The sequence below is a fragment of the Mobula birostris genome, chromosome 3 (genome assembly GCF_030028105.1).
Source record: "Mobula birostris isolate sMobBir1 chromosome 3, sMobBir1.hap1, whole genome shotgun sequence".
Lineage (NCBI taxonomy): Eukaryota > Metazoa > Chordata > Chondrichthyes > Myliobatiformes > Myliobatidae > Mobula > Mobula birostris.
Window position 1 is genome coordinate 15,439,065 of NC_092372.1, and position 282,404 is coordinate 15,721,468.

The window sequence follows — 282,404 nt, forward strand, 5'->3', positions numbered from 1 at the left end:
GTATGGGGAATGCTGGTGGGGGCGGGGGGGGGGGCAATTACCAGAAGTTCAAGAAATCGTTGCTCACGCCATCAGGTTGGAGGCTACCCACATAGAATACAAGGTGTTGCTCTTCCAACCTGAGTGAGGTCTCATTGTGACGGTAGAGGAGGCCATGGACTGACATGTCAGAATGAGAATGGGAAGTAGAACTGAAATGAGTGGCACATTTAACTTCTTTGCCTTGTGTTCCCATCACTCCTACTGTGGGATTGATAGAGTTAATAGAACATAGAACAGTACAGCACAGCACAGGCCCTTCAGCCCACAATGTTGTGCCAACCCTTAAATCCTGCCTCCCATATAACACCCCCACCTTAAATTCCTCCATATACCTGTCCAGTAGTCTCTTAAATGTCAGACATGCAATTTTTTAAATAAAGTTGACAAAAAGCACTGTCGCTGAAAATTATGTACTTTATTACAATAGTTAAAAGATACAAAGCTCAAAAGGAAGCAGAAATGAATGATTCCAGGTATTATAAATATTTGTGTATGCCTCTGTCTCCAGGAATGCTTTGTGCCTGAGACGTAAAGTTCCTTACTGTGTTTGTTGGGCTCAGTAGCATTTTCTTTGCTGAACCTGGGGCTGCTTTTTTCAGTGGTGTCTTCATCGGTGGATTCCTCCTGGGCTTGTGTTGAGACAAGTTCAGAGATTTCAGACCCATAATTTTACAGTATATATTACACTGATGAAGAGCTTTGAACTGGTCAATAAAGGTAACAGAACAGTTTCCCTTAAATCCTTTGTACCTGAGAAAAAATAAACGTGATATTAGATTACAATTTATGGGGCCTGTCAGTGATATCCTAACCTCCGCAGCCACACCAATCTCGATCTATTTTTTGCTTGGCTTTCATTTACCCAATTCCATACCTATACCTTCATACCAAATGTTATATAGTGGACTGTCCAATCCAGCAGGTATGGAGGGGCCACTGAACAGAATAAAAGGTTTGTAAACTCAGCCAGCTCCACCATGAGCACAAGCCTTCCCACCATTGAGGACATCTTCAAAAGACAAGGTCTCAGCAACGCAGTGTCCATCATTAAGGATCCTCACCATCCAGGACATGACTTCTTATCACTACAATCAGAGAGGAGGTACAGGAGCTTGAAGACACACACTCAATGATTTAGGAACAGCTTCTTCTCCTCAGCCATTAGATTTCTGAACAGGTAATAAACCCATCTCTATTTTTGCATTATTTATTTATTTTTTCTTTTATATATATTTTTTTATTATAAATTATACATTTTATGTATTGCGCTGTACTGCTCCTGCAAAACAACAAGTTTGCAACATGATCTAAAATATCTTTTGTTTTAAAATTACCTTTTATTATAGCAGATAAATTTGTTTGGAAAAGCAATTTGTGCACTGACCCAGCTGTTAAATCCTCGTGGTGTTGAGATGTGTAGACCTGGAAACTTTCGAATTTATCAGATTGGGTCAGAAGTGTTGTCTTACAGAAGACTTGCATCTTTAAAAATTTTAAACACAAAATAATCTGCAGATGCTGTGATCAAAGCGACACTTTCAGTACGCTGGATGAACTCAGCAGGTCGGGTAGCATCAGTTAGAAACGATGAGTCGACGTTTCGGGCCGGAACCCTTCGTCAGGACTGAAGAATGAAAGATGGGGAAGGATTTGAAGAATGCTTGTAGCTTCAGTTGAAAGACCAGTAATTTGAAAGACAAAGGGGTGGGGGAGGGGAAGCATTGACGTCATAGCCCTGAAAACAATGGGTAGTAGAAGAAGGAGGCGGAACCATGAGGTAGGTTATAGCCAGCTGGGGGAGGGTGTAGAGTGAAACAGGGATAGAGAAAGGGAGGGGGAGGGAATTACTGGAAGTTGGAGAATTCTATGTTCATACCAAGGGGTTAGAGACTACCTAGACGGTATATGAGGTGTTGCTCCTCCAACCTGAGTTTAGCCTCATCATGGCAGTAGAGGAGGCCATGTATGGATATATCTGAATGGGAATGGGAAGCAGAGTTGAAGTGGGTGGCCACCGGGAGTTCCTGTCTGTTGTGGAGGACGGAGTGGAGGTGCTCAACGAAGCGGTCCCCCAATCTGCGTCGGGTTTCACCGATGTAGAGGAGGCTGCCCCGGGAGCACCGGATGCAATAGATGACCCCAACAGACTCACAAGTGAAATGTTGTCTCACCTGGAAGGACTGTCTGCGGCCCTGAATGGTTGCAAGAGATGAGGTGTAGGGACAAGTGTAGCACTTACGCTTACAGGGATAAGTACCGGGTGGGAGATCAGTGGGGATGGACGTGCGGATAAGGGAGTCACGGAGGGACAGATCCCTGCGGAAAGCGGAGAGGGGTGGAGAGGGAAAGATGTGCTTAGTGGTGGGGTCCTGTTGAAGGTGGCGGATGTTGCGCAGGATAATGTGCTGGATCCGGAGGCCGGTGGGGTGGTAGGTGAGGGCAAGAGGAACTCTGTCCCTGTTGTGGTGGTGGGAGGATGGGGTGAGGGCCGAAGTGCGGGAAATGGAGGAGATGCGGGTGAGGGCATCATTGATGACGGTAGAAGGGAAACCATGATCCTTAAGGAAAGAGGACATTTGAGCTGTCCTGGAACGGAAGGTCTCATCCTGGGAGCAGATGCGGCGGAGATGGAGGAACTGGGAATAGGGAATGACATTTTTGCATGTGGTGGGGTGGGAAAAGGTATTGTTGAGGTAGTTATGAGAGTCAGTGGGCTTGTAGAAGATGTCAGTGGACAGTCTGTCTCCAGAGATGGAGACCGAGACATCGAGAAAGGGGAGAGAAGTGTCCGAGATAGACCAAGTGAATTTGAGGGCTGGGTGGAAGTTTGAAGTAAAGTCGATGAAATTGACGAGCTCAGCATGAGTGCAGGAAGCAGCACCAATGTAGACGTCAATGTAGCGAAGGAAAAGTTGGGGAGCAGTACCAGAATGGGTCTGGAGCACAGACTGTTCCACATAACCAACGAAGAGGTGGGCGTAGCTGGGTCCCATGTGAATTCCCATAGCTACACCCTTAGTCTGAAGAAAGTGGGAAGAGCCAAAAGAGAAGTTATTAAGTGTGAGAACCAGTTCCGCCAACCGGAGTTTCTTTAAAACATTATTGCTCTACCTGTAATAGCATATAGCTGTCACTATAAGGCGCTGTTGCACTTCTAATGGGAAGAGAACTGGCCTAAGGTATCCCTCAGAGAGTTCCACAAAAACACATTTCCCAATCTGAACTCTGGATGGCCTTTGATGGCTGTTCATCTGAGAGGATGGCATGTTCAGTTTTGCTCTTCTCCAGCAGAATTCAAAAAGTTTTAAAAACATCTACATTAATGAAGTCCTGATCTTGGATCTTAGTCTGAAAATTTGACTGTTCATTCCCCTCCGTTGATGCTGCCTGGCCTGTTGAATTCTTCCAGCATTTTTGGTGTTGCTCAAAATTTCCAGCATCTGCAGAATCTCTTGAGTCATAGTACTCCAGAGGTGGTCTCACCAATCAGCCATGCCACTCAAGCATGATTTTATTATTTTTATATTAATTTCCCACAGTATTAATTAATAACAGTCATAAAGTCATAGAGAAGTACAGTACAGCATAGAAACAGGCCCTTTGGCTCATCTAGTCTGTACTGAACTATTTAAACTGCCTACTCCTATCAACCTGCCCCGGGACGATAGCCCTCCATTCTCCTACTATCCTTGTACCAATCCAAGCTTCTCTTAAATGTCGATTGAGTTTGCATGCACCTCTTGTGCTGGCAACCCATTCCACACTCTCACCACTCTCTGAGCAAATAAGGTTCCCCTCAGTTTCCCCTTAAACTTCTCACCTTTAACCCTTAACTCATGACCCCTACTTGTAGTCCCACCCAACCTCAGCGGAAAACACCTGCTTGCATTTACTCTATCTATACCCCTCACAATTTTGTAATTCAGAATCAGGTTTAATATCACTGTTATTTATCATGAAATTTGTTACCTTTGCAGCAATGGTACAATGCAATACATGATAATAGAGAGAAAATACTGTGAATATATATATATATATAATAGTTAAATAAATAGTGCAAAAATAGGAAATAAAAATGCAGTGAGGCAATGTTCCTGAGTTCAATTTTCATTCAGTAATCAGATGGCAAAAGGGAAGAAGCCTCTATCTTTTGTTTGTATACCTCTACCTTTACCATATCTATACCTCTCATCATTTTGAATACCAATCAGTTAGCTTTCCAAATTACTTGCTACACCTGCATGGTCGACCATTGCAAGTCATGCACCAGGACCCCCAGACAAAATCTCAGAATTTTGTACCTGCTCATAATTTACATATAATGCTTTTTTTAAAAAAGAAAGTTTCTGCCAAGAAGAAAAAAAATCACATCTCCTACTTTATTTGCTAGATTTTTCCCCTTACCCAATCTCTTAGTAGCCTCTTCGTGTCCACTTCACAACTTACTTTCCCACCTACCTTTGTGTAATCAGCAAATTTAGAAACCATGCCTTTTAATGCCTTTACTCAAGTTATTTACCAGAGATTATAGATGTTAATCCCCCCAGAACTGATCCCCATGGCATACCACAGGTATCATTTTACCAAACAGAGAGAAGGGGTCAATTTAGGTCTACTTTCTGTTAGCTAGTTAATCTTTTATCATGATAATCTCTCATACACCATGGACTTTTATTTTTTTGGATTAATCTTTGATGTGACTCCTTTCAAATGCATTTTAGAAATCTATAGGGCAAACTATGTATTTTTTGTAAAGAAAGATTTTGGCACATTGGCCTTCGCAAATCAGAGTATTGAGTACAGAAACAACAGGAATTCTGCAGATGCTGGAAATTCAAGCAACACACATCAAAGTTGCTGGTGAACGCAGCAGGCCAGGCAGCATCTCTAGGAAGAGGTACAGTCGACGTTTCAGGCCGAGACCCTTCGTCAGGTCCTGACAAAGGGTCTCGGCCTGAAACGTCGACTGTACCTCTTCCTAGAGATGCTGCCTGGCCTGCTGCGTTCACCAGCAACTTTATCGAGTACAGGAGATGAGATGTTATGTTGAAATCACGTAAGACATTAGTGAGGCCTAATTTGGTCACCTACCTACAGGAAAGATGCAAGCAAGGTTGAAAAAGTACGAAGAAAGTTTACATGGATGTTGCCAGGACTGGAGGACCTGAGATATGAGGAAGGGGTGAATAGGTTAGGACTTCTCCATGATTCTGTGACCCCAGCTGCTCTTTATCCACAGGACTGTTATATCTTCAAAATATAAGGTGGCCAAGGAGTATTTCCCTTCTGAAAACTTTGCTAAACCTGAACTACACTAAGTGCAAATTATTTTAATATTAACTTGTAACTTGTGTGAGGTCAAGAGTCCAATTTTTTCCATAGTAGGGAACCATTCAATAGCAGGGCAGAAGCTGTCCTTCAGCCTGGTGGTACGTGCTTTTGTTGCTAAAATAACTGGAAAGAATCTATTCTGCGTGTCTGGAACAATCCAACTTTGTGAATTTTTCAGTTCACTTTGGCTATATCTGCTTCCATACCCCTATAATTATTTATGGTTAAGTTTAAACTACTTGTTTTGGAGTAGTCCTCCCTCCGAAAGCTGAGTGAAAAATTCTGTCGTATTTTGTTCACTGTAACCTAGGCATGTCTTCATGATGGGGTTATTTATTAATCCTATCTTGTTGCACAATACCTGGGCTCAAATAACAATCCCTTTGTTTAGCTCCATAAAGTGCCAAGTCTAAGAAATTTATCTGAAAACCTATGAACTCCTCATCTGGGCCACCCTTGCATTTGATTTTTCTGGACAATATTTAAACATCCCCCCATGATTTCTATTTTTATACTTTGTCCCTTTTCCCAGGGTGGAGATGGTTAATACAAGGGGACATAACTTCAAGGCATTAAGTAGAAAGTTTAGGGGAGAGGGGTGTATGGGGCATCCGGGGGAGTGGTAGCATCTCTGGTTCCACCGCTTCAACAGGTAGTCTAAAACAGGTGAGGGTAGCCAGCAGCCTCATACCCTGGTGAGATAGGGACATACATATCCTAGCATGCGAGGTCAGCTACAGTGGACAGAGTGAGTGAGACTTACAGTGAGAACCAACGGCCAGGAAGGTGGCATTATAACGCTCCACAGAGCATCCACTGCAACCAAGCAAGACCTTAACTTGTGACGCTAGTTTGTAGCACTGGACCTGGACTTCTGAGGACACGGGAGTGGAACTGCCTCAGTGCAATGGCTTTTCCACTTTAAAAACTCCCCTGCACAGGTTCCCTGCCAATGTCGGACATGATGGACAACTACCACAGGGTTTTTACACAGAGAGCAGTAGGTGTTTGAAACACACTGCCGGAGGTGGTGGTGAAGGCAGATACATTAGCGATATTTAAGAGATTCTTAGATAGGCACTTGGATAAAAGAAAAATGGAGGGGTATGTGGGTGGGAAGGGTTAGATTGGTCTTGGTGTAGGTTAAAGGGTCGGCACAACATTGTGGGCCGAAGGGTCTGCACTGTGATGTAATCTATGTTCTACAATGGTGTTACTGTTAGCAGATGGATTTGTATACCACACATACAAATGAGTTCTTACCTCATTATTTATGTACTGTACATCAATGTGTAAGATGCGGGATCCCTCGAGAGGAAGTACTACACTTTGCAGAATGTTCCAATCTATATTCCTAACATTTTTAATGTGTATTATATTATGTGAATACATGAACATCAGACATGTTAGAATTACTAGTTCAATTATTTACTGGTTATATCTGGGCTGAAAGGAGGTGAAATTTTAATTAGAATTATAATCCTGTCATATACAGTTCTGCACAGAAATCTTAGGCACTTGTAAAAATATTCTGTAAAGCAAAGATGCTTTCAAAAATAATGAAATGAAAAGTGTCCAAATATCAAAAAAATTACTACAAATTGCAGTTAGCAGTAAAAAACTAAATCAAGTCAATATTTGGTGTGACCATCTTTTGTCTTTAAAACTGATTCAATTCCCTCAGGTACACTGTCCTGCAGTTTTATAAGAAAATCGGCTGAACATACAGAACAACATAAGAAATAGGAGCAGGAGTCGGCCATCCGGCCCATCGAGCCTGCTCCGCCATTCAATAAGATCATGGCTGATCTGTCCGTAAACTCAGCTCCATCTATCTGCCTTTTCCCCATAAACCCTTAATTCTCTTACTATGTAAAAACCTATCTAACTGTATCTTAAATATATTTAGTGAAGAAGCCTCAACTGCTTCCCTGGGCAGAGAATTCCACAGATTCACAACTCTCTGGGAAAAACAGTTTCTCCTCATCTCCGTCCTAAATCTTCTCCCCTGAATCTTGAGGTAATGTCCCCTAGTTCTAGTCTCACTTACCAATGGAGACAACCTTCCTACTTCTATCTTATCTATCCCTTTCAAAATTTTGTATGTTTCTATAAGATCCCCCCTCATTCTTCTGAATTCCAGGGAGTATAGTCCCAGACAACTCAAGCTCTCCTCATAGGTTAACCCCTTCATCTCTGGAATGAACCCGGTGAACCTCCTCTGCATTGCCTCCAAAGCCAGTATATCCTTCCTCAAGTATGGAGACCAGAACTGCACACAGTACTCCAGGTGCGGCCTCAACAGTACCCTGTATAGTTGCAGCATGACCTCCCTGCTCTTGAATTCAATCCCTCTAGCAATGAAGGCCAACATTCCGTTTGCCTTCTTAATAACCTGCAAGCCAACATTCTGCGATTCATACACAAGCACTCCCAAGGCTGGTTAAATTGTTCCAAGCATCTTGGAGAACCTGTCACAGTTCTTCTGCAGACTTTAGCTATTTCACTTGCTTCTGTCTCTCCAGGTAAAACCAGACAGCCTCGATGATGTTGAGATCAGGGGTCTGTGGAGGCTGTACCATCTGAAACTATATAACAAATCTAGGGTCCCTAAGACTTTTGCACAGTATTGTATATGCAAAAGAACTGCAGATAAGTTGTACAAAATAGAATGAAAATATGTGGAACTGCCAACGTTTGAATCAGAATCAGGTTTATTATCACCGGCATGTGATGTGAAATTTGTTAACTTAGCAGCAGCAGTTCAATGCAATGCATAATATAGAAGAGAAAAAACACAAAATAAAATAATAATAATAAAAAATAAATAACCAAATCAATTACAGTATACGTATATTGAACAGATTAAAAATTGTGCGAAAACAGAAATACTATATATTAAAAAAGTGAGGTAGTGTCCAAGGGTTCAGTGTCCATTTAGAAATCAAATGGCAGAGGGGACGAAGCTGTTCCTGAATCGCTGAGTGTGTGCCTTCAGGCTTCTGTACCTCCTACCTGACGGCAACAGCGAGAAAAGGGCATGCCCTGGGTGCTGGAGGTCCTTTGATTAGGTGAAGTACCAAATTTTAGAATTTTCCTCCAAACATGGGCAATGCTGGTAATCAATGTTTATTGTCAATCTTTCTTTGCAATATTTAAGGGGAATATGAGGGGCAGCTTCTTCACCCAGAGGGTGGTGAGAGTGTGAAACTAACTGCCAGTGGAAGTGGTGGTTGTGGGTTCAATTTCAACGTCTGAGAGAAGTTTGGATATGTACATGAGTGAGAAGGGTATGGAAGGCTACGCTCAAGGGTGACGGTCGATGGGATTAGGCAGAATAATAGTCCAGCGTGGACTAGTAGGGTCAAAAGGCCTGTTTCTGTGCTGTGGTGTTCTCTGCCTCTATAACTCTTAAGTAATTGGCTTTGCTGGTGGAGGGTTTGTTAGGCTATTTTAAAATGTATCAAGGGTCAGACATCAAATATCAGGTATGGGATATCATGTCAATGATTGATAGCACATTAGATCAGGTGGGAAGGGAGATTCTTTATTTTCCAGTGCATCAGTTAAGTTTTTAAAACAGTCCAGTAAGATCTCATAAAAATATTTTTTCTGATTACAGAAACATATCGTTCAGTTTCACAGCTTGCTACAGTAGGCTTTGGGGAAACAGCATTTGAGTTGTGTGTTCAAGGTCAACACACTACAATATGCCTGTGTATCTGTATGGTTCATGACAACTGTGCACCCATAAAAACAACCTTTTTTATACCATGGGTCCCTACCAGATTGGGAACCACTGCATGAAAGTAGAGGATTTCTTCAATGAATCTATACAAAAGACTAAAACTTGTGAAATTATTGTTTTTATTCTAATAACTAAAGGTTATAACTTACTAACTCAGGTTGAGATCTTCATCCCAAATTATACAGAGTAAAATTACTAGTAACACACACAAAATGCCGGAGGAACTCAACATGTCAGACAGCGTCTCTGGAGAGGAATAAACAATTGACTTAACAAATTTTACGACATATGCTGGTAATATTAAACCTGATTCTGATTCTGGCTGGTCCAGGGGTTCCCAACCTTTTTAATGCGATGACCCCTTACCATTAACCAAGGGGTCTGTGGACCCCAGATTGGGAACCCCTGCTTGAGCTGAGACCACTCATCAGGAGTGCTGATGAAGTGTCTTGGCCTGAGCAACAACTCCCCTCTATAGACGCTGCCTGACCAGCTGAGTTCCTCCAGCATTTGATGTGTGTTGCTCATGTTCAAGATTCTCAGCATCTGCAGAATCTCTGATGATTACTGGCAATACTCTGTCTTTGCCTAGCAACAGAGAAAGGGTTATTGAAGCATCAGCAATCAGATACAGAGAATAAGCTGCTCTATACAACAACCCTTTCTTTTCTTCACTTACCCCTTTTGACATGTTGCTATTCCAACATCAGTTAATTTCATTCCTACACCTACAGAAAAACAATTGAAAGAGCAAAGTTCTTTTACAAATCGCATCAAGCAAAAAAAAAAACCCATTAAATAATTGGAGAAATTAACAAAATGCTGGGGGGAAAAAATTGGTGATAATGCAAGTTAGTCTGAAACACAAAGACATGCCAATGTGAAGCTCCGATCTCGCACTGGAACTCTGATCAGTGAAACTCGTGGCATTGAGGGAGCTATTTAACCAGTATATCCACTTGGAGCATTGCGAGCAGTCTTGGGCCCCCTATCTAAGAAAGATTGTGCTAACATTAGAGAGGAGGTTCACGAACATTATTCTGGGATAGGAAGGCTCGTCATATGAGGAGCGTTTGTTGGCCTGGAATTCAGAAGAATGGGGGTGGGGGGGAAGGGAATCTTATTCAAACCTATCGAATGTTGAAAGGCTTCAAAAGAGTGGATGTGGAGAGGATGTTTCCTATGGTGGAAGGGGAGCCTAAGGCCAGAGGACATAGCCTCAGAATAGAGGGACGGCCATTTAGAACGGAGATGAGGAGTAATTTCTTTGGCCAGAAAGTGGTAAATCTGTGGAATTCATTGTCAAAGGCGGCTGTGCAGCCATTGGGTATACTTAAGCTAGAGGTTGATAGTTTCTTGATTTGTCAGGGCACGAAGGAATATGGGGAGAAGGCAGGAGATTGGGGCTGAGGGGGAAATAGAACAGCCATGATGAAATGGAAGAGCAGACTCGATGGGCCAAATGGCCCAATTCTGATCCTATATCTTATGGTCTTATGGTTTAAATCACTGAAACTCATGGCATTTAAGGACAGAATATAAGAACATGGAGGCTGCGGTTCATGGGGAAGGATTGAATATGTTAAAGCTCCAGGAAAGATATCGATAAGATTGAAAGCGTGCAAAGGAATGCAAGTATGTTGCCAGGACTTGAAGACCTGAGGTACTGAGAAAGGTTGAATATGCTGGGACTTTATTCTCTAGAGTGTAGGAAAGTAAGTGTTGACTTGATAGAGGTATACAAAATTATGAGGAGTGTAGATAGGTTAAATGCAAGCAGGCTTTATCCTCTGAGGTTGGGTGGGACTACAGCCAGAGGCCATGGGTTAAAGGTGAAAGGTGAAATATTTAAAGGGACCATGAAGGGGAACTTCTTCACTCAGAGGGTGGTGAGAGGGTGGAATGAGTTGCCAGTGGAAGTGGTGGATGAAAGTTCAGTTGCAAGGTTTAAGAGCAGTTTAGGAAAGTACATGGATGGCAGGGGTTTGGAGGGCTATCATCCAGGTGCGGCCCAATTTGACTAGGCAGAATAACAGGTCAGCTCAGACTAGATGGGCCGAAAGGTCTGTTTCTGTGCTGTACTTCTTACGGTTGGAGGACTGTTTGCATTTGTGGTTGCTGCGTAACAGCATTTCAAAAGCATTTGGATCAGTATGTAGACAGGAAAGGTTCAGGTGGGTATGGGCCAAATGGATCTAACAGGTCATCATGGAAGAGTGGGGTAAAGGGCCTGTTTTATGCTGTATGGCTCTACCACTCTAGGATGGTCAGTACTGCACTGAAGAGAGTGCAGAGAAGATCTACAAGGATGTTGCCTAGAATGGAGCATTTCAGCCTTGCAGAGAGACCGGATAGGCTGAGTTTGTTTTCTATGGGTCTAAAAAGGTGGTTGGGGGGTGGGACCTGACTGAAATATTCAAAATTATGAAGGGTAAATAGTGAGAAGCTTTCTCCCTCAGCAAGTGGGTCTGTGGCCAAGGAGCATAGGTTTATAGTAAACGGAGAGATTTAAGAGGGATTTGGAGAGGCAACATGGCATAGTAAGGAAGCATGGTAGCGTACTGGTTACTTATTTATTGATTTTTATTTAGAGATACAGTAACAGCAACAGGCCCTTCTGACCCAACGAGCCTGCACCACCCAATTACACCCATGTGACCAATTAACTAACTGATCTGTATGTCTTTGGAATGCTGGAGGAAACCAGAGTATCTGGAGGAAACCCACACAGTCACTGAGAAAAAATACAAACGCTTACAGGCAGTGGTGGGAACCGAACGCAGGTAGCTGGTGCTGTAACAGCGTAAAGATCGGGATTCAATTCCTGCTGTCTGTGAAGAGTTTGTACATTCCATCCGTGACCACATTGGCTTCCTCTCGGTGTTCTGGTTTCTTCCCATATTCCAAAGACACGCCGGTTAGGGTTAGTAAGTTGTAGGCATGCTACACTGGCGCCAGAGGCGGGAGCACACTTGCCGGCTGCCTCGAGCTCATCTTCAGACTGTGTCGGTCATTGTTGATACAACTATGCTTCAATGTACACGTGACAACTAAAGCTAATCTATGAAAGGGAGCGGCTGAAACTTGGAACTCGCTGTCCAAGTTGTTGGTGAAAGTAGATACTGTCACAAGACTTAAATACTATTCGGATGAGACACTGTGGTATGGAAGGCAATGGGCTGAGTACTGTGAAATATACTTTAGTGTAGGTAGCTACTCGGAAACGTAAGAGATGATGGATCCAGCAATCTGCAGCAAAATAGAAACTACCGAAGGAACTCAGTAGATGATGGCGTATCTACGGAGGGAGATGATTCAGGTTGTGATCCTTTACCTGGGCTAGATGGATATTTGATGGCCAGAATGGTCACAGTAGGCCAGCATGGATACCGTGGAGCAAAAGGCCTGATTTTGTGTTGCGTGACTCTTCCATTTGATTCTGACCCCTCTTGCACACTGAAACTGCGTCACCCCAAAAAATATACGTATTTATAACATGCACTGGTAACATGGGGAGCAACGGTAATGTGGCGGTTAGCATGACGCTATTACAGCTCAGGGCATTCCGGAGTTCAGAGTGCAAATCCAGTGCTGTCTGTAAGGATTTCATACATTCTCCCCAAGAACTGCATGGGGTACGTCTGGATGCTCCGGCTCGTACTGTTAGTAGGGTAATAGTCATTGTAAGTTATCCTGTGATTAGGCTAGGGTTAAACAGGTGGGTTACAGCTTATTGATCCAGAAGGTCCTGTTCCTCACTGTATCTCTAAATAACTGCGAAGTCTCTGTGGGTGGAAGTTAGGAACAGGAAGGGGTCAATAACTCTACTGGGTGTTTTTTATAGACCACTCAATAGTAACAGGGACATCAGGGAGCAGGTAGGGAGACAGATTCTGGAAAGGTATAATAATAACAGGGTTGTTGTGGCGGGAGATTTTAATTTCCTAAATATCAATTGGCATGTCCATAGATTGAGGGGTTTAGATGGGGTGGAGTTTGTTAGGTGTTCAGCAAGGTCTCTTGACACAATATGTAGATAAGCCTACAAGAGGAGAGGCTGTACTTGATCTGGTATTGGGAAATTAACCTGGTCAGGTGTCAGATCTCTCAGTGGGAGAGCATTTTGGAGATAGTGATAACAATTCTATCTCCTTTACCATGGCATTGGAGGGGGACAGGAACAGACAAGTTAGGAATGCGTTTAATTAGAGTAAGGAGAACTATGAGGCTATCAGGCAGGAAGTTGGAAGCATAAATTGGGAACAGAAGTTCTTCGGGAAATGTACGGAAGAAATATGGCAAATGTTCAGGGGATATTTGTGTGGAGTTCTGCATAGGTACGTTCCAATGAGAGGGGGAAAGGATGGTAGGGAACAGGAACCGTGGTGTACAAAGGCTGTTGTAAATCTAGTCAAGAAGAAAAGAAGAGCTTATGAAAGGTTCAAAAAACTAGGTAATGATAGAGATCTAGAAAATTATAAGGCTAACAGGAAGGAGCTTAAGAATGAAATTAGGAGAGCCAGAAGAGGCCATGAGAAGGCCTTGGCGGACAGGATTAAGGAAAACCCCCAAGGCATTCTTCAAATATGTGAAGAGCATGAGGATAAGATGTGACAGGATAAGACGTGAGAGAATAGGACAAGTCAAGTGTGACAGTGGAAAAGTGTGTACGGAACCAGAGGAGATAGCAGAGGTACTTAATGACTACTTTGCTTCAGTATTCACTACAGAAAAGTATCTTGGTGACTGAAGAGATGACTTACAGCATACTGAAAAGCTTGAGTAGGTAGATATTAAGAAAGGATGTGCTGGAGCTTTTATCAAGTTGGATAAGTCACTGGGACCTGACAAGATGTATCCCAGGCTACTATGGGAGGCGAGGGAGGAGCTTGCTGAGCCTCTGGCGATAATCTTTGCATCATCAATGGGGATGGGAGAGGTTCCGGAGGATTGGAGGGTTGCGAATGTTGTTCCTTTATTCAAGAAAGGGAGTAGAGATAGCCCAGGAAATTATAGACCAGTGAGTCTTATTTCAGTGGTTGTTAAGCTGATGGCGAAGATCCTGAGAGGCAAGATAAATGAATATTTGGAGAGGCATAATATAATTAGGAACAGTCAGCATGTCTTTGTGAAAGGCAGGTCGTGCCTTTCGAGCCTGATTGAATTTTCTGAGGATGTAACTAAACATATTGATGATGGTAGAGCCATAGATGTAGAGTATATGGATTTCAGCAAGGCATTTAACAAGGTACCCCATGCAAGGCTTATTGAGAAAGTAAGGAGGCATGGGATCCAAGGGGACATTGCTTTGTGGATCCAGAACTGGCTTGTCCACCGAAGGCAAAGAGTGGTTGTAGACAGGTCATATTCTGCATGGAGGTTGGTCACCAGTGGAGTGCCTCAGGGATCTGTTCTGGGACCCTTACTCTTCGTGATTTTTATAAATGACCTGGATGAGGAAGTGGAGGAATTTGCTGATAACACAAAAGGTTCGGGGTGTTGTGGATAGTGTGGAGGGCTGTCAGAGGTTACAGTGGGACATTGATAGGATGCAAAACTGGGATGAGAAGTGGCAGATGGAGTTCAACTCAGATAATTGTGAGGTGGTTCATTTTAGTAGGTCAAATATGGTGGCAGAATATATTGGTAAAAATATGGCAGAATTAATGGTAAGAATATGGCAGACTCTTGGCAGTGTGGAGGATCAGAGGGATCTTGGGATCAAAAAAGCATACGGTGCATTGGCCTTCATCAATCGTGGGACTGAGTTTAGGAACCGAGAGGTAATGTTGCAGCTGGATAGGACCCTGGTTAGACCACACTTGGAGTACTGTGCTCAGTTCTGGTCGCCTCATTACAGGAAGGCTGTGGAAACCATAGAAAGTGTGCAGAGGAAATTTACAAGGATGCTGCCTGGATTGGGGAGCATGCCTTATGAAAATAGGTTGAGCGAACTCGGCCTTTTTTCCTCTGAGCAACAGAGGATGAGAGATGACCTGATAGAGGTGTGTAAGATGATGCGACGCATTGATCATGTGGATAGTCAGAGGCTCTTTCCCAGGGGTGAAATCACTAGCACAAGAGGGCACAGTTTTAAGGTGCTTGGAAGTAGGTACAGAGGAGATGTCAGGGGTAAGTTTTTTTCTGCAGAGAGTGGTGAGTGCATGGAATGGGCTGCCAACAACGGTGGTGGAGGTGGATACAATAGGATCTTTTAAGAGACTCCCGAATAGGTACATGGAGCTCAGAAAAATAGAGGACTATGGGTAACCCTAGGTATTTTCTAAGGTAAGGACATGTTCGGTACAGCTTTGTGGGCCGAAGGGCCTGTATTGTGTTGTAGGTTTTCTGTTTTTCTATAAAATAAATAGTATTATTCAGAGCATCATCTTTTAATAGAAAGCTACTGTGTTTACCTTGCAAGTCTGTCACAAGGAGGTTTCCTTCTGTCCATTCATATACCCAGTGCTGGAATGTACAGCATTTCTGACCCACTTCAGATTCCTGCCTACCAACGTTCAGCTCTCTGCCATCCTTTACTGAATACTTCACAAAGTCTCCGATTAGCTCCTCTTCTACCGTGGCATAAGGGATGTTGTTTGCTGGCCGATGTATGAGGTATATGGGAATGATCCTGGGAAAGAAAAAGAATCGTGTTATAATTGAAGGGCCTAGATGCACAGAAAATGTTTCCTATAGTGGGAGAGTCTAGGACCACAGGGCACAGTCTCAGAATACAATACCCTTTTGAACAGAGATAAGGAGGAATTTCTTTAGCCAGAGGATGGTGAATCGGTGGAATTGATATATTTAATTACTTAGTTACTTACTAAGGTACAGTGTGGAATAGGCCCCTTCAGTCCTTCGAGCTGCACTGCCCAGCAACCCTCAATTTAATACTAGCCTAATCAGTTTACAAGACCAATTAATACTAATAGTAATACTAATTAATACCAATTAATACTCATTAATACTAATGACCAATTTAATACTAGCCTGATCAATTTACAATGACCATTTAACCTACTGATTGGTAGGTCTTTGGACTGTGGAAGGAAACTAGATCTCATGGAGGAAACCCATGTGGTCATGGGGACACTTTTCAAACCCTTTACAGACAGAGGTGGGAATTCAACCCAGATCGCTGGGACTGTAAAGTGTTACACTACCATGCCACCGCAGACGGCTGTGGAGGTCAAGTCACTGGGTGTATATAAAACAGAATTTGATAGGTAAGGGCATCAAATGCTATGGGGAGAGATCAGGAGAATAAGTTTGAGAGGGAAAATAAATCAGCCATGATGGACTGGCAGAGCAGAATCAATGGGCTGTACGGTCTCATTCTTCTCCTATATCTTATGGTCTTATGAATTGATTTTTACCTCTGCTGCTCAGTAATAAATTATTTAGTTAGAAGTTGGCTATAAAATCATGATTACTGACAAAATGTGTAACTGAGCCACAGAACCACAAAGAAAGGAGGAAGGCTGCAGAAAGGAAATTATAGACCAGTTAGCCTGACCTCAGTGGTTGGGAAGATATTGGAGTCAATTGTTAAGGATGAGGTTATGGAGTACTTGGTGACATGGGACAAGATTGGACAAAGTCAGCGTGATTTCCTTAAAGAAAAATCTTGCCTGACAACCCTACTGGAATTCTTTGAGGAGATTACATTTAGGATAGATAAAGGGGATGCAGTGGATGTTGTATATTTGGACTTTCAGAAGGCCCTTGACAAGGTGCCGCACATGAGGCTGCTTACCAAGTTGAGAGTCCATGGTAAGACAGGAAAGTTACTGGCATGGTTAGAGCATTGGCTGATTGGTAGGAGGCAGCGAGTGGGAATAAGAGGATCCTTTTCTAGTTGGCTGCCAGTGACTTGTGGTGTTTGCAGGGTTCGATGTTGGGACTGCATCTTTTTATGCTGATATCAATGATTTAGATGATGGAATAGATGGCTTTGTTGCCAAGTTTGCAGATGACACGAAGATTGGTGGAAGGGTAGGTATTATTGAGGAAACAGGTAGGCTGCAGAAGGACTTAGATAGATTAAGAGAATGGGCAAGAAAGTAGCAGATGAAATAGAATATTGGAAAATGCATGGATATGCACTTTGGTAGTAGAAATAAATGTGCAGACTATTTTCTAAACAGGGAGAAAATCCAAAAACCTGAGATGCAAGGAGACTCGGGAGTCCTTGTGCAGAACACCCTAAAGGTTAACTTACAGGTAGAGTCAGTGGTGAGGAAGACAATGCATTTCAAGAAGTCTAGAATACAAGAGCAGGGATATGATACCGAGGCTTTACAAGGCACTAGTGAGGCCTCACCTTGAGTATTGTGGTCCTTGTCTAAGAAAAGATGTGCTGATATTGGAGAGGGGTCAGAGGAGGTTCACAAGGATGATTCCAGGAATGAAAGGGTTATCATACAAGGAACATTTGATGGTTCTGGGTCTGTACTCGCTGGAATTTAGAAGAATGAGAGGGATCTCATTGAAACCATTCAAATGTTGAAAAATCCGGACAGAGTAGATGTGGGAAGGATGTTTCCCATAGTGGGTGAGTCTAGGGCAAGAGGGCACAGCCTCAGGATAGAGGGGCATCCATTTAAAACAGAGATGCAGAGAAATTTCTTTAGACAGAGGGTGGTGAATTTGTAGAATTTATTAACACAAGCATCCGTGGAGGCCAGGTTGTTGGGTTTATTTAAGGCAGAGCTTATTAGTTTCTTAATTGGACACAGCATCAAACGTTATGGGGAAAATGCTGGGGAGTGGGATGAGGAGGGGAAAAATGGATCAGCCATGAATGAATGGCAGAGCAGACTCGATGGACCAAATGGCCTAATTCTGCTCTTATGTCTTGTCCTACACCATGTTCAATTCCAACCCTGTTCACTTGGTAAGTCACAAGTTTGGCAGAGCATTCTGTATAATCTGCCTTAGAAACTCTGAAATTGAAATCTGTTCCATTCCCTGGAACTAACCCTCTTCATTTTGATGATCACAGAAGTAACAATATAAACCTTCAAAAATTTCAAGAAGTAGCCAAATATTTAAAAACGATCTTGTTAGCTACAAATCATGGCAAAGTACCTCCTGTATGAGTAAAAATGGTACTGAGTCACTTTCTCAGCAATTAGTGACTTGAGCACAGGTTACTTACATTAGAACAGTCACTTCAGTTTCATTAATTTACAGATACACTCAGTGGCCACTTTATTAGGTATCCCCTAATTAGGTCTTCTGCTGCTGTAGCCCATCCACTTCACGGTTCAACGTTTTGTGCGTTCGGAGATGCTCCTCTGCACACTACTGTTGTAACACATGGTTAATTGAGTTACTGTCACCTTCCTGTCAGCTTGAACTAGTCTAGTTATTCTCCTCTGACCCATCCCATTAACAGAACTGCCACTCACTGATTTTTTTTTGTGTCTTGCACCATCCTCTGTAAACTCCAGAGACTGTTGTGCATGAAAATCCCAAGAGATCAGCAGTTTCTGAGATACTCAAACCAACCCATCTGGCACCAACGAACATTCCATGGTCAAAGTCACTTAGATCACATTTCTCCCCCATTCTGATGTTTGGTTTGAACAACAACTGAACCTCTTGACCATGTCTGCATGCTTCTATGCATTGAGTTGCTGCCATCTGATTGGCTGATTAGATATTTGCATTAATGAGCAGGTGTAGCTAATAAACTGGCCACTGCGTGTATAATCTTTTTTTTGGGACCTGGACATAGCTGGTAAGGTCATCCTTAATCACCTTTGAGAAAGTGTCAGGGAGGGTCCTCCATGATATATTACAGTCCGGTAAAGGTATTCACAGAGTGCCGTTAAGTGGGGACTTTCTGGATTTAAATACCTTTAAATCCAGAAACTCACTACCTAACCTCATGCTTAATTGCCTTTGAAAAGCTAGTGGGGAGTGTCCTCCACGAACCATTACAGTTAAGGCTGATTTATACTTCTGCGTCAACGCATTGCTGTAATGTCTGCGTCGCCGCAAACCCTACGCAGAGCCGACGCGGAACCCTATGCGAGAGCTTGCGTTGCCGCGACGCGCACATCTCCCAAAATGTAACCGCACGTCGCGGCAACGCAGACCGTAAAAACTGTGATTGGTCCGCTTGGTAGCATCGCATGTCATCCTACGCTGCAATAGCCTCCCACTGGGCGACTGAAGGGCAGGGAAGGAACTCTGGCTGCAATGCTTTCCATAAAGCTTTACAGACCTCCGAAATTATGGAGGACACATTTCGCACGAAAAAAGACACTTGCGTCTTGTTTACCCCGAGACTACCATGACCATGAAGCCTTGCGCGGGCAGGTGAGTGCACATGTGTGACGTGTGCGAATTGCCGAGCGACGCAGACACACCACCGCACAGGTATAAATGCTCCCAACGCGCGTAGGCTACTTGTGTAGGTTACGGCGTCCAGTTAACGCAGAAGTATAAACCAGGCTTAAGGGTACTCCCAGAGTCCTGATAGGTAGGAAATTCCTTGATTTAGATAGATCCCCATTGCTAATGAAGAAACTTGGACCATGTGTTACTCCCATCCATTTAAACCCTGGTCTTTGGTGATAGAGGTTACAGATCTGGGATAGGATGTCAGCGGAGCCGACGTGAGAGACTGTGGTGCAGTTTGTAGAGAGTGTCCACGTGAGGCCACAACAAGCAAAGTACACAGTTACTTACTCAGGAGCTTCCCCGAATCCTTCTACCAAAGTGCCCGCTGCGGAAAACATGTTGCTATACTGCCGAGCAGCATTCTGTACGTGGCATTCCTAAAAAATGAACAGTGCCATCTTTTACTTCACTGGACTGAAAACAGACACTTGTAATACTTGTGCAACACTTATGACAGTTATGTCACCCAGTATATGCCCTCTTCTCACTGCTACCATCAGGGAGGAAGTACAGGAGCCTGAAGGCAGACACTCCATGATTCAGGAATGGTTTCTTCCCCTCTGCCATCTAATTTCTGAACAAACATTGAACCCATAAATGGGTTCCTTCCTCACCACTTTATTTATTTCTACTTTTTGTACTTATTCATCATATATATATGTCTTACTGTAATTTACAGTTTTTATTATTGTGTATTACAATGTACTACTGCTGCATAACAACAAATTTCACGACACATGCCGGTGGTATTAAACCTGATTCTGATAATCGTCACAATTAAAGGCATTTTCCCATTTGACAGTGAACCAACATGCCGCACCAAAATATACATATAGAACATAGAACTGTACAGCACAGTACCCGCACTTTGGTCCACAATGTTTTGCGGACCTTTTAACCAATTCCAATCTAAATAACCAATTACTTCAATCTAATTAGGTATTATTAATCTAATACCCTCCTCCCACATAGCCCTCCATTTTTCATTTCATCCACATGCCTATCTGAGAGTCTTTTAAATATCTCTATCTTATCTTTGTCCCACTCCCATCAGTATCCACGCCAGGATCACTAGACTCAAAAAGAGTTATTTTCACCAAACAATAAGACTGACAAACACCTCCACCCACTAACTCTACCACTGCGTTACTATTTTCAGTCAGTCACCTTACATATCCTGGGATAAAGCTGCTGGCTTTCCACTCTGTAAATGCCTTGTCATCACCTTGTACATCTCTATCATCGACTCTTAACCTCATCATCTCCGTAGAGTGAAATTCCATCACAAAAGGAAGCCATTGAGTAAACCTATCCAAATCTACGTTTATCCTTGATGCGAGATATAATTCTAATTACATTTACCAATCTTGTTATCGAATCCTTTCATTTCTGCTTCCAACCTAAACCTGAATGCTTACATTGTTTCTGCCACTGAATCACTTGAACTGGATATAATTTCTTCAGCCTCATAGTTCTTCCATCATTGGCTCTCATTTTTATTTTACAGCTGCACGGACTAGCCATTGCTCTGAGCAGGAAGTGTTTATAAAACATTTAATTCATTTTAATAAACTCACTTCAATAAAACATTTCATTCCAGCTGCGTAGCAACAAAGGCTATGTGCGCGGGAGCTTTTCAGTCATGCTCCTGCACAGCTTAGTGGGAACAGTGGTTCCGTCCAAGAAAGTTCCACCTGTAATTGTTTTTATAGTTAAGGTGTGTTAAACTCTCTCTCTTACTGGCTATCTTTTCTATACAGTATTATGAAAACTATTCTGCACCACTGATTGAGGTTCAATGTCTGTGTTATACAGATTTTTAATCATTTATACCTTCTTAGTTCAAAGGAGCATAATTTCAATGGGACATAAAAATAGACCTGATCCAATTCCAACTGGTTATTGGTGTTAGGATATATTCAGGAGTTATGGTATATAACCATATAGCAATTACAGCACCGAAACAGGCCATCTCGGCCCTTCCAGTCCGTGCCAAAAGTTTACTCTCACCTAGTCCCACTGACCTGCACTCAGCCCTAACCCTCCATTCCTTTCCTGTCCATATAGCTATCCAATTTAACTTTAAATGACAACATCGAACCGGCCTTAACCACTTCTGCTGGAAGCTCGTTCCACACAGCTACCACTCTCTGAATAAAGAAGTTCCCCCTCATGTTACCCCTAAACTTTTGCCCTTTAACTCTCAACTCATGTCCTCTTGTTTGAATCTCCCCTACTCTCAATGGAAAAATCCTATCCACGTCAACTCTATCTATCCCCCTCATAATTTTAAACACCTCTATTAAGTCCCCCCTCAGCCTTTTATTCAAAAAATAAAGACCTAACCTGTTCAACCTTTCTCTGTAACTTAGGTGATGAAACCTAGGTAACCTTCTAGTAAATCTTCTCTGTACTCTCTCTATTTTGTTGACATTTTCCCTATAATTTGGTGACCAGAACTGTACACAATACTCCAAATTTGGCCTCACCAATGCCTTGTACAGTTTCAACATTACATCCCAACTCCTATACTCAATGCTCTGATTTATAAAAGCCAGCATACCAAAAACTTTCTTCACCACCCTATCCACATGAGATTCCACCTTCAGGGAACTATGCACCATTATTCCTAGATCACTCTGTTCTACTGCATTCTTCAATGCCCTACCATTTACCATGTATGTCTTATTTTGATTAGTCCTACCAAAATGTAGCACCTCACATTTATCAGCATTAAACTCCATCTGCCAACTTTCAGCCCACTCTTCTAACTGGCCTAGATCTCTCTGCAAGCTTTGAAAACCTACTTCATTATCCACAACTCCACGTATCTTAGTACCTTCTGCATACTTACTAATCCAATTTACCACCCCATCATCCAGATCATTAATGTATATGACAAACAACATTGGACCCAGTACAGATCCCTGAGGCACACCACTAGTCACTAGCCTCCAATCTGACAAACAGTTATCCACCACTACTCTCTGGCGTCTCCCATCCAGCCACTGCTGAATCCATTTTACTACTTCAATATTAATACCTAATGATTGAACCTTCCTAACTAACCTTCCATGTGGAGCCTTGTCAAAGGCCTTATAGACAATATCCACCGCTTTACCCTCGTCAACTTTCCTAGTGTCCTCTTCAAAAAATTCAATAAGATTTGTCAAACGTGACCTTCCACGCACAAATCCATGTTGACTGTTCCTAATCAGACCCTGTCTATCCAGATAATTATATATACCATCTCTAAGAATACTTTCCATCAACTTACCCACCACTGACATCAAACTCACAGGCTGATAATTGCCAGGTTTACTCTTAGAACCCTTTTTAAACAATGGAACAACATGAGCAATACACCAATCCTCCGGCGCCATCCCCGTTTCTAATGACATCTGAAATATTTCTGTCAGAGCCCCTGCTATTTCCACACTGACTTGCTTCAAGGTCCTAAAGAATATCCTGTCAGGACCCGGAGACTTATCCACTTTTATATTCCTTAAAAACGCCAGTACTTCCTCTTCTTTAATCATCATAGTTTCCATAACTTCCCTACCTGTTTCCCTTACCTTACACAATTCAATATCCTTCTCCTTAGTGATTTCCGAAGAAAAGAAATTGTTCAGAATCTCCCCCCCCCATCTCTTTTGGCTCCACATATAGCAGTCCACTCTGATTCTCTAAGGGACCAATTTTATCCCTCACTATCCTTTTGCTATTAATATAACTGTAGAAACCCTTGGGACTTATTTTCTCCTTATTTGCCAAAGCAACCTCATATCTTCTTTTAGCTTTTCTAATTTCTTTCTTAACATTCTTTTTACATTCTTTATATTCCTCGAGCACCTCATTTACTCCATGCTGCCTATATTTATTGTAGATATCTCTCTTTTTCCGAACGAAGTTTCCAATATCCCTTGAAAACCATAGCTCTCTCAAACTTTTAACCTTTCCTTTCAACCTAACAGGAACATAAAGATTCTGTACCCTCAAAACTTCACCTTTAAATGATCTCTATTTCTCTACTACATCCTTCCCATAAAACAAATTGTCCCAATCCACTCCTTCTAAATCCTTTCGCATCTCCTTAAAGTTAGCCTTTCTCCAATCAAAAATCTCAACCCTGGGTCCAGACCTATCCTTCTCCATAATTATATTGAAACTAATGGTATTGCGATCACTGGACCCAAAGTGCTCCCCAACACAAACCTCCGTCACCTGACCTACCTCATTCTCTAACAGCAGATCCAACACTGCTCCTTCTCTAGTTGGTACCTCTATGTATTGCTGCAAAAAACTACCCTGCACACATTTTACAAAGAGGTTGCTGTTGAAATTAGTATAACAAATACTAATTTCGACAGCAACCTCTTCAGACCTGAATGTGGATTGTAGATTGAGCTTGAAGTGTACCCAGAAGAATGCTGTTCTTGGAGCTGCAGACTGAGATCGATTGCAAATAAAGAAACACTCCACTTGACCTCAGATGTCAGCATATGCATTGAATGTGGCCCAGAATCAGTGGAGAGTAACATTCACTTTGGGTGTCTGGAGTGTGGGTACGAAGACGGAGGTGTTTGAAAGCTATGTGTAATTCAAAGGAAGCATTGTAGATACATTGTAAATATATAATTGTTCTGCCGTTGTCTTTGATCTTTAGCATATAAAAATGCCATGTAATATTGGACTGAGCAGGCCTCTTCTTCCAAGAGTATGATGCCTGTTGCTTGTTTTGTTGCATGAAATCTTCTATATCCACCAGCTTCTGAAGATTTTGTTCACAGTCACAACAATTGGGATTACAGTATAGATTGAACCTCAATGTTAGCACTGTTTTTTGCCATAACAACTCGGTTACGTAACTCTTCACTCACACATAGATTTAATTATCTAGATACGCTGTACAGTTGTTCCAAATTCAAAATCAGTTAGGCTGCAATGTTGGTTCCCCAAGGTATCAGATTCCTTCTTCCATGGACCACTTTCCTCTCTTATCAGATTCTTTCTTCTTCAGCTCTTTAACCTTTCTATCACCTCCCAGGTTTTCACTTCATTCCCCATTCCCTCACCCACTCAGCTTCCCCCTCACCTGGTTTCACCTATGACCTGCCAGCTTACACTCCTTCCTCTCCATCCACCTTATTATTCTGGCTTCTTTTCCTCCTTCCTTTCCAGTCCTGTTGAAGGGTCTCGGCCCGAAATATCAACTGTCTATCCCCCTCCTTAGATGCTGCCTGACCTGTTGAATTCCTCCAAAATTTTGTGAATGTGTGTTCCCTGAGATAAGGTCCAGTAATGCTTTTTCTGACATCTTTCTGAGCCACATCTTGAGTGCATTAAGTAGCTGGAAACATCTGATCATTGACAAGCTTGAATAAAGTCGAGAAAACACCCATGAACTGAACCCATTGTAGAAAATGAAAAAATTAAGTCTTAATGTTAGAATGCATAATCAGTCATTTTTATTTGCAGGCTGAAGACTATTGAAGCATAATTCATATACAAGGAGGTCTGTATATTTTACCTGTACAGCCAGTATGTAGTTCCGTTGTAAGAGCTCATTCTTTGTTTTTATCCCATATGAAATGGCGTTGTGAATTTTTAACACACAGCTGTGTCCAGGATCAAACAAAGGCACAAGGCCATAAATGACTTTAGTCCGAAATGCCTTTCTGTGCAACCCTTCGCCAAAATGTGTTTCTTCTGTGGTAATGCTGCCGTATATCTTGGGCTGAAAGGCGCACTCACTTGCCAGCTCCTTTTCAATGATGGGCTGTAGTAACTCAATTTTCTCTCCTTAAGCAGGTAAACAAAATAATATGGACACAAGGGAGGAAGAGAAAATGCTATTGACTATGAGATTTTTTTTTGCTTTCAACAAAATATACTAGGCTGCTGTAAGTTTGGGGTTCGATTCCGGCTGCTGCCTGTAAGGAATTTAAATTTTCTTCTGCACAGCTGGAATGGTCTTTTCCAGCAACTCACTCTGAAACATCACATCCAACTGCCTCAAGATGTATAAAAGGCCACAAACAATGAACATATAAGCACTTGCCCAAACCTGACTTGCTGCAGCTGATTCTTGGGGAGTCGAGCAGCAGAGGACACAGCCTCGATGACCCTTCAGAACAGAGATTAGGAGGAATGTCTTTAGACAGAGGGTGGAGAATCTATGGAATTCATTGCCAAAGATGGCTATGGAGGCCAAGTGATTGGGTATCTTTGAAGCAAAGGTTGATAGGTTTTGGATTAGTAAGGGCATCAATGTTACAGGGAGAAGGCAGGAGAATGGGGTTGAGAGGGATAACTAATCAGCTGTGATTGAATAGCAGAACGGATTCAATGGGCCAAGTGGCTTAATCCTGCTCCTATGTTTTACGGTCCTCCAAGCGGATCACGTACTTGCCGTAGGCATTCGAGGCTTGTGTGCCTCCATCAAAGGGTGAATGCCAGTATGAGTTGCCATGTAACTGTGTCATTCAATGACAGAGTGTCCATCATGTCCAGCACAAAATAATTTTGGGAATGCACTTGAGTACACCTAGTGCCCACCTTATTAGGGACAACTGTACACCCGCTTCTTAATGCAACTATCTAATCAGCAAACTCAGCAACTCTGTGTATAAAAGCATCCAGAGGTTTAGCTGTCATTCAGACAAAATATCAGAATGAGGAAAGAGGTGTGATCTAAGTGACTTTGACTGTGGAATGATTGTTGGTGTTAGACAGGGCAGTTTGAGTTATCTCAGAAACTGCTGAACTCCTGGGATTTTCATGCATAACAGTCTCTAGATTATACAGAGAATGGTGCAAAGAACAAAAAGAAAGCATTCGGTGAGAAGCAGTCTTGTGGGTGAAAATGCCCTGTTAACGATAAAGGTCAGAATGGCTAGACTGGTTCAAGCTGACAGGAAGGCGACAGCAGCTCAAATAACTACATGTTACAACAGTCGAGCGTCCAGAAGAGCATCTCTGACTGCACTACATGTTGAACCTTGAAGTGGATGGGCCACAGCAGGAGACGACCACAAATGTACACTCAGTGACCACTTTATTAGGTAATTAGGTAACTCATAGTGGCCAATGATGTATGTAATGGTGATTTATGTTGTTTAGCATGTATTCCAGGAGCTAGTCCTGATAATAGCAGAATAATTGTCGAGGATTTAAGCCCTTGCTTGCAGTTTCCCATCGACCCAGTAAGTCAGAAGGAGCTGATATCCCTTATTACCATCTTTAAGTCTCTGCAGCAGTGCAGTTCTTAAGTTCTTGCCAGTATCACCATGGCGATGCTTCCTTGAGGAATCATGTTTGGCAACAAGAACACAGAATATCTATATAGGATTTGGAGGCTGGTATTAATTCTACATACAGTTACAGATAATACTGTAAACTTGTTGGGATTAATGATTCTGACAGGAGAGTTAATGGAAAGCTTACCTTGTATTCCCATTGAGAAATCACATGATTTTAATTGATTAAACTCTGGTGGTTCTGCTACAGTGTCCTGAGGAGTTCCTAGACTTGAATCTTCCCATCTGCCCAAATTTTCTGGATTGAGAAGAAACAGAAATATACTTACTGAGATAGCTTAGCAACACAATAACTCTGAAGCAAAGCTAAAGATCTAACACCTGAGGTGAAAATGAGTTAGTGTATCTTTATATCAGTTCTATTTTTGACCCCAGCTCCCTTGAAGTATACGATAGATAGATCAAACAAAATTTAGACTTCCTTCTGAGAAGATTATAATGTACTGTAGCTAATTTGAAAATGTTTCTTTGAACCATGGGTAATCACAGAAAAGGAAATAATTTCCCATAAAAGGCACGATAGAATAGTGGTTAGCACAATGTTTTGTGGCACAAGGCATCACCAATCAAGATTCAATACCCACCACTGTCTGTAAGAAGTTTGTACATTCTACTTGTGACTATGTAGGTTGCCTCCAGAGAATTCTGTTTCCTCCCACATTCCAAAATAAAACATAGGGTTAGGATTATGGTTAGTAAGCTGCAGGCATGCTATATTGGTGCCAAAGGCATGGTAGCGCTAGTGGGCTGTCCCCAGCATATCCACAGACTGCGTTGGTCGAAATGATGCATTTCACTATATGTTTCAATGATCTGATATTCATATACATGACAAATATAATTAAATCTTTTAATCTTTTGTGCCATTATGCTCATCAGAGAGATTGGCATGTTTTACCTAATTGAGACTCCCAATTGGCAGTGTTCATTAATTAAAAACATTATTGTGGATATTCTAATCAAGACTAATGTGTAATCTTCAGGAACATAAAATCTAGAGTGAGGATTTGGTTAATCATAGATTTATATAAGGCTATTCCTTCTCATAACATTTGTTAATCTTAGACCATAAGACCATAAGATATAGGAGCAGAATTAGGCCATTTGGTCCATCAAGGTTAGAGGTGTTGTGGATAGTGTGGAGGGCTGTCAGAGGTTACAGTGGGACATTGATAGGATACAAAACTGGGCTGAGAAGTGGCAGATGGAGTTCAACCCAGATAAGTGTGAGGTGATTCATTTTGGAAGGTCAAATATGATGACAGAATATAGTATTAATGTTAAGACTCTTGGCAATGTGGAGGATCAGAGGGATCTTGGGGTCCGAGTCCATAGGACACTCAAAGCTGCTGCACAGGTTGACTCTGTGGTTAAGAAAGCATACGGTGCATTGGCCTTCATCAACTGTGGGATTGAGTTTAGGAGCAGAGAGGTAACACTGCAGCTATATAGGACCATGGTCAGACCCCACTTGGAGTACTGTGCTCAGTCTACTCCCACTTGGAGTACTGTGCTCAAGGCTGAAATGGCTAACACGAGAGGGCACAGTTTTAAGCTGTTTGGAAGTGGGTACAAAGGAGATATCGGGGTAAGTTTTTTTACACAGAGAGTGGTGAGTGCGTGGAATGGGCTGCTGGCGACAGTGGTGGGGACGGATATGATAGGGTCTTTTAGGAGACTCCTTAGGTATATGGAGCTCAGAAAAATAGAGGCTTATGGGTAACCCTAGGTAATTTTTCAGGGAAGGATATGTTCGGCATAGCTTTGTGGGCCGAAGGGCCTGTATTGTGCTGTAGGTTTTCTATGTTTCTATGAGTCAGCTTTGCCATTTTATCATGACTGATCCATTTTCCCTTTCAGCCCCAATTTTCTTCCTTCTCCCCATATCCCTTCATGCCATGACTAATCAAGACTGTATCAACATCTATCTTAAATATACTCAATGACTTGGCCTCCACGTTGGCCTGTAGCAATGAATTCCACAGATTCACCATTCTCTGGCTAAAGAAATTCCTTCTCATCTCCATTCCAAAAGGATACCCCTCTGTCAAGGCCTTTCAACATTCAATAGGTTTCAATGATGTCACCCCTCATCTTCCACATCAGAGAACAATGAATTCAACAGGATGAACTTAAGAGACAGAGGACAAGTTTCTGAAGCTACTTCATGGCACCTTAAGTGCTGCTGATCAAGGCAAAATTTCGAGGACATCATCTCTATTCTTTAATTTCTCTGGGAGAACCAGAGATGTTCTCTGGCGTGGCACAGTAAATTAGTTGATAGCGTAATGCCTTACAGTGCAGCAACCCGGGTTCGATCCCCACCGCTCCCTGTAAGGGATTTCTAAGTTCTCCCCATGACTGTGTAGGTTTCCGCTGGGTGCTCAGGTTTCCTCATCTCCACATTTCAAAAGACATATGGGTTAGTAGGTTAATTTGTCACGGGTGTATTTGGGCCGGAAGGGCCTGTTACCATGCTGTATCTCTAAATAAAAGGTGCAGACAGCCCAGCGCATCTGTGGATGTGAACTTCCCACTATTCCGGACTTTTACAAAGACAGGTGTGTAAAAAGGGCCTGAAGGATTATTGGGGACCTGAGTCACCCCAACCACAAACTGATCCAGCTGCTACCATCGGGAAATGGTACCGCAGCATAAAAGCGAGGACCAACAGGCTCCCGGACAGCTTCTTCCAGTAGGCCATCAATCTGCTTAATTCATGCTGACACAACTGTATTTCTATGTTATACTGCCTATCCTGTTGTACATACTATTTATTATAAATTACTATAAGTTGCACATTGCACATTTAGACAGAGACGTAACGTAACGAACTTTACTCCTCATGTATTTGAAGGATGTAAATGTCAATTCAATTCAATTGTTGTCTCTAAGGCTTTGATTACACCAGTTTAACAAATACAAATTCATTCTAAATTGAAAATTAGCTTGTAGAATATCTTGATTTGTCGCATGTTCATCAAAGCATACAGCGAAATGCGTCGTTTGCGTCAAATCAAATCAACGTGGATTGTGCTGGGCAACCCGCACAGTTTCCAATAGCATGCCCACAACTCATTATTCCTAACCACACATCTTTTTTTTGGAATATGGGAGGAAACCGGAACATCCGAAGGAAATCTGCACATTCACGGCGGAATGTACAAACTCCTTACATACCACAACAGGGATTGAACTCAGATCATTGAACACTGGTGCCGTAAAACCCTGTGCTAAATGCTTCATTACCATGACACTCTTTAATTTCAGAGAAAGTAGCTTCTCTGCATTTGGCTGTTGGCAGAAGGAGCTTTCAGTCTGTACCTAAACTGTTGCACGAGTGAAGGAATATTATGCAAAGCCAGTCTTATATTAGATCTTACAATGGGCTCACTTTGTTGTAGGTTTCCCCAGTTTACACATAGTTCCACTTCATCTTCAAATTTGAGTAATGCGACAAGAATGCAAAGAATTGTTAATGTGATATTGGTCTCAGAGACTATCACAACTTACATTTGCAATTACAAAATAAATAGCTATGTGAACAGTGTAACTCAGCAATAATGAAAAATCATGTTGCAATATATTTTTCTTGGTACATTAAAAGCTGAACAATCAAGTACAAAAGATTCTGCTGGTAATCTAGAGTAACACACACAAAATGCTAGAGGAAATCAGCAGGCCAGGTAGCATCTATAGAGAGGAATAAACAGTTGACGTTTCTGGCAGAGACCCTTCATCAGGACTGGGAAAGGTGGGGGGGGGGGGGAAGAAGTCTGAATAAGAAGGTGGGTGGAGGGAAAGCCAGATGAGGGGAGAAGGTGGGTGGGTAGGGAGGGGGAAATGAAGTAAGAAGCTGGGAGGTGATAGGTGGAAAAGATAAAGATGGAATCTGATAGTGTTGGGTCAGAGGAACACAGGAGAAAAGGGAGGAGGAGGGGCACCTGAAGGATGTAAACACAAAATACTCTGCAGATAGGCAGGTGTGGAGAAGGGATAAGAGGGAAACCAGAATGGGAGATGGGAAAAGGGAGAAGGGGGAGGGGGGAGAAATTACCAGAAGTCAGAGAAATCGATGTCAATGCCATCAGGTTGGAAGCTACCCAGGCAGATTATGAGGTGTTGCTTCTCCAACCTGAGAGGGGCCGGAAATCAAATAACAGTTGAATTGCAGTGACAGATTCAGGTCTTCCATGGAGTACTTTATGAAGAAACTTTCCCAGTCAACGGTTGAGGAATACAGATTGCCCACTTTCTTTCAGACTACGTAAACAATTAGTTGTACAATTTTTTTGCATACTGTTATCAGAAAACCACCACAGCATTCTTTAGTGCACCACCAAAATTAATTTGCATTGACATTCCATGCTTAGCAATAAAACAAACATTGCATTGTGCTCCACGGGAGAGTTATCATACGTAGATATTCTGTCACTAAATTACATATTGCAACCGATGTGTTTGATTATAAGAGGAGAAGGAGACAGAGAGGTAAGGAGGCTTAGGAAAGCACCCACCATCCAGGCCATGCTTTGTCCTCACTGTTCCCATCCAGGAGGAGGTACAGGAGCCTTAGATCCCACATACATTGTTCAGGAACAGTTATTTCCCTTCAACCATCAGGCTTCTGAACCAAAGTGTATAACTTCATTCACCTCAACTCTGAACTGATTTCACAACCTATGGTCTCACTTTCAATGACTTTACAACTCATACTCTCAGTATTATTTACTACTTATTTATTATTATTATTATTTGTATTTACAGTTTGTCTTTTGTTTGCATATTGTTGTTTGTCAGTCTTTGTGTGTAGTTTTTCATTGATTCTGTTGTATTTTTTGTTCTACTCTGAATGCCTGCAAGAAAATGTATCTCAGGGTTGTATATGGTAACACATATGTTCTTTGATAATAAATTTACTTTGAACTTTGAATTCCAAAGTTTGGGACTAATCCCCAATGGTTTCCTTATCAATGAATTATAGGGCTAGATTTGATGAAAGGGATGAAAGATTCTTTGGGTCATGATATTTCTTAGAATTGAGACTTTTCCATGCCAGTGTATCCCTGTAGGTACAGAGCATGTCATTTCACTACTAACTGTTTAATCTAGATCATCATTATCATCATCATCGAAACGCAGGAGACCAAAGACAACTTGGCACCATACCGTAGAGGCAGAAATGAGGCCTGAACAACATCTGGGGAACAGTAGAGAAGATGGCCAAGGACAGACAGAGACATCAGCCTTCTTTGTGGCTCTAAATGCCAGCAGTGTAACAGGCATTTGATGATGATCATCATCATTATCATTATGTGCCACGTCAGATAACGTGGGTGATTGTGGTCTTTGACCACGATTGTTCTTGGCAAATATTCTCTTCTGGGCAGTGTCTTTACAAGAAGGGGCTGAGGAGAGCAAGAAGGCAGCATGAGAAGGCCTTGGTGAGTAGGATAAAGGAAAACCCCAAGGCATTCTTCAATTATGTGAAGAAAAAAAGGATAACAGGAGTGAAGGTAGGATCGATTAGAGATAAAGGTGGGAAGATGTGCCTGGAGGCTGTGGAAGTGAGCGAGGTCCTCAATGAATACTTCTCTTCGGTATTCACCAATGAGAGGGAACTTGATGATGGTGAGGACAATATGAGTGAGGTTGATGTTCTGGAGCATGCTGATATTAAGGGAGAGGAGGTGTTGGAGTTGTTAAAATACATTAGGACAGATAAGTCCCCAGGGCCTGACGGAATATTCCCCAGGCTGCTCCACGAGGCAAGGGAAGAGATTGCTGAGCCTCTGGCTAGGATCTTTATGTCCTCGTTGTCTACGGGAATGGTACCGAAGGATTGGAGGGAGACAAATGTTGTCCCCTTGTTCAAAAAAAGGTAGTAGGGATAGTCCAGATAATTATAGACCGGTGAGCCTTACATCTGTGGTGGGAAAGCTGTTGGAAAAGATTCTTAGAGATAGGATCGATAAGCATTTAGAGGATCATGGTCTGATCAGGGACAGTCAGCATGGCTCTGTGAAGGGCAGATTGTGTCTAACAAGCCTGATAGAGTTCTTTGAGGAGATGACCAGGCATGTAGATGAGGGTAGTGCAGTGGATGTGATCTATATGGATTTTAGTAAGGCATTTGACAAGGTTCCACACGGTAGGCTTATTCAGAAAGTCAGAAGGCATAGGATCCAGGGAAGCTTAGCCTGGTGGATTCAGAATTGGCTTGCCTGCAGAAGGCAGAGGGTCATGGTGGAGGCAGTACATTCAGATTGGAGGGTTATGACTAGTGGTGTCCCACAAGGGTCTGCTCTGGGACCTCTACTTTTCATGATTTTTATTAACAACCTGGATGTGGGGGTAGAAGGGTGGGTTGGCAAGTTTGCAGATGACACAAAAGTTGGTGGTGTTGTGGATAGTGTAGAGGATTGTCGAAGATTGCAGAGAGACATTGATAAGATGCAGAAGTGGGCTGAGAGGTGGCAGATGGAGTTCAACTCGGAGAAGTGTGAGGTGGTACACTTTGAAAGGACAAACTCCAAGGCAAAGTACAAAGTAAATGGCAGGATACTTGGTAGTGTGGAGGAGCAGAGGGATCTCGAAGTACATGTCCACAGATCCCTGAAAGTTGTCTCACAGGTAGATAGGGTAGTTAAGAAAGCTTATGGAGTGTTAGCTTTCATAAGTTGAGGAATAGAGTTTAAGAATTGCGGGGTACTGATGCAGCTCTATAAAACTCTGGTTCGGCCACACTTGGAGTACTGTGTCCAGTTCTGATCGCTTCACTATAGGAAGGATGTGGAAGCATTAGAAAGGGTACAGAGGAAATTTACCAGGATGCTGCCTGGTTTAGAGAGGATGCATTATGATCAGAGATTAAGGGAGCTAGAGCTTTACGCTCTGGAGAGAAGGAGGATGAGAGGAGACATGATAGAGGTATACAAGATATTAAGAGGAATAGATAGAGTGGATAGCCAGCGCCTCTTCCCCAGGGCACCACTGCTCAATACAAGAGGACACGGCTTTAAGGTAAGGGGTGGGAAGTTCAAGGGGGATATTAGAGGAAGGTTTTTTCTCAGAAAGTGGTTGGTGTGTGGAATGCACTGCCTGAGTCAGTGGTGGAGGCAGAAACACTAGTGAAATTTAAGAGACTACTGGACAGGTATATGGAGAAATTTAAGGTGGGGGTGTTATATGGGAGGCAAAGTCACTATATGCCTGGTCACCTCCTCAAAGAACTCTATCAGGCTTGTTAGACCCTTCACAAAGCCATGCTGACTGTCCCTAACTTCAATCTACTATGGTCAACGTCTTCCTGGTACCCATCCTGTAAAGTATTTTGAGAGGTCTGAGGCACTCTGAAGTGAGCTGTTGTGTATTAATGAACACTGCAATGAAAATACTCAGTCATGGATACCTTATCATTGTGCAACAAAACACTCTGTTTACGGTGTAGGATGTTAGAGCTTAAAGTCATAGAGAAGTACAGCACAGAAAGAGGACTTTTAGCCCATCTAGTCCATACCGAAACCATTTAAGCTGTCTACTCCCATCATCCTGCCCGGAACCATAGCCCTCCATATCCCTACTGTCCATGTACCTATCCAAACTTTCCTTAAACGTTGAAATCGAGCTTGCATGCACCACTTGCTTTGGCACAAGTTCCTTGGTTCCGCTCCTCACAAGGTGGAAAGGGAGGTAACACCAGACTTTCCCCGACTCAGAAACTAGGAGGTGGGGGGGGGGGAAGAGGAACAAGTACAAGCCGGCAGGTGATAGGCTAACCCAGGTGAGGGGGATGATGGGCGGCTGACGGAGGGGGGATAAAGTGAGAGGCATCAGACCATAAGATTCAGGAACAGACTGAGAGCATTTGGCCCATCAAGTCTTCTCCACCGTTTCATCATGGCAGATCCATTTGACCTCTCAGCCCCAAACTGCTGCCTCCTGCCCGTGTCCCTTCATGGCTTGACTAATCAAGAATCTGTCAATGTCTGCATTAACTATGCCCAATGACTCACCCTGTACAGCCGTCCGTCACAATGAATTCACCACCCTCTGGCTAAAGAAATTCCTTCTCATCTCCATTCTAAATGGATACCCCTCAATTCTGAGGCTGTGTCCTCTAGTCTTAGATTCCCCCACCATAAGAAACTAATCCCAGTCTCTGTTCAGATGTTAGTCTGTGTACTCCATCAGTTTAAAACTTTGCTTCTCTCAATCCAGTAGCTGTTTCCTTGACTTTAAATTCCAGCCCATACTAATCAGATGTAAACACAAGGAAATCTGCAGATGCTGGAAATTCAAGCAACACACACAAAATGCTGGTGAATGCAGCAGGCCAGGCAGCATCTATAGGAAGAGGTACGGTCAACGTTTCGGGCCGAGACCCTTCGTCAGGACTAACTGAAGGAAGAGATAGTAAGAGATTTGAAAGTGGGAGGGGGAGGGGGAGATCCGAAGTGATAGGAGAAGACAGGAGGGGGAGGGATGGAGCCAAGAGCTGGACAGGTGATTGGCAAAAGGGATATGAGAGGATCATGGGACAGGAGACCTAGGGAGAAAGAAGGCGGGGGGGAGCACCAGAGGAAGATGGAGAAAGGCAAGGAGTTATTGTGAGAGGGACAGAGAGAGAGAAAAAAAAGAAGAGAGAAAATAAATAAATAAATAACGGACCGGGTACGAGGGGGAGGTGGAGCATTAACGGAAGTTAGAGAAATCAATGCTCATGCCATCAGGTTGGAGGCTACCCAAATGGAATATAAGGTGTTGTTCCTCCAACCTGAGTGTGGCTTCATCTTGACAGCAGAGGAGGCCATGGATTGACATATCAGAATGGGAATGGGATGTGGAATTAAAATGAGTGGCCACTGGGAGGTCCTGCTTTCTCTGGTGGACAGAGCGTAGGTGTTCAGCGAAACAGTCTCCCAGTCTGCGTCGGGTCTCACCAATATATTGAAGGCCACACCGGGAGCACCGGACACAGTATATCACCCCAGCAGACTCACAGGTGTAACCCATCTCCCCACCCCACTCTCTGTCAGCAGTATGGCAAGTGTGAGCAGACTATCACAATGAGTATGTGGGTCAACAAGCATTAAACTGTACACTATTTATCAGTAACACACAGAATTACGGATTTAAAATATGAAGGTCAAGTTCAATATATACACTGCATCTTGAGAAATATGGTTACTTTAATTTCTGTTTATGCTAACATTTCATTCATGAATTTTTCTTATAATGCCACTGACATTTTTTGGGGTATTGTTCTTTGATTTATGAAGCTGTTTTAGACTTTAATGAATAATATTGCAACTCCGTTTTTAAATAATGTTATTTCAAACTTCCCATCATATCCAGAAATTTCACTGAACAAACTGTTTTCCAGAAACACATACGTTTGTAATTGAGAATGGTTTTAAGCACTTCAATATTAATGGTAATACACACGAAGAACTCACCAGGTCATGCAGCATCTATAGAAAGAAATAAACAGTTGACGTTCCTGATGAAGAGTCTCGACCCGAAATGTTGACAGCTTTTTCCTCTCCATGATCCTGGCTGAGTTCCTTCAGCATTTTGCGTGTGTTACTCTGGATTTCCAGATCAGCATTAATGGTTGCTCTTTGGTGGGAATTGGATAGCGAATGGGACAATTCACAATAGAACACTGACTTAAACTACCTGTAATTCCTTTGCCCTCCGTTTCTGCAACAATGCCTTTTCTTTGAAATAGGTGAGCCAAAGACAAGTAGACCTATTTAACTTTGCAGATGGATCACATCATTGGGATTATTTGTTCATCTTACTTTGCGGGAACAGACTAGAGCAGTGATTAACTTCACAAAAAGTTCAATCCAGTTTGGAGCTGGACATAGTCTATAAGGAGTCCAGGATTTTATGAATAGTGCTTGACTTTTTAGTTTTAGTTCAATTTGTAGATGTTTTCTTTGCTTTTTCTTAATTTCTGGCAAAATTATATATTATCAGTTATTTGCAAAACTTCACTCAAGAGAACTATTAACTTTTAAGCCCTGTAAGGTACAACTAAACCTAAATTTAGTCGTAAAATAACAATGTGTGCAAATTCGTAGTTATATTATTTTATTTGTTTATTTTTATTTAGAGATAAAGCACGGTACAGGCCCACGGAGCCAGTGCTGGCTGATTAAATCCAGGATTAAACCTGGGTCACTAACACTGTAAAAGTATTACACTAACCATGCTACCCCCAAAATACCCGACCAAAATTTTCCACGGTCTGTCAGATCACCTTCGTACTGTCACCAAACAGCCCATCCAACAAATCAGCCATGAATGGACATTTTCAAAATTCAAAGTAAATTAATTGTCAAGGCAAATACTGTATATGTCACCATATACTACCCTGAGATTCATTGTCTTGTAGGCAATCACAGTCGAATAAAGAAATACAATAGAATCGATGAAAAATTACACACAAAGACTGACAAACAACTAATGTGCAAAAGAAGACAAACTGCAAATCCATAATAATAATAATAATAATAATAATTTTAAAATAAATAAATAATACTAAGAACATGAGTTGTAGAGTCCATAGGTTGTGGAACCAGTTCTCAGTCTTAGAATCCATACTTCATATTCTTAAAACAAAATGAATAACAGAAAGACATTCTTTTTATGTCCTGGATGATATTATATTTTTAATCAATTAAAATTGGAAAATTCAAACTTATTTTTGTTGTTTCCCACAGCCTTGCTCCAATCTGATGCACAGCCTCTTTACAGGTGATGCAACTGTTGCCTCCTGCTTCTAAATTAGCCCACAAGACTATAAGACATAGGAGCAGAATTAGGCCATTCAGCTCACTGAGTCTACCTGTTTTCTCTCCACCTCCAAATGTATTGGTTGAACAGTAAGCATCATGCACTGTTTTAATTGTAGGAATAAAAAGCAAAGTACCTTCAACAGCTTGACATCTAAGAAGCTCATTCAAAACTGGAGAAATAAAAACAAATTGATTACCATTCCACATGTACTCTTCTATAATTTCACTTTAAAACTGTAAGTTCGGCTTTGCCATGTTTTCTGATACCTTCAGTGGTGAAGTCAAACTCACAGGACACACTTCCATACACATTCTTCAAGGAGCACTGATACAACCCTCGATTTTTCTTAGTAGTCTGAACTATTGCCAAAGAGACTGGTGTTTCATCTCCTGCGCTATAATTTGAAAAAAGTTGCGACGGTAAACTTTGATAACTCTAATTGTGACGGAAGGAATAGTTGACAACAGCATGGGATGGAACAGAATTCCTTTTATATGTTCAAAAACATCTGATTATAATCAGAGTTTCTTTTCTTCCTCGTTTTCCCAAATTTCTACGTTTTAGAATGTAATTATAAAGGATATAAAATATCTTGGAAACTGACAACTAATTCTGAATCTTCATTACAATGTGACATACTAGAGGATATACTGTGGCTATACAGTACAATAAATTAATTACAGCCCCTATAAAAAGTATTCAACCCCCTTGGAAGGTTTCATGTTTTATTGTTTTACAACATTGAATCACAGTGGATTTAATATGGCATTTTTTGACACTGATCAACAGTAAAAGACTCTTTTGTGCCAAAGTGAAAACATCTCTACAAAGTGATCTAAATTAATTACAAATATAAAACCCAAAATAATTGATTGCAGAAGTATTCACCCCTTCAAGTCAGTATTTAGTAGATACACCTTTGACAGTAATTATAGCCTTGAGTCTGTGTGGATAGGTCTCTATCAGCTTTGCCCATTTGGACACTGCAATTTTTCCCCATTCTTCTTTACAAAACTGCTCAAGCTCTGTTAGATTGCAGGGGATTGTGAGTGAACAGCCCTTTTCAAGTCCAGCCACAAATTATCAATTGGATTGAGGTCTGGATTCTGATTTCACCACTCCAGGACATTAACTTTGTTGTTTTTAAGCCATTCCTGTATAGCTTTGGCTTTATGTTTGGGGTCACTGTCTCGCTGGAAAACAAATATTCTCCCAAGCCCAAGTTCTCTTGCAGACTGTATCAGGTTTGTCTCCAGGATTTCCTTGTATTTTGCTGCATTCATTTTACCCTCTACCTTCATAAAACTTCCAGGGCCTGCTGCAGTGAAACATCCCCACAGCATGATGTAGCCACCACCACGATTCATGGTAAGGATGGTGTGTTTTTGATGATGTGTGGTGTTTAGTGTGCCGGTCAAAAAGCTCAGTTTTGGTTTCATCAGACCATAGACCCTTCTTCCAGTTGACTTCAGAGTCTCCCAAACTCTAGCCAAGATTTCACATGAGTTTTTTTCAACAGTGGCTTTCTCTTTGCCACTCTCCCACACAGCTGCGACTAGTGAAGCACCTGGGCAACAGTTGAATGTGCACCCTCTGCCATCTCAGCCACTGAAGCTTGTAACTCCTCCAGGGTTGTCATAGGTCTCTTGGTGGCCTCCTTCACTAATCCCCTTCTTACATGGTCACTCAGTTTCTGAGGCCAGCCTGCTCTAGGCAGATTTACAGCTGTGCCATATTCTTTCCATTTTTTGATGATTGACTAAACTGTACTCAAAGGGATATTCAGTGACTGGGAAATGTTCTTGTATCTATCTCCTGACTTGTGCTTTTCAATAACCTTTTCACAGAGTTGCTTGGAGTGTTCCTTTGACTTTATGGTGTAGACAATAAGTGCAGGAGTAGGCCATTTGGCCCTTCAAGCCAGCACCGCCATTCACAGTGATCATGGCTGATCATCCACAATCAGTACCCCATTCCTGCCTTCTCCCCATATCCCTTGACTCCAGTGCAGTTTTTGCCAGGATACTGACTCACCAGCAGTTGGACTTTCCAGATACAGGTGTATTTTTACTACAAACTCCCTCCCCCTCCCTCCCTTTACTACAAACAATTTGAAACACCTTGACTGCACACGGTGATTTCCATTTAACTAATTATGTGACTTCTAAAACCAGTTGGCTACACCAGTGATGATTTGGTCTGTCATATTAAAGGGGGCGAATACTTATGCAATCAATTATTTGTGTTTTGATATCCCGATCTTCAAAAACTCTCTTTCTTAGCCTCACAAAAGCTTCACTCACACAGCATATTCTGCAATTTATTTCAAGGTCAATGTTGGCTCTTGAAGAAAGAAAGCTGCCAAGATATGGGAAATGATCAGTGCTCTCCAGAGGGATGTTGCAAACCTGGATGGTTGGAGGTTTAGGAGCTTAATCTGGGGCAGGATTTTACTTTTTGTGATGTTTAGATCAAGTCCCAGGAGCTTGCATGCTCTGGCAAAAGCATCTATTGTGCTCTGCAGATCCTCCTCAGAATGTGCTATGATGGCATTGTCGTCTGCATATTAGTGCTCCATGGTGGAAGTAGTTGATGCTTTGCTCTTTGTCTTGAACCTGTTAAGAGCCCCCCTATCTGTCCTCTAAAGAATCTGGAAGCCTTGTGGGAGGTCTTGACCAATAAGGTGAAGAATGGTTGCAATGAAAATGGCAAACAGAGTTGGAACAATGATGCACCCTTGTTTGGCCCCGGTCTCAACCTTAAAAGGTGCTGTTTCAGAGCCGCTGCTGCTGATGACCGTTGCACTCATTTCATTGTTCAAGAGCTGCAGGATATTGAGGCATTTCTCCAGGCACTCAATTTTGAACAGTACCTGCCAAAGGGCAGGACGATTTACAGAGCCAAATGCTTTTGTAAGGTCTATGAAGGCCATATAAAGTGGGAGGTTTTGTTCCCGGGCTTTCTCCTGAAATTGACATGCTGTAAAACTCATGTCAGATGTTCAACTGGCTGGACGGAAGCCACACAAAGACTCAGGCAGGAGATCTGCCAGAGATGAAAGCCGGTCACATAAGATTCGGGTGAGCACCTTTCCTGTTGTAGAGAGGAGGGAGGTGCCCCTATAGTTTCCTCAGCTAGCTTTGCCACCCTTTTTGCAGAGTGTGGCAGTCAGGGTGTCCTTCACTTCAGCTGGAATCTTCTCCTGGTTCCAGATCTTGACAAGCAGATCATGAATATGATTTAAAAGTCCTGTGCCACCTTCCTTGAGGATTTCTGCTGGAGTTCCATCAAGCCCAATGGTCTCAACTTCTTGTAAACCACCTGCATCTCTTTGATACTAGAAGGCTTACTCATGTCCTGCTTCATGGGTGGTTGTGGGAGCTGGTTGACGACTTCAATGTCAACTGTGGTGTTATGATTTAAGTAGCTCCTGGAAGTGTTCCTTCCATTGAGAATTGATGGCACCATTGTCCTTTAGCATCCTTTTTCCATCTTTGGAGCGAAGGCGGTTCAGGCCACGATGGTTTGAGCCATACACTACCTTGGTGGCAATAAAGAAACCCCTGATATCACCAGAGTCAGCAAGCTGCTGTATTTCTAGAGCCCTCTCAGTCCACCACTGATTCTTTATGTCCCTTACTCTATGCTGGATATCAAAACCAACACTAAGCTTCTGGTCTATAAAGCTATAGTCCTCCCCTCCTTGCTATATGGAGCAGAGTCATGGACAACACACAGCAGGTACATAAAATCCCTAGAAACTTACCATCAAAGATGCCTCCAAAAGATTCTGAGAGTTAGCTGGAAGAACAGGCGTACTAACTCCAGCATCCTGGAGGAAGCTAACATTAACTCCCAAAGCTGCAATCATGACTCAGCACCAATTGTAATGGGTCGGCCACACCATCCGTATGCCTGACTCCCATCTCCCTAAACAACTCCTGTTCGGCCAACTCAAGGATGCAAAGCGCACACCTGGAGGGCAGAAAAAGTGGTTCAGGACAATATGAGGCCCCACATGAGGAAGTGCCACATCAGCCTGAATGGATGGGAGAAATTAGCACAGGGCAGGAAAAGCTGGAGAAGGACTGTCGAAGAATGCCTCCACTGTACCGCTGAGTCTAAGTGACTTTAACACAAGGAGAGAAAGGGAAAGGCCTAACAGCTACATCCACTACCACTTCAATGACCTACACCTGCCAACACTGCAATAGGACTTGTGGGTCATGGAACGGCCTCTTCAGTCATCTCAAGACCCAAAAGTGACCAGATCACCACCAGAAGAATCATACCCGACTACGAGTGATCGCTGATGATAATTTTGTGTTTGCGATCTGTAATTAATTTAGTTTTTAAGACCATAAGACTTAGGAGCAGAATTAGGCCATTTGGCCCATCAAGCCTGCTCCAAAATTCAATCATGGCTGATTCTTTTTCTCCCCCTCCTCAGCCCCATCCCACGGCCTTCTCCCCATAACCTTTGATGCCATAGCTAATCAAGAACCTATCAATCTCTGCCTTAAATACACCCGATGACCTGGCATCCATGGCTACCTGTAGTAATAAGTTCCACAAATTCACTACCCTCTGTCCGAAGAAATTTCTCTACATCTCTATATTAAGTGGATGCCTCTCTATCCTGAGGCTGTGCCCTCTTGTTCTAGACTCCCTCACCATGGAAAACATCCTTTCCTCATCTACTGTGTCCAGGCTTTTCAACATTTGAAAGGTTCTAATGAGATTCTTCTAAATTCCAGCGAGTACAGGCCCAGACCTTTCAAACGTTCCTTGTATGATTACTCTTTCATTCCCAGTATGAGCCTTGTGAACCTCCTCTGAACCTTTCCAATGCCAGCACATCTTTTCTTAGATGAGGAGCCCAAAACTGTTCACAATACCCAAGGTGAGGCCTCACTAGTTCCTTATAAAGCCTCAGCATCACATCCCTGCTCTTGTATTCTAGACCTCCTGAAAGGAATGCTAACATTGCATTTGTTTCCTCACCACTGACTCAACCTTTAGGGTGTTCTAAACAAGGACTCCCTAGCCCCTCTGCATCTCAGATTTTTGGATTTTCTCCCCATTTAGAAAATAGTCTGCACATTTATTTCTTCTACCAAAGTACATAGCCATGCATTTTCCAACATTGTACATTATTTGTCTCTTTCTTGCCCATTCTCCTAATCTGTCTGTCCTTCTGTATCCTACCTGTTTCCTCAACACTACCCGCCCCTCCACCAATCTTCGTACATCTGCAAACTTAGCAACAAAGCCATCTATTCCATCATCTAAATCACTGATATACAGCACAAAAAGAAGTGGTTCCTACACCACTACTCACTGGCAGCCAACCAGAAAAGGATCCTTTTATTCCCACTCGTTACCTCCTACCAATCAGCCAATGCTCTAACCATGCCAGTAACCTTCCTGTAATACCATGGGCTCTTAACTTGGTAAGCAGCCTCGTGTGTGGCACCTTGTCAAAGGCCTTCTGAAAATCCAAATATATAACATCCACTGCATCCCCTTTATCTATCCTACTTGTAGTCTCCTCAAAGATTTCCAACAGTTTCATCAGACAAGATTTTCCCTTAAGGAACCCATACTAACTTATTCCTATCTTGTCCTCTGTCACCAAGTACTCCATAACCTCATCCTTAAGAACTGACTCCAATATCTTCCCAACCACCGAATTCAGGCTAACTGGTCTATAATTTATTTTCTGCTGCCTCCCTTCTTTCTTAAAGAGTGAAGTGGTATTTGCAATTTTCCAGTCTTCAGGAACCATGCCAGAATCCAATGATTCTTGAAAGATCATTACTAATGCCCCCCCAGAATATCTACCTCTACCTCTTTCAGAACCCTCAGGTGCAGCTCATCTGGTCTGAGTGACTTATGCACCTTTAGGTCTTTCAGCTTTTTGAGCACCTTCTCTCTTGCAATATTAACTGCACTCACTTCTTTTTCCTCGCACCCTTCAACACCTGGCACACTGCCAGTGTCTTCCACAGTGAACACTGATGCAAAATATTCATTTAGTTCATGTTGACATGAAAGAGTTCTTTTCTTTGATCAGTGTATAAAAAAAAGCCAAATTAAATCCACTTTGATTCAATGTTGTAAAACAATAAAACAAGATAACTTCCAAGGTGGTGTGAATACTTTTCATAGGCACTGGTATTTTCACTCTTAAAGAGTGGTATCTTATACTTTCAATATCACTAGAATTATAGCTATTAGTAGATTTTAATGTTTTTAAATGCAAAGGGATTATTTTAAGTATTTTGCACAGCATAGTACATTTGGTCATAATATATCTCAATATAAAGCCCTTGACATTAGTTAATTGCATCTGATTTAATTATGAGATTTAGTTTTGACTAAAATATGAAGTGTCCTCCTCAAATGACTCAATAATCGAACATAGATGAGAAAAAGGGCATTAAAATATAAAGTGTGATACCTTGATAGCCAATGCCTATGTTACTCGACCAACTTTGCAAAGGCTAACAAGCCAGAGAGCGCATGATCAATTTCTACTGATGGTAATTGAGAGAATTCGACATTTAAACATAAAATTGGAAATTTAACAGCCGTTATCAATAAAAGTGATGTTGAAATTAATTGAATCCTGTAGAAGCTTAGAGTACCACATACAAGTTGCTGGAGGAACTCAGCAGTTCATGTAGCATCTACGGAAATGACTAAGCGGTTGACGTTTCTGGCCGAAATCCTTCATCAGGACTGGAAGGGAAGGGAGAAGAAGCCAGATAGGAAGGTGAGGGGAGGGGAAAGAGTAGAAGCTGGCAGGTGATAAATGAAACCAGGTGAGGAAAAGGTGGGTGAGTGGGAGATGGCGGAGAAGCTGGGAGGTGATAGGTGGAAGAGGTAAAGGTGTGAAAAGCAGGAATCTGATCGGACAGGACAGTGAACCATAGAAGAAATGGAAGGGGAAGGGGCACCAGAGACAGATGATAGGCAGATGAGGAGAAAAGAAGGGATAAGGGGGGATCCTGAATGGAAAAGGGACAGACAGAAGGGGGAGGGGGGAGAAATTACCATAAATTATAGAGATCAACGTTGATGTTGTCAGGCTGGAGGGGAGCTATACAGGATCTGAGGTGTTGCTCCTCTAACCTGAGAATAGCCTCATTGTGACGGAGAGGTAGTCGGAATTAGAATGGGAAGTCCAATTATAAGACCTCCACAAGTTTGTTAATGGTGTTTGTGAATGAAACACTCCATCCTTACCCGGTCCAGTTTATATGATTCCACAATTACAGTAACTGAAGTGACCTGGTGGCATACAAATAACTGTAACGTTCAGTATATATGGAAAAGATGGGGAGTAGATGTTTTCTTTGTCAGTGGAATCCGCAATTCCAGAGATCATAGTTTGGTAGATAGTTTGGCCTCAAATTTGTATTAAGTCAGCTTTTAGTTTGGTACTGGACACTTGGAAATCCGATACCAATGCAGGGACAAAACGCTTCTACTGTGTCTTTATAGTTTACAACAGAAAACACTATTATTACACTCAGAATTGCCAGACCAAAACAGATATTTTCAAAACCCAGGATTATTACATAAATCAACACCTCCATCCACTAACTACACTCCTCACCACCACTACTTTATCATTTCCCGTCAGTCATCACAAGTACAGACACGCCTTGCCCAGCGTCACATATAATCACTCTATGCATATCAGCAATCTTATATATTTATAGTGTTTTTTTTATTATCGTGTTCTAAGTGTGTTTTCTTTATATGCTGCATCAGATCCAGGGTAATAATTACTTTGTTCTCCTTTATGCTTATACTTGGGTTGTTATCTCTGGAGCATCTGAGGCTGAGTGGAGATCTGAAAAAGGTTTACAAGATTGTGAGTGGCATAGATAGTGGACAGAGAGTACCTGTTTCGCAGGGTTGAAATGTCTCGTGCTCAAGGGGGATGTGAGGGGTAAGTTTTTCTACTCAGAAAGCCATGGATGCTTGGAATGCACTGCCTGGCTTGATGGTAGAGGCAAATACATTAGAGGCTCTTAAGAGGCATTTGGATAAGCGCATGGATGTAAAGAAGATGGCGTGATATGGACATTGTGTAGGTAGGAGGGATTAATGTTTGGGTATTTTTGATTTGCATTTTACCTGTTTGGAACAACGTTGTGGGCTGAATGGCCTGTTCCTGTGCTGTACTCCTGTATTTTCTATGTTCTACTTGTGTACTGCAAATGACTTTAGCAATCTTGAATATGATGATTGATAATACTTCATAATTTAGATTTAACTATTTCTTTGCAATAAAAGGTTTATCAGAAATCCTGAATGTGTTAGTCTCTATAACTGAAAAAAATTGAACGACTTAATTTCATCATCTAATGTTATTTTATAGTCCCTTCTGAGATACTCCTGCTCTGTTGCCCGTGAGACGGGAATTCCAGTCAAATTAATTAAGTGGCTTCATTTGCACTTACGGCTCACCTGAGCACTCAGTAAAGTCCTAATTGTAGAGTTAGATTGAACGCATTAACATAATGGTTTTCGAAGGCGAACTCAGCCATTGACGGTCCCAAGCCCAGCTGTGAAAGCAGGAGGGTAGGCCAAGGGGCTGTCAACCCCATCCCATAAGAACGCAGTGTTACAGAAACGCTAACAGAAGCACCAAAGACCTTATCCCTGGGAGAGGAGGTTACACCAAGAAGATGGGCTACACCCAGAGACAACGCGAAGACTGACCCAGGGCAGTGGACTCCGGTGAGCTACTGTAGGCACTCTATGCCCCAGTAGGGGTGATGGGTTTAAGTAACTATTCCAGGGGGAAATACCAGATGGATAATGGGCAGTAACCATTCAACAACTTACCTCCTTTCGCTCTTAGTTAATATCTCACCATCTTTTGTCCATATTATGGCGGAATCTGCGTGAATATCACCAAACAGGCACCACAGTTTAACCTTTCCTGGAACATCTGGAAGCATTTCCGCATGGATCTTTTGAATCAGTTTTGGAGCTGGAATGGTGTCCAGTTCTTCAATTGGCATATTGCAAAATATCAAAATATTTATTGATTAAATTATTTTCCATGCAGTTTTGTAAATGCATCATAAGATGCAAATATTAAAATCTTTAGATTTAAAACTAAGATTGTTAATCGAACAAACTCAAACAATCAATTCCTTCATAGCAGTTTCCAAAATATGGTTTGATTTCCAAAAGGCATGAAAACTTTTTATCTAGGTTTATATACACTCTTGTTGGTGCGTCTCTACCAAAGGAGGTGTAAGGTGCTCCTTCCCTCCATTAGGCTGCAGGCCACTCCTGGGCAAGGTGTAGCATCTGCTTAGCCCCCTGATCAGGGTCATGTGAAGCCATGTGTGCAGGTGGTGGATGGTCATGAGAGCAGTTGGTGTATACCATGCCCTGGTTATGTGACCACTGACGCCAGGCATGATAGTGGCTGGGTTCACCCAACTTGTAAAGTCACTACCCAGAAAAAGGCAATGGCAAACCACTTCTGTACAATCTTTTGCCAATAACAATCATTGTCATGAGATCGTGATCACCAACGTCATACGACACAGTACATAATGATGATGACTGGTATACATTAAGTGGCCACTTTATTAGTATACCTGCAAATATCTAATCAGCCAATCATGGGGCATAACAGTCTCTAGAGTTCACAGAGAATGGTGCGAGGAACAAAAAACATCCATTGGGCAGCAGTTCTTTGGCAAAAATGCCTTCTTAATGAGAGAGTTCCAATGAGAATGGCCAGACTGGTTTAACCTGACAGGAAGGCGACAGTAACTCAAATAACCACGTGTTACAACAGTGGTGTGCAGAAGGGCATCGCTGATGGCATAACATGTTGAAACTTGAACTGGATGGGCTACAGCAACAGAAGGCCACACTAAGTTCTACCCTTGTCCCTAATAAAGAGGCCACTGAGTGTACAGCCTTGATTTAGCTATGTAGCCCCTCATTTCTATTGAGCTTTTGGAATCAAAGGCTATATTTCCTTTATAATAATTGTACATTTGAATTGAGATCTTGGTTTATTCAAATAGGAGGGTGAGGAAGATATATTGTGTCTGTCTATTTGTTAGTAAAAGCAGGTAAGAATATAAAATAAGATTAAATTGTACCTTTACATTCCTCCTTTTGAAGGTCCTTCACTTTTTCCACCTCCTGCTCCTTCTTGATGACTGCTTTTTCCACTGCCCTGTGAAATATTCCTTTAATTACAGTCTTGGTTTTATTAAGATTCTCTTTTCCTGCTGAAGATGGTTGCATTTGCCGTTTTTTATCTAATGTGAACTTCATTTTCTCAGCTGACAGCAGGTGTGTAACTTCTTCATTCTTCTGCCGCTCGCTCTGAGAAGAAAGCAAATTCCCACACTCTAAGGCAACATCACTTGATGAATTTGATCTTTTCCATGCACCAGAGTTCGTCAGCTCCTTTACTGGTTTTACCAGTGTAAGCTGTTTAGCCCTCATAGCTGCACTGTGTGATTCTACAGGTAGAAACCTCTTCCACCTGTAGGAGATGGGGAGTTTTTGTCCTGTAGAACCATAGAACCATAGAAACTACAGCACAGAAACAGGCCCTTTGGCCTTTCTTGGCTGTGCCGAACCATTTTCTGCCTAGTCCCACTGACCTGCACATGGACCATATCCCTCCATATACCTCCCATCCATGTATCTGTCCAATTTATTCTTAAATGTTAAAAAAGAACCCGCATTTACCACCTCGTCTGGCAGCTCATTCCATACTCCCACCACTCTCTGTGTGAAGAAGCCCCCCCCTAATGTTCCCTTTAAACTTTTCCCCCCTCACCCTTAACCCATGTCCTCTGGTTTTTTTCTCCCCTTGCCTCAGTGGAAAAAGCCTGCTTGCATTCACTATATCTATACCCATCATCATAATTTTATATACCTCTATCAAATCTCCCCTCATTCTTCTACGCTCCTGGGAATAAAGTCCTAACCTATTCAACCTTTCTCTGTAACTGAGTTTCTCAAGTCCCGGCAACATCCTTGTAAACCTTCTCTGCACTCTTTCAACCTTATTTATATCCTTCCTGTAATTTGGTGACCAAAACTGAACACAATACTCCAGATTCGGCCTCACCAATGCCTTATACAACCTCATCATAACATTCCAGCTCTTATACTCAGTACTTCGATTAATAAAGGCCAATGTACCAAAAGCTCTCTTTACGACCCTATCTACCTGTGATGACACTTTTAGGGAATTTTGTATCTGTATTCCCAGATCCCTCTGTTCCACTGCACTCCTCAGTGCCTTACCATTAACCCTGTATGTTCTACGTTGGTTTGTCCTTCCAACGTGCAATACCTCACACTTGTCAGTATTAAACTCCATCTGCCATTTTTCAGCCCATTTTTCCAGATGGTCCAAGTCCCTCTGCAGGCTCTGAAAACCTTCCTCACTGTCTACTACACCTCCAATATTTGTATCATCAGCAAACTTGCTGATCCAATTTACCACATTATCATCCAGATCATTGATATAGATGACAAATAACAATGGACCCAGCACTGATCCCTGTGGCACACCACCAGTCACAGGCCTCCACTCAGAGAAGCAATTCTCTACCACCACTCTCTGGCTTCTTCCATCGAGCTAATGTCTGATCCAAATTACCACCTCTCCATGTATACCTAGCGATTGAATTTTCCTAACTAACCTCCCATGCGGGACCTTGTCAAAGGCATTACCGAAGTCCATGTAGACAATATCCACTACCTTCCCTTCATCCACTTTCCTGGTAACCTCCTCGAAAAACTCCAATAGATTGGTCAAACATGACCTACCACGCACAAAGCCATGTTGACTCTCTCTAATAAGCCCCTATCTATCCAAATGCTTGTAGATTCTGTCTCTTAGTACTCCCTCCAATAACTTACCTACTACTGACGTTAAACTCACCGGTCTATAATTTCCCGGATTACTTTTTGATCCTTTTTTAAACAACGGAACAACATGAGCCACTCTCCAATCCTCCAGCACTTCACCCGTAGACAGCAACATTTTAAATATTTCTGCCAGGGCCCCCGCAATTTCAACACTAGTCTCCTTCAAGGTCCGAGGGAACACTCTGTCAGGTCCCGGGGATTTATCCACTTGAATTTTCCTCAAGATAGCAAGCACTTCCTCCTTTTCAATCTGTACAGTTTCCATGGTCTCACTACTTGATTCCCTCAATTCCATGGATTTCATGCCAGCTTCCTTAGTAAATACAGACGCAAAAAACCTATTTAAGGTCTCCCCCATTTCCTTTGGTTCCGCACAAAGCCGACCACTCTGATCTTCAAGAGGACCAATTTTATCCCTCACAATCATTTTGCTCTTAATATACTTGTAAAAGCTCTTTGGATTATCCTTCACTTTGACTGCCAAGGCAACCTCATGTCTTCTTTTAGCCCTCCTGATTTCTTTCTTAAGTATTTTCTTGCACTTCTTACACTCCTCAAGCACCTGATTTACCACCTGTTTCCTATACATTTCATACAACTCCATCTTCTTCTTTATCAGAGTTGCAATATCCCTTGAGAACCAAGGTTGCTTATTCCTATTCAATTTGCCTTTAATCCTGACAGGAACATGCAAACTCTGCACTCTCAAAATTTCCCCTTTGAAGGCTTCCCACCTACCAATCACATCTTTGCCAGAGAGCAACCTGTCCCAATCCACACTTTTTAGATCCTTTCTCATTTCTTCAAGTTTGGCCTTCTTCCAGTTCAGAACCTCAACCCCAGGACCAGATCTATCCTTGTCCATGATCAAATTGAAACTAATGGTGTTATGATCACTGGAACCAAAGTGCTCCCCTACACAGACTTCTGTCACTTGCCCTAATTCGTTTCCTAACAGGAGATCCAATATTGCATCCCCTCTAGTTGGTCCCTCTATATATTGATTTAGAAAACTTTCCTGAACACATTTTACAAACTCTAAACCATCTAGACCCCTAACAGTATGGGAGTCCCAATCAATGTATGGAAAATTAAAATCCCCTACCACCACAACTTTATGTTTCCTGCAGTTGCCTGCTATCTCTCTGCAGATTTGCTCTTCCAAGTCTCGTTGACTATTGGGTGGTCTGTAATACAATCCCACTAATGTGGCCATACCTTTCCTGTTTCTCAGCTCCACCCATAAGGACTCAGTAGACAAGCCCTCTAATCTGTCCTGCCTGAGCACTGCTGTAATATTTTCCCTAACAAGCAATGCTACCCACCCCCCCCCACCTTTCATTCCTCTGCCTCGATCACATCTGAAACATCGGAACCCTGGAATATTAAGCTGCCAGTCCTGCCCCTCCTGTAGCCAAGTTTCACTAATTGCTACAACATCATAATTCCACGTGTCAATTCACGCCCTCAACTCATCCGCCTTCCCCGCAATACTCCTAGCATTGAAATATATACACCTCAGAAGATTTTTACCACCACTCACAACCTTTCTATCAGCGGATTTGCTTAAACTTTCAACATCATTTATGTAGTTCTCTGCTGACCCTGATCCAAAGATGTAGTTATTGTTTGAGTGACTGTGATCTTTGCCTGATTATCATTTTTATTTGGCTTGACCATTTCAATTTTGGACACGTTAGAAGTCTTCTGATTAGTTTTGCTGGGCGGTAGAGACAATTTGGCAAATGTCTGATTTTTGGGCTGAGTTGTGATGAAGGGTTTCAGCCCGAAATGTCGGCTCTTTGTCCCTTTCCATAGATGCAGCCTGACCTGTAGAGTTCCTCCAGCATTTTGTGTGTGTTACTCTTGACACTTGGCAAACCTTTCCTTTACTTTCATCATCTGTGTTCACTTTGATACACTCTAGTGGATGATCTGGGGCATTGGACTTCTTTATACTATTTTCGTGACAATCCATGCAATTTTCAGGAGCAATAGAGTCAACATTCATTAGCTGACCTGTCACTTGCTGAGTAATTATACTTGATCCTTCAATGCTAGTAGATGGTAAGTGAAAGGAATCATTTTGTTGAATAATTTGATTATTATCTTCTTTGTCCCTACTCTTGTCAAGTTGTCCTTCTGCTTGTGATTCCAGCATTTTATCATTATTATTAGCAACAAATTTCAATTTTTCATTTAGATTTGTCACATGTACAGGTTTAGCATTTTGAACATCTTCATTCAAATCTGTTGCTGTTGATTCAATATTTAGACCCCAAATCTGTTCAGTTTTTGATGGAACATTCATTATTGGACTGACTGAAAATTCAGCAGGCGGCATATTCTCTGTTGAAATTGTTTTCTCGTTGACAAAATCATGACCTAATTCATTGTGACGCTCTATAAAGGGTATGTTGTGATTCATTGTTCTCTTTTCAGCTTGGTTATCTGTGCTCTGTGAAAGACTTATATCAAAATGTGATGAAGGCTTCACTACAGACTTAAAGCTTCCAGATGGATTAATAATGGTTTCATTCTCTGGAGCTTTAATTTTGTCTGGTGCTTGTATTGACAAACATTGAACATGGCTCTCATCATTAAATACAGCTGGATTTATTTCTGTTAGACTATTCACTGGGTCATTTATTAATGAACGTCCTAAACGGTCTGTTGGAGCTGTCTGGACATTCTTCCTACCTTGCATTTCTCCATGATGATCATCATCTATCTCAACCTCAACTACATGTTCCAATGAGTTTTGAACTGGTCCTGGTATTTGCTGATAACTAATAGATTGTTCTACTACAACTGGTTCGACAACAGTTGGTTTTTGTTCTTTTTGAGTTGCATATTCATAATACTTGGTTCCATTTATACCATTTTCCCCTTCGGTATTGATCATTCTTTGTTGAGTTGGTTCTAAGGAGGGAGAAATACTTTGGTCTATATCTACTAGCTCGGGCACAGATAATTTCAGGTTATCTAATGCAACAACTTCAAATTCATTGCTTTTCTCGTGTCCAATATAATGTTTTGAAGGAAGCACAGTTTCAGGACCTTGGCCAGTTCTCAACTGAAGACTGAAGTATTCATCTTCACTTGTAGGGACAATAACAGGACATTTAGAAACATGTTTGCATACAAGTTCATAATCATTTCCTTGTTGACTCTTACTCATGTCAGTTCCTGTTTTATAAACATCGTCCCTTTCAAAAGATCTAGCGCTTGAAATTCCCTCATTAATAGTACTCTTAGTTTTGTCCCAACAAGGACTTTCTAAAAGGGATGGCTCATTATATCGCATTTTCTCACAATCTGTAAGCATTGATGAACTAGCCACTTTAAGATAAGCTATTAAAGGTTTAGCAAGAGCTCTGTCATCTGAAGGATAATCTGATCCATTAGTTTCACTATCAAAGGCTACATGTTTAGATACTAGTTGATTTGATAAGAGAGCTAAATTGCATTCCAGTAATGGCTCAACTGGTAGTTCATCATCACATTGAAAAGCTGCTGATTTTTTAGCCCCTGGAACACCTTCATTACTATGATGAGAACATGAACAATTTCTCGTAACTTCATTTTCTGTGGTCTGCCCATACTGGATCGACCAACATGTTGGTAGATTGTCTTTGTGCACTTCACTTTCTGAAGCATTTAAAGGGCAAGGAATCTTTGCTTTGCTGGAAGGTGGGCAATGGCTTTTAGGACCACCTTTTTGATTCTCCAGAACTGATTCTTCAAAGCGACCAGTTAGATCTTTGTCAGTGACTTGAAGAATGATTTCATCATGTCTGGCTCCATTATTGCTGTTAGTGTATGAAGAGAAATTTGGTTCCTCATCCAACTCTTCAATATCCTGGAACATATCAGAGCTATTATTTCCTAACTCTGAAATATCTGTAATTTGGGTAGGTTTGGTTGAACATGGTGAAGTATTCAGAGATGGATCTATGCTTCCATATTTGCCTACTTTCTTCAACACCTCTTTGCTTGAATCTTTAGATTCACAAACTTCAGAAGACTGATGATCTGTATGCTCATTATAAATATATAATCCAGGTGATATTTTTGAAGGCTCTAGTTCATTGTTACAAATGAAAGTGTTCTCATTGAAATCTGACTTCATACTTTCTATGTAACTATCTCTTTTTAAATAATCAGTAAAGTGCTTTGTGTGTTCAATTGTTGCTTCAAAAGTAGTACCTTGATTTTCTTTACATGTGCAGATTAATTCAGTGTCTCTTGAAATAAGATTTGATATATCTTCCTGTAAAAACTGAACTTGGTGTTTATCTTTAAACTTGCTGTGTTGTGAAATAGTACTGTCTAGAATAGGAGGAACACTCGAAATTTGGAAGTCTCCTTTGCGTCTCTTCTTGGCCTTGAGTGTACTTTATTGATGGAAGTGCTGTATGTCTATCCAGAGGCAAGAGATTTGTCCTTTTCTCATGACGAACAATGTGATCATCGTCAGAGTTGAAACTGTGATGATTTCAGTAAAGCTTGTTCCTTCATCTTTTAAAAGTAAAGGTTGTGTTTTAGCCTGACAAACATAAAAATGACCAACAATAAATTTATTGAGAATGGTTATAACATGATGGAGCTAACTCTGTTTGTTTCTATTTTGCATTTATCTTGTTAGTCTGTGCTGATTTTTTAAAATTCCCATTCCCCATCAACCTATCACTTGCCAGCTTGTGGTCCTTCCTCTCCACCACCTTATCCAGGCTTCTGTCCCCTTCCTTTCCAGCCCAAAAATATGGGCTCTTTATTCCTCTCCACAGATCCTGCCTGACATGCTGAGTTCATCCAGCATTTTGAGTGTGTTCCTCTGGATTTCCAGCATCTGCAGTATCTCTTGTGTTATGTACTTACTTATTACTTGTAAGAAACAATATTTGTTGTTTTACATTCTTATATTGGTCAGATCCTTCTACTTGTTTAAGATGTTATGTTATAGAATAAATTCTGCAATTAGAACTTACAGAGGACCAATTTTTACCCCTTTCAATCCTTTTGCTCTGAACATATCTGTAACATCTCTTAGGATCCTCCCTCACTTTGTCTGCTAGGGCAACCTCGTGCCTTCTTTTAGCCTTCCAGACTTCTTTCTTAAGTGTTCTTTTGCATTTCTTTTACTCTGTAAGCACCTCATTTATGCATACCCGCCTATACCTGCTATGTACCTCTTTTTAACTAGGGCCTCAATATCCCTTAAAAACCAAGGTTCCCTAAAACTGTTATCTTTACCATTTATTCTGACAGGTGTATACAAACTTTATACTCTCAAAATTTCACTCTTGAAGACCTTCCAGTTACCAAGTACATCTTTGCCAGAAAACAGTCATTCTGATACCATCAGAATTGGCCTTTCTCCAATTTAGAAGATCAACCTCTTGTCCAGACCTACCTTTTTGCATATTTACATTGAAACTAATGGTATTGTGATCACTAAATGCAAAGTGTTCCCCTACACAAACTTCAGTCATCTGCCCTGTTTCATTCCCTAATAGCAGATCAAGTATTGCACATTCTCTCGTTGGGACTTCTATGTACTGATTAAGGAAACTTTCCTGAATACATTTGCCAAACTCTATCCCATCTAGTCCTTTTACAGAATGGCAGTCCTAGTCAATATGTGGAAAGTTAAAATCACCTACTATAACAACATTATGTTTCTTGCAACAGTTGGTGACCTCCCTATAAATTTGTTCCTCTAAGTCCCATGGACTGATGGGTGTTCTATAACACAGCCCTATTAATGTGCTGGTGTAACTGAAACACAAGAAAGTCTGCAGATGCTGGAAATTCAAGCAACACACACAAAATGCTGGTGGAACGCAGCAGGCCAGGCAGCATCTATAGGAAGAATTACTGTCAACATTTGGGGCCGATACCCTTCATCAGGACTAACTAAAGAAGAGGTAGTAAGAGATTTGAAAGTGGGAGGGGGAGGGAGAGATCTGAAATGATAGGAAAAGACAGGAGGGGGAGTGATGAAGCTAAGAGCTGGGAAGTTGATTGGCAAAAGGAATACAGAGCTGGAGAAGGGGGAGGATCATGGGACAGGAGGCCTAGGGAGAAAGAAAGGGGGAGGGGAGCCCATAGGAAGATGGAAAGCTGGCAAGGAGTGATTGTGAGAGGGACAGAGAGGGAAAAAGGAGAGAGGGAAAAAAGGGTGGGGGGGGGATAATAAATAAATAAATAAGAGATAGGGTAAGAAGGGGAGGAGAGCCATTAACGGAAGTTAGAGAAACCAATGTTCATGCCATCAGGTTGGAGGCTAGACAGGTTTGTAGGTCTCCTTGCTCACACATGCCTTTTTTAGTTCTGCCCACAAATTTTCTATCCGATTGAGGTCAGGGCTATGTGATGGCTACTCCAATACCTTGACTTTGTTGTCCTTAAGCAATTTTGCCACAACTTTGGAGGTATGCCTGGGGTCAATGTCCATTTGGAAGACCCATTTGCGACCGAGCTTTAACTTCCTGGCTGATGTCTTGAGATGTTGCTTCAATATATTCACATAATTTTCCTTTCTCATGCTGCCATCTATTTTGTGAAGTGCACCAGTCCCTCCTGCAGCAAAGCACCCCCACAACATGATGCTGCCACCCCCATGCTTCACGGTTGGGATGGTGTTCTTCGGCTTGCAAGCCTTACCCTTTTTCCTCCAAACATAACGATAGTCATTATGGCCAAACAGTTCAATATTCCTCAGTTCCACCCACAAAATTCTCAGTAGGCGAGTTCTCTAGTCTATCCTGATGGAGCACTGCCATGGTATTTTCCCTGACTAGCAACGCCACCCCTCCCCCTTTAATCCCTCCCACTCGGCCACGTTTAAAACAATGGAACACTGGAATATTGAGCTGCAGTTCTGCCCCTCTTGCAACCAAGTCTTATTAATGGTTACAATATCATAATTCCCTTGTTGATCCATCCACTAAGCTCATCGGCCTTTCCTACAATACTTCTTGAATTGAAATATTCACAGCTAGAATGTGAGTCACTCCATGTTCAACCTCTTGACTCCTAACTTTGTCTAAGGTCTGAACAACATCTATCTCCACAACCTCACCACTATCTGTTCTGGCACTATAGTTCCCATCCTCCTGCAAGTCTAGTTTAAATCCCACCGTGCACCACCAGCAAACCTTCACGCTAGGATACATTCCCTTCTAGTTCAGGTGCAAACCATCTCTTCTTTATAGGTCCTACCTTCCCTGGAGGAGAGCCCAATGATCCAAAAATCCTTCCTCCTACACCAGCTTCTTAGCCACATGTTAAACTGTATGATCTTCCTACTTCTGGCCTCACTTGCATGTGGCACAGATAGCAATCCTGAGATCACAAACATGGACCTCCTGTCCTTCAACTTAGCAGCTAATTTCCTGAACTCACTTTGCAGAACCTTATCACTCTTCCTACCCAAGTCACTGGTACCTACGTGGGCCATGAACTCTGGCTGCTCATCCTCCCAGTTAAGAACGCTGAAGATTTCTTCTAAGAAATCCCAGACTCTGGCACCTGGGAGGCTTCATCTCATCCAGGAATCCTGTTCTCATCTATAGAACCTCCTTTCTGTTCCCCTAACTAATGAATCCCCTATCACTACAGCTCATGTATTCTCCCCCATCCCTTCTGAGTCACACAGGCAGGCTCAGTGCTGGAGATCTGACCTCTGTGGCTCTAGGTCATTTCCCCTGCACCCCCACACACAAAAGTATCCAAATTAGTATACCTATTGTTGAGGGGGATGGTCACAGGGGTTCTCTGTACTCACTGTTAAACCCTGTTCCCCTTCCTGACTGTCACCCTGTTTCCTGTGTCCTGTACCTTGGGTGTAACTACTTGTCTATGTCCTAGCTATCACTCCCTCTCAAATGATATCTCGTGGGCTAAAAGTGGAAAAGAGACAGGGAGAGGGGAATCATGGTTGGGAAAAGGGGAAGGGAAAGTGGAGGGAGTGCAAAGCACCAGAGAGAAACTCTGTAATGATCAATAAATCAATTGTCTGGAATCAAATGACCTTGCCTGGTGTCTCAGGGCTGGTGTGTTCGCACCTGCACCACCACATGCCCCTTGCATTTCCTCCCTGCCACCTGTCCCACACCGCTCCCGCGGCACTCCATCCTCACCATTCCCAACATCCTTTGCTCCCGCCAGATTTACAAACGTGCTCTCCACTCCACATTGACAAATACAGTACCGTGCAAAAGACTTGGGCATCCTAGGGATATTAATGTGGCTGAGACACACATACAGTGAGTGTGAGTAAGTATACGCACTAGATAGAAAATTAAATAAGTAGTGAAAAACGAGAGTAAAAAAGTGTGGTGACGTTCATAGGTTCATGTGTTCACCTATGTATACGTGTTCTTGGGCAGGTGACAATACACTCAACTTTAACTTCACAATTCAATGAACTATTTGTTTGGAATCAGAAGTTCCACCTGCCTGCAACAAAATGGTGACTTAGTGTAGTCGTATATAGTTACTTGTTTAGATGGATTGAAAAGTCTGATTACATAGGAGGAATGGAGAGTCAAGGAAACTCTCACCTACCTATGCTGTACATTGTTATCCTCTGACATAAACATCAATAGTTTGAAAGTCTCAACCATTTCACCACCAAATATAAAGGATGTTAATATTTAGCCTACTTGTATATAATTGTTCTGAGGTCCAACAACCACATTGAGGTGTGGTGCCAATTAGAGAGCTCATGTACAACTCCTGGTAAAACAGTACTTTGATCAGAATAGTAAAGTGAGCCTGATTCAGATATAGAAGCATCCATAGTAATTGTAAGCAATTGTATCAATGTTTCATTAAGAATATAAGAACATAAGGAATAAGAGCAGGCGAAAGCCACCTGTCCATCGAGCCTGCTCCATTCAATAAGATTTGCAAGAAACATGAAGTTGTGATACTAGGTAATTTTACCGTCCCACATATTATGGGGCAGCATGGTAGCATAGTGGTTAGCACAAACTTTACAGTTCAGGCGAATGGGCTCAATTCCCACTGCCGCCTGTAAGAAGTTTGTATGTTTTCTCCGTGACCACGTGGGTTTCCTCCAGGTGATCTGGTTTCCTCTCATAGTCCAAAGACATACTGGTTGGAAGGTTAATTGGTCATTGCGGAATTGTCCCGTGATTAGGCTAGCAATAAAATTGGGGGATTGCAGAGTGGTGTGACTTGAAGGGCTGGAAGGTTCTACTCCATGATGTATATCAACAAATAAATAAATAAATTGACTGGGACTCCCATACTGTCAAAGCACTAGATGGGATAGAGTTTGTCAAAAGTGTTCAGTGAAGTTTCCCTAATCAGTACATAGAAGTCCCAGCAAGAGAGTATGCAACACCTAATCTCCTAAAGGGAATGAGACAGGGCGAGTGACAGAAGTTTGCAACTAGTGATCATAATGTTATTCGTTTCCAAGTTATTATGGAAAAGGATGGGTCTGGTCCTTGGGTTGGGATTCTAAATTCGAGAAAGGCCAGTAAGCATGGTACCGGTAAGCATCTGGCAAGTGTAGATTGGAACAAGCTGTTTTCTGGCCAAGGTGTACTTGATAAATAGGAGGCCTTCAAAAGAAAATTTTGAGAGTACAAAGCCTGTCAGAATAAAAGGCAAGGATAACTGTTTTAGGGAACCTTGGTTTTTGAGAGATATTGAGGGCCTGGTTAAGAAAATAAAGGAAGAGCATTGCAGGTAAATGCAGGTAGGGACAAATGAGGAGTATAAGAAATGTAAGAGAACACCTCAGAAAGAAATCAGGAGGGCTAAAAGAAGGCACAAGGCTTTTCTATCAGACAAGAAGAAAGAGAATCCTAATGTCTCCTATAGATGTGTTAAGAGCAAAAGGATAGCAAGGGAGAAAATTGGTCGCTGGAAGATCAGAGTAGTAATCCATGCTGGAGCCAGAAGCGATTGGGGAGATCTTAAATGGAATTTTTGCAGTTGTATTTATTTGGGAGATGGACACAGAGTCTATAGAATTGAAACAAAGCAACAGTGATGTCAAGAACCCTATACAGATTATAGATTACAGAGGAGGAAATGTTTGCTGTCTTGAGGCAAATTTGGGTGAAAAAAATCCCCAGGGCCTGACAAGGTATTCCTTAGAGCCTGTAGGAAGCAAGCTGAGAAAATGCAGAGGCCCTAGCAGACATATTTAATTCATCTTTAGCAACAGGTGAGGCACTGGAGGATGGGAAGATAACTAATGTTGTTCTGCTGTTTAAAAAAGGGTCTATGAATAGGTCAGGAAATTATAGGTGGGTGAACCTGACATCAGTAGAGGGAAAGTTATTGGACCGTATTCTAAGTGACCAGATATACGACTATTTGGATAGAAAGGAGCTGATTGGGGATTGTCAGCATGGCTTTGTGCATGGTAGGTTATGTCTAACCAATTTTAAGAGTTTTTCAAGGTTACCAGGAATGACCATACGACATAGGAGCAGAATTAGGCCATTTAGCCCATCAAATCTGCTCTGCCATACAATCATGGCTGATCCCAGATCCCACTCAACCCCATACACCTACTTTCTCACCACATCCCAGAATTATGGGTCAATTACTTATAATCCCAGAATCTTGAGGTAATGTCTCCACCTTGGAGTCGCATTCACTAGCGGAAAAAACCTTCCTCTTTTTCATAACTTTGTACGTTTCTGTAAGACCCCCTCTTTCTCCCCTCGTGTGAAATATATTGGTTTATGAGAAAGGACAACTCACGGCAAGGAGAACCTATATTTTTATGATTGTCTTGAACGTGTTTTGATAGATTTATTTGGGAGTGTGCGCGCAACGTAGCTTTCAATACCTATTCTCTTTCAATTTGTTAATTTCTGCGAATTTATATGGAAAACAAAGTCGGATGTGCAAGCACATACCCCCTCTGACGAACTGCTCCTTTTCTCCAAGGCGCTCGTCTCCTCATTTCTTCTGTAGATAGACTCTCCTTCCATCACAGGTAAGGGGTTTACCAAAGCCGGCGGGATATTGGCAGGAGAGTCGTTTGCACGGGGGAGTCTGCTGTCTGCCGCGGATGGGCTGAGTACATTTACCGCAAACAACTCGGTAGTGTTCGTCCTCTGCGGCGATTTATACATCTCGCCTGTGTCCAACAATCCACCGGTTGAATGGCTCTCTTCACTTCGCCTGCTCCTCTTGTTCTCTGGATTGTCTTCCTTTAGGGAAGTACTCTGCCAACATTCCTCCTTCAAAACTTGCCTCTTTCCAGCTTCAGTTGTTTTGCCTCCCTCCAAACTGACAAAATCGGCTCGACCGGCTGAGATCAATTCCACTCCCTTTCCGCCGGCCGTCATCTCTTGAAGCCCATCCCCTGAGGCCGGCGACCTCATCCCTTCCCGCGATGCAATCCCGATCTCGGTGGGTAACTCGGATGAGATCATCGAGCAGGTTTGATCTGCTGCATTTGCGGGGGCACGGCTGCCTGCTGACGCGGGAGTTCTTCCCATCAGAGTCCTTCCCACCCAATCTTTGGGTTGACAGCGAGGAGCGCTGTTTGACCCCGTGGGGTGGCCCGCGGGCGAAAGATGGCGTGTCAATATGACCCTGTCAATTTCGAGGTCTTCGCTCTCAGCTGACAATAACAGGTGAGTGCTGGAGTCCAACTTCCGCCGCCAGGCCGCGTCGTCCTCGTCGTTCAGAACATCCGAACAGACTAAGTCGTCCAAATAATACCCCTCGTCTGCGCTTAAGGGTGGTGTTTCTCCCCAGAGAGGAACTGTGCTGCACGACTGGAGGGCACTTTTTGGAAGACCCTCCCTAATAAAATCGCCTTTGGACATAGGAGAAATTTTCTTCGTCCCCCTCGGAATATCAGCTGCGGATAAATCGTCCATCCGTGGATTGTAGCTCTGGTCTCGCACTGAGAGTTTCATCTGGGATCCAGCGCCGGTTACTGGGACCTCGTTCAGCTGGTGCCTCGTGTCCATATTTGGGTGGAGGGAAACAGCTGACGACCCTACCTCACCTGGACTGATTATCTGTCCTGAGGCAGCCGGGGCCCCCTCAAACCGTCGAGCTGCTTCTCCGTCAGCCGGCGGCCGTGCTCCGTTTTCAGCGTGCTCTGAGCGGATTGCAGTCGGACCGTCGTCCTTGTGGGTTTCGCTGTGACCTCGCGGGCTGTTCGCTTCGGGAGAGTTGTGCGCCTTCCCGGCGCGATGTCTGTCTTCCAGCTTCTGCATCATTTGCCGCTTCACCTGAGCTTCCGTGATGAACCCAACTTGCAAAACGGTGGAGCAGATAGCGAAGCCCTTGGAGTTTCTAGCAGATACCTGGTAGACCGAGGCATTGCTTTCCATACATCTGAAACAGGCAACGGATCACTCAGTGAGTATTACCAGAGCTTGAGATGGCCGTTGGCTGGGCCTGGGACCGGCCAGTTAACCGTGCCTGGGCAGCGCACGTCACCGCCGGACGCAAGGTAAGCATTTTTGTCCTACTGGTCTGCTTAAGATTACTTTCCAGTCGTATATGTGTGATTGCCTTATGGCCCAATTAAATCAATAGATTACACACCAATAAGAAATGCGTTAAAAGGCAGTCAAAATTAAATCCCAAAACTTGTGCTTCTTGAAATATATTTATGCAATAATACGCCTTATTATTTATTTTCTTAGCGGTACCACAAGGAACAGGCAATCTTCCTAGCCGCGCCGCCCAGCAACCCATCTATTTAAACCTTGCCTAATTTACCATGACAAATTAACCTACTATACGGTAAGGCTTTGGACTGTGGGAGGACGGAGGAAACTGCGGTTCATGGGGTGAACGTACAAACTTCTTACAGAGCGACGCTGGAGTTGAACTCTGAACTCCACAACGCCCCGAACTGTAATGGCGTCGAGCTAACCGCTACCTCTCCTTAGTACTGTTAAGCCTTTAATAAGTGATTTTGTTTTTTGCTCTGGTGATAGTTCATTAAAAACATTGTGGCCGGGAACTAGTGACAAACAATTCTGTTTAAGCATGCCCCTAAGTGAGTAAAGAAATGGATGTTAAGGTATCGAATGATTTGTGGTAAGGAGAGACTAGCAGACACCAATACTTAAAGAAAGGACACAAGGGAACGTGGAGAGGACTCCGTCGACACAAGGATACATATAATCTAGGACCAGAGGACGCAATCTCAGAATAAAGGGGTGCCCTTTGAAAATGTAGATGAGGAGTAATCTCTTTAGCCAGAGAGTGGTAAATCTGTGGAATTCTTTGCCACAGGCAGCTGTGATGACCAGGTCTTTACATAAGACAGAGGTTGATAGATTCCTGGTCAGGACGTGAAGGGATACAGAGTGAAAACAGGATATTGGGGCTGAGAGGAAAATGGATCAGCCATGGTGAAATGGCAGAGCAGATTCGCTGGGCCAAATGGCCTAATTCTGCCCCTATATTCATATTCTTATATTTAAAACTGGGAAGACTGATATTTTGGCAAGAGAGAAATGGAAAGGATTAATTTTGGATTATCTCCAGCAAAGAGCCAACATGATAATGGAGACTAGAATCTGGTTTACTGAACCTACATGAAATTTGTTGTTTTGCGACTTTTGTTTTTTTACGTGCACAGGTGAGCAGTTTTGGACCCATATCTAAGGTAGGATGTACTGGCATTAGAGAGGGTCCAGAAGAGGTTTACAAGAATGATCTCAGGAATGAAAAAGTTAACGTATGAGGAGCATTTAATGGCTCTAGGCCTGTACTCACTACAGTTAAGAAGAATGAGAGGGGATTCTCATTGAACCCTCACAAACATTGAATGGTCCAGATAGAGTGGATGTAGAGAGGATGTTTCCTATAGAGGGGGAGTCTAGGACCAGAGGGCACAGCCTCAGAATACAAGAACATCCATTTAGAACAGAGATAAGGAGACATTTCTGTAGCCTTTTCCAATTATTGTGCAACTTTAAATAAGTTATACAATCATATTTACACCCTCTGCCATATCTGGGTGCAGACTTATCTTTTTGAATCACTATTCACAGCCCTGGTTTTGGATGTATGAATTCTAGTTTCTGGAATTCATATCTAATTGTTTGTATATTCTTCTCCATCCCCCACTTCCTCCCCTCTCCACACTTTAAAGGCTCTGTCAAAACTAACAAGTAGTCCCCTCCACCATTTCCATTCTTTCAAACTGTCACTATGTCTCAAATCTGGTTGTAATTCATATTCTGAATGAGGAATGAGGAAAAAAAGAAATGGAGGATTTCAATCATTGACTCCATAACTACATAGTAAATTAAAACTACTGATTGTCTTAAATTAAACTGGATTGCAGACCAGTGTTCATTTGACCACTTTCTCCCCATACACTACTCTTCCCTCAGAAAGCCAAATTGAAAACTGCCATTGTGAACAGTTTTGTGCTTCATTTCTAGTAGAGGATGTGCTGGCATTGGAGAGGGTCCAGAGGAAATTTATGAGCATGATCCCAGGAATGAAAGGGTTAACGAATAAGGAGCATTTGATGGCTCTGGGCCTGTCCTTGCTAGAGTTGAGAAGAATGGGATGACAACTATACAGTAGATCATGTGTTCAGGGTGAAAGCTGAAAATTTAAATGGAACATGAGGGGAAACTTCTTCACTTAGAGGGTCAGGAGGGTCGAATGAGCTGCCAGTGCAAGAGGTGAATGCAAGCTCGATTTCAAAGATTAAGAGAAGCTTGGATAGGTGCATGGATGATAGTGGTATGGAGGGCTATGGTCCCAATGCAGGTCAATGGGAGTAGGCAGTCTAAATGGTTCGGCACCTACCGATAGGCTGCAGGGCCGCTTTCTGTGCTGTAGTTTTCTATGACTCTAATGAGGAGGAATCTCATTGAAACCTATGAAACATTGAAAGGCCTAGACAGAGTGGATGTGGAGAGCATGAAATAAGTCCTGAAGAAGGATCTTGGCCCAAAACCTTAACTGTTTACTCTTTTCCATAGATGCTGCCTGGCCTGCTGATAGCTCCAGCATTTTTTGTGTGCAGCTTCTGGATGTTTCCTATAGTGGGAGCGTCTAGGACCAGAAGGCACAGCCTCAGAATATAGGGATATCCCTTTAGAACAGAAATGAGGAGGAATTTCTTTAGCCAGAAGGTTGTGAATCTGTGGAATTCATTGCTATGAACTGCTGTGGAGGCCAAGTCATTGTGTAAATTTAAAGTGGAGGTTTGCAGGTTCTTGATTAGTGTGGGTGTGAAAGGTCATGGGGAGAAGGCAGGATAATTGGGGTTGAGAGGGAAAATAAATCTGCCATGATGGAATGGCAGAGCAGACTCAATGGGCTGAATGGCCCAATTCTGGTGCTATGTCTTATGGTCTTATATGTTGTAAATGGCTAGAATATTGTGGTCACAAGGAAATTGTTCTCTTGACTAGTTCTTGCAAAGTATTTTAAATCATGAGAGGGGAGGATATTGGGCTGGGGACACTGATGTTGCACCAGATTTATGAAGCAGCGTGGATGTAGAAGCATCCAACATACAAAACAGTTTGTGTTTGCATATCGATGCGTGCTGCTTACCATATCCGTTGTGACTCAAGTGAAGCTGTTCGGGCCACAAGCCAGAAGGGAATGTTGGTGAGCCCTCTTGTTTGTGTAAGACGGGAGCAACTGATTGAGCTCCCTTCCCGCAAAGGGACTTCTCTGCTGCTGGTGTCAGCCAGTACTTGAAGGTATGGCCAGAAACTATCGGCAAAGACAACATGACAGAAAGCCTTAACTTGGAGGCAGGGCATCAGTAGTGCCTTTTATGATTCAGGTTTATTTATCACAACATACTCGTTTTTTCCACGGCTGCTATCAGGAAGGAGGTAAAGGAGCCTCAGGGCCCACACCAACAATTTCAGAAACAGTTATTATGCCTCAACCATCAGGCTCTTGAAACAGAATGGATAACTTCACTCACCCCAACGATGAACTGACTCCATATGCTATGGACTCACTTTCAAAGACTTGACAACTCATTCTCAATATTATTTATTTGTTTGTTTATTTATTTATTTTCTTTTTTCCTGTTAAGTTGGTGGTGCGCTCGGATGCAACAGCTTCTACAGGGCCAACCAAAGCTGTTATCTTTGTTAAATGTATTTTTAATAAGCACAAGACCTTGCTGGATATTAAGAACTTAAAGTACTGCAGGTTTACCCTATTAGCTAGTTCCTCATTGGTGGGGAAACTGAAGGAGCTGGACTTGGTGTGGACCATGCTACTGCTTGCTACAGAGAGGAGTTGGTGTGCAGTCTTAGTTACTTTTCTTGTGATTGCAAGACCCTGTTGGACATTGATAGTGTGGAATGCTGCAAGTCTGATTCACTGGTTTATTGGTGAACAGCAGAGGGGATCGGCAAAGGAGCTGCATGGCCTTGGTTGTGGCAAGGACTGGGCCTCAAGCAGTGGAGTCACCTGTTTGCAGCCTTCCAGAGGAGAGGCGTACTCCACGGGAATAGTGAAGGTGGCCGGAGGGCACTGGTGTTGTCCTCCAGTGTTCCCTTGGTGGAAGTCAAGCTGTATTGTATTCAAATGCCAACTGCTGCAACATTTACAGACTCAGGGACTTGGACTATAGTCATAGTCATACTCATACTTTATTGATCTCGGGGGAAATTGGTTTTCGTTACAGTTGCACCATAAATAATTAAATAGTAGTAAAACCATAAATAGTTAAATAGTAGTATGTAAATTAAGCCAGGAAATAAATCCAGGACCAGCCTATTGGCTCAGAGTGTCTGATGCTCCAAGGGAAGAGTTTTAAAGTTTGATGGCCACAGGCAGGAATGACTTCCTATGACACGCTGTGTTGCATCTCGGTGGAATGAGTCTCTGGCTGAATGTACTCCTGTGCCCACCCAGTACATTATGTAGTGGATGGGAGACATTGTCCAAGATGGCATGCAACTTGGACAGCATCCTCTGTCCAATATATAGATATATCCTCATACATATTTTTGTGTGACTGTATTTTATTGCTATCTTATATGTGCTGTGTGTGCCCTGTGCTGCGTATGATTGTTGGTGTTTTGTACCTAGGCCCCAGAGTAACATTGTTTCATTTGTCTGTATTCATGAGTATTCATGTGTGGTCAAATGACAATTAAACTTGAACATTTTTGAATTTGCACTATTTGTTGTCTTTTACACATTGTTTGTTGTGTGCGGTTTTTTATTGATTATATTGCATTTTTTTTGTTTTGACTATGAATGCCCACAAGAAAATAAATCTGAGTGGTATATGGTGATATATATGTATTTTGATAACAAATTTACTTTGAACTTTGATTGACAGCTGCAACTCATTGGACCAGGCAAGTAAAACCTAAAACTCAAATTTGTGTGACTTCACTTAATCCTAACATGTACTCTCAGATTGACCTTCTTCTGCTGAAAACAAGCTGATACAAATATCTAGGGTATTACAGCTTTTTTTGTGATTTGTACCACCTTCAACTGAAAAGTGTGCAAGTCCAAAGCCAACAGCTGGCTTATCCAACGAGTGTGTTGAAGGAGCTCCATTTATAGCACTTGCCGTGACTGGAAATAAGACACCATTGCTGGTTGATGTATTTAAAAGGGAAGCCAATCCTGTCTTAGGAATTTTTCACATGCAAAGATGCTTGGATACATTCTGAGAATTACACTGGGTGAAAAAATTGCAAGAGCTTCTTGTGTAATAGTCGACCTTTACTCGAACACCTGTTTGTCGATGAAATTGAAGAGCAAACAGAATTTGAGAGCCAACTTTTTATCATCAGGTTAGAGAGAGAAAGGTGGCTCAACCCAAAGTTATCGAATGGGGAGGCCATTCAGCCTATCTTTGCGGTGACAGTCTTGGTAAAGGGCTAATCACTAATTCAGTCCCTCATGCAATTTGCCAAGGCCTTGTAATTTTTCAGAGCTTCAGGTATGTGTGCAGTTTCCCTTTGAATGTTACAAATGAATCTGCTTCTACAATTTACTTATTGATATACTTATCCATGTATTTATTCAGTTATATATCCATTAACTTATGCATTTACTTATTCATTTATCTATCTGTTTATCAAACAATTTACTTATTTGTAGATATAGAGTGGTAACAGGTCCTTCTGGCCACTGTGGTTCAATTACAGCCATGTGAGCAAAAAACCTACTAGCCCTTATGTCTTTGGAATGTGAGAGGAAACTGGAGCATTTGGAGCAAAACCATGTGGTGACGGGGAAGACATACAAACTCCTTACAGACAGTGGTCGAACTGAACTTGCATTGCTGGCGCTGTAATAGGTTTACGCTGCTGTGCGGCCTGACGTGAATGTGAATTTGGCCTCATGGCAATTCTCAATATTAAAAAATAAGGCTTTCTGTCTGTTTTTTTTCTGTACTGCCAGTAAATCTGTGATTAATATTCATTGTGTCAGTTGAAATGCTTCTCCATGTTTACCTACAAAAAGTTAAAAGTTTCTGACTATACCTCCTCTCCCCTATCTCGAGGTACATTTGGTTGCCATGGGCTAGATGGGCCAAAGGGTCTGTACTTGTGCTGTATTGTTCTATGAATCTAAGTGATAGGTTAAAGATAAAGGAACCTGTGGGGCAACTTCTTCCCTCAGAGGGAGGTGAGGGTGTGGAAAGAGCTGCCAGCGTAAGTGGTGGAAGCAGGTTTGATGAGAATGTTTTATTTAATTTATTTAGAGATACAGCACAGTGATAGTCTCTTCTGGCCTAACAGCTCGCACTGCCCAATTACACCTGTGACCAATTGACCTACTAGCCCATAGACCTCGAATATGGGAGGAAACTGGAGTACTAGGAGGAGATCCATGTGGTCAAGGGAAAAATGTACAAACTTTACAGACAGCAGCAGGAACACTGAACCTGGGCTACTGGCACTGTAAAAGATTATGCTAACCACTATGCTACTATGCCACCCCAAGAGAAATTTGAATAAGTAAATGGATGGGAGGGCTATGCTAGGGGTTGATGGGACTAGGCAAAATAATCGACAGGAATGGACTAGATGGGCCAAAGGCCCTGTTTCTGTTCCGTAGTGGTCTATGAATCTATGACTATTTCAAAGAGAATGCCTCCAGCTTCTCAGAGGAATTTATGCAGCCCCAAACCATTCTAATAAATTGTTTCTACTCTGCTTAAGATAGTCATAAAATCATACATAGAAACAGCCCAAAGACATGAGACAGATGCTGAATTTTGAAAATTCCCTAAAATGAAAATGAATTAAAAGTTTAAAATATTGGTAACACTCAGTAGGTTTAGCAGCTGATGTGGAATAAAAGACATTTCAGCATTTCAAGTCAATGTCCCTTTCTCTGAACTCAGAATTACTATGAACAATGTTCCTTCTAACGTGTGCACACACACATCTTTTGCTAATAGCGCACAAAGGAACTTAAACCGCACAAAAAATTGTCACCCTCTACCTTGTTGGCATGTTAAGTATATCTTACAATCATGCACAGTCACATTTCCTTTTCTGATTTCTGATGCGGATGGTGTTGACAAAGTGGAGTTTGCGATGATTTGTCTGCAGATGTTAGAACTGGCTTATTTATACTGTTTTTATTGAAGAAATTATTGATTCACTATCAAATTCCAAAGAAACAAAGGGTGTGACATGCAAAAGGATTGCTGGTTCATTTAGATTAGAATGGCTTAATGAAACAGTAGAAACTGCTACACTGAAAGCTCATGAGGTCAGGAAAGTGCAGGTATGAGAAATGTACAATGCAGAAGTTGGTGTTAACTGTATGTATTGTCACGATACAAAAGTTGCTGGAGAATTTGCAAGTGAGACGAAGTGGAGTGATATTTGGAAACTGGACTTCTTAAAGTGTCATTTAGCAGGTAAATCACAAATGGATGGTGTGCAAAAGCTCTGGTGAGAAAATCCTTCATTATCCGTTACAGGCCTGCTAGTATATTTTGTGATAGTGCAGATAAATGAGAGCAAAAATGATCAAACCCAGAGGAGATCAACGTTCTTGTTGACAGTGTTTTGCTAGCTGTTAAAATGAAAACCTCTGTATATAAAATTCAGTGGGCACATGTTGTTGTCACTCTGCAAAAAATTGCACAGCACAAGATTTCTGCGCACACTAGTCATTACAAATCAGAGGGAACATTGGCCATGAAGCATTGCAATTTCTCCATTTTACACTGGAGAATTCTTCAACTATCGCCATTTCTCTTAAATCTTGCGATAGATTCCATTCTCATCAATGACCTGTCAGCACAAGTTATCTGCAATGTTGGTGTAACACTGAAATATATAATCTAATCTATTCTTCAAATGCCACATCATTTCACTTCTAACAGAAATAGGTTTAATATCTCTGGCATATGCCGTGAAATTTGTTTGCAAACCTTCAAAGTTCAAATTAAATTAAGTACGTATATAGTATGTCACCATATGCAACCCTGAGATTCATTTTCTTGTGGGAATTCACAGCAGAACAAAGAAATACAATAGAATCAATTGAAAACTGCACATTCTGTAAGCAAATACAGACAAAGAATCAATGCGTAAAAGAATACAACTGCAAATGCAACAAAACCAACAAATAAAATAATAAATAAATACATAAATAGATTGATAAATTAAATAAATTGATAATACTGGAAGTGTAAGTTGTAGAGTCCTCAAAAGAGAGTCCATAGGTTGTGGAGTCAGTTCAGTGATGAGCGGAGTGAATTTATCCACGCTGGTTCAGGAGCCTGATGGTTGAAGGGTAATAACTGTTTCTGAACCTGGTGGTATGGGTCCTGAGGCTCCTGTACCTCCTGCCCGATGGCGGTAGTGAGAAGAGAGCATGGCCAAGATGGTGGGGGCTCTTGATATTGGATGCTACTTTCTTGTGCTCAGTAGTGGGGAGGGATTTTTCTTTGATGAAATGGGCTGTATTTATGTATTTACATTATTTAGAGAAACATTGCAGAACAGGTCCTTCTGGCCCAACAACCCAGCTGGTCTAATGAGTCTGCTTTTCTGTTCATGGACATTGGTGTTTCCATACCAGGTCTCAATTACAGACTGTCTGGTAGTTCAATTATTATAATACGTTAATATGACCTTGTAATATTCTCTTCAGTTCAATGAAATTACTGTTTTTAATCATACTCTTAGTCCAGCTCACCAATTACCGATTGCCATTTCAGATCAGTGTCCTTCAAAGCCTATTCAAAATTGTTATTCTTTTAAATCCTTCATAACTTTGATACTTCATGGAATCAGGCTCTTAGGCCCAGATCGTCCATGCTGACCAGAATATCTATCTGAGCTCATCGTCGTGGCTATCCCTCAAGGTCGAGGATGATGGTCTTGGTTCTGTTGATCTACTTATGGGCTCTCAAGTGGCTTATGAGCCCTAGCTGAGCTAGTCCCATTTTCAACTGGCCTCCTCAATTCCCCATACACCGACATCATGGGCGATTCAGTCACCAATCAGCATAATATGAGGAATGGGAACCGAAGAGATTCTGTGGGTGCTGGAATTCCAGAGCAATATGCTGGAGGAGCACAGCTGTTCAGGCAGCATGTGTGGAGGGGAACAAACGGTCAGTATTTCTGGCTGAGACCCTGCATCAGTACTGGAAAGGGAGAAATAGGAGCAGGAGGTGGCCAGTCGGCCATCAAGCCTGCTTGCTCCACCATTCAATAAGATTATGGCTGATCTGTCTGTTGACTCAAGTCCATCGATCTGCCTTTCCCTGTGACCAGTATTTCCCCAGACCAGAATTGCACGTAGTGCTCCAGGTTCAATCTCACGAGCGCCCTACAGTTGTAGCACAATCTCCCTGTCTTAAATTCAGTCCCTTGAGAAATGAAGGCCAAAATTCCTTTTGCCTTCTTGATAACCTGTTGTACCTGCAAACCAGCCTTTTTGCGATTTATGCACAAGCACTCCCAAGTCCCTCTGCTCAACAGCATGCTGCAATCTTCCACCATTTAAATGATCATCTGATCTTCTGTTTTCCCTTCCAAAGTGGATGACCTTATATGTAGCAATATTAACCTATCAACAAGGACTTATTTGGGATCTGGAAGGAAACCAGAGCACCCAAGGGAAATCTATGCAGTCGCAGGCAGAGCATACAAACTCAGCACACATAACCCTTAGGGTCAACCCTGGGTCACTGGAGCAGTGAATGAGCAGCACCACCCATTGCATTTCAGCACCCTCCTTGATAAACCACCTGAATTTAGCCCTGCCTATTGGTCAACAATGAATTTCGGAAAGCTGTTGTATTGTGGAGCAGAGCAAGATCAACTGTTCACTTGACATCCGCAAGTAGCCACTTAAGAGCAGAGATTCACTGGCTGCAAACAGGAGTGAGGAAGGAATATATTTTTATCCAACCAGTAAGTTGATATCTGACTTCATTCAACATCCATGCAATTTGGTGGTCATTGATATGTGATGTATAGCAAGGTGAAATTCTCTATTGCTCTCTAGAAACTACTCCCCGGGGCTATAAGACCAAAAGACATAGGGGCAGAATTCATCTCAATACGTCTGCTCCGCCATTCCATTAAGGCTGATTTATTTTCACCCTCAACCCTATTCTCCTGCCTTCTCCCTGTAATCATTGATGTCCTTACTTTATTTTATTCATTGAGACATAGAGTGGAATAAACCCTTCCGGCCCTTTGAGCCACGCCACCCTGAAGTCCCCTGATTCAATCCAAGCCTAATCACAGGACAAATTACATTGACCAATTAACCTACTAACTGCTCCGTCCTTGGACTGTGGGAGTAAACAGGAACACCCAGAGGAAAGTCATACTACTGATCAAGAACCTGTCAACCTCCATTGTAAATAATACCCAACAATTTGGCCTCCACAGCTGTCTGTAGCAATGAATTCCACAGATTGATCACCCTCTCATCACTGTTCTAAAGGGATGTCCTTGCATTCTGAGGCTGTGCTGCCTGGTCCTAGATACCCCAACTCTAGGAAACATACTCTCCACATCCACTCTTTCTAGACTTTTCAATATTTGTTAGGTTCCCTCCCTTCACCCTTGTAAACTACAGACCAAGAGCCATCAAACGCTCCTCGAACATTTACCCTTTCATTCACTGGACCATTCTTATGAACCTCCTTTGGGCTTTCTCCAAGGACAGCACATCCTTCCTCAGACAAGGGGCCCAAAACTGCTCAGAATGCTCCAAGTGCTGTCTGGCCAATGCCTTATCTTGTCTGTGCAATTTATTTCTTGCTTTGGTCTTGCTTGTACAGCAATCACCATTTTCAACAAATGCAGAATGCACCAAGCTTGGAAATCAGTAAACAGTGTGAAGAATAGTTTGCAAAAATAGATGACAAAAAGATTGCTAAAACTTGCAGATAAAGCGAAGGGGCGGCACGGTAGCATGGTGGTTAGCGTAATGTTATTACATCACCAGTGATTGGGTTCAATTCCCACTGCTGTTAGTAAGGAGTTTGTATATTCTCCCTGTGACTGCAAGGGTTCCTCCAGGTCCTCTGGCTACCGCCCCCCCCCACCAACATTCCAAAGAAGTGTGTTAATAGATTATTTGATTACATAGGTGTAATTGGGTGGCATGGGCTCGTTGGGTCAGAAAAACCTGTTACCGTGCTCTAACTCTTAAAAAAAAATGCAAAGTTAGCACAGAAAACTCCTAATTGCAGTAAAATTGTGATAACGTAATATTGAATTGTTTGAAAATCTTTATGGATCCGCATCTGGCTTAATCATTAGACCACTAACACATCAATCACATATTTAAACATATGGACGAGGTCAGGTGTCCATTAATGGGAGTACGGGCTTGGCATGTAACTGGAACCTGGGTCAAAAGTTACAAAAAGCGGGCAGGAGAATAATGCGAGGAGTAATAATTCAGCCATGATGGTGGAGCAGACACAATATGCTAAATGGCCAATTCTGCTCCTGTGTCTTATGGTCTTATAATCTTATGGTCTGAAGGTGACATTGACCTGGATGAGTTTGCTGCCAGAGAAGAAGCTTAGAATGGGCCAGCATCCAGAGTTGGAATTGGAATTGGTTGGTTATTGTCACATGTCCCTAGAAATTTTTCCTAGGTTAAAGTAGCTGATACAAGGGGGAATAAGTTTAAAGTAACTGGAAAAAAGTATGGGGGGGTGTTGTCAGAGGCAAGTTCTTTACACAGATTGATGGGTGCATGGAATGCACTGCCAGTGGTGGTGGTAGAGTCAGACACATTAGGGGTATTTAAGAAACTCTTAGACAGGCACTTGGATAATAAGAAAATGGAGGCTATGTAGGAGGGAAGGTTTAGATTGATCTTAAAGTAGGTTAAAATTTTGGCACAACATTGTGGGCTGAGGAGCCTGAACTGTGCTGTACTGTTCGATGTTAAAACAATAACAGAGTGCAGAATAAAGTGTAACAGCTACAGAGAAAGTGCAGTGCAGGTAGACAATAAGGTGCATGAGGTAGATTGTGAGATCAAGATTCCATCTTATCATACCAGGGAAACTGTTCAATAATCTTATAACGTTGAGCAGAGCTGTCTTGAGTGTGGTGGTACGTTCTTTCAGGCTTTTGTATCTTCTGCCTGACGGGGTGGGGGGGGGGAATGAAGAGAGAATGTCTCTGGCTTACTGACAATTCAGCTTCTGTTTCCTAGCTCTCTATAAAGTCACAGTGGTTGTGGCAAAACAGTTCAATTTCCCTTGTCCACTGAGGCTGGGCAAGATTTAAACTAGGAGTCATTGGTTAAGGGTAAAAGGTAAAATGTTTAAAAGGAACACAAGGGAATTTCTTCACTCAGAAGGTGGCGAGAGTGTGGAATGAGCTGCCAGGGGAAATGATGGATGCAGGTTCAATTTCAACACAAGAGAAATTTGGATAAGTACGTGGATGGGAGGGCTATGGTCCTGGTGCAAGTCAATGGAATTAGGCAGAACGACACCAACTACATTGGCTGACAAGCCTGTTTCTGCACTATAGTGCTCAATGATTCCACGAGGAAAGATGTTGGAGGCAGAAATCCTCATTTGTTTAAAAATACCCTGACAAGCCCTTGGAGAATGGAAACCAATAGAACCAAAAGCTGGGAAGAAAATTAACCTTAAACCCATTTTTAGCAGGAATGAGCATGTTGGGCTGAGTAATGTGCTCTATACATTTTATTCAGCTTAGCCACTCACCTCTGGAGTTTGAGGGTGTGAACTTTGCCGTCTTTTAACATTTCATATTTAGTCGGTTCAAGGACGTTGGGAAGTTGCTTGTCTCCTTTGTACCAGGTGACTTCTGTTTCTGGGTTACCTGTGTAGTAAATAAGCAATTACATATTTGACAATGAACTTAGATGCACATATACCAATTTAGAAAACATGAAAAATTCATCCTGTAAAAATGAGCTTAAAATGATAAACCATCCAGTGACTGAATATATTAAATATAGTATTTATTACCTTGAATAGAAAATATTTGTATTTCAGTAAACTGTGTTTTAGTTCCTTCCCTTTTTGTATGCTGCAGAATTACTTTAAAGGTAAGGCAGATGAAAACATAAAGTCTAATTAAAGGTTTTCGCATACTGAGGGCAAATAAATTATGGGAGGCAATTAAGCAAGCATCTGGAGATGGTATTTTTGTGAAGAGGATGAATGGATAGCTTGGCAGATTTCAGATTGACTCCTTCGTATTAATATTTGTTTATTGTTTTGTTTTAAGAATCTATTTCATTACATAAAGTAATTTCATAATAGTCTCCAAGAGTTGAACATTTATTCTGTTGAATTTCTTTGTTCTGGTGCGAATGTCAGCAAGAAAACAAATCTCAGAGTAGTATATGGTGACATATAAGTACTTTGATAATAAATTTACATTGAACTATAAGCTGATATTGTTAACTATATGAAGATTTTTCTGTTGATTTTACCTCCTCCCAGCATGAGACAGTGTAGTCTGTCATGATGTGCTCTGGCAATCTCAGAACCCAAATGTGCAGGAAAGACTGTCTCTTATGTAGAGATGGCGATGAGAGCTTATTGATAATTATTCAAAAAGAACATCGGTGGCTTGGCAGAGCGACTCCATGAGGAGTAACATTCTCAAAACTAGGACCCTGCAATTAGCTCTAATGGGGTATCTGCTTAACTAATACGAGTAATGTAATTTGTGAGCCTATCAAAATAAACTTAACAAGTTTAAACAGGAGGCACTACAAAGAGCATTACAAAGAGCAAATCGCTCAAGAAAATCCCTTGGAAGGTTAAACAATTAATGACTATTAAACAACAATTAACCTATTCAGGTGCTCTAAAAACCTCTGAGCCCAACACTCTCCAGTGCCCTGCACAGGCCAGAAGAGCTCATTACAGTATTCATGACAAGGAAACAGAAATGTGGTCTGTGATAACCATTCTGTCAGATGGTTAACTCTTATTGTGAAATTCAGTTTATTTTGGACATGTAATAATGTCATATGTAATATGGAGGATTTTGCTATTGATTTCAACATGTATCCTGTTACTAGAATTCTACTCTATTACAATATTTATATATGGTAGTATATATTTATTTTTATATATAATTATATATTATATTTTGCATTTTTAGAAATTTTCAGATTGCAATAACATTCTGCATATTGCTTTTGAAATATCCATGCAAATCTGTCAGACACTGCAGAAAATGCCATACAGGTATACGGGAAGGAACATGAGATGGGATTGCGCTATTTGAAGTTGCCTTCGACTTCATCTACTGAATAGCCTTCATCTGTGATGAAGGGTCTTGGCTCGAAACATACATCTACTGTTTATTCCCCTCCATAGATGCTGTCTGATTGCTGAGTTGCTCCAACATTTTGTGTGTTAATCTGGATTTCCAGCACCTGCAGAATCTCTTGTGTTTAATTCTATGACCATAAGATTTTTAAAACAGCTACTATTAACTTTCTGAATTACAGAAAGCATTCTCTGTTAGAGCTGTTAAAGTTACTGAAACAATTTCAAAGGATAACCCATAATCCAGTGGGTAACATATAGTACAGGCATTCTTTACTAACAGCATACAATTTGATATTTAGCAGACACTGAGCAGGAAAGGTGGACGTCAGCATTCTTGGCTACTCTCTGTGGCTTCGAGGTAGAGGGAAAGTGAGAAGATGATTTGTGAACAGCCTGTGCAGACATTGCATGAAACATGCCTAGAAAATGAATTAAAAAGAAATAAGTCAGTTCCTGTTGGCATGAGATGCTAAAATTCAAAATAATATCAGCCCAACACTTAGTTTTTTTTATATACCCCACCTTTTGCTGTTTAATGCATCAAAATTATGGATCAATGACAATAATGTTTCTTTATATTGCAAGAAAGCAATTTAAAGTTCAAAGTAAAATGTATTATCAGAGTACATACATGTCACCACAAAAACACTGAGATTCTTTTTCCGCAAGCATACTTTGCAAATCTACAGAACAGTAACTGTAAGCAGGATCTGTAAACTAAACATCAGGAACTGTAAACAATCCGTGCAAATGCAGATAATAAATAGCAATAAATAACAAGCATGAAATATCAAGATTAAAGAGTCCTTAAATGGGTGTAGTAATCCCCCTTTTCTTCCAGAGCCTAATGGTTGAGCGGAAGTAATTGTTTTTGAACCTGGCAGTGCGTATTCACAGGCGGTCTCCCATCCAAGTACTAACCAGGCCTGAGCCTGCTTAGCTTCCGAGATCAGACAAGATCGGCGTTTTCAGGCTAGTATGGCCGTAGGCACCAGGGCACCGCTCCCCTCAACACTTCAGCGGCATGCAGCCACTCTCAGCTCTCTCCCACGCTGCTCGTCTTTTACCTTCTACCTGATGGCAGCAGAGAGAAAAGAGCAGGGTGTGAAGGATCTTTGATGAAAGATGCCGCTTTTCTAAGGTAACGTTTTATCTAGGCATGCTCAATAGCTGGGAGAGTTTTATCCGTGATCTACAGGGCTGGATCCACTACCTTTTGTAGGATTTCCTGCTCAAAGGCATTGGTGTTCCCATACCAGGCCATAGAGCAGCCAGTAGGCACACTTAAAATTCTACTACTTAATATTTATGGAAAAAGGCCAAGAAATAATAAGGCTCACTTAAACCTAAATTACCTTCACGGCCAACAATTCTGATATTCACCTGACCAGCCATGTATCCTCCAGTGGAAAGTATTATTGTTCAACGCCCACTATTACAGCTTGGGGACATTCCAGAGTTTGGAGTTCAATTGCAGTGCAGTCTTTAAGGAGTTTGTGCCTTCTCCCCTGAAGTGCATGCATTTCCACCAGGTGCTCTGGTTTCCACCCACAGTCCAAACAAGTACCAGTTAGTAGGTTGATTGGTCATTGTAAATTGTCCTGTGATCAGGCTAGGGTTAAATAACTCAGTTGATAGGTGGAGCAGCTTGTTGAGCCAGAAGGGCCAGTTCTGCACAGTATCTCCAAACTCACTCCTATAATAATAATATAGAATAATATTTAAAATCACTATTTATATTAAATATTATTCAACATAACTCATACAATTAGTCATCTGCTTTGACTCCTAGTCCAGCATCAGGCCAAATCTTAAATTCCCTTTCATTGTGTTCAAATGTATCCAAAGCCTATCCTTTCCTTTCTCTGTAATCTAGTCCAGGTCTACAGCCAAGCACAATGAGCTTCCTTCAATTCCCTTTTGGCATCTCCTTCTCCACTGATGGCCCTGCCTTCTTCAGCTCTTGAGTTCCAGAGTCTTCTCCCCACCTCTCCTACTCTTCACTTGCTTTCTCCTTTAACAGAGGCTTTAACCAAACTCTATTTAATTATTTAGAGAAACAGGCCCCTTCCAGCCTAACGAGCCACACTGCCGAGAAACCCACCTATTAAACACCAGCCTAATCACAGGACAATTTACAATGATCAGTCAACATACTCACCAGTATGGTTAATGAAGTTGATTATCACTGACATATATTCGGAGGCCACTTTATTAGGTATTCCAAAACACCTGCTTGTTAATGCAAATATCCAATTAGCCAGCCATGTAGCACCCATCTCAATGCATGAAACATGCAGACATGGTCAGGAGGTTCAGTTGTTCAGAACAAACATCTGAATGGGAAGAAATATGATCTCAGTGACTTTGACTGTGCAATGATGGTCTGAGACAGGTTGACTTGAGTATCTCAGAAACTGCTGATCTCCTGGGATTTTCACACACAGTTTCCAGAACTTGCAGAGAATGGTGCAAAAAAACAAAAAAAAAACATCAGTTCTGTGGGCAAAAATGCCATGTTAGTGAGAGAGGTCAGAGGAAAGTGGCCAGACTGGTTCAAGCTTATAGGAAGGTGACAGTAACTCAAGTGAACACACGTTACAATAGTAGAACGTGGAAGAGCATCTCTGAATGTACAACGTGTCAAACCTTGAAGTGGATGAGCTACAGCAACAGAAGACCATGACTGTGAATCTGTGGCCACTTTACTAGGTACAGGAGGTACTGAATAAAGTGGCCACTCAGTGTAGGGTGTGAAATGTATTGTTATTGTCGTCTTAATTATTTCCAAAATAAGCAATACAGCATCCAAAAAAATTTCTTCATGAATTCGAAATCTCTAAATGTGTAGGGCATTAGATGTAAAATTTGAAACATCATGATATTAACAACAAAGTGTCAGTGAAAGACTTGAATGCAGAGTTTGACAGATCTGAACTCACAACAGACTGTTGTATCTGTAATATTACCTAGTTACTCTGAAAAGAAACTATTTCAACACAAAACATATGACAGAAATTACAGAAAATGTCCCTATGAAAGCTAAAAGATTCTCCAAGGGGACCACAACCTTGTCGTTGGGCTTGGAGGCTTGTGTGCCTCAATGACCCAGAGAGCTATGTTGGCTGGAGTCAGGCCTAAGGGTAGGGTCACTCATGTTAAATAGGTCAAAGGGGAGAGGACAGGCTAAAAGTCGTCCATCAGTCCTCCAGGTTCAGGGGTTCAGCTCAAGGCTAACAACCCTGACTGGCAAAACAAAATTATTATGGAAACAGCAATGAAGAATCCTACATCTGAGTGCAATCATATTCCTGGATCTCCAACTAGAACTTGTATGACTGACAGTAATGAAAACCGAGAGGACGCTACTGACACGATGAAGGAAGCTGTGAACACCACCAGAGATGGAGGACCTTCATTGCTGCCCTAAACTCCAGCAGTGTAACGGGCAGTAAGTAAAATCAAAACATGGGAGAATGAATGATGGAAAGTTACAAACACAAACAAATTTGAAAGAACAATGTAACCTCAATTCCAGGAATATTTTCCTTAAGGTAGGGAAATCAGACCAGTACACAGTATTCCAGATGTATTCTCTCATCAGAATCAGGCTTATTATCATTGACTTATGTCCAGGACATCAGAGATATCCTCTTTCTTCAAAGAACGGGGTTTCCCCTTCCTCCACCATTGATGCTGCCTTCAGTCACATCTCCTCTATTTTCCAGACATCCATGCGCACTCCATCTTCCCACAGTGATAGAGTTCCTCTTGTCCTTATCTACTACCCCTCAAGACTTCATATCCAACATATCATTCTCCACAACTTCCACCACCTCCAAAGGGATCCTACCACTCACTAAGCATGTCTTTACCTTCCTTCCCATTTTCCACGTTCCGCAGAGATCACTCACTCTGTGATTTGTCTGTCTGTTCTTCCTTCCCCACTAATCTTCCTCTCGGCACTTATCCTTGCAAGTGACCAAAGTGCTACACCTGTCCAGTCACTCCTCTGTCACTCCCATTCAGGCCCCAAACAGTCCTTCTAGATGAGGCAAGACTTTGCCTGTGAATCTGCTGGAGTCATCTATTGTATCCGGTGCTTGTGATGAGGCCTCCTCTACATTGCTGAGACCCAACATAAATGCTTTGTCGTGAACCTCTGCTCCACCTGCCTGAAGCAGACCATCCTGGTGGCCCAACATTTTAATTCTCATTTTCATTCCTGTTCAACATTCAGTCCATGGCCTTCTCTTGTCCCATGATGAGGCCACCCTCAGGGTGGAGGAGCAACATCTTATATTCCATCTGAGTAGCTTCCAACATGTCGGCACGAATATCTATTTCTCCTTACGGTAAAAGAATTTTTTCCTCCTCCCTCTTTCTATTCCCCACTCTGGCCTCTTACATCTTCTCACCTGCCTATCACCTCCCCCTCGTGCCTCCTTCTCCCCTTTCTCCTATGGTCCACTCTCCTCTCCTATCAGATTCCTTCCTCTCCAGCCCTTTACCTTTCCCACATCACTGGCTGCACCTATCACTTTCTAGCCATCCTTCTTCCCCTCCCCCCACCTTTTTATTCTGTCATCTTCCTCCTTCCTTTCCAGTCCTGAAATGTGCCCCAGCCTGAAACATGGACTGTTTGTTCATTTCCATGGATGCTGCCAGACCCGCTGAGTTTCTCCAGCATTTTGTGTTACGTTGCTTTGAATTTCCAGCATCTGCAGAATTTATTGTGTCATGAAATTTGTTGTTTTGAGGGAACAGTACATTGCAATACAAGAAATACATTATAAATTATCATAAGGCATAACTGTTAGAAAATTAAATAAAATAGAGTGAAAAGAGAGCAAAGACAGTGAAATAGTGTCCATGGGTTCATTTTCCATTCAGAAATCTCATGGCAGAGGGGAAGAACCTGTTCCTAAAGTATTGAGTGTGTGTCTTCAGACTCCTGTACCTCTACCCTGATGGTAGTAACAAGAAGAGGGCATGTTCTAGGTGGTGGGATTCCTTAATGATGGATGCTGCCTTTTTGAGCCATCGCCTTTTGAAGATGTCCTCAATGGTGGGTATTTGAGGATTTCAACAAAATGAATTTTTTGAAATTTCAACACTGCAATAAAGATACTAACTGTCTACCCTATCTGTGCCTCTCATAATCTTATAAACCTCTATCAGATCTTCCTTCAACCTCTGCTGCTTCAAAGAAAACAACCCAAGTTTGTCCAACCTCTCCTTATAGCATATACCCTCTAATCCAGGAAGCGTCCTGGTAAACCTCTTCTGCACCCTTTCTAAAGCCTTCCTGTAATGGGGTGGCAAGAAATAAATGCAAAATCTTTTCAATCACTTTTAGGCTTCTGATTGCCTCCTGCCTATGCCCATCCCAATAACTTCCCTTGCTTTTTTGATCATATTGTTCTGCCATCCTCATTATCACTCTGTTTCCACACAGCCCCTGATGACTGGCTCTTCCATTCTGATCAGTAACCCTCTCCCCCAAGCTCCAAATCCCTTCTCCCAACCTCTCACTATCTCCAAGACCTGTCAAAGTAAACTTATTATCAAAGTGTAATATATACAGTGGCATGCAAAAGTTTGGGCACCCCTGGTTAAAATTTCTGTTACTGTGAATAGCTAAGCAAGTAAAAAATGACCTGATTTCCTAAAGGCACAAAGTTAAAGATGACACATTTCTTTAATATTTTAAGATTACTTTTTTTTTCTTTTCATCTTTCACAATTTCAAAATAACAAAAAAGGAAAAGGGCCAGAAGCAAAAGTTTAGACACCCTGCATGGCAGTACTTAGTAACACCCCCTTTAGCAAGCATCACAGCTTGTAAATGCTTTCTGTGGCCAGCTAAGAGTCTTTCGATTCTTGTTTGGGGGATTTTCGCCCATTCTTCCTTGCAAAAGGCTTCTAGTTCTGTGAGATTCTTGGGCTGTCTTGCATGCACTGCTCTTTTGAGGTCTATCCACAGATTTTCAGTGATGTTTAGATCAGCGGCTGTGAGGACCATGGCAAAACCTTCAGCTTGCACCTCCTGAGGTCGTCCATTGTGGATTTTGAGCTGTGTTTAGGATCATTATCCTGTTGTAGAAGCCATCCTCTTTTCACCTTCAGCTTTTTTTTTTACAGATGGTGTGATGTTTGCTTCCAGAATTTGCTGGTACTTAATTGAATTCGTTCTTGCCTCTATCAGTGAAATGTTCCCCATGCCACTGGCTGCAACACAAGTCCAAAGCATGATTGATCCATCCCCGTGCTTAATAGTTGGAGAGGTGTTTTTTTCATGAAGTTCTGCACCCTTTTTTCTCCAAACATACCTTTGCTCATTGCGGACAAAAAGTTCTATTTTAACTTCATCAGTCCCCAGGACTTGTTTCCAAAATGCATCAGGCTTGTTTAGATGTTCCTTTGCAAAGTTCTGACACTGAATTTTGTGGTGAGAACACAGAAAAGGTTTTCTTCTGATGGCTCTTCCATGAAGGTTGTATTTGTGCAGGTGTTGCTGCACAGTAGAACTGTGTACCACCACTCCAGAGTCTGCTAAATCTTCCTGAAGGTCTTTTGCAGTCAAACGGGGGTTTTGATTTGCCTTTCTAGCAATCCTACGAGCAGTTCTCTCGGAAAGTTTTCTTGGTCTTCCAGACCTCAACTTGACCTCCACCGTTCCTGTTAACTGCCATTTCTTAATTACATTACGAACTGAGGAAACGGCTACCTGAAAATGCTTTGCTATCTTCTTATAGCCTTTTCCTGCTTTGTGGGCATCATTTATTTTAATTTTCAGAGTGCTAGGCAGCTGTTTAGAGGAGCCCATGGCTACTGATTGTTGGAACAAGGTTTGAGGAGTCAGGGTATTTATAAAGCTCTGAAATTTTTTATCACATGGCCTTTCCTAACGATGATTGTGAACAAGTCATAACCCAAACAAGCTAATTAAGGTCTGAGACCTTAGTAAAGGTTATCTTGAGAGCTCAAATCTCTTGGGGTGCCCAAGCATTTGCATGGTGCTCCTTTCCTTTTTTTTCACTCTAAAATTGTACAAAACAAAAATAATACACCAATCTTGCTTAAAATGTTGAAAAGAATGTTTCATCTTTAACTTTATGACTTTTGGAGATCAGTTCATCTTCTACTCACTTAACTATTCACAGTAACAGAAATTTTGACCAGGGTGCCCAAACTTTTGCTTGCCACTGTATGTTACCATATACTACCAAGATTAATTTTCATACAGGCATTTACAGGAAAATAAAGAAATATGATGGAATTTATTTTAAAAAATCTATACAAAAATAAAAACTGACAGATAACTGATGTGCAAAAGTTCAAAGTTCAAGTTATCAAAGAACATATGTCACCATATACAATCCTCAGATTCATTTTCTTGCGGGCATTCTCAATAAACCCATAATGGAATAATAACCATCACCGAATGAATGAAAGACCACACCAACTTGGGTATTCAACCACTGTACAAAAGACAAAAAACTATGCAAATACAAAAAGAAAATAATAATAATAATAAATAAATAAGCAATAAATATCAGCAATAAAGTCCCCGACTATAACTTGAAATGTGTCAGGATGGACTGTTCCTTGTTGGAGATGGCATTATGCCATATCTCAAGCACATATAGTCAGCCACTGGTGGTATGGAAACTGTAGTCAGGATTATGGAGGAGAACTCCCTAGGTAAATAGGACAGCAATTGATCATTACATGTTCAAGGTCAGGGGAACACGAGTTTGACAAAACCGCCACATCGGAGCACCACCAAGAGTCCATCATGAAGCACATGCTTCCACCTTTTGCATTTTCCAAATCAGCAGTTTGGTCCATTTGGTATATTGAGAAGCCTTCTTGTTTGATTGCTGTATCTGCCGTGCTAGAAGAAAGCCACGGTTCACTCAGACATAGAACACAGTAATCTCTCATTTCCCTTTGATATTCAATTTTGCCCTCATGTCCTCAGTTTTATCCTCCAGTGACTAAATATTTCCAATGCCATATTCAAGTTTGCAGACCCACACCATTGTCCAAAGCAGAGTCAGAGGTGGTGATGGATCAGCATATAGGAGGAAGATTGAAAATTTGGCTGCATGGTGCCATAATCACAATCTCTTACTCAATGTCAGCAGGAATAAGGAGCTGATTATTGATTCAGGAGAAGGAAACCAGAGCTCCATGATCAGAGATGGAGAGAGCTGTCAACGTTTCAGGTAAAGTTCTTGAGGAGAACAGCCTGAACCTTTTCTCGTTCCACAGATACTGATGGACCTGCTGATTTGTTTCGACAATATATCTAAACGGTCATGTCGCTATAATATTCTAGTAACCTTGCTTCTAACGGAGAGCGCAGTTAGCAGTGTTGCAATCCAAACATTAGAACGCCCGGCGCGCAAAGGTCCTGAGGTAAGACTGTGAACGAAATAAATTAACAACGATAAAAATCTGTTTGCTAGATGGCGCGCAAAGTTCCTGAGGTAAAACTGTGAACGAAATAAATTTAAAACGATAAAAATCTGTTTGCTAGATAACGTTTCAGTTTGCAAAGTTGAGGAAAGAAGCAGACTGATCAACGGGCTGTTGCATCAGAGGTTTCACTCGTGTTCGGAGGCTAATTTGCCAGGGTGGTCGATATTTTCAAAACCACTCTAATTATCAAAGCACAAACAAAAGAAAATCCGCAGGCGCTGGAAATCCAAGCAACACACACTGAATGCTGGAGGGTCTCGGCCCGAAACCTCGACTGCACTCCTTTCCATAGTTGCTGCCTGGCCTGCTAAGTTCCGCCAGCATTTTTTAATTGCTAATTATCAAAGCAGTTCGATTCCTGCGTGCATTGACTCAAGTACTGTATGACCTGGTCTTGTTTGCTTACATTGTCACCTATTCGCCGTAAAATGTCACAAAGGTAGTTCTGCTTATCCTCGTTTGCATCATATTCCAAACTTTGCTACCTTAATATACGATGTTTTATTTTATGCACGCGCTATTTAAACTAATGGGAATACACGCATAGTTCGCAATAGACTATCTTAAAGCAAAGCCTCTGAAAATTTAAGCGCAGTTTTGCACGATTTTGCAATTAAAGTATTATTTTATAATAACAGGTTAAAGCAAAGAATTGGATAGTTTATATCTTTACATCTATGACAAAGCGGTGGCTAAACTCCCGGACATCTCTACGTACCGTTTTGTACTCTCCAAGCGATGAAAAATAAGATTACTGATCAAACTTAATCATATACGATGTTCTGAAGGGCATTGCTCTATTTTTATGTCCTCCTCTTAGGAACTTGTAATTGACACTCCGCACACGAGCTCTGCGAGGTCTCACACGGATCTCAAGTGATACACAAATATTGGGTGAGAAGAGGTGAGCGGGAGTAAGGACACTCGTCAGTATAATTTCAGGAGCCGCTGCTTATTCCGAAGAAATCAGCTCCTACCGTGTGATTTTGAACGTCGGCTCTTTTTCGTCTCCGTCTACACTCAGTGACTACTTTATTATGTACACCTGTATATCTGCAAATATCTAATCAGCCAGTCAGGTGGCAGCAACTCAATGCATTAAAGCATGCAGGCATGGTCAAGAGGTTCAGTTGTTGTTCAGATTAAACATCAGAATGGGGAAGAAATGTGATCCAAGTGACTGACTGTGGAATGATTGTTGGTGCCAGACGGGGTGGTTTGAGTATCTCAGAAACTGCGGATCTCCTGGGATTTTCATGCACAACTGTCTCTAGAGTTTACAGAAAATGGTGCGAAAGAAATCCAGTGACCTGCTGTTCAGTGGGCAAAAATGCCTTGTTAATGAGAGAAGTCAGAGGAGAATGGCCAGACTGGTTCAAGCTGACAGAAAGGCGACAGTAACTCAGATAACCATGTGTTACAATAGTGGTATGCAGAAGAGCATCTCTGAATGTACAACACGTCAAACCTTAAAATGGATGGAGTTCAGCAGCAGAAGACCATGAACATACACTCAGTGGCCACTTTATCCTGTATAGGAGGCTGTTGCAAGGTGGACGTGAATGGCGGACCCAAATGCACGACACAGACACTGAAGTACTAGGAACAGGACTAGGTTTATCAAGATAGCAAGGTGAGTCAGGAAGAAATGATGCTGGACATTGACACAGGCCCTGGACGAGACTAGGATTCAGGGCCTGGGCTAGGACTTGGACTAGAAACACAGGACTAGGAACAAGGAGCCTGGTCTAGGAACACGGAACTCCGGAACCAGAGCCTGGACAAGGACCCAGAACCCGGGTCTTGGTTGGGACTCTGAACCGGAACCCGGGTCTAGGCTAAGACTCGGGACTAGGATCTTGGCAAGGACAGGACATGGCTACAGGACAGGACGAGGTACCCCTGGGCTGGGCGAGGCACCAGAACTGAATGAGGACACGAAGCTCAGACTTGGACAGGGCTGGAACACGGCGCCTGGACTTCGTCTTGGAGCACAGGAACACAGAACACAGAGCCCGAGACCCCTCCTTGGGAACAGGACTTAGGGCCGGGGCTCCACACAGAGTCAGGACCCCTCCTTGGGAACAGGACGTAAAGCCGGGACTCATAAACAGAACACAGAGCCAGGACCCCTCCTTGGGAACAGGACTTAGGGCCGGGGCTTTACACAGAGTCAGGACCCCTCCTTGGGAACAGGACCTAGGGCCGGGACTCTTCTTTGACACAGACACTAAACACGAGGACATAAAGAGATAATTCCAAACTCAATGATAGATAGCTCCTTATCTTGGCGTGGCAAGGCTCAGATCTCACTCTGGCGGTTGAACTTGACAGGGATACTGATGAAGTTGCAGACGGAGGTCTCAGGTGAGGATTCAGATGAGAGGGGAGAGAGAAAACAGTCCAGTGACCAATCCCTGGTTTGCAGAGGTATTATGTGCTAGCCGGAAATGAGAAACAGGTGCCTCAACGGAACTGGGGAAAGCCAGAAACCTGGAAAAGGATTGATGGACCAGACTGTGAACCGGAATGCGGATCTCACGGACCAGACCACGACAGGGGCACCTAATAAAGTGGCATCCGAGTGTAAATGACAGGTGACTTCATATGTTTGTTTTGTTGTTTATATCTTTGTTTAGCTGTGGTTGCCTTGTTCAAAAGTTCAAGGGAATCCTGGGAGACCTCCAGCCTCCCTGATGGCCACATCTGCACCAGGTGCACCGAGATGCAACACCTCAGAGACCGTGTTAGGGATCTGGAGCTGCAGCTTGATGACCTACTGCTTATTAGGGAAAGTGAAGAGGTGATAGACAGGAGCTACAGGGAGGTAGTCATCCCTAGGCTACAGGAATCAGAAAACTGGGTCACTGTCAAGAGAGGAAAGGAAAATGCCCGGACAGTGGAGAGCACCCCTGTGGCTGTCCCCCTCAGCAACAAATATCTTGTTCTGGATGCTGTTGAGGGGCATGACCTGACAGGGGACGCCCACGGCGACTGGGACTCTGGCACTGAGCCTGGCACTGTTGTGCAGGAGAGAAGGAGGGAGAAGAGAAATGTGGTAGTCGTAGGGGATTCCATAGTCAGGGGAACGGACAGGAGATTCTGTGAGCCTGATAGAGATACCTGCATTGTGTGTTGCCTCGCAGGTGCCAGGGTACGGGATGTCTCGGATCGGGTCCTGAATATCCTGAAGGAGGACGGTGAGCAGCCAGTTGTCTTGGTACATGTTGGTACAAATGACATAGATAGGACAAAGGAGGAGGTCCTGAAGAGAGATTTCCAGGAGTTAGGAAGGAAGCTGAGAAGCAGGACCTCCAGGATAGTAACCTCGGGATTGCTACCTGTGCCACGTGCTAGTGAGGGCAAGAATAGTAGGATCAGGCAGATGAATGCGTGGCTGAGAGACTGGTGTAGGGGGCAGGGCTTCAGATTCTTGGATAATTGGGATCTCTTCTGGGGGAAGTATGACCTGTTCAGAAAGGACAGGTTATACCTGAACCCAAAGTGGACCAATATCCTGGCGGGAAAGTTTAATAGAGCTGTTAGGGAGGGTTGAAACTAATTTGGCAGGGGGATGGGAACCGGAATGACAGAGTGGAGGAAGGGAAAAACAGAAATAAATCTAAGATAGCGAGCAGTAAAGATGTCAGGAAAGACAGGCAGGTGATGGGGCAAATTTGTAGCCATTGGAATGAGTTGCAGTGCAATAAAGTTGCAGTGAAATCAAAGCAAAAAGTATCAAATACTGGTCTTAAGGTGTTATACTTAAATGCCCGCAGCATAAGGAATAAGGTGGATGATCTTGTTGTACAGCTACAGATTGGCAGGTATGATATTGTGGCCATCACTGAGACCTGGCTAAAGGATGCATGTCTCTGGGAGCTGAACCTCCAAGGATACACGGTGTATCGGAAGGATAGGAAGGTAGGCAGAGGGGGAGGCGTGGCTTTATTGGTAAGAAATGATATTAAATCATTAGAAAGAGGTGATATAGGATCGGAAGGTGCAGAATCTTTATGGGTTGAGCTAAGAAATAGCAGGGGTAAAAGGACTCTGATGGCAGTTATTTATGGGCCTCCAAACAGCTGCAGGGATGTGGTCTACAAATTACAACTGGAAATAGAAAAGGCTTGTCAGAAGGGCAGTGTTATGATAATTGTGGGGAATTTTAACATGCAAGTGGATTGGGAAAATCAGGTCGGCACTGGATCTCAAGAGAGAGAATTTGTAGAATGTCTGCGAGATGGCTTTTTAGAACAGCTTATTGTTGAGCCCACTAGGGGATCGGCTGTACTGGATTGGGTATTGTGTAATGAACCAGAGATGATTAGAGAGATTGAGGTGAAGGAACCCTCAGGAGGCAGTGATCATAACATGATTGAGTTCACTGTGAAATTAGAAAAAGAGAAGCTGAAATCTGATGTGTCGGTATTTCAGTGGAGTAAAGGAAATTACAGTGTCATGAGAGAGGAACTGGCCAAAGTTGACTGGAAAGGGACACTGGCAGGAAAGACAGCAGAGCAGCAGTGGCTGGAGTTTATGCGAGAAGTGAGTAAGGTGCAAGACAGGTATATTCCAAAAAGGAAGAAATTTTCGAGTGGAAAAAGGATACAACTGTGGTTGACGAGAGAAGTCAAAGCCAAAGTTAAAGCAAAGGAGAGGGCATACAAGGAAGCAAAAATTAGTGGGAAGACAGAGGATTGGGAGGTTTTTAAAACCTTACAAAAAGAAACCAGTAAGGTCATTAAGAGGGAAAAGATTAACTATGAAAGGAAGCTAGCAAATAATATCAAAGAGGATACTAAAAGCTTTTGCAAGTATATAAAGAGTAAAAGACAGGTGAGAGTAGATATAGGACCAATAGAAAATGATGCTGGAGAAATTGTAATGGGAGATAGGGAGATGAGATGGCAGAGGAACTGAACGAGTATTTTGCATCAGTCTTCACTGAGGACGACATCAGCAGTATACCGGACACTCAAGGGTGGCAGGGAAGAGAAGTGTGCACAGTCACAATTACGACAGAGAAAGTACTCAGGAAGCTAAATAGTCTAAAGGTAGATAAATCTCCCGGACTAGATGAAATGCACCCGCGTGTTCTGAAGAAAGTAGCTGTGGAGATTGCGGAGGCATTAGCGATGATCTTTCAAAAGTCGATAGATTCTGGCATGGTTCCGGAGGACTGGAAGATTGCAAATGTCACTCGGCTATTTAAGAAGGGGGCAAGGAAGCAAAAAGGAAATTATAGATCTGTTAGCTTCACATCGGTGGTTGGGAAGTTGTTGGAGCCGATTGTCAAGGATGAGGTTACAGAGTACCTGGAGGCATATGACAAGATAGGCAGAACTCAGCATGGATTCCTTAAAGGAAAATCCTGCCTGAAAAAACCTATTACAATTTTTTGAGGAAATTACCAGTAGGCTAGACAAGGGAGATGCAGTGGATGTTGTATATTTGGATTTTCAGAAGGCCTTTGACAAGGTGCCACACATGAGGCCACTTAACAAGATAAGAGCCCATGGAATTACGGGAAAGTTACATATGTGGATAGAGCGTTGGGTGATTGGCAGGAAACAGAGAGTGGGAATGAGAGGGTTAACATATGAGGAACGTTTGTCAGCTCTTGGACTGTATTCCTTGGAGTTTAGAAGAATGAGGGGAAACCTCATAGAAACATTTCGAATGTTAAAAGGCATGGACAGAGTGGATGTGGCAAAGTTGTTTCCCATGATGGGGGAGTCTAGTACGAGAGGGCATGACTTAAGGATTGAAGGGCGCCCTTTCAGAACAGAAATGCGAAGAAATTTTTTTAGTCAGAGGGTGGTGAATCTATGGAATTTGTTGCCACGGGCAGCAGTGGAGGCCAAGTCATTGGGTGTATTTAAGGCAGAGATTGATAGGTTTCTGAGTAGCCAGGGCATCAAAGGTTATGGTGAGAAGGCAGGGGAGTGGGATTAAATAGGAGAAAATGGATCAGCTTGTGATAAAAATGGCGGAGCAGACTCGATGGGCCGAATGGCCTACTTCTGCTCCTTTGTCTTATGGTCTTATGGTCTTATGGAATGAAGGGATCCTGTTCTGGTTGGCTGCTGGTTACCAGTGGTGTTCCACAGGGGTCCGTTTTGGGGCCGCTTCTTTTTACATTGTACATCAATGATTTGGATTATGGAATAGATGGCTTTGTGGCTAAGTTTGCTGACGATACGAAGATAGGTGGAGGGACCGGTAGTGCTGAGGAAACGGAGAGTCTGCAGAGAGACTTGGATAGATTGGAAGAATGGGCAGAGAAGTGGCAAATGAAGTATAATGTTGGAAAGTGTATGGTTATACGCTTTGGCAGAAAAAATAAACGGGCAGACTATTATTTAAATGGAGAAAGAATTCAAAGTTCGGAGATGCAATGGGACTTGGGAGTCCTCGTACAGGATACCCTTAAAGTTAACCTCCAGGTTGAGTCAGTAGTGAAGAAGGCGAATGCATTGTTGGCATTCATTTCTAGAGGAATAGAGTATAGGAGCAGGGATGTGATGTTGAGGCTCTATAAGGCGCTGGTGAGACCTCACTTGGAGTACTGTGGGCAGTTTTGATCTCCTTATTTAAGAAAGGATGTGCTGATGTTGGAGAGAGTACAGAGAAGATTCACTAGAATGATTCCAGGAATGAGAGGGTTAACATATGAGGAACGTTTGTCCGCTCTTGGACTGTATTCCTTGGAGTTTAGAAGAATGAGGGGAGACCTCACAGAAACATTTCGAATGTTGAAAGGCATGGACAGAGTGGATGTGGCAAAGTTGTTTCCCATGATGGGGGAGTCTAGTTCGAGAGGGTATGACTTAAGGATTGAAGGGCCCCCATTCAGAACAGAAATATGAAGACATTTTTTTAGTCAGACGGTAGTGAATCTATGGAATTTGTTGCCACGGGCAGCAGTGGAGGCCAAGTCATTGGGTGTATTTAAGGCAGAGATTGGTAGGTATCTGAGTAGCCAGGGCATCAAAGGTTATGGCGAGAAGGCGGGGGAGTGGGACTAAATGGGAGAACGGATCAGCTCATGATAAAATGGTGGAGCAGACTCGATGGGCCAAATGGCCAACTTCTGCTCCTTTGTCTTATGGTCTTATGGTCAAGTTTAATGTCAGAGAAATGAATACAATGTACATCCTGAAATGCTGTTCCTTAGCAAAACAACCACGAACACAGAGAAGTGCCCCAAAGAATGAACGGCAATTAAATGTGAGAACCCCAAAGTTCCCCCCAGCTCCCCTCTCCTGCGTGTAAGTGGCAGCAAGGCAATGATACCTTCCCCCCCCCCCCCCACCCCCATCGCTCTATTGCAGTTGCTGCTGTTTGTATTGTTCTCTGTTTCGTGGCGTGTTCAACATTGTGAACATACTATTTTGGAGCTGGAATGTGTAGCTGCCCGCACCTCAGCACATCCTTGTTTGTGCTGGTTATTAATGCAAATGACACATTTCACTGTGCATTTTGGTAAATAAATCTGACTCTGAAACTGAACATTTTGTATTCTGGTCCGCCATCACAGACATTTACACCACACGCTGCATCCGCAAAGCAAGCAGCTTTATGAAGGACCCCACGCACCCCTCATACAAACTCTTCTCCCTCCTCCCATCTGGCAAAAGGCACTGAAGCATTCAGGCTCTCACGACCAGACTGTGTAACAGTTTCTTACCCCAAGCCATCAGACTCCTCAATACCCAGAGCCTGGACTGACAACAACCTACTATAGCCTCTACTGTGCCTACTGTCTTGTTTATTATTTATTATTAATTATTGTAGTGCCTGCACTGTTTTGTGCACTTTATGCAGTCCTGGATAGGTCTGTAGTCTAGTGTAGTTATTGTGTTTTTTCTTATGTAGTTCAGAGTAGTTTTTGTATTGTTTCATGTAGCACCATGGTCCTGGAAAACGTTGTTTCATTTTTACTATGTTCTGTACCAGCAGTTATGGTTGAAATGACAATAAAAAGTGACTTCACTTGACACACACTCACACTCATGTACACACATACAGATGGGTTACCCATGTGCCAGTTCTGGTTGTGTTGTGGGATTACCTTTCCTTCCATTCTTATCAACCTGCTACCAATTAACCTCACTTTCTGAAGGGCAAAAGATTATCCTAAAACAAAACAGCGAACAGTTCTGATCTGTGTAATGAAAAACAGAAAGAGCTTCATTTTTAATTTGTCATTTGAGCAATTTCAAGTTCCTGGGTGTCAACATCTCCGAGGATCTAACCTGGGCCCAACATATCAATACAGGTACAAAGAAGGCATGACAGTGGCTATAACTCATTATGAGTTTGGGGAGATTTGGTATGTCACCAAAGATGCTTGTAAATTTCTACAGGTGTACCATGGAGAGCATTCTAACTGGCTGCATCACTGTCTGGAATGGGGGCTACTGCACAGGATTGAAAGAAGTTGCAGAAAGCTGCGAACTCAGTCAGCTCCATCATGGGCATTAGCCTCTGTAAAATCTAGGACATCTTCAAGGAACGATGCCTCGAAAAGGTGTCGTCCATCATTAAGGACCACTATCACTCAGGACATGACTTTTTCTCATTACTACCATTAGGGAGGAGGTACAGAAGCCTGAAGACACACACTCAATGATTCCGTAACAGCTTCTTTCCCTCTGCCATCTGATTCCTGAATGGACATTGAACCCCTGAACACTAATTCACCAACAAGAGAAAATCTGCAGAGGCCAGAAATCTAAGCAACGCATACAAAATGCTGAAGGAACTCAGTAGGCCAGGCAGCATCTATGGAAAAGAGTACAGTTGACGTTTCAGGCCGAGACCCTTCAGCAGGAGTGGAGAATAAAAGATAAAGAGTCAGAGTTAGAAGGTAGGGGGAGGGGAGAGAGAAACACAAGGTGATAGGTGAAACTGGAGGGGGAAGGGGTGAAGTAGGAAAGATTAGATATGGCAGAGTTATTTCCCATGTTAGGGGAATCTAGGACAAGAGGACACGACTTCAGGATTGAAGGATGTCCACTTAGAACAGAGATGCAGAGAAATTACTTTAGTCAGTGGGTGGTAGGTCTGTGGAATTTGTTGCCATGGGCAGCTGTGGAGACCAAGTCATTGGGTGTATTTAAGGCAGAGATAAATAGGTTCTTGATTAGCCAGGGCATCAAAGGGTATGGGGAGAAGGCAGGGGAGTGGGGATGACTGGAAGAATTGGATCAGTCACCATATACAACCCTAAGATTCATTTTCTTGTGGACATACTTAATAAATCCATTAATCATAATAAAATCAATGAAAGACCGCACTAACAGGGCAAGCCACCATTGGAGATCTTTGTCTTAATGCAGTCCCAAAGACAACAGATTTTGCAGATGTTGGAAATCCAGAGCAACACACACAAAATGCTGGAGGAACTCAGCAGGTCAGGCAGCCTCTGTGGAGGGGAACAGACAGTTGATATTTTTGGTCAACCCCCATTCAACAGAACTGGAAAGAAGAAGAGAAGAAGTCAGAATTAGAAGGAGGGGAAAGGGCGGGGGTACAAATTGGTAGATGATAAGTGAAGCCAGGTGAGGGGAAGGTGGGTGGGTTGTGGAGGGTTGATGATGTAAGAAGCTGGGAGGTGACAGGTGGAAGAGGGAAAGGGCTGAAGAAGCAATCTGACAGAAGACAATAGACTATGGGAGAAAGGGAGGGGGGCAGAGCAGCAGAGGGAGATAACGGGCAGATGAGGAGAAGAGAATGGGTTAGAGGGGAGCCAGAATGGGAAATGGAAAGAGAGAGAAGGGGGACGGGGAAGAAATTACCATAAGTTAGAGAAATTAATGCTTATGCCATCAGTTTGGAGGGTAGCCAGATAAAATATGAGGCATTGCCCATCCAGTCTGAGGTTGGTCTCATTGTGGTAATGGAGGATGACAGAGACCGACATGTCAGAATAGGAATGGGAAGTAGAGGTAAAATGAGTGGTCACCTTTTGCTATGTCTCTAGGCAATGAATTAAGCCTGGTTTTGGCAATAAACATCAACAATTCCTTGCCATCCGTGGATACTGCTGGACAAACTGAGATCCTCCAGTATTTGGAAGCAACGTTTTGATAAGTTCAGAACAATTTGGACAGCAATAGTGGAATTAACTGTTATTATATTAACTGGGACATGGCCCACGTATATGGTTGTGGGAAACAGAAGTTGCTAATTTCATGTAGGAGAAAGTTGTTCACCAGCATGTAACAAGACCAATGAAAACATGTTAGGAAACAATAAACACAAGAGATTCTGCAGATGCTGGAAATCCGGAGCAACACACACAAAATGCTGGAGAAACTCAGCAGGTCAGGCAGCATCCACAGAAATGAATAAACAGATAACTTTTCAGGCTGAGAACCTTCACCTGGACTGGAAAGGAAAGGAGAAGAAGGTGGCAGGAGGGGAATGAGTAAGGCTAGAAGGTGGGTGGGGTAGGAAATAAGAAGCAGGGATAGGTAGAAAAGGTAAATCACCTCACCTGGTGCCCATCCTCCTTCCCTTTCTTCCATGGTCCACTCTCCACTCCTATCAGATTGCTTCTTCCCCAACTCTTTACCCTTTCTACCTTTCTGAAGAGGCCACTGAATGTATTTCATAGTTCTGTCACCATTGCTGGTTTTTCACACTCCTGAGAGATTCACATCACCACACCTGCACCACATAAGAGTCTGTGGTCCCACACTGAGCTCATCAACCACCTCAAGACCACAACACTGCAGTCACCCTCAGGCCTGAGGGACTGCCCAAGAGAGAGAAGTGGGAAAGGGAAGCAGAGTCTTACCAGGGGGCAAAGGGATCTGCACTGACTTCATGGTGGCAGAGTAGCATAGTAGTTGGCACAACGCTTTACAGTACCAGTGACCTGAGTTCATTTAGCGCCACTGCCTGTAAGGAGCTTGTACATTTTCCCGTGACTACATGGGTTTCCTCCGAGTGCACTGGTTTCTTCCCACCATCCAAAGACGTACCATTGGTAGTTAATTGGTCATTGTAAATTATCCCGTTATTAGGGAAGGATTAAGTCAAGGGATTGCTGTGTGGTGTGGCCTGAATGGCCAGGAGGGCCTAATCTGTGCTGTACCCTATAAACAATAAGAAATTTAAAAACTGAATGCAAGAAAGAGCATGTGACCTCTATGAGTGCTTGCTATTTTGAACAATGCAGTTAAATTTGCTGGTAAAAGTCTGCAGTTATTTAACATCAATGTTTTACTAATTAATAGCTTTGACCTAACAACATAAAAATCAGTCATAATACATGATTGTTCTTCGTCCATTACTTGCACTCTACTATTGTTCTGTTCTTAAAAGTCTATCAATATTCTCCCCACATTTACAAATTCTATGTCAACTATAAATTTTTAAATTATTTTCTATACCCACAAGCACAATATCTTACAAAGATCAAAGTAGGATGTTTGCTTTTAATTTTTCTTTTTCCAAATATGGTTTATTTTGTGATTACAGTACCACAAAATACAATATTATGGTACTAAGCTTCAGGATACACACAACTTACAGTTTCAATGTACCCATGGATACTGAGGGCTCCTTCTCTAGCAACACACAGGCATGCATGTAATCCCGGAAGTACAGGCAACCACCCCAAGCAGTACCAATAGATCAGGGGTTCCCAACCTACCACTCAGTTAATGGTAGGGGTCTATGGCATAAAAAAGGTTGGGTGTCTATTGTGGAGTCTAGCGTTGGCTATGTAGCCTACCTAGTCTACCCTACTGCTGGATATGCAGACAGCGTAGCCTGCCCAGACAATACTATTTCACTCAGTCTTACATTGAATTTGGAGTATTTTGTGGCACAACATTGGTGGATCTTTCCAATGGGTTAAGGAGCCAACTAAATGTAGCACGGAATGCAAAAGCATATCGGAAGGCAGGAGCCATTCCTGCCCAGGTGGAGAATACGTTTTACACCACATTTGAGGTCTTGATGTTTAAATAGTTCTTTTTGTTAGTTGGCCAAAAGTCTGTTACTGAACTGAAGGTGTTTGTGAATTTCATCCTTAATATCTGCCTTCACTGATCACTTAGTATCTGTCTTTCCTGAGATATGAGAGATGGTTCACATTTTCCATGATCTTGTCATGAACCTTAATTACCAGCAGGTAGTGATATAACCTGAAGGTTTACTAGTGGGGGACTTTTGCAGTGTGGAAGTTAAGTACGAGTGGAATTTTTTTTGAGGAAATAACAGGCAAGGATAGACAAAGGAGAGTGAGTGGATGTTGTTTACTTCAATTTTCAGAAGGCCTACGCACAAGTCAACAGTAAGGAAAGCAAATTTTGAGAGGTTAAAAGCAAGGATATAATGCTGAGGCTATATAAGGCATTGGTCAGACCACACTTGGAGTACTGTGAGCAGTTTTGGGCCCCTTATCTAAGAAAGAATGTGCTGGCATTGGAGGGGGGACTAGAGGAGGCTCAGGAGAAAAATACCAGGAATGGAAGGTTCACAAATGGCATACATTAGATAGTGCTGGGCCTGTACTCACTGGAATTTAGAAGAATGATGGGAAATCTCATTGCAACCTTCGAATATTGAAAGGCCAAGAGACAGTAGATGTGGAAAGCATTGGAGAGTCCTGGACCAGAGAGCACAGCCTCAGAATAAGATATCCCTATAGAACGGAGATGAGGAGGAATTCCTTTACGTAGAGGATGGTGTCTGTGGGTATTCATTGCTACAGACAGCTGTGAAAGCAGGGTCATTGGGTATACTTAAAGCTGAGGTTGATGGGTTTGTAGTTAGTAAGGATGTCGAAGTTTATGGGAGAAGGCAGAGAATGGGGTTGAGAGTGATAATAAATCAGTGATGATGGAACAGCAGAGCAGAATGGCTTGATGCTGCTCTTATGTCTTATGGTGGAGGGCACAATCTCTTATCTGCTTCACTTAACAAGAACGTTAATTAAGAAAAGGTGGTAGACATTATCTGCATGACCTTGATAAATCAGTTGGCACATTACTGTATGGGAGGCTGGCCCAGCTCACCTGGCATTCAGGGTGAAGTCAATTGGATTCGACATTGGTTTTGTGGGAGAAGCCAGAGAGTGGTTGTTACAATGGGGCATAGGGAGCAGACCCAAGAGCAGGACACAGGCATGGAGAGCGGGTTAGGATTTTTACACGGACTTGAACCTTGACTAGGACTCGGAGCCTGGACTTGGAACACAGAGCCGGGGTTTGGAACTTGGACACGGACACGGAACCTGGACTTGGACTTGGGCACAGAGACAGACAATTTGTATCGCGGCTCGGAGCAGCGGCAAACGGCCTGCAATACTCAGCCAGACACGGGACAACAAAAACAAACAATGACAGACAATTCGTATCTCGTCTTCGGGTAGCACATGAAGCAGCAAACGGCCGGCAAAACTCAGCTGGACGGCAGGCTCCTGACTCGACCCAGGAACTGCGGATGACAGGCTCTCGACTCGACTCATTCTTGGCGGCCCGAAACGAGCATAGCCGCACTGCTGAGGTGACGAACCAGCAGCGAGAAGATGAAAGCCGGAGTCTTTATGCTGCCACTTTGAATGAGGATCAGGTGCCTTAATCAAGGAGCCCAGTGGAACACAGGGAAAAAGAAATTAACTGAAATGAGGAGTCAACGGACTGGACCATGACAGTGGTAGTAGATGGTTGTCTCTTTGAATGGAAGACGCTGATTACTGGTGTGCCACAGGGATTGGTGCTGGGAAATCTGAGGGGGATCTTCTGCACTTCAAGGGCGGTGCAAGTTTGGAACAAGCTGGCTATGGAAGTGATAGATGAGGGTTCAAATCTAAAACCAAAGGGAACTTTGGATAGGTACATTGGTGGGAGGGTCATGGATGTCACAATGGGGCGTTGGGAATGGACCCAAATGCAAGACACAGATACTGAAGTACAAGGAACAGGACTTGATTAGAGTAGGGATGTGACAGGATACAGACAAGGAGCAGAGACAAGAATGCATACTTGAGCTTGGACCCCGAGCTAGAGACTGGACAAGGACCCAGAACCTGGGTCTTGCCTTGGGCTCGGGCCCCAGAACCAGGCAAGGACATGGACTACAGGACTGGAGGCTGGGGACGAGAGGCTTGAGCTTGGAGACAAGCTGGGATTTTGGGTCTTGAGCTTGGAGACAGGCTGGGGTCTTGGGTCTTGAGCTTGGAGACAGGCTGTGATTTTGGGTCTTGAGCTTGGAGACAGGCTGGGGCCTTGGGTCTTGAGCTTGGAGACAGGCTGGGGCCTTGGGTCTTGAGCTTGGAGACAGGCTGGGGTCTTGGGTCTTGAGCTTGGAGACAGGCTGGGGTCTTGGGTCTTGAGCTTGGAGACAGGCTGGGGTCTTGGGTCTTGAGGCTGCAGGCTGGGGTTTTGGGTCTTGAGGCTGCTAACTCAGAGGCTGGAGCTCAGAGACAGACTGGGAACTGTACATCAACATAGAGCCAGAACTCATCCTTCAAAAAGCTGGGACTCATCTTTAACACAACACCAACATGAGACAGGACAGTACATAGACATAGAGCCGGGACTTATACTTAGACAAGCCAGGACTCAACTTCTTCTCCACACCAAGGTGGGACAGGACCATCCATCGGGTAACGGCAGAACAGCCGGACTTACCCAACGGAGGCAAAGACAAGACAAGACAGGTCCTCCCACAGGGCAACGGCAGAATGGCCTGACTTACCCCACAGAGGTGAGGACAAGACAAGACAGATCCCCCGCAGGACAATGGCAGAACAGCCTGACTTACCCCATGGAGGCGTGGACAAGAAGAGACAAACACTGAAGAACGACAGACAGTCCACTCTCTGCATTGGGGTTGCTCCGAGTCGCAGTTACGGCCAGCGACCTAGGCTGGTTATGGAAACAGCTGGATCCCTACCTAGCTCAGAGTGGCTGACGGCCACTCAGCTGGCCCAGGAAACGGCCGAATCCATACTGCAAAGACAGCTCCGACTACCGACAGCAAGGCTCCATGAAGTGATGGTTCTCCAACGTGGCCTAAAGATGGCAAGTGGCGGCTCTATCCTTCCACTGGCAGGTTGCTCCCAGGGAATCTTGACAGGACAAACCAGCAGCCCACAGTCGACCCCAAAGCCACTTATATACCAAGCCCCAAGATGGGAATCAGGTGCTTATGATTAACCAAACCAAAACAAAGGACAGCTGGACGACCCAGAGTCCTGAGTCCATGGACCGGACCGTGAACCAGAATGCGGACTTCACGGACCGGACCATGACAATGGAAGGATATGGTCTGAGTGCAGGAAGATAGAACGAGGCAGAAGATCAAGTTGGCATGGACTAGATGGATCGAAAGGCCTGTAGTACTCTGTGACTTCCTAGCAGCTGAAAGAGAACAGGATGTCTTTGTGGTATGACCCTTCAATGATAATTTCCTGAGATCATAGCTGTGAAGAATGGGTGACTAGGTCACTAAAGTGGAGAATGCACTAATGCCTATAGTTCCTGAAAAACAGAGCAGTGTTAAGTGCCACATACTTATTGCTGGAGGAACTCAGCAGTTCTATGGAAATGAATAAACAGTTTCTGGCCTAGACTCTTCATGAGGAAATCTGCTATTGAGTGCTTTGGAGAGCGTTGTGAAACGATTAGGAAGATTGCCGAAGCTGTTTTGATGCCTGAAGAACGGAAAAGAAGAATTTCCAGACCAGATTACATTTAATGAAATGAGAACTACAATTCCCAGCTGCCTTTGTTTGTGGGTCTCTGCTAATAGTAAGTGAATCAGCTCAGGACCAGGAAGTGTGGTCCACCGGTAGTAGGTGCTTTCGCGGAGAGTTTCGCTTCTTGTGCTATGTTCTGCAGGGTGAGTGCGATGGCAGCCAGAGATGAATGGGCTGGGGCTTTAATACTGTTAAGCACAGCAGCCAGACCAGAGTGGGATAGGGGATACAGTGCTTGATTTAGAATAACTTGTTGAGTTTGTTTTTGATTTCGGCAGTTTTAAGTTACCAAGTTTCCAGTAAGTGTTACACATTGCTTTGTTTTTGCTTTGAAAGGTGTCCGATCGCGGCCAGCCTTTGAAGGGTGACTTGGGGTGTTGTGTTCATCAGGTGCCGTCTCCCTCCTGAGCGGGCGAGAAGCAGCCCGCGGGTAGAGGCGGGCTCCTTTGCGCTGACTCGCCGCGATGGCAGAGTCGGTACCGCTGACGGCGTCAAACCTCAACAGCGTTAGGGAGAACACGCTGAGGAAGATCAGCGACCTGCTGGACAAGACCGACAGTCGCGGCTGGAGGAAGCTGGCGGAAATCGTGGGAGCTGACAAGCGTTTCAGGCTCAGGTATAACAGTGACCTTTGTTCTACCTTTCACAAAGAAACTTCAAAACGAAACCGCACATGTTGGAAATTTGAAGCGTTAGCACTCTACTTCCGCAGATGCAACCTGTCCTAAACACAAGGGATTTTGCAGATGCTGGATCTCTTGGACAACACGCACAAAAACTCAGCAGGTCAGGCGGCGGGGAATAAACAGTCGATCTTTCGAGACCCTTCATCACCCTCACCCTCTCCCTTCCCTTCTCCTTTCCTTGCCAATCACTTCTCTCTCTCCTGCCCCTCCTTCTTCCCTTTCTCCCACTGTCCACTCTCCCCTCCTATCGAATTCCCTCTTCTTCAGCCATTTATCTCTCCCACCTGTCACCTCCCAGCTTCTTATTTCAGCACCCCCACCCCCACCTACCGATCATACCCTCACCTACTTTCATTTATCATCTGCTGGCTTGTACTCCTTACTCAACTGACACCTTCTCCTTCTGGCTTCTTCCCTCATCCACTCTAAGGTCTTGGCCTAAAATGTGGACTGTTTATTCCCCTCCGTAGATGCTGCCTGACGTGTAGAATATCTCCAGCATTTTGTGTGTGATACTACTTGTCCTCTTGAGTTCTTTCAACATTTTCTGTTTTTTTAACAAGAACTGAGGGTGACTCAGAAATATAAGAAGGAAATGTCATAGAGTCACAGAGAACCTCTGCACAGAAACAGCCTAACTAGTTCATGCTGAACTATTAATCAGCCTGTTCCCATTGACACGTACCAGGACCATAACTCTCCAAACCATCCCATCCATGTACTTATCCAAACTTATCTTAAATGTTAAAATCAAAACTGTATCCAACACTTCATCCGCAGCTTCTTCCACATTCTCGCAATCCTCTGAGTGAAGGTTACATAGAACATAGAAATCTACAGCACATTACAGGCCCTTCGGCCCACAATGTTGTGCTAACCATGTAACCTACTCTAGATAAAAGTTGCTGGTGAACGCAGCAGGCCAGGCAGCATCTCTAGGAAGAGGTACAGTCGACGTTTCGGGCCAAGACCCTTCGTCAGGACTAATTGAAAGAAGAGCTAGTAAGAGATTTGAAAGTGGGAGGGGGAGGGGGAGATCCAAAATGATAGGAGAAGACGGGGGGGCGGGGTTGGAGCCAAGAGCTGGACAGTTGATTGGCAAAGGGGATATGAGAGGATCATGGGACAGGAGGCCTAGGGAGAAAGAAACGGGGAGGGGGGGAAGCCCAGAGGATGGGCAAGGGGTATAGTGAGAAGGACAGAGGGAGAAAAAGGAGGGAGAGTAAAAGAATGTGTGTATAAAAATAAATAAATAAATAACGGGTGGGGTATGAGGGGGTGGTGGGGCATTAGCGGAAGTTTGAGGAGTCAGTGTTCATGCCATCAGGTTGGAGGCTACCCAGACGGAATATAAGGTGTTGTTCCTCCAGCCTGAGTGTGGCTTCATCTTGACAGTAGAGGAGGCCGTGGATAGACATATCAGAATGGGTGGAATCCATAAAAGCAACTTTTATGTGTGTTGCTTGAAATTCCAGCATCTACAGATTTCCTCGTGTTTGCGTTTTTAAACCTACTCTAGAAACTGCTTAGAATTTCCCTCCCGCATAGCCCTCTTTTTCGAAGCTCCATGTACCTATCTAAGAGACTCTTAAGATCCTATTGTATCCGCCTCTACCACTGTCGCCAGCATTGCATCCACACGCCCATCATTCTCTGTGTGGAAAACTTACCCTTGACATCCCCCTTGTACCTACTTCCAAGCACCTTAAAACTATGCCCCCTCATGTTAGCCATTTCAGCCCTGGGAAAAAGCCTCTGGTTATCCACATGATTAATGCCTCTCATCATCTTATACACCTCTATCAGGTCACCTCTCATCCTCCATTGCTCCAAAGAGAAAAGGCCAAGGTAACTCAACCTATAACCATAACTTAACCATATGGCATGCTCTCCAATCCAGGCAACATTCTTGTAAATCTCCCCTGCACATCCTTCCTTAGTAAGATGACCAGAACTGAGCTTCCCACTCATGTTCCCAATACACATTTCACCTTTCACCTTTAACCTATGACCTCCAGTTCCAGTCTTGCTCAACCTCAGTGGAAAAAACCTGCTTGCATTTACCCTATCTATACCCCTCATAATTTTGAATACCTCTATCAAATCTCCCCTCTATCTTCTATATTCTAGGGAAAAGAGTACTAACCTATTCAATCTTTCCTTATAACTCAGGTCCTCCAGTCCTGGCAACATTCTTGTAAGTTTTCTCTGCACTCTTTCAATCTTATTGATATCTTCTTCATCATCTCAACACAGACGACCCCCACCACCTGCCCCCCCAGGGCTGTGTACATTGTCATTTACACTTGTGTACTGGAAATGACATTAAACATCTTGAATCTTTCTTCGAGGTAGAACATATGAAAGCTGGAAAGCACGTAAACATGTATCACTGGCTCAAGGACAGTTTCTATTTCACTGTTATCAGACTCTTGAACAGATCTCTTGTACAATAAAATGAACTCTTGATCTCACAATCTTCCACATTATGATCTTGCACCTTATTGAATTGAATTGACTTTATTCCTTACATCCTTCATATACATGAGGAGTAAAAATCTTTACGTAACGTCTCCGTCTAAATGTGCAATGTGCCATTTATAACAAATAGTATGTACAACAGAATAGTCAATATGACATCGAAGTATGTCCACCTGGACTGCACCTTATCTGTAGCTGTTACGCATTATTCTTCTTTGCTATTGTTTTGCCTTCTACGCCTCAACGCACTGTGATCTGTATGAACCGTATGCAAGACAAGCTTGTTTTGCCAAGTACATGGATGGGAGGGATATGGAGGGCTATGGTCCAGGTGCAGGTCAACAATGAACCGGAGGGCATAGGTTTAAGGTGAGATGGGAAAAGTTAATAGGAAATTGAGTGGCTAGTAATTTACACAAGTTTAAGCTCAAGCTTAATTATCATTCAACCATACATGAGAAATACTTCGCAAATTTTTCTATAGAAGTGCTTTGCCATTGCCGCCTTCTGTGCAGTGTCTTTACAAGACTGGTGATCGCAGCTATTATCAATACTCTTCAGAGATTGTCTAGCCTGGCATCAGTGGTCACATAACCAGGACTTGTGATATGCACCAGCTGCTCATATGACCATTGACCGGCTGCCCTTCTCCCATTGGCTTCACGTGATCTGATTGGGGCGGCTAAGTAGATGATACACCTTGCCCAAGGGTGACCTGCAGTCTAGCGGAGGGAAGGAGCGCCTTACACCTCCTTTGGTAGAGACATATGTATCTCCACCCCACAATAACAGCTTTAAAGGAGAGTTGAACAGATTCATGGATAGGAAAAGTTTAGAGGTTTTGTGCCAAATGGGACTGGTTTAGATGTGCCATCTTTGTTGGCACAGCCCAGTTTGGACAAAGGGCATGTTTTCATGCTTTATAACTCTTGGATTGGAATAAAGGATGTATGTGTAATTTCATAGCTATGCAAAGATATGGCTAGAGTGTACTTGTCACATCATCTGTACTTCTGGGCGTAGGATATATTGACCTGGACAGAGTATAACAAACGTTTACCAGAATGATATCTGGATGCCAAAGCTTAAAAGATATTAAGAAGAGATAATGTAAGTTGCTGCTTTATTTGCTTTTGTTCTTTTTATGAAATGTGGGTGTTGCTGATTATTGTCCATCCCTAATTGTCCTGTGACTTGCTTACCATTTTGGGTCTCAGGAACAGTGAAGGGGATCTGTGCTATTTTAGCTCATTGTAGAAATGTTGAGAGATTGCAGAGTTCTGAGATGCAGAAGGAACTGGGTGACCCAGTGTATTATTCTCAAAAACTTGGTATGCAAGTATAGCAAATAGTTGAGAAAATAATAGCATTATTTATTGCGAGGGAAATTTCATATAAAATTAGGCATGATCGAATGGTGGAGCAGATTCAATGGGCCGAATGGCCTAATTCTGCTGCTATCCCTTATGGTCTGATGGTCTTCTTTAAAAGTAGGCAGGTTAGGTTTAAGACATACTGGACAAAGGTGAGACCATACGGTAATGCCGCAGTTAGTGTAATGCTAATAGAGCGTCGGCAACCAAGGTTCAATACCGTCACTGTCTGTAAGGAATTTGTATGTTCTTCCCATGACTTCATGGGATTCCTCCAGGTGCTCTGGTTTCCTCCCACAGTCCGAAGATGTATGGGTTGGAAGGTTGATTGTTCACATGGGTGTAATTGGGCTGCCCAGGCTCAGTGGACCAGAAATAAATAAATAAGCTTCTGGAAATCCATGTGCATTATTTGTTTCCGTACTTCAGGATGCCAAGATGTTGGAAGCAATTTTGAGAATGCTTACTAAACTGACCATTGGAATGTACGGTTTGTTTCATGCAGAAAGGTTTGGTGTAGTCCAGTGGGAAGGGACTTGTTTGAAATACATTACCTTCCATAGAAGATCATGAGAGTTCCTGACAGTTTGGAAATAAAGAGGATCTAGAATTAAGGGATAGTGTTTAAAGTAAGATGATGCCCATTTCAGCCAAAGATGAGACAAAGCATTTTGTTTCAGTCTTTGGAACTCACTATTCCATTTTTTTGCACTAGTTATTTATTTTTATAATTTACAGTAATTTTATACCTTTGCACTATGCTGCAAATTTTACATCATGTTGCTTACTTACTGCCTGTTACACACTAGCATTTAGGGCAGCAATGAAGGTCCGCCATTTCTGTCTGTCCTTGGCCATTTTCTCTGTTGTGCCCCAGCTGTGGTTCAGGGTCCTCCAACGTGCCAGTAGCTTCCTCTCGGTTTTCACTACTGTCAGCCATGCAAGTCCTGGGTGGGAACTCGGGAATGTCGTCCCACACAGATATGGAAGGATTCTTCATTGCTGTTTCCAAAACAAATTTTTTGTCCAATCAGGACTGATAGCCCTGGTTGGCCAGTGGACCACTCTTAGTCTGTCCTCAACCCTTTGACCTGTGTGGCACGGGTGACTTTACCAAGAGACAAAGTATAAAGCCCTGACTCCAGCCGACATAGCTCTCTGGGTCATTGAGGCACGCAGGACTCCAAACCCTACATCAAGGTTGTGATCCACTTGGAGGTTTACATCATGTAAGTTAGTGATAATAAGTCTGATTTTGCGTCTCTTTTCCTCACAGGACACAGGGCCCTGTTTGAATATTTTTGAGGCAAAGGTAGATAGATAAGTGATAAAGAAGGAATTGAAAGGTTACCATGGGTGGAGAGCAGTGCAGAGTTGAGGTTACAGTCTGATTGACCATGGTCTGTTTAAATGCTGGAGCACATCTTAGAAAATGAGTCGGTCAGCTCTTGTTCTTGATGTCTGTACTGTGCAGCATTGAGGTGTGAACCTGTAGGAGGTTCTGTATGTAGAGCACAGTATCTATGTGAGATTCAGGAAAGAGGAGGCGGAAGGTAATGTGGGCAATCCTTTGTTTTGTATAAGCACTTCAGTTATCTCAAACGCTTTGTACTAATTAAAATCTTGACCTGCTTCAGTTTATTGCAGTACAACATAAAAACATTTTCAAAGTTCAAAGTAAATTTATTTCAAAGTATATATACACTCAGTGGCCACTTTATTAGTTACACCTGTTCACCAGCTCGGTAATGCAAATATCTAATCAGCCGAGCATGTGGCAGCAACTCAATGCATAAAAAGTTTGCAGACCTGGTCAAGAGGTTCATTTATTGTGCAGACCAAACATCGGCGAGGGGAAGAAAGGGGATCTTAGGGACTTTGACCATGGAATATTTGTTGGTGCCAGATGGGATGGTTTAAGTATCTCAGGAACTCCAGCTTCAACTCCAGCAACTCCAACACAACAGCTTTCAGAGTTTACAGAGAATGGTGCGAGAAAGAAAAAGCATCTACTTAACGCAGCCCTGTGGGTGAAAACACCTCGTTAGTGAGAGAGGTCAGAGAAGAATGGCCAGATTGGTTCAAGCTGACAGGAAGGTGACAGAAACTCAAATAACGACATGATACAGCAGTGATGTGTAGAAGAACATCTCCGAATGCATAACATGTCAAACCTTGAGGTGGATGGGCTACATCGGCAGAGGACCACGGACATACCTCATAGAGAGACCACTGTGTGTGTGTCACCATGTACTACTTTGAGATCCATTTTCTTGCAGGCATTTATAGGAAAATAAAGAAATACAATAGAATTTATGAAAAACTATGCATAAGCAAATACTAACAAAAACAAATATGCAAAAGAAGGCTAATTGTGCAAATAAAAACATCAGTAAATTAATAACTCTTGAGAATATGAGCTGTAGAGCCCTACTTTTCCATCTTGGTTTCATCAGTATATCTAAGTAGTTAACATTTTAAACATTAAAATAAATCTTTTGCAAACATTAAAAATAATTTCTCCACTTTGTTGATTTCTTTCACCTACTCATAGATGTCACAAAGATGTTAATATTTTCTTTCCAGTTCTGATGACCTAGACAAATGTTCACTGAAAACGCTGGAAGCAGATGGAAGCCCCAGCCGAAGTTTACTGCACCTGATGGGCAGCAGGGGTGTGACCGTGAGAGACCTCTTGGATTTCCTTCAAGCTATGGGACACACTGAGGCTTTCCAGCTTCTGAGAGCTTCAGGTTGGTTTCAGTTGTGTGTTCACAGTGACTGGAGGAATATTTGCTGAATTATGCTGATATTTAGAGCCTTCCAGCTGAACAAAACATTTGTGGAGAGAGAATGTCAGTACTCATACTGTCTGCAGTTGCTTATTCTGAACCATTGTAAAAATGGGTAGTTAGAATATACACATACTTAAGGCGAGAAGTTGCCTTTAATGTGGCAATTGATGCCCTACTTAGGGTGCTGGAGTTGGTTCTATTTTGAGGATTGTGGATAGCATTGGCTCTGTGTGAGCCGTTAAATATTAATTAGTTTAACCCTGAGATCTTTAAAGCCTGACAAAAGAGTGAGAGTTTTGTGTGGGTTCAGATATACACTCAGTGGTCACTTTATTAGGTATCTCCTATACCTAATAAAATAGCCACCGAGGGTATGTCCATGGTCTTTTGCTGCTGTAGCCCATCCACTTCAAGGTTTGGTATGTTGTGCATTCAGAGATGTTCTTCTGCACAGCACTGTTGTTATGTGTGGTTATTTGAGTTACTGTTGTCTTCCTGTCAGCTTGAACCAGTCTGGCTATCCTCCTCTGACCTTTCTCTTCAACAAGGCGCTCGCTAGATGATTTTTGTTTTATGCACCATTCTCTGTAAACTCAAGAGACTGAAAATACGTGAAAATCTCAGTAGTTTCTAAGACACTCAAACCACCCTGCCAGGCACCAACAATCATTCTGTGATCAAAGTCTTTTCATCCTCCTTCATTCCAAAGAAAAAATACCTAACTTGCTCAACCTATCCTCGTAAGACATGCTTTCTAATCCAGGCAGCACTCTGGTAAATCTTCTCTGTACCGTCTCTAAAGCTTCCATATATTTCCTATAATGAGGCAACTAGAACTGAATACAATACTCCATGTAAAATATTGAATTAGGCTCTCTATTAATCAGGGTTGACCATGGATGTTGTGTCCTAGCTGTTTAGTTCTGCAAGCCGGGGCAGTACAATATGGAGGGCAAGCTGTTGCCCATGTAGCAAGCTCCCCCCCCCCTCCCTGCAGCTGATGAATCCAAAGAAATGGCAAAGACTGATACAGTTTGGCACCAGCAGCATTGCAGGAATTACCATTCAGCATTTAACTCAACATAGGGCGGCCTTAGAGATTTCAGCTCTGGATTTTTTCTCGGATTTACTCCCAAAGCCTTCCCCACGAGTGAGTATAGTGCAAGGCAGTGGAGGTTTCAGATTGGAGTTTTTCTTCTCCTAGATGAGCTTCCACCCATGGCTAATGAATCCTGTCTGCCAAAAGTGACTGGTTTTAAGGCACCAGTAACCTGCCTTTGATCCTTCTCCCGTGAATAGAAACAGTTCTGGCAGGCTTAGTAGCTAAGCCACATGTGAAGACCAGGAGCTGGACTTGGTTGTCAAAGGCTATTGAGGCACACATCATTGGGAGCATCTAATAAGTCATGGAAGCTTGTTCCCATTACTCCCCCAGACTACAACAACCTTAAGGAACCAAAACATTGAATACAAATGAATTACATCAGAAGTGCAAGTGAATTTATGCTTCACTTTTAATACTTTTTCAGCATTCTGAATGCACTATTCCCTCTGTGTCTGCCTGCTGTACTCTTCCATCTTTACCATTTTACTTCTCACAGCTTCAATCCCATCTTCACCAACCACTCCATTTCTCACAGCAACTTTTCCATCTCCCATCTTTCATCTTCACCAACCACTCCACTTCTCACAGCATCCTTTCCATTTTCACCAACCATTCCACTTCTCACAGCATCCTTTCCATCTTCACCAACCACTCCACTTCTCACAGCAATTCTTCCATCTCCAATCTTTCATCTTCACCAACCACTGAACTCCTCACAGCAACTCTTCCATCTCCCACCTTCCACCTTCACCAACCACTGAACTTCTCAAGGCAACTCTACAATCTTCCATCTTCACTAACCACTCCACTTCTCACAGCATCTCTTCCATCTCCCTCCTTCCACCTTCAACAACCACTCCATTTCTCACAACAACCATCGGAAATACAACAATGTCATACGAGGAGCGTTTGTTGGCTCTGAGCCTGTATTCACTGGAATTTAGAAGAATGGGGGGTGACCCCTTTGAAATCTATCGAATGGTGAAAGTCCTTGATAGAGTGGATGTGGAGAAGAGGTTTCCTATGGTGGGAGAGTCTAAGAGCAGAGGACACAGCCTCAAAATAGAGGAATGTCCCTTTAGCATGGAGATGAGGAGGAATTTCTTTAGCTAGAGAGTGGTGATTCTGTGGAAGCCACGTCTTTATATATATTTAAGACAGAGATTGATAGATCCTTGATTTGTCAGGGCACGATGGGATATGGGGTGGGGGGGAAGGCGGGACATTGGAGCTGAGATGAAAAATGGATCAGCCATGATGAACTGGCAGAGCAGACTCGATGGGCCAAATAGCCTAATTCTGCTCCGATATCTTATGGTCTAACACCTGCCTTTTTCATCTCTTTCCTTCCCACTCTTCAGGGACTCAAAGAGTCCTTGCAGGTGAAGCAACAATTCTCTTTACCATTTCTTTCAATTTAGTGCATTGCATTCAGTGCTGGTGATGTTGTATCTTCCACAAGGAGATTCATTTTCTTGCAGGTATTCGCTGTAGAACAAAGAAGTCCAACAGAATTAGTGAAAAATTACACACAAGCAAGCTTTTGTTCATTCTCTCTCTCTCTTGCAGCCTGTCACAGATGTTCCCTCTGTTCTCTCCAACTTAAAATTAAAGATCAAAGTAGATTTATTATCAAAGTACATACTGCATATATCACCATATACTGCCTGAGCAACACACACAAAATGTTGGAGGAACTCAGCAGGCCAAGCAGCATCAATGGAAAAGAGTAAAGTCAGCATTTCGGGCCAAGATCCTTCATCGGCCCGAAACGTTGACTGATTATTTTTTTCCATAGATGCTGTCTGGCCTGCTGAGTTCCTCCAGCATTTTTTTAATTAATTTTTTTAATGAGTTTCTACAATGCAACAACAACAAAAATAGTTTTAAAAAAAGAGGTTTATACAGTGCAAAACAAACATATCAAATGTACAGTTCGTAACAGTTAAGGAAAAGCACCCATAGTAAAATCGTATAAAGTTAGTTATCACCCCACCCTCCCACTACCCAACTCCAAGCCAACCTTACGATATATAGAAAAGTTGATCAGAACTTTTATCACCACAGAGCTGTATCTATAAAAAGAAGGAATATTGCCTACTACCTGAGCTATAATATGTTTACACATAAAAAAAACCGTTAAGTCTTAAACGAAAGAAGCTGGAAGTAAGGAATTTAAGTGCGAAAGAAAAAAATGGAGGGATAAACCCTTAATCTAAATGGGAATTATGAATATATTCAAGAAAAGGTCCCCACACCTTTTGGAACTTTATGTCCGAATTAAGAAGTGAATAATGAATCTTTTCAAGGTCTAAGCAGCACATACTGTCTCTGAGCCATTGAGCATGAGTGGGTGAGGCAACATCTCTCCACTTAAGAAGGTCTGCACGCCATTTTGTGTGTGTTGCTTGGATTTCCAGCGTCTGCAGATTTTCTTGTGTTTGTGGTACTATCCTGAGATTAATTTTCTTGCAGGCATTCACAGTAGAACAAGGAAATACATAGAATCAGTGAAAAACTACACACAAACAAACCTGTTCATTCTCTCTCTCTCCCCTCACTGTCTCTTTCTCTCTCCCCTCACTCACTCTTTCTCTTACTTTCTCCCTCTCTCTCTCTCTGTAACACAAAGTTCAGAGTTCAAAGCAAATTTATTATCAAATAACGTACATGTCACCATGTACTACCTTGCAGGCACTCACAAAATGCTTGTCTTCATATTTTACCAATTCTGATGCGTGGTGATGACTTGTCCCACCAACGAAGGGTTATTGGCCTGAAATATTGACCCTTTTTTTCTCCCACTAATGCTGCCTATCTTTTAAATGCTTCTGACTCTCTTTTAGTCACACACACACACACACACACACACACACACACACACACACACACACAAAATGCTGGAGGAACTCAGCAGATCAGGCAGCATCTATGGAGAAGAATAAGCAGTCCAGAACCTTCATCAGGTCTGGAATGGAAGGGGCAATAAGCCAGAGTAAACAGGAGGGGAAAGGGGAAGGGGGGGGTGAAATGATGTAAGAACTGGGAGGTGATAAGTGGAGTGGGAAAAGGGCTGAAGATGAAGGAATCTGATAGGAGGGGCCAATGGATCATGTGAGGAAGGGAAGGGGGGGCACCAGTGGGAAATGATGGGATGGTGAGCAGAAGAGAAGAGGTAAGAGGGGAGCCAAAATGGAGGATACTCTGGATTTCCAGCATCTGCTGAATCTCTTGCATTTATTTTCTGATTTAGTTATGTTAGTTTGGGATGCAGCTTACTATTTGGGATAACGATTGTGAATCTTCATTTTTTTCAGCTTCATTGAAGATTGTCGTGCAGCCAGTTTCTCAGGCAGTTCTGGCTGGCCAGGCTGTGAGATTGTATTGTGAAGCAACAGGACATCCTAATGTTGAATACCAGTGGTTCAGAAAGAGTGCAGAGGTGATGCATACAAACTACCTTCACATAAACATAGGCGTTGTTAAATTTAACCATAGATTTGTGATTTACTTCCCTGTTCTGTAAGGAGCCTGTACATTTTCCCCATGACCGCATGTGTCTCCTTCGGGTGCTCCAGCTTTCTCCCAGATGCCAACGACATACAGCTAGAGTTAGGGTTAGTGTTAGTGAATTGTTGACATGCTATGTTGGCAATGGGAGTGCAGCGACTCTTGCAGATTGCCCCCAGCTGATTTAATTTGACGCAAATGACACATTTCTCTGTATGTTGTATGTTTCGGTGCACATGTGACAACTAAAGCTAATCTTTATATTTTTTTGATCAGGATCGCAATCAAGTTCATTATCACCATCTTATATGACATCAAGTTTGTTGTTTTATGGCAACAGCAAAGACAAAATAAGTAAATAGTACAAAAATGTTTATATAGTTAGTGTTCAATGTCCATTGAGAAATTTGATGGTGGAGAGGAAGAAGCTGTTCCTAAAATGTTGAGTGTGGGTGTTCAGGCCCCTGTACCTGATGGTAGTAACGAGAAGAGAGCATGTCCCTGGAGTGATCAGAGGCCTAGATGAGGGTGGTAAGGAGCCAAGTGCTGGAGTATCTGAGACTAGAATCGAGACATGATTTCGAGGCTGAGCTGCGAGAAGGATTATAAGATTAGATTAGATTATGAAGACACGCAGTCCTTTTTTATTGTCATTTAGTAATGCATGCATTAAGAAGTAATACAATATTCCTCCAGTGTGATATTACAGAAACACAGGACACAGGACAGACCAAGACTGAAAAACTGACAAAAACCACATAATTATAATATATAGTTTATAACATTTTAGGAACAACTAGATTAGGTGCTAGACAAGAATCCAAAGGAAACAGAAATCCTAAATGCAATCGTAGACTGAACCAAGGTTGAGGTGACAATTGAACACCAAACCTGAGTTCAGGTGCTCGTTAAAAATCCAAATCTTGACACCAAAACATGGCTATGAATTAGCAGGGTGGGCCTGAATTTTTAAAGGGACCACACCAGTTCACTGGGCAATTGGAGCATCTAAACCCCGGAGGTTTGTGTAACGTACCGTACTACCTGGATCATGGATGTTGTCTCCTTCAGGTACTGCCTGGTGAAGTTGTCCTTCATGGTGGAGATGGATTGTGCTGGCTGAGGCTACACCTTCTGCAGCCTCTTGTGATCTGTGTACGGGAGCCTCCATGCCAAGCTCTGATGCAACCAGTCAGAATACTCTCCCCCCTTTATCTATAGGAGTTCAGCAACATACCAAATCTCATCAAAGTGCTAACAGAGTAGAGCTGCTGACATGTCTTCTTCGTGATTGCATCAATATGTTGGGCCCAGGGCAGATACTCTGAGATGCTGAAACCCAAGAGTCTGAAGCTGCTCACCCTTTCTACCGCTGGCCCTTCAATGAATACTGGTGCATGTTTCTCAAGTTCCCCTTGCTGAAGTCCACAATCATTTCTTTGGTTTTGCTGACATTGAGTGCAAGGATGTTGTGGCAAGACTACTCAACCAGCCTTGGACCAAATAGTCTATGACCAATTAATCTTCACCAACGGGTAACCACATTTTGTCTCTGCACACTATCTGCTCTTTTTCATATCACATATCAGTGCCAGGAAGTGCATATTGCCGAAGTACATTCACAGGATGAAACATGATTTTTTATTGAACTGTCACTTCCATCGTTATGAATGAGACATGTAATATCTCCATAAACCATTCTGCAGTGGCATCATCATCATCATCATCATCATCATCAGGTGCCATGCCCAGTTTGAGCTTTGACTGCCATGGCCCACACATTCCTGTTTCGGGTCAAGTGGATCAACTCATTGGTATTCATTTCCAGTTCTCTGGCTGCTGTCTCCATCATCATTTGTCTTTGCCTTCCTTTTGCTTTCTTCCCTTCAACCGTTCCCATAATTACTATGCATTCTAACTCCTCTTTCCTAATCACATGTACAATGAAGTTACATTGCCTTTTCATAGAAACCATAGAAACCATAGAAACTACAGCACAGAAACGGGCCTTTTGGCCCTTCTTGGCTGTGCCGAACCATTTTCTGCCTAGTCCCACTGACCTGCACACGGACCATATCCCTCCATACACCTCCCATCCATGTATCTGTCCAATTTATTCTTAAATGTTAAAAAAGAACCCGCATTTACCACCTCATCTGGCAGCTCATTCCATACTCCCACCACTCTCTGTGTGAAGAAGCCCCCCTTAATGTTCCCTTTAAACTTTTCCCCCCTCACCCTTAACCCATGTCCTCTGGTTTTTTTCTCCCCCTGCCTCAGTTGAAAAAGCCTGCTTGCATTCACTCTATCTATACCCATCATAATTTTATATACCTCTATCAAATCTCCCCTCATTCTTCTAAGCTCCAGGGAATAAAGTCCCAACCTATTCAACCTTTCTCTGTAACTGAGTTTCTCAAGTCCCGGCAACATCCTTGTAAACCTTCTCTGCACTCTTTCAACCTTATTTATATCCTTCCTGTAATTTGGTGACCAAAACTGAACACGATACTCCAGATTCGGCCTCACCAATGCCTTATACAACCTCATCATAACATTCCAGCTCTTATACTCAATACTTTGGTTAATAAAGGCCAATGTACCAAAAGCTCTCTTTACGACCCTATCTACCTGTGACGCCACTTTTAGGGAATTTTGTATCTGTATTCCCAGATCCCTCTGTTCCACTACACTCCTCAGTGCCTTACCATTAACCCTGTATGTTCTACGTTGGTTTGTCCTTCCAACGTGCAATACCTCACACTTGTCAGTATTAAACTCCATCTGCCATTTTTTAGCCCATTTTTCCAGCTGGTCCAAGTCCCTCTGCAGGCTCCGAAAACCTTCCTCACTGTCTACTACATCTCCAATCTTTGTATCATCGGCAAACTTGCTGATCCAATTTACCACATTATCATCCAGATCATTGATATAGATGACAAATAACAATGGACCCAGCACTGATCCCTGTGGCACACCACTAGTCACAGGCCTCCACTCAGAGAAGCAATTCTCTACCACCATTCTCTGGCTTCTTCCATCGAGCCAATGTCTAATCCAATTTACCACCTCTCCATGTATACCTAGCAACTGAATTTTCCTAACTAACCTCCCATGCGGGACCTTGTCAAAGGCCTTACTGAAGTCCATGTAGACAATATCCACTGCCTTCCCTTCATCCACTTTCCTGGTAACCTCCTCGAAAAACTCCAACAGATTGGTCAAACATGACCTACCACGCACAAAGCCATGTTGACTCTCCCTAATAAGCCCCTGTCTATCCAAATGCTTGTAGATTCTGTCTCTTAGTACTCCCTCCAATAACTTACCTACTACCGACTTTAAACTTACTGGCCTATAATTTCCCAGATTACTTTTCGATCCTTTTTTAAACAACGGAACAACATGAGCCACTCTCCAATCCTCCGGCACCCCACCTGTAGACAGCGACATTTTAAATATTTCAGCCAGGGCCCCCGCAATTTCAACACTAGTCTCCTTCAAGGTCCGAGGGAACACCCTGTCAGATCCCAGGGATTTATCCACTTTAATTTTCCTCGAGACAGCAAGGACCTCCTCCTTTTTGATCTGTACAGTTTCCATGATCTCACTACTTGTTTCCCTTAATTCCATAGACTTCCTGCCAGTTTCCTTAGTAAACACAGATGCAAAAAACTTATTTAAGATCTCCCCCATTTCCTTTGGTTCTGCACATAGCTGAACACTTCAAGAGGACCAATTTTATCCCTTACAATCCTTTTGCTCTTAATATACCTGTAAAACCTCTTTGGATTATCCTTCACTTTGACTGCCAAGGCAACCTCATGTCTTCTTTTAGCCCTCCTGATTTCTTTCTTAAGTATTTTCTTGCACTTCTTATACTCCTCAAGCACCTGATTTACCACCTGTTTCCTATACATTTCATACAACTCCCTCTTCTTCTTTATCAGAGTTGCAATATCCCTCGAGAACCAAGGTTCCTTATTCCTATTCAATTTGCCTTTAATCCTGACAGGAACATGCAAACTCTGCACTCTCAAAATTTCCCCTTTGAAGGCTTCCCACCTACCAATCACATCTTTGCCAGAGAACAACCTGTCCCAATCCACGCTTTTTAGATCCTTTCTCATTTCTTAAAATTTGGCCTTCTTCCAGTTCAGAACCTCAACCCTAGGACCAGATCTATCCTTGTCCATGATCAAGTTGACACTAATGGTGTTATGATCACTGGAGCCAAAGTGCTCCCCTACACAGACTTCTGTCACTTGTCCTAACTCGTTTCATCACTTGTCCTAACTCGTTTCATGATCTCATACATTATTTCTCTTTTTGTGCTTGCTTTGTTCATTGACATCCTCATTAGATATTCGTTTCGTCCATGATATTCTTTGCATCCTCCTCAAAATCCACATCTCTGCTGCTTCAATTCGTTTCCTCATGTTACTAGATATTGTCCAACATTCTGATCCATATAACATAATTGGATAAATGTAACATTTCAGTACTCTGAGGCAGGTTGTCATGCCTAGTTTAGTGTTGGTCAGTATACTCTTCATTCTCGAAAAGGTGTCTTTTGCCATCCCTGTTCTTCCTTTGATGTCCATGTCACACCTACCATCTGATGTCACCCAGCTTCCTAAGTAGCAAACTTGTTTTATGTCTTCCCCGTTTATTTTCAGCCTGCAAATAGGATTCTCCTTCATTTTGGTTATCACCATACATTCTTTTTTTTTTGCAATTGATAGATAGACCCATTTTTGCACTTTCTTCAACAACTATATCAATTAAGTCTTGAAGTTCTTCCTCCGTACTTGCAATTAACAGTGTCATTCACATATCTGAAATTATTGATATTTTCACCGCCAACTTTGATTCCCAAGATGTTTCTTATTTTTTGTAATATTGTTTTACTGTATACATTAAACAAATCAGGGGAGAAAACACACCCTTGTCTAACACCTCTTTTGATTTTCGTAAACTGACTCACTTCTCCATCTATTCTTACAGTGGCAGTTTGTTCCCAGTACTGATTTCTGATTAGGTGGAGGTCTTTCGAATCTCGATCTGGAGTTTCCTGTAATATTTCAAATAACTTATTGTACCTCACTTTATCAAATGCTTTTGTGTAGTCGATAAAACAAACAAACAAATCTTTTTGCACTTGAATAGCTTGTTCTGATGGTATCCTTAACATCAATATTGCGTTTCTTGTACCTTTATCTTTCACAAAACCACATTGTTCTTTACCTATTTCAGCTTGTATCTTACTTTTAGCTCTTGTCATCAAAATTCTTAGTGATATGACTCATTAAACTTATGGTCCTATGTAATTCGCATTCTATTGCTCCAGGTTTCTTAGGAAGAGTGATAAATACTGATTTTTTTCATCTCTTCTGATATTATTCCAGTCTCATAAATGTCATTGATTAAATCAGTAAGTTTTTCAATTCCATAATCTTCAAGGGCGATAATTTGTTCTCTTACTAATTCATCAGGACCTGCTGCCTTTCCTATCTTCATCTTATTTATTGCATTATGAACTTCAGATTTTAAAATACTTGGACCTTCAATGTTCTTCTTAATTTCTGGTTTTTCGCCTTGATCATCTTCAAACAATTCCTGAATATACTCAGTCCATCTGTTCATAATCTCATCTTTTTCCATGATAATGGTACCATCCTTTGCTTTCAAACATCCACCTGAAGAACAGAGGAGCTTTTTACCAGTGATAATCTTATAGAACATAGATCATAGAATAGTACAGCACAGTACATAATCTTGATTTGTTGATATACCCTTTTTAGATCAATAATAGGGATTCTTCCTAGTTGCTCACATTCCTGGTTTAACCATTCTTCTTTGGCTTTTTGACATAAGCTTTTAACTTTTTAATCTAAGCACTTATATTCCATAGGATTTGCTTTCTTCAGTCTCCTTTCTTCCATTATATTTTTGATTTCATCTGTCATCCATTTATTCTTTGTGCTTTTTTTCTTTTTTAGGAATCACTGACTTCGCTGATTATACCAAGGCATCATTCAGATAGTTAAACTTCATTTCTACATGATTGCTACCATCTTCAACAGATTCTATTTCTAGACTTTGAAATCTATTCCTTACTTCAATTGTAAATTTTTGTCTTATGTTTTCTTTAATTAATTGTCAGTAGTCAAGGGATTGTTCAAGTTTTTGCTTCTTTAGTTTTTTCAGTTTTACTTTTGCGTGACATATTACTGGGTTATGGTCACTGTTACAGTCTGCACCTGGATATGTTTTGCATTGAGTCACTGAGTTTCTAAATCTTTGGTTTATAGTAATGAAGTCAATTTGATTTCTGGTGCTATCACCTGGACTTTTACAGGTCCACATGTGTCTTGGATAGTTTTTAAAGTAGGTATTCATAATGACCTGATTATTCATCTTGCACCATTCTACCCATTTCCCGCCTCTTTCATTTCTTTCCCCAGTCCAAATTTTCCTATGGTATTTCCATCAGCACTTTGTCCTACTTCAGCATTTAGATCTCCCATGACAATAACAATATCTTGAGATTTGCATCCATTCTTTGCTTGTTCAAGCTCTTCATAGAATTTATCTATATCCTCATTTGTTCCATCTGTTGTTGGCGCATATACCTGTATAATTGCTAAATCAAATGATTGTCCTCTGAATCTAACAAGGAGCACTCTTTCTGATATTGCCCAATGCCCTAAAACACTTTTTGCCATGTTTTCATCCATAAGAATTCCTACTCCATTAGTATGGGATGTTCCACAAGAATAAATTAGTGTTTTATTTCTATTCTGGCATGTTCCAGCACCTGTCCAACGAATTTTGCTAATTCCCATGATGTTAATTTTTAGTCTTTCCATTTCATTTATCATATTGTCCAATCTTCCTGCTTGATATAGGGTTCTTACATTCCAAGTGGCAATAATTTACTTTTGTGTTAATTGAATTTTATGAGCAGTAGCTTGATGACAGTCGGGGATCCCCTGCTGACCAGAATCAACCCAACCGAGCGAAGCATCTTCAGAATTGTCTTGAAGATCCTCTTGACGCTGTTGTTGTGCGATACATTTTATGAGTTTGACCATGGTTTTCTTAGCAAATAGATTCTAGGAAACCTAGTATCTAGCAACGGTAGTTTGCTATTGCCTTCCGTTGGGCGAAGTGAAGAAATCGCCATTTCTCTTCCCAAATGTTCATCCGCCTGTACTATAGCCGTCGTCATTTGAGTTTGTAGCTCATCCGCCTTTTCCGTCGTAAGTTCAGTTACTGAACCTGCTGGATCTGCTGTTGGCCTTCGCTCGTATCCTGAGCAGGAACCCTAGCAAGTCCTACCGTTCCGGGTCAGAGCGGCCCTGGGAGCAATGAATGACTAAGGGGTAACTCCACTTTCCCCAAAGCTCTGAAAGTCCCCAATCAGAGCCTCATCACTGGTTGCAGTTTAGAGTCAAACCCAGGACACACCCATGAAAAAGAAAGCAGTACAGTGAAGGACAGAAAGTATTTGTGGGAGGTTTCTGAATTTTAAAAACCGCTCACTAATTCCATAAACACAAGAGATTCTTGTGTGCACTGCTCTGGAAATCCAGAGGAACATGCACAAAATGCTAGAGGAACCCAGCAGGTCAGGCAGCATCTTTGGAGGGGAAGAAATGGTCGGCGTTTTGAGCTGAGACAGGGTCTGCCGTGTTCCTCCAGTATTTTGTGTGTTCAGGTCTGGAAGGGAAATTCAAAATGCATTTCAAAGTACATTTATTACCGAACTGTGCATGCAGTATACAACCCTGAGATTTGTCTTACCACAGACATGTAGAAGCCAGAATAAGAAGGTGGGGAGACTCCAGTACACGAAGGTGGCTTGTACTTCTTATCTTCTATTCTGGCTTCTGCCCCCTTTCTTTCCAGTTCTGGTGAAGGGTTATGGCCGGAAACGTTCGACTGTTCATTCCCCTCCGTAGGTGCTGCCCGACCTCCTGAGTTCCTACAGCATTTTGTATTTCAAGTTTTTCCAGGTGTGCTCTGACTTCACATATTCTGATTTTGCTTTCTTTTTCTGTTCCTGACCATTCCAGATTGCTTCAACTAATTTTAGAACATTCCAATTGTATAAACCTGGATCTATTTAGATTCTGTTTCGATGAAAAAGTACGAGCTTTAGCCCTATCCATGTGCTCGGGGTGATTGTTCCTATTCCTGACTCTGATTTTATTTTCAAGAAATCTTTGTTTAACATTAAGGGTTACAATTAATAGTTTCAGATCCCCCGCCTTCTCCAGCCCCTTATCTCTTTCACTAATTAATCTCCAGCTCTTTACACCCTCGCCTTCTCCCAGTTTCACCTATCATCTGCCACCCTGCACTTCTTCCTTCCCTCCCCCCCACCTTCTTAGTCTAACTCCTTCCCCCTTCCTTTCCAGTCCTGAAGAAGGATCTCAGTCCGAAACATCAACTGTGTACTCTTTTCCATGGACGCTGCCTGGTTTGCGGAGTTCCTCCAGTATTTTGCGTGTGTTGCTTTGGATTTCCAGCATCTGCAGATTTTTTTCATGTTAATAGACAATAGGTGCAGGGGTAGGCCACTCGGCCCTTCGAGCCAGCACCGCCATTCACTGTGATCATGGCTGATCATCCACAATCAGTATCCAGTTCCTGGCTTATCCCCATAACCTTTGATTCCGCTATCTTTAAGAGCTCTATCCGTCTCTTTCTTGAAAGCATCCAGAGACTTGGCCTCCACTGCCTTCTAGGGCAGAGCATTCCACATATCCACCACTCTCTGGGTGAAAAAGTTTTTCCTCAACTCCGTTCTAAATGGCCTACTCCTTATTCTTAAACTGTGGCCTCTGGTTCTGGACTCACCCATCAGTGGGAACATGCTTCCTGCCTCCAGTGTGTCCAATCCCTCATTAATAATTTATTTCCTCAATTGTTTGATGATTGAATGTGTAGAGATTGTAGTAGCTATTGATTAAGAGAAGTAATTAGCCCCTGAGGCTAATTTTGCACTGCAGCAGCTTAATCTCATTAACAATGTAACATCACCTGAGTGAGGCCATTCTACTCAATTTCACTTGACATGTGTATTTTATTGACATTTGGTACTGTCCTAAACTAGACTACTTACATCATCAACATCGTTATATGCCGTACTGTATGTCGTGGACGATCATTGTCTTTTGATAGTGATTGTTCTTGGCAAATTTTTCGACAGAAGAGGTTTACCATTGCCTTCTGGGCAGTGCCTTTACAAGCTGAGTGACCCCAGCCATTATCAATACTCTTCAGAGATTGTCTGCCCGGTGTCGGTGGTCGCATAACCAGGACTTGTGATATACACCAGCTGTTCGTACAACCATGCTCCCATCGCTTCACGTGGCCCTGACTGGGGGGATAATTGGTGCTACACCTTGCCCAAGGGTGACCTGCAGACTAACGGAGGGAAGGAGCACCTTTCAACTCCTTTGGTAGAGACTGACAACGCCATGTTCTTTTACCATTCTTATTGCCCTTGGGAAGGTGGTAATGAGGTACTGCCTCGAAGCACTTGAGTCTTTCCAGAGGAATTATTTAATATTTTATTTGGAGATACAGCACAGTAAAAAGCCCTTTAGGCCCATTGAGTTTTGCGACCCAATTACACTCATGTGAGCTCTTAACTAATAACCCGCACGTCTATAGGATGTGGGAGAAAACAGGAGCACTCGGAAGAAACCCACAAGGTCACAGAGAGAACGCAGAAACTCCTTGCAGACAGCAGCAGGAGTTGAACCCTGGCCGCTAATGCTGTAATAGAGTAATGCTATCTGATTTGCTACTGTGCCGCACCATCAGAGATCTTGGACGGGGAGTTCCAGTGTTTAGACCGTAAGACATAGGAGCAGAATTGGCCTGAAGAATCTGCTCCACCATTCCATCATAACTGATTCATTATCACTCTCAACCCCATTCTCCTGCCTTCTTTCCATAACCTTTGATAGGTTCTTGACTGATCAAGAACCTATCAACCTCCACTTTGAATATACCCGGTGACTTGACTACCACAGGCCTCTGGTTCAGGAGTCTGACGACTGAGGTGGTGTGAGTACTGAGGCTCCCAATGGCAGTAGCAAGCAAAAACCTATGGTTACTGTTCTATAGATTTTCTAAGTAAACTCACAGGGAAAAGTACCCCAGGGTTGTATTTGGTGATATGTATGTACTCTGATAATAAATTTTACTTTGAACTTTGAAAGCATGACCTGGGTGGTGGAGGTCCCTGATGATTGACACTGCTTTCCTGCAGCAGTGGTGGGGAGGACTTTACCCTTGGTGGGCTGAGCTATAATTGCAGGTCTTTATGTCCAGGGGCATTGGTGTTTCCATACCAAGCTTTGATGCAGCCAGTCAATATACTCTCCAACACATATCTCCAGTATAAAAGTTAGTCAAAGTTATAGATCTCATGCTGAATCTTTGCAGAGTCCTAACAAAGTAGAGGCACTGCTGTGCTTTCTTTGTAATTGCACTTATGTGCCAGGCCCATGGCAGGTCCTCTGAAATGATAACACTGAGGAATTTTAAGTTACTGATCCTATCCACCTCCAGTTTCCTCCTCCTGAAGTCAATAATCATCTCCTTCGTCTTGCTGACTGAGGGAATGGTTGTTGGTGTGGCAGCACTCAGCCTGATATTCAGTCTCCTTCCTATATTGGACTGTATTCCTTGGAGTTTAGAAGAATGAGGGGAGACCATTTTGAAACATTTCGAATGTTAAAAGGCATGAACAGAGTGGATGTGGCAAAGTTGTTTCCCATGATGGGGGAGTCTAGTACGAGAGGGCATAACTTAAGGATTGAAGGGCGCCCATTCAGGACAGAGATGCAAAGAAATTTTTTTAGCCAGAGGGTGGTGAATCTATGGAATTTGTTGCCACGGGCGGCAGTGGAGGCCAAGTCATTGGGTGTATTTAAGGCAGAGACTGATAGGTTTCTGAGCAGCCAGGGCATCAAAGGTTATGGTGAGAAGGTGGGGGAGTGGGACTAAATGGGAGAATGGATCAGCTCGTGATAAATTGGCGGAGCAGACTCGATGGGCCGAATGGCCGACTTCTGCTCCTTTGTCTTATGGTCTTATATGCTGATTTGTCACCTTGGATTTGGCCTACAACAGCAAACTTGAATATGGCATTGGAGCTGTGCTTAGCCACACAGTGACAAGGATAAAGCGAGTAGAGCAGGGGGCTAAGCACACAGGCCTGCGGTGCACCTGTGCTGATTGAGATTGTGGAGAGAATGTTGTTGCCAATCCGAACTAACTAACTGCAAGTGAGGAAATTGAGGATCAAGTTGCCCAAAGAGGCTTTGAGGCCAAGGTCTTGAAGCGTATTGGTGAGTTTTGAGGTGATGATAGTATTGAGCTGTATTCAAAAAAGAGCATCCTGATGTATGCATCTTCATTGTCCAAATGTTGTGGCATTGAGTGAAAGGTCAATGAAACGACATTCGCTGAGGACTGTTGTGCTTGTCGGCAAATTGGAGAAGATCCAACTTGCTTCTCAGACAGGAGTTGATTTGTTTCATCACTAGCCTCTCAAAACACCTTCATCACTGCATATAAGTGCCAGTGGTTGATAGTCATTGAGATTGACTGGCTTATAGTTTCCTTTCATCTGCCTCCCTCCATTCTTAAGGAGTGGAGTGTCATTTGCAATTTTCCAGGATTTCTGGAACTATTCCAGAATCTAATGATTTTTGAAAGATCTGTATTGATGCCTCCATAATCTTTTCAGCTACCACTTTCAGAACCCTAGGTTGAGGTCCATCTGGGAAATTTTCAGCTTTCCAAGCACTTTCTCTTTAGTAATAGCAATGACACTCACTCTGCCCCATGACACTCTCGAATTTCTGGTGTACTTAGAGTGTATTCTACCTTGAAGCCTGATGTAACATACTTATTAAGTTCATCCGCCATTTCTTTGGCTCCCATTACTACCTCTCCAGTGCCATTTTCCAGCGGTCCAATATCTACTCTTGCCTCTCTTTTACTATTGATATATCTTTATATATGCTTAAGCTCCCTAATCAAATCTGGTTCATTACACAACACCGAATCCAGAATTGTTTTTTTCTTAGTGGCTAATACACTCAATCTCGTTTCTAAATTCTAACGAATTTAATATTAAACACACAGCGCATATTTTCCTCGCATGAATATAGTGATAAGTCAATTATCAGGGGAGGACAGGGGAGCTTGAAGTGTTGAACGAACTTCCAGTAGAGGTGGCAGAAGCAGGTTCGATATTATCATTCAAAGAAAAATTGGATAGGTATATGGACAGGAAAGGAAGGGAGGGTTATGGGCTGAGTGCAGGTCGGTGGGACTAGGTGAGAGTAGCGTTCGGCACGGACTAGAAGGGCAGAGATGGCCGGTTTCCGTGCTGTAATTGTTATATGGTTATATAAATAAGGCAATAGCATCATAATGTTTTAAGTAATGTTTGGATATTAAACACACAGCACGTATTTTCCCCATATGAACATATAAAATCATTGCAACGCACCAATATCGCTGAATCAGTGGGAGCCCTGGGCTTGTTTCCCTGCAATAAGACGGTCTGATCGAGGGGTGATGGGAGACAACGATACTCAAAGGGGGTTCCTTATGTCCAGTCTATTCCGCAATTTAGTTTTTGTTGCATTCATTGCAGAGATATGTTGGAAATGGAAGCAACATTTTCAGTGCTTTCGTGGCTATCTCAGGATATTCACCCTTGACTTTGATCCAGAATGCCGGCAGAGATGTTATGTCAAATATACTTTTCAGCCCGTCATCATTTGCAAGCTCAAGGAGTTGATCTCCTTCCCGCGCTGACATGGATGACGCGCTGGTAATGACCTCATGTGCGTTCAAGCTCAACAGTGGGCGTGACAGGGAATGAGGAAAGGTGCAGCTGATTCGTATTGCCAAATCATATCGTTTCCTCACAGCCCGGTAGCACATGCTTTGTGGCCCAGTACCGGTCTGCGGCCTGGTGGTTGGGGACCACTGGTCTAAGTGTACTCTGTTGCCCTTGAATAGGTCATAATTCCTGTTATGCTAGAATATTATTTTTATGAGAGTCTAAATTGCTTTTGTTTGAACGTGTTGGAACCCAAAATTAAAATGCAACTTTTATTCTGTGACAATTTGCCTTCTGCCCAAAGCTTAATTTTAGTAGTTCCATTTTCTCACTTTGTTTAAAGTCATACACCAACCCCTCCCCTTCCTCCTCCCTACCAGGCATTCCATTCCAGGAAGCAAATATCTTTCGATTCTCTCCTTATAACGCAGGTTGTTAATATGAATGTTCAGTACAGTGAAAAACTTCTTAAAATAAATGTGTAATGGTATTTCTGGTCATCCCAGAATCTACCAGCATATCTTGTGTAATATTAAATAAAGGAACTCATGTTGGAACTTGGTAAGACAGTATGTTGGTATTGGCAATTTTTAATTGGGAATATTGTGAAATAGAGATTAATAAAAAAAAGTGGGTGGCGACCAGAGGTAGGGACATAACCACAAGTGTTTCACAGCAACACACACACACACGCACACATACACATACACACACTCTCACACACACAGACACAGACTCACACACACACACACACACTCTCACACACACACACACACACTCACTCACTCTCACTCACACACACACACTCACTCACACACACACACACGCTCACACACACACACACTCACACACACACGCTCACACACACACTCGTGCGCGCACACACACACTCTCTCACTCACACACACACACACACACACTCTCACACACACACACACACACACACACACTCTCACACACACTCTCACTCACACACACTCTCTCTCACACACACACACTCACTCACACACACACACACGCTCACACACACACTCGCGCGCGCGCACACACTCTCTCTCTCACACACACACACACACACACACACACACACACACACACACACACACACACGTTTCGGGCTGAGGCCCTTCACGAGGGAAGGAAGGGGGAAGATGGCAGAGTAAAAAGGTACAGGGAGGGGAAGGACAATAGCTAGAAGGTGATAGGTGAAGCCAGGTGGTTGGGAAAGGTATAGAGGAAGGAATCTAATCGGAGAAGAGAGTGGAGCACAGGAGAATGGGAAGGAGGAGGGGACCCGGGGGAGGTGATAGGCAGGTGAATAAAAGAAAGAGGCCTGAGAGGAGAATGGAAGAAGAGGGGAGGAGGAGGGAACTTTTTTTACTGGAAGGAGAAATTGATATACATGCCACCAAGATGGAGGCCACCCGGGTGGAATATAAGGTGTTGCTCATCCACCCTGAGGATATTTCACTTCCTGTTGCTCCAAGCTGTTGTACCAGCTACAAGACCAAGTTGAGAAGTTAATAGAGGACTCTCCACCTGCCTGGCTGAGTGTAGCTCCACCAACACTTGAGAAGCTCCATACCATCGGTGGTGCAACAGCCCACTAAATTGTCACCAGCCCTTCCACCATGAACATCACCAGGACGTGCGGAGTACAATTTATAAAATGCACAGCCACTACTTGTTTGGGCTTCACTCATGATGGTTCTCAAATCTGTGGCTTCTACTACCAAGAGGAACAAAGGTAGGAGGAGGCTGGGAACACCTCCTCTTGCAGGTTTTCCTCCAACAAACGTGTCATTGAGACGTGAATATTTTACCATGGCTTCTGTCATCACTAAGTCCAAAACCCAGATCCCACCTTCAGAGATAGACCTACAGCAATTCGAGGAGGCTGTTGATTGACTCCTTAACATGGGCAATTAATGCTGGCCTTGCTTGTAACATCCTCATTCTGTAAATCAGCACAGTATCAGGGCAGCACAGCAGCGTGGTGGTTAGCACAGCCATTTACAGAGCCAGGGGCCACCGACTGGAGAGTGATTCTCGCCGCAGTCTGTCAGGAGTTTGTACATTCTCCCCATGTCTGCATATGTTCCCTCCGGGTGCCCTGGTTTCTTCCCACAGTCCAAAGGTGTATAGGTTAGTAAGTTGTGGGTACGCTACATTGGCCCCCAAATCATGGCCACACTCTCAGACTTCATCCACTACAATCCTCACTGATTTGATTTGACTTGACAGAAATGTTTCTTTAATTGATATTTTTGGAAATACTTTATTATCTAATAATATATGTTTTTGTTAACAAACAGGTTCCAAATGGTAACTCTCCAGAGCTTGTGATCAATCCAGTCAGTATAACTGATACAGGATGGTACATCTGCAGAGTGAACAGTGGCTGCTTCTTCGAATTCAGCCTCTGGGCCCAGCTGGAGGTTTATAACTTCAGTGCTGCTTGCGGTGAGTTACGTCTGCTGTAAACTTTCATTTGCTGTAGAACGTACAATGTAAAATATTCCATACTCTGTTGTTGAAAGAGGAATGGTTTAAGAACACAAAGACCATAATACATAAGAGCAGATTTAAGCCATTTGGCTCATCAAGTCTTCTCCTACATTCCATCATGGCTGAGTCATTATCCCTCTCAACCCCCTGTAACCTTTGACACCCTGACTAATCCAGAACTCACCAACCTCCACCAGTGAAAAACCATAAAATATAGAAGCAGAATTAGGCTATTCAGCCCATTGGGACTGGGCAGCAGTGAATCATTAGTGATTTATTTTTAAGCCTTCTCCCCATAACCTTTGACGCCTTTACTCATGAAGAATCTTTCAATCTCCGCTTTAAATATACTTGGCCTCCACAGCCATCTGTGGCAATGAATTCCAGATTCACCACCTTCTGGCTAAAGAAATCCCTCCTCACCTCTGTTCTAAAGGAACATCGTTATATTCTGAGGCTGTGCACTCTGGTCCTAGACTCCCCAGTATAGGAAGCATCCTCTCCACATCCACTTATCCGAGATATGATTCATTGTAAGTATTAAGTGTCATGTGTCAGTTCTGAGAATTGCACAGCGCTTCATTGGGGGTTCAGCTTGTAAGTGCAGAGCACAGTGTATAGGAAATGATTACTGACTGAGGAGGTCTCGGCCTGCAAAGAGTTACAGCAGTGGAAGAGAGCTGCGTGGATCAGATGAGAGTAAGTAGTGAATGGTGGAGAACAGTTAAAGAGTCACACAAATCTACAGATCCTTTGACGAATCTAGTCCATACAAACCATTATTCTGCCTAGTCCCATTGACCTGTACACAGACCATAGCCCTTCATTCCCTTTCCGTCTATGTATGGTGCCTTTAAAAAGTATTCATCCCTCTTGGAAGTTTACAACATTAAATCACAGTGGATTTAATTTGGCTTTTTTGACTCTGATCAACAGAAAAGACTCTTTTGTATCAAAGTGAAAACAAATTTCTCCAAATTGGTCTAAATTTATTACAATTATTAAACACAAAATAATTGATTGCATAATCACTCACCCTCTTCATGTCGGTATTTAGTAGATGCACATTTGGCAGCAAGTACAGCCTTGAGTCTGTGTGGATAGGTCTCTATATCAGCTTTGCACATCTGGGTACTGCAATTGTTCCTTATTCTTTACAAAACTGCTCAGGCTCTGTCAGATTGCATGGGGGTGAGTGATCACCCCTGTTCAAGTTCAGCTACAAATTCTCAGTTGGATTGAGGTCTGGACTCTGACTGAGCCACTCCAGGACATTAACTTTGCTGTTTTTAAGCCATTCCTGTGTAGCTTTGACATTATGCTTGGGGTCATTGTCTTGCAGGAAAACAAATCTCCTAAGTCACAGTTCTCTTGCAGTCTGCATCAGGTTTTCCTGCAGGATTTCCCTATATTTTGCTGCATTCATTTTACCTTCTACCTTCACAAGCCTTCCAGAGCCTGCTGCAGTGAAGCATCCCCACAGCCTGATGCAGCCACCACTATGCGTCACAGTAGGGATGGTGTGTTCTTGATGATGTGCGGTGTTTGGCTTATGCCAAACATAGCATTTAGTCTTTGGCCTAAAAGCTCAATTTTGGTTTCATCGGAGCAAAGAACCTTCTTCTGCTGATTTCAGAGTCTCCTACAGTCTTCTGACAAACTCTAGTTGAGATTTCATGTGAGTTTTTTCAACAGTGGCTTTCTCTTTGCCACTCTCCCATAAAGCTGTGACTGGTGAAGGACCAAGGCAATAGATGGCAGCCTCTGCCATCTCAGCCACTGAAGTTTCTAAGTCCTCCAGAGTTGTCATAGGTCTCCTGGTGACCTCCCTCACTAGCCCCCTTCTTTCACGGTCACTCAGTTTTTGAGGACAGCCTGCTCTAGACAGATTTACAGCTGTGCCATATTCTTTACATTTCTTGATGATTGACTTAACTGTACTCCAAGGAATATTCAGTGACTTGGAAATTTTCTTGTATCCATCTCCTGATTTGTGCTTCTCAATAACCTTTTCGTGGAGTTGCTTGGAGTATTCTTTTGTCTTCATGGTGTAGCTTTGTCAGCAGACTGACTCACCAGCAGTTGGACCTTCCAAGTACAGGTGTATTTTTACCAAATCATTTGAAACACCTTGACTGAACACAGGTTTATATATATAGCTAGGACACCTTAGCTAATTATGTGACTTCTAAAACTAATTGGCTGCATCAGTGATGATTTGGAGTGTCTTATAAAAGGAGGTAAATATTTATGCAATCAATTATTTTGTGTTTTATATTTGTAATTAATTTGATCACTTTGTAGCATTTTCACTTTGACACCAAAGAGTCTTTTCCTGTTAATCAGTGTCAAAAAAGGCAAATTAAATTAATTGCGATTCAATGTTGTAAAACAATAAAACATGAACATTTCCAAGGGGGGGGGGGGTCGTGAATACTTCTTATAAGCACTGTACCTATCCAATCTTCCTTTAAATTTTCAAATCGTGTTTGCATCTTCAAGTTCCACTGTCATCTCATTCCACACTCTCACTCTTGAGTGAAAATGCTCCCCCTCAGGATCCCCTTAAATATTTCACTTTTCAATCTTTACCCATGACCCATAGCGTAACTAACAGAAGATGATCCAAGAACATCTTCAACAATGGTAGCATCAACCGACTCTTCTGGCAATATGTTTCACTCTGAGTGGAGAAAAATTCCCTTTCAGATCCTCTCTATTGGTCTATTTCCCTTTATTATACCTATGTTCTCTTAAACACCTCACCAAGGAAAAAAAATTCTGCTGTCTTCACTATAATTGTGTATTTCTTCATCAAGGCACTCTTCAGAATGCCCTGCTCCAGTGAGATCAATCCCAACTTCACCAGAGCAACACACTCAAAATGCACACTCAACACTTACTAGTCCACACTGAACAGTACTGTATTTTGGTTAAAATAGGAAGGTGGTTGGGAACAAAAATGAGAGTACTCAACTTTGTATTAGCTCAGTAGTATTAAGTGTTATTTTTGTTAACTGGAAAGATATAATATACAGTACTGTGCAAAAGACTTGGGCACATATATATTGCTAGGGTACCTGAGACTTTCGCACAATGTACATTGTGTTTTATACGTTTGCTTTTATATTTATTGTGTTTATTTATGCGGCATTGGTTTCCAGAGCAACAATTATTTCATTCTCTTTATACTTGTGTACTGGAAATAACATTAAACTATTCTGAATCTTGAATGCTGGAAGAACTCAGCAGGTAAGGCAGTACCAATAGAGAGGAATAAACAGCCAATGGTTCAGGACAAAACTTTTCATCAGGGCTGAAATATTTATTTCTCTCCATAGATGCTGCCCGACCCACTGAGTCCTTCCAGCATTTTGTGTGTGTTGCTCTGGATTTCCAGCAGCTGCAAAATCTCTTATATTTATGATTAGTAACTTCTCTAGACTTGCCTTATAACTGAAACACTCAAAATCAGGCAACAAACTTGCATAGCTACAGTACTTAGGACAGGGCTGTCAAACTCATTTTAGGTCATGGGCCAGACTGGGCAAAAAGCGACTTCATGTGGGCCGGATCAGTTGTGCACACGTGCGTGCTCCCACGGCTTTCGTTGCCTTCGTTTATTCAACCTGCTCTCATGTGTCTCAGTCTCTGCTATAACTACAAAGTGTTTCACTTTACGAATTTCGTTTCTTATGAAGAAGATTGTCTAGCAAGCATTATTTTTATGATTGGTATTAACTTACAGTCGTAGGCTACAAGAAAGTTGTGATGAGAGAGAAAAAAAATGATGCTATTTTGGCTAAGATTGTTTTAGGAGCCACACCCTTTCCATTAATAAACCATTTGAAATCGAACATTAGCAAACACAAATGTAGATCTAACGAAACAAATTGTAAATGTAGGCTACACAATTGCACCTATGTTTTATTAGCCTGCTTCCAGCAATCAAATTCAGACAATGAACACAGTTAGCCTCTAATTTTTATTGAAGTGATCACATTTACAATAATAGAATAGTCAGAAAATGAATGAATCACAATATTATGACACTTAATATTTCATAATGCATTTTGCTTACATGTTGCAGTGCATCGAACAGTGTCACTCATTTTTCACTTGCTGCTTCCAGACACCTGACATCTCTTGGCTTTAACCAGCCTGTCAACATCAGGGACCAGCTTCTGGGCAGTTGTGATTTTCATAATGCACTTAGATGTCTGTGTGTCAGCTGCGAGTGCAGTTTGGATTTGTTAATGTTCATTATGGAGAATGCCTGCTCATAGAGATATGTTGTCCCGAACATGCAAAGGATCTTTGAGGCAAAGTCTGTCATCTTGGGGTACTTTGGTCCCAGGTACTGATAGAATGAGTCCAGACCCACAGTCTCAAATTTATATTTCAAAGCCGAGTTACACTGAATTTCAATTAGTTCCATTTGGAGCTCCTCCAGCACATCTGATGCTGCGTTGACAGCAAACGGCGAGCAAAATAGTGAGAATTCCTTCTCGAGCTGAGTGAAGACTTGGAAACAATTCTGAAACTCTCTTTTCAGCCGTGATATTTTCTCCTTGTTCCTGCCCATCTTGTCATTATTCCCATGAGCCACACGCACAGACTGCAAAGAGGGGAAATGAGCTGGGTTGCTCTGGGATAGTTGCATCTCCCACAGACCCAATTTAATTTGAAAGGCACGAATGCTGTCATAGTGTTCCGTAACAAGTTTGTTGTGGCCTTGCATGTTAACATTAAGCACATTTAAGTGCTCTTTTATATCCACCAAAAATGCAAGATCATGAAGCCAGTCTGGCTCTGGCTCCCCTTTCTCATTCATGAATAGTCCAATTTCCACACATAATTGAAAAAAACGTTTGAGCACAACCCCTCTGCTCAACTAGCGGACTTCAGTGTGGTAGGGTAGGCTGTGTCCAATATTACTTTCAGACAAAAGAGTGTCAAATTGCCGATGTTTGAGTCCCTTGGCTCTAATAAAATTAACCGTTTTGATTACTACATGCATGACATTGTCCATTTTCAGGCTCCTGCTACATAACGCCTCTTGGTGTGTAATACAATGAAAATTCCAGAATTCCTGCTCTGGATTCTCTGTCTGAACTTCCTCTCTGAGTTTCACAACAACGCCTGCCTTTTTCCCAACCATGGACGGTGTGCCATCTGTTGCCACACTGACAGCGTGACTCCAGTCAACTCCCAGTCTGTCCAAGGCCTCGACGAGGCTGGAGAAAACGTCGTTCGCCATTGTGGTGTTTGTCATGGGCGCCATCTCCACAAACTCCTCAATGACGGTCAAAGATGCATCAACATCACGAATAAATATTCCCATTTGAGCTACATCAGGTCATCATCGGTGCTCTCCTCAATTGCAATAGAGAAGGCAATAAATGACTTCACTTTGTCTTTTAGTTGACTGTTCAAATCTCCTGCAAGGTCCCCGATTCTCTCTGCCACAGTATTTCTTGACGAGCTGATATTACCAAAAGCCTGTCTCTTCTCAGGGCACATCAGATCAGCTGCCATCAGCATGCATGCTTTGATGAATTCCCCCTCTGAGTATGGCTTCGACGCAGCAGCTATTTTGCTGGCAATAATATAGCTGGCCTTGACAGCTCCATCATGAGTCTCTCGACTTTTGGTGAACACTGATTGCTGTTTTTTCAGAGCTGCTTCCAGCTCGTTTACCTTTTGCGTTCTGAGTCATCCTGCGTACTTGTCATATTTTTCTCCGTGTGACATCTCATAGTGTCATTTGATATTGTACTCTTTTGCCACAGCCACTTGTTGTGAGCGTATCAGACACACAGGTTTGCTGTTGACCTCACAAAAGTAAAAAATGATCTTTCCAATTATCGTTGAATATCCAACCTTCGATGTCAACTTTTCTTGGAAAGCATTTTGAACCACAGCAGCAAACAGTCTCAGCCTTGCTACAGGTGTTACTTATCTGAGTACTCTGTGTGTTTATACTGTGTCTGACTACGTAAGTGGGGCCCTAGTGGTCTTCAGTGCAGGGTGGTAGGTGCTTGAGCACAGCGGGTGGTTAACTGCCGCTCATTGTTTTCTAAGTACACACAACAAGCACAGCAGGCAACACAGACAGCGGTGGGAGAGAGAGCGGCTGCTGTACAGATACATAATAAATGGTTGTGAATATACTTTTTTTTCTCCAAATCATCCCACGGGCTGGATTGGACTCCTTCGTCGGCGGGATGCGGACCGCGGGCCGGTAGTTTGACACCCCTGACTTAGAACAAACTTGTACTATACAAGCCTTTATTATGAAATTATGCAAGTACTTTTTTGAACAACTATTCAAATAATGCATCAATTTATAAATCACTTCTAAATTATTTCACTTAACTCTCCTGTATCAGTTGTAATAATAAATGGCTTAGAAAGAAATGTAATTGAGCTGTATTTCAGGAATTGGGGCAGCCTGCAGATAACAAATAATGAGCTTAACTCAATATGCCTGGACTCATTCAATTTTGTGTTTTATATTCTGCTTTTCTCACTCTTTTTTGTGTAGCCATTTGTGTGATTTTTTGTGCATGGGAGGGGCTTGATGTTTTTCTTTGAACGGGTTCCATGTTTTCTTTGTTTCTTGGCTGTTTGTGGGGAAAATAAATCTCAGGGTTGTATACTGCATACATACTTTGATAATAAATTAATTTTGAATCTTTGAATGCTAATGGCGTATCCATGTGCTCACAAATACAGTATACGAAACAGTATAAAAGTTTCAATCATGAGAGGTTCTGCCAATGCTGGAAATCCAAAGCAACACACACAAAATGCTGGAGGGACTCAGCAGGTCAGGCAGCATCTGCATGGAAAAGAGTAAACAGTTGATATTTCGGACCCTTCTTTAGGATTGGTATAAAAGTTTTCTTTCACTTGAGTTCCCCCAGCATCTTGTGTGTATGTTTTGCTCAAGATTTCCAACATCTTCAGAACTCCGCGTATTTATGTTTGTCTTCAAAATGTGGACTGGATCTAGGGAGAATTTGAGCACCATTTGCCTTGGGTGTCAGGAAGTTGATTGAAAGTCTTTTAACTTGTCCTCCAGTCACAAGGGAAATCTGAAATAAGCTAAAAGAATTGCACAAGAACTTTTTTTTACAGTTGCCTTCAGAGAGTGTCGGTTTACACTCCACAACAATACCAATAAATTAACCTGCTGCTACCGTAGCCAAGAGCTGCTTCTGTATGGATACATAGTAGATAACACTGGATTTTGTTCATGGAAGATAAAATACCTTGAAGGCAGTAGAGTTTGATTAAAGCACTTTTACTCCTTTCAATCGTTTGTGAAGTTTATCATGGCATCAGATACAATAAATGTGTAGCACCATCAATCCAGAGCGTTATTTTGGAGTCACAAGCAAACACCCTTCCCACTGTGTCTGAACCAGTGCAATAGTGGTCCATGATCTTGAGTATCCAGATCAAACTGTCAGCAGTATGATACATGGCACGGTAGCATACTTATTTACTTACTACCCGTTTCACCGCTGTTGTGTAGGGCAGCATTGAAGCTCCTTCTTTTTTGCCAATGTTCAGGGCTTCCTTCCCTGTCTCAATAGCTTCTTCTCGGTTTTCACTACTGGCAGTCATGCAAGTCTCGGAGGAGACTCAGGAATACCGTCACACTCAGATGTAGAAGGATTCTTCATTGCTGCTTCCGTAACAGTTTTGTTTGACCAGTCAGGGTTGTTATCCCTGAGCTGAAACCCCAAACCCGGAGGACCGATGGACCACTCTAGTCTAGCCTCTACCCTTTGACCTGTTTGGTATGGATAACCCTTCCAAGAGCCAAAGCATAAAGCCCTGACTCCAGCCAACAAAGCTCTCCGGGTCATTGAGGCATGCAAGCCTCCTACGACAAGGTTGTGCTCGTTTTGGAGGAGAATAGCACAGTGGATAGCATAATTGCTTTACATCGCCAGCAGGGTGTTCAATTCCTGCCACTGTCTGTATGGAGTTTGTACATTCTTCCTGTGACCATGTGGGATTCTTCCAGGCGCTTTGGTTTTCTTCCACAGTCCAGAGATTAATGGTTAGGGTTAGAGAGTTATGGCCATGCTAAGCTGGCACTGGAAACATGGCCAGCACACTCTCAGAATCTATTAGTTGTTAACACAAACTGATATATTTCACTCTATGTTTTTATGTACACGTGACAAATCAAGCTAATCTTTATCTTTAAGGAGACATCCAGCTAGTCAGTCCTGGCTGAGGGACCACGGAAGTGGGTGTGGTCTGTTCACAGGATGTCTAGACAATTGTAAAGTAATATGCAACTGTCCTTCGTTTGGTAACATATCTACTTTAAGTTCAAAGTTCAAATTAAATCTATTATGCAAATATGTATATGTCACCATATACTACCCTCTACTGAGATTCATTTTCTTGTGGGCATTCACAGTAGAACAAAAAAATAACAGAATCAATAAAAAAAACTACAGACAAATGAAGACTCATAACCAATGTGCAAAGAATACAAATTGCAAATACGACAAAAATTTAAAAAAATAAATAATAAATAATAGACAAATAATACTGAGAACTTGAGTTGCAAAGACCTTAAATGTGAGTCCATTGGTTGTGGAATCAGTTCACTGTTGAGGTGAGTTAAGTTATCCACGCTGGTTCAGGAGCCTGATGGTTGAGGGGTAATAACTGCTCCTGAACCTGGTGGTATGGGACCTAAGGCAACTGTATCTCCTTCCCAGTGGTAGTAGTGGAAAGAGGGTGTGGCCTAGAAAGGATCCTTGATGATGGATGCTGCTTTCTTGTGGCAGCACACCTTGTAGATGTGCTCAGTAGTGGAGAGGGTTTTTCCTGTGAGGATTGGGCTATATCCACTACATTGTGCAGACTTTTCTATTCTTGTGCATTGGTGTTTTCAAGGTACTCTCCACTCTGCATACTGTTTCTAAAAGTTTGTCAAAGTTTTAGATGACATGCTGAATCTGTGCAAAGTTGAGGTTCTACAGTGCTTTGAGGATTACAGTTTGCCTCTCTGTTGCCATGGGTAGCACAACTATAATGTGCATTCCTCTACAAAAATGCATGTGAAGTTTTCATTTTGACCTCCACCCTGGGAAAAAGATTTTTGTTGTCCACTCGATCTTATCATCTTGTACGCCTCTATCAACTCACATCTCAACCTCCTTCATTACATCATAAGACATAAATCTCCAGCAGCTCATATTTTGCTCTTGATTCCAGCATTTGCAGTGTCTTGTTTCTCCAATCTTTTTGCTCCTTTGTAATGGTTAATGTAACTTTAGTCATATTTCAAAGCAGCATCCGTTACCCTAAGGATTAGCATAGTTTCAAGAGGACTAGATATCAAAGCAAGGATGTATTGCTGAGGCTTCATAAAGCGTTTGTCAGACTACAGTTGTAGTTGTGAGCACATGTGAGCAATTCTGGGTGCCAAGAAAGGATGTGCTGGCTTTGGAGAGGGTCCACACAAGGTTCATGAGAATGATCCTGGGAATGAAAGGTTGAATCTATGAAGAGAGTTTGATGGCTCTGGGCCTGTACTCACTGGAGTTTAGAAGAATGAGGGGGGATCTCATTGAAATCTATCAAATAATGAAAGGCCTAGTAGAGTGGGTGTGGAGACGATGATTCCTGTAGAGGGGGAGTGTAGGACCAGAGGGCACAGCGTCAGAAAACATGGATGGAATAGAGATGTGGGGCGGGGTGTGGAATTTCATCAGCTGAGGGGCGGTAAATCTGTGGAATACATTGCCACAGATAGCTGTGGAGGCCAAGTCACTGAAGGGTAATTAAAGCGGAGGGTAATAGCTTCTTGATTAGTGAGGGCATCGAAGGTGTCAGGGCAAGGCAGGACAAAAGGGCTGAGAGGGAAAATAAGTTGACCATGGAATTGTGGAGCAATATCAGGAGGCCAAATGGCCTAATTCTGCGCCAGTGTGCGATAATCTTATGGATTATGCAAGAGGAAGGGGAATCTGTTTTTCATATGAAGTCCATCAGAGCATGGTTACTCTTCATCCATTATGTCTCAGAGCTCATTAATAGTGGTCTTCTCTGAGTTATATTTTTTAGCACACATTCACTGCCACCCAACCTATTGCTCTGGTTTGCTCATAAGGTTTTTATTCTATATCTACCAAATAGACAAAGTTTATTATCAAAGTCAAAGTAAGTTTATTATCGAAGTACATATATCTTAACATACACTACCTTGAGATTCATTTTCTTGTAGGCATTGTACAGGAAAATAAAGAAATACAATAAAGTTTATGAAATATTATACATAAGCAAGGATGTTAAGAGGTACAGATAGAAAAGGCAGAAAAAGACTTCTTCCCCGGACAGAAATGACTAATTATGAGGGGACATAATTAGGTGGTGGTGTGGAGATATGTCTCTACTCAAGGAAGTGTAAAGTGCTCCTTCTCTCTGCTAGACTGTAGGTCAACCCTTGGGGAAGGTGTAGCACCTGTTTAGCCCCCACCCCACCCTCCCGATCAGGGTCACATGAAGCCTTGAGAGTAAATGGTGGATGATCATATGAGCAGCTGGTGCATATCACAAGTCCTGGTTCTGCGACCGCTGATGCCAGACAAACAATCTCTGAAGAGTATTGATAATGGTTGGGGTCACCCATCTTGTGAAGACACTGCCCAGAAGAAGCCAATGACAAACCACTTCTTTAGAAAAAATTGCCAAGAACAATCACGGTCATAAGACTCTGATAGCCCACGTCGTACAACAAGGCACGTAATGATGATGATGCTGCATAAACATTGACTGACAAACAGTCAATCTGCAAAAAAGACAAATTATGCAGCAGTAAATCAATAATACTGAGAACATGAGTCGTAAATTTCTTGAAAGTGAGTTTGTGGGTTATGAAATCAGTTCAGAATTGAGGTGAGTGAAGTTATCCATGCTGGGTCAGGAGCCTGATAGTTGCAGGGTAATAACTGTTCCTGAACCTGGTGTTGTGAGACTTGAGGCCCCTGTACCTTCCTGATGGCAGCAATGAGACGAGAACATGGTAGGGACCCTGATGATGGATGCTGCTTTCCTGCAACAATGCTTCTTACAGAAGTTGTTAGTGGTGGTCATCTCGAAGGCTTATATTTAGCAGACCTTCACTGCCATCCAACACGTCACTCTGACTTGCTCTAAACGTTTTTACTCTATGTCTGTAACATAAGGCAAATTTATTTTTTTTATCAGATGGATTTATAGTTGAAAGTCATGATTGGTGAACAGCCAATAATGATAAAATTGCTTTCTTTTCAGGAAGAAGATTTTTTTCCAATGAGGCCAGGCTCCAGATAATAAATCAGCCGCAAGCCCAGAGACTGATGGTCGGGGATACACTGATATTGGAATGTACTGCAATTGGCATCCCAATGCCACGTTATCAGTGGCTGAGAAATGGCATACCAGTCACCAATGGCTCTGAAAGGCATTACAAGGTAGACATTACAATCCAATGCCTTTATTCTCCATTTAAATTTGTGAAGAATCTGCTCAAGTAGAAAGCACAGAAACAGGCCCTACCAGTCCATCCTGACTTGGTCTCATCTACCTGCACTTGGATCAGTGGGGATTCCATTGGAGCCTATAGAATATTGAAAAGCCTGGATAGAGGGGACGTGGAGAGAATGTTTCTGATAGTGGGAGAGTCTAGGACCAGGAGTCACAGCCTCAGAGCAGAAGGACATCCCTTTAGAACAGAGCTGAGGAGGAATTTTTTAAGCCAGAGGCTGATGAATCTGTTGAATTGTTGCCACAGACAGCTGTGAAGACCAAGTCATTGGGTATATTTAAAGTGGAAGTTGATGGATTTTTGATTAGTAAGGATGTCAGAAGTTGTGGGAAGAAGGCAGGAGAATGGGGTTGAGGGGGATAACAAATCAGCCGTAATGGAATGGTGGAGTAGACACAATGGGCTGAATGGCCTAATTCTGTTCTTGTCTTATAGTCGTACAGCATGCATAGTGGTCTTTCGACACAATGAATCCTTGCCAACCACGATGCCTTAATCCTCTAATCCCAATTTCCTGTGTTTGGTCCACATTCCCCCAAAGCTCCACTCCTCCATATACCCATCTAAGCGCTTCTTAAATGAAAATACTGTGTCATCCTCAGCCAATTCATCGGGCAGCTCATTCTGTATACTGTGTTATAAAAACGTTGCCTCTCAGGTCTTTTTTGAAACTTTCCCCTCTCACCCTTGATCAATGACTCTAGTTTTGATCAGCTTATCCTAGAGAAAAGACCTGTCCACCTTATCTCTGCCTCTCATAATCTTAAACACTTCAATAACATCACTCCTCCTTTTCCTCTCCAAGGATTAAAGGCCTAGCCTGTCTAACCTCTCGCTATTACTTAAACCCTCGTGTCCTGGTAACCTCCTCGTAGAGAATTTAAAGTAGATTTTCCTATGTGTAGGTGAGGCCGTATCTACGGAAATGAATAAACAGTCGATGGTTCAGTCCTGATGAAGGGTCTCGGCCCAAAATGTCGACTGTTCATTCCTCTCCATAGATGCAGACTGACTTGCTGAGTTCCGCCAGTATTTTGTGTGGGGCTATTCTGAAATTCCAGCATTTGTGTTTCATGTTTGCATGGCTTTTGGGAGTATCACTTGCCAAAAATGTGTCCCTAAAAATTCTGAGTAGTAATCCCACAATTTCCTTTCTGCATCTAATGAGTGTGAGTGCTTTTTTACAAGTGAGAATGGAAAAAGCTGTTTTTGATATAGGTGTGGAGCTTTACATTTTGTTCACTTAAGAAACTTATGCAAGCACTCCTTTATTTGTTAACAGATAAATAGAATAAATATGGACAACCAGGGACAGTACCGTTGTCGTGTGTTCAACGACAGGGCAGAACTCTGGAGTTTGGAAGCAGAAATTATTATAGGTAAGGAGTTGTAATTTAATAAATTAGTTAAATTTTGTTACATTTTGGGTGGCGGGGTGGAGATACGTCTCTACCAAAGGAGGTTTAAGGCACTCCTTCCCTTCCCTTCCCTAGCCTGCAGGTCCCCCTTGGGCAAGGTGTAGCACCTGCTTAGCCCCCCGCCCCCCCAATCAGGGTCACATGAAGCCATGGGAGCAGCTGGTGAATGGTCGTATAAGCTGCCAGTGAATATCAGAAGTCCTGGTTATGCGACCACTGACGCCTGGCAGACAATCTGATAATGGCTGGAATTGTCTCTTTTGTAAAGACACTGCCTAGAAGAAGGCAATGTCAAACAATCCCATCTTTTTTTCCCTGTAATATCAGAGCAGCTTCCGTACCATGGGCAGCATGGAGTGTTGTGGTTAGCACAATGCTTTACAGTACCAGCGACCCGGGTTCAATTCCCTTCTGTAAGGAGTTTGTACGTTCTCCCTGTGACTGCTTGTTTCCTCCAGAGACATTGGGGTTGCTGGGCTGTGTGGCTGGTTGGGCCAGAAAGCCCTGCTCCATGCTGTATCTCAATAAACAAATAAAGAAATAAATACGTTAAACTTCTAGAGACTATAGAGAGTTTATAAGACATAGGAGCAGAATTAGGCCATTCGGTCCATTGAGTCTGTTGTAGGTTGGGGAAGCTCATCAGATGTCAGGTCAGTATTGTGTTTCTCAGGGGTTCAGTAACCCAAGCACTGCATCTGCCCTGATTCACACTCCACCAAGGAGACTCCCAGATGTGTGTTGATGTGGCAGAGATCTCTTTTTCAGTACTGTGCATTGTCTCTGCAAACTGTAATGAGGTCGGTACCAATTCTTCTACCCCAATACCTTAAATTGGTTTTGATAGTTCTCAACATGGTAACTAGATCACACAAGGTACTGGAGTTTAAAGCATTTTGATCACTGGGGGAAAAAAAACAATTTTTAAAGCAAAATAAAAGATTTGCTTGACTTTAAGATGATTGGCATTTCATTAGTTCTCTCTTTTCAGAAATGGACATGGCTATATGTTGCAAAAATACTAAATTTGTGTTTTATTACTCTAATTGTCAGTGCCCAGACACAGTGCGGCGATTGCAGTGGAATGTGATGAAGGTAAGATATGCTGTTTACTCTGTGGCTTGTTCACTTTCAACTGACTTCTCTCGTGGGAAACAGGGATAGCCTGTTCTTTCCAAAAAGGAAAGGAGGTTCAGCAGAATCAGATTAGAGTACGGTAGTGCAGAGGTTAGCGTGATGCTATTCAACGTTTAGCAAACTGGCTTCAATTTTTCCGTTGTCTGTCAGGCGTTTGTGCATTCTCGCATGACCACGTGTATTTCCTCTGGGTGCTCCGGTTTCCTCTGTTACGTACCCCGTAACTGGCTTGCCAAACCAGCAGAAATGGACCACTTAGTTGGAGTCTGGTTTAACAGAAACTAATCAAGTTTTATTAAAGAAATAAGTAACACAGTACTCTAATCGTAAGGATATAAATGCAACAGGTTAGCAATGATAAAACAGATGTACACAGAACTGGGGTAATAGGAATCAACCAAGCTCTATCGCAGTCTAGGGGTAATATGATCAGTCTCAAGTGACGCAGAGTTCAGTTCAGCTTAGTACAGTTCGCAGTAATCGCTGTTGTGCCGTTGGAGAGAGAGAGAGAGAGAATATGTAAATCTGATTCAGACAGACCTTTGATGTTCTTCACAGTTAGCTTTCAGGCGAACCCTTTTAATGTCTTCTGTGGTCACCGACTGTGACCCCTCCGTTCCGGATACGATCGTTCTTCCGCGGTGAACCCGGCACCCAGGCAAGGGCGGACACACACACCAGGTTCCCACCGATCGTACCCTTTTCACCCTGTCAGTCTATGGTCGGTTCCTGCGACCAGACCTCCAAACTCCTACCAACTTGTGGGGGCACACCGCTCTTCCAGGGTCTCGTTATCTCGTGATCTCGTGGTGTATGTCGTGCCTTAGCGAACCTGTTCTTTTTATCCCCCTGCTGGGGTATTGCCTGTCCATCAAACTTCAAACAGTTCAGGTTCAAAGCAACCGGTCTGTCAATATTCTGAAATGTGTTTCTTTCTCGTTAATCTCTCTCTTCTCTCTTATTAGCATTTTGAATATTTCTCCATTGTCTCCCTTATCTCTCTCATCAGCATCAATCTTCTGATAACTTGGTTTGTCGTCACACCTCCCATATTCCAAATACAGACGGGTTCAGAGGTTAATTGGTCACATGGGTGAAATTGTGCAGATTGATGGGCCGGAACGGCATGTTACTTTGCTGTGTCGCTAAATAAATAAATCTAAATAAATAGTAATTCATCATAGTATAGAGGAGGAAGTAAAGAAGCTTCATGGAGATATGGGCAAACTGAGTGAGTGGGTAAGGGTGTTATTTTATCTTTATTTATTTTATTTAGAGACACAGCACAGTAACAGGTCCTTCTGTTCCAACAAGCCCAAGCTGCCCAATTACACAGACTTCTTTAGAATGTGGGAGGAATCCCACATAGTCACAGGGAGAAAATGCGAACTCCTTACTGACAGCAGTGGGAATCGAGCCTATGTTGCTGACACTGTAATAGTGTTCTGTTAACACACTATGCTACTATGCCATCCACAACAAGGCAGGTGGAATATAATGTAGAAAAATGTGTTTTGCTAAATGTGGGAAGTGGGGTTTGTTGATGCTCAAAGTCACTGAAAGTCAACATGCAGGGCCAGCAAGTCATTAAAAAGGACTATAATATGTGAGCCTTTATTATAAGTGGACTGAACACTGGAGTAGGGAAATTGTATTGTAATTACATAGAGCTTTTGTCAGACCACTCCTGCAGTATCGTACGTAGTTTTGTTAACTTGCTAAGCTTAACTTGGTGCCAGAATGTGTGGTGACCTTCTAAAGATCCAAAGTTCAAAGTGCATCTATTATCGAAGTATGTATGCGGTATACAACCCTGAGATTTGTCTTCTCACAGACAGCCAGAAAACAAAGAAAACTATAGAACCTGTTCAAAGAAAAATATCAACCCCCCACTCCCCCACCAATGCACAAGAAAAACAAATAGCGCAAATGGCAAAAAATAGCAAAAAACACAATATAAAACACAAAATCGAAAGAATCGAAATATTCGGTTCAGTTCGGTTCAGCTCTATCTAGCACTTTCTGTGTTATGTGAAGGCTGTCCAGATCAAAATTGTCGAAAATAGCAACGATAAAAGGAGCACCAGAAAACAGAAACACATCATGACATGAACTAGAGCCCAATCCACAAACCACATTGATTAAATCTCGCCCAAGACCGCCTTGCGGCTGCTCCCAGCACGTCTTTGAGTTTGTTGGTGGTTAACACAAACGATATGTTTCATTGTATATATCAATGTAGTGTATATTTGATAAATAAATCTGTATTCTGACAAGAATTTATATACTTGCCATAGTGGGTATTGTCCCCAATAGTTCAGAGATGGTAGGTTTGCCATATAAGGAGAGATTGGGTAGAAGGGGATTTTATTGATAGAGTGGATGTGGAGAGGATATTTCCTATGGTGGGAGAGTCTCTGACCAGAGGACACAGCCCCAGAATAGAGGGGCATCCTTTTAGAACGGGGATGAGGAGGAATTTCTTCAGCCAGAGAGTGGTGAATCTGTTGAATTTGCTGCCACAGGCAGCTGTGGAGGCCAAGTCTTAATGTATATTTAAGGCAGAGGTTGATGGATTCTTGATTGGGCAGGGCATGAAGGGATGTGAGGAGAAAGCAGGAAATTGGGGCTGAGAGGAAAACTGGATCAGCCATGATGAAATGGCGGGGAAGACACAATGGGCCAAATGGCCTAATTCTGTTCTTATATCTTATGGCCTTATGGTCTTATATGTATGTCCACCTTGCTTCATTACGTGCTGTTCTATTTCCCCTTTCTAGATGTTATTTTAATCTGTAGTTCAAATGAGATCTCCGTTAGTTTTCTAAACAAAAGAAAATAAGGGTTCTTTTTTTTTAACAACAACCAATATTTTGGTTTGGTGACTCTTTCAGATGAATTGAAGTTTTCTGAAGAAAGAAGTAAGTGATTTTTGTCACTGTACGTTCTAGTCTCTATAAAAATAAGGTTTGAGTTCCTATAATGTAAATGTAATGTGCCTGGATATGTGTTGCCCCTTTAGTTTTGTTGTTGTTCTCACTGAAAACAATGCATGTATTACTAAATGACAATAAAAGAGCGCTACGTGTCTTCATAATCTAAAAACTATCACAGCACTTTATGTGTTATGAGGATAGGTTAGGCAAGCTGGGGCTTTTCTCTTTGGAATGAAGGAGGATGAGACGAGACGATGGAGGGATACAAGATGATAAAAGACATAAATTGAGTTGACACCCAGAGACTTTTTCCCAGGGTAGGAAAGTTCAAAGTTCAGAAGTTCGAAGTTAATTTGTTTACTGAAGTACATATATGTCACCTTATACACCTGTAAGATTCATTTTCTTGTGGGCATACTCAATAAATCCATAGAATAATAACCATAACAAAATCAATGAAAGACCGTTCCAACTGGAGTGCTCAACTGCATGCAAAAGACAACAAACTGTGCCAATACAAAAAGAATGAAATAATAAGAATAATAAATAAAAATCAAAAATTATCGAGAACATGAGATGAAGAGTTCTTGAAAATGAGTCAGTAGGTTTTGGAAATATTTCAATGATGGAGCAAGTGAAGTTGAGTGAAGTTATTCCCTCTGGTTCAGGAGCCTGATGGTTGAGGGGTAATAACTGTTCCTGAACCTGGTGGTGTGAGTTCAAGTTTATTAACATTCAACCATATACATGTATACCCCCAAATGAAACAGTGTTTTTTCCAGATGAGGGTGGTGGGTGGAGTTAATTACTCAGTTGTTATAACTAAAGAAGGAAGTAAGACTGTGATTAGATTTGCAGTAATACTAATATTTTTCACGGCTGTTAGTTAACCCTGGTGAGGCTGGGCAGCTGGACTTAGAAACTAACCGAAGACATTATGGTAAGTTTTGTCCTTTATCGTGCTTTGTTGTGTTACATGTAGATATGATGCAATTGCAATAAGCCAAACTAGTGGAGCGCCATGGTTGTGTAGCGGTTAGCATGAAGCTGTTATAGCTCAGGGCGTTCCAGAGTTTGGAGTTCAATTCCAGCATCCTTGCAAAAAGTTTGCACGTTCTTCCCACGAGTGCATGGGTTTCTACCGGGTGCTCCAGTTTCCTCCCACAGTCCAAAGTCGTGATGGTTCAAAGTTCATTTAATATCAGAATAAGTATACAGTATATAACCTAAAGTTCATCCTCTTCACAGATATTCACAAAACAAAGAAACCCCGTAGAATGTGTGATAGCAACATTGAAGCCCTGAAGGCCCCCCTCCTTTTGTAGAAGCAGCAGCAGCAAAAACATCACCCCCCCTCCAATCACGCTAGCAGAAGCATTGACGCACCCCACTGCCCCACTATTCAAATACCAGTTAGTAGGTTAGTTGGTCATTGTAAGTTGTCCCGTGATTAGGCTCGGGTTAAACAAGTGGGTTGCTGGGCAATGGGGCGTTGGGTGGTAGGGCCTGTTCTGCACCGTGTCTCCAAATTAAAAATTAATGGAAGGTTTAACTTTTGTCCCCTTTGGTTGTTTCATGAAATGAAGTTTAGCAAAATCTGACTGAAATACACGCAAAGTGAACTACATTGTGAGGAGTGAAAGAGGCTCAGAGTGGTTCGAGAAGGGTGAAAGGCGACTTGTTAGAGATACATAAGATGATAAGAGGACATTTATCCCAAGGAATTGAGGAAAGTATAAGGGAGATGTCTATCTTTTGTCCATTACATTGCAGGCATTTAGGGCAACAATGGAGATCCTCCATCTCTGGTGATGTTCATGACTTCCTTCATCATGTCAGTAGCTTCCTGAGCTGAACCCCTGAACCTGGAAGACAGGTGGACTTTTCTTAGTCTGACTTCTACCCCTTGACCTGTTTGGCATGGGTGAATGTACCAAAAGCCAAAGCATAAAGCCCTGACTCTAGCCAGCATAGCTCTGTGGGTCATTGAGGTACGCAAGCCACCAAACCACAACAAGGTGGATGCATGGAATGCAGAGCCAGGGATGATGGTAGAGTCAGATACATTATGGATATTTAGGAGATTCCTAGATAGGCACATGGATGAAAGAAAAATGGAGAAGTATGTGGGAAAGAAGGGTTTGACTGATCTTGGAGTAGGTTAAAAGTTCGGCACAACATCAAGGGCCAAATGGTCTATAATGTACTGTAATGTTCTATGTTCTATAAAGCAGAGCTAGGAGTGATCTATAAAATACCATATAGGTAGGATGGTAATTTGTAGAGATGTGCAAAAACCATGGAACAGTGACAATCAGATTTTAATGAAAAATGTTTATGTAATGGAAGACAAATTTTAACCTAGGGTAGTTTTCCATCTCTTAAACCTCTGTTGGTCAAGGTTGACCGTGGATGCTGCGTCCTAGCTGTCTAGATATGCAAGACACAGCAGTATGGTATGGAGGGCAAGCTGTTGCCCATATAGCAAGCTCCCACTCTCCACTCAGCTGATGAACTCAAACGAATGGCAAAGACTGAAACAGTTTGGTACTAGCAGTCTCATAGGAGTTGCAACTCAGCATTGTACTCAACGCAGGGACTCCAGCTTCAGATTTTTCCTCAAAGCTTACTCTCAAAGCTTTTCCCATGAGTGGGTATAGCCACAAGGGAGCAGAGGTTTGAGATCTGAGTTTTCCTTCCCCTAGATGCAACCATAGCTGACGATTCCCCTCTGCCTGAAGTGTCTATTTTTAAGGCTGCAGTAACCTGAAATTTCTCCTTCTCCTGTCAGTAGTAAGAACTCCACCAGGCTTAGTAGCTAAGCCACACGTGAAGACCGGGAGCTGGACTTGGATGACAGAGGCTATTTCAGACACACACACACCACTGGAAGCATTTAATAGGTAGTTCAATAGGTATATTTAATGTCAGAGAAATGTATACAATATACATCCTGAAATTCTTTTTCTTTGCAAACAGGTAGTGGGAGCTTGTCCCCATTACCACCCCCAGCTATAACAAACTTAGGGAACCCTGTGTAATATTTACTAAGATAATTACAAGAGGGTACCTTTATGTGCTTTTAAAGTGACATTATTTTAAACCATTATGTTTGTAGCTACAGACAAGGTGGCTCTTCTGATTGGCAATATGTCCTATCACAACCATCCTAAGCTGAAGGCGCCAATGGTGGATGTATATGAACTGACCAATTTGCTACGACAGCTCGATTTTAAAGTTGTATCTCTGCTGGACCTCACTGAATCAGAAATGCGCAATGCCGTGTATGAATTCCTGCTCTTGCTGGACAAGGGAGTGTATGGTATGCACATTTTTGATTTATTTTGGATATTTGGCATTGTGGAATGAAATGAATCTGATGATTCTGGTCTTTATATCTGACTTTATCAAATTTATTGTATTTAAAAATGTATTTGGTCATAGTGTGATTAAAGAAAAGAAGGATTGGATTGAATTAACATCTCTGGGTATGTTGTTACTAAGTTTTAAATGCAATGAATCATAAACAGGAGATTCTGCAGATGCTGGAAATTCAGAGTAACACACACAAAATGCTGGAGAAACTCAACAGGTCAGGCAGCATTTATGCCGAGGAATAAACTTTTCAGACCGAGACCCTACTTGAGGACCTGATGAAGTGTGAATTTGCATTATAGAAGGTAAAAATGCTGACACTTGCAGACTCCCGAGGACAATTCTTGTTGATTTGATTCACGTTTTTACTAAATGACAGGACTCACTGTATGCTTTGATGTACATGTGACATAAAGTGAAGCTAATCTTTAAAAATATTCCATAATTGCACTCTTTGGCTGCATAAACTAAGCTGAACTCAGTTTTCTTCATTGTTAGTGTGGACAGCAATAATAGATTAGTTGCCTGTTACATTTGAGAGGGACTTGATAGATATGTATATTATAATAAGAGGCACAGATAGAATAGAGAGTTAACAACTTCTTCCTAGGATAGAAATTGCCAATTATGAGGGTGCCAGACAGGAAATCTCTGAAGAGTATTGACAATGGTTGGGGTCACCTGTCTTGTAAAGACACTGCCCAGAAGAAAGCAAAGGCAAGCCAGTTCTGTGGAAAAATTTGCCGAGTACAATCATGGCCATGAGACCATGACTGCCCACGTCATATGACATGGCACGTAATAATGATGATGATGATGATATTTTTAAGGTGACTGGAGGAATGTCAGAGGTAGGTTTTTTTACACGGAGAGTGAGGGTACATGGAACGTGCTGCTGGGGATAGTGGTAGAGTCAGATACACCAGGGACATGGAAGAGACTCTGAGGCACCTGGATGAAAGAAAAATGGAGGGTCACACCCTTCAATCTGTTCACAAAACTACTTCTTTTTTACTTCTACCTTCAACTGCTAATCTGCCTGTGATTGGAACCTGTAATTTACACTTTGATCACGTATTTTCAGGGAATTGAGCGATCGGGTGCTTTGCTGTCTCTGAGGAAGTTCAGTGAGGTTTGGAGTGGAGTATGTGGCCTGGAGGGCAGGAATCCTGGAGACATGGCATGAGCCCATGAGCAACTTGATTTCTCGCCAATCTCGCTGATTAATGCGCAGGCAACATTGAAATCAATGAGGATTAGAGCAGAAGGCGGGGGGGGTGTTGGTGTTCAGCGCTGTCTGCCTGTGATTGATGGGTTCCCCCCTATCTTTCTCTCTCTCTCTCTCTCTCTCCCTCTCTCAGTCATCACTGCCAGAGGAAGGTGCTGGGTTCTTGGGTCTTGGGCAAGGTTTAATTGACACAGTTTGTGGATTGACTCTGTAGTTCATGTTATATGTGTCTCTGGTTTCTGGTTACTCCTTTTTTTATTGCTATTTTGTGTGATTTTGATTGGGGCAGACCGGCTGTGCGGCCTGCAGTCAGTGAACGACACAGTGCTAGACTGAACTGAACTAGACTTTTTCAAAGTCTCTGTGGTTTGTTGTTTTGTTTTCTGTGTGGTTTTTTTTGCTCATTGTTCGCCATTTGCATGACTTGTCCTTTTTTGTGGTGTGGAGTGTTTGATGTTTTCTTTGATGTTTCTTTGGTTTTGGCTGTCTGTGAGAAGAAGAATCTCAGGGTTGTATGCTGCATACGTACTTTTATAATAAATATACTTTGAACTTTGAAGTTTGAGGGAAGGGTTACATTGATCTTAAGGTAGGTTAAAGGTTTGGCACAACAGTGTGGGAAAAAGGGCCTGTACTGTGCCATTCTATGTTCTGTGATCAATGTTTTCCACCATGACTTGAAGTCAGAGCTGCCATGACGTTGTTGGGTGCCAATATATCAATAAATCTCTAATTTTGCAGAGAACTGTTTGGTGGCATTCGAGGTAAAGATGTTGGATGTTATATGTGTTTAATGAAATGGGTGAAATTAATTGACCACAGAGAGTTGGGGAAAGGTTCTTTGCAAGAGATTCATATCTGGTGTCCCCTCAAGGATTGTACATGTGCAACAGCATTAGAACTGTCTGTATGTTTTGCTTTCCATGGTGTCCCTGTTGACTCCTTGGCAGTGATATTGAAACTTGTCAAACTAGAAGGAAGAGATCTGGTGGTTAACATGTAAAAAGCATTCAGTGGCCACTTTATTAGGTACACATAAAAGCATGCAGACATGGTCAAGAGATTCAATTGTTGTTCAGACCAAACATCGGAATGGGGAAGAAATGTAATCTAAGTGATATTTACTGTGGAATGATTGTGTTAGTGCCAGATGGGGTGGTTTGAGTATCTCAGAAGCTGTTGATCTCCTGGGATTTTCATGAACAACAGTCTCTAGAGTTTACAGAGAATGGTAAGAAAAAGTTTTAAAAAATTATCCAGGGAGCGGTTGTCTTATAGCAAAACCACCTGGACGCTAGGACCAGAGGGCACAACCTCAGAATAGAGGGACGTCTATTAGACCAGAGTTGAGACAGAGGGTCGTGAATCTGTGGAATTCATTGCTACAGATGTCTATGGAGGCCAAGTCATTGGGTATATTTAAAACGGAGGTTGATAGGTTCTTGAATAGTCAGGGTGTTAAAGGTTACGGGGAGAAGGCAGGAGATTGGGTTTGAGGGGGATAGTAAATCAGCCATGATGGAATGCCAGAGAAGACTCGATGGACTGAATAGTCTAGATCTGCTCCTATGTCATATGGTCTTACCAGTGATTCCTGCTTCAAGCATCTGTTAAACAACCTGTCACATTAAGGAATTCTCACAGATAGAAAAACAGCAAGGAATAAGAAACAATATTTTTAGGTTGTATTTTAGAGTGTGAAATAGAAGTTTGAAACAATTTTTGGCCACTTTATTAGGACACCTGTACACCTTGTCAATGCAAATATCTAATCAGCCAATCATGTGGCAGTAACTCAATGTATAAAAGCATGCAGCCATGGTTAAGACAATCAGTTGTTATTCAGACCAAACATCAGAATGGGGACGAAATGTGATCAAAGTGACCTTGACCTTGGACAGTATGTTGGTGCCAGATGGGGTTGCTTGAGTACGTCAGAAACTTCTCATCTCTGGGGATTTCCATGCCTAACAGTCTCTAGAGTTTACCGAGATTGGTGAGAAAAGTAAATTAAAAATCCAGTGAATGTCATTTCTTTTGCAAATACACCTTGTTAGTGGTCAGAGGAGAACGGCCAGACTGGTTCAAGCTGATAGGAAGACAACAGTAACTCAAGTAACCACACGTTACAACGGTGTACAGAAGAGCATCTCTGAATGCACAATACATCAAACTTTGTAGTGGATGAGCTACAGCAGCAGAAATCCATGAACATACACTCAGTGGCCATTGTATTAGGAAAAGGAGACACCTAAAAAAGTGGGCACTGAGCCTGATTTGAAATTAATAGGTGTTGAAGGTAAACTGGAGGTGGAAGCTATCACTTTCCATAGCAGTGGCTTTTAATAGTCCTAGTATTGGTTAGGAAAGTGTATGTTCATGTACTTTGGTAGAAGGAATAAAGGGGTAGGCTATTTTCTAAGTGGGAATCAAATTCAGAAATTGGAGCTGCAGGGGGACTTAGGAGTCCTCGTGCAGGATTCGCTGAAGGTTAGCTTGCAGATTGAGCTGGTGGTGAGGAAGGCACATGCAATGTTAACATTTATTTCAAAAGGACTAGAATATAAAAGTAAGGATGTGGTATTGAGGCTGTATAAGGCATTGGTCAGACCACACGGGGTATTGTCAGCAGCTTTGGGCCATAGCTAAGAAAAGATGTGCTGGCATTGGAGAGGGTCCAGAGGAGGGTTAAAGAATGATCCCAGGAGTGAAATTGTGAACATATGAGGAGCATTTGATGGCTTTCGGCCTGTACTTGTTGGAGTTTAGAAGAATGAAGAGGTAACTCATTGAAAGCTGTCGAATATTGATAAGTCTAGGTAGGGTGGACATGGAAAGGATGTTTCCTGTAGTGGGGGAGTCTAGGACCAGAGGGCACCACCTCAGCATAGAAGGACATCCCTTTAAAACAGAGACGATGAAGAACTACTTGAGCCACAGGGTGGAGAATTTGTGGAATCCATTGCCACAAGTGGTTGTGGAGGTCAAGTCGTTGGGTATTTAAAGCAGAGGTTGATATGTTCTTGATTAGCCAGGGCATCAAAGGTTACAGGGACAAGGCAGGAGACTGGTGTTGAGAGGGAAAATAAATGGGCCATAATAGAATGGTGGAACAGACTTGATGGGTCAAGTGGCCTAATTTGCTCCTGCGTCTTATGGTCTTACAAATTGCACATTTTTTACAAGAAAGGGCCCATTTTTATACAAAGACCCCTATCTTAATGCTCATCCCTCCATTTCTGGATCACTCAGGCCAACAGTCCAGCCTTCTTGGATGGATCACCCCTCCCTCTGTGGTTCTTCTCATTCAAGGTTCAAAAGTTCAAAGTAATTTTTTTAAGGTACGTATATGTTACCATATATTATCTTGAGAATCATTTTCTTGAGGCATTTATAGAAAAAATAAAGAAATACAATAGAGTTTGTGAAAATCTACACAGAAACAGAGACTGAAAAACAACCTATGTGCAAAAGAAGACAAACCAGTGCAAATAAAAAATTAGGCAGGTTGTATAATTTGTCAAACTTATTAACAATGGCTAATAAGTTTCAAAGGGTCTACAAGGCAACAACTTATTGGTAGTTTTTGTTAAAAAAAAAGACTTTTGAAGAAATGGAAAGTATTCTGAAATGCAAAGCTTTAAATTATTTGATTTACTTTTATTGTTTGCTTTTGGACTGAGGGCATTTTCCTCTTAACAGACATCCCACCTCTCCCGGAAGTTCCAGGAGTCTCCTGCATATTAATAGTGGCTCCCTGATGCCCGCAAATTATATACAATATCCCGGAAATCAATTTTTTTGAGAGCGAGCAAGCGAGAGAGCGTGCGCGAGAGTGACCACAAGCGAGAGAGAGAGAGAGAGCGAGAGCGCGCCATGGCAGAGTGTTCCAAAAAAAGAAAATATAAAATGTACGTCATCCCAGACTACCCTAAAGTGTACCCCTGCCTAATAGGGGTCAAAAATAATGACAGTGTTGCTCGCTGCACTGTTTGCAACAGTGACTGTTCTATTGCCCATGGTGGGTTAAAATGTAAAAGGCATGTTGAGGTGAGTTTAACAGGTGTCATTCGTTCATTAACATAGCTAACATTATTTAAGCTAGCTGGCAGCTGCTCAGGAGCTACTCTATTGCAGACATCCCACCTCTCCCGGAAGTCTCCCGCAAACTGATGGTGCTACCTCCCTGAAATGAGTTTTTGCAGGGTGGGATGTCTGTCTTAAAAACAACAGAAGGTAAGCTGAGTCAGCATTGGTTGGGGTATATGTGAGAAAGTGTCAATCCAAACAGGGCAGTTCAAGGGTCGTGATGCATGTTGCAGCAAAAGTTCCTTCTGTGTCAACAAGATCTTTTCTAAGCAGAGCCAGATGTGAAGGCCCTGCGATGAGTGTTTGCAGACAAGATAGCTGAGCAACTGAAACTGAACTTGAGATGGCAAGTGCCCACCCACACATCCTGTGGCTGTTGCCGAAAAGGCTTTTCCTGCTACTGATAACAGTTTGATAAAAATCTGTTCACTTTTGACATCAGAAATGAAAACTAGCTCTTTACAGCATAGACTGAGCAACAATAATCCTTTCTTTGCAGTCCAAATAAATGGTCTCAACCCGAAACGCTGACTGTTTATCCTCTTCCATTGATACTGCCTGACCGACTGAGTTTCTCCAGCATTTTGTGTGTGTTTGAAGCATCTGCACTATCTCTTGTGTTTATGTAAAAACACACCCCTTTCTACTGAGAATATGGGGGAAGAAACAAAGAGAGAACAAAGGGAGAATTGGCGAGAAGGGGAGGCCGAGGGTGCTGTAAGGGATGAAGTGTTAAAGTTTTCTGTTTGGTAGGTAAATGAGACCTGTGAGAAAAAGGAAGAAAACAAACAAGGCAGAACACACAAAATGGTGGAAGAACTCAGCCGCTCAGGCAGCATCTATGGAGAGGAGTAGAGAGCTGACGTTTCAGTTTACAAAATGCTGGAGGAACTCGGCAAGACAGGAACTGTCTGTGGGGAGGAATAAAGAGCTGGCATTTTGGGCTGAAACCCATCATCTGGAAGGGTTCCGATGAAGGATCTCAGCCTGAAATATTTACTGTTTTTTCCCCTCCATAGGTGCTGCCTGACCTGTTGAGTTCCTCCACTATTTTGCGTATGTTGCTCTGGATTTCCAGTATCTGCAAAATCTTTTGTATTGACAATGAGTGTATTGTTTACTCGACTCAAAGGTGCAAAGTTAATTCCAGTTTATCTTTTCAGTGAAGTTAATATATTCTGTAGTATTCTCAAAATGATCCAGCACTGACTTGGTTTAGATGCCACAGCCCAAGCAGCAATCAGAACATATCTCCCTTTATGCTCTTCACAGCAAGAACCACATTCTCTCCACACCACATTACAATAGGCAGCTGCTGCAGTTTACATATGTTGGAGATAAAGAGATTCACTTTAAAAATGCATGCCTTATCTCCAAGTTGCCTTTGTCTTTATTATAGACAAGATGGCTAAAAACCTATTGCACAAGCTTAAGATGTAAAATTATTCTTGTTGACCTCAGTAAAAAAAAGCGTGGCTGGGAACCACCTAATGATCTCCCATTTAGCACAGCGGTTAACGTAACACTTCATAGCACCAGTTGTAAGATGGGGGGTTCAATTCCTGCTGCTGTGTGTAAGGAGTTTGTATGCTCTCTCCGTGACCGCATCGGTTTCCTCCCACACTCCAAAGATGTAGAGGTTAGGGTTATTAAGTGGTGGGCATGGTGTGTTGGTGTCAGAAGCATGGCAGCACTCGCAGGCAGACCCCAGCATTCCCTAGGCACAAAAGGCACTCTTCAGATGCCAGAATAAGGCGGGGGGAAGGGAAGGAGTACTAGCCAGCTTCTAACATAGGGGTCCCTCCTCTTGCTTATTCAGATTTTTGCTCCCTTTCTTTCTAGTCCTGAAGGGTCTTGGTCTTTAACGTCAGCTGTTTACTTGGCTCCACAGATGCTGCCTGACCCGCTGAGTTCACCCAACATTTTGTGTGTGTTGCTCAAATGTTAAAATGCTGTTTGTCAGAGAGCAGATCAAGCTCTGGTTTCACACATCATCTGAAAGATTTCTGATATCAGTTTATATTCTGAGATACTGGATCTCAATGTAGCTCACTGCAGTTCATTAGTCCCTGGGAGGTGCTGATTTCACAATCACAGTAGAGAGGAGAATCCACATCATTCTAGTGTCTTTGAGACTCGGACTATCTCTCATGGTACTGTTACAATAGCATTTTGGGGTAGGGTTGTAATTTTTTATTCCAAATCTACAGACAAGTTCTATTCTAAAGACACATTTAACAATTTTATTTGAGTCTAGAGCGGGGGTTCGCAACTTTTTTCATGCTATGGACCCCTACCATTAACCAAGAGGTCCATGGACCCTGTAATGTATGGATCTATTTCTTTTAGAGTAATGACCCCTTAGCACTATGTATGGACAGTTGTCAACGCATACGTATTGATGTGTTGTCCACACATGTGCATTGCTTTTTCTTAATCTCTCTCCCCCTCTCTCTCCCCCTCTCTCTCCCCCCTCTCTCTCCCCCCTCTCTCTCCCCCTCTCTCTCCCCCTCTCTCTCCCCCCTCTCTCTCCCCCCTCTCTCTCCCCCCTCTCTCTCCCCCCTCTCTCTCCCCCCTCTCTCTCCTCCCCTCTCTCTCCTCCCCTCTCTCACCCTCCCTCTCACCCCTCTCTCCCCCCCTCCCCCCTCTCTCCCCCCTCTCTCCCCTCTCTCTCCCCCCTCTCTCTCCCCCCTCTCTCTCCCCCCTCTCTCTCCCCCCTCTCTCTCCCCCCTCTCTCTCCCCCCTCTCTCTCCCCCCTCTCTCTCCCCCTCTCTCCCCCCTCTCTCTCCCTCTCTCCCCCTCTCTCCCCCCCTCTCCCCTCCCCCTCTCTCCCCCTCTCTCCCCCTCTCTCCCCCCCCTCCCCCTCTCCCCCTCTCTCCCCCCTCCCCCTCATGTGAATACACCAGTTAAAGCCATCTCCCGTGTGCGTGCTTTTACTTAATTGATATGTAGTTGCACAGACACAACAAAATTGCTGACAAGTACGAACCTGAATGTCAGAGAAGATCACCAACTGCACTAACAGTTACGAGTGGAAACAGCGAGGATGAAACAGTACAAAGGCTGTCACAGGCACTAACAAAGGATGAGTGAGTAACTGCCTGCATCATATGCAGTGAAAAATGAGCAACTAGCAAAGTTAAAGTGAAAATAAAGTGGCAATGGCTTCAGTCAGGAAAGTTGATGAACTTGATAGCACTATTGAAGGCTGGGAGTTGTGTTGTAGCTGAGCAAAAGAAAGTCCACACGCTTCTTAGCTTAGTGGGTGCAAGAACACACAGTCCCTTAAGCAACCTAGAAACTCCTGAAAAGCCAACCGGCCAAAAGCTGGTCAGGATGCCAAAAAGTTCAAAATGAACCCCCACAGGCACCGTTACACCTGCGGGAGTGGCTGTTTTTGCCATGGCAAAGAGTACATATTGACTCTGCTGGGCCATTCATGGACTCCATGTTCCTGATTGCTGTGTATGCTCATTCAAAGTGGCCGGAGGTTATGCCAATGAAGTCAACCTTCTCAGCAAAGGCTATCTCTGCCCTGAGGACTATCTTCACCAGAAACAGCTTACTAGAACAAATTGTGAGTGATAACGGACCACAATACACGTCAGAAGAATTCAGACTATTCACAAACATTGGCATCAAATTTTGCAAGTCAGCTCCAAACCACCCATCAGTGGATGGATTGGCTGAAAAGTATACTCAAACCCTCAGCAAGTCCATTAAAGCTATGGACAAGGAGGACAGTTCCTTTTTGTATAACGGAACTCTGTTCATGCGATGACAAATCAAACACCTGCAGTGCTGTTCATGAGCAGAAATCTGAGATCTCGCATAGACCTCCTGAAACAGATCTACGGAGGGAAGTGCAGAATAGACAGTTCAGCCATTTGCCAAGTGAATCAGCAAGGAGCTTTGAGATTGGACAGGAAGCCCTAGCATGCAATTACCAAGAGGACAAGTGGATTGCCGGTAGGATAGCTACAAGAACTGGACCACTGATGTACACAGTGGATGTTGGAAATCATACATGGAGACATCATGTGGATATTCAACTGAAGAACACACCTGAGTCAATTGCATCCAATGAGAAGGACACATTACAGTCACCGGACTTTCCTCTCAGTGATGATGATGTCACTGACAGCAACATGACGCTGGAAACTGAGAACATTGTCTTAGTCAAGACACCCACCAAACCTGATGCTACTCCACAGGTCCGGAGGCACTATCCTGAAAGAGGTGGAGCGCCACCCAAAAGACTGAATCTTTAGCATAGTGAAGTTAGTTATGTACCATTATTGTGAAAGCATGTTTATTTGGAATATGGGTTATGAAAACCACATAATTATAACATATAGTTACAACAGTGCAAAGCAATACCGTAATTTGATAAGAACAGACCATGGGCACGGTACAGTCTCAAAGTCTCTCGAAAGTCCCATCATCTCACACTGACGGTAAACCTCCAGCGCCGCAAACTTGCCGATGCAGCATCCCAGAAGCATCCAACTCCGAGTCTGTCCGAAAACTCCGAGCCTCGGACCAGCTCCCCGACACCGATGCTCCAAGTACCATCTCCGCCGAGCGCTTCGACTCCAGACCCGGCAACAGGCAACAGGCAAGGCCGAGGATTTGGGGCCTTCCCTCTGGAGATTCTCGATCGCACAGTAGCAGCGGCAGCGAAGCAGGCATTTCAGAAGTTTCTCCAGGTGTTCCTCCGTGCTTCTTCACGTCTGTCTCTATCAAATCAGGATTGTGCATGGCATCCTACTTCACAAATACGATATCAATTCGGAACCGCCGCGCGCGCTGCATCGCGCAGCCATCTTCTCCTCCCTGTTTTGTATCTATACAGTTTTTTGCTGCATTAATCTAAAGGGGGAGGAAGTGTAATGTGTGGATCTATTTCTTTTAGAGCAATGATTCCCCTTAGCACTATGTATGGACTGTTGTCTACGTGTGCGTATTTTTCTGTTGTCTACGCATCCACATTGTTCTCTCTATCTCTCTCCCTCTCTATCTCTCCCTCTCTATCTCTCCCTCTCTATCTCTCCATCTCTCTCTCTCCCTCTCTATCTCTCCCTCTCTATCTATCTCTCTATCTCTCTCTCTATCTATATATATAGAATCTATAGCCGGATAACGCATTCTGAGTTACATTCACTAGCTGCCTTCAGTATGTTTCCCCCATGCATGAGAGAGAATACGATATTGGGAGTAAGTGCAGGAAAGGGATTGCACTGAGAACTGGCATAGAATCAGTAGCCTTTTATATTGTGAGGAATAGATGGGGAATGTAAGACTTTTGGCTTTAAAAATCTAGAAATTTTTTTTCTCAGAGTGTTATTTTCAGCTGTCACTTATTGAAAATGATAATAATATAGCAGAAGATAAAGATGATCAAACAGGAAATGTTGGAAATACCTAGAAGGTGGGACAGGTTCTGTGGAGAAATTAACCTTTCAGGTCTGTGGCCTTTAAAGGTTCATCAAACTATCTGTTCTAAACTCATGTGCATTTCTATTTGTTTTTCCTCTGATTTCATGTCTACAGTACTGTGCAAAAGTCCTTGGCACATATATATATATATATATATATATACCTAGCGTGCCTAAGACTTCTGCACAGTACTGTATGTGTCAATGTGGACTGCAGAGCGAGTTTGTAAGTCTGGAAGGAGCAAAGGATGTTAGGAATGGCGTGGTGGAGCACAGCGGTAAGGGTGTGGGACGGGTGGCAGAGAAGGTGTGCTAGTGCTGGGGGGGTGGGGGGTCGGTGAGGATGCAGACACACCCTGCCCTGAGACAACAAGCAAGGTTATTTGATTCCATACAATTGGTTTATTGACTCTCTAAGGCTTCCCACTCCCTTCCCTCTCTCTGCCCCCTCCCACTATAGCGACCCACATCAGAATCAGGTTTATCATCATTCAGATATGTCATGAAATCTGTTTTTTTTGTGGCAGCAGTGCAGTGCAATATATAAAATTACTACAGTACTGTGCAAAAATCTTGGCCTCCCTAACTCTTTGTATGTGCTTAAGACTTGCACAGTTCTGCATGTTGCCAATATAAAAGATATACATGTAGAGACACATTTTCTGGGTAGGCATGTGCTCTTAACAATCTCAGCCAACAGCTGGGTGTGCCAGCATTTCTGTTAAGAATTTTAGATGCTAAACTTAACTTTAAGAGTGGTAAATACACCTTTAATGTCAGATTTACAGTCACATTCACAGTCATAAACTAGTCATAAATCTCAGTCTTAAACTAGAAGTTCATATGATTTGGAATTATTAATTACAAATATAAGATATTGTGCATTTCTTTCCATTATTGAAGAAGGATCCTGTGACATGTAGGGTTTGGAAGCTTGTGTGCTTCAATGACCCGGAGAGCTATGTTGGCGAGGCCTTGTGCTTTTGACTCCTGGTAGGGTCACCCATGCCAAACAGGTCAAAGGGTAGAGGTCAGACTAAGAGTGGTCCACTGGTCCTCCAGGTTCGGGAGTTCAGCTCAGGGATAACAACCCTGACTGGTCAAACAAAACTGCAATGGAAACAGCAATGAAGAATCCTTCTACATCTGAGTGCGACGGTATTCCTGAATGTCCTCAGGGACTTACTTGCATGGCTGACAGTAGTGAAAACTGAGATGTGAAAACATCTGTGCTTGACAGTATGGTCAGACAGAGGTGGAGGGTCTTCATTGCTGCCTGAATGCCAGCAGTGTAACGGCAATAGGTAAGTACTACTTCAAATAGTGAACAAGTGACAACATCATCATTATTTCCATTTTGAATGTTTCCAATTTCCAAAAAACTGCTAGATTCAATTTTCTGAAACATCCTGCTGAAGTTATTTGATTTAAATTATTTACAACCAATATACAATTACTGGCTGCTCTATTAGGTACAGGAGTGTACCTAGTAAAGTGACTACTGAGTACATATTCACTGCCCATCCACTTCAAGGTTCAACATGTTGTGGATTCAGAGATATATTTCCGTACACCATTGCTACAATGCGTGGTTATTTGAGTTACTATTGCATTCCTGTCAGCTAAACTAGCCTGGCCTTTCTCATCTGACTCCTCTCAATAACAAAGCATTTTTGCCCACAATAGGTGAAAACACATGATTTCTTTTTTTTTTGCATCCTTTTCTGTAAACTCTAGAGACTGTTGTGCATTAAAATCCCAGGATATCAGGCAGCTTCTGAGATACTTAAACTACCCTGTCTGGCACCAACAATCATTCCACGACGAAAGTCACTTAGATCACACTTCTTCCCCGTTCTGAGGTTTGGTCTGAACAACAACTGAACCTCTTGACCATGTCTGCATGCTTTTATGCATTGGGTTGCTGCCACATGATTGGCTGGTAAATATTTGCATTAACGAGCAGGTGTGCAGGTGTACCTATTAAAGTGGCCACTGAGCGCAGTTTTACTGGTCTGAAATGTTGGCTTTTTATTCCCTTTGAATAAATACTGCCTGACTTGCTGAGTTCCTCTGGCATTTTCTGTGTGTAAATGGTGAAGCAGCAATTTGGGTGACATCTCAATAATCAAGAAAGCCAGACAGGCAATTTCCTTTAACATTGACATTTCTACGTCAACTCTTGAATTGCTTGCTGCAGGCCTTTAGTTTAAAGATGTGTGAAAACACTTCATATCCTAATGTGTATGTATGAAAGGGCAACATGTAAAGAATATTGATGGCCTCCGTTGGTTGGGAACAGCCATGGATTTTGCATCCTAGCTGTTGAAGTCGATATTGTAATATTGATGTGACTCAGACATCGGTGTAGATTGAACAACCAATGTTTATTCACCAGACTTCCATTTTTTATAAACCCTTTTTCCACGTCCTGACATCATACGCACTCTGATGCTACAAATACTCACACAATACATTACATCCCCCTTCTCAAGACTTTTTTTACAACACTGTGAATTACCAAAACAATGCCTCTAAGTATGCCCATCTTACAGTGCAACAACTATGACATAAACTAAAAAAAATCTTACCTTCTTGTACTGTATTCTGCATTGTATTTTACAATACTAACAGCAGTGTATTTTCTTTTACTAACATAGACTAATAAACCTATTATTTCACACCTTGGGACTTATGACACGTGTGACTTTGCCTCAAACTCTATGTCTAGTCTCTGTATCTAGCTGGAAGTTTGACTTGTCTCCCAGACCGTATGTGATACAGCTGTGACTATGCTTGACCTTCATCCGTGTCAGTCTCTCGAATGACCTCTGTGTCTTTGGGGTCTGCATCACTCTTGGTGTCGTTTGTTTCCATGTCTGTATATGTGGAAATGTCCTGTGTATCTGTACGTGGAAACTCTCTCTCGCCTACCTTCAGCAGATGCTTCCTGTTCCTCCTGTGGACTTGTCCATCCAGCGTGCGAACTATGAAGGGTCTTGGTTGCTGATGTCTGTTCACAACCACAGCTGGTTGCTAAGTGTCCCCTCTCTGTATTCTGACATTTTCACCTGTATGCGGATCTGGCAACTGTATTGTATGTCTGTCATAGTAGCTCTTTTGCTTTATTTGCTTGTACTTTTGCTTGTCATGTACTTGAGCATTACCTTCAGGAGTCAGTAGAGTTGTGGATGTTGGCAGCTTGGACTTCAGACGACATCCCATCAACAGCTGCGCAGGAGAGAACTCCACACCCACAATCGGTGTGTTGCAGTGTTCAAGCAGAGCAATGTAAGGGTCACCGTTGCTGCTATGTGCCTTCTTGAGCATATTCTTGACAGTTTGTACAGTTCTCTCTGCTTGTCCATTAGACTGAGCGTGCCCTGGACTGGAAGTAACATGTTGAAATTCCCAGTTTTCTGAGAACCCTCTGAACTCACCACTGGCATATTGTGGACCATTGTCACTAACGACAATATCTGGAATACCATGTCTTGCGAATGTCGACTTCATTGCGGTAATGACACCTCAACTGGACATGTCACTTAACTTGGTGATCTCTGGATATTTTGAATAGTAGTCCACACAAGCAGATATTCTGTACCATTGTAGTGAAAGAGATCTGTGCCAATCTTCTCCCATGGTCTTCCTGGTAGTGGGTGGGGAAGCAGAGGCTCTCTTGGTTTGCTGTTTTTGTTTTCATTACAGACAGCACACTGAGACACAATGTCCTCTATCTGAGTTGACATGCCTGGCCAATAGAGAGTGTCTCTTGCTCTTTCTTTACATTTCACTATCCCCAGGTGTGACTCATGAATTCTGTTGAGCATTTCCTGTCTCATTTGGTTTGGTACGATGAGTTTTGCCGTTTTGAACATTGTTCCTGATGCATAGCTGATTTCCTCTTTAAATGTCCAGTATTTCTGCATTTCCTTTGGAACATCTTTTCTTTCTGTTGGCCATCCATTCATTGTAAGGTCTCTTAGCATTTGCATTTCAGGATCTTCTGCAGTCGCTTTTCTGAACATGTTCAACTTCTCCTCAGAGATGGGTAGCTGAGGTGTAACCCAGTTGACCTCCAGCTCTCTTCCTAGCAACTCTTCCTTTTGCTCTTTGAGGTAAGCACGGCTCAAAGCGTCAGCGATGTACAGTTCTTTTCCTGGCTTATAGGTGAGAGCGTACCTCTGTAGCCTGAGAAGCATCCTTTGCAGTCTGATAGAGGCTTGGTGGAGTGGCTTTTTGAAGATGCTCTCAAGTGGTTTGTGATCACTCTCAACCTGGATTTCTTTGCCATATACATACTGGTGGAACTTCTCACACCCATAAACTATGGCGAGTAACTCCTTCTCGATTTGAGTATATCGGCGTTGGCAGTCCGTAAGTGCTCATGATCCATACGCCACAGGCCTCCCATCCTGCTGTATAACAGCTCCTATTCTCTCCGAACTGGCATCCACAGACATCGTCACCGGTTTATTGACATCATAGAACTTGAGTGCTGGTGCATTGGTAACCAACCGCTTCAATGTGTCAAAACTTTTCTTTTGTTCGACTTCCCAATGCCATTCAGTGTTGCTCTCTAGTAGCTTTCAGAGTGGAGCGCTGACCTCTGATAAGTTGGGAATGAATTTGGCAAGATACTGTATCATGCCCATGAACCTCAATAGTTCTTGCTTGTCTTTGGGTGGTGGTAGCTGTACCACAGCTCTGACCTTTTCATCATCTGGTTTTAGCCCATCAGCACTGAGCACATGACCTATGTATTTGATCTCTGTAGTTCTGATCTTACATTTACTTTTGTTCAGTTTTAGGCTGTACTCACGTGCTCTCTCCAGGAGCTTCCTCAGTCTCTGATCATGTTCTTCAATTGTGTTACCCCATATCAGCAAATCATCAATGATGTTGACCACCCCGTCCAGGTCTTCAATCATTTGTGCCACGGATCTCTGGAATACCTCTGATGCAGAAGAAATCCCAAAGGGTAGACGCAGGAAACGATATCTCCCTATGGGCGTGTTAAAAGTGCATAATTTGTAACTTTCTTCATCTAGCTTAATCTGCCAGAAACCTTGATTTGCGTCTAATACTGAAAAGTATTTTGCATTAGGCATGCGGGAGACAACCTCTTCAACCATGAGCAGCAGACAGTGCTCTCTTTTGATGGCTTGGTTGAGATCTTGGGGATCCATGCAAATCCTCGTCTTTTTTTCTGTGACCACTGTCACCATACTATTCACCCAGTCGGTCGGTTCTAATTGTCTTGTTATGACTCCCATCTGTTCCATTCTGTGTAGCTGCTCCACTACTTTATCCCTGAGAGTGACTGGAATCTTTCTTGGGGCATGCAGGACTGGTGCAATAGTTGGATCAATCTGGATATGGTGTTTCCCTGGTAAACATCCTAATCCAGAAAACAAGTCATCAAAGTCTTTGAGAATGTCATTTTCTTTTTCAACACCATAGATTCGCTTCCCCAGGCCTAGCTTTGTGCATGTTGCTTTGCCCAGTATTGCTGGAACATGTTGCTGTACTATTTCAAACTCAATCTTGTATTGTTGACCTTTGTACACACAGGTGAGTACTTTTTTGCCCAGTGGCGCCGTCTTGTGGCCGAAATATGCAACAAGCTTGCAAGTGGATTTTTCCAGTCTTCCTCTGATGCCCAGTGAGTTGAATGTTTCTGCCGACATTATATTGCACTTTGCCCCAGTGTCAAGCTTAAATGTCGCGTTCCTCCTGTTTATTATCAGATCTTGAGTCCAATCATCTTCATTCTCCATCTCTGCATTGTCAATATTCTTGATGCATACCTCCTGTTCCACTTCAACTGTGCCAATGAACATGTCACTGTTGCCCTCACTCTGTTCCACAGCATGCATTTTCCTTGTGTGCTCCTTCGATTTGCACACCTTTGCAAAGTGATTTCTTTTCTGGCATAACTTGCATGTCTGACCAAAGGCTGGACATTTTCTGTATCCATGTTTATAACCACACCTGTTGCAATTAACTTCCTTTTGATCATCCCGTGGAGCTGGCTTTGTCCTACTCTTGTCAGTTTTCACAGTTTTTACTTTGTGCACTTCAATCTCTTCATTGAGCACTTTAACCTGACTTGACGTGATCTCACTGGCACGGCAAACATCAATCGCCTTTTCTGATGTAAGATCTGCCTCTCTCAATAGCCTGCCTCTCACTTGATCATCTCGTACGCCGCATACAATCCTGTCACGTATTAAAGAATCATGCAGTTGTCCGAACTTACAGTCTTTTGCCTTGCTCTTCAAATCTGTTACATAGGCGTCTATGGTCTCCGTTGGTCCTTGAGCCCTCGTAAAAAACCTGTGTCGGATGTACGGTAAGTTTTTTCTCGGTTCGCAGTAATCTTGAAACTTTTTTTTCAACACTTCAATTTTATCTTGCTCATCATCTTAGAAGACAAACGTGTTGCAAACCTTTATTGCCTCTTCTCCCGCTACGTGCAGAAATGTAGCACATTGCACTTTCTCCATCTTTTCAGCTAGGCCGTTAGCGGTGCAGAACAGCTCAAACTTCTGGATCCATATTTTCCAGTTTCAGCAAGATTACCTTGTAGGCTTAAACTTGACGGTGGCTGTAACTGCGACATCTTTCATGTGTCTTCTCTTCCTTTTTATTTTTCACGTTTTCTTCTGACACCATGTAATATTGATGTGACTCGGACACCGGTGTAGATTGAACAACCACGTTTATTCACCAGACTTCCATTTTTTATTAACCCTTTTTCCACGTCCTGACGTCATACACACTCTGATGCTACGAATACTCACACAATACATTTCTGATATGGAGAGCAAGCTGTTGCCCAAGCAGCTCCCTCTCTCCACGCAGCTGATAGCTGATGATTTCAAAGGAATGGCAAAGACCGATACAGTTTGGCACCATTGGCATCGCAGGAGTTGCCAGTCAGCGTTGAACTCAGTACAGGACTGCCTGAGGGACTCCAGCTGCGGATTTTTCCTCAGAGTTTTCTCTTGAAGCCTTCCCTATGAGTGGATGTAGCTACAAGGCAATGGAGGTTTGAGATCAGAGTTTTCCTTCTCCTAAGTGAGCTGCCAACTACAGCTGATGAGCCCAGCTTCCCAAAGCAACTGGTTTTAAGGTGCCAGTAACCCACCTTTGCTCCTTCTCCTGTCAGTAGAAAACAGTTCTGCCGAGCTTAGTAGCTAAGTTACACGTGAAGACCAGGAGCTGAATTTGGTTGTTAGAGGCTATTTGAGACAAACACGACTGGAAGCATTTAAATAGGTAGTGGGAGCTCTACCCCCCACAGGCTATGACAACCTTAAGGTAAGATTTCCAGTAAGATGGCAGTGTACTCAGTCACACTACTGCGTCAACCAAAGGTGGTAATGTCTTTTTTCAAAACATATTTTTTTGCGATTGCAAGACTGTGCTGGCCATTACAAACTTATTTTCCTGCTGGTCTACCCTATCAGTGAATTGCTCATTGACACAGAAATTTGAAGCAGCTGGCCTTGGTGCGGACCGTGCTGCTGCCTGTGCTGTCAGGGGAGTTAGTGCTCGAAGGTGGTGTGCAGTCTACAGCGAGTGATTGTGTTAGTCACTTCTCTTATGACCCTGTTGGACATTGTTAATGTGGGATGCTGCAGGTCTGACTCGCTGGTTTATTGGTGGATGGCAGGGCCAGGCGGTGGAGGAGCTGTGTGGTCTTGGTCATAGGGAGGACTCGTCCTCAACCCGCAGTGTCACCTGTGACCAGCTGCCCAGGAGAGAGGCGTCAGAGTCGCTGTGCTCCACCAGAAGCAGTGTGGCGCAGCATCCAAGCTGGAATGGTGCCGCACCCAAGTGTTTGCTTGGTAGAAGACAAGCCATATTGTGTTCGACTGCAGATTGTTGCAACATTCATATACTTGGGTCTTGGAAGATATGTATTTTTTGTGTGACTGTATTTTACTCGTATCTTATACATGCTATGTGTATCTGGTGCTGGGTACGACTGTTGGTTCTGTATCTTGGACCTTGGCCCTGGAGTAACACTGGTTTGGCTGTATTCATGTATGGCTGAATGACAATTGAACTTAACTTGAACCCTAAAGAATACTACAGTGAACAAAATAATCACAAAGTAGACGAGGACAAGATTTTGCCTTTTAAGTCTTGGTAACTGTGGGCAGAGCTCTAAGACTGTGGCGTCTCTGGTCTTGATCTTGATATTTATATTGAAGAAGTCACAAATTCTTTAAGTTGTTACATTCCAATTTGAACAGGTGCAAAGATGAAGCAAGAGGTATAAATAGCGATGAATGACCTTGTGGAATCTATAAAGGCATTTTGTTCCCACATATCAATAGTTTGTCAAGAAGGTGAACTCTATAGTTGTTTACAGATCTCACTGATATCTACATCAGTAAAGTGTCACTTGTCAACAACAGCGTGATTCATGTGCCTATCAAGTAACAGATTTGTATGTACGTATTCGGAAATTCCAATTGACGTATGAAGATATTGCAGCTTTGAATTTAGTTCTTTGTCATCGGATTTTTAATATGTTAACTATATTACTAAATGCAAAGTTTAATTTATGATGATTTACATCTTCACACTTTACTCTGTAGCTTATTTAGTCAGTGCTACCTATGTGCAAGCTTTTTCCGCTGAGGTTGGGTGAGAGTAGAACAAGAGGTCATGTACTAAGGGTGAAAGGTGAAATGTTTAAGGGGAACATGAGGATGAACGTCTTCACTCAGAGGGTGGTGAGAGTGTGGAGTGAGCTGCTAGTGGAAGTGGTGGATGCGGGGTCGCTTTCAACATTTAAGAGAATTTTGGATAAGGTCATACATGGGAGGAGTATGGAGGGCTTTGGTGTGGGTACAGGCCAGTGGGACCAGACAGATAAATAGTTCAACATGGACTAGATGAGCTGAAGTGTTGTAGTGTTCTATGACTCTCTGCTCTAATGTCTTTTTAAATGGAGTTTTTTTTGGCACTTATGGAGCTAAAATGATTTTTAATGCCCACCAGCACAAATCAGTGGGACCTTAATGTTTAAAAACCCGAATCACTTCCTCAGTCACCACCATAACCTCTCTGATCACTTTGCATTAAAAGGGACTTTGTTTTTATTCATTCTAGTTGAGTTTTGATAAAGGGTATCAGCCTGAAACATCAACATTTCATTCCTCTTGGTAGATACTGCCTGACCCGCTGAGGACCCCCAGCATTTTGTGTGTGCTGCTCTGGATTTCCAACATCTGCAGAATCTCTTGTGTTTGTTACTTTAGTTGTGTTTACCTCTTTTATAAATTGTGCATAATTTATATTGATGTTTTTCTTGTAAATGCTGCCTGTATGATGTTATGTGCCTCTGATACTGCTACAAGTTAGTATCTTTTATCGCATTTGTGCATACATATACTTGTGCAAATGATAGTACACACGACTTTGATCTAAAAGGGAAGAAACAATTTTAAAACTGGATTGCGAGCTGGGATGGGACTTAGTTTAAATATTCTTAACGTGTTTTCCACCGCTTTCTTTTGTAGAAATATGTGAGGAGTTTGCCAGCAATGTGAATGACTGATGTTGTCTTGAATCAGAGGAAAACAAACAGTATAGATAGAAAGTCCTTAAAAAAACAGCTGGGATTTTCTTCCTTCCTGGCGTTCAATGAAAGTATCTGCACATAGTGAATGGAGCATTTGACAACGTATGTCTGGCTTGATTATTACAGGGCTATTGTACTATGCTGGACATGGATACGAAAACTATGGAAACAGTTTTATGGTGCCAATTAATGCACCAAATCCCTACAGGTCAGCAAACTGCTTGTGTGTGCAGAGTATCTTAAAGCTAATGCAAGAGAAAGAGACGGGATTGAATGTATTTCTACTGGACATGTGCAGGAAAAGGTAAATCTCAGAGAAAATTTCAAGTTTTCAATTGATGCCAAGAATGATATTGGGTTCATTGTTATCATCCACCCATCGATCTCCAAATTTGGTGACATTCAAAGATCTGGAAAATGATGACAACCAAAGAATTCTAATACTGTTAGTGTATGATGATCGTTTAAAGGCTCAAGGCCTGTACTCACTGGAGTTTAGAAGAATGAAGGAGATCTCGTTGAAATCTACCAAATACAGAAAGGCCTAGACAAAAAGGCCATGCAGAGAATGTTTCCTATAGTAGGGGAGTCCAGATATCTGCTCCGCCATTCAATCATGACTAACATATTTTCCCACTCAACCCCATTCTCCTGCCTTCTCCCCATAACCTTTAACCCTCTTTCTAATCAAGAGCCTATCAACCCCCATGGCCACAGCCATCTGTAGCAATGAATGCCATAGATTCAACACACTCTGGCTAAAGAAATTCCTCCTCATCTCTGTTTAAGGGAATGTCCTTCTATATTGAGGCTGTGCTCCCTGGTGCTAGACTCTCCTACTACTGGAAACTTCCACTCCATGTCAACCCTATCTAGGCCTTTTGATATTCAGTAAGTTATGAGTACAGGCCCAGAACCATCAAACACTCCTCACACATTATCCCTATCAATAGACAATAGACAATAGGTGCAGAAGTAGACCATTCGGCCCTTCGAGCCTGCACCGCCATTCTGAGATCATGGCTGATCATCTACTATCAATACCTAGTTCCTGCCTTGTCCCCATAACCCTTGATTCCCCTATCCATAAGATACCTATCTAGCTCCTTCTTGAAAGCATCCAGAGAATTGGCCTTCACTGCCTTCTGAGGCAGCGCGGTCCATATCTCCACAACTCTCTGGGAGAAGAAGTTCCTCCTCAACTCTGTCCTAAATGACCTACCTCTTATTCTTAAACCATGCCCTCTGGTACTGGACTCTCCCAACATCTGGAACATATTTCCTGCCTCTATCTTGTCCATTCCCTTAATAATCTTATATGTCTCAATCAAATCCCCCCTCAATCTCCTTAATTCCAGCGTGTACAAGCCCAGTCTCTCTTAACCTCTCTGCATAAGACAGTCTGGACATCCCAGGAATTAACCTAGTGAACCTACGCTGCGCCTCCTCCACAGCCAGGATGTCCTTCCTTAACCCTGGAGACCAAAACTGCACACAATACTCCACATGTGGTCTCACCAGGGCCCTGTACAAATGCAAAAGTATTTCCTTGCTTTTGTACTCAATTCCCTTTGTAATAAAGGCCAACGTTCCATTAGCCTTCTTCACTGCCTGCTGCACTTGCTCATTCACCTTCAGAGACTGATGAACAAGTACTCCTAGATCTCTTTGTATTTCTCCCTTACCTAACTCCACACCGTTCAGATAATAATCTGCCTTCCTGTTCTTGCTCCCAAAGTGAATAACCTCACACTTATTCACATTAAACGCCATCTGCCAAGTTTCTGCCCACTCACCCAGCCTATCCAAGTCATCTTGAATTCTCCTAACATCCTCATCACATGTCACACTGCCACCCAGCTTAGTATCATCAGCAAACTTGCTGATGTTATTCACAATGCCTTCCTCTAAATCATTCACGTAAATTGTAAACAGCTGTGGTCCCAATACCGAGCCCTGTGGCACTCCACTAGTCACCACCTGCCATCCCGAGAAACACCCATTCACTGCTACCCTTTGCTTTCTATCTGCCAACCAGTTTTCAATCCATGTCAATATCGTCCCCCCAATGCCATGAGCTCTGATTTTACCCACCAATCTCCTATGTGGTACCTTATCAAATGCCTTCTGAAAGTCAAGGGACACCACATCCACTGGATCTCCCACGTCTATCTTCCTGGTTACATCCTCGAAAAACTCCAATAGATTAGTCAAGCATGATTTGCCCTTGGTAAATCCATGCTGGCTCGGCCCAATCCTATCACTGCTATCAAGATATGCCGCTATTTCATCTTTAATAATGGACTCTAGCATCTTCCCCACTACTGATGTTAGGCTAACAGGGCGATAGTTCTCTGTTTTCTCCCTCCCTCCTTTCTTAAAAAGTGGGATAACATTAGCCATTCGCCAATCCTCAGGAACTGATCCTGAATCTAAGGAACATTGGAAAATGATCACCAATGCATCTGCAATTTCCAGAGCCACCTCCTTTAGTAACCTAGGATGCAGACCATCTGGACCTGGGGATTTGTTAGCCTTCAGTCCCATCAGTCTACTCATCACCGTTTCCTTCCTAATTTAAATCTGTTTCAGTTCCTCTGTTACCCTATGTCCTTGGCCCATCCATACATCTGGGAGATTGCTTGTGTCTTCCCTAGTGAAGACAGATCCAAAGTACTTATTAAATTTGTCTGCCATTTCTCTGTTTCCCATAACAATTTCTTCCAATTCATTCTTCAAGGGCCCAACATTGTTCTTAACTATCTTCCTTCTCTTCACATACCTAAAAAAACTTTTGCTATCCTCCCTTATATTCCTAGCTAGCTTGCGTTCATACCTCATTTTTTTCTCCCCATATAGCTTTTTTAGTTAAGTTCTGTTGCTCCTTAAAAATTTCCCAATCATCCGTCTTCCCACTCACCTTATCTCTGTTATACTTCTTTTTTAATGCTATGCTATCTCTGACTTCCTTTGTCAACCACTGTGGCCACTTTCCCCCCTTTGAATCTTTCCTTCTCCGGGGGATGAACTGATTTTGCACCTTGTGCATTATTCCCAAGAATACCTGCCATTGCTGTTCCACTGTCTTTTCTGCTAGGATATCCGATCAGTCAACTTTGACCAGCTCCTCCCTCATGGCTCCATAGTCTCCTTTGTTCAACAGCAATACTGACACTTCTGATCTGCCCTTATCCCTCTCAACTTGCAGATAAAAACTTATCATATTATGGTCACTACCTCCTAATGGCTCCATTACTTCAAGATCACTTACCAAATCCTTTTCATTGCGTAACACTAAATCCAGAATAGCCTTATCCCTGGTCGGCTCTCGTACAAGCTGCTCCAAAAATGCATCCCGTAGGCACTCTACAAATTCCCTATCCTGGGGTCCAGTACCAACCTGATTTTCCCAGTTCACTTGCATGTTGAAATCCCCCATAACTACTGTGACATTTCCTTTGCCACATGCCATTGTTAACTCCCTATTCAACTTGCACCCAATATCCATGCTACTGTTTGGGGGCCTGTAGATAACACCTATTAGGGTCTTTTTGCCCTTACTGTTCCTCAGTTCTATCTACACTGACTCTACTTCTCCTGACTCTATGTCCCCCCTTGCAAGGGACTGAATCTCATTCCTCACCAACAGGGCCGCCCCACCCCCTCTTCCCACCTTTCTGTCCCTTCGATAGCACGTATACCCCTGTACATTCAATTCCCAGGTCTGATCCCCCTGCAGCCATGTCTCCGTTATCCCAACAACATCATAGTTACCCATTCGCACCTGAGCTTCAAGCTCATCCGCCTTATTTCTGATACTTCACGCATTCAGATATAGAATTTTTAATCCATTTCTCCTCTCTCTGTTTAAATCGCTGCCTATTGTGCATAACCCAGCTCCCCGAAATCTCACTGGGCTATACCCCCCTTGAATTTTGTTGTCCTTCTTAAATTTACTTACTCTTCCCGAAATGATTTTGTGAACCTCATCTGGACCCTCTCCAATGCCAGCATTTCACTCCTTTGATAAGGGTCCCTAAATTGCTCACAGTACTCAAAGTGCAGTCTGACCAATGCCTTATAAAGCCTCAGCATTACGTCCTTGCTTTTATATTCTGGTCCTTTTGAAATGAATGCTAACATTGCATTTACCGCCTTTACCAGTGAATCAACCTACAAATTTGCCTTTAGGGACTCCTGCATGAGAACTCCCAAGACCCTTTGTACCTCCATTTTCTTAACTCGCTGTCTGTTTAGAAAGGATTCTGTGCCTTGATTCCTTCTAGCAAAGTGTTTGACCATACACTTGCCTACACTGTATTCCATCTGCTACTGTACTGTTGAGAGGAATTGTTTCTCACTATCTGCATAGAGTCCTAAAGAAGTACAACATAGAAACAGGTCCTTCAGCCCATCTATTCCATGCTGAAAGCCATTTAAACTGACTACACTCAATGAGCTGCCGTGGGACCATGGCCCTCCATATCCCAACCATCCATGTACCTATCCAAACTTCTCTTAAATGTTGGAATCGAGCTTGCATGAACCACTTGTGCTGGCAGCTCATTCCACACTCTCACAACCCTGTGAAGGAAAACGCTTCCCCTCATGTTCACCTTAAACTTCTCACCTTTCACCCTTAACTCATGACCTCTGGGTGTAGTACCACCAAACCTCAGTGGAAAAAGCCTGCTTACATTTACCCTATCTATACCCCTCATAATTTTGTATACCTCTATCAAATCTCCTCAGTCTTCCACGTTCTAAAGAATACAGTCCTAACCTATTCAATCTTTCCTTATAACTCAGGTCCTCCAGACGCAGCAACATCCTGTTAAATTTTCTCTGCACTCTTTCAACCTTGTTTAGATCATTCTGTAGGTAGATGACCAAAGCTACACACAATACTCCAAGTTAGGTCTCACCAATGCAGCTTCAACATAACATCCCATTTCCTGTACTCAATACATTGATTTATGAAGGCTTTCTTTACGATCCTATCTAACTGTGACATCACTTTCAACAAATTATGTGCCTGTATTCTCAGATCCCTTTGTTCTACCATAGTCCTCAGTGCCCTACCGTCCATTGTGTAAGACCTACCTTGGTTGGTCCTACCAAAGTGCAAAACCTCACACTTGTCTGCATGAAGTTCCATCTTCCATTTTTTTATCTAATTTTTCCAGCTGATGCCGATTCCTCTGCAAGCTATGGTAGCCTTCCTCACTGTCCACTACATCCCCAATCTTTGTGTCATCCATAAATATGCTGGTCCAGTTAACCAGATTACCATCCAGATCAATGACCTAGTTATAGCAGCCCCTATAGTAAGTATCAGCACTGACTCGAGAGGGAATCTGGGTTAATGTAATGTGAGTGGGAAATGTGGCTGTTCAAACTGTGGGAGTGGTTGACATGGATATCACCTACTGTGTGCAATAAACACCTTGTTTCTTTGTTTGCAGGAACGTCCATGATGATACGATCCCAAATATGGAAGCCTTGCGAGTGACAGCCAACATTGTGTTTGGTTATGCAACGTAAGTCTATTCTGATGAAAGGCTTCTATACTTAACACCTCAAGACTTGTGCTAAATTTGAGCAAATCAAAGTGAAATTAATCCAAGTGCCCGATAAGTCTCAATATTTAGTCTTAGATTACTTCAGTTCAATAACTTTATTGAATTGAATTGACTTTATTTCTTACATCCTTCACATACATGAGGAGTAAAAATCTTTACGTTACGTCTCCGTCTAAATGTGCAATGTGCAATCATAGTAATTTATAATAAATAAAACAGTCAATGTAACATAGAAAAACACTTAAGTCAGCGTGAGTTAATCAGTCTGATGGCCTGGTGGAAGAAACTGTCCCGGAGTTTGTTGGTCCTAGCTTTTATGCTGCAGTACTGTTTACCGAATGGTAGCAAATTGTGGTTGGGGTGACTCGGGTCCCCAATGATCCTTCGGGCCCTTTTTTCACACCGGTCTTTGTAAATGTCCTGAATCATGGGAAGTTCACAACTACAGATGGGCTGGGCTGTCTGCACCACTCTCTGCAGAGTCCTGCAATTAAGGGAGGTACAGTTCCCATACCAGGCAGTGATGCAGCCAGTCAGGATGTTCTCAATTGTACCCCTGTAGAAAGTTCTTAGGATTTGAGGGCCCATACCAAACTTCCTCAACTGTCTGAGGTGAAAGAGGTGCTGTTGTCTCATTCCACCGAGATGCAACACAGAGAGTCATAGGAAGTCATTCCTGCCTGTGGCCATCAAACTTTACAACTTCTCCCTTGGAGGGTCAGACACCCTGAGCCAATAGGCTGGTCCTGGACTTATTTCCTGGCATAATTTATATATTACTATTTAACTATTTATGGTTTTATTAATATTTATTATCTATGGTGCAACTGTAACAAAAACCAATTTCCCCCGGGATCAATAAAGTATGACTATGACTATGACTATTGTGCAGTGATCTGGAAATGGAGATGTAAGTCTTGTGATTAATAAATCTACGTATAAAGTCATGATGATAGAAATGCAGATGATTCAGAAAGAAGGAATTAGCCATTCAGACAAAGGTGGAAAAACAGGGCGGGCAGTCTTTGGAACTTGACAAGCTCGAGCCCTTGTCACTGACTACATTCACAACTGACCATGAGACGATAAGACATACTGTAGGAGCTGTATTAGGCCATTTGGCCCATCAAGTCTGCTCTGCCATTCCATCATGGCGGGTTTATTATCCTTCCTAACCCCATTCTCCTGTTTTCTCCCTGTAACCTTTGACGCCCTTACTAATCAAGAACGTATCAACCTCCATTTTAAATATACCCAATGACTTGGCCTCCATAGCCACCTGTGGCTAAACAAATTCCTCCTCTCAGTTCTAAAGGGTCATCCTTGTACTCTGAGGCTGTGTCCTCTGCTGCTCGACTCCCCACTATCAGTTAAAGAAATTCCTCTTCATCTCTGTTCTAAAGAGATGTCCCTCTAATCTGAGGCTGGGTCCTTCAGTCCTAGACTCCCCCACTCTGGGAAATAAACAGAGTTTTTGGTTCTTGGGATATCAGCAGAAACTCCGTACTGCAGTGCATTCATACACGTAATTCGGAAATCTTTTCTAAGCATCTCACTTACTACTTGATACACCGCTGGCATTTAGGGCAATAAATGAAGATCCTCCATCTCTGCCTGTATAGGATTCTTTATTGCTGTTTCTGCAACATTTGTTCATTAACCAGGGTTGTTAGCCCTGAGCTAAACTGCCCCCCACCCCCCGGTATGTGGAGGAAAGGTGGAACACCACTCTTTGAGTTCTTTGGCATGGGTGTCCCTACCAAGAGCCAAAGCACAAGGTCCTGACTCCAGCCAGCATAGCTCTCCAGGTCATTGAGGCACGCAAGCCTCCAAATCCGACAACTAGGCTGTGGTCCTTTTTGAGGTTTCTAAGCATGAGTAGTATTAAAGCCTGAAATTCCAAAGTCTAATCTATGGCTTATTTCTGCCTTTTGCATCTTGTGATGACCAAATCTATTTGTAATGTTGTGATGATAGAAAGGCAGAGGGTTCAGAATTAAACGATAGATTAGACTCTCTCTCCTCTCCCTTTGGACAGGAGATACAAAAGTGTGAAGGCACATAGCACCAGGCTGAAGGACAGCTTGTACTCTGCTGTTGGACTAGTGAATGACTCCCTAGTACAATGAATTGGACTCTTGACATCACAATCTACTTCATTCTCATCTTGTACCTTATTGTTTAGCTGTACTGCACTTTCTCTGTAGCTGTTACACTTTATTCTACATTCTGTTGTTTGTTTACTTTGTTCTACCTCAATTCACTGTGTAATGATTTAATCTTGTGTGACAGTGTGCAAGAGAATCTTTTCACTGTACCTCACTCATCATCATTGCGTGCCATGTCATATGACGTGGGTGATTGTGGTCTCATGACCGTAATTGTTCCCGGCAAATTTTTTCTACAGAAGTGCTTTGCCATTGCCTTTTTGTGGCCAGTGTCTTTACAAGACGGGTGACCCCAGCCATTATCCACACTCTTCATAAATTGTCTGCCTGGTGTCAGTGGTCATCCAGGACTTGTGAAATGCACCAGCTGCTCGTACGACCATCCACCACCAGCTCCCATGGCTTCACCTGACCTTGATCGGGGAGGTGGGGGGTGGGGGTGCAGGAGCTAAGGAGGTGCTACTCCTTGCCTATGGGTGACCTGCAGGCTAGTGGAGAAAAGGAGTGTCTTACACCTTTGGTAGAGACTCGTCTTGGGGTAGAGCCACTCCACCATAGTACATGTGACAATAATAAACCAATTCCAATTCCTTTTAAGACAATAAAACACACCAAGACTTTTCACTCAGAGCATTCAATAGTAAATTTTTATTGTGAGTCATCGGAGGTGATATCAGGATAACTAATCAATCATTTTGTCATAGGTTTGTAGTTTCTGGGGGCTCTTAAAAACAGAGTGTATAGAGGGCAGAAAGATTACGGTGAGAATCTGGAACATGGAACCTAAAGAGCTGAAGGGAAAGTTGTCAGTGGGCACATAAGAGAAATCGATGAAACCACAGTGTGAGAGAGAAAAGTGAAGGAAGGTGGCAATGCCTATGTCGTTGGTAATTGGTGTATTGATCAGAATTAGATTCAGCTTTATGATCACCAATACAGTACGTGTGCAACTTCTTGTTTTGTGGCAGCAGTATAGTGTGTCATACATGAATTATAAGAAGAAATACAGTGCTATGCAAAAGTCTTAGGCACTCATAGAAAATATATATATACACGTACATACATACATACATACATATATATATATATATGCCTAAGAGCTGCCGCAAAAAAAAATCACAGTAGTGTGGTGGTTAGCACAACGCTTTACAGTGCAGGCGACTCAGGTTCAATTCCCATTGCTGCCTGTAGGGAGTTTGTACGTTCTATCCATGACCATGTGGGTTTCCTCCGGGTGCTCCGGTTTCCTCCCTCAGTTAGTAGGTTAACTGGTCATTGTAAATTATCCCCTGATTAGGCTCGGATTAAATCAGGGAATTGCTGGGTGGCATTGCTTGAAGGGCCGATTCCACGTATCTTAATAAATAAAAAAACAGATAGTTTGCTAGATAAAATATTTATTTATTTAATGGCATATATGAGTGATGATAAACCTGATTCTGATATGGGTCTCTATTGTGGACTGAGAGTGGGAAGGGAACAGGGAGAGGGGAAGGAGCAGGAAGCACCACAGAAACATTCTGTAATCATCAATAAACCAATCATTTGGAATCAAATAACTTGACTGGTGACTCAGGGCTGGGTGTGTCTGCACCCATAACACCCCCCTATCTCTGGCACTCCTTCTCTGCTACCTGTCTCACGTCCCTCCTACAGCGCTCCACACTTGCCATTTCCATCATCCTTTGACCCCATCAGATTTGCAGACTTACACTCCACTCCACATTGACAAATAGAGTGCTGTGTAAAAGTCTGAGACATCTTAACTACCGAAAATATGAGCAAAATGGCCTAATTCTGCTCCTAAAACTTTTGCACAGTACTGTATATTTTAAAAATTCAATAAGTCATGGAAAAAGAGAGCAAAAATAATGAGATAGTGTATATGGGTTCATTATCCATTCAGAAATCTGATATCAGAGGGGAAGAAGCTGTTCCTGAAACATATTATTGACAGTGAAAGGCATTAGTTTGCATTCCATTTAGACAGAGCATTTCATTCATAAGTACATCGAGGTAGTACAAAAGGGACAAGAGTATAGAATACAGAATATAAAGTTGCAGTTTCAGTGCAGGTCAAAATATAGTGCAAAGACTATGATGAGGTACGTAGATTGAGAGATCAAGGGTCCATCTTTAGCATACATGCAAGATCCATTCAAGAAATTTACATCAGCAGGGCAGAAGTTGTTCTCGAGCAACTTGGTGTTCTCAAGCTTTCTTCTGCTCAATGGGAAATGTTGAGTAGAAAGAAAAACGTCTGCTTCTAATAAACATGAGAAATTCTGCAGATGCTGGAAATCCAAAGCAACACACACAAAATGCTGGAGGAACTCATCAGGCCAAGCAACGTCTAGCAGTCAATGTTACGGGCCAAGACTCTTCTTCAGGACTGAGAAGGAAGGGGGAAGATGCCAGAATAAAAAGGTGGGGAGAGGGGCTAGCTGGAAGGTGATAGGTGAAGCCAGATGGGTGGGAAAGGTCAAGGGCTGGAGAAGAAAGAATCTAATTGGAGAGGAGTGTGGACCATATGAGAAGGAGGGAGACCAGAGGGAAGTAATAGGCAGATGAGAAGAGGTAAGAGATCAGAGTGGGAAATGGGGGGGGGGGGGTTATTTGTTTATTGAAAGAAGAAATTGATATTCATGCCATCAGGTTGGAGAGTAGCCAGACAAAATATAATGTGTTGCTCCTCTACCTTGAGGGTGGTCTCATCTTAGTACAAGAGGAGGCCATGGACTGGCATGTCGGAACAGGAATGGGATTGGTAATTAAAATGTTTGGCCACTTGGAAGTCCTGCTTGTGGCACATAGCTTAGAGGTGCTCGACAAAGTGGTCTCCCAATTTATGATTGGTCTCATTGCATTGGGAGCACTGGACACAATAGATGATTCACAAGTGAAGAGGTTAGAGAAATCGATGTTCTTTCCATCAGGTTGGAGGTTACCCAGATGGGACATGAATTATTACACCTCCAACCTGAGTTTGGCATCATCGTGACAATAGATGAGGCCGTAGACAGATGTGTTAGCATGCGACTGAGAAGTTAAATTGAAGTCATTAGCAACAGGGAGATCCAGTCTCTTGTGGGTGATGGAGCGAAGGTGCGCAATGAAGCAGTTCCCCAATCATTGTCGGGTCTCCATGATGTAGAGGAGGCCACACCAGAAGCACCAAGTACAATAAATGACCCTGAAAGACTCGCAGGTGAAGTGTTGCCTCACCTGGAAGAACTGTTTGGGGCCCTGGATGTTGGTGAGGGAGGAGGTGTAGAATTTGTCTTGCTTGCAGGGATAAGTTTTAGGAGGGAGATCAGTGAGGAGGGACAAGTGTACCAGAGTGTCACATAAAGAGTGATTCCTACGGAAAACGGGGAGGGGTGGGGAAGGGAAATATATGCTTATTGGTAGAATCCCATTTGAGTTGGTGGAAGTTATGGAAAATGATGCGCTGGATATGCACAAGGGCACCACGGTAGGGTAGTGGTTAGTGCTACACTATTACAGCTTGGGAAGTTGGAGTTCAATTCCGACGTCGTTTGTCAAGAGTCTGCATGCATGGGTTTTCTCCAGCTGCTCCGGTTTCCTCCCACAGTCCAAAGACATACCGGTCGTTGTAAATTGTCCTGTAATTAGGCGGGGGTTAGATCGACGGTTGCTGGGCAGCGCGGCTCAAAGGGCCGGGAGGGCCTGCCCTACGCAGTGTCTCAATATATATGGATGCTCCTGGCATAGTAGGTAAGGACAAGGAGATGTAACGGCTGCAGGGTGGGGTGAGGGTGGATGTGCAGGAAATGGTGGCGGTGCGAGTGAGGGCTGCAATGGTGGTGGAGGAAGGGAATTTTTTTTTTATTAAATGCAATTGTGAACAATAGCCAGGTCAGAAATGCTGATCAAGTCAACTAGTTCTCAAAGAGAGCTCCGATAGGCCAATCAGATGGTTCACTGCTGCTCAGCGATAGAACACAAAAAAATCATGTGTACAATTAAGAAACATTAAAAAATAGTAGAAATACTGGAGTCATGATGAAGTCTGCTGGAGAGAGACATTTATACACATGCTGTCCTCCATAATTCAAAGAGATTGAAGGATAGGGTTGCAGGGTGACGAAATGTGGCAGGAGCATTTGGAACTAAAAACTAATCCCTACCGGGAGAAAACAGCACCTGTTCTTTCCGCGCTGTTCTCCAGCAGCTTAAGGACTAAGTCCAGCGGGAACATAACTCACAAGTGCTCTTGAAAGTCAGGTATTAACCCTACCTACCAACAACCAAGCATTGCCATCCTGGTCGCCTTCATGATAGCTTATGAAGAAGCACGTGACTTCCCTCCCAGAGATGATAGGTGTTTGTGCACTCGACTCTTGAAGGCTTAGACCCCATCATCGCAGATGTTTCCAACCACAACATCTGGAAGGCTGTTCCAAATTCTGATAGCACAGTGAAGGAAGCTTCTATCCAGTGAGTAGGTTCTTGCATCGGGCATAGAAACAGCATGAGCAGGCATAGATAAACTTGATTGTGTGGTGCGCCGTCTCTCGTAAGATGAAGGCAGCATGGTGCGAAGGTCTGCAGGGCTGTGGCTGGTGTGCATTTTGTATAGCACAGTAGCTGCAGCAACCTGTCGTCTGTGGTGTGAGCTACTGATGGCTAGCTTCTTATGAGCTGAGGCTTCATCTACACCTATAATCCTGAGAGCCTTTCTTTGAATGGAATCAAGCTGGCTGAGGACACTCTGTGAGGCATTCATCCATGATAAGCAGGCATACTCCACGATACTTAGTACCTGGGCTTTGTAAACTGTGGCTCTGCCCTCTTTGTCTAGTTTGGATGCTACTTACCGCAGAGCTCCAAGCCTTGGTCCAGCCTTGTTTGAAACAGTGGAAAGGTGTTTATCCCACACCAACTTGCTGTCAATATTAACACCAAGGATTACTAGCTCCTTCTTTAAATCCAGTTTGCAGTTCCCAAAATACAGATTGGGGTTAGATGGATTCCTCTTCCTAGACATCACCATCGCCTTGCATGTGTGAATCCTGATGTTTACCATACTCTTCTTGTCAGAGCACAGGTCAAAGTGGCGGAAGACAGCAAGCTCTGAAATAACATGTCTCTACACTGTCCCACCTTCATATTTGCAATTTCAGCATAATTATTTATTGGTACAGCACAGAACAGACCTTCCGTCCCAACAAGCCACACTGCTCAGTAACCACCTAACCCATAGCCTAATCACTGGACAATTTTACAATGAAACTACTAACCGGTACGACTTTGGACTATGGGAGGAAATCGGAGCACCAGGAGGAAACCTGCACCTCATGGGAAGGACGTACGGACAGCGTTGGGATTGAACTCTGAACTCCAATGCCCTGAGTTACAATAGCATCACGTCTACCGCGATGCTACTACGATGCCCTAGCACGGTCATTTTAAGCAAAGTAAAATCGGTAAAGCAACGTAAATAATTGATCCTATTTTTCCTGTTATGTATTTCTATCCCCCTCCCTCAGAGTGGGGAGCTACACAATGAAATTTATAGCTCAGCATTCTACCCAGTCTTTAGATCGGGGTTCCCAACCTTTGTTATGCCATGCACCCCTACCAAGGGGTCCATGGATCCCAGATTGGGACTTCCCGCTTTAGATAGAGTAATGTCTCTGATGTAAGCAGGCCAAACGTGATAAAAGGAAAAGGAGAACTTTAAGGTGACTTGATGATTAAAATGCTTCTTTTGTATATCTCAAGGTGCCAGGGAGCAGAAGCCTTTGAAATTCAACATTTTGGATTAGCAAATGGTATTTTTATGAAATTTCTGAAGGAACGTTTGTTGGAGGATGAAAAGATCACGGTGATGCTTGACAGAGTTGCAGAAGGTAATTACTTTATTTTGATAGCGAAGGTTTTTTTGTCAACATATGACGTTGTCTTTACCGTGATTTTGAGTCTTCACACGAAGCGAATGATAAAAGTGTACCTTGCCACCCTAATGTAAGCAAAGAACAACAAAAGAACCAAAGAAAAAAAAACAAATCTTGCCTCATGGTAGACTTTACTCTGAAAATTAGCTCAAACCAGACAGATAAGAAAATTCATTTTCTTATGAGACAGTTTAATTCATGATGTCATGACACAGACTTGCAGACAAATAAACTACAAAAATTCAGTACCAGTTATATTTCAAATTTCTGAAATAAACAGGTGATTATATACTGTAAATGTATATGCAAGCATAAAAAATAATTCCCTATCATTGAATTGTTGCCACAACCTAGGGCTCATTTTCATGGGCTCTTCATCTCATGTTCTCGATAGTTATTGCTTATTTATTTATCATTATTATTTCTTTCCTTTTGTATTTGCACAGTTTGGTGTATTTTGCCCAAGTTGGTGCAGTCTTTCATTGATTCTACTACAGCTATTCTATTATGGATTTATAGAAAGAAAAATGAATCTCAGGGTGGTATATAGTGAAATATATGTACAGTACTTTGATAATAAATTTACTTACTTTGAACTTTGAACATTAAACTACAAGAAAAAAGTGACAGTTTTTCTGTCCGTCAGGGGTTTGTACATTCTCTCCTGACTCTGTGGGTTTCCTCTGGGTACTCTGGTTTCCTCCCACATTGAAAACAAAAGATGTATGGGTTAGGGTGAGTAAGTTGTGGGCATGGTATGTTGGCACTGGAAGCACGGCGACATCTGCAGACTGCCCCAGCACATCTCCGGGCTGCGTTGGTCACTTAGCCCTGTATCTTATGATGTACGTGTGACAAATAAAGCTAATCTTTAACTTATGCCCTAATCTGACACTACCTAACTTGTGACGGTCATTGACTTGAGAACATTATCTGCGCAGGAATCACATGTAATTTAAGGCCAATTTTTACTTATCTCCTAAGCAAAGAGCCAGTTTCCCCCTTGGATGCAGGTATTACATGAATTAAAGATGTCCAGAAAGTTTTCTGGCCAAAGTTCCTTTCGTAATCAATAGGTAAAATAACAGATTGTCCAGTCAGCCAACAGGTTCTTGACTGTGTTTGTCCATGTTGTGTTTGGATAACAACCTTCCATCTGCATCAGTGCAAGTATTTCCCTTCACTAGTCAAACATGTACCCTAATGCTGTCTTGCTGAGTAGTCCCCACTTTCCTGAATTAACTGAGAATAGCTTGTAGAGGTGGTACCATAGCACAATGGTTAGCACAACACTATACTGCACTAACTGTAAGAGGGGGCTCAATTTCTGTCTCACTGTCAGTAAGGAGCTTGTACGTTCTCCCCATAACCACTTACAGTAGGTTTCCTCGAGGTGCTCTGATTCCAGAGCACCCACATTCCAGAGACATACAGGTTAGGGTTAGTGAGTTGTGGGTGTGCTATGTTGGCACTGGACATGTGGCGACCCTTGCAGGCTGCCTGGTACAATCCTCACTGATTCTGCTGTTCTGCATTATTCTCTAGAGACAGTTGTGCATGAAAATCCCAGGAGATCAGCAGTTTCTGAGATACTCTAACTTCCCCGTCTGATATCATCAGCCATTCCACAGTCAGAGTCACTTTGGATCACATTTCTTCCCCATTCTGATAATTGGCCTGAACAGCAACTAAATCTCTCAACCATGTCTGCGGGGTTTTATGCATTAAGTCGCTGCCACATGATTGGCCGATTAGATATTTGCATCAATGAGCAGGCCCACCTAATAAAGTGGTCACTGAGTGTCGAGTTGGAGTTAAAAGAAGATTAGCCATGATGATATTGAATAGTGAAGCAGAGTCGACGGTTCAAGTAACCCCTGCCAACCCTGCACCTAAATCACTTGTAACTGACAGCTGGAAATGACTTTGAGATATTGTAACAGATGCTTACGGACTCTGTGTATCCGATTTTCTCAGGGTCTACTCTGACTCAGAAGTTTACTCGTATGACCTGTATGTACCTGACCCATAGCTAGGATAGGGTTGTTAAAAATGTAGGGCCTTCCCATATGTAGGTGTGACAATCCCATCCTCATCTCCTCCTTTGGAATGCTGGGTTTCCGATGTCCAGGTTTTTCAAATGGGGAGCGAATCCAAGGTGCAGAGAGACTTAGGGGTCCTCGTGCGAGATTCCCGAAAGGTTAACTTGGAGTTTGAGTCAGTAGTAAAGAAAGCAAAAGAAATGTGAGCATTCATTTTGAGAAGAATAGAAAATTAAAGGCAAGGACGTTATGCTGGGGCTTTATTGGGCAATGGTTTGATTGCACTTATGGGCATTTTTGGACTTCCTGTCTAAGAAAGGATGTGCTGGTTTTAGAAAGGGTCCAGGGGAGGTTTACGAAAATGAGCCTGGGAATGAAAGGGTAAATGTATGGGGAGCGCTTGATGATTCTGGGTCTGTACACTCTGATGTTTAAAAGTATAAAGGGGAGAACTCATTGAAAATTAGAAAGCCTGGATAGAGTGGACACGGAGAGGATGTTTCAAATAGGGGGAGTGTCTAGGACTAGGGGACACAACCTCAGAATAGAAGGATGTCCCTTCAGAACAGAGAAGGATGAGGAATTTCTTTTAGCCAGTGGGTGGTGAATCTGTGGAATTCATTGCTACAGATGGCTTTGGTGGCCAAGTCATTGGGAACAAGGAAATACAATAGAATCAATGAAAAACTGCAAAGACTGACAAACAACCAATGTGCAAAAGAAGACGGACTGCAAATACAAAAGAACAAATAATAATCAACACAGAAGTAAGTAAGTAATGCTGAGAACATGAGTTGTAGAGTCCTTGAAAGTGCATCCAGAGCTTGTGTTCAGTGATCAGATATTGTTTTTGCTTTACTGAAGTATTGGTGCTTTAATGGCAGATATGGGAAAATGCGATCTCACTAAAGGAAAGCAAGCTCTGGAAATCCGCAGCAGCCTGTGTGAGAAGCGAGCCTTGACGGACCCCATCCAGTCTTCAGGCTGCTCTGCAGAATCACTGGCTCGGAACCTACAGTGGGCCAAGGCTCATGGTAAAGTACTGTCATGATCTGGCACTGGCCGGGTGTGGGGGGTGGGGTAAAGAATGTGGACTCAGACTTGGCCACTGACTGCGCTAGTTCTTGTAGAGTTATTTCAATCATGCAGTGAAAGGGAAACCAGATACGGGGCAGGAATTCTGGCAGCACAAGTCAAAGACAGGGGAGGGAGTGGGCGCTGACATCACTGATCAATGTGTATGTGATAGGACTGAAACCGAAAGGTGACAATTAGGGACGTTCTTCATTAATTTTAATGCATGGGAAAATGCTCGACTGAAACTTGAAGAATGAAATTGAAAGTTGATTTAATTCAAGGAAAATTGTGGTCGTGATTATTCCTGGTTCAAATCGCCCCAATTGTGAAATTTGACCATACATTTCCTGTCAAGAAAAGGGTTTTTTTTTATTTTTATTTATTTTATTAAGATACAGTGTGCAAAAGGCCCTTCCAGCCCTTCAAGCCACACCATGCAGCAGCCCCCAATTTAACCCTAGCCAATTTACAATGACCAATTAACCTACCGACCAGTGCAGCTTTGGACTTTGGGAGGAGACCAGAGCACCCGGAGGAAACCCACGCGGTCACGGGGAGAACGAACAAGTCCTTAACGAATAGCAGCGTGAATTGAACCCGTTTTGCTGGTACTGTAAAGCGTTGTGCTAACCACTACGCTGCCGTGCCGCAACAAATTCAATTTGTTGTACTGTCAATGAAAATCTGCATACGAGCAGTTTTTTTCCCAGTCATTAAAATTATCAAAGTGTGTATGCATGTCACCATCTGCTACCCTGAGATTCATTTTCTTGCAGGCATTCACAGTATATCAATGGAAAAAAAACTGCAAAGGCTGACAAACAACCAATGTGCACAAGAAGACAAACAGTGCAGATGAAAAAAAAACAAATAATAAATCAATCTATCTATTTATCTGAAGACACAAGTTTTAGAACCTTAGAAAGTGAGTCAGTAGTTTGAGGAATCTGTTCAGAGTGGTGGTGAGTGAAGTTATCCACACTGGTTTAGGTGCCTGATGGTTGTAGGGCAATAACTGTTCCTGAATTTGGAGGTGTAGGACTTTTGGTTCCTGTACCTCCTTCCTGACACAGTATCTGTGTCAGTGATGTACGAAGTGACTTCAGCCTAATGCACCACTCCATCTGGAGCCTTCCAAAGGCACAGGGATTGGATTGTCAGGATGTGCCTGCCATCAGTCACTCCTAAAAATCCAGCACTGAATTAGAAAGGATCTTATCTTGATCCTTAAACAACCTTGTAATATCCCACTTTACCAGTCTCCCCTTTGCCTCTAGACCCTGATCTGTGCTCCCCTACCTTGTGATTTTTACCCAACACCCGAGCTGCTGATCTCTCACCCACATCTGTGCCATGTCTCTGTTCTCAGACCCACTGCCAACTTCCTCACCCAGATGCCAGGCTTATTTCTCCCACTCTCCCACCCTGTAAGTGCCCATTGACCAGCAGAAGAAGGTGGTCTAACCCCACCAAAGAGACCAAGAGAAATAAACCAAAATGGCACCAGAATCGGGATCAGAAGCAGGTTTAATATCACTCCCATGTGTTGTGAAATTTGTTGTTTTACGGCAGCAGTACAGTGCAATACATAAAAAACTACAATAAATTACAACAAGAAATATATATTAAGACATTAAATTAAATGTGGTGCAAAAAGAGAGCAAAATTGATGCAGTGCTCATGGATTCATTTTCCATTCAGAAGTTCGATGGTGGAGGAGAAGATGTTCCTAAAGCCTTGAGTGTGTACCTCCTCTCTGATGGTAGCAATGAGAAGAAGGCATGTCCTGGGTGATGAGGAGTCCTTAATGACGGATGCCACCTTTTTGAGGCATCACAATGTCCTGAATGCTGGGGAGGCTAGTGCCCGTGATGGAGCTGGCTGAGTTTACAAACCTTCTGCAGCTATTTCCGATTCTGTGTACCAATGCTAATAGGTATTGATATTAGTATTGGTTTATTATTGTTGCATGTACTGAGATACAGTGAAAATCTTGTCTTGTTCATATAGATCAAAACATTTCGCAGTGCATTGAGTAGTACAGGATAAACAATAACAATGCTAAATAAAATGCAACAGCACAGAGAAAGTGGGGAGCAGGTAGACAATAAGCTGCAAGATCATAACAAGATGGATTGTGAGGTTAGCAGTCCATCTTATCATACTCGGGAACCATTTAATAGTATTTTAACGGCAGGGTAGGAGTGACCAGGTTTCAATCCCAAATTCTGGTGATGTCTCTGTGGAGCCTACACATTCTCCAGGTGTCAGTTTTCCTCTGACATCTGCAGATTGGTAGAATAATTGGCTACGGCATATTGCTCTTAGTGTGTACGAGTGGTAGAACCTGGAGAGAGTTCGCAGGAATGAGTGGAGAATAAATTGGGTTATTGCGGGGTTGGTGTACAAGCGTATTTAACGGCCAGCGTGGGTTCATTGGGCTGAAGGAACTGTGTCAAGCCATATTAGAATCAGAATGAGGTTTATGACCACAACCCACCACTGAATGTAAGAAGTTTGCATGTGCTTCCTGTAACGGTGTGTGTTTTCTCCATGTGCTCTGGTTTCCACCGACGTCCACAAACATATCGGTTGGTAGGTTAACTGGTCATTGTAAGTTGTCCCGTGATTAGGCAGGGGTTAAATCGGGGGTTGCTGGGCAGCGCAGCTCGAAGGGCTAGAAGTGTCTATTCCCCACCTTATCTCAATAAACATACAGTATATTGTGAGATGTGGGAGCAGCACAGCGCAAAACATAAAAATTATCAATTATACAGAATAAATAAATGAGACCACAGGCCATAAAACCATAAGATATAGGAGCAGAATTAGGCTATTTGACCCATTGAGTCTGCTCCACCATTTTCTTTCTCAGCCCCAATCTCCTGCCTTCATGCCCTGACTAATTCAGAACCTATTAGCCTCTGCCTTAAATATACATAAAGACTCGGCCTCCACAGCTGCCTGTGGCAAAGATTCACCACTCTCTGACTAAGGAAATGCCTCCTTTTCTCTGTTCTAAACGGACATCTCTCTATTTATTAAAAAATTAACAGTGTTGAAGAGAAAAGCAAGGTTGATTGACCATTGGGAAATCTGCTGGTGGAGGGAAAGAAGCTGTTCCTATGAATCTGATTTTAGCATTGCTAGTCCAGTTCAATTTTCACAGGGTATTAAATGAAATATGTGTGAGCTACTGTCTCAAGTATTTAATGGCTAATAAAGTTCTGGATTGAACTTGGTCGGCTAGTTTATGTTGTCACAATAATTAAGAAGGGTCAGAAATCAGATCCTGGTATTTATAGCCTTGTGCATTTGATGCTGGATAAAGGGAAGTGGTTCTTATGTGACATCTTATTTAAACTCCATTTCTGTCTTATTAATCAGGTCAAATTTATGTGAGGCAGTTACGCTAATGACTGGTAAAGATAATTCTGCTGGGATAATCATGGGATTGCAAATTGATTCAGACAAGTAAATGGAGCGATGTGTGAGTAATCAAATGTAAAGTGGACAAGCATAGCATGGTGCATTTGAGCCAAATGCTTGATATGCAAGTGTATCTGTTAATGCAAAGAGAATTATTTAAGGTGATTATTGTTAGTGTTTGAAGACACATAAGCAAAGAAACCAATTTGCATTAAGTGCAAAGCAATGAATATGAACAATATCGACTGTTTATTTCTCTCCATAGAGGCTGCTTGACCTGCTGAGTTCCTCCAGCATTTTGTGTGTGTTGCTCTGCACTGTGTTAATGAAGAATGTGCTTGGGCTTTTTATGGTTCTTGTCTTTGTGAAAGAAGGGTTTTGAACTTCATTCTACACATGAAGTGTAGAAGTAGGAATTTAATGCAGACAAGTGCTAGGACTTGCACTTCAGTAGGACCAACACAGTGAACAGTAGGGCACTGAGGAGTGTGGTAGAACAAGGGAATCTGGGAATACAGGGCCATATTTCATTGAAAGTGGTGTCACAAGTTGATTAGGTTGTAAGGAAAGCTTTCGGCACATTGACCTTCATAAATCAAAGTATTGGGTACAGGAGATGGGATGTTATGATGAAGTTGTTTACTATGTTGGTGTGGCCTAATATGGAGTATTGGGTGTAGTTTTGGTCACCTACCTACAGAAAAGGTGTAAGTAAGGTTGAAAGTGTACAGAGAAAATTTACAAGTAAGTGTTTGGGTTATAAGGAAAGATTGAATAGGTTGGGACGTTAATCCTTGGAAGGTAGAAGATTGAGAGATTTACTGGAGGTATACAAAATTATGAGGTATAACTAGGGTAAATGCAACCAGGCTTTTTCCACTGACGTTGGGTGGGACTACAACTAGATGTATGGGTTAAGGGTGAAAGGTGAAAAGTTTAAGGGGAACACCTTCTTCACTCAGAGGGTCTTGAGAGTGTGGAATGAGCTGCCAGCACAAGTGGTGCAAGCGGGCTTGATTTCAATGTTTAAGAGAAGTTCAGATAGATACATGGATGGTAGGGGTATGGAGGGTTGTGGCCCTGGTGGAGGTCAATAGGAGTAGGCAGTTTAAATAGTTCAGCAGGAACTAGATGGGCTGAGGGGCTTATTTCTGTGCTGTATGTCTCTATGACTCTAAGTGTAGAGTCATGTAACATGAAAATAGTCCTTCAGCTCACCATATTCATGCTAGCTAGCAAACACCCATCTGTACCAAATTTATTTTCCAGCACTTGCTCTATAGGCTTCTATGCTTTAGGGATTCAAGCGTTCCTCACAATACTTATAAAATGTTGTAAAAGTCTCCATCTCCACCATCGCCTCAGGCCATGTGTTCTACATTCCAACCACCCCGGGAAAGATATCTTTCTTGGACTCTCTCTTAACCTTTTATGCTTTGTCTTAAACCTATGTTAACACATGCAAAATGCTGGAGGAACTCAGCAGGTCAGGCAGTATCTACAGAAAGGATTAAACAGTCAACGTTTCAGGCCAAGATGAAGGGTCTCAGCCCAAAAATGTTGCCTGTTTATTCCTTTCCACAGATACTTCCTGACATGCTGAGCTCCTCCAGCATTTTGTATATGTTACTCTGGAGTTCCAGCACCTGCGGAATCTCTTGTGTTAAGCCCATGCTATTTAATTTTATACACCTGTGCGCCAAATAAAAATTTCTGTCTTCTTTAATTTCAAAATACTTCAGACGTAACCCCACTCCCTGGTCCTCTTCCCTCCAAGAAAAACAAATCTAATCTATCCAGAGCCTCCTCATAAGCGAAAAAGTTCCAGCCCAGGCAATATCCTGGTGAATCACATTCCTCCAACAGCAATCAGCAATTAGCAGGATGGTCACATGTACAAACGTCTATAACCAAGCTTAAATAAATGTGAACATAATTATCAACAGAACAAGGAGAGCAGGAAAGACCATCTACAGGATGTTGTTCAGGGACAGTTAGGGTATTACACCTGAGTGAATTTTGTTGAGAAGCTGGATAGCTACAGGAAAGAAGCTTCGGAATGACATGTAGTCCTGGTGGTGATGGACTTGAGTCATATTAAACTTGCATAAGATACAAGGACTACTTAAAATACAAGCAGATAATTAATTACTAAACTACTGTGAAAATCAAAAAACAGTTCAAAAGTAAATTTATTATCAAAGTACATATATGTCACCATCTACAACACTGAGATTAATTTCCTTGTGGGCATACACGATAAATACAATAACCATAATAGAATCAATGAAAGACCTCACCAACTGAGCGGACAACCAGTGTGCAAGGACAACAAACTCTGCAAATACAAAAAAAAATAATAGTACTAAATAAAAAGCAATAAATATCGAGAACATGAGATGAAGGGTTCTTGAAAGTGAGTCCATGGGTTATGCGAACATTTCAATGATGAGGCGAGTGAAGTTATCCACTTTGCTGATGACTGAGGGGTAATAACTGTTCCTGAACCTGGTGGTGTGAATACTGAGGCCTTTGTACCTTCTTCCTGATGGCAGCGATGAGAAGAGAGCATAACCTGGTTGTTGGGGGTCCCTGATGATGAATACCGCTTTCCTGTAAGAGCATCTCAAGTCGACATGTTCAGTGGTGGGGAGAGCTTTACCCGTGATGGACTGGACCTTATCCACTACTTTTTGTAGGATTTTCCGTTCTAAGGCATTGGTGTTTCCATAGAAGGCTGTGCTGCAACCAGTCAATATACTCTCTACTACACATCTTTAGAAGTTTGTCAAAGTTTTAGATGTCATGCTTAATTTTTGCAAACTCCCAAGGAAGTAGAAATGTTATCGTGCTTTCTTCATAATTGCACTTACTTGCTGGGCCTAGGACAGCTCCTCCGAAATGATAGTAGAAAGATAGTTAAAATGAAGTTTGGTTTTTTTGGCCTTTTTAACAAGTTCCAAGCAAATATGGCTAACTGGGGCATCTGCTTAATTGGGCCAAAGTGTCCTGGTCCCAATACGTTCCAATGAACCAGAACAAAAAGAGCAAAACAAGAAAAAACCAGTGTGGGGGTGTACATGGGTTTATCATCATTCAGGAATCTGATGATGGAGGGGAAGAAGCTGTTCCTGAAATGTTGAGTGTGGTTAGGGTGGTTTACATGCAAGGCAAATGATACATTGGGTTTTATTGCAAGGGGCTTAAGTTAGAGAGCAAAAATAACGAACTGCTGTAGTAAATTATAAACGTGAGTTATCGATAAAGGGTCTTGGCCGGAAACATTGTCTGCTTATTTCTCTCCATAGATGCTGCCAGACTAGCTGAGTTCCTCCAGAATTTTGAGTGTGAAAATGCTGGAGTAACTCAGTGAGTCAGGCAACATCCGTGGAGGTCGAAAGATCCTTGGTGTTTTAGGCTCAAGGCTCTGCATCAGGACAGATATCTGGCTGCATCCCATCTTAGTATAGTCATAGTCATAGTCATACTTTATTGATCCCGGGGGAAATTGGTTTTCATTACAATTGCACCATAAATAATAAATAGTAATAAAACTGTAAATAGTTAAATAGTAATATGTAAATTATGCCAGTAAATTATGAAATAAGTCCAGGACCAGCCTATTGGCTCAGGGTGTCTGACCCTCCAAGGGAGGAGTTGTAAAGTTTGATGGCCACAGGCAGGAATGACTTCCTATGACACTCTGTTTTGCATCTCGGTGGAATGAGTCTCTGGCTGAATGTACTCCTGTGCCCACCCAGTACATTATAGAAACATAGAAACATAGAAAATAGGTGCAGGAGTAGGCCATTCGGCCCTTCGAGCCTGCACCACCATTTATTATGATCATGGCTGATCATCCAACTCAGAACCCTGCACCAGCCTTCTCTCCATACCCTCTGATCCTCCTAGCCACAAGGGCCATATCTAACTCCCTCTTAAATATAGCCAATGAACTGGCCTCAACTGTTTCCTGTGGCAGAGAATTCCACAGATTCACCACTCTCTGTGTGAAGAAGTTTTTCCTAATCTCAGTCCTAAAAGGCTTCGCCTTTATCCTCAAACCGTGACCCCTCGTTTTGGACTTCCCCAACATCGGGAACAATCTTCCTGCATTTAGCCTGTCTAATCCCTTTAGGATTTTATACGTTTCAATCAGATTCCCCCTCAGTCTTCTAAATTCCAATGAGAACAAGCCTAGTTCATCCAGTCTTCCTTCATATGAAAGTGCTGCCATCCCAGGAATCAATCTGGTGAACTTTCTTTGTACTCCCTCTATGGCAAGGATGTCTTTCCTCAGATTAGGGGACCAAAACTGCACACAATACTCCAGGTGTGGTCTCACCAAGGCCTTGTACAACTGCAGTAGTACCTCCCTGCTCCTGTACTCGAATCCTCTTGCTATAAATGCCAGCATACCATTCGTCTTTTTCACCGCCTGCTGTACCTGCATGCCCACTTTCAATGACTGGTGTATAATGACACCCAGGTCTTGTTGCACCTCCCCTTTTCCTAATCGGCCACCATTCAGATAATAATCTGTTTTCCTATTTTTGCCACCAAAGTGGATAACTTCACATTTAACCACATTAAATTGCATCTGTCATGAATTTGCCCACTCACCCAACCTATCCAAGTCACCCTGCATCCTTTTAGCATCCTCCTTACAGCTAACACTGCCACTCAGCTTTGTGTCATCTGCAAACTTGGAGATGCTGCATTTAATTCCCTCATCCAAGTCATTAATATATATTGTAAACAACTGGGGTCCCAGCACTGAGCCTTACGGTACCCCACTAGTCACTGCCTGCCATTCTGAAAAGGTCCCGTTTATTCCCACTCTTTGCTTCCTGTCTGCTAACCAATTCTCTATCCACATCAATACCTTACCCCCAATACCGTGTGCTTTAAGTTTGCACACTAATCTCCTGTGTGGGACCTTGTCAAAAGCCTTTTGAAAATCCAAATATACCACATCCACTGGTTCTCCCCTATCCACTCTACTAGTTACATCCTCAAAAAAATCTATGAGATTCGTCAGACATGATTTTCCTTTCACAAATCCATGCTGACTTTGTCCGATGATTTCACCGCTTTCCAAATGTGCTGTTATCACATCTTTGATAACTGACTCCAGCAGTTTCCCCACCACTGACGTCAGGCTAACCGGTCTATAATTCCCCGGTTTCTCTCTCCATAGAACCATAGAAACTACAGCACAGAAACAGGCTCTTTGGCCCTTCTTGGCTGTGCCGAACCATTTTCTGCCTAGTCCCACTGACCTGCACACGGACCATATCCCTCCATACACCTCCCATCCATGTATCTGTCCAATTTATTCTTAAATGTTAAAAAAGAACCCGCATTTACCACCTCGTCTGGCAGCTCATTCCATACTCCCACCACTCTCTGTGTGAAGATGCCCCCCCCCCAATGTTCCCTTTAAACTTTTCCCCCCTCACCCTTAACCCATGTCCTCTGGTTTTTTTCTCCCCTTGCCTCAGTGGAAAAAGCCTGCTTGCATTCACTATATCTATACCCATCATCATAATTTTATATACCTCTATCAAATCTCCCCTCATTCTTCTACGCTCCAGGGAATAAAGTCCTAACCTATTCAACCTTTCTCTGTAACTGAGTTTCTCAAGTCCCAGCAACATCCTTGTAAATCTTCTCTGCACTCTTTCAACCTTATTTATATCCTTCCTGTAATTTGGTGACCAAAACTGAACACAATACTCCAGATTCGGCATCACCAATGCCTTATACAACCTCATCATAACATTCCAGCTCTTATACTCAATACTTAGATTAATAAAGGCCAATGTACCAAAAGCTCTCTTTACGACCCTATCTACCTGTGATGACACTTTTAGGGAATTTTGTATCTGTATTCCCAGATCCCTCTGTTCCACTGCACTCCTCAGTGCCTTACCATTAACCCTGTATGTTCTACGTTGGTTTGTCCTTCCAACGTGCAATACCTCACACTTGTCAGTATTAAACTCCATCTGCCATTTTTCAGTCCATTTTTCCAGCTGGTCCAAGTCCCTCTGCAGGCTCTGAAGACCTTCCTCACTGTCTACTACACCTGCAATCTTTGTATCATCAGCATACTTGCTGATCCAATTTACCACATTATCATCCAGATCATTGATACAGATGACAAATAACAATGGACCCAGCACTGATCCCTGTGGCACACCACTAGTCACAGGCCTCCACTCAGAGAAGCAATTCTCTACCACCACTCTCTGGCTTCTTCCATCGAGCCAATGTCTAATCCAATTTACCACCTCTCCATGTATACCTAGCGACTGAATTTTCCTAACTAACCTCCCATGCGGGACCTTGTCAAAGGCCTTACTGAAGTCCATGTAGACAATATCCACTGCCTTCCCTTCATCCACTTTCCTGGTAACCTCCTCGAAAAACTCCAACAGATTGGTCAAACATGACCTACCACACACAATGCCATGTTGACTCTCCCTAATAAGCCCCTTTCTATCCAAATGCTTGTAGGTTCTGTCTCTTAGTACTCCCTCCAATAATTTACCTACTACTGACATTAAACTCACCGGCCTATAATTTCCCGGATTACTTTTCGATCCTTTTTTAAACAACAGAACAACATGAGCCACTCTCCAATCCTCCGGCACTTCACCCGTAGACAGCAACATTTTAAATATTTCTGCCAGGGCCCCCGCAATTTCAACATTAGTCTCCTTCAAGGTCCAAGGGAACACTCTGTCAGGTCCCAGGGATTTATCCACTTTAATTTTCCTCAAGACAGCAAGCACCTCCTCCTTTTCAATCTGTACAGTTTCCATAATCTCACTACTTGATTCCCTCAATTCCATAGATTTCATGCCAGCTTCCTTAGTAAATACAGATGCAAAAAACCTATTTAAGATCTCCCCCATTTCCTTTGGTTCCGCACAAAGCCAATCACTCTGATCTTCAAGAGGACCAATTTTATCCCTTACAATCCTTTTGCTCTTAATATACTTGTAAAAGCTCTTTGGATTATCCTTCACTTTGACTGCCAAGGCAACCTCATGTCTCCTTTTAGCCCTCCTGATTTCTTTCATAAGTATTTTCTTGTACTTCTTATACTCCTCAAGCACCTGATTTACCCCCTGTTTCCTATACATTTCATACAACTCCTTCTTCTTTATCAGAGTTGCAATATCCCTTGAGAACCAAGGTTCCTTATTCCTATTCAATTTGCCTTCAATCCTGACAGGAACATACAAACTCTGCACTCTCAAAATTTCCCCTTTGAAGGCTTCCCACCTACCAATCACATCTTTGCCAGAGAACAACCTGTCCCACTCAACCCTAGGACCAGATCTATCCTTGTCCATGATCAAATTGAAACTAATGGCGTTATGATCACTGGAACCAAAGTGCTCCCCTACACAGACTTCTGTCACTTGCCCTAATTTGTTTCCTAACAGGAGATCCAATATTGCATCCCCTCTAGTTGGTCCCTCTATATATTGATTTAGAAAACTTTCCTGAACACATTTTACAAACTCTAAACCATCTAGACCCCTAACAGTATGGGAGTCCCAATCAATGTATGGAAAATTAAAATCCCCTACCACCACAACTTTATGTTTCCTGTAGTTGCCTGCTATCTCTCTCCCTCCTTTTTTAAAAAGTGGGGTTACATTAGCCACCCTCCAATCCTCAGGAACTAGTCCAGAATCTAACGAGTTTTGAAAAATTATCACTAATGCATCCACTATTTCTTGGGCTACTTCCTTAAGCACTCTGGGATGCAGACCATCTGGCCCTGGGGATTTATCTGCCTTCAATCCCTTCAATTTACCTAACACCACTTCCCTACTAACATGTATTTCGCTCAGTTCCTCCATCTCACTGGACCCTCTGTCCCCTACTATTTCTGTAAGATTATTTATGTCCTCCTTAGTGAAGACAGAACCAAAGTAATTATTGAATTGGTCTGCCATGTCCTTGCTCCCCATAATCAATTATGTAGTGGATGGGAGACATTGTCCAAGATGGCATGCAACTTAGACAGCATCCTCTGTTCAGACACCACCGTGAGAGAGTCCAGTTCCATCCCCGCAACACCATTGGCCTTACGAATGAGTTTGTTGATTCTGTTGGTGTCTGCCACCCTCAGCCTGCTGCCCCAGCACACAACAGCAAACATGATAGCACTGGCCACCACAGACTTGTAGAACATCCTCAGCATCATCCGGCAGATGTTAAAGGACCTCAGTCTCCTCAGGAAATAGAGACGGCTCTGACCCTTCTTGTAGACAGCCTCAGTGTTCTTAGACCAGTCCAATTTATTGTCAATTCGTATCCCCAGGTACTTGTAATCCTCCACCATGTCCACACTGACCCCCTGGATGGAAACAGGGGTCACCGGTACCTTAGCTCTCCTCAGGTCTACCACCAGTTCCTTAGTCTTTTGCAGATGATCTGCATATAACCGCAAGAAACTGCAGGAAGCTGTGGACACACTTTAGCGTTTCACAGTAGCCAGACTTCTCTATGGACTCTGGGTATACTTCAGTAATGCAGCCAGCATCATCAAAGACCCACCCACAAACTGAAAGCACATACCATTAGGCTCGAGTGCAGCTTCTAACCCACTCTCTAGTACCATAACATGGTCTCTCCGATCTCTCAATTGACCTCATTGTAATCTTGCGCCTTATTGTTTACACTTTTTCTGTAGTTGTTACACTTTATTCTACATTACTATTGTTTTTATCTTGTTCTACCTCAAGACACTATGTAATGATCTGATTTATATGAACAGAATCAGATGCAGAATTAGAGTCAGGTTTAATATCACTAGCATAAAAAAAACGTTGCTTTTGTTCTTAAGTGGAAGCAGTACAATGCAGTAATAAAAACTGTAATTTACAGTAAGAAGTATATGTATTTAAAAAGTTAAATGAATTAAGAAATGCAAAAAAGCTGTGTGGTAGTGTTCATGAGTTCAATGTCCATTCAGAAATTGGATGGCAGAGGGGAAGAAGCTGTTCCTGAATCATTGAGTGTGTGCCTTCAGGCTTCTGTACCTCCTCCCTGATGATAGCAATGAGAGGAGGGCATGACCTAAGTGATGGGGTCCTTAAAGATTGGTGCCACTTGTTTGAGGCATCACTCCTTGAAGATGTCCTGGATGCTGGGGAGGCTAGAGGCCACGATGGAGCTGAGTGAGTTCACAACTTGCCGCAGCTTATTTTGATCCTGTGCAGTACACCCTCCTCCCCCCACCCCGCCCAATATCGGATGGTGATCCAGCCAGTTAGTTAGCTCTGCATGATACATATGTAGAAATTCGTGAGGTTTTTTGGTGACATACCAAATCTCCTCAAACTCCTAATGAAGTATAGCCGCTGTCATGTCTTCTTTGTAACTGCTTTGACAGAAAGGGCCCAGGGTAGATCCTCATGGAAGTTGACACCTAGGAACTTGAAACTGCTCACACTTTCCACTTCTTATCTCTCAATGAGGACTGTAGTGTGTTCCCTTGTCTTACCCTTTCTGAAGTCCACAATCAATTCTTTGGTCTTACTGACATTGACTACAAGGTTGTTGCTCTGAAACCACTCAACAATATGCAAGACAAGCTTTTACTGTGTCTCGGTACATGTGACAATAATACACCAATTCCAATTCCAAAATAACGTGGGTACAGGGCTGGCAAATTTCGTTCAACTGCAGTTGGAATACAACAGACTTCTGGAGCCGGTTCATCTTCTTAACCTGTTTTATTTTCACACGTTTGCATAGTTACATAGCTACAGTAAATGTAGTATAATCATGCAGGTGCACTGTCTCAGAACCATCTGTTATTTATGTCTTCTCAGAATTGCCTGAAAGTATGTGGCTTGAGTTTGAATGTGGTGTCCAAATTCAGCTTGGATTTGCTGCTGAGTTCTCCAACGTGATGATAATTTACACGCGGATTGTGAAGAAGCCGAAGGAAATTATGAAGTGTGAAGCTTACGCAACGGACTTCCCGCCGGTAAGACTTTCCTCCTTTTTTTAAAGCAATTGCTGAATTTCACCAACATTGTTTTATTTACAAATGCCAAGAAATTCAATGATCCATTTCAATTCCACTTCCCATTCCCATTTGAACATGTCAGTCCATGGCCTCCTCTACTGCCACGATGAGGCCACACCTAGGTTGGAGGAGCAACACCTTATATTCCGTCTGGGTAGCCTCCAACCGGATGGCATGGACTTCCGGTCATTGACCCCCTCCCCCACTCCACTATTCCCCATTCCAGTTTCCCTCTCATACCTTCTCTTCTCATCTGCCCATCACCTCCCTCTGGTGCTTCTCCCCTTCCCTTATTTCCATGGTCTTCTGTCCTCTCCTGTCAAATTCTCCCTTCTCCAGCCCGTTATCTCTTCCACCAATTAACTTCCCAGCTCTTTACTTCACCCCTCCCCCTCTCCCGGTTTCACCTATCACCAGCCACCTTGTACTTCTCCCTCCCCTCCCCCCACCTTCTTATTATTTCTTCCCTCTTCCCTTCTAGTCCTGAGGAAAGATCTCGAAACGTCGACTGTTTACTCTTTTCCATAGATGCTGCCTGGCCTGCTGAGTACCTCCAGCACACTGTGTGTGTTGCCTTCAACAGCACAATGCTGCTTAATTTTAGATGGAGCCATAGAGCAGTAGAGCACAGTAAAAGCCCTTTAACCCACAGTACCACAGGACAGTAACGCAGCACTATTACAACACGGCCTTCCAGAGTCTGGAGTTCAAATCTGATGCTGTACTGTACATCCTCCCTGTGGAATATGCGGATTTTCCCCAGGTGCTCTGATTTCCTCCCACAGTCCAAAGACATACTGGGTAGGTTAACTGGTCATTGTAAATTGTCCCATAATAAGGTTAGGGTTAATCAAGGTCCTCAGAGGTTGCTGGGGCGGTGTGGCATGAAGAGCCTACTCTGTGGTGTATCGTTAAATAAATAACCCATCTAGTCGATGCCAACCTGATCTTCTGCCATCTATCTACAACCATACTTATCCTTAATTTTACATTTGAACCCATGTCCGCCACATCTGCTGGCAGCTTGTTCCACATTCACACCATCCTCTGAGTGAAGAAGTTTCCCCACAGACGTTTGCTTGATTATTTCATCTCTCACCTTAACCTGCAATCGCTCATTCTAGTCTCACCCAACCTGAACAGAAAAGGCCTGAATTATGCAAAGTACGCGAGAGGGCACGGTTTTAACGTGCTTGGAAGTAGGTACAGAGGAGATGTCAGGGGTAAGTTTTTTACGCAGAGTGTGGTGAGTGCGTGGAATGCGCTGCCGGCAATGGTGGTGGAGGCAGATACGATAGGATCTTTTAAGAGACTCCTGGATAGGTACATGGAGCTCAGAAAAACAGAGGGCTATGGGTAACCTTAGGTAATTTCTAAAGTAAGTACATGTTTGGCACAGCTTTGTGGGCCAAAGGACCTGTATTGTGCTGTAGGTTTTCTATGTTTCTATGTTCTAACAAACAATTTACTCCTGAGTCAAGTATGATAGTAACATGATTGTGAGTTTTGGGCCTCTTATCTAAGAAAGGATATGCTGGCATTGGAGAAGGTCCAGAAGAGGTTCACATGTATTATCCCAGCAATGAAAGAGTTAACATATGAGCAGTGTTTAATAGCTCTGGATTTATATTCGCTGTAGTTTACAAGAGTGAGGGGTGAACTCATTGAGACTTACCAGATACTGAAAGGCCTTGATAGAGTGGATGTGGAGAGGATGATGGGGGAGTCCTGTAGTGGATGAGTCTAGGACCATAGGGCACATCCTCAGAAAACAAGGACTTCCCTTTAGAACAAAGATAAGGAGGAATTTCTTTAGCCAAACAGTGCTGAATCCGTGAAATTGCCTGTGGAAGCCAAATCACTGGCTATATTTAAAGCAGAGGTTAATTGGTTCTTGATTAGGTAGGGTGTCAACGTTAAGACAAAAGAATAGGATTGAGAGTGATAATGAATTAGCCATGATAGAATAACAGAGTACAGTAGATGGGCTGAATCGCCTAATTCTGCTCCTACATCTTATGGTGTTATGATTAAAACTGGTGAAATGAGGAAAGAGTCTTCACCTACTTTGGATCGAAGAAAGGTACAGTAACTCGGACTATTTTCACAATGGCAAGAAACCATTCGTTGCATAATAGCAAAAGCTTCGGATGACCACGTGTATACATCATTAAAAGCCATTGGACAGATAGAACAATTAATCAGGAGAGCAAATAACTCTTAATGCTAGCTAGAGCCTTGAAATTCAAAAGTTAGAGAAGCCTTGCTGAGTCACCTTTTGTGTGAAACCCCTTGCATCTCTAGAAACACAGCTGGTTAGCCCCTCGTTAACAAGTCAGTAGACTCAACTTCGTACGTCTCGGATCGACGTGACTTGGGTCCCACCAGACCGGGAGAGCTGGAATGTTTTGATAACCCACACCCCAATCTGAGCGAGTACTGTGTAAATGCCACCCTTGTGCAATTACCCATCGGCAAACAGATCGTACATGGCATACAATTATAAGAAAGGTATATTTATAAATGTCACTTAATCAAACAGTAAAGAATGAAGAAAAAAGAAAAGGGCCCATTATAATTAATACAGTCAAATGTGCACGAAGTTGGAGCTCAGATCTTCCACAAAAACTGGAGGTGTCCAGGTACTCAAGGCACCAACTTCTCTTCACTGACCACCAATAGAAATTTCCATCTTAGGTTCCAATGAATCACACATTCTGGTTGGATCAAATTCTACCACCGGTTCTCTCGATCTTCTCTCTCCATCTCCTGTCTCTTTAGCGTCCATCACGAAACCTCTCCACCCAGCTTTCTCTAGGACCTTCTCCCAATTGCACCATCCTGACTGGCTAACTTGCATTCAAAGCTGAACATCACAACCCCTTATCGTTAGTGGTAACCCAAACACTACCAGCAGAACACACTGCTTCTATGGGAAACTATTAAGTGAAATATCCTGCAGCATTAGCACTAAGTGCTTAGCAGTAAAATCGTAGTCAGGGCATTAGATTAGATTATGAGGACACACAGTCCTCTTTTATTGTCATTTAGTAATGCACGCATTAAGAAATGATACAATATTCCTCTGGCGTAATATCACAGAAACACAGGACAGACCAAGACTGAAAAGCTAACAAAAGCCACATAATTATAACATACAGTTACAACAGTGCAACAATACCATAACTTGATGAAGAACAGGCCATGGCACAGTAGAAAAGTTCAAAGTCTCTCGAAAGTCCCACATCTCACGCAGACGGGAGAAGGAAGAAAACTCTCCCTGTCATGCCCGACCACAGTTCGACTCTGAGTCGTCCGAAAACTTCGAGCTCTGATCAGCCCTCCGACACTGAGTACCGAGCACCATTTCTGCTGAACGCTTCGACCTCAGCCTCAGTCGCCAGCAGCAGGCAAAGCCGGGGTTTTTTGGGCCTTCCCTCCAGAGATTCTCGATCGCACAGTAGCAGCGGCAGTGAACCGGGCATTTCAGAAATTTCTCCAGATGTTCCTCTGCTTCTCATGTCTGTCTCCATCAAATCAGAATCGTGTACGGTGTCCTACTTACAAATACAATATCATTTCACCGGAGAGCTGCGCGCGCTGCGTCGCGCTGGCATCTTCTCCTCCTGCCTCAACATGTGCATTTGAGAAAATCAAGTGGAGGTTGGCAAGAGTTTATGTTTGATAAGTCAGTTGTGGGCTCTTCTGTGTTTTCTATTATACAGGACTAGGCTTCAAACACTCCTGCTGATAGCCTGGATTGAGAAATTTGCTTATTTTTTAATGTATTTTTTAATGTATTTTTGTTTTCGTTGCATCTGTCAGATTATTCATTAACACACCAAGGTACATGGCATCTTAGTGTGTTAATGAATAATCTGCCATTCCTTTGGGTTCATCAGATGCATGGAGAGGGGGAGCTGGCTACTTGGGCAACAGCTTGCTCTCCATATCATACTACCCTGGCTTGCCTTTCTAGACAGCTGGGGTGCAACCTCCGTGGTCGACCCTGACTGATAAGGCCTCACTCACAGTGAATGATTTCATTCATGAGGTGTAGTCGTGTTAAATTCTCTGCTATCATACTGCAATGTTGTCCTTGAAAAATCACTTAGACTTGGACTTTCTAATGAGGACCATTTTTCCTACATTGTCCCTCTCTCTACGCATTTGATGAACCCAAAGGAACGGCAGAGACCGATACAGTTTGGCACCAGCAGTGTTGCAGAAGTTGTCAGTCAATGTTAAGCTCAACATAGAACTGTCTTAGGGATTTCAGCTCTGGAATTTTCCCTCAGGGTTTACTCCCGAAGCCTTCCCCATGAGTGGGTACAGCTGCAAGACAGCGGAGGCTTGAGATCAGAGTTTTCCATCTCCTAGAATAGCTGCTAACCCTGACTGACAAGTCCAGCTCCTGAAACGAGCTTTAAGGCACAAGTAAACACCTTTGCCCCTTCTCCTGTCAGTAAAACCAGTTGCCATGGGCTTAGTAGCTGAGCCACATGTGAAGGGCTGGAGATGGACTTCATCGTCAGAGGCTTTTTAAGACACATGCCACTGGGAGTTTTTAATAGGTAGTGGGAGCTGATCCCCATTACCATCCCTTATATAACAACCTTAAGGAACCAAATCACTCACAGTTGTTTTTGTACCTTATGTATCTTAAAATAGAAAAAGTGGTTTTTAAAACTACTTAAAACAGGACATTGATGGGATGCAGACCTGGTCTGATAACTGGCAGATGGAGTTCAATTCAGAAAAGTGTGAAGTGATTCACTTTGGAAGGTTGAACTTGAAGGCAGAGTACAGTGTTAGTGGCAGGATACTTAGCAGTGTGGAGGAAGAGAGGTTCATGTCATAGGTCTTTTAAAGTTGCCGCACAGGTTAATAGGGTGCTGAAGATGGCATAGGGTGAGTTGGCCTTCATCAGTTGGGGGATTCAGTCCAGGAGCCGCAAAGTAATATCGTAACTCTATATTCTGGGCGCCATGGTAACATAGCAGTTAGCGTGATGCTAGTGTGGCTCGGGGTATTCTGAAGTTCCCAGTTCAATCCTGGCACGGTTCTGTAAGGAGTCTCTGTACGTCCTCCCCGTGACTGCATAGGTTTTCTCCGGGTTCTCCGGTTTCCTCACATGATCAAAAGATGTACTGGGTAGATTAATTGGTCATGTTAATTGTCCCGTGATTTAGTTGGGGTTAACTGGGTTTGTCGGGTGTTGCTGGGCAGCACGGCTCAAAGGGCCAGAAGGGCCTACTCCGCACTGTATCGCTAAAATAAATAAATAAAACTCTGGTTAGGCCACACTTGAAGTACTGTGTTGGGTTTTGGTCAGCCCGTGATAGGAAGGATGATTTAGCAGAATGCTGTCTGGATTAGAGCGTGTGCCTTATGAGAATAGGTTAAGTGAGCTGGGCCTTTTCTCTTTGGAAGGAAGGAGAGGGAGAGAGGTGACTTGATTGATGTGTGCAGGATGATAAGAGGCACAGATCAGGTGGATAACCAGAGACGTTTTCCCAGGGCGGAAATTGCTGATATGAAGGGTGATTGGAGGAAAGTGTAGGGCAGCAGTCCCCAACCACCAGGCCGCAGACTGGTACCGGACCGTGAGGAAACGATATGAGTCAGCTGCACCTTTCCTCATTCTCTGTCACGCACTGTTGAACTTGAACATAGGGCTGCCAACTGTCCCGTATTTGCTGGGACATCCCGTATACTGGGCTAAATTGGTTTGTCCCATACGGGACCGCCCTTGTCCCGTATTTCCCCCGCTAAGGTAGAGCGTTCCTATGAAACTTTTTGTGCCAAAGTGGTGTGAAGCAAAGAAGCAACTGCCATTAATTTATATGGGAAAAATTTTTGAGCGTTCCCAGACCCAAAAAATAACCTAACAAATCATACCAAATAACACATAAAACTGAAAATAAATAACATGAACGTATAGTAAAAGCAGGAATGATATGATAAGTACACAGCCTACATAAAATAGAAATAATGTATGTACAGTATAGTTGGGAAAATGAAGATAAAACCGATTTGTGGGGAAAAAAATCGGTACGTACACGCATGCGCACACAGGTGCCCGCGCAAGGCTTCATGGTCATGGTAGTCTTTCCTGGGGTAAAGTGTCCCATACTTGACTGCTACTTTTGTCCCTTATTTGGGAGTGAGAAAGTTGGCAACCCTAACTGTAAAAGACATGTTGAGGTGAGTTTAACCCTACTTGAACATCCCCCGCCCCGGTCGGCCAGTCCGCAAGAATATTGTCAATATTAAACTGGTCCGCAGTGCAAAAAAGGTTGGGGACCCCTGGTGTAGGGGAAATGTCAGAGGTATGTATGTTATTTGCACAGAGAATGGTGGGTGCATAAAACACCCTACCAGGGTGGAGGTACAAGGCAGATATATTAACAACTTTTCAGAGACGCCTAGATGGGCACATGGGTGAAAGGAAAATGGAGGGTTTTGTGTGAAGGAATGGTTAGATTGATCTTGAGTAGATTGAAAGGTTGGCACAACATTGTGGACCAAAGGGTATGTATTGTGCTGTGCTGTTCTATGTTCTGAATCTGTATTGTCAAAATTTTGGGTCTTGTCTACCTTTTGAGTCCCCCAAGATGTAGAGTTAAGAATATCAGCTGGGTCCCTGAGCTAAATGTCCTGTTGTAGAGGGGTTTGGCAGTAAGCCGCTGGAACTCAGATCTTCCACTCTATCTCGATGTATTCGATGATTGTACGTTCTAGTATCAATTGTTTGGCGACCATAAAGTATAAAGCATAAAGTACTCAGCAGCTCCCTCACCCCACCCACCTACTGAGCCAATATAGAGTGCAGAAGAAATATATATAAAATATACCAGAGCAGCCCAGTTAGCTTAATAATATTACAGTGCCAGCAACCAGGGTTCAATTTCCCCCCACCCTGCCAATGAGGAGTTTGTACGTTCTCCTCCTGACTGCATGGGTTTCCTCTGAGTGCTCCTGTTTTTTCCCACGGTCCAAAGGTACACTGGTTAGTAGGTTAATTGGTCATCTGGATGCAGGCTGAAAGGACCAGTTACCATGCTGTGTCACGAAAGAAAGAAATAAAATTGAAATAAAAATTCTATTCAAGAGATGCACTGCCTACTCTTTTGTCTTGCTTTTTCCCACTGCCAAAATCCACAGCTATTGTCTCCATTTGAAACTGTGATTTACTTGTACCTCCTCTAACTTAGACTATGGTTTTGTTTGCTAAGGATGTAGTTTGCTGTACACTGGGAAGACAAAATGCAGATTGGGCTGTTAACTTGGAGAACAAACTGAAAACAGAATACAGGGAGCTAGGAAGGAAGTTGAGCAGCACGACCTCAAGGGTAGTAATCTCAGGATTGCTGGCTGTGCCACGCGATAGTGAGGATAGGAATAGAATGAGGTGGCAGATAAACTCATGGCTGAAGAACTGGAGCCGAGGCCAGGGATTCATATTTCTGGATAATTGGGATCTCTTCTGGTGGCTGGTGTGACCTGTACGAAAGGGATATGCTGCACTTGAATCCGAGGGGGACCAATATCCTTGCCAGCAGGTTTGCTAGATCTGTTGGGAGTTGCTTAAAATAATATGGAAGGGGGTGGGTACCAGTATGATAGAACTGAGGATAAGCCAGCAGGTTTACGAGTAGATTATGGGTGTTACATGAATGTAAAGAAGGACAAGGCAATGTTTGGGTAAAAATGCAGAAAGAGCAAAGAGTTAATTTGTACCACAGAGGCAAAATTCAAAAGGGCGAAGTATGCAGGACTGAAGGTGCTGCATTTAAACGTGCATAGCATTCGGAATAAGGTGGATGAACTCATGGCGCAATTAGAGATTGGTCAGTATGACGTTGTGGGCATCACAGAGTCGTGGCTGAAAGAAACTCATAGTTGAGAGCTTAACACCAAAGGACATACTTTGTATTGGAAGGACAGGCAGGAAGACATAGGCGGTGGCGTGGCTCTATTGGGAAGAGGTGGAATTACTCTTTAGAAAGAGGTGACATAGGGTCTGAAAATGTCAAATCCTTGTGGGTGGAGTTAAGAAACTGCAAGGGTCAAAAAACCATTATGGAAATCATATATAGGCCTCTAAACAGTAGCCAAGATGTGGCGTTGAGATCACAAAGGGAGCTAGAAAAGGCATGTAATAAGGGTAATGTCACAATTGTAATGGGGCACTTCAATATGCAAGGGTATTGGGAAAATCAGGTTGGTGTTGGAGCGCAAGAGAGGGAATTTATGAATGCCTATGAGATGGCTTTTTAAAGCAGCTTGTGATTGAGCCCACTCAGCGCAAGGCTATCTTAGATTGGGTGTTGTGCGATAATCCAGATTTTATTAGGGAGCTTCAGGTAAAGGAATCTATAATATGATGGAATTCATACTGCAGTTTGAGAGGGAGAAGCAGAAGTCAAATGTACAGTATCACAATGGAATAAAGGGAGTTATAGAGGTGTGAGAGAGGAGCTTGCCCAGGTGGAATGGAGGGGATACTGGTGGGGATGACGGCAGAGGGAAATCTTGCCTGACAAATCTGTTAGACTTCTTTGAGGAAGTAACAAACAGGGAGGACAAAGGAGAGGTAGTGGATGTCATTTACTTGGATTTTCAGAAGTTGTTTGATAAGGTGCCTCACTTGAGGCTGCTTAACAAGATAAAATCCCATGGCATTAAAGGAAAGGTAACGACATGGATGGAGGAATGGCTGACAGGCAGGAGGCAGCGAGTGGGAATAAAAGGGGCCTTTTCTGATTGGCTCCCAGTGACTAGTCGTGTTCCTCAGTGGTCAGTATTGGGACCACTACTTTTCAGATTGTTTGTCAATGATTTAGATAATGGAATTGATGGCTTTGTGGCAAAGTTTGCAGATGATATGAAGATAGGTAGAGGGGTAGGTAGTGCTGAGGAAGCAATGTGATTGCAGACAAATTGGAAGAATAGGCAAAAAAGTGGCAGATAGAATACAATGTGGGGAGATGTACGATAATGCATTTTGGTAAAAGGAATAAAAGTACAGACTGGTATCTAAATGGGGAGAAAATTCAAACTTCAGAGGCGCAAAGGGACTTTGGGGTCCTTGTGCAAGACTCCCAGAAGGTTATTTTACAGGCTGAGACTGTGGTAAGGAAGGCAAATGCAATGTTGGTATTCATTTCAAGGGGAATAGAATATAAAAACAAGGAGATAATACTGAGGCTTTATAAGACACCAGTCAGGAGTGTTATTAACAGTTTTGGGACCAATAGCTGAGAAAGGATGTGTTGTCATTGGAGAGAGTCCAGAGGAGGTTCACAAGTATGATTCTGGGAATGGAGGGGTTAATCTTTGAGGAGTGTTTGGCAGCTTTGGGCCTGTACTCACTGGAATTTAGAAGAATGCGGGGGGGGGGGGGTATTTCATTGAAACCTACCAAATGTTGAAAGGACTAGATAAGGTGGATATGGAGAGGATGTTTCCTATGGTGAGGGTGTCCTGAATTGAATTGAATTTGAATTGACTTTATTAGTTACATCCTTCATATATATGAGTAGTAAAAATCTTTACATTATATCTCTGTCTAAATGTGCAAAGTGTATTATCGTAATTTATAATAAATATTACATACAACAGGATAGTCAATACAACAAAGAAATACAGTTGTGTCAGCATGAATTAATCAGTCTGATGGCTTGGTGGAAGAAGTTGTCCCGGAGCCTGTTGCTCCTGACTTTTATGCTGCGGTACTGTTTCCCAGATGGTAGCAGCTGGAACAGTTTGTGGTTGGGTGACTCGGGTCTCCAATGATCCTTTGGGCCCTTTTTACACACTTGTCTTTGTAAATGGCCTGAATAGTGGGAAGTTCGCTGGGCTGTCCGCACCACTCTCTGCAGAGACCTGCAATTGAGGGAAGTACTGTTCCTATTCCAGGCAGTGATGCAGCCAGTCAAGATGCTCTCAAATGTGTCCCTGTAGAAAGTTCTTAGAATTTGGGGGGCCATACCAAACTTGTTCAACCGTCTGACGTGAAAGAGACACTGTTGTGTCTTTTTCACCACACAGCCAGTATGTACAGACCACGTGAGATCCTCGGTGATGTTTATGCTGAGGAACTTAAACCTGTTCACCCTCTCAACCCCAGATCCATTGATGTCAATAGGGGTGAGCCTGTCTCCATTCCTCCTGTCGTCCACAACCAGCTCCTTTGTTTTTGCAACATTGAGGGAGAGGTTGTTTTCTTGACACCACTGTGTCACGGTGATGACTTCTTCTCTGTAGGCTGCCTCATTATTATTTGAGATTAGGCCAATCAGTGTAGTGTCGTCAGCAAATTTAATTAGCAGATTGGAGCTGTGGGTGGTGACATAGTCATGGCTTTTCAGAGAGTAAAGGAGGGGGCTTAGTACACAGCCCTGAGGGGCACCTATGTTGAGGGTCAGAGGGGCAGAGTTGAGGGGGCCCACCCTTACCACCTGCCGGCAATCTGACAGGAAATCCAGGATCCAGCTACGCAAGGCAGGATGAAGGCCGAGTTCTCTGAGATTCTTGGTGTTGAATTATGGTGTTGAATGCTGAATTGTCGTCCAAGAACAGCATTCTCACATAAACATCCCTCTTCTCCAGATGTGTAAGGATGGTGTGTAGAGCTGTGGCTATTGTGTCATTGTTGACTGACCCTGAACTAGAGGGCACTACCTCAAAATAGGGGGAGGGGGGGTGACCCTTTAGAACAGAGGAAAGCAGGAATTTTTTTACCCAGAGATTAGTGAATCTGTGGAATGCTCTGCCAAAGGCAGCTGTGAAGGTCAAGACCGTGGGTATATTTAAAGTGAAAATTGATAGCTTCCTGTTTGGTCAGGGCATCAAAGGTTATGGCGAGAAGGCAGGTGTGTGGGGTTGAGTGGGATCTGGGATCAGCCATGACAGGAATGGCAGAGCGGACTTGATGGTCTGAATGCCTAATTCTGCTCCACTCCTGTGTCTTATGGTTTAATAGCTCCATTCGAAAATTAAGATTGTGTTATGTACTTCCCTTCACAAGTGTAAAGGGGAATGAAATAATTGTTACTTTGGATCTGATGCAGCACAAAAAAAACACAATAAGTTAAAGAACATAAAAATAAAAAAATATAGAATGCATAACCTAATGCAGCAGTACCTGTATTATCTTCTCCTCTCGACTCTGTTACCTCACAGTATTTGGCCTCTTGTTATTTGATCTTCCCTTTCTTCAACCCCATCACACATCTTAACTTACATTCCAGCTCCCCTAGATCTCGTTCTCTGAATCTTAATGCCTGTATCTGACTATCCCAGTTCTGATGTAAGATGGTGATGAAAGGGCGTGCAGGAGTGAGATATACCAGCTGTTTGGGTGGTGTTGCAACAACAACCTGGCACTCACCATCAGGAAAACCAAAGAGCTGATTACGGACTTCAGAAAGAGTAAGACGAGGGAACACAAACCAATCCTCATAGAGGGATTAGAAGTGGAGAGAGTGAGCAGTTTCAAGTTCCTGGGTGTCAACCTCTCTGAGGATTGGACGTGACATATTGTTGCAACTATAAATAAGGCAAGACAGCAGCTATATTTCATTAGGAGTTTCTGGTTTGTCAACTAAAACACTCGAAAACTTCTACAAATGTACCATGGAGGGTATTCTGACTGGCTGCATCACCATTTGGTATGGGGGGGGGGCTTCTGCACAAGAGCAAAGTAAATTGCAGAAATTTGTAAAGTTAGTCAGCTCCATCATGAGTACTGGCCTCCGTAGTATCCAAGACATCTTCAAGGAGTAATGCCTTCATCATTAAGGACCCCACCACCCAGGACATGCTCTCTTCTCATTGTTACCATTGGGAAGGAGATACAGAAGCCTGATATACACACTCAGCAATTGAGGAACAGCTTCTTCCCCTCTGACATCCAATTTCTGAATGGACATTGAACCCATGAACACTACCTCATTACTTTTTAATTTTTGTTGTTTTTACACTACTTAACTTAACTATTTAATAGACATGTAAATACTTACTGTAATTCCATTTTTTCTCCGTATTTATTTATCATGTATTGCATTGTACTGCTGCTATAAAGTTAACAAATTTCACGACATACAGTATACCAGTGATATTAAACCTGATTCTGATTCTGAGGTATAAGGATATAAACCTTAAGTGCTGACTGTTTATTCTGGATCATAATTATAGTACTGTGCAAAAGTCTGAGGCATATATATACATAGGTAGGATGCCTAAGACGTTTACAGAGGACTGTGGTAATTTTATGATTATGAAGACACGTAGTCCTCTTTTATTGTCATTTAGTAATGTAGACATCCCACCTCTCCCGGAACTTCCGGGAGTCTCCCGCATATTAATTGTGGCTCCCTGATGCCCGCAAATTATATACAATATCACGGAAATCCATTTTTTTGAGAGCGAGCGAGAGAAAAGCAAGAGAGAGCACGAGAGAGAGAGCGAAGGCAAGCGAGCATGCGAGCGAGAAAGCAAGCTAGACAGGGAGAGAGAGGGAGAGAGAGAGAAAGCAAGTGAGAGCGTGCGAGCGACCATGAGAGAGAGAGAGAGAGCGAGCGAGACCGGGCCATTGCAGAGTGTTCCAAAAAAATATATAAAATGTACGTCACCCCAGACTACACTAAAGTGTACCCCTGCCTAATAGGGGTCAAAATAATGACAGTGTTGCTCGCTGCACTGTTTGCAACAGTGACTTTTCTATTGCCCATGGTGGGTTAAGACTGAAAAAAACATGTTGAGGTGAGTTTAACAGGTGTCATTTATTCATTAGCATAGCTAACGTTATTTGAACTAGCTGGCCAGCTGCTAAGGAGCTACTCTATTGCAGACATCCCACCTCTCCCAGAAGTCTCCCACAAATTGATGGTGCTACCTCCCTGAAATGAGTTTTTGCAGGGTGGGATGTCTGGTAATGCATGCATTAAGAAATGATACATTATTTCCTCCGGTGTGATATCACAAAACATAGGACAAACCAAGACAGAAAAAACTGACAAAACCACATAATTATAACATATAGTTACAACAGTGCAACAATACCATAACTTGATGAAGAAGTCTATGAGCACAGTAAAGTTCAAAGTTTCTCAAATGTCCCACATCTCACGCAGACAGGAGAAGGAAGAAAAACTCTCCCTGCCATGCCGACCACAATCTGACTCTGAGTCATCCGAAAACTTCGAGCTCTGATCAGCTCTCCGACACTGAGTACTGAGCGCCATCTCTGTTCGAACGATTCGACCTCCTTCTCAGTCGCCAAAAGCAGGCAAGGCCGGGGATTTTGAGGCCTACCCTCCGAAAGATTCACGACCACACAGTAAAGACAGCAGCAAACGGGCGTTTCAGAAATTTCTCCAGATGTTCCTCTGTGCTTTCACGTCCATTCTCCATCAAATCAGAATTGTCCACGGCCCCTATTTAACGCATACAATATCATTTTCACCGGAGAGCTGCGCACGCGCAGCGCGCTGCCATCTTCTCCCCCCGCCTACTATACTGTATTGTATTATACTATACTATTATACAATTGTACTATATTATGTATTGTGCTATACTGCTGCAAAAAAAAACTTCATTACATATATCAGTGATGATGGGTCTATATTGAGGACTAAGGGTGGGAAGGGGGCAGGGAGAGGGGAATTATAGTTGGGAAAAGGGGAAAGGAGAGGGGAGGGAGTGGAAAGCACAGTTAGACATTCTGTAATGATCAATAAACCAATTGTTTGGAATCAAACAACCTTGCCTGGTGTCTCAGGGCTGGGTGTGTCTACAGCCGCACCAGCCCCCATCCCTGGCACTTATTCTCTGCCACCTGTTCCACATTCCCCCTGCAGCGCTCCACCCTTGCCATTCCTAACATTATTTCCTCGCACCAGATTTGCAACTCGCTCTCTGCTCCACATTGACAACTGCAGTACTATGCAAAAATTATAGGCCCCCTAGCTATATGTATGTGCCTACAACTTTTGCACAGTATATGAGCTGTCTGTGACTAAATGTACTGTGTTTGGCACCTTGGCCCCAGGGGAATGATGTTTCATTTCGCTGTATACATGTATGCAGTTGACAATAAGCTTGATTTTGAATTACAACTTTTGTTTTACTCTGCATATAGATAGATAGATACTTTATTGACCCCAAAGTAAAGTACAGTGTCACAGTAGCATTACAAGTGTACAGATGACCTCATATAGCACTCTTTGGAGCAGCGATGTGTCTTAGTCTATTACTAAAAGTGCTCCTCTGTTCACCCAGGGTGACAGGCAGAAGTTGAGAAACAATGTCCAGAATTGCTATGATTTTCCAGAGCATACTTTGTTCTACCACAGCCTCCAGTGTGTCCAATTTGACTCCTATAATCAGTTTATTGAGCCTGTTGGCATCATCTGTGTCAGTGCCATTGCCCCAGCACACCACCGTGTAGAAGATTGTACTGGTGACAACAGACTGGTAGAATCTGTGAAGGAGAGGCCTGCATACTCCAAAGCCCCTCAGTCTCCTCAGGAAGTAGAGGTGCCTCTGGCCCTTCTTGCACACAGTTTCCACTTGCTGCTTCTAGCGTTTCTGTTTATATCTCAGATATCCAACAACCATAGAATTTTGTTTTTTTAGGTAAAGTGCAATTTAGTTCACCGTTCTCACGTTTTACTTCTAAGAAAAAGACCTTAACTCATTTTCCTCTTTCTATATGTGTTTGTAAACCCACAAAGCTCGAGGGAATATAATCTTACTCTTTATATCTAATCGCAGAATGGCCACAATTAGACCAGGCAGATAGAGTACTAGCAAGTATTAACTGTTTTATAAATGTCCCCAATCATCTTTGTAATTAAAAGCGGACATGAAACTATTTGAGGTTATATAGATGATAATTAACATTAAACTTCTGTGGGTTGAGCCAAGAAACCTTCACTTTTACAATATGCTATTTTTGTTGTGTGAATAGGACCTGGACATAGATCCCAAGAAGACAAACAAAGGAACACCAGAAGAAACGGGCAGCTACCTACTCTCTAAGGATTTACCAGAGCAGTGTCTATACACTAGACTGAGTGCCCTGCAGAAGCTAAAGGTAAACATTCAAAGTTCAAAGTAAATTTGGGCATCGTGGTTCTCACAACACTTTACAGTACCAGCGACCTGGGCACAATCCCTGCTGCTGTCCTTTAAGGAGTTTGTACGTTCTCCCCGTGGCGGCATGGGTTTCCTCCGGGTGCTCCGGTTTCCTCCCACAGTCTAAAGATGTACCAGTTGGTAGATTAATTGGTCATTGTAAATTGTCCCGTGATTAGGCTAGCGTTATGTGAAGGTTTGCAGGGTGGCGTGGCCTATTCTGTGCTGTGGCTCAATAAATAAATAAATAAAATTATCAATGTATGTAAACTCGGAGGCTGCTTTATTAGGTTCATGGTCTTCTGCTGCTGTAGCCCACCACTTCAAGGCTCGGCATGTTGTGCATTCAGAGATGCTGTTCTGCACACCACGATTGTAACGTGTGGTTATTTGAGTTACTGTCACCTTCCTGTCAGCTTAAACTGGTCTGGCTGTTCTCCTCTGATCTCTCAGTAGATATTGTTTTGTTTCTCGCACCATTCTCTGTCAACTCTAGAGCGGGTGTTCCCAGCCTGGGGTCCACAGACTTCTTGCTTAATGGTAAGGGTCTGTGGCATAAAAAAGACCGGGAGCTCCTGCTCTGGAGACTGTTGTGCATGAAAATCCCAGGAAATTGGACAATTCACACCAGGGCTGCGTAAAAAGAGCTACCTTTCATCAGGATGGTGATGGAGATTTTGAAGGCAGAGTTTCACGACAGTTTCTCAGAGTTGAGGAGTGACCAAATCAGCAAGAGGGAATCATTAGAAAGGGCCGATGAGAATAATTCAAGTGCAAGTGGAGCAACCATTCTTGTGGGTGTGCCAGGTTTTGGCTCATGGGGCTTGGGTGAGGTAAATTGTCTGGTAAGTTACTCTCTCTGTTCTTATTTGTTCACTCCTCACTTATTAGTACATAGTGCAGTGAGAATGGCTCCAGTGGCAGTGTTTTGCACCGTGTGTGGGATGTGGGAAGTCTGGGAGACCTCCAGTCTCCCAGATAAACAAATCTGCCCCAGGGGCCCTGAGCTGCAGCTCCTGAGAGAGCATATTAAAGAACTGGAGCTGCAGCTCGATGACCTTCGACTCGTTCGGGAGAATGAGGAGGTAATAGATAGGAGCTACAGGGAGATAGTCGCCCCTAGGTTGCAGGAGATATGTAACTGGGTGACTGTCAGGAAGGAGGGGAAATGCACAGCCAGTGCAGAGTCCGTTGTGGCCGTTCCCCTCAATAATAAGTATACAGCTTTAGATACTATTGAGGGGGACGACTTACCGGGGGGAGCCACAGTGACAAGGTTGCTAGTACTGAGTCTGGTGCTGTAGCTTAGGAGAGCAGAGGGGTGAAGAGGATTGCAGTGACTTAGTCAGAGGAGCAGAGACGAGGTTCTGTGGGCGCGATAGAGACACCTGGATGGTATGTTGCCTCCCTGGTGAAAGGATCAAGGATGTCTCGGATCATCTCCATGGGATTTTCAAAGGGGAAGGTGAGCAGCCAGAAGTCTAGGTACATGTTGGCACCAATGACATAGGTAGACAAGGTGAGGAGGTCCCGAAGAAAGATTTTAGGGAACTGAAAAACAGGACCTCCAGGGCAGTAATCTCTGGATTGCTGCCTGTGCCAAGTGCCAGTGAGGGTAAGAATAAGATAATGTGGCAGGTGAATGCATGGCTAAGGGACTGGTGCAGGAGGCAGGGTTTCAGATTGATGGATCATTGCGATCTCTTCTGGGGAAGGTATGACCTGTACAAGAGGGATGGGTTACACCTGAATCCAAGGGGGTTCCAATATCCTTGCGGGCAGGTTGGCTAGAGTTATTCAGGTGGGTTTAAACTAATTTGGCAGTGGGATGGGAACTGGAAAGATAGTGTTGAAGATAAGATGGTTGGTTTACTAACAGTGGCAATGTGTAGTAAGACTCTGAGCAAGGAGAGGCTGGTGATAGGGCAAAATTGCAGTCAAAAGGATGAGTTGCAATATAAAAGGAGAATAAAATGAAACAAAAGTGAATACAGGACTAAAGGTGTTCTATTTGGATGCGTGCAGTATACGGAATAAGGTTGATGAACTTGTAGCTCAGTTACAGATTGGCAAGTATGGTGCTGTAGGCATCTCTGAATCATGGCTGAAAGAAGATTATAGCTGGGAGCGTAATGTCCAAGGATACACATTGTATCAAAAGGACAGGCAGGAAGGCAGATGGGGTGGCACGGCACTGTCAGTAAAAAATGAAATTAAATCATTAGAAAGAGATGTCATAGAGTCGGAAGACTTTGAATCATTGTGGATGTTATACTGTATACAGAACCCCAAACAGTAGTAAGGATATGGTCTACAAGTTACAATAGGAGACAGAAAATGAAGACCAAAAGTGCAATGTTACAATAGTCATGGGGGATTTCAATATGCAGGTAGACTGGGAAAAGTAGGTTGGTGCAGGATTCCAAGAGGGAGAATTTCTAGTACGCCTACAAGATGATATTTTAGAGCAGCTCGTGGTTGAGCCCACTTGGGGATCAGCTATTCTGGATTGGGTGTTGTGCAATGAACCAGAATTGATTAGCGAGTTTAAAGTAAAATAACCCTTAGGGTCAAGTGCTCGTGTTATGTTCGAATACACCCTGAAATTTGAGAAGGGAGGCAAAGTCAGATGTATCAGTATTACAGTGGAGTAGAGGAAATTACAGAGGCATGAGAGAGGAGTTGGCCAGAATTGATTGGAAAATAACACTGGCAGGGATGATGGCAGAGCAGCAATGGGTGGAATTCGGAAATATACATCCCAAAGAGGAAAAAATATTCTAAAAGAAAGATGACACAACCGTGGCTAACAGGAGAAGTCAAAGCCAACATAAAAGCCAAAGAGAGGGCTTATAATAGAGCAAAAACTAATGGGAAGTTAAAGGATTGGGAATCTTTAAAAACCAACAGAAGGCAACTGAAAAAGTTAATAAGAAGGTGAAGATGGAATACAAAAGTAAACTGGCCAATAGTATGAAAGAGGATATCAAGAGTTTCTTCAGCTACATAAAGTGTAAAAGAGAAGCAAGTGTGGATATCGGACCACTGAAAAATGAGCTGAAGAAGTAGTAACGGGGGACAAGGAAATGGTAGATGAACTGAATAAGTATTTTGCATCAGTCTTCACTGTGGAAGACACTAGTGGTACGGTGGAAGTTCCAGGTGTCAGGGATCATGAAGTGTGTGGAGTTACCATTACTAAAGAGAAGGTCCTTGGGAAACTGAAAGGGCCGAAGTTGGATAAGTCACCTGGACTAGATGGTATACACCCCAGAGTTCTGAAAGAGGTGGCAGAAGAGAATGTGGAGACATTAGTTATGATCTTTCAAGAATCACTAGATTCTGGAATGGTTCTGGAAGACTGGAAAATTGCAAATATCGCTCCACTCTTCAAGAAGGAAGAGATACGGAAGAAATGAAATTATAGCCCAGTTAGTCAGCTGTTGGAGTTGATTGTTGAGGAAGTGGTTTCAGGGTACTTATAGGCACATGATACAACAGGCCGTAGTCAACATAGTTTCCTCGAGGGAGATCTTGCCTTGTTGTAATTCTTTGAAGAAATAACAAGCAGGATAGACAAAGGAGAATCAGTTGATGTTGTGTACTTGGATTTTCAGAAGGCCTTTGACAAGGTGTCACACATGAGGCTGCTTAACAAGCTACAAGACCATGGTATCACAGGAAAGATTCTAACATGGATAAAGCAGTGGCTGGTTGGCAGGAAGCAAAGTGTGGGAATAAAGGGAACTTTTTCTGGTTGGCTGCCAGTGACTAGTAGTGTTCCATAGATGTCTGTGTTGGGACTGATTCTTTTTACATTATATGTCAATGATTTGGATGACAGAATTGATAGCTTTATTGCAAAGTTTGCAGATGTTATGAAGATAGGTGGAGGGGCTGGTAGTTTTGAGGAAGTAGAGAGGCTATAGATGAATTTAGATTAGGAGAATGGGCAAAGAAATGGCAGGTGGAATACAGTGTCCCGGAAGTCTATGGTCATGCCATCTAGTAGAAGAAATGAAAGGATTGATTATTTTCTAAATGAAGACAAAAGATAAAAAAACTGAGGCACAAAGGGATTAGGGAGTTCTTGTGCAGGATTCCTTAAAGGTTCATTTGCAGGTTGACTCAGTGGTTTGGAAGGCAAATGCGATGTTAGCATTCATTTCAAGAGGACAAGAATATAAAAACAAGGATGTAATAAGTAGACTTTTTAAAGCACAGCTGAGGCCACACTTGGAGTATTGTGAGCAGTTTTGGGCCCCTTATCTTAGAAAGGATGTGCTGAAACTGGAGGGGGTTCACCGAAATTTATAAGAACGAGGGGTGACCTAATTGAAACCTATCGAATAGTGAAAGGCCTTGATAAAGTGGATGAGGAAAGGATGTTTTCTATGGTAGAAGTGTTTAAGACCAGAGGACACAGCCTCAGAATAGAGGATATCCTTTTAGAACAGAGATGAGGAGGAATTTCTTTAGCCAGAGAGTGGTGAATCAGTGGAATTCGTTGCCACAGGCAGCTGGGGACACAAAGTCTTTATGTATATTTAGGGCGGAGGTTGATAGATTCTTGATTGGTTAGGGCGTGAAAGGATACGGGGGGAAGTTTGGTTTGAGAGGAAAAATGGATCAGCCATGATGAAATTGCAGAGCAGATTCGATGGGCCAAATGGCCTAATTCTTGTCCTATGTCTTATGGTCAGCAGTTTCTGAGATACTCAAACTACCCCACCTATCACCAACAATCATTCCATGGTCAAAGTCACTGAATCGCATTTCTTCCCCATTCTGATGTTTGGTCTGAACAACAACTGAACCTCTTGACCTTGTCTGCATGCTTTTATGCATTGAGTTGCTATCATACATTTGGCTGATTAGATATTTGCACCAACGCGCAAATGCATAGGTGTACCTTATAAAGTGGCTACTGGGTGTATCTGTTCACCATATACTACCTTGAGATTTTCTTGCAGGCATTTACAGGAAAATAAGGAATTTATAAAAAGCTATAAATGATAAACACTGACAAACAACCAATGTGCAAAAGAAGACAAATCATGCAAATAATAAAAAAATTAATGTTACTGAGTACTAGAATCTTTGAAACTGTGTCTATAGGTGGTGGAGTCAGTTCAGTGTTGAGGTGGGTGAAGTTACCCATGCTGGTTCAGGAGTCTGATAGTTCTAGGGTAAATAACTGGTGCTGAACCATAAATAACTAGTGCTGAACCTGGTGATATGGGACCTAAGGCTCCTGTAACCCCTATCCGCTGGTAGTAATGAAAAGAGAGCATGTCTTGGATGATGGGGTCCTTGATGAAGATGCTGCTCTCTTGTGGCAGTGCTCCTTGAAACTGTGTTCAGAGACTCCAAATGCTGATTCAATTCAGAAGAATACTCACAACTCAGATCAAGTCAGTAGATCATGGTATTAGGAATGAACCATTGAAATAGGAAGCACTACCTCGTATCTTCATTCCTCTGTCCTGCAGTTAATGATTTCCACGTATTACTTGTAGGCGATCAGTGTTGGTCAGAGTGCATTGTCAAGCAATAGTTTAGGTGGGGGGGGAGGAGTGTTGTTTATAGAGTTGCAAGGAGATGCAGCATTGATTGAAACTGACCAGTTGGGTCACCAAGACCCTGCTGAACACCAAGTATCTGATCTTAGACTGATCACTTGCCAGCCTATGCTCCTCACTCTTCCCCGATCTTCTTATTCTGGCTTCTACCCACTTTCTTTCCAGTCCTGATGAAGGGTCTGAGCACAAAGCATCGACTGTTCATGCCCTTCCTTCGATGCTGCCTGACCTGCTGAGTTCCTCCATCATTTTGTGTGTGTGCGTATTGCTCTGGATTTCCAGCATCTGCCGAATCTCTTGTGTTTACAATAATCGCATTCATTAATCCTACTCTATGTTATTAGACCATAAGACCATAAGACAAAGGAGCAAAAGTAGGCCATTTGGCCCATCGAGTCTGCTCCGCCATTTTATCATGAGCTGATCCATTCTGCTATTTAGTCCCATTCCGCCGCCTTCTCACCATAACCTTTGATGCCCTGGCTACTCAGATACCTATCAATCTCTGCCTTAAATACACCCAATGATTTGGCCTCCACTGCTGCCTGTGGCAACAAATTCCATAGATTCACCACCCTCTGACGAAAAAAATTTCTTCGCATTTCTGTTCTGAGTGGGCGCCCTTCAATCCTTAAGTCATGCCCTCTCGTACTAGACTCCCCCATCCTGGGAAACAACTTTGCCACATCCACTCTGTCCATGCCTTTTAACATTCGAAATGTTTCTATGAGGTCTCCCCTCATTCTTCTAAACTCCAAGGAATACAGTCCAAGAGCGGACAAACGTTCCTCATATGTTAACCCTCTCATTCCCGGAATCATTCTAATGAATCTTCTCTGTACCTTCTCCAACGTCAGCACATCCTTTCTTAAATAAGGAGACCAAAACTGCCCACAGTACTCCAAGTGAGGTCTCACCAGCGCCTTATAGAGCCTCAACATCACATCCCTGCTCCTATACTCTATTCCCCTAGAAATGAATGCCAACATCACTACTGACTCAACCTGGAGGTTAACTTTAAGGGTATCCTGTACGAGAACTCCCAAGTCCCGTTGCATCTCTGAACTTTGAATTCTTTCCCCATTTAAATAATAGTCTGCCCGTTTATTTTTTCTGCCAAAGTGCATAGCCATACACTTTCCAACATTGTACTTCATTTGCCACTTCTCTGCCCATTCTTCCAATCTATCCAAGTCTCTCTGCAGACTCTCCATTTCCTCAGCACTACCGGCCCCTCCACCTATCTTCGTATCGTCAGCAAATTTAGCCACAAAGCCATCTATTCCATAATCCAAATCGTTGATGTACAATGTAAAAAGAAGCAGCCCCAACACTGATCCCTGTGGAACACCACTGGTAACCGGCAGCCAACCAGAATTATTCTCCCCATTATTCCCATCAAATACCCGCTCTCAACCCCAGATTCTTAGATTCATTTTATTTTATTTATTTAGAAATACAGCTCGGTAACAGGCCCTTCCGGCCTAGTGAGCCCACACCACCCAGTTACACCCGTGTGACCGATTAACCTGCTAACCTGTACATGTGACCAATCTATATACTACTAAAACTCTCATGCTCTGTCTGTCTGTTTGTTTGTGACCTCCAATTAGCGCAAACGGTGCATTACGGCGGCACTTTTTTTTGGCTAAATCGAATTAAAATGAGCTAACTTACAGAATGCAGGCAAAGTTCAGGGTTATATATTCGTATGAAATTGCTCATTCGCCAAAAATCAACAGGCTGGCTTTCACCCGAGACCCGATCGGCCATCATGGAAATCGGGACGAGACAGCCCGACGCATATGCACAGCCAGCCTCAGCAGCGACACCTACTGGAACAAAAGGGCAGGGCAGCTTTATTTCGAGGGTTCACATTCTGCTAATCACCATCAGCATGTGCAGGATTGGGACAGATCTAACTGCTACCCATCAATAAGAGATAATTAAATCTTATTGTAATGACGTACTCCGAGACACCCATAAAACCCTTTGCTGCAGTCAAAAGACAGCGGTGACTATATTACATCCATTTAGGAGAGCGCCAGCCACATCATCAAGAATAATCAGCATCCTTTGGTGTTAGTGCTTCGTATCTTCTATTCAGCATTGGGGTAAAAAAAAAATGGTCAGCCTAATTATGCTGCGTGGAAAGGGAAGGGAGACATTATGGTCAAGAGATGATGCCAAACGTCATTGGAAAGCGGCAAGGAGAGGGAGAGAACAAGAATCGGATGAGGCCAGGGCCGCATGACTCCAGGATCAAAGAGTCATGACAAAAAAAGATGAGAGAAGAAGAGACAGAGGAGGAGAGGCATGCATGTCTCCAGGATCAGAGACAAACAACAAACAGCAGAAAAGATGAAGTGATGGGGGATGAAAGGGCTACCCGTCTCCTGAATGACAACAAGAGGCACAAGGGTGGCAGAGCAACACTCACAACACGCTGGAGGATCTCAGCAGGTTGGGCAGCATCAGTGGAAATTATCAGTCAACGTTTCGGGCCGGAACCCTTCGTCAGGACTGTAGAGGGGGGAGGGTGGGAAGGAGAAGGCTGGTAGGTGCCAGGTGAAAAACCAGTAAGGGGAAAGATAAAGGGGTGGGGGAAGGGAAGCAGGGAAGTGATAGGCAGGAAAGGTGAAGAAGGGATACGGGAAAGCACAATGGATAGTAGAAGGAGGCGGAACCATGAGGGAGGTGATAGGCAGTTGGGGGAGGGGGCAGAGTGAAATAGGGATAGGGAAAGGGAGGGGGAGGGAATTACTGGAAGTTGGAGAATTCAATGTTCATACCAAGGGGCTGGAGACTACCCAGACGGTATATTAGGTGTTGCTCCTCCAACCTGAGTTTGGCCTCATCATGGCAGTAGAGGAGGCCATATATGGACATATCTGAATGGGAGTGGGAAGCAGAGTTGAAGTGGGTGGCTACCGGGAGATCCTGTCTGTTTTGGTGGACGAAGCGGTCCCCCAGTCTGCGTTAGGTTTCACCGATGTAGAGGAGGCCACACTGGGAGCACCGGATGCAATAGATGATCCCAACAGACTCAAAAATGAAGTGCTGCCTCACCTGGAAAGACTGTTTGGGGCCCTGAATGGTGGCAAGAGAGGAGGTGTAGGGACAGGTGTAGCACTTACGCTTACAGGGATAAGTGCTGGGTGGGAGATCCGTGGGGACGGACGTGTGGACCAGGGAGTCGTGGAGGGAACAATCCCTGTGCAAAGCAGAGGGGGGTGGAGAGGGAAAGATGTGCTTAGTGGTGGGGTCCTGTTGAAGGTGGCAGAAGTTGCGGAGGATAATGTGCTGGATCCGGAAGCTGGTGGGGAGTCATAGGTGAGGACAAGGGGAACTCTGTTCCTGTTGTGGTGGCGGGAGGATGGGGTGAGGGCCGAAGTGCGGGAAATGGAGGAGATGCGGGTGAGGGCATCATTGATGACAGTAGAAGGGAAACCATGATCCTTAAAGAAAGAGGACATTTGAGATGTCCTGGATGGCGGATAAGCCAGAAATGATGCCATCAAAAGTGTCCTTCGTTAAATGAGGAGGAGCTGTATTTGCTTTGCTACGTGTCGTTCTTCTTTAATAAGCTGAGGTTTACTACTTCAGTTTCCAAAGCAAAGCGATACCAATAGCATTCAAGAAAATTTAATGTTCATTCTGATCACATCAGATTGCACTACCCTTCTCTCAAAGGGTGCTCCAATGGGTCAGCCCGTTGTCCAGTTAACCTGCTAACCTGTACATGTTTGGAATGTAGGAGGAAGCTGGAGCAGCCAGTCGAGAACGTACAGACTCCGTACAGGCTCTAGCGAGGATTGAACTGAGGTTGCTGGTGCTGTAATAGCATTATGCCAACTGCTACACTATAATGCCACTCCAAATACCACACCAAGAGCAATTGACAGTAACACACACAAAATTCCAGAGGAACTCAGCAAGTCAGGCAGCATCCATGGAGGGAAATAATCAGCCAATGTTTTGGGCCGAGACACCTGGAAATGTTGACTGTTTATTTTCCTCCATAGATGCTGCCTGAGCTCCTGAGCTCCCGAGCTCCCGAGCTCCCCAGCATTCTGCAAGTGTTGCCCACGATTGCCAGCATCTACAGAGTCTGTGTCTCTGAAGAGCGATTTAGTGTGGTCCGCAGCCTGTAAGCCTATGCGTGGGGTCACAGGGAGAATGTGCAAACTACAGTGAGTCAGAGCTAGAGGTCAGCACTGAACCTGTGTCACTGGAGCTTAATGACAGTCATTTCACTTGCTCCGCTGCAGTGCCACCCCCCAATGTATCTTTGCCTTGTTTTCCTGTCCCACAGCCATCTATTGTAATTCTTTTCTCCTCAACGCCATTCTCTTCAATCTGACTTCCCAATGGAATTCCCCTCACAGGAAAATTTAAAAATAGCAGAAACTTAACAACTTCTCACATTCGGTAAAGTATTAAAACATCCAGTGTTGATTTCCCTCTGTGCCTTTATTCTCAGGGTGATTTCCCAGTGGAACTTCCCTCACAGGAGAGTTTAAAAATAGCAGAAACTTAACCTGAACTCACATTCAAAGAGCATCAGTGAAGTTGTAATAAAGTAGATATAGCTGACCTTTTTCTGACGCCTTTCTGTATATGGCGGGTAGTGTGATGCTTTGGGCAGCTTTAACTACTCGTTGTCCACTGGAGTGCTGTTTCCATAGCACACAGACATCTATTACAAACAAAACACACAAAATGCTGAAGGAACTCAGCAGGCCACGCCAGGAAGTCCTAATGAACGGTCTCGGCCCAAAACGTTTACTGTACTTTTTGTCCATAGATTCAATAGGTTCAATAGGTACATTTAGTGTCAGAGAAATGTATACAATATACATCCTGAAATTCTTTTTCTTTGCAAACATCCATGAAAACAGACGAGTGCCCCAAAGCATGAATGACAATTAAACGTTAGAACCCCAAAGTCCCCCCCCAGCTCCCCCCTCCCACACATAAACAGCAGCAAGGCAAAGACTCCCTCTCCCCCACCAGCAAAAAAGCATCAGTGCTCTCCGCCGACCACCAAAGCATGCAGCAAAGCATCAATAAAGACACAGACTTCATCTGGTGACAGACCACAGGCTCTCTCTCTCTCACTAATAAGGGAAACAGAAGTGTTTCACAGTGAGAAAGGAGACATAACAAACAACTCGCTGATTTATGATGTTAAAAGTCTGTTGCATTGCTTTTTCCAAGCTCTGGCCCAGAGAATCAGCCCTGGGAAGGCTCAGGTCTCTGGACACACATAGATGCTGCCTGGCCTGCTGAGTTCCTCCAGCATATTGTGTGTGTTGCTTGGATTTCCAGCATCTGCAGATTTTCTCTTGTTTGTGATCTATTACAAACATCTGTTCTCCTGTCAGCAAAGTCAGCAACTGGGCAGTTACAAATCGAGTCCAGTGTCACCCTTACCAGGCTGAAAAAGGTGGCACATCACCAACAATTGATCAATCTTCTATTTTGCAATATGGTTTAACCTCCTTTGGGAACAGAGAGAAGGAGTTTGAGAGGTGATTTGATAGAGGTGTTCAAGATGGCAGAAGGCATAGATCAAGTGGATAGCCAGAGACTGTTCCCAAGGCGTAAATGGCTAATGCAAGGGAGCATAACTTTAAGGTACTTGGAGGTAAGTATTTTTATTAAAGAACGTTAAATGTGTGGAACACACTGCCAAGAGTGGTGGTAGAAGCAGATACGTTAGGGACATTTAAGAAACAGAGAAACATTTAAGAATGAGAGAAAAATGGAGGGCAACGTGCAAGGGAGTGTTACATTGAACTCTGTGTAGGTTAAAAGGTCAGTACAATATCATTGGCTGAATGGCCTGTACCATGCTGAATAGTTCTATGTTCTGTATACCTATTCACACTGTGGTGTTATTAGAGAGCTTGTATTATTACACTAGCAGGTTACAAAACCAAGGTATATGATATTTCAGTCAGTATTTTTAAAAGTTAGAGACTTTTATAAAAGATACTCTGATGAAGGATCTCGGTCTGAAATGTTGACTGCTCATTCCTTTCCAGAGATACTGTCAGACCCGCTGAGTTCTTCTAGCAATTTGTACGTGTCACCATCTTATCAATACTGTGCTCAGAATGAACACCCATCTGAAAACCAGTGTACAGATTTTTTATTTTATATTTCCTTTTTTTTCTTGGGCTATCAACTTTTGAATGCTGCCCAATTGTAAGATGTTTTTAGGTACAGTACTCTGAAGTGAAATGGGATAGGAAGTGAAAATTTCATTCCATTTTCTTCTGCTGCAGGAGCGGCTGGTGTTCACGGTGTGCCTTCGCTACCAGTACCAGGGACTTGATGAGCCTGTGGAAGAAGCCAAGGAGGTGGACGTGGGGAAACCCCTCATTGCAAAGCTGGACATCCACCGCGTTGTCAGGAGGAATAGCTGCCTCGTGACCTGTCCCATGCCTCACAGCCCATCGCACAGCCCGGCGCACAGCCCCTCGCACAGTCCGGTCCGAAGCCCGGCTTGTTCGGAATTCGATCATTACCACCACCACAGCCAGCGTTTCCAAAATAACTCACACCTCGGGGTTTACAACCCAAATCCAGCCATGATGGGTGCCATGGGATGCACTGCCCTTCCCAGTGGCTCTACACATGCCTCCTATGCATACATGACAGGAGGGGGTCAGTGTTGCGGTAGCCACGTAAGAAAAATCAACGTCCCTGTCGAGAATGATATCAGTGATTTGCCTTCTGAATTCTCCAACTATCTTCAGTTCACTGATTTGAAATGCACAAATTCCTCTGAATTCCCTGTAGAGGATTTAACAAGTGTCCAAGGTTGGAACCCTTCTAGGAAAAAGAAGATGTAGAATACATACACCAAAGTTCATAGTAAATTTATTATAGATTTCCAAGTAAATACGTTATCAAAGTCACCCTGACTACCCTGAGATTCATTTTCTTGCAGGCCTTTACGAGAAAATAAAGAAATACAGTAGAATTTATCAAGTTCACATTCTAGTTCAAATTTATATTGCCAAGCAGAACAACATTCCTCCAGAGCAGGCTGCACAACGCAGTACATATAACTCACACACAACATAGAAAGTAACATTACCAAATAATAAAATATATTCCATAAGACTGATATTCAGCATAATGTTCATTTATAGCACAAGTTAAAAGGTAAGCAGTATAACGCTACTGGCACTTCATATGTGATGAGAACTGGGTGGTGGCAGGGAGTTCAGAAGTCTCACAGCCTGGGGGAGAAAGATGTCTCCCAACCTAACAGTCCTTGTCTGATCCCGCCTGATGGTAGGGGGTCAAAAAGATTAAGGGCTGAATGGGTGGGATCCTTGGCAATGCTAATGGCTCTGTGTATGCAGCGCTCCTGATAAATATCTCAGAAAGGTGGGAGAGAGACCCCAGCGATCCTGTCAACAGTCATATAACCATATAACAATTACAGCATGGAAACAGGCCATCTCGGCCCTTCTAGTCCATGCCGAACTTCTAGTCCTCGCAATCCTTTGTAGGGTTTTGCTTTTGGATGACTTGCAAATCCCACACCAGACAATGCTGCAGCTGGTCAGGGCACTCTCTATGACGCTCCTGTAAAAATTGGTTAGAATGGGCAGTGTGGGTGATGGTGGAGCCTTGCTCGCCTAGACATACAACCAATATGCAAAAATTGACCAATTATGCAAATGACTTCAAAGGTCTGAGAATATGTGCTGCAGAGTTCCTGAACGGTTGTGGAATCAGTTCAGAGTCGAGATGAGTGAAGTTATTCACGTCAGTTCAGGATCCTGATGCTGAAGACAATAGAGAATTCCCAACAGATCCATTCCACTAGCGTTGGCTACAAAGAAGGGCAAGCACCTGAAGTTGCCTGAATCACAAAGCAGAGCTTTTAAAAGACAAAGGGTTGACTTAAAATAATGCAACAGGCTTGTACTGATCGAAACAGACTGGAGCACTGAATCACACAACGGCATCAAAATTTAAGTTTCGTACGTTTAGCAAACAGCATTAAATTGTTTCCTTTATTTTAATTCAGCAATATTCCTTAACATTTTCACAGAATATTTTGCAATTTTTCATTCTTATGCTTTTCCATTTCCAACATCACTTATTCGTGTGACCAATTAAAGCGAAGTAACATGGTAGCAAAACGGTTAGCACAACGCTACTACAGCTCGGCGCGTTCTGGAGTTTAGAGTTCAATTCTGGCACCGCCTGTAAGGAGTTTGTACATCCCCTGTGTGACTGTGTGTGTTTCCTCCGGGTGCTCTGGTTTCCTCCCACTGTCCAAAGGCGTACTGGTTAGTAGATTAACCGGTCATTGTAAATACAAAATACTCTTCAGATGCTGGAGTCAAAGCAACACTCACAACACGCTGGAGGAACTCAGCAGGTCCGGCAGCATCCGTGGAAACGATCAGTCAACGTTTCAGGTCAGAACCCGAAACGGTGACTGATCGTTTCCACGGATGCTGCCGGACCTGCAGAGTTCCTCCAGCGTGTTGTGAGTGTTGAACCGGTTATTATAAATTTATTCGTCTGTTATGTGCTGCAATGTATAACATAGGCAATTATGGACTTTCCACGATCATGATTATTCTTGGCAAATTTTTCTGCAGAAGAATCCTGCCATTGCCTTCTTCTGGGCAGTGTCTTTATAATAGTGACCCTGGCTATTATCAATACTCTTCAGGGATTGTCTGCCTGGCGTCAGTGGTCACATAACCAGAACTTGTGATATGCACCAGCGGCTCCCATGAGTTTACGTGACCGTGATCGGGGTGGGGGGGTGCTAAGCAGGTGCTACACCTTGCCCAAGGGTGACCTGCAGGCTAGCAGAGGGAAGGAGCGGCTTACACCTCCTTTGGTAGAGATGTATCTCCAATCCTGTGATTAGGCTAGTATTAAATGAGCAAGTTGTTGGTCAGTATGGCTCATTGGGCCGGAAGGGCCTGTTAAACACTGTATCTCCAAATATAAATAAATAAATAACATCAAAGAACTGGCTCAAAGTTGTGTATCTATGTTTCACGTAACTACCCCTGTGTCAGCAGAGGGTGTCTATCCTGGGCTATTTTTGAAATCAACACTGAAGTAAATAGACAATATGGTGGAACACCACACTCCCAAACCCTTAACCCACACTTCGTTATATTGTCTCCATTTCTCAGTTTTACAAATAAACTTAAATCCACAACTGTCAAAACATTGCACTGATCTTTGAATGGAAAAATGTTCAGGATAAATAGATGCTCTTAGCTAATACGATTACTGTAGCAGTTCTATCTTTAGTATTGACTCCTGGGAACAAAAGGGGGTAACGTGAGCAGCGTTTGATGACTCTGTGCCTGTATTTGCTGGAGTTTAGAAGAATTGGGGGATCTCATTGTAACCTATTGAATATTGAAAGGTCTAGATAGAGTGGACACGGAAAGGGTGTTTCCTACAGTGGGGGACTCGAGGATCACAACCTCAGAATAGAAGGGTGTCCCTTTAGAACAGAGATGAGGAGGAATTTCTTTAGCCAGAGGGTGATGAATCTGTGGAATTCATTGCCAAAGTAGCTGTGGAGGCCAAGTCATTTGTTATATTTAAAGTAGAGGCTGATAAATTCTTGATCAGTAGGGGTGTCAAAGCTTATGGGGAGAAGGCAAAAGATTGGGGTTGAGAGGGATAATATATCGGCCATGATGAAATGGCTGAGCAGAGTCAATGGGCCAAAAGGCCTTATTCCGCTCCTAGGTCCTGTGGTCTCATGGACAAAGGAAATCCAATGAATATGACTGTATATTCCAATGGCTTCTCCTGGCTCTACAAACAGTCACAAGTTAGACAAAAGCAAGTTCAAAGTAGATTTATTATCAAAGTATGAGTACTTTGATCATATTTATTATTAAGGTATGATTATGCTAAGGGTTTTAAGTTCAAAGTTTGAAGGATGTTTATTATCAAAGTATATATTCTACAGACAACCTTGAGATTTGTTTTCTTACAGGCAGTTACAAAACAAAGAAATCCATTAAGAAGACCGTCATACACCCAATGTGCAAAAATAAAGAACAAATCTTGCAAGCAAATAACATTCATCACTATAGTTCACGAAAGTGAGATCACAGCCACGAAGCCAGTCATGGCTGCAACTGGATGAGGAGCCCATCAGTTGCAGGCCACAGCTTCAGCTCAACACAGAGAACCTCATGGAGCAGTGAGCTGGGCACTGGCCCAGTCCCAACACCATGACCTTTTCAATCTGGCCCGGCGCTTATTTCAGCCAAACATCGGCTCATTCCCCACAGTCAGATATGGGTCCCGCTGCTTAGAGAAACTCTCAGACCCAGACCCTGGCACGTCGATTGTGCCCATATCTGGCCTGGTGCTTAAATAGGTCAAACATCAGCTTGTTCCTCGATCTCAAGCCCGGGCTCCACTGCCTCGACTCTGCCTCGCCTCAGACCTGCTGCTTTGAATTGTCTCCAAATCTGCTCCAGCGCTGGCCAAACATTGGCTCATTCCTCACTCTTGGGCCCTGGCCTCAGGCCTCGATGTGGCCCACCCATGCCGTGCTGCAACAGTTCTGCACCTCAAGACCTCAGTTCACACCGCAAAAATGCCAGGTAGTACAGTTGGTTCAAAAGCTGAGTTCTGGAAAACAAGTTACGAGCTATTGATTGCAGTGATCATTGCCCAGAAAAATTGTGATTAACAGAGTAGTTAGTAGTTTTGTTTCCTGTCAGTAAGGCGTTGCCATGTTTCAGCAACATCATCTTAAACCAGAATCAACTTACCTGCAGTTAACTAATTGATAATTTTCTTAAAGAAGGGGCAATCCTCAGGTAATCAGATGCCATTTTTAATTGATGTGCTAAACAGGTTCTGCCCAGGTTACAAGCATCTGATTTATGTCTAAACACTCAATGAGCCTGCACATATGGAGGAGCATTTGGGAGACCAGCGGCTGGTTTTAGAAGATAAAAGTTCAAGGATTGGAAATCTATCAATAAAACAGTCCTGAAAACATATATCATGTTCAAGTTTAATTGTCATTCAACCAGACATGAATGTCCATGAATACAGCCAAACAAAACAGTGTTACTCCTGGGCCAAGGTACAAAACACTGTACCAACAGTCACACACAGTACAAGGCACATATAGCATATATAAGATAGCAGTAACACACAGTCACACAAAAATATATAATATAGCCCAAATCCCTGAGTGTCATGGCCCGTAAATTGATAGTGCATGATGCTATCAGCAAGAGCAAGCACTTCCCAGCATGCATGAACGCACACAATCCAGCTTGTCATTGCACCGATTAAACACAGGAGGGCAGCACTGACACAAGTGACCAGCCCCAACCCCTGCATAAATAAATTGAATTGAAACTTGTGATTTGGTACTTCAGGTATTGTGAAAAATGGTGACCCCTGATGAGGATTGTGGTGACAATTTATTGCACATACTTTGGTTTTGAGAGAAACAAGCTATTTGGAAAGTGGAGAACTTCATGAAGATGCATCCTCAAGCTGAAAAGTGTAGTGGAGAAAACATTTTTCATATTACAGTGCTTTATTAACAGTGGAATGAATATGGAACTCCTATGATCAGACATTGGCTGAGAAGTACTTTAAGTGAGTAAAATTTTTTTAGAAATCTATTTCATATAGTATGATGAAATATAATCATGGTGAGAATTAAATTAGTTAGACATCAACAATTGACTACTTACATGTGCTCTTATAAAATTATACATTAAACTTGCTGCATTACTTTGTAGAAGTTATACTGCTTTCCATGCATTTGAGCTCGATGTATACTACTGTGCAAAAGTCTCAGCCACAGATATATGTAGTTAGGGTGCCTAAGACTTTTGCACAGTACTGTATTTGTCAAAGTGGAGTAGAGAGAGTTTGTATATTCGGCAGGAGCAAAGCATGTTGGGAATGGCAGGAGCTTGATTCTGTTGAGGCAGATACATTAGGGACATTTAAGAGACAGATAGGCACATGGACGATGAAAGAAAAATGGAAGGCTATGTGGGCAGGTAACGCTAGATTGATCTTGGTGTAGTTTATCAGGTCGGCAAAATCATAGACTGAAGACTGAAGTCGTAGTTTCGAGTTTTTGGGGATGAACATCACCAAGGAGTTCTCTTGGTCCATCAATACAACTTCAATAGCAGGGAAGGCGTAACAGTGACTATACTACCTGAGGTGCTTAAGGAGAGCTAATCTGTCCCAAAAAATGCTGGCCGACTTTTATTGGTGTGTGATAGAGAGCATACTGACATACGGATGGACAGTGTGGTACTCTGGCTGCAGCAAAACAGATCACAAAGCACTCCAGTGGGTGATTAGCATGGCTCAGCAGATCATTGGGACTTGACTACCAGACCTGGAGACAATCTACAACTCTCGATGTCTATAGCATGCTCGTAACATCATTGAAGACCCATCCCATCCCGGACACTGTCTGTTCAACCTCATTCCATCTGATAGGAGATTCAGAAACATCTTAGCCAACACATCATCATCCTTACATGCTGTGGCACATGACATGGGTGATTATGGTCTCCGTGACCAAGATTGATCTTGGCAAATTTTTCTGCAGAAGTGGTTTGCCATTGCCTTCTTCTGGGCAGTGTCTTTACAAGATGGGTGACCTCAGCCATTATCAATACTCTTCAGAGATTGTCTGCCTGGTGTCAGTGGTTGCATAACCAGGACTTGTGATATGCACCAGCTGCTCATAGGATGATACACTACTTGCTGCTGTGGCTTCATGTGACCTTGATCGGGGGGGTCTAAACAGGTGCCATACCTTGTCCCAGAGTGGCCTGCAGGCTAGCAGAGCGAAGGAGTGTCTCACACTTCCTTTGGTAGAGATGGATCTACACCCCACCACACATAGCCAAGACAGTAAGACTAAAAAACAGCTTCTTCCTGAGGGCTGTTGTGCAGCTCGATAGTGCTGGACCACAGCTTGCCAATGGCCTTTGAGTGACTTGTCTATCAAAGTCACTTGTTACAGGTATATATGGGAATTTTTTTGATTAAGCCGTACCACATGCATTGTAAATATCTGTTTTGCACAGACTGGAGTAGCACCACCATCTCTCTTAAGCAATGACAATAAAGGGACTTGGAAGTCCTTGTGCAGGATTCCCTAAAGGTTAATTTTCAGGTTGAGTCTGTGGCAAGGAAGGCAAATGCATTCATTTCAAGAGAACTGGAATATAAAAACAAGGATGTAATGTGGAGACTTCATAAGCACTGGTGAGGCCTCACTCGGAGTATTGTGAGCAGTTTTGGGCCCCTTATCTTAGAAAGGATGTGCTGAAACTGGAGAGGGTTCAAAGGAAGTTCATTAAAATGATTCCAGGATTGAATGGCTTGTCATATGAAGAGTATTTGATGGCTCTGGCATGTATTCATTAGAATTCAGAAGAATGAGAGGTGACCTCATTACAACCTATCAAATGGTGAAAAGCCTTGATAGAGAGGATGTGGAGAGGATGTTTCCTATGGTGGGAGAGTCTAAGACAAGAGGACGCAGCCTCAGAATAGAGGTGCATCCTTTTTGGAGGAACTTCTTTAGCCAGAGAGTGGCAAATGTGTGGAATTCTTTGCCACAGGCAGCTGTGTAGGCCAAGTTTTTATGTATAATTAAGGCAGAAGTTGATAGATTCTTGATTAGTCGGAGCATGAAGGGATATGGAGAGAAGGCAGGATACTGGGGCTGAGAGGAAATTGGATCAGCCATGATGTAATGGCAGAGCAGACTCGATGGGCCAAATGGCCCAATTCTGCTCCTAGATCTTATGGTCTTATTCTATTCTACTCTATTCTGAAAGGCCTGTACTGCTCAATGTTTTCTGTTCCATGTTCCTTTCTCCTCAAAGTAAGCTATTCCTTTTTTGCCGGTTATCTCACTAAAGTTTAGCTTTATTTGTCACATGTACATCGAAACTTCAAATCATGCAGTGAAGTGTGCCGTTTGTATCAATGACCAACACAGTCTGAAGATGTGCTGGGGCAGCCTGCAAGTATTGCCAAGGTTTGGGCGCTGACATAGCCTAACCACAACTTACTAACCCGAACACGTATAGCTATGGAACGTGGGAAAAGAACGATGTGCCCAGAGGAAATCTATGCAGTCACGGGAGGAAGAACAAACACCTTGCAGACAAAGGCAGGAATTCAACATGGGTCACACTAAGTGCCACACTACTGTACCGCCTTGATTCAAGTCCTGATATCGCCATCAGAAATCAATACAGCACAGAAAATTGTGTGTCTACAGATTCTACTTTGCATAACAAGTAATATTTATAAGACCATAAGACAGAATTAGGCTGCTGAGCCCATTGAGTCTGCTCCGCCATTCCATCATGGCTGATTTATTATTCGTCTCAAACTCATTCTCCTATCTTCCCCCCTTAACCTTTGGTGCCCTTACTAATCAAGAACCTATCAACCTCCACTTTTATAAACCCAATGACTTGGCCCCCAAAGCTATCTGCAGCAATGTGTTCCACAGATTCACCACCCACTGGCTCAAGAAATTCCTCCACATCTCTGCTCTAAAGAAACGTCCCTCTAGTCTGAGGCTGTGCTGTCTGGTCCTAGACTCCCCAGCTATAGGAAACATCCTCTCCACGTCCACTCTTTCAATATTCGGCAGGTTTCAATGAAAACCCCCCTCATTCCTCTAAACTCCAGTTGGAGGTGCAGAGCCATCAAACACTCCTCATATGTTAACCCTTTCATTTAGTTGACGTAAGTTGTACTGACAGCCTATTGTATTAATAATATACCACAAGTGCCAGGAGCAGAAACATCCAACAGCTCAGCACTGACATCAGGGAGAATTTAGTAGCATTGCTGCTGGTTGTCATTTCCATAAAAATATTGTTACCGGATTTAATATTAAAGATACAAAATGTAACAGCGTCAAAAATGAGAAGTTTATTTTATCGGTGGTTGGGATGCCCCCGAGCTCTTAATTCTGTTCCTTTTTAAAATGACGTTCAGACACAGAATCAGAACCAGCTTTATTATCACTGACGTGGGCTGTAAAATGTGTTGTTTTGTGGGCAGCAGTGCACTGCAAGGCATAAGCATCACTATACTTACAAAATTGGAATAGCAAAGAAGTGTTCATGAGTTCAAGGACTTTGCCTGGTCCCATCGAGCTGCACCTGGACCATCGCCCTCCGTACCCCTCCCGTCCATTGGCCTAACCAAATTTCTCTTAAATGTCAATACCTGCACCCACCACCTCATCTGGCAGCCTGTTTCACACTCACAGCACCCTCTGAGTGAGGTTCCCCTTAAACATTTTGCCTTTCGCCCTTAACCGATGACCATTAGTTCTAGTTTCCACCAACCCCAGTGGAAAAAGCCTGCTTGCATTTGCCCTATCTATATCCCTCATAATTTTATACACCTCTATCAAATCTCCCCTCAGTCGTCTACATTTCAGGGAATAAAACTCTAACCTGTTCAGCCTTTCCATATAATTCAGGTTCTTAAGTTTCAGCTACAATCTTGTAAATTTTCTCTGCACTCCTTCAATCTATTGATATCTTTTCTATAGTTGGTAATCGGAACTACGTAAAATACTCCAAGTTTGTCCTCACCAGCACCTTATACAATTTCAACATACCATCATAACTCCTGTACTCAATGCATTGATTTGTGAAGGCCAACATGCCAAAAGCTTCCTTTACGACCCTATCCAACTATGACAGCACTTTCAAGGAAGTATGGGTTTGTATCCCAGATCCCTCTGTCCTACCACACTCCTCAGTGTCCTACTGCTCACCATGTAAGTCCTAGCCTGGTTAGTCCTCCCAAGTGCAACACCTCACATTTGTCTGTATGAAATTCTATTTACCATGCTTCAACCCATTTTCTCCAGCTGGTCCAGATCCCACTGCAACCGTTGATTGTCTTCCTCACTGTCCACTACACCACTAATTAGATTAGATTAGATTATGAGGACACTCAGTGCTCGTTTATTGTCATTTAGAAATGCATGCATTAAAAACTGATACACTGTTCCTCCAGAGAGATATCACAGAAACACAGGACAAACCAAGACTAAAACTGACAAAATCACATAATTATAACATATAGTTACAACAGTGCAAAGCAATACCATAATTTGATAAAGAGCAGACCATGGGCACAGTCAAAAAAGGTCTCAAGTCCCGATAGGCCCATCATCTCACGCAGGTGGCAGAAGGCAGAAACTCTCTCTGCCATGAACCTCCAAGCGCCGCAAACTTGCCGATGCAGCACCACTGGAAGCACCCGACTGCAGCGGACTCTGAGTCCATCCAAAAACTTTGAGCCTCTGACTAGCCCTCCAACACCGAGCATTGAGCGCCATCCTCGGCTGAGCACTTTGACCCCGCCCCGGCCGCCAAGCAACAAGCAAAGCCGAGGACCTGGGGCCTTCCCCTCCGGAGATTCTGGACCACACAGTAGCAGCAGCAGCGAAGCAGGCATTTCAGATGTTTCACCAGATGTTCCTCCGTGCTCTCACGTCTGTCTCCATCAAATCAGGATTGTGCACAGCACCCCACTTGACAAATAACAGATATCATCACCGGAGTGGCCGCTGTGAGCTGCATCGTGCTGCCATCTTCTCCTCCCTCTTGGTGTCATTGGAAATTTGCTAACTCAGCTTAGCACATCAGCATCCAGGTCGTTGATATAAGACCATAAAGCTGTAAGACAAAGGAGCAGAATTCAGCCATTTGGCCCATCTGCTCCACCATTCAATCATGGCTGATTCTTTTCCCCCCTCCTCAACCCCATTACCCAGCCTTCGCCCCATAACCTTTGATGCCGTATCCAATCAAAAACCTATCAATCTCTGCCTTAAATACACCCAACGATACGGCCTCCACAACTGTCTGTGGTAACAAATTCCGCAAATTCACAACACTCTGGCTAATGAAATTACTCTGTATCTCTGTTTTAAATGGACACCTCTCTAACCTGAGGTTCTTGTCCTAGATTCCCCTACCATGGGAAACATCCTTTGCACATCTATTCTGTTAAGGCCTATCAACGTTCGAAAGATTTCAATGATATTCCCCCTCATCCTTCTAAATTCCAGCGAGTACAGACCCAGAGCCATCAAATGTTCCTCATATGATAACCCTTTCATTCCTGGAATCACCCTTGTGAACCTCCTCTGGACCGTCTCCAATGTCAGCACATCTTTTTTTAGATGAGGAGCCCAAAACTGTTCACAATACTCAAGGTGAGGCCTCACCAGTGCCTTATAAAGCCTCAGCGTCACATCTTTGCTTTTGTATTCTAGGCCTCTTGAAATGAATGCTAACATGGCATTTGCCTTCCTCGCCACCATCTCTACCTGCAAGTTAACATTCAGCATGTTCTGTACAAGGACTCCCAAGTCTCTTTGCATCTCAGAGTTTTGGATGTTCTCCTCATTTAGAAAGTAGTGTACTCATTTATTTCTACTACCAAAGTGCATGATCATATATTTTCCAACATTGTATTTCACTTGCCACTTTCTTGCCCGTTCTGCTAACTTGTCTAAGTCCTCTGCAGCCTACGTGTTTGCCCGCCCTCCAATCTTCATATCATCTGCAAACTTGGCAACAAAGTCAACTATTCCATCATCTATATCGTTGATTAAATTTTTCTATCTAAGGACTTACATTGCATAGGATTTGCTTTCTTCAGTCTCCTTTCTTCCATTAGATTTTTGATTTCATCTGTCATCCATTTATTCTTTGTGCTTTTTTCTTTTTTAGGAATCACTGACTTTGCTGATTCTACCAAGGCATGACAACCCACCTCAGAGTACTGAAATGTTATGTTTATCCAGTTATATTATATGGATCAGAATATTGGACAATATCTAGTAACATGAGGAAACGAATTGAAGCAGCAGAGATGTGGTTTTTGAGAAGGATGCAAAGAATATCATGAATGAAATAAATATCTATTGATGATGTCATGAACAGAGCAAGCACAAAAAGAGAAATAATGTATGAGATCATGAAAATGCAACGTGACTTCATTGGACATGTGATTAGGAAAGAGGAGTTAGAATGCACGGTAATTATGGGAAAGATTGAAGGGAAGAAAGCAAAAGGAAGGCAAAGACAAGCAATGATGGAGACAGCAGCCAGAGAACTGGAAATGAATACCAATGAGTTGATCCATTTGACCCAAAACAGGAGTGTGTGGGCCACGGCAGTCAAAGCTCAAACTGGGCACGGCACCTGATGACGATGAAGATGGTATCATTGATATACATCATAAAAAAAAATGGTCCCAATACCGACCCCTGCGGAACACCACTAGTCACTGGCAGCCAACCAGACAAGGATCATCTTATTCCCACTCACTGCCTCCTACCAATCAGCCAATGCTCTAACCATATTAATAACTTTCCTGTAATACCATTGGCATTTAACTTGGTAAGCAGCCTCATGTGTGGCACCTTGTCAAAGGCCTTCTGAAAGTCCAAATATACAACATCCACTACATCCCTTTATCTATCCTATATGTAATTTCCTTAAAGAATTCCAACAGGTTTGTCAGGCAAGATTTTCCCTGAAGAAAACCATACTGACTTTGTCCTTTATTTTTTGTGTCTCCATAATCTCAATCCTTAACAATTGACTCCAACATCTTCCCAACCACTGAAGTCAGGCTAACTGGTCTATAGTTTGCTTTTTGCTGCCTTCCTTCTTTCTTAAAGAGTGGAGTGAGATTTGCAATTTTCCAGTCCTCTGGAACCATGCCAGAGTCCAACAAATTTTGAAAGATCATTCCAAGTGCCACCACAATCTCTTACACTACCTTTTTCAGCACTCTGGGGTGCAGTTCATCTGATCCAGGTGACTTGTGTACCTTTAGGTCTTTCAGCTTTTTGAACACCTTCTCTCTTGTAATAGTAACTGCACCCACTTCCCTTCCTTCACACATTATGTCTGGCATACTGCTGGTCTCTTCCACAGTGAAGACTGATGCAAAATATTCATTTAGTACATCTGCCATCTCCTTGTCCCCTGTTATTATTTCTCCAGCCTCATTTTCTAGCGGTCCTATAACCACTCTCATCTCTCTTATTTTTTACATACTTGAAACAGCTTTCATTATCCATTTTGATATTGTTTGCTAGCTTGCTTTCATAGTTCATCTTTTTCCTTCTAATGATTCTTCTAGTTGCTATCTGTATATTTTTAAAAGCTTCCCAACCCTCTATCTTCCTGTTACTTTTTGCTTTATTGTATGCCCTCTCTTTTGTTTTTACATTAGCTTTGACTTCTCTTGTCAGCTACGGTTGTACTATTTTGCCACTTGAGTATTTCTTCATTTTTGGAATATATCTATCCTGCGCCTTCCTCATTTTTCCTAGAAACTCTCACCATTGCTGCTCTGCTGACATCCCTGCCAGCAGATCCTTCCAATTTACTTTGGTCAACTCCTCTCTCATACCACTGTAATTTCCATGACCCCAGTGAAATACTGCTATGTCAGACTTTATTTTCTACCTATCAAATTTCAAAATGAATAATATTGTGCTCACAGGCTCCGAAGGGCACTTTTACTTTAAGCTTCCTAATTGCGTCCGGTTCATTACATAACAACCAATCCAGTATAGTTGATCCGCTAGTAGGCTCAATGACAAACTGCTCTAAAAAGCCATCTTGTAGGCATTCAGCAAACTCACTCCCTTGAGATCCATTACCAACCTGAGTTTCCCAATGGTCCTGCATGTTAAAATCTCCCATGACTATCATAACATTGCCCTTTTGACTCGCCTTTTCTATTTCCTGTTGTAATCTGTGGTCCACATCCCAGCTACCGTTGGGAGGCCTGTATATAATTGCCACCAGGGTCCTTTTACCCTTGTAGTTTCTTAACTCAACCCACAAGGATTCAGCATCTTCTGATCCTATGTCACATCTTTCCCCTGGTTTGATGTCATTCTTTACCAGCAAATCAATGGCAACCCCTCTGCCTACTTTCCTATCCTTCAGATACAACGTGTAACCTTGGACATTCAGCTCCCAACTACAACCATCCTTCATTCAACCATGATTCAGTGATGGCCACGACATCGTACCTGACTATCTGTAATTGTGCAACAAGATCATCGATCTTATTTCTTATACTCCGTGCACTAGCATATAACACTTTGAGTACTGTATTTGCTACCCTTTTTGATTTTGCGTCCCTAACACACTGATAACTCACCCTGCTGGCTGCAATTTTGTCCTATTATCCGACTGCTCTTTGTGACCGTCTGACTGCACGCTGTCTTTGCTTTTTTACCATTCATCCTATCGTCCAATCCTGAGTCCCTTCACACCAGTTCCCAATCGTTACCAGTTCCCTCTTTATCTTCTATATCATGGACCCATGCTCAATGCCAGTAACTTTGTCCCTGTAGCATTCCCCTGGGAGGTCGTCCCCCACAACAGTATCCAAAACGGTATAATTATTATTGAGGGGTGCTCTGCGCTAACTGCCTATTCACATTTTCACTTCTCCTGACAGTCACCCAGTTACTCACTTCCTGCAACTTCGGGGTGACCACTTCCCTGTAACTCTGACCGATTATCTCCTCACTCCCCCGTACAAGCCGAAGGTCATCCAGCTGCTGCTCCAGATCCCTAACACGGTCTCCAAGAAGCTGCAGCCGGATGCACTTCATGCAGATGTAGTTCCCTTGGAGACTCCGGGTTTCTCAGGACTCCAACATCCAGCAGGAAGAACACGCAATGGCAATTTTCTACACCAAGTACAGCAAGAGAGGGAGAGAAGGGAACACCTCTTCCGAGCCGAAGCCTCCTTTGAGCCAAAGCCTGACACTCCTAATCTCACCACTAGCCTGCTCCCAACATTGACCACCCTGCTTGTCCCTCTTGTACTTTTATTTAATTCACTGTGCTTTGCTCCAGCTGCTGATTGGGCCTCCAGAATGTTCAAATGCTTACTAAGCTCTCCTTTAGAACAAATGTCCCCAACCGGCGAGAAACCTCGGTGCTGTGCTCCGCTCCTGCCTCCGGAATATAGATCACAAACAGCAACAGACCCAGCACTAATCCTCGTGGCACACCACTAGTCACAGGCCTCTAATCAGAGAGGCAACCCTCTACTACCACTCTCTGGCTTCTCCCACAGAGCCAATGTCTAATCCAATTTACTACCTCATCTTGAATGGCAAGCAACTGAATCTTCTTAACCAACCTCCCAGGTAAGACCTTGTCAAAGGCCTTGCTAAAGTCCTTATAGACAACATCCACTGCTCTCCCTTCCTTAATTTTTCTGGTAACCTTGTCGAAAAATTCCGTAAGATTTGTTAGACAAGACCCCCCTGTGCACAAAGCCATGTTGACTAACCCTAATCAAACGCTGTTCATCCAAATGCCCTCTTAGACCAAATCCAAATATGTGGTCCCTTAGAAGACCTTCCAATAACTTACCAACTACAATATCAGGCTCACTAGCTGAGTATTTCCCAGTTTATTCTTACAGCCTTTCTTAAACAATGGAGCAACTTTAGCTATCCTCCAATCCTCCAGCACCTCACTTGTAGCTAAGGACATTTTGCATACTTTTGCTAGGGCCCTGAAGTTTCTGCACTGGCCTCCCACAAGGTCCGAGGGGACACCTTGTCAAGCGCTGGGGATTTATCCACTTTAATTTGCCTCAAAATAGCAGGCACCTCCTCTTCTGTAAACCATGCCCTCAGTACCATTTTGCCTCACTCCTATAGACTCGGTGTCTGTCTCTGAGTAAATACAGATGGAAACGATCTATTTAAGATCACCCCCACCTCTTTCAGCTGCATGCATAGATAACCACACTGATCTTCAAGAGGATGAATTTTGTCCCCTGCTATCTTTTTCCTCTTAATATATCTGTAGAAGCCCTTAGCGTTCTCCTTCATGTAACTTCATTCCTATTTTAGCCCTCTCGATTTCCTTCTTACACTCCTTGTGCACTTAATTTGTTCCTTCCTGCCTATACCTGCTATGCACTTCCTTCTTCTTCTTAACCAGGGTCCCTAAACCTGTTGTCCTTGCCTTTTTCTTTCTGACAGGAATGTATACCCTCAAAATTTCACTTTTGAAGGCCTCCCACTTACCCTGCATCCCTTTGCTGGGAAACAACCTGTCCCATCCACATTTTCTAACTGTGATTAACGTTTTCTCTATGATCCTTTTAGGGAGTGAGTTCCGGGCATCTGGCACCTCCAGTGTAAGATTGTTTATTTCATTTGTACCTCTTTGGCCAATTGCTTTAAATCAATGACCCCTGTTCTTTCACCTCTTGGATAAGAGAAATAGATCTTCAGTCTTCATTCTTTAATTTATCCAGATAATCTTCAATATGCCACAGTACAGATGTACTGTGGGGAGCATCCTAGCTGGTTGTACTGTCACCTGGTCTGGAGGTGCACCACCACTGCACGAGATCGGAAAAAGCTGCAGACGTTTGTAAACTCAGCCAGCTCCATGGGCACTTGCCTCCCAAGCATCCAGGACACCTTCAAAAGACAATGTCTCAAAAAGGTGGCATCCATCATTAAGGGCCACATCACCCAGGACGTGCCCTCTTCTCATTGCTACCATCAGGGAGGAGGTACAGGAGCCTGAAGGCACACATTCAATGATTCAGGAACAGTTTCTTCCCCTTTGCCATCAGATTTCTAAATGAACAATGAGCCCGTGAACACTTCCTCCAACTGTCCCTCTTTTGTTGCACTACTTGTTTATTTTTCATACATTCTGATTGTAATTTATAGTTTCAATGATCACGTATTGCATTTCACTGCTAGCACAACCTAACACATTTCACAACACATGCCAGTGATATTAAACCTGATTCTGATCCTGCCCACGCTATATGGCATTAGATTAGATTAGATCATGAGGACACACAGTCCTCTTTTATTGTCATTTAGTAATGCATGCATTAAGAAATGATACAATTTGTTCCTCCAGAATGATATCACAGAAACACAAGACAGACCAAGACTGGTAAACTGACAAACATCACATAATTATAACATATAGTTACAACAGTACAAAGCAATACCATAATTTGATAGAAGAACAGACCATGGGTACGGTAAAAAAAAATCTCAAAGTCTCTCGGAAGTCCCATCATCTCATGCAAACTCTTCCTGCCATGAGCTTCCAGCGCTGCAAACTTGCCGATGCAGCATCCTGGAAGCACCCGACCACAGTCCGACTCTGAGTCTGTCCGAAAACTTCGAGCCTTCGATCAGCTGTCCGACACCGAGCATCGAGCACCACCTCTGCCGAGCGCTTCGACCCCGACTCCGGCAACAGGCAATAGGCAAAGCCGAGGATTTGGGGCCTTCCCCTCCAGAGATTCTCTATCGCACAGTAGCAGCAGCAGCGAAGCGGGCATTTCAGGAGTTTCTCCAGATGCTCCCTCCGTGCTTCTCACATCTGTCTCCATCAAATCAGGATTGTGCACGGTACCCTACTTAACAAATACAATATCAATTCGGAGTGGCCACGCGTGCTGCGTCACGCTGCCAACTTCTCCTCCCTCCCCCTGGAATATCAAATTCACCCACAGAAAGAGAGCTTTTTTGAAGGACTGAGCTTGTGAATGGTGTACAGAATGCTGAATAAGGAGGATGGGAGGTCGTTTGCTCCCAGTGAGGAAAGTGACTGAGTGCCATTTACAACACACACACAGAATGCTGCAGGAACTCAACAAGTCAGACAGCATGTACAGGGGGGAATAGATGTGTTTATGAATACAACTTGCATTGATATTTCAGCTTGTAAAGAGGCTTACAGCTTCTTGTGTTTGCTAATCATAGCATGCACAATAGTGAAGTTTATACTTCACCTTTTGCATCATATTTATTTACTAACATTAGTGAATGGAGAATGAAACCACAACCTTGCAAATGCAGAGATGGAATTTCAATCTAATTGTTTTTGCCTGACACTAGTCTCAAATATAAGTTATGGATAACAAGGAAAACGAAGTTGGACAACTGCCTATTCAATAATTTAAAAGCATTTTTTGTTTCATACCTGATTGCTCTAGAACTGACAGTAAATGTAATTCTTTTTCTTTTTCAATCTTTTTATTAATATCAAAATGTTAAATATAACATAGTACTAATATAAAGCTATTGGGATTACATTGTTAATAATTAACATATATAAATATAAAGTGAGTTGACACACAGGTATTAAACCTCCCAAAATCGTACAAAATATAAATATAATATACAAAAAAAAACAGAAATAGCATGAAAAAGGGGGAAAAAACCCAAAAAAAGCTAATCTAAACAATGCTAACCAACTAAACTAAGGAAAAGAAAAAGACATGGGCTGTTGTGTAACGTCAAAAAGAACCATTAGTGTCATTGACTCTGCTCCTCTCTGCATATATTTAAGAGAAATAGAAAAGATTTGGAAAAGGTCAAATTACATCATATGGAAGTGTTGAATAAATGGCCTCCAAGTCTTTTCAAATTTAATAGAAGGATCATAAATGTCACTTCTAATTTTTTCTAAATTTAAACACAACATAGTTTGAGAGAACCAATGAAATGTGGTGGGAGGATTGATCTCTTTCCAATTCAGCAAAATGGATCTTCTAGCCATTAATGTAAGAAACTCAATCATCCGACGAGCTGAAGAGGTTAAATGAGTTGGTTCTATCATTGGTAACCCAAAAATTGCAGTAATAGGGCGAGGTTGTAAATCAATACTCAGAACAGTTGAAATAATATCAAAAATATCTTTCCAGTATTTTTTCAGAAAAGGGCTTGACCAAAATATTTGAGTTAAAGAAGCTATCTCAGAGTGACATCTATCACATACAAGATTTATATGAGAGTAATAACAAGCTAACTTATCCTTAGACATATGGGCCCTATGTACTATAAACTGTATCAATGCATGTTTAGCACATATAGAGGATGAGTTAACTAAATGAAGAATTTTTTCCCATTTTTCAATAGGTAAGGTAAGCTTAAGTTCCCTTTCCCAATCATTCTTAATTTTATTAGATACGTCTGGATGTATTTTCATAATTATATTATAAATAGTTGCTATTATACCTTTCTGTAAAGGATTTAAATCTAATTTTTTTTCCAAAATACCCGTTGGATATAGAATCGGGAGGATAGGAAGAACAGTATGTGAAAAGTTTCTAATTTGTAAATATCTAAAGAAATGGGATCTAGGCAAATTATATTTATTAGATAATTGTTCAAAGAACATGAAACAATTATCCAAAAATAGATCACAAAGTCATAATATACCTTTGGTTTTCCAAGCCAAATAGGCTTGATCCATAATAGAGGGTTGAAAAAAAAATTAGATATAATTAGATAGAATATAATTACAAATATGGGTTCAATTTCAAAAATGTTTTGGGTTGAATCAATTTATTCTAGCAAGTCAGTAAATGTAATTCATTATTCAGAGTTGTAAAAGTTTTGCAGGATACCAACACGTGGTATCTCCGTGGTAGTGATGATACTCACTAGGTGGCAGCAACGATCCAATATTTTAAAAAACTCAGTTATTCCTGCTCAAGTTTTTCATGACTTTTGAAAAACAATAATTTGGCTTAGCGTCTTAATGAAAAAAAAGCAGATTTTTGGGTAGTATATTTTATCTAATTTATCCATCCACTGTCTATTAATAACCACGGGGTTATTTTTCATAAGTTTTTTTTAATTAAGTTCAATAAATTTAAAAATTTATGGCAAAGAGCTGACTTATAATATTAGTGACCAACTCAATGCAAGACACGCTCAGGAAAAGAGCTTTGCCACTTGGATTGTGTTGCGTATTTAATATATCAGCAATATTTATTTGCTTATTTTTATTTAGTGAGATACATTACAGAACAGGTTTTTCCAGCCCTTCAAGCCACAACCTAATCACTGGACAATTTACAATGACTGATTAACCATCCAACTGGTATATCTTTGGACTGTGGGAGGAAACCAGAGCACTTGGAGAAGACCCACTCAGCGGCGTGGAGGATGGACAGAGGATGTCAGAACTGAACTCCAACGCTCCAAGGTACAATAGTGTGGCACTAACTACTATTCTTCTGTGGCACCCATCAATCTGAGTAATATTGTAAGCATATTGTTTAATTAAGCATTCTTTGTTGTTAAAATCATTCATTACGGTTATATATACCAAGGATGTGTATGGCATATGTCACCACACCACCATGTGATACATATGCTCCCAAGTAAAATAAACTACGAAAGTACACAAGGTATCTCCTGGCTCACTTATAACCATATAACAATTACAGCACGGAAACAGGCCATCTCGGCCCTTCTAGTCCGTGCAGAACGCTTACTCTCACCTAGTCCCACAAACCTGCACTCAGCCCATAACCCTCCATTCCTTTCCTGTCCATATACCTATCCAATTTTTTTTAAATGACAACATCGAACCTGCCTCAACCACTTCTGCTGGAAGCTCGTTCCACACAGCCACCACTCTCTGAGTAAAGAAGTTCCCCCTCCTGTTACCCCTAAACTTTTGCCCTTTAACTCTCAACTCATGTCCTCTTGTTTGAATCTCCCCTACTCTCAATGGAAAAAGCCTATCCCCATCAACTCTATCTATCCCCCTCATAATTTTAAATACCTCTATCAAGTCCCCCCTCAACCTTCTACGCTCCAAAGAATAAAGACTTAACTTGTTCAACCTTTCTCTGTAACTCAGGTGCTGAAACCCAGGTAACATTCTAGTAAATCTTCTCTGTACTCTCTCTATTTTGTTGGCATCTTTCCTATAATTCGGTGACCAGAGCTGTACACAATACTCCATATTTGGCCTTACCAATGCCTTGTACAATTTTAACATTACATCCCAACTCCTTTACTCAATGCTCTGATTTATAAAGGTCAGCATACCAAAAGCTTTCTTCACCACCCTATCCACATGAGATTCCACCTTCAGGGAACAATGCACCATTATTCCTAGATCACTCTGTTCTACTGCATTCTTCAATGCCCTATCATTTACCATGTATGTCCTATTTTGATTAGTCCTACCAAAATGTAGCACCTCACGCTTATCAGCATTAAACTCCATCTGCCATCTTTCAGCCCACTCTTCTAACTGGCCTAAATCTCTCTGCAAGCTTTGAAAACCTGCTTCATTATCCACAATGCCACCTATCTTAGTATCATCTGCATACTTACGAATCCAATTTACCACCCCATTATCCAGATCATTAATGTATATGACAAACAACATTGGACCCATTACAGATCCCTGAGGCACACCACTAGTCACCGGCCTCCAACCTGACAAACAGTTATCCACCACTACTCTCTGGCGTCTCCCATCCAGCCACTGTTGAATTCATTTTACTACTTCAATATTAATACCCAACGATTGAACCTTCCTAACTAACCTTCCGTGTGGAACCTTGTCAAAGGCCTTACTGAAGTCCATATAGACAACATCCACTGCTTTACCCTCATCAACTTTCCTAGTAACCTCTTCAAAAAATTCAATAAGATTTGTCAAACATGACCTTCCACGCAAAAATCCATGTTGACTGTTCCTAATCAGACTCTGTCTATCCAGATAATTATATATATCACCTCTAAGAATACTTTCAATTTATTTACACACCACTGACATCAAACTCACAGGCCGATGATTGCTAGGTTTACTCTTAGAACCCTTTTTAAACAATAGAACAACATGAGCAATACACCAATCCTCTGGCGCTATCCCCATTTCAAATGACATTTGAAATATTTCTGTCAGAGCCCCTGCTATTTCTACACTAGCTTCCCTCAAGGTCCTAGGGAATATCCTGTCCAGACCCGGAGACTTATCCACTTTTATATTCCTTAAAAGCGCAGTACTTCCTCTTCTTTAATCATCATAGTTTCCATAACTACCCTACTTGTTTCTCTTACCTTACACAATTCAATATTCTTCTCCTCAGTGAATACCAAAGAAAAGAAATTGTTCAAAATCTCCCCCATCTCTTTTGGCTCCACACATAGCAGTCCACTCTGATTCTCTAAGGGACCAATTTTATCCCTCACTATCCTTTTGCTATTAATATAACTGTAGAAACGCTTTGGATTTATTTTCACCTTACTTGCCAAAGCAACCTCGTATTTTCTTTTAGCGTTTCTAATTTCTTCCTTAAGATTCTTTTTACATTTGCTTTCCTTTCAATTAGTTTTTATGTTTTGGAGTTACTAAACATAACAGATTGTTCTTTTAGTAAACTTTTTGTCAAAGAACATCGAAACAATGAGAGAGCATTAAGCCCCAGGAATCTGTTATAGTAGATAGTCCCTTCATGGAAGTTGAAAGGGCATATTACACTTGCTCCCTGTGGCCACATGGGTTTCCTCCATTTCCTCCCACTTTCCAAAGGCATAGGGTTAGGGATAGTGAGTTTGGGTACGTTATGTTGGCACTGGAGGTGTGGTACACTTGCAGGCTGTCCAGCACAATCCTCAATGATGTGATTTGATGAAAATGAGGCATTTCACTGTATGTTTCAATGTACGTGTGACAAATAAAGCCTAGCTTCCTTTATTTTTGGAAACTACCCAAGCTGGCTATCAATACACAGATATTTATTAAATTTTGTATGGTCCTACTGAAAAATACTTTCTAACATCCACTGATAACCGAAAATGTCTCTGGCTGTCCACTTTGTCTCTGCCTCTTATCATACTGTATAACCATAACCATATAAACCATATAACAATTACAGCACGGAAACAGGCCATCTCGGCCCTTCCAGTCCATGCTGAACTCTTACTCTCACCTAGTCCCACCGACCTGCCCTCAGCCCATAACCCTCCATTCCTTTCCTGTCCATATAGCTGTCCAATTTAACTTTAAACGACAACATCGAACCTGCCTCAACCACTTCTGCTGGAAGCTCGTTCCACACAGCCACCACTCTCTGAGTAAAGAAGTTCTCCCTCAAGTTACCCCTAAACTTTTGCCCCTTAACTCTCAACTCATGTCCTCTAGTTTGAATCTCCCCCACTCTCAATGGAAAAAGCCTATCCATGTCAACCTCTATCAAGTCTCTTCTCATCCTCCTTCACTTCAGAGAAAACTCCTGGCTTGCTCTACCAGTCCTCATAAAACATGCTCTCTAATCCAGGCAACATCCTCTGAAACCTTCTGCAAGATCAGTTTAACCGTTCCCTCCAATTTTCTTTCATCCATATGCCCATATAAGAGTCTCTTAAATGTCCCTTATGTATCTGCCTTTACCACCACACCTGCCAGTGCTTTCCACACCCCAGCACTGTGTAAAACACCTACCTCTAACATTCCCCTTATATCTTCCTCCAATCTCCTCAAAATCATGCCCTAGGAAAAAGTGTCTGGCTGTCCATTCTATCTATGCCTCTTCTCATCATACACCTCTATCAAGTCACCTCTCACCTTCCTTTGCTCCATGGAGAAAAGCCAGATGCTCAACATACCCTCAAAAGACATGGTCTCTAATCCAGGCAGCATCCTGGTAAACCTCTCTTCATATTGTGGGTATGGTTGTTTGCGGATCATCCTCGTCGCATTAGCTGTCCACCATCAATTATTCAATTGTTCTACCGTGAAGGTGAGAGGCGAGTTTTTTCACTCGGAAAGTCGCGGATGCCCAGAAAGCGCTCCCTGGTATGGTGGCAGAGGCAAATACATTGGAGGTTCTTAAGAGACATTCGGATAGACACATGGGAGAAGATGGAGGGATATTGACATGGTGTAGGTTGGAGGGCTTAATGTTTTGGTGCTTTTGATTTGCTTTTTAGCTGGTTTGGCACAACATTGTGGGCGGAATGGCCTGTTCGTGTGCTGTACTGTTCCATGAATGCCTGCAAGGAAATTAATCCCATGGCAGTCTTTGATGATATAGATATGGTTTGATAATAAATTTACTTTGAACTTTGAACTCTTCCCATCATTCCTGTCATCCCTGATCTGATATAGCAGGACTACGGTGAGTTGATCCCCTTGCTGGTTATCACCCAGCAATGACGTCCTGCTTCTGCTGTTTACAATGAGTGTAGAACAGCGACATGTGCCCAAGCCAGGATGACGTATGACTTATCAAGGTATCGGAGTGATTTTTTTCTTCTTTCATTACAGTGTTGTTGTTGTTCTATTTCCCTGTGCTAGGAATAAAAATAGACTGTCATCGTGTGGCACGAAATCACCCACCATCAACTAATTTCTGCGTCACATAATCACTCACTAAAGTAAGAGTTCTCCATGGAGCTCTGAAGCTGACTTGAATCTCGACTCTCTCATTGTCGGGTAGAATATTATCCTGTAAACCGCTGAAGTGTATATAGCTCTCGTTAGGCAATGTAGACTCCTGAACAAACTGCAAACCACAATCACTTATCTTGTCCAGACATTATTACGCCACCGGTAATGAAAAGGTTAAGTTAACCATAAAAGGCACAGCTTTACAGATAAGGACACATTTCTTCAGTGATTAACTTGTTGACATCTTTTAATGGAAAATTTGAAAATTTGTTCCTTGTTTCACTTCAGATTCAGCAGCAAAGTATAATCCACAGAGGAGCAAAAGGTGATAGGAAATTACTTTATTAGAGTATAGAAAGAACAAAATACAGAAAATATAAAAGGATATAAAAATGGTTAATGAAGTAGTAAAAGGTTCAAATAATACTTATCAACCAATCACTAAGATATCTCTCTCTTTTTCTCTTTCTTTCTCTCTCTCCCCTTTCTCCCTCTCTCTCTCCCTCTCTCTCTCTCACTCGTCCCTCTCTCCCTCTTTCCCTTTATATCTCAATGTCCTTGTCTCGATCTCCAACTCTTTGCACTAGTTGTGACCAAGCCTAAGAGAAAATCCCCACCTGCATGAAAAAATGCTGCTTTTTATACCCTTCAAGATCCCTTTAAAATTTTAACATAACTTTTACCTGAGTATTTATCCATCCTTGGTGGTACCAACCTGCTCCTTGTCATCTTTTGGAACTTTCGGCCTAGACACGTAACGTAGAAGCAGGCAATGGGCCTGAAAGAAGAAAAACATTCTTCACCAGTATTGAATCTGAAGGACGTGCATTCAGGCACATCTCCAGCTTGAGACCACATTTCAAGCTGACACCATTTTGTCTTACAAACTTCCATTTTGTGCAACACATTTTAGAATTTACCAAGAATGAATTCAATTTAACTCTTTCCTTAAAGCCTTTTTAAAAAATTAACCGTTTTTATATTTCTGAACATCAGTTAGCTCAGAGTTTTCCTCACAGACAATAATAAGCTGGTTTTTGGCTTTTGAATAATAGGCTGGCAAAAACAAAGTACAAGTAAATTTTATTATCAGACTACTTATGTCATCACATACAACCCTAAGATTTATTTTCCTGTGGGCATACTCAGCTCATCCATAGAATAGTAACTGTAACAGGATCAATAAAAGATCAAGTAGAGTGCAGAAGACAACAAACTGAGCAAATGAAAATATAAATAAATAGTAATAAATAACGAGGACATGAAATAATGAGATAAAGAGTGGGAGCATCTCAATGGATGGGCAAGTGAGTGTCATTATCTCCTTTTGTTCAAGAGCCTGATGGTTGTGGGATAGTAACTGTTCTTGAACCTGGTGGTGTAAGTCCTTAAGACCATAGGACCATAAGATATAGGAGCAGAATTAGACCATTTGGCCCATTGAGTCTGCTCCACTCCCCATTTCATCATGGCTGATCCAATTTTCCTCTCAGCCCCAATCTCCTGCCTTCTCCCCATATCCTAACGTGCCCTGACCAATCAAGGATCTGCCACCCTCTGCCTTAAACCTACATAGAGACTTTGCGTCCGCAGCTGCCTATGGCAAAGAATTCTATAGATACACCACTCTCTGACCAAAGAAATTCCTCCTCATCTCCGTTCTAAAAGGACAACCCTCTATTCTGAGGTTGTGTCCTATAGTCTTAGTCTCTCCCATCATAGGGAACATCCTCTCCACACCCATTTTATCAAGGCCTTTCACCATTTGATGGGTTTCTATGAGGTCACCCCTCATTCTTCTGAATTCTAGTGCCCAGAGCCATCAGATGCTCCTCATATGACAAGCCATTCAATCCTGGAATCATTTACATGAACCTCCTTTGAACCCTCTCTAGTTTCAGCACTTCCTTTCTAAGATAAGGGGACCAAAACTGCTCACAATACTCCAAGTGAGGCCTCACCAGTGCTTTATAAACTCTCTACATTACATCCTTGCTTTTATAATCTTGTCCTCTTGAAATGAATGCTAGCATTGTGTTTGCATTCCACATGACAGACTCAACCTACAAATTAACCTTTAGGGAATCCTGCACAAGGACTCCCAAATACTCTTGCGCCTCAGTTTTTTTGTATTTTCTCTCCATTTAGAAAATAGCCAACCCTTTCATTTCTTCCACTAAAGTACATGAGCATACACTTGCTGGCACTGTATTCCATCTGCCACTTCTTTGCCCATTCTCCAAATCTGTCTAAGTTCTTCTGTAGCCTTACTACTACTTCAAAACTACCTGCTCCTCATCTTCATATCACCTGAAAACTTTGCATCAAAGCCACCAATTTCATCATCCAAGTCATTAACATATAATGTAAAAAGAATGCGTCCCAATACAGACCCCTGTGGAGCACTACTAGTCACCGGCAGACAAACAGAAAAGGCTCCCTTTATTCCCACTCTTTGCCTCCTGCCAATCAGCCACTCCATGCTAGAATCCTTTCTGTAATACCATGAGCTTGTAGCTTGTTAAGCAGCCTCATGTGTGGCACCTTGTCAAAGGCCTTCTGAAAATCCAAGTACACAACATCAACCAATTCTTCATGCTAACTACGGCCTGAGTCTCCTCGACCTCATCCTTAGTAACCGACTCCAATATCTTCCAACCACTGACATCAGACTTACTGACCTATAGTTTCCTTTCTTCTGCCTCTCACCCTTCTTGGAGTGACATTTATAATTATCCAGCCTTTTGAAACCATTCCAGAATCTAGTGATTCTTGAAAGATCATTACTAATTCCTTCATGATCTTTTCAGCCACCTCTTTCAGAACCTGGGATGTACACCATCTGGTCCGGGTGACTTATCTACCTTCAGACCTTCCAGTCTCCTGAGAGCCTTCTCTCTAGTTATGGTAACTTCACCAAGGAGATCATCGTGGACTTCGGCATGCTAGGAGCCACACTCACGTCCCCATCTACATCAACGGAGCTATAGTGGAGCGTGTATCAAGCTTCAAATTCCTTGGTGTCCACATTTCCGAGGATCTCACCTGGTCCCTGAACTCCTCCATCCTGATCAAAAAGGCGCAACAGCGCCTTTATTTCCCACGGAGCATCAAGAAAGCTCACCTCTGCCCTAGGATACTGACGGACTTTTACCGCTGTACCATTGAGAGCATACTCACCAACTGCATCTCAGTGTGGTATGACAATTGTCCCGTATCGGATCACAAAACGCTCCAGCGTGTGGTGAAAACTGCTCGGCACCCAATTGCCCACCATTGAGAACATCTACCATAAACGCTGCCTGGGCAGGGCGAAAATCATTATCAAGAATGCATCTCACCCTAACCATGGACTTTTTACTCTCCTCCCATCCGATAGGCGCTACAGGAGCCTCCGCTCCCGCACCAGCAGGCACAGGAAGAGCTTCTTCCCTGAGGCTGTGACACTGCTGAACCTCACATCACAGCGCTAAGCAGCATTGCATCCGTATTGTACTGTCTCAGTACTTTTATATTTGTGTGCTGTAGCACTTACTTTTTATTCGCAATTATTTTGTAAATAACACTATTCTTTGCATTTCTGGTCAGATGCTAACTGCATTTCATTGGCTTTGTATCTGTACTCGGCACAATGACAATAAAGTTGAATCTAATCTAATCTAATTTAATCTAATCATGACCCCTGACACCTGGAACTTGCAGCATTCTGCTAGTTTCTTCCACAGTGAATACCAATGCAAAATATTTATTCAGTCTGGGACCAGAGGGACCAGCCCTGGAATAGAAGGATGTCCCTTTAGAACAGAGTTGAAGAGGAAGTTCTTGAGCCAGAGGGTGGTGTACCTGTGGAATTCATTGCCAGAGATGTTTGTGTATGTTAAGTCATTGGTTATATTTAAAATGGAGGTTGATAGTTTCTTGATTAGTAAGAGTGTGAAAGGATAAGGGAAGAAGGCAGGAGAATGGTGTTGAGAGGGGAAATTAAATCAGCCGTGTGGGGTAGACTGGATGGGCTGTATGGCCTAATTATAGTCTTGTTTAATGAATGATGCAAATTCCCCATGAAACTGTGCTGGGATGCCTGGACGTAGGAATGCAAGCTTTAATTATCAAGGCTTGCTGAAAATTGCCCTGGCTGACTTGCTCAGCTTGCGAAAGTGCAATATACTATTGCTCCATGTCATGGCTTTTGGCATAAAGCGTGTATTTGATATTTTTAAGATGGATTATGATATTTCAGCTTTATTGCGCATGGATACTTGCAACATTATTCTGGTTTTCTTTAATGATGTCAATAATAAAGATTTAAAAATTAGTTCAGTTTTGTTTGTCACATGTAAGCAAAACATCGAGATATATTGCAAAATGCATTGTTTTGCGTCTATGAACAACCCAGTCCGAGGATTGTGCTGGGGTCAGCCTGTAAGTGTCATCGTGCTTCCAGAGCCAACATAGCATGCCCACAATACCCTAACCCTAATCATGTGGGGGGAAACCAGAGTATCTGGAGGAAAACCATGCATTTCTACAGATGTACCATGGGCAGCATTCAAATTGGCTGCATCGCCGCCTGGTCTGGGGGGTGTGGTGGGCTACTGCACAGGATTGAAATAAGCTGCGGACAGTTGTAAAATTAGTCGTTTCCATCACGGGCACTAGCCTCCAACATATTCAGGACATCTTCAAGGAGCGGTGCCTCAAAAAGGCGACGTCCATCGTTAAGGACTCCCATCACCCAGGCCATGCCCTCTTCTCATTGCTACCATCACGAAGGAGGTACAGGAGCCTGAAGACACACATTCAATGATTCAGGAACAGTTTCTTCTCCTCTGCCATCCGATTCCTGAATGGACTTTGAACCCATGAACACTACCTCACTACTTTTTTATTACTATTTTTGCTCTACTTTTTTGTTTTAACTATTTAATATATATACACACATATTTATTATGTAATTCAAAGTTTTTTTCTCTACTATTGTGCATTGCATTGTGCTGCTGCTGCAAAGTTAACAAATTTTGTGGCAAATGCCTGTGATATTAAACCTGATTCCATTTCTGATTCAGTCACAGGCAGAATGTACAAGCTCCTTATAGACAGTGGCAGGAATCAAACCGCAGACAGTGATCTCTGGTGCAGTAAAGTGATTGCACTGGCGGTTATGCTACCATGTCACCAGTTAATTCCAGCTCTTTACTCCTTAGCATGCAGTGTTTCTGAATTCTTCAAAGAATTCTTCAGTCTGTTTGGCTGGTCAATCTGTTTGGGTGTGACTGTAGACTGTAGATCTGTAGACTGGATCAGATGGAAGGCCACATCAGAGACTTTCCACTTCATGTTATCTACACGAGATCTGTGGCACCCATGGAGAATGAAGCCATCAGGCAGGGTAAGCAGTTAATCAAGCTGAAGAATTCTTTGAATAATTCCACAGACCACATGCTAAGGAGTAAAATGAAAAACCACAGAGCCCACCAAACCTCTATGGTCATCCTGCTTTCAAGTTAATGTTGAACTCTGCCCTCTCCCTGTTGATAGTCAACTTCAGGCCAATATATTTCACATCAAGCACCAGCAATATTGTACTGAATTCAGATTAACAATACTGGAGGTGGGAGAGATAGGGATGTTAAGTGTGCAAGATTAATAAAGAATACCATAAAACAATAAGACCTTCAGACATTGGAACAGTCTTGGTCCATTCAGCCCATCGAGTCCGCTCTGCCATTTCATCAGGGCCGATCCACTTCCCTCTCAGCCCCATTCTCCTGCCTTCTTCCTGTAACTTTTAACACACTTAATCAAGAACCTATCAACCTCTGCTTTAAATACACTCAATGACTGGGCCTCAACAGCCACCTGTGGTAACAAATTCTACAGATTCACCACCCTCTGGCAAAAGAAATTCCTCCTCATCTCCATTCAAAATGGATGTCGCTCTATTTTGAGGCTGCGTCCTCTGGTCTAAGACTCCCCCACTACAGGAAACATCCTCTCCACATTCACTCTGTTTAGGCCTTTCAAATTCAATAGGCTTCAATGAGATCCCCCCTCATTCTTTTAAATTCCAGCGAGTTCAGTCCCAGAGCCATTGAACATTCCTCATATGGTAAGACTTTCAATCCCAGAAAATTTGCATGAACTTCTCTTGAACCCTCCCCAATGTCAACAGATTCTTTCTTCGGCTACATCCACACTACGCCGGATAATTCTGAAAACACCGGTTTCGAGTAAAAACGACAGGCGTCCACACTAAGCGTTTTTCAAAATATCTCTGTCCAGATTAGACGAATATTTGGGCAAATCTCCTCCTACTGGGCATGCGCAGGACAGAAAACAAGCGAAGAGGAAACGGTATACTTGGTGCACGTTTGTCAAGTTACAGACTAGAAAAACTTAAAAGGAATTGCTCTTGGCTCTCGGGCAGGAGGACTTAAAACTAAAAAAAACAAATACTGGAGCGTATGGAGGCAACTGACAGAGTTCACGGCCAGCATGACCCGGCTGACGACGAACATTGAAAAACTGACTAACTCTGTTGCATTAATAAAGCACCTTGTTAAATGTATAAAACATGTCTGCATCAGTGTTATCTTGTATTTCCATACAATGTTACATTAGGCTGTTACACATCCATTGTCAGAGAAGCACTTGCATAAATAGGTAAACCACCTTGGTTCTTGGTTCTTGATCCTCCAAAATATTCCGCATGGAATTTAAACTGGAGGTGGCGGAGGGTGTTTTCTGTCCTTACCTTCATTCAAGCAAGGACAGAAAACAGGGCAAAGTGAGTATACTTATTTATTCAGTAAGCTATGGGTCGAAGTATTTGGTGAGTACATTTCTAACTCTTCTGGCTTCAGTCTCGTTGCTGTCTGTTCTGAAATTGTTAGGTTCTGCGAAGCACAGAATCAAATATCACTGTGATGATTGTACGTTCTAGTATCAATTGTTTGGTGACAATAAAGTAATAATAATAATAATAAGAAGAAGAAGAAGAAGAAGAAGAAGCAGAAGAAGAAGACAATCAAATGCCGTGCTGCCGCCATCTGTTTCGGCACGTCATGACAGCGGTTTTAAAAAGCTCCGTTTACCATGTCCGCACTGCAACGGATATTAGGCGTTTTCAGATTTATTCACTCTGGAGACTGTTTCTTAAAATCTCTGTTTTCAGGGGATGAAAACACTGTTTTAGTGTGGACAGAGGGTCAAAACAAAAAGAAAAAGCTTCATTTTCAAAATTATCCAGCGTAGTGTGGACGTAGCCTTAGATAAGGGGCCCAAAACTGCTCACAGTACTCCAAGTGAAGCCTCACTATCACACTTTGTGTTTACACCAATGCAAATGTCATGAATCATAATAACTGCTTTCAATAACTTCATTACATGATGTTGTGGTCCAAAAGCAAAACCTAGAGGTTATTAATACCACTTCTGACGCATGTTTATTGAATATATTCTCTATTGATATTTTTTTGAAAATTGTCCTTTATACAATTGATTGTTATGTCACATGGAATACAACTCACACCACCAGGTTATGGTACAGTTGTTACCCCTCAATCATCAGGCTCTTGAACCAGAGGGGATAACTTCACTCAGCTTCACTTGTTCCACCACTGAACTGTTCCCAAGACCTATGGACTCACTTTCAAAGTCTCTTCATCTCATGTTCTCGATATTTATTGCACAAGAACAGGGGGCAGAGCCTCAGAATAGAAGGTGGTCCATTTTAGAACAGAGATGAAAAGGAATTTCTTTAGCCAGAGGGTGGTGAATCTGTGGAATTTATTACCACAGATGGCTGTGGAGGGCAAGTGATTGGGTGTATTTAAACTGGAGGTTGATAGGTTCTTGATTAGTCATGGTGTGAAAGTTTACAAAAGAAGGCAGGAGAATGGGATTGAGAGGGAGATGGATCAGCCACGATGATCCATGACGACTTACTAACCGGAAGACCACAACCTGTGCGGATTGGTGATATCTCCTCCTTGCTGACGATCAACACTGGCGCACCTCAGGAGTGTGTGCTTAGCCACTGCTCTACTCTCTCTATACCCATGACTGTGTGGCTAGGCACAGCTCAAATACCATCTATCAATTTGCTAACGATACAACCATTGTTGGTAGAATCTCAGATAGAGATGAGAGGGCTTAGAGAAGTGAGATATGCCAACTAGTGGAGTGGTGCCACAGTAACAACCTGGCACTCAATGTCAGTAGACGAAAGAGCTGATTGTGGAATTCAGGAAGGGTAAGACCAAGGAGAGCATACCAATCCTCACAAAGGGATCAGAAGTGGAGAGAGTGAGCAGTTTCAAGTTCCTGGGTGTTAAGATCTCTAAGGATCTAACCTGGTCCCAACATATTGATGCAGTTATAAAGATATAGCCGGCTAGTGGTGCAGTGACATCAGCGCCGGACTCCGGAACGGAGGTTCGCGGGTTCAAATCCAGTTGGGCCTTTCCCGAGTACGCTTTCCATCCGTGTCGGGTTGAGTGTTGATCTCGCAATTCGACCTTGTAAAATAAAAAGAAAATTCTGTACTGCGAAATGCCTGTGTGAGGAGCGGCGCACCACACAGCCTCTCGTTCCGCGCCTTGTAAGGCATGAAGCTGCCCGGCGCTGGCCTCTCAGGCCTGAGTGGACACATATATATGAAGAAGGCAAGACAGCAGATATACTTTGTTAGGAGTTTGAAGAGATTTGGTATGTCAACAAATACACTCAATAACTTCTATAGATGTACCGTGGAGAGCATTCTGACAGGCTGCATCACTGTCTCGTGTGGGGGGGGGGGAGTGTGCTACTGCACAGAACCAAAAGAAGCTGCAGAGAGTTATCCATCTTGGGTACTAGCCTACAAAGTACCCAGGGCACCTTCAGGGAGCGGTGTCTCAGAAAGGCAGTGTCCATTATAAAGGATCTCCAGCACCCAGGGCATGCCCTTTTCTCACTGCTACCATCAGGTAGGAGATACAGAAGCCTGAAGGCACACACTCAGCGATTCAGGAACAGCTTCTTCCCCTCTGCCATCCATTTCCTAAATGGACATTGAACCCGTGAACAATACCTCACTTTTTTAATATACAATTATTTCTGTTTTTTGCACGATTTTAATCTATTCAGTATATGTATACAGTAAATTGATTGATTGATTGATTATTTTTTTCCTTCTTCTTCTTCTTCTATATTCTGTATTACATTGAATTGTTGCTGCTAGGTAAACAAATTTCCCGACACATGCCGGTGATAATGAACTTGATTCTGATTCTGATGCTGAAATGGCGGAGCAGACTTGATGGGCCATACGGCCTGGTTCTGCTCCTTTGTCTTATGATTTTATGGTTTTATTTATTTATTGCTATTATTTCTTTTTTCCTTTGTATTTGCACAGTTTGTTGTCTTTTGCACACTCATCGTTTCTCCGCCCTTTTGGTGCAGTCTTTCATCGAGTATATGTCTGCTGTCTTCTGCTGGTGTAGCCCATCTACTGGGTGACAGTGTGAAGGAGCTGTCCCTCAGATCCCCTTTTAACCTTTTCCCTTTCACCTCAAACCTGCACCCTCTACTTTTAGGTTCACCTTATACTTTATACTTTATGCTTTATTGTTGCCAAACAATTGATACTAGAATGTACAATCATCATAGTGATATTTGATATCTTCTCTAGGATAAAGACCGTGACTGCCTACCCTGTCTGTTGCTCTCACGATATTGTAACCCTCTGTAAGGTCTCTTTCTCAACCTTCTCTGTTCCAAGTAAGCAGTCACAATTTCTCTTTGTAACTCAATCCTTCCAGTCCAGGCAATGCTCTGGGGAATCTTCTTTGTGTCCTCTTTAGCTTAATTCCATCCTTCCAACAGCATGGTGATGGAAAGGCAGATGATACTCCAGTTACAGCCTAACCATGTTTCATAAGGGAACGTCCTAATTCTCGTACTAGTTTAGACTAAGGTCAAGAAGAGGAATTAGTTTATTTGGCAGTAAGTGGGACATATTGAGTGCTTTATCATTAAAGTAATGAACAGCAGTTAAGGCATGTCCTGGGTGATAGGGATCCTTCATGATGGATACCACCTTTTTGAGGCATTGCTCCTTGATGTTCTGGATGTTGGGGAGCTTAGTGCCCATGATGGAGCTGACATGGCTTACAAATTTCTGCAGCTTATTTCGACCCTGAGAAATGCCCCTCCCCATACCAGGCGGTGATGCAGCCAGTTAGAATGCACTCCTGGTATATAGAAATTCAAGGAGTCAGATCTGCTCCTTCTAAGAGGTGATTGGACGAAAGTATGGGGGGATGTCAGAGGTATGTTTTTTACATAGCAAGTGGTGACTGCGTGGAATGCTCTACCAGGGTTTGGTGGTAGCGGTGGATGTATTAGGGACATTTAAGAAATTCATAGATAGGCACATAGATGAAGGAAAAATGGAAGAATATGCAGGCGGGAAGGGTCAGATTGATCTTGGAGTAGGTCAAAAGATTGTCACAACATTGTGGGCTGAAGGGCCTGTACTGTGCTTTGCTGGTCCATGTTCTATGTTCTATGTTATAGCTAAAGGGATCAAGGGATACGGAGAGGATGGAGGAACGGGAGCATGTACTGGATCATCAGTCAGGTTCACGTTGAATGGAACCGCAGTTCTGAAGGGCAGTGCTTCAGAATGCTTCCATTCTGAGCGATGCTTTCTTGAGGCTTCTGTGAAACTCAGCCATAGCACTGCTGAAACAATGAGGGGCCATTTGTTACGCTCTCACTATCAATGCTAAATTTCCTGCTTTTAATCCTTGCTGGCAACGGTATGATTAATGGATTAAGAAAAACTACATCAGCAAAACAATTTATTCTCAATCAAGTAAAACTGTGGGAAATTACATCTACTTGTGAAGATTTATAAGGTTACCAGTCTTTAAAGTAATTAAGCATTTCATTAACTGTTTAGAATTCCTAAGGTATTATCAATTAGCAGCATCAAATGAAACACGATATTGAAACTTTCGTGTCTTTAATATCTCCTTAATTACTTCTGTGTCAACTTTTGTCTGTTAACATTAGCCTGTAATGATTCTAGAACATAAGGCCATAAGAAAAGGAGCAGAATTAGGCTATTTGGCCCATCGAGACTGCTCTACCATTCCAACATGTTTGATTTCTTATCCCTCTCAACCCATTCTCCTGCCTTCTCCCCATGTGCCTTGATGTCTTTACTAATCAAGAGCCCAAGCTCCACTTTAAATATATACAATGACTTGGCTCCACAGTCGTCGGCAGCGATGAATCCCACAGATTCAGTACCCTGTGGCAAAAGAAATTCCTCTGCATCTTTGCTCTAAATAGACATCACTCTCCTTGTAGGCTGTGCTCTCTGGTCCTAGACTTCCCCAATATTGGAAACATCCTCTCCATTTCCACTTTATCTAGGCCTTTTAATATCCATTAGGTTTTAATGAGACCCCTGCCCCAATCTCTTAAACTTCAACAAGTACTTCAAACAGTCCTGAGACGTCAAACGCTCCTTTCATCCTGTTTTCCCACAAAGAAGGTTCTGTATAAAGGAATGTTGCCTTTGAACAGAGCTAGAGAAATGCCAGTAGAAAATGTGAGTCTGCTGGAAAAGAGAAGGCCATGAGAGAGACATTACAACTCCAGCATTTCTCAATGAAGAATGACCCAAGATCTGGATGATTTAAGTGCCCGGCCAGATTCAAATCAGAAAGATAAGGGTGCTGGGGCCAGAGATGAGGTATGGGCCAGTTCAATTCACTGCTCCACAAAAATTTGTCTCTGCGCAGACAATGAACAGGCTCCTGAATCAGCTGCAGTGATAACTGACGACTCATTTTCATGAACTTCAGTTCTGAATGTTAATTAATTACTTTTATTGTTTGTATGATTTTTTTTTCTCTCTGCAAATTGGTAGTTTGACGGTCTTCTTTTTTAAATGGGTTCTATAGGGGATCTTTATTTTGTGGCTGCCTGAAAGGAGACGAATCTCAAGGTTGTGTATACAGTGCATATAAAAAGTATTCCGCCCCCCCCCACCCCACCAATGGAAGTATTCTTGTTTTTATTGTTTTACAACATTGAATCTCTGTAACCTCTGACAGCCCTCCACTCTGTCCACAACACCCCCAACCTTTGTGTCAACAGACTTACTAACCCATCCCTCCATTTCATTATCCTGGTCATGTATAAAAATCACGAAGCGAAGGGGTCCCAGAACAGATTCCTGAGGCACACCACTGGTCACTGATCTCCATGCAGAATATGACCCATCTACAACCACTCTTTTCCTTCTGTGGGCAAACCAGTTCTGGATCCACAAAGCAATGTCCCCTTGGATCCCATGCCTCCTTACTTTCTCAATAAGCCTTGCATGGGATACCTTATCAAATGCCTTGCTGAAATCCATATATATCACATCTACTGCTCTACTTTCATCAATGTGTTTAGTCACATCCTCAAAAAATTCAATCAGGCTCATAAGGCACGACCTGCCCTTGACAGAGCCATGCTAACTATTCCTAATCATGTTATGCTTCTCCAAATGTTCATAACTCCTGCCTCTCAGGATCTTTTCCATCAACTTACCAACCACTGAAGTAAGACTCACTGGTCTATAATTTCCTGCGCTATCTCTACTCCCTTTTTTGAATAATGGAACAACATCCACAACCCTCCAATCCTCCAATCCTCCGGAACCTCTCCCGTCCTCACTGATGATGCAAAGATCATCGCCAGAGGCTCAGCAATCTCCTCTGTCGCCTCCCACAGTAGCCTAGGGTACATCTCGTCCGGTCCCGGTGACTTATCCAACTTGATGGTTTTCAAAAGCTCCAGCACATCCTTTTTCTTAATAACTATATGCGCAAGCTTTTCAGTCCGCTGTAAGTCAGCCCTACAATTGCCAAGTTCCTTTACCATAGTGAATACTGAAGCAAATATTCATGAAGTATTGCTGCTATCTCCTCCAGTTCCATACACACTTTTCCACTGTCACACTTGAACAATCAGAGACAGAGAGAGATTTCTTGACAGAGAGACCACAGTCAGTCCGTGTTGGCAGGAACATCTCTGACTCCATCACACTGAGCACTGGATCCCCACAAGGCTGTGTGCTTAGCCCATTGCTGTTTACACTGCTAACACATGACTGTGCAGCCAGATTCAAGGAGAACCTGATCATTAAATTTGCAGATGATACCACAGTGGTGGGGCTCATCAGCAAAAATGATGAAACTATGTATAGAGAGGAGGTCAAGCACCTAGAGAGCTGGTGCAGGGATAACAACTTGATGCTTAATGTCACCAAAACCAAGGAGATGATCGTCGATTTCAGACGGTCTCAGCCTGAGCACACACCCCTCAGCATCAGCGCTCCACAGTGGAGAGAGTGGAAAACATCAAGTTCCTTGAGGTACAGATCTGGGACAATCTCACCTGGTCCAGGAACACCACTGGGATTGTGAAACGGGCCCAGCAGAGATTGCACTTTCTGAGGAAGCTTAAACAAGCATCACTCCCCACTAACATCTTAACTACATTCTACAGAGGAGTGGTTGAGAGTGTGCTGACCTTTTGCATCACAACCTGGTACTCCAGCTGCAGTGCTGTCAACAAAAAAGCCTTGCAGAGGGTGGTTGGGGAGCAGAGAAGGTTATTGGGGTCTCCCTACCTTCTGTCCAAGACCTCTTTCAGAGTCGATGCCTCCAGAAGACACGGTACATCATTAAAGACCCCTCACACCCTCTCCATGAACTGTTTGTTCTTCTGCCATCAGGCAAACGTTACAGGAGCATCAAAACTAAAACCACAAGGCTACTAAATAGCTTCCTCCCACAGGCAGTCAGACTGCTAAATAGCTGCTCTACCTGACTCTGCTTTGGACACTTTTAACTTGCACTGGACACTTATAACTTGATTTTAAATTACATGTGGCTGTTATGTTTTACTATTTATTGTTATGTTTATTATTTAGTGTTGCGTTTGTTATGTTATGATTGCCCTGCTCCTGGGAAACGCTGTCTCATTCTGCCCTGCAGAGCTGATGTACGGTTAGATTGACAATAAAGTTTTTTTGAATCTTTGGAATCTTTAATCCTGTCTACCAAGGCCTTTTGTAAACTTTTCCCTTCTTCTTGACTAGATTTACAACAGCCTTTGTACACCATGGTTCCTGTACCCTACCATTCTTTCCATCTCATTGGAACGTACCTATGCAGAACGCCATGCAAATATCCCCTGAACATTAGCCACATTTTTGCCATACATCCTGTACAGAGGGGAGGCTACTGCACAGGATTGAAAGAAGCTGCAGAGGGTTTTAAATTTAGTTGGCTCCATCTAGGTACTAGCCTTCAAAGTACCCAGGGCATCTTCAGGGAGAGGTATCTCAGAAAGGTAGTGTCCATTATTAAGGATCTCCAGCACCCAGGGCATGCCCTTTTCTCACTGTTACCATCAGGTAGGAGGTACAGGAGCCTGAAGGCACACACTCAGTGATTCAGGAACAGCTTCTTCCCCTCTGCCATCCAATTCCTAATTAGGCTTTGAACCCGTGAACACTACCTCACTTTTTCAATATATATTATTTCTGTTTTTGCATGACTTTTAATCTATTCAATATACATATACTGTAATTTATTTATTTATTTGTTTTTTAAATTTTTTTTTTCTTCTTCTCCTATGTTATGGATTGCATTGAACTGCTGCTGCTAAGTTAACAAATTTCACGTCACATGCCGGTGATAATAAACCTGATTCTGATTCTGATTCCGGTGTCCAGTCCGTTAGTGCGGTTGTGGCCTTACATCATTTCTAGTCATCCACACTCACTCGTCCCTTCTATTTACTTACTACATACAAATGCGTCTTAATTCCCCGAAGTTGTTTTTTATTATCACATGCACAAGTACATGCATGTACACGTAATGATGGGATACTTACTTGCAACAGTATCACTGGCTGACACCAGTCTGGTAAGCAGCATTCACAAGTAAAACATGAACTAAACATAAATTATAATCATTTTTGATTGTGGACTGATTGTGGACTTCAGGAAGGGGAAGTCGAGGGAACACACTCCAGTCCTCATAAAAGGATCAGGAGTGGAAAGGGTGAGCAATTTCAAGTTCCTGAGTGTCAACGTCTCCAAGGATCTATCCTGGGCCCAACATATCGACACAGCTACAAGAAAAGCGGAGTTCGGAGTTTGAGGAGATTTGGTATGTCCATAAGACCATAAAACATAGGAGCACAATTAGGCTATTTGGTCCATCAATTCTGCTCCACCATTCAATCATGGCTGATCCTTTTTTCCCCTCCTCAGCCCCATTCCCTAGACTTCTCCCTGTAACCTTTGATGCTGTGTCCAATCAAGAATCTACCAATCTCTGCCTTAAATACATCCAACAACCTATGACCAAATCAAAGACACTTGCAAATTTCTACAGATGTACTACGGAGAACGTTCTAACTGGTTGCATCACCATCTGGTATGGGGGGTGGGGGGTGGTGCTACTGCACAGGACTGAAATAAGCTGAAGAAGGTTGTGAAGTTGTCAGTCAGCTTCATCATGGGCACTAGTATTCAGGACATCTTCAAGGAACGATGCCTCAAAAAGGTGGCATCCATCATTAAGGACCCCCATCATCCATGATATGCTCATTGCTCCCATCAGGAAGGAGGTACAGAAGCCTGAAGGCACGCACTCAGCGATTCATGAACAGCTTCTTCCTCTCTGCCATCCAATTTCCGAATGAACATCAAACCTATGAACATTACCTCACTACATTTTTGCACTTTTTAAGGCATCCGTTAGTCTTGCGATACCATGGATCTGCACCTGGAAAGTCTTCACTCTCCAGGGCGCAGGCCTGGGCAAGATCGTATGGAAGACCAGCAGTTGCTCATGCTGCAAGTCTCCCCTCTCCACGACACCAATGTTGTCCAAGGGAAGGGCATTAGGACCCATACAGCTTGGCACCAGTGTCGTCGCAGAGCAATATGTGATTAAGTGCCTTGCTCAAGGACACAACACGCTGCCTCGGCTGGGGCTCGAACTCACGACCTTCATGTCGCTAGTCCAATGCCGTAACCACTTGGCCACGTGCCCACATTTTTGCACTACTTATTTAATTTAGCAATTATATCTATATATTTACTGCAATTCTTTTTTTATTATTACATATTACATTGTACAGCTGCTGCAGAAACAAAAAAATTTCACGACATATGAAGGTGATATTAAACCTGATTCTGATGCTGATTTTTCCGAAAAAGTACACAATTAGGACATTAAAAAAACCTGAAGTCTATTGCAGTGCAAAATGGTGGAAGAGGTCATAGTGTCAAGGCGGCACAGTAACGTAACGGTTCGTGCTTTGCTTAGACCACTGGCAGTAAGGTGGGAGCTTGATTCCCACCGCTGTTTGTAAGGAGTTTGTACATTTGCACAGTCCAAAGTCATACGGTTAGGGGTAGTAAGTTGTGGGCATACTATGTGCCGCTAGAAGCCCGGCGGTACTTGCAGGTTGCTCTGCAGAATCCTCACTGATTTGATTTGATGCAAACAGCACATTTCACTGTATGGCTCCATGTACCTGTGACAAACAGGGCTGATTTTTTATAAGCAGCAGACCCAAAGTGTTGGAGGTACTCAGCAGATCAGGCAGCATGCATGAAAATGAATAAACAGTCGATGTTTTCAGTCGAGCCACTTCTGTCCCTCTAGACTGCTAGCTGAGAGATCAGAGTTTTTTGTGTGTGTTATTTTTTATAACCTCTTGTTATGTACCCCGTAACTGGATTGCCAAACCAGCAGAAATGGAACGCTCGTTGGAGTCTGGATTACTAGGAACTAATAAAGTTTTATTAAAGAAATAAGTAATACAGTACGCTAATCGTAAGGATATAAATGTAACAAGTTAGCAATGATAATACACACATATACACAGAACTAGAGTAGTAGGAATCAACCAAGCTCTATCGCAGTCTAGGGATAAAATGATCAGTCTTAAGTGAAGCAGAGTTCAGCTCAGTGAGTGCAGTTCACAGTAATCGCTGCTGTCGTACCATTGGAGAGAGAGAGAGAGATGCAATTTGGTTTCAGGCAGACCTTTTGATGTCTTCGCAGTTGGTTTCGGACAGACCTTTTGATGTCTTCTAATTCCGCTGTGGTCACCGACTGTGACCCCTCCGTTCCGGATACGATCGTTCTTCCGCGGTGAACCCGGCACCCAGGCAAGGGTGGACACACACCCCAGGTTCCCACTGATCGTACTTTTACACCCTGTGAGCCTCTGGTCGGTTCCCTCGAACCGGTCCTCCAAACTCTCACCCACTTGTGGGGGCACACTGTTCTTTCCAGGGTCTCATGGTGTGTCTCATGCCTTAGCAAACTTGCTCCTTTTATCCCCCTGCTGGGGTATCACCTGTCCATCAAACTTCAAACAGTTCAGGTTCAAAGCAACCAGTCTGTCAATATCTGAATTGTGTTTATTTCCCGTTAATCCCTCTCTTCTCTCTTACTAGCATTTTGAATATTTCTCCATTGTCTTTCTTATCTCTCTCATTAGCATCATCCCTCCAGTACCTCTGCTTGGCGTCACACATGACAGTCTACACTGAGATAATGATTAGGATTGTGGTGGTAAATGCAAGAATGAAGTGGCTGAAGGGAAGTAGCTATTCATGATCCTGTTGGTGTGGAATTTCAGGCCTGATGGTAGCTATGAGAAGATGGCATGCCTGGATGGTGAGGATCTTTGATGATAGATATTGCCTTCTTGAGGCAGTACCTCAAGTTGATACTTTCTGTGGTGAGGCAGGATGTATCTGATGTCTTAGGCTGTGTCCACTCACAACACACTGGAGGAACTCAGCAGGTTGGGCAGCATCCGTGGAAATGATCAGTCAATGTTTCGGGCCAGAACCCTTGAGTCCTGACGAAGGGTTTTGGCCCGAAACATTGACAGATCATTTAAAACCATAGAAACCATAGAAACTACAGCACAGAAACAGGCCCTTAATGGCCCTTCTTGGCTGTGCTGAACCATTTTCTGCCTAGTCCCACTGACCTGCACATGGACCATATCCCTCCATACACCTCCCATCCATGTATCTGTCCAATTTATTCTTAAATGTTAAAAAAGAACCCGCATTTACCACCTCGTCTGGCAGCTCATTCCATACTCCCAGCACTCTCTGTGTGAAGAAGCCCCCACTAATGTTCCCTTTAAACTTTTCCCCCCTCACCCTTAACCCATGTCCTCTGGGTTTTTTCTCCCCTTGCCTCAGTGGAAAAAGCCTGTTTGCATTCACTCTATCTATACCCATCATAATTTTATATACCTCTATCAAATCTCCCCTCATTCTTCTACGCTCCAGGGAATAAAGTCCTAACCTATTCAACCTTTCTCTGTAACTGAGTTTCTCAAGTCCCAGCAACATCCTTGTAAACCATCTCTGCACTCTTTCAACCTTATTTATATCCTTCCTGTAATTTGGTGACCAAAACTGAACACAATACTCCAGATTTGGCCTCACCAATGCCTTATACAACCTCATCATAACATTCCAGCTCTTATACTCAATACTTCGATTAATAAAGGCCAATGTACGACCCTATCTACCTGTGACGACACTTTTAGGGAATTTTGTATCTGTATTCCCAGATCCCTCTGTTCCCCTGCACTCGTCAGTGCCTTACCATTAACCCTGTATGTTCTACGTTGGCTTGTTCTTCCAACATGCAATACCTCACACTTGTCAGTATTAAACTCCATCTGCCATTTTTCAGCCCATTTTTCCAGCTGGTCCAAGTCCCTCTGCAGGCTCTGAAAACCTTCCTCACTGTCTGCTACACCTCCAATCTTTGTATCATCAGCAAATTTGCTGATCCAATTTACCACATTATCATCCAGATCATTGATATAGATGACAAATAACAATGGACCCAGCACTGATCCCTGTGGCACACCACTAGTCACAGGCCTCCACTCAGAGAAGCAATTCTCTACCACCACTCTCTGGCTTCTTCCATCGAGCCAATGTCTAATCCAATTTACCACCTCTCCATGTATACCTAGCGACTGAATTTTCCTAACTAACCTCCCATGCGGGACCTTGTCAAAGGCCTTACTGAAGTCCATGTAGACAATATCCACTGCCTTCCCTTCATCCACTTTCCTGGTAACCTCCTCGAAAAACTCCAACAGATTGGTCAAACATGACCTACCACGCACAAAGCCATGTTGACTCTCCCTAATAAGCCCCTGTCTATCCAAATGCTTGTAGATTCTGTCTCTTAGTACTCCCTCCAATAACTTACCTACTACTGACATTAAACTCACCGGCCTATAATTTCCCGGATTACTTTTCGATCCTTTTTTAAACAACAGAACAACATGAGCCACTCTCCAATCCTCCGGCACTTCACCCGTAGACAGCGACATTTTAAATATTTCTGCCAGGGCCCCCGCAATTTCAACACTAGTCTCCTTCAAGGTCCGAGGGAACACTCTGTCTGGTCCTGGGGATTTATCCACTTTAATTTTCCTCAAGACAGCAAGCACCTCCTCCTTTTCAATCTGTACAGTTTCCATGGTCTCACTACTTGATTCCCTCAATTCCATAGATTTCATGCCAGCTTCCTTAGTAAATACAGACGCAAAAAACCTGTTTAAGATCTCCACGAACGCTGCCCGACCTGCTGAGTTCCTCCAGCATGTTACGAGTGTTGATTTGACCCCAGAATCTGCAGTGTATTTTGTGTTTAGGCTGTGTCCACTACTCTCTGAAATTTCTTGTGTCCCTGCGCATTCGAATTACTGGACAATGCAACCAGTCAGGATACTTTCAACACAACATCTGAAGAGGTTTGTTAGTTCGCAAGTTCTCAGGAGTGGTTCCATTCCTGTCAACTGTTCAGAACCTGAGCAGTTTCTAAGTCAGAAATGGAGCTGAGAAATAACTTCCCACGTGGCAGAAATTGCTTGCAGCATGCCAGTTCCCAAATGCTCATCCATATGTAAAAGCTGTATGTAACTTGGGCGTTGGTAAGCTGGAGTGGACCTGTACTGTTTAGAGCTATGATTTAAACGATATGCTCTTTGACCTTGATTAATAGCTCAAGTCTTTCACAGAACACCCGAATCTCACAGAATCACACAAGCACAATTGTCATACGAATGAGCGGGCCACTTAGACCCAGAGTTGTTTTCTAGAGTTGTTTTTTAAATGTCTGAGAAATGTCCAGAATTTAGCCAAATTAAGATACTGATGGTCCTAAAAAGGAAAGGGACTGGATTGGAATTGGTTTATTGTTGTCACATGAACAGTGAAAAACTCTGATGTCAAACCTCTGCTGCTTTGCTGCTATACTTACTCAAGGTGAAGGCTTCAGGAGTAATCCCTGAGGAAAAATCTGCTGGATCTGGAGTCAGTAAGGCAGTGCTACATTGAGTTCAATGCTGACTGACAGCTCTTGCAACACTGCTGATACCAAACAGTATCGGTTTCTGCTGTTCTTTTGGATTCCTCAGCTGTGTGGAGATGGGGTGCTTGCTACGTAAGCAACAGCTTGCTCTCTGTATCATGCTGCCCTGACTTGCGTATCGTGTAGACAGCTGGGATACAATATCCACGGTCAACTCAGACCAATGGAGGGCCTCACTGCGACAGAATGAAAAGCTTGTCTTGCACTCTATTCATACAGATCAGGCATTGAGGTAGAACAAGTTAAAAAATAACAATGAGGAAAACCACAGTGTCAAATCTACACATCTTTTAATGTCGGAGCTGGTAGTATTAATTTCCTGATTTACATTGATAATGAATTCAGAAGGGAGGATACATTTATCAGACAAGAAGTATCTAATTGGAAATTCTATAGTAATCAAATCTCCCTTCACTTCATAGAGCACAAAACCTTTTACTGAAATGCACTATCTTGGCAACAGTTTGCTCTATTAAACACTGACTGGGCCACGTTGGAATATTGCATTCATTTCTCGTTGCCTCATCATAGGATGGATGAGGAAACTTTTGTGAAGAGAGGTTTCAGTCAGAGGAAAAAAAGAAAAAAAAATCACGGTTGTTTGTTTTTCTTCTCTTCTTTATATCTGCGCTGCTAGGCTGTAGCGATGCCAGGCACGATAGCAGAATGCTCCTGTTGCTGAATGCAGAAAGACAATGCAGGGATGCAGGGAAAAGTCCAGTGTTCCTGATAACTACAACTGTGAGATGTGCATCCAGTTGCAGCATCTAACAATCCATGTTAAGGAGTTAGGAATCAAAAGGTTGAGCGTGGTATGAGTAGTGTTCCGAGCTATGTGTATTACAATGCAAGAGGTATCATAGGAATGGTGGATGATAGTGCTGACGATGAGCTGGTTTATAAACAGAGGCAATGTATAGTGAGGAGAGGCTGTTGACAGGGCAAAATTGCAGTCAACAGGATGAGTTGTAATGTAAAAAGTAGACAAAATCAAAACGGGTGAAAACAGGACTGAAGGTGTTGTATCTGGCATATATGCTGTTGTAGGCATCATTGAATCATGATTGAAAGAAGCGTGTGGCTGCGAGCTTAATGTCCAAGGATACACAAAGTATCAAAGGACAGGCAGGAAGGCAGACGGGGCAGCATTGCTCTGTTGGTAAAAAATGAAATTAAATCTTTAGTAAGAGGTGACATAGGGTTGGAAAGTGTTGAATCATTGTGGATCGAGCTAAGGAACTACAAGGGTACAAAGACCCTAATGGGAGATGTATACAGACCCCAAAACAGTAATAAGGATGTGGTCTACAAATTACAATGGGAGATAGAAAATGCATGCCAAAGGGGAATGTTACAATTGTCAATATGCACGTAGATTGGGAAAATCAGATTGGTGCTGGATTCCAAGACTTTCTAGAATGCCTAGGAGATGGCTTTTTAGAGCAGCTTATGGTTGAGCCCACTAAGGGATCAGCTATTCTGGATTGGGTGTTGTGCAATGAACCAAAATTGATCAGAGAGTAGGAGGACAAGGTTAGTTTGAGCTTAGAGTAGGTTAAAAGATGTGCTGTGCTGTCCTATGTTCAAAAAACTGCACTTACTCTGTGCTAAATAGTTTAAAATGTTATAATAGTTAATTCTGGAAAAATAAACTTGTTCTATTTTAATACCACAAAGTGACTACTGAATTACTGCGTAGGAAGAAAAAAATTGTGGAACAAAGTTTCTAATATTTCTTTATAACTGTCTTTTGTAAAAATCAAATGATATAATTCAATAACAGATTTGATTCACAGACTATAACAGAGTGACAATATTGCATATGGATGTAAACGCAGATGCAGATTCTTGTATTTGTCAGTGACTGACTCATGGTCCATTTGTCTGTTCTCTCATTCGGCAGTTTCTAATATTCAGAAGGAAGTGTACATATGGAAAGTGACTGTTTAGAAAGGTCAATCCAATTTCCTCAGATTGAAGAGATAATATCGCTGTTATTTTACTATTCTTTATGAGACTATGACTGCAATTTCTGCATTTGTTTATTAACAGCCTTGATTTTTTTTCAGTTGCATTTGCCACGTGGCACAGATGATCTCCAATCTCTTCAAAATAGTTTTATATTTGAATTATCACTAGAAAACCACCAATTTTAGATAAGCCTTCTCGTAGCTCATTTATTGCTATTTTTGGTAAAATCTGGCCAATTTTTTTTGTATTTTGTTTTGTTAGCATTTAATGATAATAGGGTCTTATTAGAATGGTAATTGATTCATATGAAATTCCATTTTCAGCCTCTGCAAACCTGAAGTAATTTTAGCAGCTTGAATCAATGATGTTTCAAGAGGAAAGAAGATTTATTTTGTTTTTTTTTTCAGTAGATGGAAATGTTAATTCCTTCCTCCATCTCTTCTACTGCTGCAGTGTCATAAGCCACCTTGAAATTGTGCTGAAGTTTATTCTTTCCGGATGAAGTTGGGTGAGACTAGAACTAGAGGTCAGAGGTTAAGGGTGAAAGGCAAGATGTTTAAGGAGAACCTGAGGGGGAACTGCTTCACTCTGTGAGTGGTGAGAGTGTGAACAAACTACCAGTGGAATTCATGGACTTTAATCTCTAGAATGTAGGAGAATGAAGGAAGATTTAATAGAATTATGGATAGAAAAGATACAGATTCTATTATGGCTATTGGCTTTATTGAGCATGCCTGCAAGAAAATGAATCTCAGGGTTGTGTCTGGTGATATACAATATATGCACTTTGATAATAAATTTACTTTGAACTTTGGAGAGCTATGGTCCAGGCGCTGGTCAATGGGGCTTGATAGAGTAACAGTTTGGCATGGACTAGATGGGCTGAAGGGCCTGTTTTTGTGCTGCAGTGCTTTATGACTCTATGACTCTAAGTATTCTTGACCGCAAAATAAGTTGTACTCTCTGTCCTGAGTGTAGCCCAATAATTAGTTGTATCCTTCTAATATGTACCCTTAAAATAAATTCAATTGCCACTTCGGCTGTTGTAAATCTTTTATGCAATTTCCCTTTCAAAGAGAATAAGAATATTAATTATATTTTACACAAAAGCTTGATCAACAAGACTCATTTTTACTAAGAGTACTTCACACACACCATCAATTTTGGACAGTAGATTGTCTTTGAATGGGAGAGCTGGAGAATAAGGCTAAGAAGGGTAAGAAGTATTAATGCAACACACTCAAAATGCTGTAAGATATCAGCAGGTCAGGCAACATCTAGGGAGAGGAATAAAGGGGCAGTGTTTCCAGCTGAAACTCTTCATCAGGACTGGAAAGGAGGCGAGAAGAAGCCCAAGTAAGAAGGTGGGAGAGGGGAAGGAGTTCAAGCTGGAAGGTGATAGGTGAAGCCAGGTGAGATGAAATATAGGTGGGAAGGAAGAGTGCAAGCTCTCTTCTCCTCACCCGCTCATCTCCCTCTTGTGCCGCTCCTCCTTCCCATTCTTCCATAGACCACTCTCGTCTCTAATCAGATTCCTCCTTCTTCTGCCCTTTACCACTTCTACCTATCACCTCCCAGTTTCTTACTCACTACCCATCCCCCGCACACCCACCTTCCCCCTCACCGAGTCTCAGCTATCACCTACTTGTACTTCCCTGATTCTGCCGATCACAGTTTAAGATCTGAACATGTATTTGGATGCATAGTGACAACTCCCTGGGAGTTGGGACACAGATCAGCACATCAGAATCAGAATCAGGTTTATTCTCACCAGCATGTGACATGAAATTTGTTAGCTTAGCAGCAGCAGTTCAATGCAATACATAATATAGCAAAGAAAAAAAAAGTAATAAATGAAACTTTAAAAAAAATAGAAATAAATAAGTAAATCAATTACGGTATATGCATATTGAATAGATTTTTAAAACGTGCAAAAACAGAAATACTATATTTTTAAAAAGTGAGGTAGTGTCCAATCGTTCAATATCCGTTTAGGAATTGAATGGCAGCGGGGAAGAAGCTGTTCCTGAATCGCTGAGTGTGTGCCTTCAGGCTTCTGTATCTCTTACCTGATGGTAACAGTGAGAAAAGGGCATGTCCTGGGTGCTGGAGGTCCTTAATAATGGACGCTGCCTTTCTGAGACACCGCTCCCTGAAGATGTTCTGGGTACTTTGGAGGCTCGTGCCCAAGACCCACCCTCCCCTCTATGGGCTCTGTCTACACTTCTCAGTAAAGCAGCCAGTATAATCTGAGAGCCACCCTGGACATTCCGGTTTCTCACCTCTCCCACTGTCAGTCTGGTTTCTGGTTGTGTTGAGTTGTTTTCCGACCTCGGCAATTTTAGAAACATAGAAACATAGAAAATAGGTGCAGGAGTAGGCCATTCGGCCCTTCGAACCTGCACCGCCATTTATTATGATCATGGCTGATCATCCAACTCAGAACACCGCCCCAGCCTTCCCTCCATACCCCCTGACCCCCGTAGCCACAAGGGCCATATCTAACTCCCTCTTAAATATAGCCAATGAACTGGCCTCAACTGTTTCCTGTGGCAGAGAATTCCACAGATTCACCACTCTCTGTGTGAAGAAGTTTTTCCTAATCTCGGTCCTAAAAGGCTTCCCCTCTACCCTCAAACTGTGACCCCTCGTTCTGGATTTCCCCAACATCGGGAACAATCTTCCTACATCTAGCCTGTCCAATCCCTTAAGGATCTTATACATTTCAATCAGATCCCCCCTCAATCTTCTAAATTCCAACGAGTACAAGCCCAGTTCATCCATTCTTTCTTCATATGAAGGTCCTGCCATCCCAGGAATCAATCTGGTGAACCTTCTCTGTACTCCCTCTATGGCAAGGATGTCTTTTCTCAGATTAGGGGACCAAAACTGCACACAATACTCCAGGTGTGGTCTCACCAAGGCCTTGTACAACTGCAGTAGTACCTCCCTGCTCCTGTACTCGAATCCTCTCGCTATAAATACCAGCATACCATTCGCCTTTCTCACCGCCTGCTGTACCTGCATGCCCACTTTCAATGACTGGTGTATAATGACACCCAGGTCACGTTGCACCTCCCCTTTTCCTAATCGGCCACCATTCAGATAATAATCTGTTTTCCTATTTTTGCCACCAAAGTGGGTAACTTCACATTTATCCACATTAAATTGCATCTGCCATGAATTTGCCCACTCACCCAACCTATCCAAGTCACCCTGCATCCTCTTAGCATCCTCCTCACAGCTAACACTGCCACCCAGCTTCGTGTCATCCGCAAACTTGGAGATGCTGCATTTAATTCCCTCATCCAAGTCATTAATATATATTGTAAACAACTGGGGTCCCAGCACTGAGCCTTGCGGTACCCCACTAGTCACTGCCTGCCATTCTGAAAAGGTCCCGTTTATTCCCACTCTTTGCTTCCTGTCTGCTAACCAACTCTCCACCCACACCAATACCTTACCCCCAATACCGTGTGCTTTAAGTTTGCACACTAATCTCCTGTGTGGGACCTTGTCAAAAGCCTTCTGAAAATCCAAATATACCACATCCACTGGTTCTCCCCTATCCACTCTACTAGTTACATCCTCAAAAAATTCAATGAGATTCGTCAGACATGATTTTCCTTTCACAAATCCATGCTGACTTTGTCCGATCATTTCACCACTTTCCAAATGTGCTGTTATCACATCCTTGATAACTGTCTCCAGCAGTTTCCCCACCACCGACGTTAGGCTAACCGGTCTATAATTCCCCGGTTTCTCTCTCCCTCCTTTTTTAAAAAGGGGAGTTACATTAGCCACCCTCCAATCCTCAGGAACTAGTCCAGAATCTAACGAGTTTTGAAAAATTATCACTAATGCATCCACTATTTCTTGGGCTACTTCCTTAAGCACCCTGGGATGCAGACCATCTGGCCCTGGGGATTTATCTGCCTTCAATCCCTTCAATTTACCTAACACCACTTCCCTACTAACATGTATTTCGCTCAGTTCCTCCATCTCACCGGACCCTCTGTCCCCTACTATTTCTGGAAGATTATTTATGTCCTCCTTAGTGAAGACAGAACCAAAGTAATTATTCAATTGGTCTGCCATGTCCTTGCTCCCCATAATCGTGCAAGAAGAAGACCTCATCAGCATGCTGTTTATTGTTCCTCACATGGTGATGAAACAATTGCAAGATTAGAGTACAATTCAACCCAACCATCAACCACACGACTTCCGAGTTATTTCCAATCTGGTTTCTGGGTCAAGTTTTGATCTTTCTCTTTTCATTGTAAATTTGGGAGCATACAGTAAATAAATGTGGTGCAATTATTCAAACTGCTACACTTGCCCATTTACCTCCTCCCTCATCTCCATTCAGGGCCTCAAACAGCCCTTCCAGGTGAGGCAACACTTCACCTGTAAATCTGCTGGGGGCCATCTATTGTATCCAGTGCTCCCGATGTGGCCTCTTCTACAATGGTGAGACTCGTCGCAAATTGGGGGACCCACTTTGTCGAGCACCTCCACTTCGTCTGCTAAAAGCAGAACTTCATGAAGCTTTAATTCTGATTCCCATTCCCATTCCAACATGTTGATCAATGGCTTCCTCTTGTGCCACGATGACAATCACCCTTAGGGTGGAGGAGCAAAGCATATATTCTGTCTGAGTAGCCTCCAACCTGATGGCATGAATATTGATTTCTCTTTCTGGTAGAAAGTATTTCCCTCCCCTTCCCTCTTCTTCTATTCCTCTTTCTGGCCACTTATCTATTCTCACCTGCCTATCACCTCCCCCTGGGTCCCCTCCTCCTTTCCTCTCACCTATTGTCCAGTCTCCTCTCCTATCAGATTCCTTCCTCTTCAACCCTTTACCCTTCCTGCCCACCTGGCTTCACCCATGACCTTCAGCTATCCTCCTTCCCCACCCCTCCCACATTCTGTTGTCTTCCCCCTTCCTTAACAGTCCTGAAGAAGGGTCTCCACCCGAAACATCAACTGCTTAATCATTTCCATAGATGCTGCTTGGCCTGCTGAGTTCCTCCAGCATATTGTGTGTGTTGCTTTGGATTTCCGGCATCTGTGGAATTTCCACGTTATGAATTATTCAGGATACTGTTTCTGAATTTTAATTGAAGCTCTTTTGAGTAAATCGGTGTACTATAAGATACACAGCTGCACATTTTCATTGGCAGGAGGGATGTTAACTGGAGGATACAGACTACAAAAATTGGTTTGGAAAGACAGTCCCTGGGCAACAAGTTATCATATGAAACATACAGGCTGAAAGGTTGCTGAAATCATATCCAATAACTATTTTTCACATGAGATCTGCACCAATGCTTGAGCGGAAAAAATTGTAAAACTGAGGCTATATAAGGTAATAGACCGCACTTGCAGTATTATGGGCAATTTTTAGCCCCTTATTTAAGAAAGGATATGTTGGCATTGGAAAAGATCCAGAGGAGGTTCACAAGAATGAAAGAGTTAACATATGATGAGCATTTGATGGCTCTGGGCCTGCACTCACTAGATTTTAGAAGAATGAGAGAGGATCTCATGGAACACTACTGAATATTGAAAGCCCTGGATTGGCTGATATGAGAGAATGTTTCCAATGGTGGAGGAGTCCCGGACCAGAGTCCACAGCCTCAGAATAGAAGGACTTTCCTTTAGAACAGAGAAAAGGATGAATCTCTCAGTCAAGGTGTGGTGAGTATGTGGAATCCTTTACCACAGAAGTGTGTGAAGGCCAACACATTGGGTGGAGGCCAAGATATTTAAAGCTGAGATTCCTGATTAATAAGGGTGTCCAAAGTTATGGAGAGAAGGCAGGAGAATAGAGAGGGAAATGTAAATCATCCATGATGGAATGGCAAAGCAGACTCGATTGGCTGAACATCTTAATTCAGCTCCTGTGTCTTAATGGTCCTTTAGATAGCTCAGAAGAGCCAGAAGAGATAAGGTGGACAGTATGAGTGAGGTTGATGTTCTGGAGCATGTTGATATTAAGGGAGAGGAGGTGTTGGAGTTGTTAAGATACATTGGAACAGATAAGTCCCCAGGGCCTGAAGGAATATTCCCCAGGCTGCTCCACAAGGCGAGGCAAGAGATTGCTGAGCCTCTGGCTAGGATCTTTATGTCCTCGTTGTCCACAGGAATGGTACCGGAGGATCGGAAGGCGGTAAATGTTGTCCCCTTGTTCAAAAAAGGTAGTAGGGATGGTCCAGGTAATTATAGACTAGTGAGCCTTACGTCTGCAGTGGGAAAGCTGTTGGAAAAGATTCTTAGAGATAGGATCTATAGGCATTTAGAGAATCATGGTCTGATCAGGGACAGTCAGCATGGCTTTGTGAAGGGAAGATCGTGTCTAACAAGCCTGATAGAGTTCCTTGAGGAGGTGACCAGGCATATAGATGAGGGTAGTGCAGTGGATGTGATCTACATGGATTTTAGTAAGGCATTTGACAAGGTTCCACACAGTAGGTTTATTCAGAAAGTCAGAAGGCATGGGATCCTGGGAAGTTTGGCCAGGTGGATTCAGAACTGGTTTGTGGTGGAGGGAGTACATTCGGATTGGAGGATTGTGACTAGTGGTGTCCCACAAGGATCGGTTCTGGGAAAGCTTCTGGAGTGTTAGCTTTCATAAGTCGAGGGATAGAGTTTGAGTCGCAATGTAATGATGCAGCTCTATAAAACTCTGGTTAGGCCACACTTGGAGTATGGCCGCCTCACTATAGGAAGGATGTGGAAGCATTGGAAAGGGTACAGAGGAGATTTACCAGGATGCTGTCTGGTTTAGAGAGTATGCATTATGATCAGAGATTAAGGGAGCTAGGGCTTGACTCTTTGGAGAGAAGGAGGATGAGAGAAGACATGATAGAGGTGTACAAGATAATAAGAGGAATAGATAGAGTGGATAGCCAGCGCCTCTTCCCCAGGGCACCACTGCTCAATACAAGAGGACATGGCTTTAAGGTAAGGGGTGGGAAGTTCAAGGGGGATATTAGAGGAAGGTTTTTTACTCAGAGGGTGGTTGGTGCGTGGAATACCCTGCCTGAGTCAGTGGTGGAGGCAGATACACTAGTGAAATTTAAGAGACTACTAGACAGGTATATGGAGGAATTTAAGGTGGGGCTTATATGGGAGGCAGGGTTTGAGGGTCGGCACATTGGGGGCTGAAGGGCCTGTACTGTGCTGTACTGCTCTGTCATAGAACATACTATTCTATGTTCTATGACAGAGCTACCTCCTGTGTAGTATACAATTCTATATCTATATCCTATAATTCAGCACCTTCCCTTGATGAGAAAAATTTATTTTTAATATCTGAAATTCGTTTTTGTGTTCCTCTTGATTCTCTGACCTTGAGAACTTCCAAGCCTCCAAAGGCCAGCTACAGACACTTCCTGCCAAATTCCATTATCTTTCATCTTTCATTGACTTGTGGCAGAGATCCTTGAAAAAACTGAGCAGTTTAGATGTAAATATGACCTCGATGGGCAACTATGAAAGTTTAACAAACAGCATGCAAGCTGATGGACAGGAATTGCACAGTATGGAGACATAGCTTTGGAAATGGTATAACACTGGATAAAAATGTAACGCGGTCAAAAAGCCAGCTGTGCAAAATAGAAGTGAGAGCAATTAATGAATTGCACTCAGCGGCCACTTTATTTTGTACAGCTGTACACCTGCTTGTTAATGTAAATATCTAATCAGGCAATCATATGCAGCAACCCAATGCATAAAAGCATGCAGACATGGTCAAAAGGTTCAGTTGTTTTTCAGACCAAGCATCAGAATGTGGAAAAAATGAGGAGAAGATGGCGGCGCGATGGCAGCGTGCACAGCCACTTCAGTGGTGATGTCTGTTATCTGTCAAGTAGGGGACTGTGCACAATTCTGATTTGATGGAGACAGACATGAGAGTACGGAGGAACATCTGGAAAACTACTGCCGCTGCTACTGTGTGGTAACCAGAATCTCCAGAGCGGGAGGCCCCAAAATCCTCGGCTTTGCGTGTTTCAGCGGCCAGGGCAAGGTCGAAGGCACTCGGGAGGCTGTATCAGAGAGGCTGGTCGGAAGCTCGAAGTTTTTGGATGGACTGACTCAGTGTCGGCTGTGGTCGGCTGCTTCCAAGGCATCGGCAAGTTGACAGTGCCTGGAGGTTTATGGCAGGGGGTTTCTCCCTTTTGCCACCTGCTATCGGGGACTCGGGAGTTGATTGACTTGGGGACCTTGAGATCTTTTTTGACTGTGCCCATGGTTTGTTCTTCATCAAATTATGGTATTGCTTTGCACCGCTGTAACTATATGTTATAATTACGTGGTTCTGTCTTTGGTTTGTCCTGTTTTCTGTGATATCACTCCGGTGAAACATTGTATCTTTTCTTAATGCATGTATGCATTTCTAAATGACAATAAAAGAGGACTGAGTGTTCTCATAATCCAATCTAATCTAATCTAATCTAAGTAATTTTGACTGGAACAATTGTTGGTGCTAGATGGAATGGTTTGAGTATCTCAGAAACTGCTGATCTCCTGGGATTTTCACCCCTTGCTGTCTCTAGAGTTTAAAGACAATGGTGGAAATAACAAAAAAACATCCAGTGAGTGGCAGTTCTATTGAGCTTTGTTAATGAGAGAAGTCAGAGAGAATGGCCAGACTGGTTCAAGCTGACAGGAAGGCGACAGTAACTCAAATAACCACACGTTACAATAGTTGTGTGCAGAAGAGCATCTCTGAATGCACAATATGTCGAAACTTGAAATGGATGGGCTACAGCAGCAGAAGACTACGAACATACGCTCAGTGTCCATTTTATTAGGTACTAGTGAAATGGACACTGAGTGTATAATTAAACTAAAAGTAACATTTGAATTAGTTTTCTTTCGATGATCTTGAGATCATAAAGCACCACCAATAAAAAGGCTGCAAATAGTTTCTTCCATAACTGCCACTATATCTGTGGCTCTTAATGGTTGTTGCTTCCCTGAGTTTAACTAACTTCTTTTCTCCCTGTAGTGCAATCTCAGAATCAGACTTACTATCACTGAATGATATGATGTGAAAACTTGTTGTTTTGCAGCATCAGTACAGTGCAAAGACATAAAATTACTATTGATTTTGAAAAATGAATCTATAATCTACAAATAACTCAAGTAAATAATGCAAAAAAAGAATAATGAAGAGCAACACAAACAAAATGCTAGAGAAGCTTGGCAAATCAGGTAGCATCAATGGATTGGAATGAGCAGGCGACCTCACAGATTGTTCAGAGAACTGATGGTGGAGGCTAAGTAACTATTCCTGAGTTGTTGAGTGTGGGTCTTCAGGCTCCCCTAGCTCCTCCCTGATGGTGTATTGAAAAGAAGGTATATCCCAGATGTTGAGGGTGCTTAGTGATGGATGCCATCTTCCTGAGGCACTGCCTCTTGAAAATGCCCTCAACGATGGGGAGGCTTGTGCCCTTGACGGAGCAGGCTGAGTTTACAACTCTTGTGATCCAGTACGTTGAAGTCTTCATACCAGGCAATGAGGCAACCAATCAGAACGCTCTCTACCATACATCTGCGGAAATTCATAGAAACCCCACAACAAAGTCGAGTTTGATCATTATACAGGAGCCTCAGGACTCAACCACCAGGTTCAGGAGCAATTAAGAACCCTCAACCATCAGGCTCTTGAACCAAAGGGGATAACTTCACTCAAGTTTACCTGCCCCATCGATGAACTGTTCTCACTGTCTATTGACTCACTTTCAAAGACTCTTCATCTCATGTTCTCGATATTTATTGCTTATTTATTTATTATTATTATCATTTTTTTTTCTCAGATCAAGCTGGTA

General features: G+C 42.7%; 2 protein-coding genes across 6 annotated transcripts; one reads left to right on the top strand and one right to left on the bottom strand.

The window, feature by feature from the left end:
• Positions 1-445: 445 nt before the first annotated feature.
• On the bottom strand, positions 446-85,655 carry alpk2 (alpha-kinase 2). Of its 4 annotated transcripts, XM_072251751.1 has the most exons (15): positions 85,604-85,655; positions 77,274-77,470; positions 76,682-76,815; positions 74,807-74,924; positions 60,531-61,971; positions 47,820-48,048; positions 46,534-46,699; positions 37,935-38,062; positions 37,802-37,837; positions 26,987-27,097; positions 25,071-25,342; positions 19,829-19,917; positions 15,538-15,755; positions 9,801-9,849; positions 446-792 (listed from the first exon to the last, which is right to left on the bottom strand). In XM_072251751.1, exons 4-15 carry the CDS (start codon positions 74,845-74,847, stop codon positions 519-521), a joined length of 3,054 nt encoding a protein of 1,017 aa, XP_072107852.1. In that variant the 5' UTR covers positions 74,848-74,924; positions 76,682-76,815; positions 77,274-77,470; positions 85,604-85,655; the 3' UTR covers positions 446-518. The 4 variants fall into 4 exon arrangements, with proteins under 4 accessions (XP_072107852.1, XP_072107850.1, XP_072107854.1 ...); XM_072251749.1 differs by lacking the exon at positions 76,682-76,815; XM_072251753.1 differs by lacking the exons at positions 9,801-9,849; positions 76,682-76,815 and having other exon boundaries at positions 559-666.
• Positions 85,656-100,686: 15,031 nt separating this feature from the next.
• malt1 (MALT paracaspase 1) lies at positions 100,687-228,163 on the top strand. Of its 2 annotated transcripts, XM_072252259.1 has the most exons (18): positions 100,687-100,755; positions 100,949-101,228; positions 107,739-107,905; positions 112,370-112,494; positions 127,764-127,911; positions 139,270-139,448; positions 140,805-140,901; positions 141,994-142,035; positions 144,972-144,998; positions 145,900-145,953; positions 148,132-148,335; positions 168,874-169,051; positions 174,213-174,287; positions 182,246-182,373; positions 185,345-185,494; positions 198,830-198,987; positions 214,010-214,135; positions 226,052-228,163. In XM_072252259.1, the coding sequence occupies exons 2-18, from the start codon at positions 101,077-101,079 to the stop codon at positions 226,619-226,621; spliced, it is 2,580 nt and encodes an 859-aa protein (XP_072108360.1). In that variant the 5' UTR covers positions 100,687-100,755; positions 100,949-101,076; the 3' UTR covers positions 226,622-228,163. The 2 variants fall into 2 exon arrangements, with proteins under 2 accessions (XP_072108360.1, XP_072108361.1); XM_072252260.1 differs by lacking the exon at positions 148,132-148,335.
• Positions 228,164-282,404: the final 54,241 nt, after the last annotated feature.

Bases quoted from the DNA above. Each gene is read 5' to 3' on its own strand.
- alpk2 (XM_072251749.1), bottom strand. From the start codon at position 74,847: ATGTTAAAAGACGGCAAAGTTCACACCCTCAAACTCCAGAG. The intron at 37,838-37,934 runs GTATCAGAAAAC...TTATTTCTCCAG, and splicing joins GTTTGACTTCACCACTGAAG to TTTTGAATGAGCTTCTTAGA. The intron at 27,098-37,801 runs GTACTTTGCTTT...TTCTCAATCCAG, and splicing joins TAGATGTCAAGCTGTTGAAG to AAAATTTGGGCAGATGGGAA.
- malt1 (XM_072252259.1), top strand. From the start codon at position 101,077: ATGGCAGAGTCGGTACCGCTGACGGCGTCAAACCTCAACAGCGTTAGG. The intron at 127,912-139,269 runs GTGAGTTACGTC...CTTTCTTTTCAG, and splicing joins TAACTTCAGTGCTGCTTGCG to GAAGAAGATTTTTTTCCAAT. The intron at 139,449-140,804 runs GTAGACATTACA...ATTTGTTAACAG, and splicing joins GCTCTGAAAGGCATTACAAG to ATAAATAGAATAAATATGGA.